The sequence below is a fragment of the Phocoena phocoena genome, chromosome 10 (assembly GCF_963924675.1).
Source record: "Phocoena phocoena chromosome 10, mPhoPho1.1, whole genome shotgun sequence".
Taxonomy (NCBI): domain Eukaryota; kingdom Metazoa; phylum Chordata; class Mammalia; order Artiodactyla; family Phocoenidae; genus Phocoena; species Phocoena phocoena.
Window position 1 is genome coordinate 6,820,847 of NC_089228.1, and position 278,049 is coordinate 7,098,895.

A 278,049-nucleotide genomic window follows, 5' to 3' on the forward strand; every position below is an offset into this window, starting at 1 on the left:
GAAACCACCAACCAGCAAACAATCCAGAGGAAGGTTCAGAGAAGAAGACAGATGGACAGACTGGCCTTGGCATTATCCACATTCAAAGGAGGGGAAACACGCGCTGAGGCAAGTCAATCCTCCCCACCCCGAGCCACACAGTCCTCCTCAAAGGCCTCTGGGCTCAGGTCTGCATGCGTCCCCACCCCAGCCTGCACCCCGTCCACAGCCGGGGGTGGGCAGCGAGGTACTTTCTGGGTGCCGCCTCCCCCTCCCTCAGTGGCTCCGGCATCCTTCCTTCCTCCCCCAACCAGCCTCCGCTCTGCGGGATGTGCTTCGGGTGCTTTCCAGCCCGCAGGCCACCTTTCTGCTCCGGAAGGGAACGCAGCAGCCCGTGGGTGTTTGCCTGCGGGGTGTTATCTAAGATCAACACTGGCAGTTCCTGTCTCCAGGGCCGGGACTGAAGGAGGCCTCACATCTCAGTGGAGCCTGGTCACCATAGTCCGTTTGGGGTTTTGGGGGGCGGGGGGGGGAAGGGCGGGCCACGCTCTGAAAAAGCTGCAGGCCTTCTCTAGCATCTCCCCACCTGCTCCACCTTCAGCCCTTCTGAGCCCCGAGGCCAAAAGGCATCAGCTCAGGTGGCCCACAAGGGCGAAGGCCTCCAGGTGACACACTTACACTCTGCTGGGACTGCGGGAGGATTCCGGCCCCCGCCCTAGTGCACTGGTGGTGAGAAATTTTCCAGCAGGAGGTACTCAGTCCCCACATTCTACTGAGGGGCTCAGTCTAGCCCCTCCCGGGCACCCACTGTCCCTAGAGTCTCCACAAGGGTCCAGTGCCCCCTGACGACCATCTCAGTCAGGCGGTCATCGGATGACCAGCGTTCTGCTGGCTCCCCTGCCCCAGCCCGTCGTGCTCAGGAGCCTGGCTAGGCGTCCGGGCACTGCCACTCAGGGCTGCGTGGCTTTGGGGAAAGTGTGGTCCCTGTGGCATTCAGGTTTTCTCCCCGTGAAATAACGGTGCAGCCTCCCAGGTCTTTAAGGTCGTGTCCTGTCACTCCTCTGCTCAAAAGCCTTCAGTGGCCTCCCTCTTCCAGATCAGGCCCAAACTCCTTGGGCCCCCAGCTTCCAAACTGTGCTTATCCCAACCCCGTACCTCCTTCTAGGCCTTTTCTTAAAACCCGCCCCATTGCCACCCTCCTCCGAGCAGCCAGCCTTCTCACTGGGGCCACAAACAGTCTGCACCCACGCCTGCTGTTCCCCTCCGCTCCTGCCCCTCTGCCTGCAGCGGTGCCCTCCCTTCAAAGCCCTGCTCCACTTCCACCGCCTGGATCACGGAGCCCTTCCTACCCTCCCAGCCCGAGCCCAGCCGGAAGTGAGCTCCTCCTCTGAAACGCTAGAACGTCTACACAGACAACCCACCGAGCCCTTAGGAGTCACCACCTGGGCATCCTGTGGGATGAGCCGCTGCGGGCACGTAAGGAATCCCCCACGTGGTTGATGCGCTCCTCGTCCGCGAACATCTGACGTGGCAAAGGCTGGCCAGGGTACAAAAAACAGTTGTCACCTGCACGGTACTTGACAGGTTACAAAGGATTTCACACCCATCACCTCAGTTAATCCTCAAGCCCCTGTGAGAGGCAGCCGTGAGCAGGGGGTCGCTCAGTGATCTGCGTAAGGCCAATCTGTGTGTGGTCACCTGTGGCAGCACCAGGTCCCGGCTCTCCTGCCCCCAGGGCACTCTGCTCCCTCTCAGAACCTGGCTGGGCGAGGGGAGAAAGGCCCGCACATTAAGAAAGACCAAGCTGAGCAGAGTCATCACCACCACCCAGAAGCGAGGACTGGAGTCCAGCCCTGTTGGAGATGGTCCCTGCCCTGCTCCCCCGCAGTTTCCTCATCTGAAAAATGGGGCTTCTCTCAGGGAGGTGTGAGAGTTCCAAGAGCTGGGCTGCCGTGAGCTCGAGGATCCCACAAGCCAAAAAAAAGAAATGCATGACCACACACCTTACTACCTGACCGTGCAGTGGCATAGCTCACCGAGCCCTTTCTTCTGAAAGCATCTGCCTCTAAGTGGTAATCACACTTTGAAAGGCATTACCCTCACTAGAGGAATCTAAGGTATTGGAGAGCAGGTGAACTACTTGGGTGGAGGGAGAGAGGAAGCAGAAGTCCGCCTCCATGAGCCAGACACTCGTTCTGATGCAGAGACCCACACGCGGGCCTGGAGCTGAGGCACGTCCCAGCTCTAAAGCTTAGTAGGGGTGCAACCCTGATCATCACTAGCCAGGCCCACCGCCCTCTTCTCAACACCCAGCGGAGGCACCAAGACTCAAACATGGTCAAAGGGCCCAAGAAACCAGCTCCCGACCTGCTGGAGAAGCAGCCAGACAGGGCTCTGGGGAGGATGGGGGCCAGGCCCTGGGGGGAATGCTGGTCACCTGATGCTCGCCCACAAAGACAAGGCCTTACTCCTTTCTCAAGGGACACACAAGCCTTCTTCTCTCCCACTTGCCTAGGTCATTCACTCCAGAAACAGAGGTTAAGCGCCCACTCTGGTCAGGCTCTCTCACCTGCCCCAGGCAGCATGGTGGGGTGGAAAGCTGAGGGCTTCAGGCTCACACCTGAATCTGAACACCAGCTGTCTGGTCCAGCCCACGACACTGAACTTCTCAGGCTCCTCCCATGTAAAACACCCACCTCCCCAGGTCACTGTCAAGATTGAACACAGTATCTCCCGTGAGGACACCTGCACATAGTAGACATTCAATTATCCAAAGAGCCACCAGTCTTGCTGTGCACCAGGCACTGTTCTAAATACTTCTTACATGAATTTGATATAACTTCAGTTCATTTTCACAAAAAAACCCCTTAAGCAGGACAAAACTGATGTTCACATGAATTAAGTGACTTCCCAAGGTCACATAGCAAACACGTTTCCGACTCACCCAGAGCTGTGGGTACCGGCCCCTACTCCCCCATGTTCTACACCTTCCCAACCAATGTCACCCCCATTGCACTGCTTCCTGTGGTATAGGGATGACTTTTGTTTCTGTTTTTTAATTTTCCTTAGCAATACAAGAAATAAAGAAACAGACTCAAAGATTTAGGGAAAAAAATTATGATTACCAAATAAAAAAGCTGGAGAGAAGAGATCAATTAGGACGTTGGGATGAACATCTACACACTAATATACATAAAATAAATAATCAACAAGGAAATACTCTATAGCACAGCCCACTGTAATAACCTATATGAGAAAAGAATCCAAAAAACAATAGATTATATGTATGTGTATAAATGAATAATGTTGCTGTACCCCTAACACAAACACAATGTTAAACATCAACTATACTCCAATATAAAATAAAAGTTTAATTTTAAAAAATGAGTCCGCTATTCCCCTCAGGCCCCCGTGACCGCTGTCACATCCCTAAGCAGACTTGGGTCCCAAGGCTGAACTGTCATGGGGCCGAGGGAGCTGGGGAGGATGTGGCAGCTATAAGCCCCCTTGCTCTCGAGTGCCTGGTAACCCCTAGATGGGACCACAATCTTTAGATCCAGGTGGCCCCTCTTGAAGCTAAACCAAGGCTACAGGACCCAACAGCCCAGCTGAACCTCGGGCTGAAAGACATTTGAAAAGTCACCAGGTTTCCATGGCCTCGGATGGTGGGGATCCCACCTCCAGCCTCCTTCCTTAGAGTCACCCCACGTGAAAAGGACAACCCCTCGGCATAGCAGTCTGGCGGGGGCTGGGATATATCTGGGAGTCACAGGACAAGGAAGAAGGAGTAATGAGACACACGCCCTTGGGTGTTTGTGCCGGCACATTCCACTCTAATTGACAACCCAGGAATACAACTTGCCCTAAGGCTCTGGTCACCCCAGTAACCAGAGTGCGACATGAAGAAATCCTGCCGCCTTGTGGCCATTACCTGTAACTACAACTTTCAAACCACTGCTTAAGAGCACTTGATGTTCACAAGGGCTGCGGTGCTGTATTAAAATAACACCTACTCTAATAAATGTCCCAGGGTAGGTCATGGAATGAGAATTCAAAAACTGGCAAACTTAACAACAAACCGATTTTAAGAGTTAAATTTTAATCACGTTTACAAAAAGAAAAAGAAAGAAAAAAGCGTATGAAAAGATGCTCCAAATTACTACTACTTAGAGAAAAGCAAATCAAAACTACAACCAGGTACGACCTCGCAGGAGTCAGAATGACCGTCATCAAAAACTCTACAAACAATAAATAATGGAGAGGGTGTGCAGAAAAGGGAACCGTCCAGCGCCACTGATGGGAAAGCACATTGGTAACAGCCACCGTGGAGAACAGTATAGAGGTTCCTTAACTACAAATACAGCTACTATACAATCCATAAATCGCACTACTGGGGTTACATGCAAAGGAAATCATAACTGGAAAAGACGCTTTACCCCAACGTTCACTGTGTCACTGTTTACAACACCCAAGACTCGCAAGCAACCAAAATGTCCATCGACCGATGAATGGATGAAGAAGACGTGGTTAAGTATATACACGAGAATACTACTCAGCCTTCGAAAAGAATGAAATAATTCCATTTGCAGCAATGTGGATGGACCTAGAGGTGATCATATTAAGAGACCTTAGACCGAGAAGGACAAATATCATACGATATCACTTATAGGTAGAATCCAAAACTTGATACAATTGAACTAATTTACAAAACAGAGAGAGACTCACAGACCTAGAAAACAAGCTTAGGGTTACTAAATGGGAAAGGTGGGGGAGACAAATGAGGAGGTTGGGATTAACGTATAATCACTAATATTCATAAAACCGATAATTAAGAAGGAAATATTGTAGAGCACAGGGAATTCTACTCAACACTCCGTCATAACCTATATGGGAAAAGAATCCGAGTGAGGACAGTTATATGTATATATATACTGAATCACACTGCTCTACACCTCAAATAAACACAACATTGAAAATCAACTATACTTTAAAATGAAATAAAAATTAAATTAAAAAAAAGAAAAAATGCCTAATAAACTCCCCTCAGGCCACGGCAATCTAGGCTATTATCACATCCCTGGAGCCTAAGAAGTCTGGGTTCCAAGGCTGGCCTGTCGTGGGACTGACAGTTTAGAGCACAGAGTATGCAGAGCATGGTTCTGCTCGTAAGCGACGCTGAACCAAGGATCACCTTTCACCAGAGGCCCTGGGACACTGACCTGAAGCAGCAGTCGCAGCAGTAGCTGGGATTTACGGAGGCCTGAGTGAAGCAGCACAGAAAACCTGTGTAGGCGCATACCCCTGACTTACTGGTGAGGAAACTGGCAAGAAGGTCAAGAGCTGCCCTGGGCTGTCCACCGCCACGTGCCAGAGGCAGCGTTGACCCTAATCCGTCTCAGCTCAGAAATCGGAACTCTCAAGGCTGGAATCCGCGACCTGGTGCTGGGGCCCCTCAGCCGTAATTGAGGAGTGGAGCTCACGCCGGGCCTTCATGTGCGTACACACCGATGAAAGGTCAGGCCGCTCACTGCAGGAGGTTCTGTGCACAGCTAAGTGTGGACCCCTCTTGGGCCTGTTCTTTGTCCATTTTTCAGCAGCAGAATCCCTGTTGTGAAATAAATCTTACATCATAACATATAAAATTGGAAAAAGTGGAACTACATTGGTTCAAGTGAGGACAGAGGGCCTGGCCCACAAGACCTCCCAAGGCATTCCGCAAAATCCTAGCCTACACAGAAGAATAGGAAAATTGCTGCTCCCTCCCTTCCATTATTCAGATGCGAAAAAAAAGGCCAAGGAAGCACCTTTGCTCCGGCTTCTCAATGGACACAAATTACACTGAATTCTAGGTAGCTCTACGTATCTGCCTTCCTTAACAAGCTCCGTGCTCCCGAGGGCAGGCCTGGTCCTCCTTACAGTGCCATAGACAAATGAATAATGAGAAGGGACTGGTCCCATGTCTCACAGTGGGTTAGTGCTAGTTCATTGGGCTCCTGGCCATAGGCTGTGTTTATAGCTTACACCATCCCATCGAATAATCTGGAAGTAAATGAAATTACCACTGTCAACAGTTTATGCTTAGGGTGGTAACATGTTAGCCACTCCTGGGGTAAGGGAAATACCTCCAACTTGTTACAACAAAACAGGCCAACCAAGTGCAGTGCCATGTTGTGACCATCTTCAGGGCAGTTGCCAAGCCCAAATGAGAGGAATGTAAGGGTGATTTAAAAGATATACAGAGAATTCTAGTTAGGGCAAGATGGCAGTAGCAGCCACACTGATTTTCAATCCTCTCACAAAAGCAAAGCAGCTAGGATAGCCAAAGAAACCCCCGGATGCCATTAAGGTAGCCCCTCAAACTCTGAAACATCAAGGAGTAGGGCCAGCCATTCATAAGGGGGAGATTTCCACTTCCACACATGAAGGATTCACAGCTCCAAGAGTTTCCCTCAAGCCATTAACAACTAGAAAAACACAAAATCCATGAAACAACTGCTTTCCGATGTAGGACAACAAGCAGTGTTTGGAAGAGGAAAAAGTGGGCGTGGGAAGGGAGCCACAATGGCCGCAGCTTTCTTCCTGGAGGCAGTTCCCAGGAAAGGGCAGGGAAATCGAATCCAGAGCGGCCTCACTGAGTTAAAAAGACAGATGAGGGTTCAGAAAGGCAAAGGTAGCATTTACACAGCAGAGTACTAGAGAAGAGCGAGCTGCTCAGAGATAGCCAGCTCCTCGGATCTGCAGGAGGGTCTCCTAGACTTTTGACCAAGTACTAACCTGCTTACGGGAAGGGTGAAACTCTCGTGACCGTGACCGAACAGCAGTGGGCCAAGCAATTCCTGGAACTCAACAGAGGGCGAGTAGTTCACGCTCCCAAGAACCAGAGTGCAACAGCCTCAGGATACAAAGGGCACTGGGTCGAGTCCTAAGAAAGATCATGCGTCAATGGTGTATCTTCAATCAGGTCTAGAGTAAAGGCTGCTCTGGACCTTAAAAGCAAGCCTTGAAAGCATCAAACTGACCCACCAATAATTTCACTTTCTGCCAGATCAAAGCCCAACACTCTTTAAAGGAACAACAAGAAAATTCAGCATGTGACAGCATACAATTTACAGCATCCATCACCTAATCCAAAATTACTGGGCAGGCAAAGAAGCAAGCAAATGACCCATAACCAGGAGAGGAAAAAAGTGAATAGCCACAGACTCAGAAAGGAGAGAGACCACGGAATTAGCAGATGACTACCTTAAAGACAGCTATTATAAATATGATCAAGAATGTAAAGGAGGGCTTCCCTGGTGGCGCAGTGGTTGAGAGTCCGCCTGCCGATGCAGGGGACACGGGTTCGTGCCCCGGTCCGGGAAGATCCCACATGCCGCGGAGCAGCTGGGCCTGTGAGCCATGGCCGCTGAGCCTGCGCGTCCGGAGCCTGTGCTCCACAACAGGAGAGGCCACAGCAGTGAGAGGCCCGAGTACCGCAAGAAAAAAAAAACGAATGTAAAGGATAATGAACATAAGAAAAATGGAGAAAGTTGCAAATGGAGTCTCTAGAAATGAACAATTCAATATCTGGAGTGAAAAATACCCTGGATGGGAGTAAAAGCACATTAGACACTGACAGGAAACATCAGTACATGTGAAGACAGCAATAGAAACTATGCAAACTGAAGCACAGGGAGAAAAGCACACAAGACAAAACAAAACAAACACAGAGACTCCAGTATAAGTAGTCTCAAATATGTGTCAGTTGGATTCCAAAGGAGACAGAAAAAAATGTTTAGAGAAAGAGCCAAAATTTCTCAGCTGGATTTGAACTATAACCCTACAGATTCTAGGAAATTAAAGAACCCCAAGCAGAAGAAAATACACGTACAATAATAATACTGAACTTTCTTAAAAATTATGTAAGCAGCCAGAAAAAAAAAAGACATATTACATACACAGGAACAAATATAAGAATGACAGCCAACTTCTCATTAGAAATTATACAAATCAGACTTCCCTGGTGAAGCAGTGCTTAACAATCTGCCTGCCAGTGCAGGGGACACACATTCGAGACCTGGTCCGCGGAGATCCCACAGGCCGTGGAACAGCAAAGCCTGTGCGCCACAACTTATCCTGAGCTCTAGAGCCCATAAGCCACAACTACTGAAGCCCGCACGCCCAGAGCCCGTGCTCCACAACGAGAGAAGCCACTGCGATGAGAAGCCCGTGCACCGCAACAAAGAGTAGCCTCCGCTCGCCACAACTAGACAAAGCCCGCTGGGAGCAATGAAGACCCAATGCAGCCAAAAATAATAAATAAATTAATAAATTTATATTAAAAAAAACTGGTTCTAGAACAAAAAATTTCAGATAAAGTAGACTTTAGAACAAGAAATACTTATAAGGGATACAAAGAGGCATAATAATAAAAGGGTCAATTCATCAAGAAGGCAACAATCCTAAAGATGTATGCACTTAAAATAGAGCTTCAAAATATGTGAAACAAAAACTCACAGAACTGAAGTCAGTTACAATTCCAGCTGGAGATCTCAACACTCCTCTTTCAGTAGCAGAAAAAATAGGACCCTAGAAAACAGTAAAGTTACAGAATACGTAAACAAACCTCGCAATCAATTTGACCTAACAGGCACTCATAGAACATTCTACCCAGCAACACTTAAACGCATTCAAGTACATCTGGAACACTCATCGAGACACACTAATTTCTGGACCCTAAAACAAACTTTACCAAATCTAACAGAATTAAAATTATCTACAACATATTCTCACACTATAATGGAAGTAACCTAGAAACCAATAATAGAATACTTGCAAAATCCTCAAATATTTAGAAATTTAAGCAATACATCCAAATTACTCATGGGTGAAAAGAAAAATCACAATAAAAATACTTACCTATAGAGGAAAGGAGGAACAGAATGCAGGGGACAGGAATGGAAGATAATAGTCTCTGCATGTACCTTGTCTTATACCATTGACTTGGGAACCACGTAATCTTGAATAATTAACAAGTAAAGGGGAAAAAATCCCTAAAAACTGAAAAAACAACTGGATGGAATGTTAGGTATATATCAAGCCATGGCATAACCACACAGAGAAAATATTTAACTCATTTGACTGTATATTCATTCCTAAGACTGTGTTTAGTAGTTTTATGGTTTGTAGTAATTGTCGTAGTCTTATTTTGAAAGTATTATGTTGATACTGTAAGATACAGCAAGACAGAAGTAATTTTGTTAATGTAATTAGAAACCAGAATTTTTAAGATAAAGAAAGGAATTTAAATATAAAACCCAAGAAGTGAAAAATAACAGTGACCTTAAGTTTTACTTGGAAATAACAGTATTAACTCATGACCTATTTTTCTCCATCTAAAAACTATGTTTTTATCATCTATGCGCTGAAAAGGCCTAGAAGCAATACTAGTAGTTACCATCCAGATTGTGGTCTTTAAAAACTATTTACCACTAAAAGAAACCAAAACTTCTTAGAGAAATGGCAAATTCAGGTCAGAATCAGGAAGGACACACAAAAGATGAGGCCAGGATTTCTTAATGAGACAGAAAGGAAGACAACTATTAAAAACGATAGGGTTGTGTCAAAAGCACACAGGAATAAACTCATCAAATATGGAAGCATCAAAACGAAAATGACTATAATGGATTGGAACACTTATATTTTAAGAAAAAAATCCATGAGATTGGTTCAAGATGGCGGAGTAGAAGGATGTGAGCTCACTCCCTGTCGCGAGAGCACCGGAATCACAACTAACTGCTGAACAATCAAGGACAGGAAGACACTGGAACTCACCAAAAAAGATACCCCACATCCAAAGACAAAGGAGGAGCCGCAATGGGACAGGAGGAGGGGCGCAATCACAATACGATCAAATCCCGTGACTGCTGGGTGGGTGACTCACAAACTGGAGAACACTTACACCACAGAAGTCCACACACTGGAGTGAAGGTTCTGAGCCCCACGTCACCTTTCCCGACCTGGGGTCCAGCAATGGGAGGAGGAATTCCTAGAGAACCAGACGCTGAAGGCTAGCGGGATTTGATTGCAGGACTCCGCCAGAACTGGGGGAAACAGAGACTCCCCTCTTGGAGGGCACACACAAAGTAGTGTGTGCATCGGTACGCAGGGGAAGGAGCAGTGACCCCATAGGAGACTGAACCAGACCTACTGGCCAGTGTTGGAGGGTCTCCTGCAGAGGCGGGGGGTGGCTGTGGCTCACTGTGGGGACAAGGACACTAGCAGCAAAAGTTCTGGGAAGTGCTCCTTGGCCTGAGCCCTCCCAGAGTCTGCCATTAGCCCCACCAAAGAGCTGGATAGGCTCCAGTGCTGTGTCGCCTCAGGCCAAACAACCAACAGGGAGGAAACCCAGCCCCACCCATCAGCAGACAAACGGATTATACTTTTACTGAGCTCTGCCCACCAGACCAACACCCTGCTCTCCCCACCCCCATTCCCTCCCATCAGGAAGCTTGCACAAGCCTCTTAGATAGACTCATCCACCAGAGGGCAGACAGCAGAAACAAGAAGAACCACAGTTCTGTAGCCTGTGGAAGGAAAACCACATTCACAGAAAGATAGAAAAACGGAAAGGCAAAGGACTTTGTACCAGATGAAAGAACAAGATAAAACCCCAGAAAAACAACTAAATGAAGTCGAGACAGCCAACCTTCCAGAAAAAGACTGCAGAACGATAGTGAAGATTATCCAGGACCTCGGGAAAACAATGGAGGCAAACATCGAGAAGATGCAAGAATTGTTTAACAAAGACCTAGAAGAATTAAAGAACAAACAAACAGAGATGAACAATACAATAACTGAAATAAAAAATACACCAGAAGGACTCAATAGCAGAATAATTGAGGCAGAAGAACGGATAAGTGACCTGGAGGACGGAATGGTGCAATTCACTTGTGGAACAGAATAAAGAAAAAAGAATGAAAAGAATTGAAGACAGCCTAAGAGACCTCTGGGACAACATTAAACGCAACAACATTCGCATTATAGGGCTGCTAGAAGGAGAAGAGAGAAAGGACCTGAGAAAATACTTGAAGAAATTATAGTCAAAAACTTCCCTAACATCATTCTCAATGGTGAAAAACAGAAAGCATTTCCTCTAAGATCAGGAACAAGACAAGCATGTCCACTCTCACCACTATTAGCATAGTTTTGGAAGTCCTGGCCATGGCAATCAGAGAAGAAAAAGAAATAAAAGGAATACAAATTGGAAAAGAAGAGGTAAAACTGTGACTGTCTGCAGATGACATGATACTATACATAATCTTAAAGATGCCACCAGAAAACTACTAGAGCTAATCAATGAATGTGGTAAAGTTGCAGGATACAAAAGTAATGCACAGAAATCTCTCGCATTCCTAGACTCTAGCAATGCAAGATCAGAAAGAGAAATTAAGGAAACAATCCCATTCACCACTGCAACAAAAAGAATAAAATACCTAGGAATAAACCTACCTAAGGAGGTAAAAGACCTGTACTCAGAAAACTGTAAAACACTGATGAAAGAAATCAAAGATGACACAAACAGATGGACAGATATACCATGTTCTTGGATTGGAAGAATCAATACTCTGATAACTACTATACTACCCAAAGCAATCTACAGATTCAATGCAATCCCTTTCAAATTACCAGTGGCATTTTTTTACAGAACTAGAACAAAAAAATCTTAAAATTTGTATGGAGACACAAAAGACCCCAAATAGCCAAAGCAATCTTAAGGGAAAAAAACGGAGCTGGAGGAATCAGACTCCCTGACTTCAGACTATACTACAAAGCTACAGTAATCAAGACAATACGGTACTGGCTCAAAGACAGAAATATAGATCGATGGAACAGGATAGAAAGCCCAGAGATAAACCCACGCAGCTATGGTCAACTAATCTATGACAAAGGAGGCAAAGATATACAATGGAGAAAAGACAGTCTCTTCAATAAGTGATGCTGGGCAAACTGGACAGCTACACGTAAAAGAATGAAATCAGAACACGCCCAAACACCATACACAAAAATAAACTCAAAATGGATGACAGACCTAAATGTAAGACTGGACAGCATAAAACTCTTAGAGGAAAACATAGGAAGAACACTCTTTGACATAAATCACAGCAAGATCTTTTTCGATCCACCTCCTAGAGTAATGGAAATATAAACAAAAATAAATGGGACCTAATGAAACTTCAAAGCTTTTGCACAGCAAAGGAAACTACAAACAAGACCAAAAGACAACCCTCAGAAAGGGAGAAAATATTTGCAAACAGACAAACGGACAAAGGATTAATCTCCAAAATATATAAACAGCTAATGCAGCTCAATATTAAAAAAACAAACAACCCAATCAAAAAATGGGCAGAAGACCTAAATAGACATTTCTCCAAAGAAGACATACCGATGGCCAAGAATCACATGAAAAGGTGCTCAACATCACTAATTGTTAGAGAAATGCAAATCAAAACTACAATGAGGTTATCACCTCACACCAGTTAGAATGGGCATGATCAGACAATCTACAAACAACAAATGCTGGACAGGGTGTGGACAAAAGGGAACCCTCTTGCACTGTTGGTGGGGATGTAAATTGATATAGCCACTATGGAGAACAGTATGGAGAGTTCTTAGAAAACCTAAAATAGAATTATCATATGACCCAGCAATCCCACTCCTGGGCAGATAACCAGAGAAAACAGTAATTCAAAATGACACACGCACCCTAATGTTCATTGCAGCACTATTTACAATAGCCAGGACATGGAGGCAACCTAAATGCCCATCGACAGATGAATGGATAAAGAAAATGTGGTACATATATACAATGAAATATTACTCGGCCATAAAAAGGAATGAAATTGGGTCATTTGTAGAGACGTGGATGGATCTAGAGACTGTCCTTATTTTGAACATTAGTAAGTAGAAAAAAAATAATGTAGGGCTTCCCTGGTGGCGCAGTGGTTGAGAGTCCGCCTGCTGATGCAAGGAACACGGGTTCGTGCCCCAGTCCGGGAAGATCCCACATGCCGCAGGAGCATCTGGGCCCGTGTGCCATGGCCGCTGAGCCTGTGCGTCTGGAGCCTGTGCTCCGCAATGGGAGAGGCCACAACAGTGAGAGGCCCGCGTACTGAAAAAGAAAACAAATGATGTATTTTTCTTGCCTTTCCTTTACAAACTGTATATCAAGGTGATAAAATAATTGCTGAATGGTAATAAATGTAGAAAGGAACAATAGAAAAAGAATCAGGTTGAGGTAAGGGGGTTGTTGTAGGGTAAGAGAGTGTGTTTTATCAGTTAAAGTTACACACTGAAGATTTTAAGGCTGAAATTACATGATTGCTGAGATTTGCTTTTAGAATATTCACCCCAAAGGAAAAATAGTATGTGGGATAAATACACGAAGCAAGATGATAATAAATGTTGAAACTGATGATGAATGCTTGTGGAGACTCATTGTATTACTCTCTCTGCTTTCATTGTAAGTTTAAAATTTTCCATAATAAGTTCAAATATACATGGTGAGAGTTTATCTTACATATGGCCAAATTTTCTTCTGGAAACATTATTTTATAATCAGAAAGGAAGTGCCTGAGATACTTGTTCAGTATCTGAGAAATACAAATTCTAACGCCCCACGGCAAACTTACTGGATCAGAATCCAAAGATGAGACATAAAAAAGGCTGCTTTCTTACCGCTTCCCCTATGCATCCACCGCGCCTGCACCCAGCGGTTGAGATTAGATGACCCTACAGGCCTCATCCTGAGATCCAAGGGCGCTTAGCCATCCCTAGACTGCGCTACCTGTAGTTCTGAGAACAGTTTCAGCACAGTGGTTGGCGGGCGGTGCAGGGAGTCAAGCTACAGAGTGTGGAGGGGCCAGTACCCATAAGGGACAGGATACAGGGACAGGAACTTCTGCCTGGACACGGTACCATGAGGGCAAGAAGGCATCAATAGACCCTTCCAGGATTAGAGAGACCTGGGCATATTTTAACGCTGAGGGCAAAAGCTGGTGGAGAGAAAGACTGAAGACAGGAGACCAATACTGGGGGCTCCAGCCGCACAATGGCAGGAGAACAGGGAAGCCCCAGTGGGAGAGGTTGTGTTTGGAGCAGGAGAGATGAGACAGCACTGGGCTCCGGATGTGGAAGTTGTAAGAGTGACACCCATGATGATCTAGAGCTCGTCCAGTGCAGTAGCCGTGAGCCACAAGAGCTACTGAGCACTGGAAATGTGGCTGGTCTGAACTGAATATAATACACAATGGATTTTGTGAGATGTGAGAATATAATACACAATGGATTTTGAAAATTTAGTAAAAAGAAAACCAGTGCCAAATATCTAAATCATTTATAACACTGATTACATGTCAAATTGATAGTATTTTGAATATATTACAGTATATTATTAAAATGGATTTTATCTGTTTCTTTTTCATTTTTTAATGGGACTCCTAAGGAATTGGTAATGGCATGAATGGCATGATACTTCTAGTGATCCACGCTGTTCTACAAGTTATGGAAGCCAGAACGAGGAGAAAAAAATAAGCCCCGCCAAAGAGCCCTATCTATCTCAAAAAATGAAACCCGTTCCTATTACCCCAGAATCTGCCTCATTCAGACCAAGGTTTGGCCAAATTCATGAAAAAACTCCCTGATCAGCCAGCTACTTAACAGCACAAACAGCATGACTGTGGACTGTGTACACAATTTGTTCTCAGACACCACTGACATACAGCAGTTAATTCGGTGATGATGCGCCCTTATCTGCGGATGAGGCCGGGCCCTCAAGGCCCTGCTGTGGGAAGGAAACCACCAACCAGCAAGCAATCCAGAGGAAGGTTCAGAGAAGACGACAGATGGACAGACTGGCCTTGGCATTATCCACATTCAAAGGAGGGGAAACACGCGCTGAGGCAAGTCAGTCCTCCCCACCCCAAGCCACACAGTCCTCCTCAAAGGCCTCTGGGCTCAGGTCTGCGTGCGTCCCCACCCCAGCCTGCACCCCGTCCACAGCCGGGGGTGGGCAGCGAGGTACTTTCTGGGTGCCGCCTCCCCCTCCCTCAGTGGCTCCGGCATCCTTCCTTCCTCCCCCAACCAGCCTCCGCTCTGCGGGATGTGCTTCGGGTGCTTTCCAGCCCGCAGGCCACCTTTCTGCTCCGGAAGGGAACGCAGCAGCCCGTGGGTGTTTGCCTGCGGGGTGTTATCTAAGATCAACACTGGCAGTTCCTGTCTCCAGGGCCGGGACTGAAGGAGGCCTCACATCTCAGTGGAGCCTGGTCACCATAGTCCGTTTGGGGTTTTGGGGGGCGGGGGGGGGAAGGGCGGGCCACGCTCTGAAAAAGCTGCAGGCCTTCTCTAGCATCTCCCCACCTGCTCCACCTTCAGCCCTTCTGAGCCCCGAGGCCAAAAGGCATCAGCTCAGGTGGCCCACAAGGGCGAAGGCCTCCAGGTGACACACTTACACTCTGCTGGGACTGCGGGAGGATTCCGGCCCCCGCCCCAGTGCACTGGTGGTGAGAAGTTTTCCAGCAGGAGGTACTCAGTCCCCACATTCTACTGAGGGGCTCAGTCTAGCCCCTCCCGGGCACCCACTGTCCCTAGAGTCTCCACAAGGGTCCAGTGCCCCCTGACGACCATCTCAGTCAGGCGGTCATCGGATGACCAGCGTTCTGCTGGCTCCCCTGCCCCAGCCCGTCGTGCTCAGGAGCCTGGCTAGGCGTCCGGGCACTGCCACTCAGGGCTGCGTGGCTTTGGGGAAAGTGTGGTCCCTGTGGCATTCAGGTTTTCTCCCCGTGAAATAACGGTGCAGCCTCCCAGGTCTTTAAGGTCGTGTCCTGTCACTCCTCTGCTCAAAAGCCTTCAGTGGCCTCCCTCTTCCAGATCAGGCCCAAACTCCTTGGGCCCCCAGCTTCCAAACTGTGCTTATCCCAACCCCGTACCTCCTTCTAGGCCTTTTCTTAAAACCCGCCCCATTGCCACCCTCCTCCGAGCAGCCAGCCTTCTCACTGGGGCCACAAACAGTCTGCACCCACGCCTGCTGTTCCCCTCCGCTCCTGCCCCTCTGCCTGCAGCGGTGCCCTCCCTTCAAAGCCCTGCTCCACTTCCACCGCCTGGATCACGGAGCCCTTCCTACCCTCCCAGCCCGAGCCCAGCCGGAAGTGAGCTCCTCCTCTGAAACGCTAGAACGTCTACACAGACAACCCACCGAGCCCTTAGGAGTCACCACCTGGGCATCCTGTGGGATGAGCCGCTGCGGGCACGTAAGGAATCCCCCACGTGGTTGATGCGCTCCTCGTCCGCGAACATCTGACGTGGCAAAGGCTGGCCAGGGTACAAAAAACAGTTGTCACCTGCACGGTACTTGACAGGTTACAAAGGATTTCACACCCATCACCTCAGTTAATCCTCAAGCCCCTGTGAGAGGCAGCCGTGAGCAGGGGGTCGCTCAGTGATCTGCGTAAGGCCAATCTGTGTGTGGTCACCTGTGGCAGCACCAGGTCCCGGCTCTCCTGCCCCCAGGGCACTCTGCTCCCTCTCAGAACCTGGCTGGGCGAGGGGAGAAAGGCCCGCACATTAAGAAAGACCAAGCTGAGCAGAGCCATCACCACCACCCAGAAGAAGGGATTGGACACTTGCCCCTTATTGTTGCCCTCAGTTTGTATTGGGTTGATTGTATCCCTGTCGGTCCCCTTTACACACTCGTCCATCCCCTGTATTTCTTAGGAGTTGGTAATTGAAACTACAGCGTCTATAGACTCAGGTTTGATTTTTTTTGCCAGGTGGAGCATGTGATTCTACCAAGAGTTACAGAAAAGTAAGACTTTTCTTATTTGCTTGTTTCTTATTACCAAATAAATATTCAACCTAAGCACTAAAAATAATTACAAAGAAGAAAAAAATAGCATATGTCCTTCCAGATAGTTGGCTGTGTATATTTGTTGTATTTTCACCTTGTATTTTTTCCATAAAATGGGATCATACTACACATTTAAAAAAAAAAAAAAGACTGGAGTTCAGTTCCTGTTGGAGATGGTCTCTGCCCTGCTCCCCTGCAGTTTCCTTATCTGAAAAATGGGGCTTCCCTCTCGAACGTGTGAGAGTTCCATGAGCCAGCGTCCCACGTGCTCGGGGTCTGTGGGAGCCAGAGCAGCATCCCTCATGGAGAGCAGCGAGCGCAGGGGCAGGACAAGCTCCTGAGTTCGAGTGAGGATACCTCATTGTATCCCGCAAGGAAGGGAGTGGCAGAAGGGCCAGTAAGCCAAGGCCGCAGAGCAGCAAAGCCAGACCAGACCCAGGGCCACTCTCCTCCCTCCCACCTAAACCAGGGCCAGGCACGCTTGCAGAGAGGAGCAGCAGATGGCCACCTCACGTGGCTGTCCCAGGCCACCCAGCCATCTCTCAGGGCGTTTGCCCACCGCTGTTGATTTCTACCCCGAGGACAACGTGCGTAGTATTTTTAGTTCCCAAGGAATGTCAATCAGCCCCCGGATACTGGGCTGCCCTGAGGTGGGGCTGCTGGTTTAAAACAAACACAGGCTGCCTATATAATGACCAGACAGCCACCAGGCACCACCTCCACCAGGAATCCCAGGTAGGCACTCTGGCCACTCTCTTGTGTGTGGGAGGGTCTGTTTATGGGTTAAATCACCTCCACTGCTGGGCATCCGCAGGCCCATCTGAACTTGGGGAGGTGGCATGACCTGGGGCAGCCTGGTTGCTCAGAGCTGGGCTTGGGAGCCGCCCCAGGGCCCCCATGTCTCCTGGGACCTTGCCAGTTCAGCTTCCCCAAACATCCTCGAGAAACTTGGCACACGGTCCTCGGGGCCTGGGATAAAGGACATGGGGAGTCCCATTGCCAAGCATTCTGCCCCCAGATGAACAGTCTTGGAAAAGAGCACCCACATCCTTCCATCAGTCCTACCTGGGGGAGGCGGGCAGAGAGGGCGCTAAGAGCCGCTCTACTCAGCAATCATGGCCCCAGGTCCAGGTCGGAGCCCTTCAGCCTGTCTGCTGGGCTCAGAGGCACAGGGAGGGAAGCGGGGGGAAAGAGGGGATGGAATGGGGGGGCACGTGCTGCCCAGAGACGCTCTCTCCTCCAGGCCCATCTGTCCCCAGCCAGCCGAGGCCATGCCCTCCCCAGGGGCCGTCTGCAGTCTGCTGCTCTTCAGTGTGCTCTGGGTGGACTTGGCCATGGCGGGCTCCAGCTTCCTGAGCCCCGAACACCAGAAAGTACAGGTGAGACGTCCCCCCACGAGGCCTGCGCTCTGACTGGGGAATCTCATTGCAGCCCTGCCGTGAGCTGCGTGAGCTGGGCAGTGGCTCACCCTCTCTGCGCTTCAGCCTTCTTCTCCCAGAGCACAAAGGAGGACTCTGGGTCTGACCGTGGGCCCACACCTCACTCTGCTTCTGGAAGGACAGGGGGGCTTAGGGCCCTAAGGAGAACACCTCCTCTTTCCAGCAGAGAAAGGAATCCAAGAAGCCGTCAGCCAAACCGAAGCCCCGGGCCCTGGAAGGCTGGCTTGATGCAGACGTCAGAAGTCAGGCGGAAGGCGCAGGGGACGAGCTGGAAATCCAGGTGGGTCCCTCTGCAGCTTTATGCTTTCAGCAGTGGAGGGGATGGGGCGGGGGAGGGCGTGGAGAGGCGGCCATCCACAGGGACTCACTTACCAGCCACTCAAGGAACATCAAACAGCACAAAAACAGTGGACTCTGCACCACTGGGCTCTGTTGAGATCGGCTTTGCCAATCAACAGGCAAACATCTAAGCAACTTTGCTGTATTAGGATGAGCCTCAAGCAGAGGGGAGAGGGGGCGCCAGCAGATGCCAGGTGATCTCAGAGGGGAGCCAGCAAATAGACAGGAAGGAAGAGCTGGTCACAGACTGGAGGCGTTTCCTGCAGAAAACTTTCTGATCGACTCAGGGGCCCCTCGGACCTTACCTTACCCAATCTTACCAGGCGGCGGCCTGGACAGGTGAGCGGTGAGCCCAGCTCTCACCAAACCCCACCTGTAGACGAGGATGGGGCTCATCAGGCTTGCTTGAGCTTTGATGAATAGTTCACGGGGCACGGGAGCCATTTAGAGAGAAACGGAGGACTAGGAGAGAGAAAGCGTGAAGGCGTTTTAGTTACCCCTGCTGGGCAGCCGCGGTCCAGGGAATGGTTCTGACAAGAGTTTAGGCGAGGACAGATCCCCGCACGCAGGGAAACCACAATCCCCGGGTGGTGCCTAGTAACTACTGTTAGTAACTGCGGTCTCACTCTCTGGCTGCTTTACCCTCCTGCTTCGCATTTAACCTCTACAACCACCTGTGAAGTCAGTGGGGCTGGTTTCTGTGCCCTCATTTAGAGATGAGGAACCGAGGTTCAGCCGAGGGAGCTCACTGGGCTGAGGGGCCACAGCCCTGCATGGGGAAGAGGTGGGACCCACAGTCTGGGGGACTCCAGTCCCCAAGCCCTGTGTCCCCATCACCAGTCGGGCAGAGAGCGAGCAGGTGGCCCAGGAAGTCTCCTCTGCCCTGCCCTGGCCTCCCTCCACCCACCCCCAGCCTCTCCTCCCCTCAGGGGTCAAATCCCCAACCCTCGCCCTCTGACCCTCGCCAGGCGCCTCCTCCACCACAGGTGAGACCCCACCCGCCACGTTCCCACTCATCAGCCTGCAAATCCTTAGACTAAAACCAGGGAACTTTCCCGGTGAGACTGCCAGGTCCAGTGGGGCCAGAGACGCCCTAAGTTAGCCCAGGCGGGGAAGAGGTTCCAGTGGCTGATGACTCACGGCTGGACGTTTCCAGTTTCCACAGAGCAAACGGCAGGCCCTACCTCCGCTAGAACCAGGAGTCTGAAATGTCGGAGGTGGTGAGACGCCAGAGGCAGGTGGGAGGCCTGTGACACAGGCCGCAGAGCTCTGGCTGTGCCCCCCGAACCCCTCCAGGGCCAGGGTCCCACCTCACTCATCCCAGGCCCCTACACCCCCTCCAAAAGTTTTCCTGAAATCCAGCAAGTTTCAGAGCTGGAAGTTTTCGAGGCCAAGTTCCACCCATCCCCCACTGACCACATGAGACACTAAGGCACCTTTTCAAGTCGCTCAAAGCCGCACCCCTATCCAACAGCTGCTGCGACTCCCGTCAGTTGCCCGTCGCTGGTTCCAGGGTGCAAACCAGCCCAGCAGGTCCCCAGCTTGGTGCTTGTGGTGCTGCAAAGTCAGCTGGGGTCATCCAACCACCGGCATGAGCCACAGGGGTGGAGCGGAAATGAGTATTTACTGAAGGGAGGGAACAGAGGGGCCTCAGTTCCCCCAAAATCACTCATATCATCTCCACTTGCTCCACCTTCACGGTGGAGACAAGAGGGGGAGGTAAATTTTAAAAAGGGGACCAACAGATACCTGTTGTTTTAATAACATCTCTGAGCATCTCTGCTCATCTGTGAAATGGGAGCAACAGTGGCTCCTGCCCGGAGGGAAACGGGCTCAGCCTGGGCCCGACCAGGGCAAGGGCTGCACGCAGGGCAGGGCAGGGCAGCGGCTCTGGGGCTCAAAGAGGCTCCAGGGCTGGTGGACTCGGGCCTGCAGTCTGGCCCTTGCCTCCACCTCCCTCTGTGGCCCCAGGCAAGTCGGGGCCTCAGCTCCTTCATCTGAAAAATGCGGCTGACGTGTCCTGTCTGGAGGGCAAGGAGGCAGGAGGACCAAGGACGGAGGGCTCCCTTTCAGACCCAAGATCCCTGCGTCAACTCATCCAGAATCTCAGTGACCAACAGGGCCAGGCACCCAGGCAGTTACTGGATGAATGGAGCTAGATAGTCTCCGCTCCCCAGGTGAGAAACGATGATGTGGCCGAAAACAGAGCTCCTCCCTATTCACCCAAAACTGAGCTCCAGTAAATCATCTCATAGGCTGCCAAGAAAGTAGGGGAAATGGGGTGCTCTCCCTGGAGAAGGGATGAGACGGAGGCACAGAAAGAAGAACAAACTTGGCTCAGAGCATCGTTCTAGGGAAAGGTCAGCTTCCTGTCCAACTTCCCACAGAACAAGGAGAGGCCTGTGCAAATGAGAGGAAGACCACCTGGGAAGGGAGGAAGGTGGGGGGCAGAGACCGTCCCCCAGGCTAGTGCTGTGTACACCAGGGAGAACCCTGCTCCCCAGATCACCCTGCCAGGGCCTGAAGCTCTACCACTGGCCATTCAACCTTATGTCTTCCTAAGCTGCAAGGAGCAGGGAACCTTGATCTAGGGGACTTCACAGCTTTTATCAGTAACCTTCTCAGAGGTAAGGAAAGAGGGTACAAGGTAAGCCTCCTAAAGATGGTGCGGATGGTAAGACTAGGCCTGGGCAGGAGGGTAACCTGGCTGAGCTGTCCCCTCAGTGGTGCCTGCTGGACCCCAGGCCCCCTCTCTCCCTCTCCTGAGAGCCCAGGGCCTCCACTGGGATGGGACGGGGTGGGGGGTGGGGGGGGCGGGGCACGCATGGGAGGGTGTGACCTCTGACAATTCCTGGATCCTCCTAGTTCAGTGCCCCCTTTGACGTTGGGATCAAGCTGTCAGGGGCTCAGTCCCACCAGCACGGCCAGACCCTGGGGAAGTTTCTTCAGGACGTCCTTTGGGAAGACGCCAGCGGTAAGTCCTTTCTCCAGTTTCCTCGGAGTCCCAACGTGAGTCCGCCTATGGGTGACAAAACAGAAGTTTTCTTCCCCATCCCTGCCTCTCAAAAGAGCTCCTAATTCCTCTTTCCCAAACACAGTCATCCCTCAGTACCTGCGGGGGATCGGTTCCAGGGCCCCCAGCTTCTAGGGGATGTGCCCAAATCACACGGTCCATATTCTGAGGCCAGCGCTCCCCCCATCACAACACACCACCTCCGTCACCTTGTGGAAGAAAAGCCAACTTTGACGGCACTGGCAGAATGCGGACACAGCACTACTTTTTTGGTGGTTTTTTTTGGCTGTGCTACACAGTACGTGGGATCTTAGTTCCCTAACCAGGGATCGAACCCGTGCCCCCCGCAGTGGAAGCACGGAGTCTTAACCGCTGGACCCCCAAGGAAGTCCCAGACACAGCACTCTGACTTGACCTCTTGCTTTTCAGAAACCCCAGCCCACAAGTGACCGGCCCTGAGTCCAGCCACCTCTCTGTTTTCCCACCCTCAGAAGCATTCACCTGGCTTCCAGAACGCTTCCGAGACCACCCCCAGCTCTGAGGGGTACCAGTCTAGGAGGTGAATAAATGCTCAAACTGGATGGTGAAGGTTCAAAATGTTTATTTCAGGAAAGAGGAAAATTTCACATTTCACTGAAAAACACCCCCTGCCCCATTCTTGGTCTATGGTCAAAGGGAAGAGAAAAGAAGAACATGTAGCAACGAGGTGTCAATGCTTAGAAAACCAAATTAGACCCATTTCTACAAGCAGATAAGGCTACTGGGGGAATGGAGGTGGGGGAGAGAAGGTGGACAGAAAGGGGGAAGGAAGGGTGAGACAGAGGAGAAAAAGGAGAAGACAAAGTTCCTTTAAATATCAGAGCTTCCCGATGCAAAGCTGCACAGAGAGCTTATTAACAACCAGCAAGGCCTGTGTGGACGGGAAAACTTCAGGTGACACTATCAGAGCCAACAGCCGTTGCACTGACATCCATGGGCAGAAAAGGATGCTGGGAATGTGAGAGCCTGAGTCTGAAGTTAGATTGAGTGGGCCGCTAACAATGGCTAGAGCCACTGCTGGACATGGCTGACCTAACTCCTCCTCCTTCCTCCTCGTCCACTGAGAAGACCTGGCACAGCAGACGCCACCTCATGTGGCCAAGGCTGGCCATTACCTTGGTTCCTTCACTGATTTGGAACACCAGGTTGATATCCAAAACCACTTCCAACTCCAGCTCACAGCTGAAGTGAGCCTTGGTCCTTAAGTTCCACAACTGAATTCCAGTGAAGACCCAGTCTTCCTGGGAGGAATGTCACTTATCAGTCACTTGCTCTTTGGTATAAACACGTGAACTGACTTGAGAGCTATTGACAATGGATGCATGATCACGAGGGGAGGAGCACCGCCCATCCCGACAGGTGCACACCCATCGGAAACATGCAGGATGCCCCTCTGAGAAGCTGGGGTAACATCCATATTCTGGAGAAACCTCTGTCACAAAGGGCTCTCTCTAGGAGCCAAGTATCTTCTCGAGTGAAATTCTGGCCATCTGGCACTCAAGGCACAGCCCTACAGCACTAACCACTGATTACACTAAGTGGGCACCCCGAAACTCCACCACCATGCCTCACACCATGTGTGAGAAGGCACACATGGTCCATGGAATGTCACATGATCAGAGACCCTCTTAGAAATGCAGAGTCTCAGGCCCCGCCCCCGCCCTAGTAGATCAGGATCTGCATTTTGACAAGACCCCCAGGCGCATATATAACGTGGCTTAGAGGCCACGGGGTCCTATTCAGGCAGCAGAGCCAGGTCGGCCCACCTGGCTTAGAGTGGGTGTGGACTCTTACATAACTCAGGAAAATGCAGACTTGGCCAGGGTGCCCTCAACAAAATTGAGAGCGCATGAAAAAGCTGTCCTGTTCCCTCTTTCACTTATCTCCCTGCCCAACTCTCTAAGCCCCAGCTCTGCTGTCAACTCCATGCCCATGCATTGGGCACACAACACACACACACACACACACACACTCTTCCATCTCTCAGGGAACCACACACCTGACTACCTGGCCGCGCAGTGACGTAGCTCACCAAGCCCTTGCTTCTGAAAGCATCTGCCTCTAAGTGGTAATCACATTTTGAAAGGCATTATCCCCACTAGAGGAATCTAAGGTATTGGAGAGCAGGTGAACTACTTGGGTGGAGGGAGAGAGGAAGCAGAAGTCCACCTCCATGAGCCAGACACTCGCTCTGATGCAGAGACCCACACGCGGGCCTGGAGCTGAGGCACGTCCCAGCTCTAAAGCTTAGTAGGGGTGCAACCCTGATCATCACTAGCCAGGCCCACCGCCCTCTTCTCAACACCCAGCGGAGGCACCAAGACTCAAACATGGTCAAAGGGCCCAAGAAACCAGCTCCCGACCTGCTGGAGAAGCAGCCAGACAGGGCTCTGGGGAGGATGGGGGCCAGGCCCTGGGGGGAATGCTGGTCACCTGATGCTCGCCCGCAAAGACAAGGCCTTACTCCTTTCTCAAGGGACACACAAGCCTTCTCTCCCACTTGCCTAGGTCATTCACTCCAGAAACAGAGGTTAAGCGCCCACTCTGGTCAGGCTCTCTCACCTGCCCCAGGCAGCATGGTGGGGTGGAAAGCTGAGGGCTTCAGGCTCAGACCTGAATCTGAACACCCGCTGTCTGGTCCAGTGCACGACACTGAACTTCTCAGGCTCCTCCCATGTAAAACACCCACCCCACCTCGGTCACTATCAAGACTGAACACGTATGTCCCACGAGGACACCTGCACATAGGAGACATTCAATTATCCTGATAGCCACCATTTACAGCATCCTTGCTGTGCGCCAGCACTGTTCTAAATACTTCTTACATGAACTTAATGTAATTTCAGTGAATTTTCACAACAGACACACTTCAGAGGGGGAAAACTGAAGTTCAGAGGAATTTAGTGACTTCCCAAGGTTACACATCAAACACGTTTCCGACTCACCCAGAGCTGTGGGCTCAGGCCCCCACTCCCCCACGTTCGGCTGCTTCTCTACCAATGTCACCCTCTTGCCCTGCTGCTTGGGGTCCTAGGGATTCCTTCTGTTTCTGTTTTTCATTTTCTTTCATAATACATGGGGTCAACTTGGAGTGGGCTGAGGACAATTTCAAGTCAACAACCAGCAGAAATAAAAGTGATCACAGGCAACACACTTGAGAAAACATAGCATTTCAAACCTGGTCCCACGTCGGCCTTCTCGGACCTGTTCCTGCACGTGTCACTTCCCGACACCACTAACTTCCGGTTCTCTGAAGCAGCTGTATATACCCCTGGGCTGAGCAAGATATTTGCTGCAGAAAAAAAACCCCTCCTTATAAAAAACTTTATTTTATAATATACCCAGTACATTAGTATAACAGCTCATGTATTTAACTTTTTTTAAATTAATTTGTTTTAATTTTTGGCTGCGTTGGGTCTTCGTTGCTGTGTGTGGGCTTTCTCTAGTTGTGGCGAGAGGAGGCTACTCTTCATTGCAGTGTGAGGGCTTCTCATTGTCGTGGCTTCTCTTGTTGCAGAGCACGGGCTCTAGGCACACAGGCTTCAGCAGTTGTGGCACTCGGGCTCAGTAGTTGTGGCTCACAGGCTCATTAGTTGTGGAGCACGGGCTTAGTTGCTCTGTGGCATACGGGATCTTCCCAGGCCAGGGATCAAACCCATGTCCCCTGCATCGGCAGGCAGATTCTTAACCACTGTGCCACCAGGGAAGCCCGTGTTTAACATCTTACACACTTACAGAGGGGTAAGAAGTTCTCTTACGACGGTGTACAGACAGAAGAATAGAGATCCACGCTTGGCGACCTTCCTTTAGTCTGAATCCACTTCCAAACATCGTTGACAAATGAGCATTTACAGGGAGCACAGGGCTGCCTGGCTACTGACTGACAGTTCTGCTGCCATCCTGGACGCTTTATTCAAGCACCGTACACTTCAGTGGCCCTTTTCCCTGATCTTACAGAAATGCCTGAGGCAAAAATGAAAGTGTTCGCGGTAAATGATTACTATTGGTCCCAAACTTAATACAGAGAGATGTAAAACACCAGAAAGGCCAAGAGCAGACTTCCAGCCACAAAGAGACTATCACTGTGTCCAGTGGACATAGCTGCCATATGTCCAGCTGGGACAGAGCTGAGACAGTGAGTAATGTGCTGGAAATACGCACACCAACGACTGTGCATCTGACATGAGGCATCAACAGATTCCAAATTTCGTTACCATTCTTGGAACAGAGCCTCCCTTTTGACGGGTTTACTTTGGGCTTGAGCACTTACTTGTGTTCAAGGATACCTTAGGACAAAACTGGAAGACTGACTGCAAGCAGTGAAACAGAATTTCCTCCAAAGTTTACCCAGCAGCATCAGAGTTCACAGTCCAAAGCCCACAGTACAACCAAGTCATCAACAACACCCTCGTGTACTCAATTTTTCTTCCTCCTACTGCTTTGCTCTGGAACAAAGAAGGTGTCTATGTATTTTTCACTGCTAAGAAGCAGCAGTGTATCTGGGTGTTTCCAGGCAGTAAAATGAGAGTTAATGCTCAAAGGCAGAACTTTTAAGAAGGTACCAGGGATTCTTCTTTTCAGTTGAATTTTAATTCTTTTCAGCAAATCTTTTTTTTTTTTTTTTTTTTAATTTATTTTTGGCCGCACTGGGTCCTCGTTGCTGCACACAGGCTTTCTCTAGTTGCGGCGAGCGGGGGCTACTCTTCGTTGCGGTGCACAGGCTCCTCATTGCGGTGGCTTCTCTTGTTGCAGAGCACGGGCTCTAGGCGCACGGGCTTCAGTAGTTGTGGCACACGGGCTCAGCAGTTGTGGCTTGCGGGCTCTAGAGCAAAGGCTTCAGTAGTTGCGGTGCACGGGCTTAGTTGCTCTGTGGCATGTGGGATCTTCCAGGACCAGGGTTCAAACCCGTGTCTCCTGCACTGGCAGGCGGATTCCTAACCACTGCACCACCAGGGAAGCCCTTTCCAGTTGAACTTTGCTGAGGCACAGGTACATTTTTGAATGTCTCCAGACCTTTGGATTCTTAGGTTACAAAGCTAGTCAACAACTAAACCATCGTTAACACTCTGAGAAATATAAACGAACATGGAGACCATGGGAGTTGGCTGAAGATCCATCACTTTATTTTCAGAAAGAGACGGTCAAAGGGAGCGAGGGGGCAGAGATACAGAGGCATTCCGGCAACACAGCAAAAACAATCAAGTCAGCCATCCAAAAACAATGCCAACCAGCTTTCACTCCCACACAGGTAATGTTTCACTGTGTAACAGAAATGATAATCCTAAATCCTGGAGATAAAAGTATATAGCACCTTGTGCTTTACTTTGGCAGGGAGACTGCAATGGCTCAGAGACATCCACTGAGTTATCACTCTTAGTCCTTGAACACAGGCCCGGTTGGTTTCCTTCGGAGGCAGTTGTGATGTACAGGCCTTGCTGTGAAAGAGATGGATCAGGGACAGTTCATTGGGTGACAACAAAGCACTGTGAAATCCTTAGTCCTCCAAATCTTCCAAGCAGGAGAACAAGGCCCCGGATTTGCCAAATCTGCGGCACAGATGACGCACAGCTGATCCATGGAAGGTCGACACTGAATTAAGGCCTACTTCCCAGGCCAGCAACTTGGGTACCGGGGCAAGAGGGAAATACCACATATGAAATGCAAAGTCCATTCCCTTGCAGGTTACGAGGTTCAAAAGCACCTTCCACAAACACCTAGAGGCATCCAACATAAGCACTGGATCTTACGATTTCAGCTATTGGCCTCCAAGAAACAGACAAGGGACTCAGGGTGGCCTGTCGCACTGAGGAAGGTTGGAATAAAGGATCCTTCTGTCCCAAATGCAGAGCATCCTCACTCTTAACCCTTGACCATCATAACCTTCCAGGGCCTGTAATGAACACACCTTTACAAGGCACCAGCAGGGAGCAGAGCACAGCTCAGAACTTGAGATGACCTGGCTGTTCAAAGTCCAAGGAGTGGCTCTCACTTTCACCACGGAGAAAGGACGCAGCAGAGGCCAAGGCAAGGGAGAGCCCCAGGACGGGGAATGGGGAGATCCATGGACACCAGGCCTCTTGTTCTGCATAGGCAATAGAACAGGGCTGGGCAGTGCCAGCAGAGCTTTGGAAAATTAAATTGGTTTACCTCTCGACCTGGATGGGGCACACAAGGGGCTGTTACATGAGATGAAACAGAAGGAGTATTTTTAGTCCAGTGCTCCAGGAGAAGGGGGCAGAGTGGAGCACAGGGCAGCTGGAACCCCCTGACAGCAGACTAGCAGACAGCATCTGCTGCAGACTGGACCCAACACAATTGAGCTGCAGCCCTGGGGACCTCGGTAAGTGGGATCACCTTCCTCGGGGTCGTCTTCCTCAAGCAGGCTTCCTCCTCAAGTCCCCCAGTCTGTCCAGATGCTCCTCGGCCAGGACTTTCCCTGGACCATGAGCACCCCTTTGGCCCCTCCATACTGATGGCAGTGGAACCAGTGAGACCAGCAGCCAAGGTCCTTCCACCAGTGCCAACTCAGAGCTGACGCAGCAACAGTGAGAGCCAGACTGAAGAGTCACCCAGGGAAGGGAGGGGCTGCCTTCTCTGGCCGCAGGAGCATCAGCCTCTAACACAGGTCTCTGGCAAATGTCCCCCAGAGGAGATCTCCCACCGGGGGTTCGTGTTGACAGTGGAGAACCAGGAACCAAGCTACACGCCTACGTGCACTTAGCTGAGGAGCAGTGTGACTTTATTCACAGACTGCTCGCACCACAAGCTGCGGAGGCAGGCACTGGGCGGGCAAGCTCGCTGTGCCCTCACATCAGCCTCCTCTTCTTCCCAGGCTGCCCTGGAGCACTGCAGCCGGGAGGCCAGCCCGAACCCCTCGCCAGCACCCCGCACGCCGGCCCCACCCCCAACCAGCCTGAAGTGGAAGCCTCCGACGAGGTCTCAGGAAACGTCCTGTCCGGGTGTCCTCCATGCCAGCGGGCTCTCAAACATCCTCGAGCAGGGACACACAGGCAGAGCTCACACGGCCTTTCTCCTGTCAGGCCGCTGGTCATCCTGGAGGGCGGGGAAGAGAAAAGGATGAAGGTTAAAACTGAGTTCACTCAAGACAGACCAGGTTCATTGCTCACCCTATGTCTACATGCCCTACATTTAAAAAATATAGCCAAAGTCATTTTTGTCCTGGTTTTTAAAAACTATGTAATGTGATTATTATCACCTTTTCTGGGAGACTCCTGACGGCACCCTCTCTGCTTAAAGACTGTAGAGGCGGCAGGTGTTCTCACGCAGGGTGGCCAAGGTGCAGGCGAGTGGCACGTCTTTGACCCTGGCAATCTCTCGAACCGTGTGCAAGGCCAGGCCTGGGTGGGCGTACTGGCAAAGGCTCTTGGGAACCTGGAAGACAACAAGCATTCTGGATATCGTTGTGCCTTCTGTGCAGAGTTGTCACGCACAACTCCCTCCCCGGCCCTTGCCCAGCAGGGCCTCTTTGGAGCTGTGTAGAGACCCCTTTACCTGCAGGTGCAGGGAGAGTCCCAGTCAGGGGGGCTCTGGGTGAGCAGGGTCCCATGCTTCCTTGGACTACCCTCTACAGGGTAGGGCTTTGCACTGCCTGGAAGAGAGTGGTTACCCTTCAGCTTCTCAGCCCCCTAGACTTTGGTTCTGCAAAGCAACAGAGAGGAGACATCTACACAGCCAAGGGTGGGACCTAGAAAGGTACTGGTGGCTCTGTTCCTGCCAACCTTGCAAGAGGGACTGCACACCTCCCACCCTCTCTCCTCAGTGCCTCAACTCGGCTTGAAGACACCCTTACCTGTCGAGGCAGGAAATAGGGAGCATCAGTTTCCACGATGATCCTCTCCAGCGGGATCTGTTTCAGAGAGTCCCGGGCCTCCCAGGCAGAGGAGTAGGTCAGGACCGCCGTGAAGCCCACGGACATGTTGGGAAAGTACTTCAACAGGGGCTCAATGACTGGGTAGCTGCCGGTGAAGCAATGCCTGCAAGGAAGAGAATTCCAGATCAGGGCTCTCTCATAATCCCCTCTGCAGAAGCCCCCAACTCCCTCTGGACATTTCACCTCTTTTAAGTTATTTTTGGTGGGTAAATTCTCAGAAATGCAAAGACTGCATCCAAGGGAAGGACTCACAGCCAACACAGTCAGGAGCAGAATTAAAAACTGCAGCCCATCTGGATCCCAACTACAGTAGGTAAAAACTACGTCCATGTAATCAAATGAACCAGAAGGAAACAAAAACACTGGGGAGTGGCCTACAGGTGACTTTTCTTCTCTTAACCTTGCATCTGTTCATGTTCTTAGTACAGTACACATTAGTCCAGAAGGGCTGAGTGACTGCGCCTCATCTCATCTCTGGTGGTGGCTCCACTCAGAGGCGTCACTCTCTCTGCCTGGGCGCCTGGAAGGCAATGCTCTAGAGGCCTAACAACCTCACCCCTTCAGCCACCTGGCACCACCTGGCTCGGGTTCTAGACTCCCTGTTTTTTTCAGTTAACCCATCTTACCCGTCATGAAAGTGCCAGTGGGCATCACCTCCCGACCTCGTTGTAGCCAGACGCAGCTAAGGGCCTCTCCTCTGGTTCCCAGGGCACCCCGTGCCCACCTCAGCCCCACGCCCTCTGCAGAGTCGCCAGCTGACTGTCTCCCACTGCTCCCCAGGGCCCCCCAAGCCAAGCCCATGCCCAGGACAGACACACCAGGGCAGGCTGGTGAGTTTACCAAACTGGAGAACCCCTAGATACCATTTAGAGAAAATACATCTTGGACTTTAACTGCGGGTAGGGGAAGTGGGGAGGAATGAGCTTTCAAATTCGAAGTAGGAGAGAAAATTTCTTTTCAGGTGCCCTGGAATGTTCTCTGTGTGCTCAGTCACTGGACCCACAGCAACCTCTCCCAAGATCAACAGCTCTCAGTTCTACGAACCGAGCCTCCACTACAGCCTGCTTCATGCAATGGGGGTCACAGTGATTTAGGGTATTAGCTCAAACCATATGAAGTTGCCGTTTTTTAGGTTAAAAAATGGTCAAATATCAGAAATTTCACATGGGTCAACCTGATAGTTAATCTTGAGAAAAGATTCTATGTAAAGACGTAACATCATCAATCCACTCCTCACTGAATTTGTTTTCCCACGAACGTCCTAGACAGAGGAACATGTTCACTTCATCTGCCCACTGAAGCCCTCGACTCTCACCTGTGAATCTTGTAGTCCGGAGGCACAAATTTTTTCATGATTTTCAGCAGATCGTCATCAGCTTCTCGGCAGTGGATCACCAAGGGTTTCCTGAGAGACACGGCCAGCTGCAGCTGCCTCTCAAACACCTGGGAGGAGACAGAGTGGCAACACCTGTGGGTCAGGGCCACTCTGGATGTCTGCTACCGCCAGAACAGCCGGTCCACTGCACAACCCCCACTGTCTTCTTCAATTTTCTTTACTTTTAAACTCTATAATGCATAATAATAGCTAACACTTAACGAGTGCTTACTAGGTAGTATTATTATTTAGGTGTATTATAACATGTAATCCTCACAAGCACCCTAAGATAGGTACTGCTGTTAGCCCATCATGCAGTCAAAGAAACTGAGGCTCCAAATAAGGTCAAGTAACTTGCAGCTGGTAAACTGTAGCACCAGAATGCAAATCTGAACCCAGGCTGTCCACACAGCCACCACTAGGCAATGCTCACGTGGGGCTGCAGGGCTGGGCTGGGCTCAAGAGCACCACTACAAGTGTCCTCCCCTTCACTGCCCCCGCCTCCACTCCCACTCCCAAGAGGTAATCCATCACCTTGCACACCTTTTCCTATGCAAAAAGTTGCCATGTATACGTCTGTAAAATGCCTGACTCTCAGAAGGTGCTCAAGTATTTGTGGAAAGAATAAGTACTATACATATTTCCTGCAGCTTGCTTTCTTTACTTAACCAAAATCAGATCTCCTTCTAGGTGAATATCTACAGATAAACTACTCTTTTTTTTTTTAAACTCTAGCTACTTTAAAAGTTTTCAGTAGTAAAATATACCTGTTGCTAATAATTTTAAAGAAAAAAGTAGGGCTAGAACTTATTCTTTCCTCTTATTCTTTCCTTATTCTTATTCTTTCTAAGTTCAGGTTTAGAAAAAAAGAACAAAAATACTAATTCATTATGAAGAAATTACCTCAACTTAAACTTTATGTTTTCACGAGTAGCTTTTTCAATTGTGCAATATCATTCGTGTTTGAATTTTTAACATCAAATAAGAAGACACTTTTGGTAAGTTGAGTCAGGTAGTATTCACTTGAGAATGACATTTTCAAGTCCAACGCTTATACTGCCTCGTCTCAAAATAGTGGCACTGCGCCAATACCAGTTCTGATATAACTCACTTTTAACCAGTGTTTTCAACTAAAGCAAAGTGACCCTTGGAACCAACAGCATAGAATGCTTGCCAAGGACTTTAAAGATGAGCTAGTTCCAGTTCCTACAGCCGGCGGTGTCCCTCCCCAACACATCGACCCTCCCTGAACTCCTCCAGAGGCAAGAGGTTGCAAGGGATTCTGATTCCAACACTTCATTTTTGCTTCTAAACAATCTTCTTTGAGTACTCAATACTATTATAGCCTTGAGTATGCCAAGTACTCAGACTATTATACTCAAACTACTGAGTACTCAAACCATTAAAGCCTTGAGTACGCCAAGTACTCAGACTATTATACTCAAACTACTGAGTACTCAAACCATTATAGCCTTGAGTGCGCCAAGTACTCAGACTATTATACTCAAACTACTGAGTACTCAAACCATTATAGCCTTGAGTACGCCAAGTACTCAGACTATTATACTCAAACTACTGAGTACTCAAACCATTATAGCCTTGAGTACACCAAGTACTCAGACTGTTATACTCAAACTACTGAGTACTCAAACCATTATAGTCTTGAGTACGCCAAGTACTCAGACTATTATACTCAAACCATTATAGCCTTGAGTACGCCAAGTACTCAATACTATTATACTCAAACCATTATAGCCTTGAGTGCGCCAAGTACTCAGACTATTATACTCAAACTACTGAGTACTCAAACCATTATAGTCTTGAGTACGCCAAGTACTCAGACTATTATACTCAAACCATTATAGCCTTGAGTACGCCAAGTACTCAATACTATTATACTCAAACCATTATAGCCTTGAGTGCGCCAAGTACTCAGACTATTATACTCAAACTACTGAGTACTCAAACCATTAGTCTTGAGTACGCCAAGTACTCAGACTATTATACTCAAACTACTGAGTACCCAAACCATTATAGCCTTGAGTACGCCAAGTACTCAGACTATTATCCTCAAACCATTATAGCCTTCAGTACACCAAGTACTCAATACTATTATACTCAAACCATTATAGCCTTGAGTACGCCAAGTACTCAATACTATTATACTCAAACCATTATAGCCTTGAGTGTGCCAAGTACTCAGACTATTATACTCAAACTACTGAGTACTCAAACCATTATAGCCTTGAGTACGCCAAGTACTCAGACTGTTATACTCAAACTACTGAGTACTCAAACCATTATAGTCTTGAGTACGCCAAGTACTCAGACTATTATACTCAAACCATTATAGCCTTGAGTACGCCAAGTACTCAATACTATTATACTCAAACCATTATAGCCTTGAGTGCGCCAAGTACTCAGACTATTATACTCAAACTACTGAGTACTCAAACCATTATAGTCTTGAGTACGCCAAGTACTCAGACTATTATACTCAAACCATTATAGCCTTGAGTACGCCAAGTACTCAATACTATTATACTCAAACCATTATAGCCTTGAGTGCGCCAAGTACTCAGACTATTATACTCAAACTACTGAGTACTCAAACCATTAGTCTTGAGTACGCCAAGTACTCAGACTATTATACTCAAACTACTGAGTACCCAAACCATTATAGCCTTGAGTACGCCAAGTACTCAGACTATTATCCTCAAACCATTATAGCCTTCAGTACACCAAGTACTCAATACTATTATACTCAAACCATTATAGCCTTGAGTACGCCAAGTACTCAATACTATTATACTCAAACCATTATAGCCTTGAGTGTGCCAAGTACTCAGACTATTATACTCAAACTACTGAGTACTCAAACCATTATAGCCTTGAGTACGCCAAGTACTCAGACTATTATACTCAAACCATTATAGCCTTGAGTATGCCAAGTACTCAATACTATTATACTCAAACCATTATAGCCTTGAGTGCGCCAAGTACTCAGACTATTATACTCAAACTACTGAGTATTCAAACCATTATAGCCTTGGGATGGAAGACAACATAGCTGCTAAAAAGCCTATTTTTCAAAGCACGTTCAATGAAGCAGGAACATTTTCACAGTGGAAAAAACATTCAAATCTGTAACTTTCTCTTTTTAACTTTCCTAAATTCTTTTTTAAAAAGCACACGCATACAACACACATTTCCTTGATTCCATGACAGGTGCTTGTAAGACATACCACCAATTGTCCCTTGCAATTCTCCAAGGGACAGCAACATTAAAAATATGAATTTCGGGCTTCCCTGGTTGGCACAGTGGTCGAGGGCCCGCCTGCCGATGCAGGGGACGCGGGTTCGTGCCCCGGTCCAGGAGTATCCCACATGCCACAGAGCGGCTGGGCCTGTGAGCCATGGCCGCTGAGCCTGCGCATCCAGAGCCTCTGCTCGGCAACAGGAGAGGCCACAACAGTGAGAGGACCGCAAACAGCAAAAAAAAAAAAAAAATAGAATTTCAAAACACATCTGAATTTCAAAAACGTTAAGAAGAACTATTAGGGGACAGGAACTGTGCCTGGGTTGGAGCATCTGTCCTCCCTGGGAAGCCAGGTGAAGCACAAGAGTAAATACAGCCCGCTGGGAGGGAAAAGTCTTATGATGGTAATGGTGGTCACTGTCTCTGATGGAATGGGAAATAATCTTCTTTACACATTTGTGTATTTTTCAAATATTCTGAAATGGGCACACTAACTTTAAAATTAGAATAAAAAAATATTGTTTAATTAAACAAACACAACGTGTTGCTTCCCAAGAAGGGACTGAAGTTTTGACATCTGTATCATTAGCTGTAAAAGTCACTCAGCACCTAAGCCCCTCCTCTTGCTTAATGAAGCTGAAAGGTAAGAAACAGTTTGTGAAGCATTTGACCAATCACATCTACAGGGTCTGGCTAAGTAAGAGCAATCACATTTTTAGAGACTCTAAACTCTTTAGTTCCAAAAGCAGAGCAACCCTTGTGTTTCAACAACTAAAAGAGGAACTAAATAAATAATAGATTGTCAGCAAACTAAGGACGACATTACCTTGTGCTGCTCCGGGACAGGCGTGGTGCACTTGTGAGAGTAATCCAAGCCCATCTCCCCAAATGCCACGGCCTTGGGGTGCCTTAAGGCCTGCAGAAGACTTCTTTCTTGACTCTCATTGTAGTAACGTGCAAAATGGGGGTGACAGCCAAAGGCCCCCCACACCAGATCCTCTTTCAACAGGTCCTCCCAGAGGCCATCTGTCAGTGTGCGAGGATCGCAGAAGTCGGAGATGCAGCCCTGAAACTCCTTAGGGAAGGAGCTGCTGTAAATTTTCCTGAACTTTGTGAAGCTCCCTTTGAACGACAGCTTGGAATAGAGCATGTCCAAGTGACAATGGGTGTCGATGAAACCCTCCAACCTGGGCTCCCGACGGCTCCTGGGCAGGGAGCTAGATGCGGGTCCTCCACACGGACGTGGTGGCATGTCCTCCCGGAATGTTCTCTTCTCCTTCACCTCTTCTTCTTCCGAGCTTCTGGAGAAACGAGATGAACGCGACTTCCGGGATCTGCCTTCCTCAGCGGCCTGGGGCTCTCTGGAGTTGTGCTGGGGGCTCACCGTTGAGTGGGGGGAAGAGCCCCGGCCGCTCCTCTCCACCTGCACCGTGTCGCTGCCGCCACTGCCCACGGAGTGGTAGCCGGGGGTCTTGGGACCGCTGGTCCAGTAGCTGGCGTAGTCACACCAGGGACTGCTGTACAAGTGAGCCGGGTACATGACGTAATCCGTGGGGAAGGGAGAAGGCTCTGGAACCGCTGAGGGTTTCAGGGATATGGGCTCCTCCTGAGAGAATCTGACTGTGGAAATCTCATCCACGTCGGACCAGTCACTTCCTGAAGAGGTGCGCTCCATCACCACCTCCCGGTCTTTAGGCTGCAGAAAAGAGAAGAAACAGGTTAGCCTTCTTCCTATGTGAAGACAGCCTCCTGTGCTCAGTCACCTCCAGAACAGAAGTCCTGGCTGCTTTTCTGGCTGTGATGATGGCTTTGCATTGGCTCCTTTGCTCACTCTGTCACCTGTTTTCCTTATTATTCCCAGAAAGCGAGCCAGCTTACAACTAGGAACAGTCCTGTCAGCTTCAGGGAATAAACTTGTGCCCATGGTCTCATATGCCATCCCTGAGAGGGAAGCTGTGCCTACATTCCCTTTCTGAAGACCCCTCTTGGGAAAAACTGCTCTCTAGAACACACAGTGTATCGGGGGTTTTAAAGAAAAGAAGCACCCAGCACCTCATCCTTAACAACAGGTCTCTCACACATTCAAAATGCACAACCACACAGTTGTAGCAGTTTCAAGATGTGTTTTCAAATTCTTTGATATTACTCTCCGCTGTAAGATGGGGTTTGTGACCCCTCTCCTTGAACCTGGGCTAACTTGTATTGTAACTGATGGAACCAAAAGGGACACTGCAGCTTCCAGGGCTACGTCAGAGCAGCCTTGCTATTTCCCCTGGCTCTCTCTGCTTGCTCCTCTGGGAGAGGCCAACCACCACATGATGTCTGAGTATCCACGACCACATGCTAGAGAAGTCACACACAGGTGCCAGCACCAAGTGCCTGACGTGTTCACATGTGAGCAAATAAAATGTCTATCGCATACACTAACACATAATTAACATGTTTGCAATGTAGCTCTTCAAAATATAACTCACCATTTTTTTCAAAAACAGAAGTTAATCTGATTAAAATCACAAAAAATGCCCACATGGAAGGTAAGGGTTTCTCCCCAGAGTGATGCTCCCTTTTCTGAGGGGTCTGTTTTATATTCAAGTCCCCACAAAGTCTCTTCTATTACAAGATGTACTCTTCTATTTGAAAAAGAAAAATGACCCCAAAGAAATCTCAATCAAGCTAATTTGAGATGTTTAAAGAGGTTCTCTAAGCTCATTCTTTTAAAAAGATGGGGAGATGGGAAGCAAAAAAAGGTAACAGAGTTAATAATTATTCCTGCGGGTATGACCTCACAGTTCTGTGTTGGACACCATTTTCAACAAAGCTTTTCAAGATTGTTTTTACTTTTTTTAAAAGACAACTTTTTAAAAAGCAGTATGGTAAGTGGTTATGCATAAAATTACACTGGAAAAACACTTAAGATATGTATAAAGTGGTATCCAGGTGAAGGAGTAGGGCAACACAGGGCCAGCTAGAAAGCTATTTTTCACTAAAAATATTTTTATTTTTAAACAATGTAAATATATTTCCTAAAAAAGTAACCTAAAACATAATTAGACATAGTTACACTGTTGGGCTCCCAAAAATATACCTCCAAAAACTGAACAACACAAACTGAATGCAATGGGAACAGCTATTTGCAAGGTGGGATAGAATTTCCACGGGCAGACCAATACAGATTCAAAAAGTGCTACATTGCATCAGTAAGATCTCATGTGCAGGAAATTCTGCAACTCAAATGACACCTTTTATTTATTTTAATAACAACGCCGGGCTGGGGAGGGGAGAGGAGGAGGAATCTACAGAGACTAAGAGATTTAACACATTTAGAAATTGACACACATGACTCTTACATCATGTTTCAAAAAAACTGAAACAATCATGAGACAGGGAAATTTAATCACTGACTGGATAGTTGATGCTATTAAGGACTGTGGGGAGGGACTTCCCTGGTGGTCCAGTGGTTAAGACTCCATGCTTCCACTGCAGGGGGCATGGGTTAGATCCCTGGTCAGGGTACTAAGATCCCAAATCCCGCATGGTGTGGCCAAAAAAAAAAAAAGGATTGGAGGAGAGAGAGGGCAGAGGGAGAGCTCAGAACTGTAGTTATGCTTGTTTTTTTCCCTAAAGATGCTGTATATAATTTTAGAGATACACACTGAAATATTTATGGATGAAATGATACGGTAGGTGGGATTTGCTTCAAAATAATTTGTGGAGAGAAAAGGGATACAGAGATAAAACAAGATTGGCAGTGAGTTAATACTTATTGAAGATGAGTGATGGGTATGTGGGTAATTTTCATAAATGTTTTAAATACCCTATAATAAGAAGTTTAAATAGAAATAATAACAGTTAAAGTTCCAACTCAGATGGAAGGGTCCTCTGACTGCTTCACAAACTTCTCTATCATCTGAGAGTATCTGTTAAAAAATACCAATTCCCCAGTCCCATCTCAGACCTCCTGAGTCAGATTCTTTCATTCTTATCATCAGGGAAGTTCAGGAAATCATATTACATAACACAAAAAGTAACTCCAGTGACAACAAAGACCATGTCAGAGAAACATGTGAAAAGGTTTAACAAAATTATTTAATGAAATGTGAGGCTGGAGGAAAAATGGCAGAGTGGGGAAAAAAGTGACTTCAAAACTGCACATCCACCTAGAAATATATATGATAAACAGACTTATGACGACGTCATCTAAGACCCTGAAAGGCTTTAGATAGTCAAGTTGGCCAGGAAAATGTTTTTGGATTTCCTTTTTGGGAAAACCAGAGATTACCTATACTCAAGACTGCCTAAGGTTCAAGCCCATATGGTAAAATTTAAATCTACATCTATTGAGAGTCTACTATACTCGAGGCACTGAGCAAAGGATTTTCATGAATTAATTCGGGGTTCAGCAAACTGTGACCCACAAGCCAAATCCAATGCACTGCCTGTTGGTGTAAATAAAGTTTTACTGGAATACAGTCAGGCCCATTCACTTAAATATTATCTATGGCTGCTTTCATGCTACTACAGCACAGTTTAATAGTTGCAACAGAGGCCTTAAAAGCTCAAAAAGCCTAAAATATTTACTATCTGGCCCCTTACAGAGTTTGCTGATCCCTGTATGAGTCTGTGATAACATTTAAAGAACCATGCCTTTTATACAGAGGAAGAAACTGGGGCTCCAAGAGGTTAAGTGACTTTCTCAAGACTGCAGTTTAGGGGGACAGAGCCAGGATTTGAACCCAGATGTCTGATCCCAACACTCATCTGTTGACCTACCATATCACGCTGCCCCAAATAGATACCCAACAGATAACCTAAACGTCCAGTTTGACAAATAGAAGTTTGGGTATATAAGTTTGGAAAGTTCATCCATACCATGGAATTCCAGGCAGCCAAACAATGATCTATGTTAGACAGGAAACACAAACATTGTATATTTGGTGGGAAAAGTAGTTTACAAAACCTACTGTTCTTGGGATTTCCAATTAAATACAGCACATGTGGGTTTTGTCCTCCCCGCCCAAAAACTCTTAAAATTACAGGAAATGGACTTGAAAAAGCATAAACCTACAGAGAGAAAGCATACAGAATAAACAGCAAAGCAAATTAAACAAAAATTTGATGCTAGAAAGCAGATAGATGAACAGTTACTGGATAAGCAGATGGCCAAAACCTAGGCCCGCAATGAGAAAAACCCAGAAACATGCTGAATCACACTCCAGGACCCCAGAAGACTAAGGAATTGGAGGTACCAGACCTCTCAAAATGAAGGTGAAGCTGGAAATGAAACTAAGAGAACTTGTGAAGCTAGATCCCCAGATCCCTGCTCCCATCCTGTACAGATGGGTCTGCCCCTTCCCCACCCAGCAAAAGATAAGGTTCACACTTGGAAAACTTAAACCACGGAGACTGTGGAGTAATCAGGGACAACAGACACATAGCAGAGGGTGAGAGACCATCACACGCTGGACAGTGAGAACCCAGGCACCTCCCTCAATCTGACCCCTAAAACCCTAGCAGCCAGAGGTGTGCTCCTGGTCAGAGCACTGGAAGATTTGTCCCAGGGACCCCTAGCAGCCCCTGAGGATAAAGCTACAGACCCAACTGGGAGTCCACAGGTTATCACCTATGCTCAAGGCAGCAGTTAGCAAGCCATTCCAGGCACTGAGAACTTCCAATTGGCTTTTTCAAGCTTCATTTTTAAAATATGAACAGATACCCGAAACATCTGAGGAAAGCCCTATCACAAAAGACAGAAACCAAAATATTTAGGAAAAAAAAAATCAGAAGGAAACTCAGGAGTGCAGAAAGAAAAACTTCAAAACAAACCTTTATTCATATTCTCAGAGAAACAAGAACCGGATGTTCTAAAAAAGGAATACTCAGAAGACTAAGCCAGTGTTCTTAGATATTAAGTATGTCAAAAATTTTAAGAGTATATATTATCATTATATACACTCTCCTTAATTATTCATAAAGAAAGCAGAGATGAAAAGAGACAGAGGAAAAAAGGAATCTTAAGGAAACAAACGGGCTATACCTTGAAAAAAAAAAGGTGGAGAAGAGATTACTTATTTTGACAACATTGAGAAGAATTTTACGGTACTAGCAATTTGGAGATGAAATAGTCACAGGAACAGAGAAACTAAAGGAAAAAACAAGGTAAGATGAACTCCAAGGAAAATCAACTTTTGTAAGAAAGGAAATGTAATCAGAGTATACTAAGTAACTCAGCTATGAATATGGTGATAATAAATCAAATAGATTTGGCTAAAAATGGTATTATGATACAGGGAGCTGCAGGAAGGGAGAGAGGATACATTGATGGGCGTGGGTACTGTCGAAGTGTAGAGAACTAAATTCTCATTTCCCGAGTAGGAAGTCCACAGATGTCTACATTTTCAAAAAATAAACAATGAAAAATTACTTAGAAATATGGAGGTAAGTACTAGAAGCGAGAGTTAAAAGAGACGAAAGGGGCTACCTCCAAGCAGCGGTAGTGAAGGATGGGCGGAGATGCGTACAACAGAGGAGTGCTTTTCTCCTCCGAATTATAAGCAGTGTTAATAACCGTTAGTTTCCCTCCAATATCATTCAGTATCACTCTCTCCTTCCTCTACAGCAATAAAGGTTTATCTGAATGTAAAGCTTCCCAGATGGAAATTAGTCTGGAATCTTCCAGACTCTCTTGCAGGTGTTGGCCAGGTTTCTAGATTCTTGTCAACAGATATCAGCAGATAGAATGGGGACTGCTTCTGAGCCCAACTCTTAAAAGGGAGGGAATGTACTATGCTCTTCTCCTGTTCCTCCTGGCTGGAATGTCAATGTAATGTGCTGAGCCTGGTCACAGTAGCTCAGACCGCAAGATAGAAACTGCTGAGGGGCAGCAGAGACTCGAGCAGAAGACACCCAAGTCCCCCACACTGTGGAGCCATCCTCCTTAAAGCAAACTTCTGTTTTCTCTAAGCCATTGTTATTTTGGCCTTTGTTACACAGGCAAATCTATGTCTTAACAAACATATAAATCCTAAAACAAAAACAGCACTGAACTGAGGTTTCTTAATAACTCTGAAAGCTATGTTAGAAGAGAACCAACAATTTGCTCCCTGGAGCCCTGGGTAAGTCAAGTACAGTGTTGAATGAGAAACACTCAGGATCAAACTAAAAAGACCAAATACATTTAACAGAACTCAAAACCCCACGCTTGGCATGAGCTTGACTCACTTTCTGGCCGTTTACGTGCGAGTCAGAGTCATCCAAAAACTCCAGGACTGGACAACGCTTGTCAATGACCGTCCTTCGGCCACCCAGGGGCTCCTCGCTGGGTTTCTCCTGAGGGTCTATCACCACTCTCCTGTCCCAGAAGCTGCTCTTCTCCAGCACAGCCTTCTCCTCCTCCGCTCTGACCTCTGGGGCAGACTTTTTCTCTTTCTGAGGAGCACACGTGGTGACACTCCTGGCTGGCCCCTCTCCGCGGCTGGCGCGCTCTGCCATGTTGGGTTTTGCCTTCATGGCAGCCTCTCCCTTCCTTTTTGGCATCGACTTTCCCAGGATGCCCTGGATGGCCTTTAGGTAGATCACGGTAGAGCCTTGGTCTCGAGGTCTATCCCTCTGCCTTTTCTGGACCTTGTTTGGTTCTTCAATTATGTCATTTTGAACCTCAGCTTCAGCTGCAAATTCAGAATCCATGGGGTTACGAGAACTATCTTTGGAATCAACCTGGAAGGAAAATGACACATTATGAAAGGTGATTTCCTATATGAAGCACTGGGCAAATGAGACATCAGTGGAGATGTCATGCCAGCCCTCAGCACTGTCAGCCACTGTTAACAGCTTCAGGGGCTCCCAGCCTGCTCCCTCCCTCCATCCTTTCTCTACAGGTGCCACAGGGAGTTCTACAATCTGGCAACGTCACACCTCTGCTTAAAACCCTTCATCGGCTCTGCATCTGCCTGCAGGATACATCCCAGACTCCTGAGTGTGACCCCAGAAGACTTCCTCCCCAGGCTGGCCCCCAACCTTCCTTCCAGCATCACCTCCCGCCTTTCTCCACACACCCAGGTGTTCTGGGAATGAGGAAAACGCTGGAGGAGGGGGAAAGGAGGGCCCCAGGAAAAAGCAGTGCCCCAAGCGTCACACCAGCATTCCCTGACACTTTTTGGACATACGTTGTTCCTGTTGCCTGAAAGTCCTTTCTTCTGCCTTGGCCATCAACAGAACTCAAATGACACCTCTTCTGTGAGGACCTTCCCGATGGTTAGTCACTCAGTCCTCTGATGCCTCGTACCTCAAATATCCCTGTTACAACACTCCACACACTGCACTGTGATGAACTGCCTTATTCTCTGCACCTCCAGCCCCAGCACAGCCTTGCACGCAAGCACTGGACATCCGCTGAGTAAAGATGCAGGAGACAGGACCACCCATGAAAGCTTCATCCCTCAAGAGCCAAAACGCACAACGCTCTCTCGTGTCTGGGCTGCATGACCCTGCAGAGGGCTCCTCAAGGGAAGGATCCTGCCCTCTCCATCTCCCCACCCCTCACACCTAACACTGGGTCAGGAGGAGCACATGCTGACAGAGGGCAGCAGCAGAAAGAACACTGGCTTTGAAGTCAGACTCATCTGAGATTATACCACAGCTCTGCCCCATACAAGCTGTGTGGCCTTGGTCAAGTCATTTAACTTTTCTGAGTCTCATCTTCCCAGGGCCTACACAGAGCAGGTGCTCAAATATGTGTTGACTGATATCTAAGTATTTGTTAACTAATACGTAAAGGTAACACTGCCATCAACTATACTTCTATAAAAAAACAAAAAAAAAAGATTAAAATCTCAAGGGTTTAGCATAACCATGATTTTACTTCTCAAAAAAAAAAAAAGATAACAAGGCCCACCTCACAAGACTGAGGATTACGTGAGCATCTAGAGGTCAAATATTGAGACTCATATTTGACAAGCTCTAGCACATCATAGAGCTTAAATTTTCCCTTCCACTCTTCCTTCCCTAAATTGAATTAAAAATTTGGGTATGTCATACTAAAAACTAAAATTAAGGTAGGTGAAGATGCTCATGATAGACACATTTAACCTTCTCTATAAAGTAAACAAAGATCATCAGCTACCATTAGAATCTGAGAAAACCTCGCAATTACCCTGGAGGTAATAAGGCACAAACAAGGAGAGGCTGGCCAGAAGGAATCTCTATTGATTCCAAAATGCCCCGTCTAGCTACGGTCTGAATGTGTTCCCCGCAAAACTCTTATGTTGAAATCTGACCCCCAAGGTGACGGTATTAGGTGTGTCCTTTGGGAAGTGATTAGGTCATCAAAGTGGAGCCCTTACCGATGGGATTAGTGCCCTAGTCAAGGGGCCCCAAGACAGCTTCCTTGCCTCCTCCTCCCATGTGAGGACACAAAGAGAAGCCTGTGACCCAGAAGAGAGTCCTCACCTGACCAAGCTGGCACCATGATCTCAGACTTCCAGCCTTTAGAATTATAAGAAATAAATTTCTGTGGTTTATAAGCTACTCAGTCTGAGGCATTTTGTTACAGCAGCCAGAATGAACTAACACAAACATCTTCCCCTCAGAATATTCCATGACCTAGCACAGAGACTTCTGCGTTGAGGGGGACACATGAAGGTAAGTGTGTACCCCTCAGTGTTTACAGAGCAAATGCAGAAGCGCAGGCGGATGGGTGGGTAGACGGTAGGCGAGTGGTGAGGAGACCTTGGGAGGACCCAAGGGGAGAATAGGCCGTTTCTGTGCATGACCTTCAGCAGTGCTTGCTGACAGGACTTTGTACTTATTAGATAAACAAGTGTGCAAATGACTGCAGAAAAAGGGGGGAAGAGGTGCAGAGAGAGGGGAAGGTCAGAGAAGCATTTTCAAATTTATCAAGATGAGTGTAGGGAGGGAGGTGACATGGGGATATTTGTATACGTATAGCTGAGTCACTTTGTTATACAGCAGGAACTAACACAACATTGTAAAGCAATTATACTCCAATAAGGATGTTTAATTAACTAATTCCTTTTTTTAAAATATGAGTAAAGTACTGTATCTTGTTTTCAAACTAACAAACACTCTCTAAGGAGAGCCCTTAGCAGTACTAGAGTAGGACAACTGGGATCGATCCCATCAACATCCTCATATTCTATCCAACATGAGTGATCTTCCAAAAGCGCAAATCTGCCTATCCCCTGTATAGAGCTCCCTAATGGCTCAGAATAAAATCTAAATTCCCTTGGCTCATAACACCGTACAGCAAGCTGCCCCCAACCTAGCTCCCCAGGCTCCATTCCGGAATCTCTGTTGCACCAAACCACCTGGTAAGGCAGTCTTGTGACTTCTGCAGCCCTCCCTCCGGACTGGACGCTCCTTACAAGCCACCTCATGGCTCCACCATCCAACAGAATGCCCGGCACACAATCCTCACTCAAGCGCTTATGACTGAGCGCAAGGCATCGGCAGAACCCAAGACTTCTGAGACAGGACGAGACTACTCATCGCTCCATGGTTAACCATTAAATTGGGGCAAAACAAGGCCCATTAGCCCTAAATTCGAGAAAAGTGCGTCTGTGATTGGATTAGACCACCCTGGAAGAGAGGCCACACCCTCAACTCTCCAGTTCCAGCCCAACAGGACAGCTGAGCGGAGGATGCAGTACACCTGAGACACTAAGCTAGATTCCTCCGTGCCTCCTCATCTTGTTATTGCCATTACTTTTAATCAACTGACAGTTTTACCCTGTACCCAGAACCACTGAAGCTGCAGCAAGAATTAATGACAAGATCAAATTAGCCTCATATTTACCTCATTTACATTTGACTCATATTCAGTATTCTTATGTCAGAGACAAAGCTTTTCAGCTCACCATTAAATTTTTTTTAAAAACTCAGTGTGGGGCTTCCCTGGTGGTGCAGTGGTTGAGAGTCCACCTGCCGACGCAGGGGACACGGGTTCGTGCCCTGGTCCGGGAAGATGCCACATGCCGTGGAGCGGCTGGGCTCAAGAGCCGTGGCCACTGAGCCTGTGCTCCGCGACGGGAGAGGCCGCAACAGTGAGAGGCCCGCGTATCGCAAAAAAAAACACAAACTCAGTGTGCCCACAAGAGTTCTGACTGTGAGGGCCACACTGAAAACACCTGGAGCGCTTCGCCTAAAAACAACAGCCTGCCAGAGAGGATACAGAGCTAAATACATCCTCACTTCTCAGTTCCACGTAAGAAACCACTGAGCAAAGGCTTAAGGACAAACTACTTTCCTTCCGGCTGCGTTTGGGTTTTTTTATGATAACTTTATCTAGGGGCAGACCATCTCACCCAAGTAAGACTTTTCCTCCGTTCCTTCACACACAGAACTCCTCCCCGCCTCTGAAGGCCCAGACCTCCAAAACCTAGAAAGCAAATCCCAGGCAACTACAAACACTGCCTGGCACAAACCAGGCCCTAGATAAATATTTGTTCAAGACCTGATTAAAGAGATGGATGACGCTCACACAGTAGCCAGTAACATAAACTAGGGTGCCTCTCCTCCCTCCAACCTGGAAGCAGCAGACTGACTGCAAGAACTGAACCTTTCCAAACTCACCATCAACTTTGTCACACATACATACACACATACATACTCGCACACGCCGAGAAAACGTAATCTTTTTTTTTTTTTTTAAAGTTCACATAAAATTGGGCTTCCCTGGTGGCGCAGTAGTTAAGAATCCGCCTGCCAATGCAAGGGAGATGGGTTCAATCCCGGGTCCGGGAAGATCCCACATGCTGCGGAGCAACTAAGCCCGTGAGCCACAACTACTGAGTCTGCGCACCTAGAGCCCCGAGCTCCACAACGGAAGCCAGCACAATGAGAAGCACATGCACCACAACCAAGGGTAGCCCTCGCTCCCGCAACTAGAGAAAGCCCGCGCGCAACAAGGAAGACCCAACGCAGCCAGAAATAAACAAATAAATTTATTTTTAAAAATTAAAAAATAAGAGTTAACATAAAACAAATGAGCGGATGAACTGCACCTCCTCCATGAAGCACTCCTCAGTCTGCCCCCCAGTATTACGAAATCCTCCTGTGTGTTCCCACTGGGGAACTAAACGCTGAACCTCCAAAATAAACCCTGCCCCACCACGCAAAACTCCAACGTGCTGGAAACCATAACCTTGGTGAAAAGCCGAACCAAATTCTTTTTCTTGGTTCTGTGCTTCTAAGTACAGGGCACAATTCCCTAAATTTACAACCGAAATAACATACATCTGTGTCTCCGGGGCACGCCATCTACCTCCCAGCGCAGCGAGCCTCCATCCTGACTGACTGTGGGTTACAAGCACCTGAGGAATATTTGTATATACCTGGCAGCTCCGCCCACACCCCACCATAACCTCATCCGGGTGGCAGGAAGGCGCAAGGATTTTAAAGTAGTTCCAAAATGCTGCCAAGTTTGCAAACTACCTCTCCACCGACCCTCAGGCCATCCTCTGACGTCTTCCACTTTGCTCTCCCCTGGGGAGACCCCAGAGATCTTAAGAGACCTGGTCTTTTTTTTTTTAGTATCCTTTCACCAAAATTCCCATCTCCAACATCTCAAGCCAGTGGAAAGGGCTTCACCGTTTGCAAGGAGTCGGGGCCACTTACCTTAAGGCTGCAGGCTTCCTCCTGGAGAGAAGCCATTTCTTCTACGGAAGGTCTGGCAGGGCACAGAGGGGATCCCCCTGACGAAAGGAACTCTCCTGGGCTCTGATTCAGGCCTCCTTTGGAGACGGCCCCACCCACACCTGGGCCAGAGGAATGGGAGGAGGAGGAGGAACTTCTGCGGCGGGATGAGCCCCAGGACACACCATGCTCCTTCTGGGTTTTCATGCGCTTGGGGCTGCTGGCCCCTCCTGAACGCGACACAGAGCTGTGAGCTGGCCGGCTGGAGGGGGCCACATCACTGGGCTCCCGGAGGCAGCAGCGCTTGCGGGAACTCCGCTCCGAAGGGCTGCTCCAGTGGTACTTGACCTTGCGCCTCTCCGACGCCATGGGCACCTGCAAGGTGAAGAGGGGGCCGGGAATCCACCACCACTCCTGCTATAGCTGCCCCTCCTCAGCCTCCCGCTATCCCGGGACTCCCCGAGGGAGGGCAGGCCAGTAGGTCAGAGCCAGGGGCTGGCTTCACTGACCTTTCCCCCTTCTTTCCACTGCCCATCACAGTGCTCAAGGTTTCAGAGATGTCAAAGCGCTTCGAATGTCTGCGATTCCAAAGCGCTTCGGAGAAGTCCAGAAGGTCCCAGGATTTACCAAAGGCTTCGTTCGATTTGGTTTCCGAGCCCACAACGTGCTTCCGCGATTACCAAGCGCTTCAGTTTGCACAGCGCTACTTCGGGGATGTCAAAGCGCTTCCGGGACTACGACGCGCTCTGACTGAGTTTACAATACAAAGCCCTTCACAGATGTCAGCGCTTAAGAAGGCTACAGGGCGCTGTTAGGTCCACACCTGGAGGCCAGACCCGCAGTCCCTGGGCGGGCGCACGGCCCGGAGGCCCGAAACGCCGAGCGCGGGCCGCAGAGCAGGGCCAGACCCGGCACGCAGCCCGCCCTGCTCCCGCGGCCCCACCGACCAGCCACGGGCCGGAAGGGGGCGAGCCGCCCCTCAGAAGCCGGTGGCGCCCCAGTCCGCCTCCTCCCGGATCCGCCCCGCCCCGCCTTCCGTTCCTGCTCCCGCGGCCCGGACGTCGGCCCCGCAGTCTGCACCGGCCTGACGCCCTGCCCTGGCCGCCCGCTCGCCGCCCGCCCCAGTCCTGCGGCACCGGCCCTGCCTCCGCCCGAGTTCTGACCACACCGGCCGCCGCTGCGCCCGCCTACCGGAATGAGCAGTGAGGTCTGCGGGCGGGCGGGCGGAGGAGGCGGGTCCTGCGCTGAAGGGAGGGCGCCTATTGGTCAAATCGGCAAGGGGCGGGACCCCAAGCAAGACGGAGCTTTCCTTTTGGCCAGGAGGTCTGGAGGCGGGACCCTACGCCTTAAGAAGCTCGTCCACTGGTCGGAGGCTAGCCGGGGCGGAGCCACTCACGTTGGCTCGAAGAGCGCGAAGCTAAGGCCGGGCCGCAGTTCCTCAGGCCTGCCGTTGGTGTGGGTAGGGGACAAGGGGAGCCGGGTTCCCTAGGGCTGCTCCCTGCCACTCAGCGCTGTCCCCCTTAGCAGGACGCCTTCAGATCCAGATACGCTCATCGAACCCACACCAGCATTATCACTCCATTTACAGAGACCAAGTGACAAAACACAGAAAATGACAGAATTGTAATTAGAAATTAGAAACTACGGGGGAAAATATAAAAAAGACTACAAAAAATGTAAAATATCCTTCTGGCAAAAAATATAAAAGTTAAAAACAAGGTACAAACTTGGAAAAACATTTGGAACACGTGGCAAAGGGCTGATGTCCCTACTATGTAAAAACTCTGGCAATAAGATATTTCAGTGGGCAAAGGAAATGCACTGATGAACGAAGCAAATCACGAAATTCGTTAGATTTCATTTTAACATATGAAAAAATGGGTCCATTTCAGTCATTTAGAGTACAAATAAAATTATGTTTTCACCCATTAGGTTAGCAAAGATCAAATAGCGTGATAACATGCTTCGTAGTTGAGGATGTGGGGAAACGCACTTCCATACATCACCGTATTAGTGAAACCTCCTTGGAAGGCAGCACCATTGGGAGCAGGAAGAATGGAAACAATCTCAGTACCCAGCAAGTGCTAGTTATGTAAATTACAGAAGGACCATACAATGGAATACCGGGCAAAAAGAATGAAGTGCTCCAAAAGTACTGTTGAGGAAGAATGGCCAAGAAAGATGTGAGAAAACACAGGTTCCAGATTGAATGAAAATACCCTGTGTACAGCAAAAAAATAATAAATGAGAGACGAGTGGAGCCTCGAGATAAAATGTTTTTAAATGCCTGAGAGTAACCACTCTGTATTTGTGTGTTTCTAACTGCTTTATTGAGATATAATTTATATACCATAAAGTTCAACGATATATAATTCTATGATTTTTTTAGTACATTTAGAGTTGTACAACCATCACCATAATCTAATTTTAAAACTTTTCATCACCCTAAAATCTTGTGATCATTACCACTTCCCCCCCCAAACCACTCCCCCTCCACATACACACACACACCACACACACACACACACACACACACACACACACACACACATCTAATTTCTGTCTCTATGGATTTGCCTGTTCTGGACATTTCACAAAAACGGAATCATACAATATATGATTGGCTTCTTTTACTTAGCATTATCTTTTCAAGTTTGCCCATGTTGTAGCATGTATCAGTACTTCATTTTTTATGGCTGAATAATAGTACATTGTATAGATATACGACATTCTGTTTTCATCTTTTGATGGACATTCGGGTTGTTTCTACCTTTTGGCTATTATGAATATTGCTGCTATGAACACTGGTGTGTAAGTTTTTGTATGAATATGTTTTCATTTCTCTTAGGTAGATACCTAGAGTGGAATTGCTGGGTCATATGGAAACTATGTTTAACTTTTCCAACTTTTCCAAAGTGGCTGGCCATTTTACAATCCCACCAGCAATGTATGAGGGTTCCAATTTCTCTACAACCTTGCCAGCGCTTGTTTTTTTGTTCGTTTGTTTGTTTGTTTGGTACGCGGGCCTCTCACTGTTGTGGCCTCTCCCGTTGCGGAGTACAGGCTCCGGACGCGCAGGCTCAGCGGCCATAGCTCACGGGCCCAGCCACTCCACGGCATGTGGGATCTTCCCGGACCGGGGCATGAACCCGTGTCCCCTGCATCGGCAGGCAGACTCTCAACCACTGCGCCACCAGAGAAGCCCCAGCGCTTGTTTTTGTCTGTCTTTTCCATTCCAGCCGTCCAAGCAGGTGTGAGTGGTTATTTCATTGTGGTTTTGATTTTTTCTAATACCTAATAAAATTTATTTTAAATACCTGATAGGATTGACAAAACAGATGATAAATGTTTAATTTTTAACATACATGATAAAGTCACTGGAATGCTCTTAGTAGTACCCACATTCAGAGAAATGTTGTTAGTATTGCAATATTTGTCAAAATAAATCTATCTTATTTTAATTGGAATTTCCGGTCATTCTCAGAAATCTCTTTAGAAGATATTTTTCCCCCAGGGGTGTCTCTCTGTATGGTGGTTTTGATTTTCACTTCCCTAATAACCAATGAAGTTGAGCACAAAGATTTTTTTAAAACATTTTTTTTATCATCTCTGGAAGAATCCCCAAACTAGTAACAGCCGTTGCCTCTGAGAAGAAGAAATGAGGGACTAAGATCCCAGTGGGGAATCCCCTATGTAATCTTTTGTACTGTTTGGGTTTTTTGTTTGTTGCTGTGTGCATCTATTAACTTAAAAAAAGTCAGGCGTTCCTTCTAGGAATTCATGGAAAGACACCTTGGTGCTCATGATCCCCTGGAATTCATATACAGAATTGTGTATGAATTTACAGCTTGCTGGAGGAAGAAGGTCCAAAGCTTTCATAGATTCTCAAAGTGGTTCTCTGACTTCTTGGGAAATTTGTGAAGCCCTGGTCTAGAAATGCAAATCTGTCTGGGTAATATTACCCAATTGGCAACTGTCCTCTATTGCTCAAAACGCTTTGGAAACATACTGCTCATAATTTTAAGGTGATTACCACACGCCAGGTCATATTCAGGGCACATAACACGGACTCTGGTTGAATCCTCACAGCCACCAGAGTTTAAGACAAGGGTGGGACTTCCCTGGTGGCACAGTGGTTAAGAATCCACCTGTCAATGCAGGGGACACGGGTTTGATCCGTGGTCCAGAAAGATCCCACATGCCGTGGAGCAACTAAGCCCATGTGCCACAACTACTGAGCCTGCGCTCTACAGCCTGCAAGCCACAACTACTAAGCCCAAGTGCCACAACTACTGAAGCCTGTGTGCAACAACGAAGACCCAACGCAGCCAAAAATAAATAAATAAATAAAAGTAAGGGCTTCCCTCGTGGCTCAGTGGTTAAGAATCCACCTGCCAATGCAGGGGATATGGGTTCGAGCCCTGGTCCGGGAAGATCCCACATGCCGCAGAGCAACTAAGTCTGCGCGCCACAACTACTGAAGCCCGCGCGCCTAGAGCCCGTGCTCCGCAACAGGAAAAGCCACCGCAATGAGAAGCCCGCGCACCTCAACGAAGAGTAGCCGCCACTCACCGCAACTAGAGAAAGCCCACACGCAGCAACGAAGACCCAACACAGCCAAAAATCAATAAATAAAATAAATTTATTAAAAAATAAAAAATAAAATAGGACACGCTGAATTTTAAAAGACTTGCAACGTGACTTTTCAGAAATATACCCACTGCAATAAATGTTAGGTACATGACAAAAATAAACACTTAATGTCTTTTTAAAAATTTATTTAACAAAACAGGACAAGTACATTTTCAAAGTATTTCTGTAGCCATGTCTCACCCGTTCCTCCCCAACAGCCCAGGGAGGGAGGATGAATGCATGTTACTTACAAGGAAACTGAGGTTCCAGAAATTAAATTAGCAGCAGAATCAAACATGAACCTAGTTCTCCTGGTTCTTTATCTACAGCCATAAATAATACATACTCTCTAAATAAAAACTCTATTTAAAATATTAGCATTAGTGGAATGGGAGGATAAAGGTGCAGAGTGGGCATTAAATAAATATCTGTGGGCTGCAATATTTCTGAAAGAGAAAGCAGAAAACCTCCAGAGCCTTCTGCCAGGTGTCTGGCATTTGTAAAACTTGAGACCTTGACGAGGGAGTGAAGAACCGAAATGGGACACAAGTTGAAAGTCTTTCATGTAAAGGTCATGGAAGTTTGCAGGCAGTTGGTAGCAAATATTACCCAGAGATCTTAGCTTTGGAAAGTTCCATCAGCGCTCAGAATGCTCAATCGGTTGTCAAGGGTGAGAGCCAGGCAATGGCATCTATTAGGGTGGTTATCGTCACATGCTCCCCGGAACCACAAAATCGCCCACATCCTGGGCTCATGTATCAGGGTTTCCCCTTCAGTCTCCTGATAACCCAGAGCTCTGATTGACAAATGTCAGAAAGGAAGAGGACTTCATGGATTTTTGTGTCTCTGAAAGCTGAGGTCCCGTCTCCCCTAACTCACTCTGGTAAAATGGAAGTGTCTCTGCCGCCACCCAAGGGAAGCTGATGTTTGGTGTTTCCTGGGAGATCTTGATTCTTCCTTAGATCTTTTTCTCGATTGACGTTCATTTTTCCAATGGAGGACGAGGGTCCTCAGCTATGTTCGAGTCATCAAGGGCCAAAAAGCTCAATGCTATCCAGTTTCTCTTCTTTGTAGAGCCGGATATTCTCCATCAGTTTCTTTTTGGCCTCATTGATCTCAATTTTCCACGAAGTCTCTGTAGCTGACATTCAATGGAAAGTAAAGAACTTGAACAAAAGGTATTTGGAAACAGTTGTTATAATTCTTAGAAAGTCAGACTTGGTCAGAGTTTTTCACTTAAATCGGACTTCTGAATCAGGCCCTGAGTGGAATGAGCATTGTCATTGCTTCTGCCTTTTCAGGGAAGGCCTGTCACCTGCCCCCACCTTTCAGAGAGGAGGGGCTTCCATGCTTCTCCCCTGGGGGTGGGGGGCAATGTTAGAATGAAGCTTACACTCTCTCTCTCTTCTTCCACTCACCTCCATGTGGGAGGAGGAACAACAGGAAAGGTCAGAGCCTGAGACATTCACAGAGCCACGTTTACCAGGGGATGAGGACGCTGAATTGTAAAGGCCTTCCGAATTTTTATTTCAGAAGGAAACCTGGTGTGTTTGGACCCCAGGGTCAGAAATAGAAGCTATCTTTGGAAGCAGCTGGCAAGGTGTGAAGTGAGGATAGAGAGGCGGCCGGTGACAGACCACAAGGGGCTTTGCTGGTCCCAAGGGAGAGTTTTTACTTGGTCTCTAAGTGCAGTGGGGAACCACAGAAGGGCTTTAAACGAGGAGTGACATGAGTTGTTTTTAAAAACCACTCTGGCTGGCCCCTGGATGAAGAACTGGTGAGGGGCCAGAGCAGATCAGGGAGGCCACAAGGAGGCTGTGCGCTCATCCAGCAAGAGGAGAGTAGCTTAGATGAGGGGTAGGGGGACGGGGACGGGCAATGCAGGGAAGCAGATGGAGCAGAGGGCTATTCAGGTCAGTGGACAGGACTGAGTGAGGGACTTGACATCGGGGGCCGGGGGAGAAGGAGGATGACTCTCTTGGCGCGGCCAGCTGGCAGGTGAACAGCTGGATAAGCAAATGAACGCGTGAATGCAGGAGAGAAGGAATAAATGATAGACTGAGTTGGGGACATAAATGAGAGTGTATAAGGACTCAGATCCCACGCTTACCATCCTGGGGAGGTTCTGCACTGGCGCGGGCCTCAGAGGAGGAGTCAGCTTCCACTGCCCCACCAGCCGGCAGCTCACTTTCTCCATCCGCTGGGGGGGGAGGCGAGTAGGCAGCCCCGGCCCAGGGTGCCTCCCTCATGCAGCAGGAGGCTTCGAAGCTGGAATTGTCCACGTCGTCCGTTTCTTCTGGGGTATTGGAGGAAGAGCCTGTGCACTCGGAAAGACCACTCCAAGGGAGCGACGTCTCCTGACCTCTCAGCTGCTCTTCCACAGCAGCCACAGAGCCACACACCTTGGGGAAGAGAGAGAGAACGCGCCACAGGCACAGAGATACAGATATTTGTACTTTTGCTGGTTGAGACCCTGGGTCTAGCTGCCCCAGCAATACCTATGCTGCCTGCAGTTTGGTTAAATGAGCAATAAATCATTCATCCTCTCATTCATAGGCTCCCTGCTTCCTTCTCTGTTACGTGGTTACGTGTGTGTCTGTGGGTCGAATCTAATAATTCGAGTTGAGTTTCTATCACTTTCAGCTAGAAATGCCCTAAGTAATATAGATATTGCCCTTGAGGGCTTTTCTGGTTAGGGAGGTTAGTAAAATTAGAGGCAGGCAGGGAAGGAATATTTCTTCTTCACACACACACACACACACACACACACACACATAAACGGCACACAAACCTACCCTTAGTAAAAATAACAAATTTCATTTGCTCAGTGCCTTGCACTTTACAAAGCACATTTGACACATAATGTAAATGACTTTTTAGAAATAAAAAATTAAAAGATCAGAGAGGTTAAGTTCCCTGCCTAAGGTCACCCAGTCAGTGAGTGGCAGAGCTGACCACTAAACCCAAGTCTGCTTCTCTTCAAGGCCATGACCCTACTGACCTCTCAACTTCCTAGCTTGGTTGTGAAATACTGCGGACAATGACCATTTTCATTCCTCTTTGTATATGAAAGTGCCCTATCCCCTTTATTCTACATAGCAAATGCTTCCTCATGCTTCAAGGCCCAGTTCAAATGTCACCTTTTGAGACAAATCTTCACAACATATGCCCAATAAATACTTGCCAAGCTAAAAACTACAAAACTACATAACTAGGTTCTGGCCTATGGGAGAAGAAGTGATATGTGCATTTCCAGGTCACACCCTTACGAGGAAGGGTATATGTTCTCCTTTTTAACCCCCTTTTAGTGGCTGGAATGCAGATGTGATGGCCTGAGCTAAAGCAGCCTTTTTGGATTCCGAAGTGGAAGTCACATGATAAGGGGAGCAGAGCAACAATACAGGAGCCCAAATCCCCCAATACTGCGGCACTGCGACATCAGCTCTGGACTGCCTACATTCAAACTGTTGAGCTAAACAGAACAAACTTTTATCTCACTTGGAGTCTCCTCATTATAGCAGCTTCTTTGAATGTACTTTAAGTGATACACTGAACAAAAGAGTAAAATGAATGAAGGAATGAAAGAATAAGTGGTTGAGGGAGAGAGATCTTTTTAAAACATAAGTCTGATTATGTCCTGCCACGGCTTAATACCCCCAGTGACTTCCTCAAAATCCTGACTGTGGCTGCAAAGCCCTCTGTTGTCGGGCTCCTCCTTCCCCAGCAGCCTCATCACAAGCCACTCTGCCCCAGGTACTCTGTGTTCTAGCCACTCTGACCTTATTCCAGGCCCTTGACCTTCTAAGCTCTCTCTCAACTCAGGCTATTTGCATGAGTTGTTCCTTCTGCTTCGGTTGCTCTTCATCTGCTTACACATCACTTCCTTGGGAAAGTCCTGCGTGGGGCTCCCGTAATATGCTACACCAGCGCTCACCAGATGGTTACTACACAATGTCTGTGAACTCCAGGAAAGTGGAACTGGGCCTGCCTTGTTCCCCGATATATCCCCGGGGCCCAGCACACCACTGCTGAATGAGTGACTGAACACTGTGGCACACGGGCAGCTGGAGCACAGCCTAGACTGAGAGCGGTGACTTGGTCTCTAGCTCCTGCCATGTCCTGGTGCAAGAGGGTAGAGCTGGGGCTGAGCCAGGAGTCCAGAGGGCTCTGACAGAAACTCCCTCTGGCCTCATCTCCCCCTCTCTTGGCCTCAACATCTCCATCTGTAAAAGGGGAGGGCTGGGCTACAGCAGTGGTGTTTTTTGTTGTTGTTTTTGTTGTTGTTTTTTGCAGTACGCGGGCCTCTCACTGCTGTGGCCTCTCCCGTTGCGGAGCACAGGCTCCGGATGTGCAGGCTCAGCGGCCATGGCTCACGGGCCCAGCCGCTCTGCGGCACGTGGGATCTTCCCGAACCGGGGCACGAACCCGTGTCCCCTGCATCGGCAGGCGGACTCTCAACCACTGCGCCACCAGGGAAGCCCTAACAGTGGTGTTTGAAGATTTTTTTTTTCAGCTACCAAACCCTTTCCTCAGATAAAATACTGAGAACCCAATACAATTATGAGAAGTGACAGTGGATGTCTGGTTGGAGTCATGGGTGGGGCCTGCAGCCATCCACAGCCCTCTTCCTGCCTCTTCCCAAGGAGCCCCTCTCTGTCAGGCATCCCTGGAAAATCACTCCGTGGGATGATCTCGATGAGCCCTCTCAGGCAGTTATTTTGTACTTAGAAAGGCCTAGTAAAGTTGGTGCCCAAATTTACACCTGTTACCATGGAAACCCCCTCTGCATATCCTGTCCATAGGAAAATGTTTTATCCTCTGCGGTGATTGATGTCTGCCTAGTCCATGGGTTAAGGAATGATCCCTTTCTCTGGAACCTGGCCCTTCCACCTTCCAGGCTTGACCCCCTGGCCACCGGGTTTATATACCGGACCCCCACCTTACCTGATAGGCCAACAGGTAGACACCTGACCCTAGCTAAGCCAATCAGTTTCTCTCACTAAGAGGTTGGAATTGGGCCGCTCAGTGAAGACAGAACCATGACCTGTAAATGAATACGGCTGTATCCCCTGACCAAGAGGATGGAGGGAATGAGAAGGGGCCTACAGAGAGGAGGAGAAATAAAGCCCGTTCAGAGAAAGCAGACGGACTTCTGTTATATCTGAGGGTGTGGTCCTGGGCACCCTCAGGACCAGACTCCAGTTTGGCTGCTGGGAGCTCCAGCAGATACTGCTGTTTGCAAACAAATATGGCCCTGGTGTATGAAATCACTTCTCGGTAAGGGCATCAGTAAAGGGATCGTGACAGAGCCCCTGGTAAAGCAGACTCATGCAGCCGGGGAATTGAGGCCCTGCTGACGCAGGACAGGGCTCACTGCTGGGGGAAGGCTGAACGTTAGGCTCACCTCCGCCAGGCTGGCGTTGCGCCTCCGCAGGCAGAGGCAGGCGGCCATGGCCAAGGCCTCGGCACAGGCCTCTGGCAGCCTCCCTGCTCTCTTCTCCAGGTAATTCTGGCAGATCTCCTTGGCCATCACTTTCTCCACATCTGTCTTACTGGAGCAGAGCCGTGTGGTGCTGCTGGGAATTTCACTGAGGAGTAAATCCTTCTGTGGGAAGAAGAGTGGAAATACCCTCCGTGTGAGCTGCAGGGGTGTGGAGTCTAACCACACGTGCCCCACCCACCTCCAGGATTGCACCAGAGCGGCAAACACCCAGAAAACCAACAGTGTTTTTAAAACTAATTGCAAGGATCCCAGGACCGAGTAAAACGGCAGAACTGGAGAACTGCTAAATTCCCCACATGTACAGGGCATTCCGTACCACACTCATAAGCCCCGTCAGGCAGGGGGGCCTTGGGTTGCTTCATCAGGAAAATGGGGATAATAGGACTAACACAAAAATTAAATGACATAGGGCATCTAAAGCATAACGTGTGAAAAAGTGTGATACTTGACACAATCAACATTCAATAGTCTATTAGTGATAATAATTAATAGTAATAATAGCTACCATTTATATAGTACTTACTACGTGCTGAGCACTTTACTTACCCCAATAACTCATCTTATTAATAACATTTACAGGAAAAATCTCTCATGATACAAAATAAACATTTTAGGATGTAGGATTCTGACACATGTATATTTAATAGGAGATGTACTATATATAATATTATGTATATTTTAAATTTTGTATTTACATGTTACAACATTTTATGCTACTTAGAAAGCAGAAATCTGAACTATTCCTAAAACAGAAGATATGCTGTATAAATAATAATAAATATATTACTATATATTTGTATAGTACAAATTATATATTACATTGCACATGTATATATTTACTTATTTGCAACTTATATAAATATAAACCTACTTATATAAATAGGTTACAAATATATTACTTGTACTGATTAAATATATTAAATATAGGAAATTAATATGTAATATAATTATGTATAATATTGATTGATATAGTATATAGTGCATTAATCTATCATATATTAACATATGAGATTTATATGTATTTTTTTATATTTGTGGTATATTTATTTATGTAAACACTATAACATTTATATATAAATTTTCCATGTATATCCTACATATATACTTATTTATATATAAAATATTGTATACTTTAAACAATGTTTTATATATACGTATTTGTAATGATATTTCATAGATATACAGTATTTTATATGGTTACACATATAACGACATAAAACATTTTATATAATTATATATAACATATAATATATAATATATATTTATATACAATATATAATACTTTAAATAACTATATAAAATATTTATACAGAAATATTTCAATGCACTTTATGTTATATGCTACATGCATTATATAAAAATATTGTGTAATATTTCATGCTATATAAAATGCAAAAATTGAAAATCCATGTAATAAATAATATAAAATATATAAATATAAATAATATAAACTGTGTGTATATATACATATATAGAATAAATACCAGGGGGCAGGGTGTAAAATATTAACAGTAGTCATCTCCAAGAACGATTTCTATTTTATTTTCTATATTTTCCTATATTTACTAAATGTTCTACAAGCCTGTTTTGCATTTATATTTGGAAAAATAAAAGGGTTTTTTTTGGTGTGTGTGTTTTTTAATAAATTTACTTATTTTATTTATTTATTTTTGGCTGCGTTGGGTCTTTGTTGCTGTGCGCGGGCTTTCGCTAGTTGTGGCGAGTGGGGGCTTCTATTCCTTGCGCTGCGCGGGCTTCTCATTGCGGTGGCTTCTCTTGTCGCAGAGCACGGGCTCTAGGCGCACGGGCTTCAGTAGTTGGGCTCGCAGGCTCTACAGCGCGGGCTCAGCAGTTGTGGCTCACGGACTTACTGGCCCCGCGGCATGTGGGATCTTCCCGAACCAGGGCTCGAACCTGTGTCCCCTGCATTGGCAGGCGGATTCTTAACCACTGCGCCACCAGGGAAGCCCTGTGTGTTTGTTTTTAACACCAACAGTTCCTGACCTCCTATAATACGTCCCCATCTGTTAACTATGGCCTTCAGAAACCCCAGATTTTGTGACAATCTGGCCCCTGCAGACCTATCCCATCTCCTCTCCTCCCTCTGTCCTTCTAGCTCACTGTACTCAGCCACTCTGTCTCCTCCTTCTATCTTGGAAGCCCCTAAGCTCATCCTGCCTCAGGGCCTTTGCACTTATTCTTCTCTCAGTCTAGAATGCCCCTCCCTTGAGCTTTATCATGTCCTGGACCCTCCCTTCATTTGGGTCTCTGCTCTGATGTTACCTACGCCAAGAAGCTTTCCCTGACCTAAAACAGCCCTCCTCCAACTCTTTCACTCTGTCCCCTAACATTACTTCACATTTCTTCATAGCACTTACCACTGGCCTGGAACTACACATATTTTCATTTACTTAAGTATCCTTTGTTCTCCTCCCCTAGAATGAAAGCTCCAGGAGCGTAAGAACTTTAACTTTGTATCTCCAACACCAAGAACAGTACCTGGCAGATGGTAAGTTCCTTACAAATGTTTTCATATATTGTACAAGCTAATTTATTTTCTGGTTAAGTTTCTTCCTTTTTGTGTAATTTTACTATTTTTAATAGAAGTGATTTATTAAATGTAAAACTAAATTTTTACTGCTTCATACAGCTTTGTATACAAATAGTTATAATTCAGAGTAAAATATTATCAGAGATTATCAGACATGGGTTGTGATATCTGCTTCAAGAACAAAACAAAATAGTCCCCACTCTGCCTCAGTTTCCCAATTGAGAAAATGGGCTTTCTAAGAATCCAAAAAATACCTAGACACCTGACACCATCAATAACTCAGTACCTGTAGACTGAAAACCTAAAACTGGCAAGGGGTTCATTTTTAAATGCCCCTTTGCACGATTCTTTCATGTGAGTTCTGCCTTTTTAGATTTTTATCTTTTTAAAAAGTGTAATGGTGGGACACCCCTGGTGGCACAGTGGTTAAGAACCCGCCTGCCAATGCAGGGCACACAGGTTCGAGCCCTGGTCCGGGAAGATCCCACATGCCGCGGAGCAACTAAGCCCGTGCACTACAGCTACTGAGCCTGCACTCTACAGCCCGTGAGCCACAGCTACTGAGCCCGCGCGCCACAACTACTGAAGTCCGCGCGCCTAGAGCCCGCACTCTGCAACAAGAGAAGCCATCGCAATGAGAAGCCCGGGCACCGCAACTAAGAGGAGCCGCTGCTCACCGCAACTAGAGAAAACCCACATGCAGCAACGAAGACCCAACGCAGCCAAAAATAAATAAATGAATAAAATTTATTTTTTTTTAAAAGTGTAATGGTATTTAAAGTTGACAAATCTGTAAATAAGAATAGAAGCGGGGCTTCCCTGGTGGCGCAGTGGTTGAGAGTCCGCCTGCCGATGCAGGGGACACGGGTTCGTGCCCCGGTCCGGGAAGATCCCACATGCCGCTGAGCGGCTGGGCCCGTGAGCCATGGCCGCTGAGCCTGCACGTCCGGAGCCTGTGCTCCGCAACAGGAGAGGCCACAACAGTGAGAGGCCTGCGTACCGCAAAAAAAAAAGAATAGAAGCGTATTATTTACGGATATGGAGGTTACCACCATCTGAAACAAATGAGAAACTGTGCATAGTGATTGCCCTGAAGGAACGGTGTAAGTGCTCCCCACTTGACTACAGCCCATGAAATCCTGGGTCTCACTCAGTAACCGCCATCACAAGATGCCATCCTCCATCAAGAACACTTGGAGGCAGAGTGACGGGGAACTTAGTAATGGAGGGACTCAGCAACTCCACCTGAACCCTGATGAATCTTAGTACTAAAAGGAGGGCAGTCTGCCGCACTCCTCAGGCTGTGATGCAAAAGGAAGTACACAGAACCACCTAGACCATGATTCTAATCAAGTCTCAAGGGCTGACAACCAGGGCACAGGAAACAGGGGGAACAGAGAAACAAGTTAAGGATACAACAAGATGCAATCTGAAAAATCCAGCACGTGAGTCTACCACAGAAGCGACCCACTTTATGCAAAAATGCAATGCCAGGCAGAAAGAAGGGGGGAGGGGCGCAGCGAGAGAACCAAAGTCTTCAGAAACACGGCACCTTGCTTGCATCTGGTTTCAAACGAACCAACTTTAAAAAGTAATTTTTGAGACAATCTGGGACATCTAAATATGAAATGGGTATTAAATGATAATAAGTAATTAAGAAAACTAAATTCTATGGGTGAAATAACAATATCTGGGATTTGCTTGAAAATACACAGACAAAAATGGTTTGGGGGTTGCAAAAGAAATAAGAAAAGGATGATGTTGATAACTGATGGGATGGATGCATGGAGATTCCTTATATTCTTTTCTTGACTTTTGTGTATGTTTGAAATTGTCCATGATAAAAAGGACTTTTTTTTTTTTTTTTGCGGTACGCGGGCCTCTCACTGTTGTGGCCTCTCCCGTTGTGGAGTACAGGCTCCAGACGCACCAGGCTCAGTGGCCATGGCTCACGGGCCCAGCCGCTCCGTGGCACGTGGGATCCTCCTGGACCGGGGCACGAACCCGCGTCCCCTAGCATCGGCAGGCGGACTCTCAACCACTGCGCCACCAGGGAAGCCCCATAAAAAGGACTTGTTAAGGAAGTGGGCGTCCCTGAAGGCAGGCCAGGGAAAGAGGCCTGGAGTAGTTGCTAGGTGCTGCTACGTTTTCTAAGCCAAGTATGCAGATTACTTGAATTAAACATTTTAATTAAAAAGAAATTAGTCAAAATCAACAGTATTATTAAAAACATTTTTTTGTTGTTGTTAAAAACTAAAATAGAAGCAGTTGAAGTTTTAGGGCAAAAGTTAACCCCTCCCCTTATTTCAACTCTCCAAAGGCAACCCCTGCTAATAGGCTGGATTACATTTTTCTAGAGTTTCTGCTATAAAAGTCCACAGTTATAATCACTTTAGTTATATACAATAACAATGGCAAGCCATCTCCTAAGAGCTATTAAAGTAAGCGTAGTAGTAATAATAGCTACCACACAGAGGGCTTACTATGTTCTAGTCACTGTTTTACATACGTCACATATTATTTAATCTTCACTAAACCCTACCAGGTAGGTACTATATTAGCCCCAGATAAATAAGAAAATATAAGATACAATTTGTAAATTCATTCATCTATTTAGTACCAAAGACGGGATCACACTATATATACTGTTTTGAACTTGATTTTTTCTCACTTGCAGATATCTCCCTGTCAGAACATACACGTCTCTCTTGTTTTGCTTTTTCTAAAACAAGAATGTTTATGTCAGCTTTATTCAGAATTGCCAAAACCGGGAAACAACCCAGATGTCTAGCAACCGGTCAACGGATCAACAAATGGTCGGACATCCATACAACGGAGTATTCCCCAGCAGCGCGAGGAATCAACCACTGATACATACGACATGGATGAATCTCAAAGGCAGCACGCTAAGTGGAAGGAGCCCGCAACGAACGGGCACACGCTCTACGATTCCACTTACACAGCGCTCCAGAAGAGATGGAACGACACAGACAGAAACTAGATCAGGAGTTGCCAGGGCCTGGAAGCGGGGAAAGGGGATTGACTATAAAGGGACGTGAGGGAATATTCCGTAATGAAATAAATATTCCATATCTTGATTGTGGTGGTGGTCTCCCGACCATCTACGTTTGTCAAAACTCATACCATTTTTGTATACCTCAGAAGTGTGAATTACACCTTGACAGAAATAAGTGCATACGTCCACACTGAGATCCCCACACAAAGGTACCAGCAGCTTTATATGTACTGGTCAAACGCTGGAAACACCCTACACGTCGTCAACAGGTGAATGGACAAATGGGGGCACATCCACACACTAGAGCATCATTTGGCATCTAAAGAAATGAACTCCAACACACAAACAGAGCATGGGTGCATCCCACAAAAACTATGCTGAGTGGGAAAGGCCAGACAACAAAAGAGCACACACACTCTCCACGGTTTCCTTTACAGGAAACTCCAGAAAAGAGAAACTTTTGTACAGTTGTACAGTGACAGAAAGCAGACCAATGGCTGCGGGGGATGGCAGGGTGGGGAGGGGTGAGAGGAGGGTGACAAATGAGCAGAGGTAACTTCTGGGGTAGTGGCCATGCTCATTATCTTGATTTGGTGACGATTTCACAGATAAACACAAATGTCAACATTTATCATATTATACACTTTATCCTCATTATAAGTACTTACAAACATACTCATAAAGCTTTTTTTATAAATAACTTCATGGTGTTCCATGGTGTGTATGATCATATCGTCATTTTTTTAACCGCCTCCCAATTGATAGATATTTCACTTGTGAGCAATGCTTCACTACCATAACTAGTGCTACAACGAACATCCTCGTCTCTCTGTCTTTCTTACTTGTATGCGTTTCCCTAGCGTACAAGTGAAATTGCTGCATCAGAGGGTACACACATTTTAAATTTTGATGGAAACCACCCAATGACCTCCAGAGACACTGCAGCCATGAACACTCCCGAGTGTAGAGGAGAGGCTGGCTCCTCCCACCCTGGACCCACTTGGCCACAGCTTTCATCTCTGACTTGAATTTTAATTTTTTGTACAATGAATTATAAGTACCACAACAAGGGATGATGGGAGACCCTATTTGGGTCCAGAAGAAGAGAAAGAAACTAGATTAAAAAAAAATTATTTCCTCCATGTTTTTAGAAACCATTTACCAAAAAGGCCTTCTGGAAAGTTTCACCTAAGTGTCTCCAAAGTCTCCTTCCCCTGTGACATTCAATCCCTGGGTGAATGTGCTGGGTAATACATCTGAAGAAAACTGTCGGAATATGAGAAATTGTCCCAAACTGCCCCGAACCACATCTGAGCTGACCAAACCGACCTCTCTGCAGTACCGGGGGCCTGGTGCCCAAAAGGGGCAGAGCTCTGGGAATTCAGCAAAGGGACAGGTCGTGACTGTCCGCGTATAGGGGAGGTCTTCAGCTTCCCACCCCAGGGTGAAGGGGATGCTTTTGGAGCCTAGTCACAAAAAAGCCAGCTGCTCCAATGGCCTCCACATCAAGTCAGAAAAGTGCTCCCCTCTCAAATTAGTGAAGAGGATGAGGGCTTGCATAGGGGTCAGAGCTCTGCAGAAGACATGGGTTCAAATCCCAGCTCCGCCATCTCGCTGGGGGTCATAAGATACGTCTCTTCACCTTGGCCTTAGTTTTCTCATATGTAAAATGGGCATGGTAATAATAACGATGATGAATCCGTATGGCTGGACTGTCATGAGAATTAAAGAGTTAGGAGAGCACTGGGGTTAAGAACTCAGGATCTGGGCTTCCCTGGTGGCGCAGTGGTTGAGAGTCCGCCTGCCGATGCTGGGGACACGGGTTCGTGCCCCGGTCCAGGAAGATCCCACATGCCGCGGAGCGGCTGGGCCCGTGAGACATGGCCGCTGAGCCTGCGCGTCCGGAGCCTGTGCTCCGCAACGGGAGAGGCCACAGCAGTGAGAGGCCTGCGTACCGCAAAAAAAAACACAAAAAAAAGAACTCAGGATCTGCAGTCCAGCAGATGTGACTCAGAATCTCGACTCTGATACTTAGTAAAGCTGAGATCTCAAGCAAACCTCAGAGCCTGCTCACCTCATCTGCAGGTGAACATAACGGCTTGATCAATCTCACGGGGATTCAGAGGACCTAGAAAGTAACATATGTAAAGTGCCAGACACACAGTGGGGCGTGTTGTTATATTTTTGAAATGACACTATACACACGCACACGTATATTTGAATGACAGTTCTTATAAACCTACAAAATGGAAATTATTGTTTTTATTATCGATACCTAAAAGGGCTGAAATTAACTTTCACCAATTTAAAGACAAACCCTAGGACTTCCCTGGAGGTCCAGCGGTTAATTAAGACTCTGGGCTTCTGCGGTAGGGGGCATGGGTTCGATCCCTGGTTGGGGAACTAGGATCCCACATGCTGCATGACGCGGCCAAAAAATTTAAAAAATAAAGACAAACTCTATATGATTGCCTGACATGCAGAGAGAAGACATGGATTTCCCCTAAACATTCTAAACTTTCTTATCATGAAAACGTAATTGTTGCCTGGATGGTGCAGGGGGAAGGTTACAGCTACTTTGCACAAGTACAAATCAAACCCTGGACTGAGGCCTCGTTAGCATCTGTAAAATGGGTACAGTGGAGGTCCCTGCCCTCCCCACCCCTAGACCCCTCACAGCTGTGAGAAAGAAGTGACTGGTTCCCTTACCAAGTAAACCGGGCTCCGGTTGTCGTCCATCGCGGGGATGCCAGTGAGGACCTCAGCTAACACCTGTGAGAACAGGGAGTTAGCACGGTTCACACACACATGCACAAGTTCACCCAGGAGCTTCTGGCCAAGAAAGAAGTTCCTTCTCAGGAACAAATTCTGAGCTCCAGGCCTGGCTCTGCCATCTGCCAGCACAGACACTTGCCCAAAATCTGGAACGTGGGATTATCACTAAACACCTCCTCCAGCTAAACACACCACCCAGCTACTAGGAGAAGGTTTAAGTTAATTGATAGCAAGGTAGGGAGGATGAAAACCAAATGTCTGTGTATTACCATCAGATAGATAGACAAGATACACACACACACCTCTCTCTATATATATATACATATATACATCTATCTGTATACACACATACATATACATACACACACTATATATACTAAAGATATTTTCATTTAAAACCCATCAGGAACGGTAAGCAGGCACTGCTATGTTAATCTCAAGAAAAGGAGGAATCCATGTGCAGACACCTACTCTAGACAGAAAATCTCGGCAGTATCTATAGCACGTTTCACCCACAGGCCTTTATTTACATTATTTGTTCATTAATACATCCATTTAAGAAAGGAGCACAGCCCTGAGCCAGTGTAAGCCACCACAAAATTGACAAACTGTGATCTGTATCTTAATAAATGGGAAACCTGCTTTGAACAGAAATTCAGCAGAGATAACAGCACACTGGCTAAGGGGTCCATAGTCAGACAGACCTGGGTTCAAATTCTGACTCTGTTCCTTACATGCTTTGGTGATCTTTGGGCAAGAAACTAAAATCTGGGGACTTCCCTGGCGGTCCAGTGGTTTAGACTCAGCGCTCCCACTGCAGGGAGGTGTGGGTTCAATCCCTGGTCGGGGAACTAAGATCCCACACGCCGCATCTGAGCCTGTATCCTTATGTGGTACGTGGTGATCTAGTGGTTGTAAATATGAGGCAGTGGGTACTCCATCTTAGTGTCAAATCTCCCTCCCACAACTTCTCTCAAAGTCAGAATAAGGTCACATCACTGCCAAGAACTCCTCCACTCAGAAAGGGCCTGCAGGGTTACTAACAGACTGGCACTGGCCAGGAGGGGGCAGCAGAGGGAACCCCTGCAGCTGGCGGAGGAGCCCATGGAAAAGGGACTCCGGCTGGGGTCCTGCCAAGGCAGGAGGGAAGAATAAGGAAATAAATAGAAAGACATTTCCTCTGCCTCTTCCACATGGCAGGCCCTGTGCCAGGCCTTTTACAGAAGTTACTTAGCGCTCATCAAAAAGAACACCGACCTACTACGGTATAGCACGGAGAACTATATTCAATATTCTGGGATAAACCACAATAGAAAAGAATATAAAAAAGAATGTATATATGTGTATAACTGAGTCACTGTGCTGTACAGCAGAAATGACCATAACGCTGTAAATCAACTATATGTCAATAAAAAAATAAATTAAGAAAAAAAACACACAGAGAAATGCAGTGTTCCCCACAACAAGAACCAAAGTTCAAAATCGTACCATCCATCAGTGGCAGGGCTGAGAAAAAGACTGAAGGGAGCCAGTAGGCACTCACTGAATGAATGAATGAGTGAATAGGAAAGTCAATTGTTGCATCAGGAGCTGAGTTAAAAAGTCAAGAGTAAACAGAATCAAGAGTGAGGGTGTGAAGGTAGGAAGAATAACGGTAACCACAATAATAATAATCACGCTGACCTATGCAACATACTCTGCTAACCAGTTTATATATGTTATCTTATTAATCTCCATATGTATGAATACCCCCATTTTCCAGAGGACAAAACTGAGGCCCAGAGTTATAGATGACACCCTAGGTCACACAGCTGAAAGTAACTGAGCTGGGACTCAAACCCATGCTCTTAAGCTCTACCTTATAAGTGCCTGGCAGCCTTGGGGTTCAGTTCCACTGGTTCTTAAAGGAGCAGGAGCTTGGGCTGGCCCTGCTGAGCTTCACTGAGCCCCTCGCAGTGGGGCTGATGGGGGCGAGGAGGGGGAGGCGGGAAGGAATTGGGGGACAAGTAAACCAGAAGGGCCGATGGGCTGGGAGACAGAGGGAAGCAGAATCTGGTATGTGGAGGCTGGGCTGAGGGCAGAAAGTGGCTCAGAGGAAGGGCATTAGTGGGAGAGGTAGATGGACAGACTGTGGTCAAAGAGAGGAAGTATAGAGTTTAAGGCTGGAGAGGAAGAGAGAAGGCAAGGTCCAAGGTGCAGCTGTTGGCTCCTGGCAGAGGTCAGCCAGCGACTGTCACTTTTCTCAGCCAGCATTTCCCAGACCGGGATCCACAGGTGTCTGATGCTTAGAGATACTAAGAAAACAAGGTTCCATAGTCAAGGGAATTTGGGAAACATTTTGGGAAGAGGTTGCCATGGAGACCCCTTCAGAAAACAGCCTAGTAGTGAGCAGTGCCAGCAAGCTAGGGTCACTGAAGACCCTCAACAAGTTTATAAGCCAGTCCTGACGGGGGGTGGAGATTGGGAGCCCACCTCCATACCATTGCTGGGTGGTGGTGAATTCACAATTACCAGATTAAAGGCTATTTACCACATGAAAGGCTCTTGTTAATTTTGTGGTAACTTTTTTTTTTTCCTGCTTAACCTTGCTCAACCCAGCATTTCTCAAACCTACTTAAACACATCAAAACCCTGTAAACACATCAAACCTATTGAGATCTCAGGGAACTGGTATTCTTTGGAGACTGCTACACTCAGACCATGAACTCCTGGGGGAGGGATTGTGTTATAGTTACATTTACATTCCAAGTGCCTGACACACAGTACTGAAGGACAGCAGTGGTGACAAGGACAGAGGTTGGATGGGTAGATAGATACTGAATGGATGGGTGGCTGTTGCCGATGAATGGTTGGATAACAACTGGACTGATGGATGGATGGACAGATGGACAAAACAGATGGATGAACAAACAAGAACAAACAGACAACTGGATAGATAATTAGACGGCTGGCTGGATGCGAATCAGGGAAGTCAGGAGGTACCTTTAGCCTATTGGAATCTGGACACTCATGGGGCAGGGGGCCTTTACTTCAAGGGTTGGCAAACTTTTCCTGTAACAGGCTAGATCGTAAATATTTTAGGTTTTGTGAGCCACAAACAATCTCTGTCACATATTCTTTTATTATGATTGCTGTTGTTGCTGTTATTATTCAATCTTGTATAAATGTAAAAACTAGTCTTAATTATAGGCCATAGAAAATAGGCCATTGGACTGGTTCTGACCTGTGTGCCATAGTTTGCCAACCCCTGCTGTACTTGGTGGAACATTTCTAAGAGCCTCTATTATGTGCTTACAAAGGAGCCATGGGAAGGACAAATGTGTACAGGCCCAGATCTGAGCAGAGAAGGAAGCTCTTACTATTCCACAGCCGAATATGTCCACTCGCTTTGTCAGCTGCCCCACCCTGATGAAATCTTCTGGAAGATGTGCGGTGGAGGCCTGGAAAAGGCGGGTCTTCATCGTGGTGTATTTTGACTTTTTGTTGACAGGACACCAGTGAGCCATCGAATGAGCCAGCTTGGGGGTGAAGTTTTGGTCTAGCAAGACATTGGAGCTGTGGGAAAGAAGGCAGAGAGAACCCTCTTGTTTTGAGGTAGACAAGAAGAGGTTGCCATGGAAACTCTTTTGGAAAACAGCTTAGTAGTGAGCAGTGCCAGCGAGTTAGGGTCACTGAAGACCCTCAACAAGTTTATAAGCCAGTCCTGATGGGGGGTGGGGATTGGGAGCCCACCTCCACCAGCAAATGGGGATGGAGCTAAGATTAGTCCTGCTGTCCCAGAAATGGCATTTGGTGGCCAGACAGGTGCAGCCATCCATGGATGTCAGCCCGGATCAACCTCAGCCTGCCAAGCCCAGAGGCTGTGCCGCCTCCATCTCTTCAGAAGCTGCTCCAACCCCCAGCTCTGGCCCAGCTGACTCACGTCTAAATGCCAGCATCCTTTGGGACTTAACCTGCCCAGATCACGGGGAATAAGAAGAGCAATAAAAATATTCTTGGAGGGCTTCCCTGGTGGCGCAGCGGTTGAGAGTCCGCCTGCCGATGCAGGGGACACGGATTCGTGCCCCGGTCCGGGAAGATCCCACATGCCGCGGAGCGGCTGGGCCCGTGAGCCATGGCCGCTGAGCCTGCGCGTCCGGAGCCTGTGAGGAGAGGCCCGCGTACAGAGAAAAAAAAAAAAAAAAAATTCTTGGACCGTGGAAATGAACACTCTCAGAAAGTACTCCAGAGGAAAAATTTTAAATTTTTAAAAACTAAGCTTCAAGTATAGAAATATTCAAACTAACCCCAAACGGTTTTTAAAAAGTAGACACAGAGAGCAGTTCTCCTAGGTTCCCTTACCCTGCTGCTCTCCGCTCAAGCGTCCCCTTTCAATAAAGCCTTTGGTTTTGTCATAAAAAGTAGACGCAATTCCAATATCCACTATTAGGACTTGTTATGTAAATTATGGGCAAATACCTTCAATGGAAGACTAAGAAGTCATGAAAAATGATGACAGGCAATGTGGGGAAATGTTTACCATGTTTAACTCATGGGGAAAAAGAGAATATGAATTGGTAAACAGGTAACGGTGCTATCTTAGGGCTGAGATGTCTGCGTGGGCAGGGGTGGGAAAAAACCCAGAAAAATGGCGGCCAGCTGGTGAGTGAGGGCAGCAGGGCCAGGATGACCACTTGCCCTTTCATTTCCTTTCTTGCTATTACAATTGTTTGTGCAATCAAATAAAAATCAGGGGGGAGAAAAGAGGAAAGGGCTTCCACTTGCCAAATGGGGAGAGAACTCTGAGGAAGTATGAATTCTATGGTTTCAAGTTCAGTTTTGCCAGATCTTCTGGTATCTTCTGGAATCCCTCTCCGTGCTTCCAGTCTTGGGAGCACGTTACTGATATGCTGGGGGACACACCTAACTTGCATCACAGTATCTGTGACAACAGATGCACAAGCAAGAACGGGTCTCCAGGACTTCCCTGGTGGCGCAGTGGTTAAGAATCCGCCTGCCAATGCAGGGGACATGGGTTCGAGCCCTGGTCCGGGAAGATCCCACATGCCGCGGAGCAACTAAGCCCGTGAGCCACAACTACCGAGCCTGCGCTCTAGAGCCCGCGAGCGACAACTACTGAGCCCACGAGCCACAACTGCTGAGCCTGCATGCCACAACTACTGAGCCCGTTCCACAACTACTGAAGCCCTCGCTCCTAGAGCCCGTGCTCCGCAACAAGAGAAGCCACCACAACGAGAAGCCCGCGCACCACAACGAAGAGTAGCCCCCGCTCGCCGCAACTAGAGGAAGCCTGCGTGCAGCAACGGAGACCCAACGCAGCCAAAAATTAATTAATTAATTAAAAAAAAAAAAGAACGGGTCTCTGCAAAGACCCTGAGCAAGGAGCTCCAAAGCCCAGGGAGCCTGGCAGACATGGCCCACAGCTTAAGGACCTGATCCAGACCAGCTGCTGGAGGGGAAGTGAAATACAGCAGGGGAGTGGAGGGCTTGTTGGGGAAATACCGACAAGCTTTGGGGGGAAATACTTTTGTTAGGGAAAGACAAACGTGGAGACAGGCAGTTCATGCTGACAGCAATCAGGGACAGAGTACAACCCAGAAACACTGATGTTCGAGGGTATAACAAAGAAAGAAGAGCCCCAAGAGAGGCAAGGAAGGGAGAGAAAGTGAAAGAGAAGAGAGACAGAGGGAGAGGAATGGGACCCAGGAGTGTGCAACATCTCATCCCTGTAGCCCAGCCCTGGGCGGGGCCCAGCCCACCTCTCTCACCTCTTGACGTTGCCATGGATGATCTCCAGGCCATGCAGATGCTCCACGGCATGAAGCAGCCCTGAGCAGATGATGACACGCTGGGGCCAGGGGAGCGGGTCCGAGCCACCCTAAGAGAAAGAAAAGGAGGAGAAAACAGTCACACATATGCCTTTGTAAAGTCCCAGTGGCAGGGTCCTGGGCTCCTGTCTCTCCTCCAGCCCTCATGTCCTCTGCAACAGGGCTCGGCCAGCAATGGTTTACTGGCAGGGTACCGGTTTTGACGTCAGACACATCCAGGTACAAATCCCAGCTCAGACATGCACTAGCTGTGTGACTTCGGAAAAGACACCCAACGTCTCTGAGCCTCTGCTTCATCAGATATAAAATAGAAATGTTGATCCCTGTGCTTTAGGATTGTTGTAAGGATTCAAAGGAGTGAATGGTATGCCCCTAGCATAGTGCCTGTTACACAGTGGGTGCTCCAAAAACAGAAGTTGTTTTTATCATGACTATCACGTGGCAGCTCTGGAATTCTTCTCTAGGAGGGGCTGGTTGGGAGAGGAGCTAGGGAGCTTGTGCTGGCACACCAAGCACATGGGCTGACTTTATAAGTATTTGGGGAGATCTCACAAGAGCTGATGGGGATTATCGGTGGTCTAAAGCCCCCTACCTTCCCCTACCTGCCACTGAATGTCCAAGCAAAATCACCTCTTATTTTTTAGGTCGTCTCTTAGGTCCCACATCCTCTAAGAACTGGCCTCGCTAATGGGTTTCTTCTAAAAAAACTCTGGAATCTGGAGCCACACAAACCCAGTTTAAACTCTAGCCCTGATATGTGTCAGCTGTGTTCCTTTGGGTAAGTCACTTTGCCTCTCTGTGCCAGAGACTCCTCTTTTTGAAAATGGGGGAAACCTCCAGGGCTGCGGCAAGGTCCGAAGGAGATGTGTAAAGCCATTACCAAGGTGTCTTGCACACAGTGAGAGTTCAGCAAAGCTACCAATCATTATTATACCATGAATAACTGCTTCGTCTGGTCCCTGAGAAGGGAAGCAATAATTCTGTTGCAGAATGACTTTTTACCCTCTGTTTGAGGATTTTATGGGAAGGAGGCTTGTCTTAAAAATGGTAATTTTAATAGATACAGCACTCACATAGTATGACCTGCAAAAGGTCAAAAGGGTGTGGAGTAAAAGTTTCTCTTCCAACCTATGCTCCATCTACATAGTTCTCCCCAGAGGCGGTCAAGGCACCAGTTTCTTGTATCTTTTCTGAAATATTCCATAAATTCACGAGCAAATAGGAATTAACTAGAATAGCATTTTTTTAATAAAACTTTGCCTCCAATTTCCATACTCCGTTAATTCTTCTTCTTGTCCTATTGCATTGGCTAGCACCTTCAGAACAATGTTGAATAATAGAGCACGATGGGGTACCTTTGTCTTGCTCTTGACTTAAATGCCTCTTGTCAAAAGACATTTTAAATAGGTTTTTACCTGAAGATGTTTAGCCAGATCTTATCTATCTTGGCCCACCTCCTCTTCTCGAAGGGTCTCTCGAAGGCCCCCTTCCCCTCTGGACTCCTAAAAGTCCTTAACCCTGATTCTCCAACTGGGTGCTGCCTAATCCTGTTCTTTGACCATGACCGAGCCCCTTACCTGACCCTGGAGTCTGTCCTGTAAAGAACCATTTGCCATGTACGGGTAGATCAAGCTGTAAAACTGTTCTCCAGTGCAGAGACCCAGCAGAGGTAAGACATTGGGGTGGCAGCATCTGAAATCAGACATCAGTACAGGGATGAGGAGTCAGACGGAAAGAATAATCAAAGACCACTCCATTTCCTACCTCCTAAACCTCTTCTGCCCTCTCCACCCCTGGAGGCCACCAGTAACCTCCCAGGTACTAAATGCTCTAAACCCTGAAAGCCCAGCAACAGGGTAGAGATGACAACTGCATGCCCTCAAAGAGCTTAAAATCAAGTAACTCAAAGTACATGACACCCTAACCACCCATCTTCCAGAAACAGAGGCTTAGAGGTTAAGGAACTTGCCCAAGGTCACAACTAGCAAACACTGAAGCCAGGACCAGATAGCAGGTCTGTTTGACTCCCAGGACTAGGGTTCTTCCCCGAAATCCTCTTCTGGTGGGTTCCAAGTCACTGTTCCCTCTTGACCCTCTTCCCACCTCTCTGACTGCTCTTTCTTGGCCTTTTCTACTAAGACCCTCCTCATTTGCCTTCCCCTGAAACTTGAATCTCCCTGGCTGGACTCATCATCTTGTTTTATAAGCTTCTCCACCAGGAATCTCTCACCTCTATGAGGAACACCCCGAAATCTCTCATCTCCAGGCACATCCCACACACCAGAACTGACTGTCGAATTGCATCCCAATGTTCCAGGTGAACAACCTAGACTCAACAAGTTCCAAACCTGCTTCTCTGCCCACAGTTATTTTCTCAACCAAGGGCACCACCATCCAACCAGTTTCCTAGAAACCTCCTTACCTCCCCCATCTAATTAGTCACTGTTCACTGTCATACATAGCTTTCAATACACCCCCTTCATTCTCCCCTCCCCTGCCTTGGGTCCAACCCCAATGAACCCTCCCCAGCACTGTTGCAACGGCCTCCTGCCTGATCCCTTGGCCCCCCTCCACTCCCCCCAGGCCATCCTACTGCACAATTTTCACACTCAGTAGAGTTATTCACACTTCACTCTCCCCACTGGCTGTGTATCCTTCATGTCTGCACTCCCTAGAACAAAGAAAGGCCCTGACTGACGACTCACATTTGCCAAATGAATGAATGAAGGAGTGACTACCGACTCCAGGAAGGCACTACGCCAAGGTGGAGAGGGAATCAGATTTCCCGTTTACATTAAGTGTGTCTGTGTGTGGATAAGTGTGTGTATATATATGTGTGCGTGCGCACGCGTGCGTGTGTGTGTAGTCATGCATATGTATGAAGAGAGAAAGGATTAAAGAAAATATATCAAAATCTGAATACCGTAGTAGTTACTTATAGGTGCTATGGAAAATTGGTGATTTCTATTTTCCTCTTCATAATTTTCTTTATTTCTTAAAATACTCCACAATCATCACACACTGCCCGAGGCTACACACTGGCAGAGGAACTCAGACAGTGACTTGCCAGGTTGAATGACAGCTGGTATCCAGCACACTGCAGGGGTCCAGTATGTGCGTGTTCAATCCATCAGGCAATGACGGCAGAGCCAAGATAAGTGTCCAGGTATCCAAATGTCCTCCCCCTCTCTTTCCCAGTCACCCCCACCAAGCTCTGTGACGGGGAGGCTCACTTTACTTCAACCAACCACATTCCAGCTCTGCCACTTACTAGCTGTGCGATCTTGGACAAGACACTTAACGGCTCTGTGCCTCAATCTGCCCATGTGTAAAATAATGTGAAAACAGTAGCCATGTTACAGGGGTCTTGTGAGGATTACATGAGCTTACATAAAGAGAATGCTTAAAACGTGCCTGCCACACAGGAAGCACTATATACAGGTTAGTGGTCATCACTATCAAACAAAGTATTTTCCAAAGGGGAGGCTTACCTACGGCAAATTTGTACCTCTGCCTGGAAGAATTTTTCAATTGATCCTGGACCTGAACAGGGCACCTGTAGGAAAAGACACTGAAACATGAAAATCTACCCTCACCATGTAGTCTCCACCCCTTACTGGAAACCAGTAAGTGCCCACCTCTCTGAGCTTCTTGAAGATGAATGGAGTGCCGAGCCTTTGCCCTCTGTAGATATCAGCAAAGGTCCCCTCACTGATTTTGTGGTTTGGGTTGAAGTTATCAGTTGCCTGGACCACGTCCACCTCGCTCCAGAAAAGGCTGTCATCAGCCAGGCTCAAAAGTGTCTCCTGCTTAGGAATGGAGGTGCTGAAATCCTGGGAATTCAGAGAGAAGAGACTGAGATTAATATGGAATTAATACGAAAAATACTATTTTCCCTACTACCTCAGGGACTCTTAGAACAGCAGAGCTGAGGGGTGAAGGGGATCATCTCATCCAGTGAGGAGGGATGGCAAAAAGGACAGATCCCAGCTCTGCTTCTAACTTGCTCCGTGACCTTGGACAAGTTGCTTAACCTCTCTGAGCCTTCATTTCCTCATCAGCAAAAATAAAGATAACCATAATACCCTGGAGGGTAATTTTGAAGATTAACTAAAATGTGAGTATTCCCAGCCCATGGTGGAGGTTTCCTTTTTTTTTTTTTTTCCCCAGTTTACAAAGGTGAGCACCAAGGGGGTCAAAGAACTGAAGTGAGTTTACAAGGCGGGTCAATGGCTGGGCTTGTGTCCCCAGTCCTGCACACGGTATACATGCCGGGAAGCAGGACACAGGTTCACATAACCTGTGTAAGCCTAAGAAAAGCAGCTCTGCATCAATCCCTTTTCTTCTTAAAAATAGGTGTACATAAACTTCCATTTTTTTAAAGTTATATGTGCTCTTATAAACTGTTTTAGATAATTAGAGGGGAGCTAATTATACATGATCTCATTATCCACTTAACTGCTATTAAAGTTTAGTGTAATTCTTGCCAGTTAGATACACGAGAATTTATTTTTAAAAATTGGGACCATGCCACACCCACCGTTTTGATTTCCAGTGTTTTCTCTAAACGTTATACCATGAACATTCTTCCAATTACTAAATCATCTTTGAAAATGATTAATTATTAAAAGGTAAATAAGCCTGCTTAAGTGACAGTCCCTTTTATCCAAGAGCTCCACTAACCAGACCCATGTAGCACTGGCTTCCCCGCCAGGCACTCTGCCCAGGACACCTTTAGGGGCCCACGAAAACATCTTAACGTAATTTCTTTCGAAGTCTGATGAACAAAAATGAACTTTTCAAGTTGAAGAAAATGTTTTAATTTTTAATCCAACTTGGATTATGTTCATCTTTATACCGCTGCAGTCGTAAAGTATAATTTTAAGTAATATTTTTAAATGAAAGAAAGGGCCTAGAAAGGCAAAAATGCCTAAGATTCACAGAAGTCACTTGTGACCCTGGACCCAAATCATTCAAAATTCAGGATAACTCCAATATATTTTGTGTTGAAAAAAGGTTGAAGGGGAGGCATTTTGACTACTGCAACCAAGAAATTTTGGGAGGAGGAAGATGCCAATTATCAGCTCCCATTTAAATACAAATAACGGAAAAGCTCATTAAAAACTAGAGTGCACCCTCTCCCCGCCCCTGATTTACTGAGGGCCAGCACTGAGAGTCTTAGAAGCTCAGAGCAATTCAATGGGCCTCGTTTCTCCCCTTCACCCTGACCCCTAACCCCCAAACTGTTCCCGAGGAATAAACACGTTGCATTTCTGAGAGAGGGTCACAGCTGGGGGCTACTGCTGGTGGGCAGAGGATTTACCTTTGAATCGGATGAGGCTGGCAGGTCGGTGTTTACGGAAGGAGGGGCATCTTCAGCAGGGCCCCAGGGGCTGGCTCTGGCTGGGGCAGGCCCTGGAAAGGAGGGACGGTGGGTCAGGCCACAGCCACTGGAGGAAGGAGGGACGGGTCCCTGCCTGGTCCCCAGACCCAGTCAGTCTCTCATTCACTCCACAAACATTTTACTGTCAGTGATGACAGCTGCCATTTCCTGACACCACAGACGCCAGCCTACCCGCTGCTCAAGCGTTACCCCGTGGAAGCCTTATGACAGCCTTGTGGGTTGGTCCTATACAAAGTCCCCGTGTGACAGGTGGAGAAAGGGAAGCACTGGAGGTGGCCACTTGCCCAGGGCCACGCTGACAGTAAGTGGCAGAGTCGGCCTTTAAATGGAGATCCTTGGGCCTTCTAACCCCTACACTGTCCCACCTCCCACAAAAGCAGCAGAGAAGGACACAGGTACATTAGCTACAGAGCCTGCCCTCCAGAAACCTCCACGGCAGCAGGAATGGCAATAACCAGCCTCCCAGGGCAGAGGCAGGAGAAGCCTGCCTTAGTGGGTTGGGAGATCAAGGAGGGCTTCACAGAGGAAGGAACGCTTGACCTGAGCTTCAAAACGGGGAAAACATTTGCAACAAGTAGCTATGACGTAGGGAGGGCACCGAGGCCATGGAACCGGCCCACGAGGAGGTGTGGCAGCAGGAAAGTCCAGGCGAACAGTAAACATTCCGGGCACGCTTAGTTAGCAAACACTGACAGCATTCCCAATGCGTCCCTGAGCTAACTCATTTCACGCTCATAATAGCCCCAGGAGAGAGATGCCAGTATCATCTACTCTTTACAGGTGGTGAAACTAAGGCACGGAGGGGTGACCCAACCTTTCCAAGGGTACCCAGTCAGTGGCTCCAGAGTCTGTGCTCTTAATCCCTTAGTGAATGTAGAAGATTCACAAGAGAGGTGTGGCTTGAAGAATAGTTCAGGGTCAGGGAAAAGTCAGGTTAAAGTGGGTGACATGACTTCACCAGGCACCACGTGAAGATTAATCTGAAGGTAATGGGGCAGCCTGGGGTCTGCAGGTCAGAGCAGGTGCAGGCGGGGAACAAGACAGGCCACGTAGCTGACCCACATGAAAGTGGACCTTGACCAGAAGCCTGAAGCTTCAGATGTCACCGTTGGAAACACCCAAGTGGCCCTACTGCAGGGCTGGCCTCTGAGTAACAGGGGGCCGGCCCTTCCAAGGGAAACTGACGTTGACCCAAGGGTTGCTGGCCAAATCCACCTGTTTCAAGTATTTCTGGCTTACCTCATCAAGAAAGGAGTGATTAATGTGGACCTTTGACCATAGAAAACCTTAACTCAGAATACTGAAAACAGCACCATGGTGAAGCTAGAATCAGCCTTCCAAAACTACGAACAAGGCAGCTGATAAAACAAAACTCACCTGATGGAAAGCCTGAGGCTCTTTCATCCTCTCAGAGGAGGGGCCACCCTAAGCCTCTCTCCCTGCATTGTCTGCTGCTTCTAGAGTCTTTTGTTTGTTTCCTTTCTTTCACATTTTCCAGCATTGGCGATATTTGAAAGGACTACACTTGAGAAGGTACCGTGCTGGTACACCCACACTGCACCAGCAACCCCCAGAATGGGGTACTAACAACAAACACCCCTCCCCAAAATACACAGGTGCGCACACACATTCACACACACCCTCTTTGTCTCTCAGTGCACTACAATTTAAACCGACCTTTGGACTTCCCTGGTAGCGCAGTGGTTAAGAATCCGCCTGTCGATGCAGGGGGACACGGGTTCGATCCCTGATGGGTTCGATCCCTGATCTGGGAAGATCCCATATGCCACGTAGCAACTAAACCCGTGCGCCACAACTACTGAGCCCACATGCCGCAACTACTGAAGCCCCCGTGCCTAGAGCCCAGAGCTCCGCAACAAGAGAAGCCACCGCAATGAGAAGCCCGTGCACCGCAATGAAGAGTAGCCCCCGCTGGCGAAATTAGAGAAAGCCCGCGCACAGCAACAAAGACCCAACGCAGCCAAAAAAATTTTTTAAATATATAAACTGAGCTTCAGGGTAAGAGCTATAGCTCAGACACAGGAATTAAACCTTTGGCAAAAAAAGGAAAAAATAAAACCAGAATAAATGGATAAAGAAGATGTGGCATATTTATACAACATAATATTACTCAGCCATAAAAAAAAAATGACATAATGCCATTTGCAGCAACACGAATGGACCTAGAGATTATCATACTAAGTGAAGTAAGCCAGGCAGACAAATAGCAAGCATGTATCACTTACATGTAGAATCTAAAAAAAGTGATACAAATGAACTTACATACAAAACAGCAATACACCCACAGACATAGAAAACAAACTTACGGTTACCAAAGGGGAAAGGGTGAGGGAGAGATAAATTAGGAGTTTGGGATTAACAGATACACCCTACTATATATAAAATAGATAACCAACAAGGATCTACTGTAGAGCCCAGGGAACTATACTCAATATTTTGTAATAACCTGTAGGGAAAAGAATCTGAAAAAGAATATCTATATATATAACTGAATCACTTTGTTGTATACCTAAAACCAACACAACATTGTAAATCAACTATACTTCAATTAAAAAAATAAAAAGGTAAAATAAAAAACAAAATAACTAAAACCAGCAACGTGCTACAGACCAGCTGGCAGCCCTGTAACCGACCAGAGCCCAGCTGTTCACTTAAATCCATCCGCGCATCTGCATGCACCCAGGCCGTGCTTCCCGAGGCTGCTCCCACCCCGACTCCCCACCCCTGGTGACTGGGTGCGGAGGGGAGACTGCCGTGCAGTAAGGCTCCTGGCCACTGCTGCTCCAGTGGTGGAGGCCTCCGCCCTTGCCCTGCCTTCTCTTGGGCTCAGCTCAATACCCTTGGCCTGAGTCACCCAAACTGTGGTCACAGTCATCCATCTCCTAGGTGTGGGCCGTGTGTCTGTGCTGCTCCACAGTGAGTTACTTGATGTTTTCTTTCAATCCACTCCAGTTCACGTATTACATATTCAGCCTTGAAATCCCTAGTTCTTGTGCATGTGATATATTCTCTGCCTAACACCCGTGTTCCATGTACCACTGGGGACAGACACTCTACACTCTGGGAACTGCTGTTCCAGGCCAACTTGACTTCCCTCCTGCCTCTTTCCTGGAGTTCTGCTCTATCTGCTCTCCCCGCCCCAGGGCTGACCTCAGAGCAGGCTGCACACACGGTCCCTCATCCTCTCCCACTGCCCAGCGAGGCCAAGGTCAGCACTAGCCTCACACAGCCATGATTCTCTGGTCTGATTGATGCCTGGGGTTTGCTCTGGGGGCTGCACCAGGCCTCTCAGTGTGGGGGGATCGCTGAGGTCTGCTCTTGTGACACAGGAGGGCTACTAGGGGTGGTTGAGTCTATTTATCCGGGTGGTTTGCGGAGGGGGAGCGGGGGGAAGGAGTGGAATTGGAACCAATACCCCAAGGCTGAGAAATCAGATAAGAACTAGCCCTTGCTTCCACTCATGGAAGGCCTGGGCCAGGGAAGACAGTGGTCTACACAAATGTCATTTCCAAAACACTAAGAGTTAACTCTTCACGGTGCCATTTCCCACAGAAATCTTTCTAGAACGTTTGCTTTCTCCAGCAGAATGCACCAAATCTTGTCCTGCTGAGTTGCGTCACTGCAGGCAGGAACAAAGAACACGCAATGTTTCTGTATCTCATTCGGGGTTTTCTGGATCCTGCCCCGTGGCTGGCAGTGGGTCGGCCTCTACAGCTACTCCATCTCTTTCTTGGTAGCAGACAGAACTGAGCTCAAGTCCTGGCTCTGTCATTACTAAAGATTTGACTTTGGGTGGGTTGTGCTTCCTTTCTTTAGCTTTCTCAGATGTAGAAAAAAAACCCCAAAACACAGAAATAGTCCATTCTTTGTAGAGTTCTTGTCCAGATTAAAAGACATGGCATAAAGCACAAAGATCAGTCTCTGGTATATGTGGGGTACCAAGGCTGGTAAAACCATGTGTAGATTAAATCAATTCTGATGGACAGACGATGGCCTCTCCCATAGGTAAGGCTTTGCAACAGTTATTTCAGCCACTCAGAGCCCTTTTATCTGTTTTTGTTTTTGTAGTACGCGGGCCTCTCACTGCTGTGGCCTCTCCCGTTGCGGAGCACAGGCTCCGGACGCGCAGGCTCAGGGGCCATGGCTCACGGGCCCAGCCGCTCCGCGGCATGTGGGATCTTCCCGGACCGGGGCACGAACCCGCGTCCCCTGCATCGGCAGGCGGACTCCCAACCACTGCGCCACCAGGGAAGCCCCAGAGCCCTTTTATCTGAAATCTAGCTTTGAGAATCTGTTTAAGGAGGTGCTTAGAACCTGTCCATGGCTCATCTGCTCGTGTATTTTCCTTCTCCATGTCTCTCCCCACTACAGAGGTTAGGATGTGGGCTCCGGAACAATTCACCTGAGCTGAATCCCAGTCCCACCGCTTGCTCAGCCGTGGAGCTCTGGCAGGCTATGTCTCCTTCCCCAGCTATCAAGAGCCCCCTCCCTGGGTGGTCAGGCTGATTCAGTGACAGACGGCACCATTCCTCCCTGTGTGTGCCCTCCTCCCCAGCCACCTCTGCCTCCACGTTCTCCACTCCTACGAGATACTCAGCTGGAACTCTGGGCCCAGTGGAACCTTGGGTTTTCCCAAGAAAAGACTGGCTTTGGGTTATCTGATGAAATTAATGATGATGCCCTTATTTTTAGTTTGGGCAAAGATAGACAGTCAACTTCCTGTCTCTGTCTACAGATTCTATTTATTGTCCTGACCTGTCTGGGCACATGTCCTCCCAAGTGCCATTCAAGAAAGCGGAGGGTGCAAAGTCTGGCAGAGACATAATGATGCTTGTTTTCACGGCAGCCTAAATAAGGAACCTCTGAAGAAGCTGCTATACCAGTAACCTCCTCCAGCTCCACCAGCACTTCCCTAGAATTTCCCTATTTTATTATTATCTTTCCCGTTGGCCATCGATCAGTATCATATTAGCTTTAGGACCATTTCCCCTTGTCTTTAATTGCTGATCAAAGTTCTGCTCTTTTTTTTTTTTTTAAACTCTTTAGCTACAGGAAATAATTTAGACTCCTTGGTCTAGGATTAACTTTCCAGACTCAACGTATCTGGGGTTCCTGGAATGTTCCTAATATCGGCTAATGTTTAATGAGCACCTACGTGGTGGCAACACCAAGGTGTATGACTCCTAACCACACACGATGATGTAGGCGGTTAGGAATTATTATTCTATTATTATGCACATTTTACAGATGAAGAAAATGAGGTACAGAGAGGCTAAGTCATTCTCCTGCTGGAAAGGGCAGAGTTGGAATTCAAATATGGGTCCGCCTGATGCAAAAGCCCGTGTGCGTGCCTCTCAGCTGACGCTGACCCTGGCTTTGGGAGCCACGTCAACGGATTTGGGAGGTTTCATGGATTTGGGGTCTCCAGCTTTCCACTCATGAGGCTGCAGGAGAGCAGAAGGCGGGTGGGGCTCCGGGGGAGAGGTGGGGAGGACGGCATGAGGAGCGGGTACCCCTCGGGAAGTTACCCGCTGGCTGAGTCCTTCCATCATTTGGCAAACTGTCCCCCAGCCCTTCCCCGGGCACAAGGGGATGGAGACAAAGCTGAAGTGGGCTGAGAGGCTGTGGGGTAGGGGTGTGTGCAGCGGTTGAGGATATAAGCGTTCAAATCACATGGCTCAGTTGCCTGTGCTGGGGGCTTGCGGAACCACAGGTAAAATACCTGGGCTCCGGAGCATATGACCTTGGCAGGCTGTTTAACCTCTCTGTGCTTCGTTTTCCTCATCTGTCAAATGGGGAGAAAAACAATACCAAACTCATACAGTTAGCTGAGGGTTAAATAGCTCAACTTCTTGAAGGGCTTAGAACAGTGTCTGACACATAGAAAGCCCCCAGTTACTGAGTTTGTTTTTTTCTTTTTACAAAAATGGGAAACCTCCCTGGCGGTCCAGTGGTTAAGACTCCGCGTTTCCAATGCAGGGGTCACGGGTTCAACCCCTGGTCGGGTAACTAAGATCCCACATGCCGTGCAGAGCAACCAAAAAAAAAAAGAGGTAATAGACGGTATATATCCTTTTGTCGTCTGACATTTTAACTTTTTAAACTCAGTATATTGTGAGCATATTTCCATGTAAGTATACAGACCTACATCATTGCCAGCAGGATTTTATTGTCACCACCATCTGTGGTTAATTTTGCCATCCACATTTGTTGCTTCCAATTTTCTGCTATTATATGCTGAACTAAATGCCTTTATAGATAAAACATTTCCTTAAATAAATCTTCTTTAAATTAAAAAATTAAGTTAAATTAAAATTACCCGGGCCTGGAAAGGCGGCTGGCCTCATGGGCTGCTCCGTTTCTTGTTCATCATCAGCGTTTCTTACAGAAGCTGCCAAAGGCTTTCCTGGCTTCACCGTATCCAAGAAGTCTGGGATGGAAGACTTGATTTCAGGAACTGATTTCCCTGAAACGAGGTGGGAAGAAAGAAAGCTATTATCATTCAATGAAGGGGGCTAGCCATCGACAGGCTGGGTCCAGAAATCAGAGACCTTGATCAGAGTCTTGCCTCAGCCTCAAGTTCACGATGTGCCCCCCCGAGAGCTGTTTTTCCCTCTGGGCCTCGGCCTCCCCATGTGTAAGGTGTAGCTCTTGGACCCGAAATGGTCCAGCTGAGACACTCTGTCAGACACACCTGACTTACAGTCCTACCTGCTGTGTGACCTTAGACAAGTCACTTTCCTTCTCTGAGCCTGTTTCCTCACCTATGAAACAGAGAGATGATCATGATGATAACATGATAACATCTGCTTGCCTCCCTCACAGGGCTGTTGGGAGCGGGGAATGAGAGTGCAGACATGAAAGGCCTCTGCAGATCACACGGTTCCCTGAACACGTGGGGAAGTCAAAGATCTCTACCCGGCTGAGTCCCTAAGTCGAGCCCCTAAATATAAAAGTACTGGCAGTCCTCCAGCTTCCCCTTCCAAGAGCAGTGGAGACATGTGCATCCTTCCCTGTTTTAGAGACGGGAAGCCTGAAAATAGCAGCCACGTCAACTGCCAGCCGACACTGCACAACGCACGGCCAGGCCCAGCTCTGCACGCACGCAATCCTCCCAAGGTCCCTCACTGCATCCTGGTGGAGATGAGGACCCTGAGGCCTGAGCAGGTTAAGTGGCTTGTCTGAGATCACACAGCCTGGTCAGGCAGGACCGGCTGAAAGAGCCTGGGTGGAGGTCACCTGTTTTTCCAGAGTAATCACTTCTTTGCATTGAACTGGGAAACCCCAAAGGTGCCAGAGGGTGTGTCTCCACCAGCTTCCACAGAGCCTGCTACGAGTGAACCTGCTTCCTCTCCCTTCCCCCCACCACTGCCATCCTCTCTCCAGGATGGTCCCGGCCTCCAGCTCCAGTGGCCTCCAGAGCCCTCCCCAGGCTGCATCTTGCTAAAATACAGACCTGGCCTCACCACCTCCCTGCTTAAAGCCTTTACTAGTCCCCACTGGCAGGATAAGGCACACAACTCTTCACATGAATCCTCCTATCTCCCCACTGCCTCCCAGACCAAATCCAAATTCTACAGCCCTGCATTCAAGGCCCTTCACCCTCTGGTGTTCAGAGGTGGACCCATGTTTGAGAACTGAAAAAACAGAGGGCACTGAAGCCCAGGGAAGGCCAGCCCACTTGCTCACTCTCACGTGGGCACCAGGTGGGGCTGAGACAAAACACACACTTCCAGCCTTTGAGTCTCCAGGAGCATTTATTCCAACAGGTAAACAGTGTCTCTCTCTCTCTCTCAACAAAACCGATCGTCACCACAGGACCAAGCACGGGACCAAGCTTCTCAGATCCAAGCTCTGGGACTAGAACAATATTAGCAACGCCTCAGTGAATGGCACTACAGTGTGTACGGCGCGTCGCAGATTTATTTGATTTTCCTGACAACCTCTGATGGTTAACAGAATTCTCTGCATTTTATTTTTGAGCACATTGAGGCTCAGACGGGTAAAATGGTTTGTCCCAAGTCAAACAGCTGATGGGATTCAAACCTGGGGCTGGTTTCCCTGTCATCCGGTCCGGCGGAACCACCCACATGGCCACTGTCCTCAGCATCCCTACTCCCCTCTGCAGATGGGCCCCGACTGAGGAACAGCAGGACAAAGGGTACAAGCAAGTGAGGAAAGGCCAGAGGGAATGCACAAAAGTAACCAGAAGGCCGAACGGGGGATAGTGGGTGACTTTTTCCTTGTTTCCTTTACTGACATACTGTTCTTTTAAATGCAACTATCTTCTAAAAGAAGTAGCAGAGCTTAGCTGTTCAGAGTCCAGGCTCTGACCTGACACCAGCTCCCTCACCTCCCAGCTGTGTTTGCTTTGGATGACTTCCATGAGACTAAGGGAGATAGCACATGTTAACCAATTAGCTCAAAACATGGGAACTTCATTGCTGGTGTTGTTATCATACTTTTAAAATACCGGGTCACCTCTTAAACAGCCCAGAGTGGGTGTAAGGAGTGTAGTTCGGGAGTCTTTCCGTTTTCATTTAACACAACTCCGCATCACTTACACTTTTTTGTTGTTTTACTGTATTTGTTTTTTTAAATTGCGGTAAAATACATTTAACATGAAATTTATCATCTTAATCATTTTAAAGTCTACAGTTCAGTGGCATTGCGTGCATTCACACCGCTGTCCAACCACCACCACCATCCATCTCCAGAACTTTTTCATCTTCCCAAACTGAAACTCTGCCCTCATTAAACACCAACTCCCCTCCCCGCTCCTCCAGCCCCTGGCAACCACCATTCTACCTTCTGTCTCTATGAATTTATTCATTTAAATATTTTGACTTGTGTGAGGTTTTTTTTTTCACTTTAATAGTAACTAAAAAGATGTATGTGGATATCCATGATACGGAGAGGTGTTAATATATTTTTTAATTGAGATATAATTGACATAGAACATTATATTAGTTTCAGGTATATATCATAATGATTTGATATTTGCATGTACTGTGAAATGATCACCACAGCAAGTCCAGTTAACATCCATCACCACACAGTTACACATTTTTCCTTGTGATGAGAACTTTTAAGGTCTACCCTCTTAGCAACTTACAACTATGCGAAACACAGTATTGTTAACTCCAGTCACCACGCCGCACATTACATCCCCTGTACTTATTTATCTTGTAACTGGAAGTTCTCCCTTTTGACCCTCTTCACCCATTTTGGGCCCGCACTCCACCTCTGGCAACCACCAATATATTGTTGACGGACAATGAAAGAGGATATATAATGTGTTACCCAGGTTTTTTTTTTGTTTGTAAAATATGTGTAAAACTATAGAAGACATCTACATATGAAGAGAAAAAGAACCCGAAGGATATACAGGAAATGCTAACTGTGAACATTTCTGGATGGTGTGATTATCAAGGACTGTATAATTGTGGGTTCGGGGGGTTATTTGCATTTGGCAGAATCTTTCAACAGTGATCATGTATGTATCAGTTGCACAGTAAATTGTTTCTTAAGAAAAAAGTCAGTGAGCAAGCTTGCTCGAACGGAGCCTTCCGATGAGGGTGAGTAGCCCGAAAGCAATTGAGCAGCAGATGCAGGGCCCGCCCGCTCCTGGATTTTGCCACTGATGGTCCAGGACGTGCGCTTGACACCTTCACTGTGTGTGTCCTCACCCCAACCCTAGGGGTAGCAAAGAGGGAAACGGAAGCTCAGGGAGACGGGGTCCCCTGCCAGAACCAATGGCTGAGCAGGATTTACAGCCCCTGTAGGGACCCCGGAGAACACACACTTCGTTTCTCCCCACCTGGGGTCCTCAGGCACCACGCGCCCCCAACCCAATCGCCTCAGGGAGAGGCCCTTCTGGCCCAAACTGGGATCCCAGAAGCGAGGCTCCTCCCCAAGGGCAGTCCTACCGGCAGGACTCACAGACTCCCACGTCTCTGCTCACGTAATGCACTGCTCTCCATAGGCACAGGGTGACACCGTCCCTCGTGCAAAGTGACAACTTTGCCGGTGAGAGTCACTGGCAGTGAAGGCTGACTCGTGAGAATTTCCAGGGCAGAAGCAAAGACCCCAGGAGGAAGGGGTCCCAATGCCACTCTGAGCCCTCTTCCCCCCTGCCCTCCCCTCTCTGGCCCAGGGAGACGGCCCCTTGACGCACCCTCCCTCCACCAACTGCCTCAGTTGGGGTCCTACCCGTGTACCTCAAAGGGCCATGTCCACGCCATCCTCACGATGACATCTGTGTATGAGACACAAGGGCAGATGTGACTCCTCTGTGGCCCCAGCTCCCCTCGCGTCAGGCAGGCCGGGCCTGCTGGTGAAGGGGACCCCAGACAGCCCACCACAGTAGGAGGTGTTCCTGGCTGCATCAGCTTCTAAAGGTGCCACCTGCACCCCAACTGCCTGCGTCCCCAGAATAAGCGGCACTTCCCCCCATCCAAGGCCCGGCTGAGCCTGTTTCGTCATCAGACAAACGGAAGTGAAGGTGACAGTCCCGGCCTGACCTAACTTCAGTGTCCTATTCCTTATTTCTTTCCCTTTCTGCACAGACCTTTGCCGCTCCATCAAGACCTATGTGGCAGGAATACCAAAGCCACCCACCCATTTGTGGCTGACCTCCCTGGTCTCCACCAACAGGGGATAGATAGAAAAGGCTTCATTATGTTCTCAACCTAAGGTGAGTCTGCAGTGACAGGCAGGGGCCTACAGCTGGCACCGTGGTCCATGCAAACATGTGGGACTGGGGCACATGCCCGCCCGAGGAGGGAACAGCCCTGAGGCATGGGCACCAGCACCGGCGGGTGCCAGCCTGAGACAGAGCTTGTCAGCGCATTTCTGCTGCAGCGCCCCCTCCCACCTAGTCACACACGAGGGCCCCACCCAGCCACAGGGGCCAACGTCAGGCCTGCAGTGACAATCAGATGACAAGCTTCAGTTTCCTGTGAAACCCCTGTTTCAGCCCTCTGTGGGTGTTCAGGTGCAGACAATAAATAAGAGGCATAAACAGGACACATCTTCATTTTGACTCTTAGGTTGCCAGTGCCCGATCTTAGTTGGAAGGCGCAGGGCAGGCCTTTGCTTGCCTCTTTTCCCACCAGCAAACACAGAAGAAGGAGAAACTGTGGCTTTTCTGCCCTTAATGCCTGGAAGCTTACCCCTGATAGCAGAGCAGATACAACACCCACTCCTTTGGGCCGGTACATAAACCAGAGTGCCGTTGAAATAAAAATAGAACATCGAGGGCAGGATGGAGCAAAGGAGGACAAAATGTTCATGAAAAAGGGTCATGACGAGCTTTAAATCTCACAAGTTTCCTGTGAGTTTCCTGTCTGCCAAGGCCAGGACCAAAAAGCAAGCCCGTTACGTCATTTATTCCTATGACTGATGTGCGGGAACAGCCTCATGTTTCCAGGACAGCACTCTTTCTTCCGCTGGAATCTCACAAAGATTCCATGCATAAAGTTAATTCTGCAGGATCATGAGATCCAAAAATAGGAATTGTGATCATAGAGTAGAAGCGAGAGCAAGTGTGGGGAAGTTTCCAGAGCCAGGCTTTCTAATCCTAGCTGGACGCGCAAGGACAGATTTCTTAACCCTCTGGGCTTCATTTGCATCTTCTGTGGAGTCAGAATAATTATAACCCCTCTGTCCAGAACAGTCCCAGGACTCAGTGGGACCAGATACAAAAAGCAACTGGGCCAAGGCCAAGGCCAGGATGACTGGCTTAACCCAGAGTGATGAGGGTTGAGTTTCTGGCACCAGGGGGCAGAGAAAGGGGGCAAAAGCATTTCTCTGTGCTCTCTCCACAGTTCCCAGGGGACGATGGGCCTGATTCCTTTTTCTCTCTGCTTTGTATTTTCAGGATGTCCCACTCTCTCTAATGAGCACAAGAGCCCAAAGATGAACTCGGGGCTTCCAGCCCGCCATGCACACCGCAGCCAGGCTCACGGGCAAGGGAAACGCTCCCAATCTCATCCGACAAGTGGGATGAGGAACTGTACCCTACACCCCCTGAGATGATGAAGTAAGTAAGTGCTCAACAGTTATAAGCTACCATCGCAATTTACTACCATTAGGATCATCACCCCTGAGTCTAGGTCAGGCTTTTTTTTTGTCCTAAGTGCTTTCCCATAGGTGTGGCCTACTGAATTCAGACGATACCTCTGGGGAGAAAGCCCAGTTGCTCTCTCTAGGTTATACTTCAGTAAAGTGAAACCTGAAATAGTTCTCTTATTTACATGTTGTTTATTGAGGCCCCGCTTCCTTTGTTCAAAAGGCTTATGTGTGCTGGGCCCTTGGCAGAGGGGCCTGGGTTCTCCCCGCCAGCTGGCAGCCTGGGAACATTTAACACAGTGGCAAATCCGGAAGCCACATGCTTGAGCAGAGGGGACGCCAGCTGCCGGCAAGGTCTTTCCCCAGTGAGCACATTCTGGAATTGCCCCCACTCTTCTCAGCCCTCAAAGTAAACAGTGAGGTAATATTTATAAATTTGTTTTTATTCTTTGTATTTATTCTGACTCATGTGGCTGAAACAGATCCCTTCTAGAGCAAATGAAAGTGATTCATCCCTAACTAAAGAACCTAGGTGCCAGCTGGCCATATCAAGACAAAAAAGAGCTTTCTGGATCCTCTCTTTTCCTTTTCCTTTCCCTCCCAATCCCTGGGCTCAACCTTCCTGGGCATCCAAAGTCCACGTACACAAACCACTCAAAACTCCCAACTCAAGCAAGACGGGAAGTTAGGCAAATAAGAGGGCATGACCTGTCAAGACCTAATCGCCCTATCACGGCTCCTCCACTGGACCTGCTCACCGGCTGCTAAAATGACTCATCCATCCTTATTCATTTATTCACTGTGTTAGGGACTGGGGACTCTGACTTATCAAAACTCACATGACAGTTAAAAGATACCTAATTTTAAACTGGGAGGAGTTCTATGCTGACAACAAACTGGAGGAAGGGAGGGGGGTACCTGACACTTACTTACACGGGGTGCTCAGGGCAGACTTCTCTGGGCAGGTGCCATTTAAGCAGAGACCCAAAAGATGAGAGGGATGAGCCGCGGGAAGAATGCAAGGGAGCTGGGGAGGGGCCAGCATTCTAAGGGGAAGGAATAGCATATGCAAAAATCCTGAGGAAGAAAACACTTTGGTGCATCTCCTCAAATGAAGGCTGACCCTAGTGGCTGAGCTGAATGAATGCGGGGGAAAGTAGCCAAGATGAGGTGAGAGAACCGGGCAAGGGTTCAGTCCACGTGAGATCTCGTAGGCCATGGTGAGGCAGAACCTTAAAATAAACCCCCTTGAACTGAGGTACCCAGTAGCTGAGACAGGGCTTACCAAATAGTCATTTGCTCCCTCTCAGACCCCAGCCTCCCTTGCAGTTAGGCTGGGGCCACGTGACTGGTTCTGGCCAATGAATTTTAAGTGGAAATGCTACTGTCACTTCCTGGACAAAGCAATTAAGAGCTGGCGAGCCTCGTCCATCTGTCTCTTCCCCTCCACAGTGACCCTGGAAGCCATGCACTCCCAATGGCCTGCCGAGTGCAAGAAGGCAGGAGCCAGCACTGCGCTTGGAGAAATTGATTCTTTGCTGTGTTGAACAGCTGAGATTTCTGGGTTTATCTGTAACCGCAACATAACGTAGCCCATCCTGATTAATGGGTAACCTCGACATGTGTCCAGAGCTCGTAACCCAGAGGAGCTGCTTACGACTGCAGTGCACAGAGCGGGAGCTCAGTAAACCGCAGCTCCTCTCCCTCCAGCTCCCACCCGTCCTCTCTGAAAAGCTGGGGGCTGGCTTAGAGGCACCACACACAAGCCCCTCTGTCCATGCTCACATTTACTCCCAAAAAACCCGCGGCGATTAAAGCCTCGCTCTTTTCCAGTGGAATAACTAACGCGCAGAAGGGCGGTCAGAAGACCATCCCGAGCCACACAGCAAGGATGTTAGAAGAGCCTCGCATCGCTTATGTTCTGAAGCGCCCCCGTTTACGAGAAAAGCAGACAGGGCAACGTCTACGCCTATTTTTCAGAGACTTGATGCCATCTAGTGACCTCCCCCAGCAGGGGTTAAGGTCACGCAGACCTGCATCCCTTTCCAGCCGGTTGCTTACTTGCTGTATGGCTTTGGGCAAGTTACTTAATCCCTGCACCTCAGTTTCCTCATCTGTAAAATGGGAATAGCGAGATTTGTGAGATAAGATGCTTGCCTGGCACATATTAGGTGCTAAATACAAGTTATGACTAGCATTCAGATAACAGTGACTCCTGGCCAGGACTTTGGCGCGGGGGGGGGGGGGGGGGGGGGCGGGGGGGGGCGGCGAGGGGGTGGTCTTGGCCCTGTGCAGTGCCACGCCCAAGGGCAAGTCTCCAGGGGCCCCAGGGTCTGAGTGCTTCCCACGCTTTTTTGTCCCCTAGTGGTAGGAAAGGGGCGGATGTTGGGAAAACTTCCAGGAGAACACACACGAGCCCTGTCTGACCCTTGCAACAACAGCTCAGCCTCTTTGGGAGAGAAAGGGTGTGTTCTCTTCCATTTCACTTTAGGCAGCAGACAGAAATTCCTCACGCAGTGAAAGCCCAGCTTTCAGGAAGCCCAGGACGGAAATGACTTTGGCTGAGCTGCCAAACCAAAAGTTAGAAACTGTGAAAGCTGCACAACCAAGAAGAGACTGCGTGAAAACTGGGAAACTTGAAAGAAACTCCCAGGAAGATGGTAGCAGCAGATGGGAAGATGAAACCTTGGTCACCTCCCTTGGAGTCCCTTCAGGTTCCAGAAGCTTCTTGCTTTCCTACTCAGTTGACACCTGGAACCTCACAGGCCCCTGTTCCCCACTGTGGCCAGAGCAATGGGGGTACGCCCAGGTAGAAGCCCTCGAAAACCTTCCCTACACTCCTGATGACAGTAGACCTGACCACACCCAAGCATTGCTCCTTCCCACCACCGGGCCTTTGCATGTGCTGTTCCCACGCCTGTGTGGTCGGCCCGCCAGTCCTTTGAATGGAGGCTCAAGTTTCAGCTCCTTGGGGAAGCTTCCCCAGATGAGATCAAACCTTCCCCTCTCCCACCCTCCTACCTACCTACCCACCCGACCTACACTTCTCCTTTGAGCACTCCTGCTGTGCTTGGGTACACGTCTCTATGACATCATCCTGTTCATGCCCGTCTCCCACACTAAACTGTAAGCTCCTTGAGGTCGGAGCCCTTGTCTGTATTTCCACTGCTGCGTCCCTGGCACCTAGCACACAGCAGGCACTTGATAATATGTCTCAGTTCACTACTGACTCTCTTGTCCAGATTTTGTGTATGTAACTCTCTATGGGGAGGAACGAGGGAGAGTGTCACCTCACAAATCAGGCACACCTGGTTTCGAGCCTCCATGCTCAGAGCTAGAGCCATCGGACCCCCGCCATCGGCAGGCTCAGGTCCCCTGCCTGCCGCGGTGGCGTTTAATCAGGTCCCCTGCCTGCCGCAGTGGCCGTGATGACAGCCGACCTGCCTCTGGCTGGAAGCCACAGCTCTGATACATCGGCCTCTGCCTTGATTCCGGCTCCTGAGACCCCGCAGATGCCAGCACCTTGACCCTGGAGCCTGGCTCACAGCCCTCTCCCTAAATAAGCCTGGTGGTCGGGAAAAGTCCCCCTCAGGAGTAGGACTCTCACGTTTTAAGCCCCAGGGTGATGGCTGGCCCTAGCCTCCAGGGTCAGAATCTCCTGACACTGAATGCTGACCTGGCCATGCAAATGCTGCCCCTGGTCCCCCAGACTCTCTCTAATGAGGCTCTCCTGGGATGCCCAGCAATTGCACCATGGCCACCATTGTACCAGAGCAGTGATTCCCACAGTGTACTGGTTCCATGGGAATATTAATAAGTATCAAATGAAAAGGGGGCTCTGTGGCCAAATGTAAATGGAAAACACTGACCTAAGTAGATTTATTTGCTATAGAACTTATCAGAGCCTTAAAACGTTGGGTGTGCATTGTGACTCTCCAAAGTTAGGGGGCACTGATAAAGCATACAGATTTCCCAAGGTTAGTGATTCATGAAGCCTCTAGTCGCACGGCGTAACTTGCTGGAGCACACATCTGGGGCATGTGATTGGGGAAATGCTACTCTGCACCATGACTCGCCCTACGGACGTCCTATGCACACAGTACTTTCCCCATCACAAAAAGACATTTTTTCAATCAGGACACAAGGGCGGCATTCCTCTTCCTGTCCTGACCCAGAGATTGGGGCTTCATCCAAGACCCAGCTCTTCCCTGTGGGCTCAGAAGAGCCTGGAGATGTGAAGACATCCATGGAAGACCACTTTATGACTGATCTTTGCCAGAAGTCGGGAGGTGAAAGTGGCGAGGGGAGGGTAAGAAAGGGCAAGTAAACGATGCTTCACCTTACAAAGTGAAGCATCAAGAGGCACTGCCTAGAGCTAATGGAAAAATAATTATATATGTAATGATATTCATTAAAAGTTAGAAAAGCGACCTACAGACCCACAGAGGAGCTAAAGGGGGAGAGGAGGTATGTACAGCCAAATCCTGGTCTAGGAAGTTAACAGATAATATATAAATTGATATATACGAAAAGAACAGGAGAAACACATTATTTAGGGATGGTACAAATGTGGTGGAGAATAGCCATTCCCCTTGTCTTCCTATATTCTAGAAGTTTTAGCTAGACATATGGCTGCTAAAAACCACATTTTTTAGCTACTGCCAGACTCCCTTTGCAGCTAATTGTGGTCATGTGACTAGGTTCTAGCTAATAGAACTTTGTGAAGTCATAAAGCGTATCTTCCAGATTGTACCCTTAGAAGGAAAGAAAATCCCCTCCCCTTCCTGCTGCCCGGAATGTGGAAAAGAGAGGAACAGCCGGAGCGAGTATCTCAAACCACAAGGTGGAAGCCACATGCGCAGGGCAGCAGAATAAGGTAGAAAAAACGCCTGAATCCCTGACACTGTGGATCCACCCTATCAGCTTTGGGTTGCCGACACACACACTGCTAGTGGAAAGAAACCCTCTTTTAGTTTAACCTGTTGTTGTTTTGGCCTTTCTTACCGGAGCTAAATCAATATAATAATGCTCCAGGTGGCAAGGACCCAGATATTGCAGACTGGAAAGCTGATTACTGTTCTTACACCAAAGCAAAACCGTCACCCGTGACCCTCGGAAGGCAGGCCACGTGCTAAGAGCACCCATAACTCTAAGGGGAGAAGCTGAAAATGCTCTGAATGTTGGTACATGTTGCTTCTCTTTTGGGGACCTCCAACAGAGGGAGAAGAACTCCACTGGAGCCAGACCATGTTCAAGCAGAGATGAAAAGGAAGACTCTTGGCCTGTGGTAGACAATCCAAGTTGACCAAGAACCCCCCTGTCAGGGGCCCTGAAGGGTCAGCCCCAGCAGGAGGTGATACCATGGCCCCAACCATTCTAATCCCCACTCCACCTTTCTTAGTCCACTGATGAACTGCAGGAGGGGCTCTCTGCCAGACACAGAGCCCAGAAACAAGAGTCAAGATAAGAGTGCTTCCGTCCCATCTAAGCTATTGTTTCAGGCGGCCTCGAGGGAGGCTCCAGGCCTGCACCTTCAATTAGGAGGAGAGGGGGGCAGGCCGAGCACACAGGCCACCAAGTGAAAGAACAAACCTTTCAGGGTTAAGAATTAAGCTACCTAGGCTAGATCATCAGCTGTGGTTATCACACAGAGAACTGATGAGAAGCCAAGAGACCAGACGCTTCTAGCATTTTGAGAGACCTGTACCGCCAAAGAAGCCACAGTCCTGGTGTGACAAAAGCCGGCCATTATTTGACGCCACAGCTCCTCCCAGGTGCCCAAACCCCTCCCCCAGCAGGAAGTGGGCTGTGAAAGCCGTGTAGCCCCCCCATAAGGGCAGCCTCTCCAGTTCCCACTTCCACTGAGACCACAGGCATGCTCCCCCAATGCCTACCCCACCCCACAAGACAGAGCCAGAAGTCAGAGAACCAGGTGCTGGATCAGCGGTTCTTAGACTTTTATCCGCACCTGAATATCCTGGAGGGAGACTCAGGACCCCACCCCTGGAGTTTCTGAATCGGCAGCTGAGGTCAGGCCTGAGAACCTGCATTTCTAACAAGTTCCCAGGGGATGCTGATGCTTAGAAGTCCAGGGAACACACTTTGAGGATTACTGGTCAACTGAGAAGAACAAGGGGCTGCCAGATGGACCAAACAAAGGACTCACTCCCCTTGCCAGAAGACACTCCCCTGGGGAAAGGGTGTGCATGTTTTGCTTGTGGGAGGAAGGGTGCATATGGCTATTTGGGTGGCCCAAAGCAGAGGGCTGTAGGAAGACAGCGCTGTCCCTCCAGTATGTATCCCCTCCTCTGCTAGAGTAACAGACACTTTAGTTGTGCACACAGGCTCCCAGCTACAGACTACATTTCCCAGCCTCCCCTGCAACTAGGCGTGATCATGTGACCAGTCCTGGCCAACGGCCTGGGAAGGGAGGTTATGTTGCAGCTTCCAGGGGACCGTGCCCTTCTTGTAGGCTGGAAGGCACGTGTGGAGGCACAGAGTAGCCATCTCAGGTATGAGCTGGCAGCCAGCTGTCCCAGACAACAGAGCAATGAAAATGAAAGAAACTGGTCCTTGACACTCGGCAGCTGCCCTATGAGCCCTGGGCAGCTTGGACTGTCACAGGAGAGAGAAATAAACGTCTGTCTCATTTAAGTCACTACAGCCTACCCTTAGTAACAGCAATGAACCTGGGATGCCAATACACGAAGCCACCAAGAAACAGCTAGAAGAGTAAAATGGTTGACACTGGCAAGCAGATTTGCCAGAAGAAGGAATGGTAAGCCTTCTGCACTAATTTATTCTAATTCTTATAACATTTAGTGTTTGACAATTGAACAATAATGGTCTTGGCAATTAAGGCTGAGAAGATACCAAGGAACAGAGACCCACACACCTAGCTCTCTATACAATGGCACTAGCAGCCCCAGAGGACACGATTTCAAGAGACTGGACACACATGTGGCCCCCTGGGCACCCCACACTCCACCTTTCGGTTCACATACAACCTACGGAAGGCCTCTGCTAAATGCAAATATATTACCTGGAGTCGTAAGTCTCTGAGGACAACACTTTGTCTCTGGAACTTTTGGTATCTGGTTTTCAAGCTCTGTTTTATTCAAACTTATTCTTAAAGCTCTCTAAGAAGTGGTGGGCAGAAGTCAGGTTCTCGAACTGCTGCGGGCAACTGAGTAAGTTCCTAAACAATCTGCAGCAAGTAAATGCAAACTAAGGTTTAACTAATGTTACAATCGGGGAAGGGAAAACGGACCGGCTGGAATAACAGAAACGTAATACGCTCCACACATGCCCTCTGTATTCACTTCCAAAAAGTGACCAAGATTTATGGCACTTTTTCTCCCTAATGAAAAACAAACAAACAACAACAACAAAAAAACCCAAGATACAGAAAGGGGAAGTGTCTTGCCTGAGGACTGAAGGCAAGAGTGACAACACAACGGAACTCCCAAAACAAAAGTGGATGCGGAGACAGGCTTGAACCTCTCTTCCTCGGGCCATTTTAATCAGCAAGGCCAAGCAGCAGACAGGACTGGGGACACAGCTGGGCTCTCAGCCCTGAGAGGCTAGAGGAGGCTGGAGCCGGGAAGCAGGGGACTGAGCAAAGCTCTAAGAAGAAAGGGTGACAGACACATGTCACTGTTTCCTGGAAGCCCGAACACCGAGTGCCGCGAAGTTCCTGTGAGAAAAGCCAAGGAGGAGGGCTCTGATCCAAACGCGCCTGGCTGTGACCGGACCTGTGCCCTTGGGGGAGGCTCTGAGCCGTTCCTGACCTCCGTGTCCTCAGGGGGAGAAGGGGCTCCTTAGATCGCCCACCTCGAGGGGCTGCTGGGAGGAGCCACGCTCAGCGCCTGGTGCCTCAAAAGTGCCCAGTCAGTGTCAGCTTCAAACAGAGTGTCACGCTGCAATGAGTATGTTTCTCTGAATCTGGCACTATGTTGTGTGCTGACCTCAAATCGTTAAGAATATATTCGAGATTAGTCAACAGCCAGGTTCTGACGTCAGTGGCAAGCTGGTGTGTCCAGTGAGAGGCCTGTGTCTCAATCCCCAGTACGTCTCTGCCCACAGGCCTCGGGACACCCCTGCAGCATCCCAGTGCCCCGCAGAGACAAAACCGGCATCTCCCTCCCCAAAGTGGCCTGAGCAGGGGGCCTGGTCCCTCCATTCTGACTGTACCTGATCCAGTGGCTTTCCCACTCCCCCTCTGCAGCAGCCCCTCTCCACACCTACCTCTCTCCCTCTCTCCCTCTCTCTCTCTCTCTCTCTCTCTGTCTCTCTCTCTCTGGCATCCTTGGGTGGGCATGAATTTCCTCACCTCTTTTTGAACCCATGAAGAATTTATCACTGGACTTCCCTGGTGGCGCAGTGGTTAAGAATCCACCTGCCAATGCAGGGGACACAGGTTCGAGCCCTGGTCTGGGAAGATCCCACATGTCATGTAGCAACTAAGCCCGTGCGCCACAACCACTGAGCCTGCACTCTGGAGCCCGCGATCCACAACTACTGAAGCCCACGTGCCACAACTGCCAAGGCCCGCGCACCTAGAGCCCGTGCTCCGCAATGGAGAGGCCACTGTAATGAGAAGCCCGCACACCACAACGAAGAGTAGCCCCCGCTCACCACAACCAGAGAAAGCCTGCGCGCAGCAACGAAGACCCAACGCAGCCAAAAATAAAATAAATTAAAAATAAATTTTAAAAAAAAGTTTATCACTAATTCTCTCAAAACATGAAAAGTATGTGAAGGCACATCTACTCAATAATCAGTTCTACCACGTGCCAGGTTCTGGGGATGCAGACCAGCCAGACAGGGGTCTGCAAGCAGCTACACAGGATAGGCATTGGTCGCACCAACCAACCAATGTGGCATGGGTCTGAGCAGGTCTCCACCTGTAAGGCCACCCTGGTGTCTCCTGACTTATCTCTGAGGGTGGAGGTCTCTAAGCCCCCACTCCTCCTCCTGGAAGCCCTCCCTGATTCAGTCAGGCAGGTGCTGAACTGAGGTCTGTTGGTTCAGCCAGGTTATTCCCAGCTCAGGAACCCCAGCCAGGACAGCTCCAGGGCCCACAGGGTCTTCCATAGGCCTCTGGGGCTCTGAATGCCCTGCTCTCTACCTCCCACACCAGCTCTATGCTAGTTCCTGCAACACCCCAGGCCTTTGCACAATGGCCTTTGTCCCCTCTCCCCTGGGCTTTCTTACTCCAGCTCTTCACGTGGCTGTCTTCTTTCCATTCCTCCAACTTCACCTCCTCAGACTGGCCTTCCGTGACAACCGTGTTCTAGAAGGCTCCCCTACCTTGTCACTCCATCCCATTATTTTTACTTGTTTTCCTGTCTACTGACTGTCTCCTCATGACTATGCTCTCCACGACAGCAGAGGACCTATCGCTTTGCCCACCTGTATTCCAGGACCTCGGACAGCACCAGGCACTGGCCAGGGGCTCAGTGAGTACCTGTGAGAAGTCTGGCTCACTGTCCCACACTGAAGGGGTCTCTTTGGGGACATGGCAGGGAAGGCCCAGGTGGAGATAATCAGACCCCTCATCCCCCTGCCTCTGCGGAGCACTGGCTGAACACCAGGCCCTTGACGTGTTCTATTTCTTCAATTTCACAGACACCCTGCAAGGTAGGGAGGTATTATTTATTACCTGCTAAATACATTCCCACCATGGTTGTATTCTCCTGCAGGAGGACAATTTGGTAATACTGGTATTGATATCAATCAAAACTTAAAATACACAAACCTTCAACCCAGCCATTCCAATATTGGAAAGTCATCCCACGTGAGATTCACATGTGTGCAAACGGGGTGCACATCCCAACACTGTACACAAGAGGCAACTGCTAGAAGCAACCTGAACGCCTATCAATAAATCATGGTACATCTGTCAAAGGAATCCAATGTGGCTGCTGAAAGAATGTCTCAATATGAAACGATCTGCAAGATGGACTGCTTGGTGAAAATAAAGGGGACCGCCGAGTGCATGGTGCTCTCTTACTATCTGTATAAAAAAGTGTTGTAGACACATATATACATTTGCCTAGAAAATCTCTAGGAAGGTAGATAAGAAATTGTGACTACTGGTTACTTCTTGGGAGGCCAAATTGGGAAACAGGATGAGGACGTAAATAATTTTTACTGTAGACTTTCTTGAATTTTTATGCTACAGCTATTTTTAAATTTCTATTTATTTATTTTTGGAACAGAGAACAAAAATTAAAAAGGTGCAAAAAGACTGACAATAAAGTCTCTCTCCAACACCTGGTTCCCTGGCCACCCGATTCCTCTCCCCAGGGGTGACCACCGTTACTAATTTCTTAGTTGGATGGTAAACTCTTTCATTCAAATTTTTTTTAAGATTAAGAAAGGTTTTCTGGGGCTTCCCTGGTGGCGCAGTGGTCGAGAGTCCGCCTGCCGATGCAGGGGACACGGGTTCGTGCCCCGGTCCGGGAAGATCCCACGTGCCGCGGAGCGGCTGGGCCCGGGAGCCATGGCCGCTGAGCCTGCGCGTCCGGAGCCTGTGCTCCGCAACGGGAGAGGCCACAGCAGTGAGAGGCCCGCGTACCGCAAAAAAAAATAAATAAATAAAAATAAAGGTTTTCTAATTTTATTTATTTTTCCATTTTGGCCATGCCGAGCAGTATGCGGGATCTTAGTTCCCCAACCAAGGATCAAACCCACGCCCCCTGCAGTGCAAGCGCGGAGTCTTAACCACTGGACCGCCAGGGAAGCTCCAAGAAAGATTTTAAGGTGAGAGGGCACAGCTCACGCTGGCTGCTAGGGGGCCTTGGTGACTCACAGTTGAGGATGATCTGGGCGGCGCGGTAGAGCTCTAGATGGCACAGGAGGTCCAGCAGCTGCTGGACGGTGGCCTGCCGCATGCTCCACCACCACAGCAGCTCGCGCGTGATGCTCACGCCCTGCGCCCGCTCCATAGACTTGATCTTCCGCAGCTGGGTCAGGTCTGTGATCACATAGGAGGCTGGAAGGCAAGCAAAAAGGGATGCTTAGAGCCAGAAGGGCAGCCCCTCCACCAGAGGGTCACCATGCTGGCCCAGCTCTGTCCACCACAAAGCCGCCTGGCCCCATCCTACCTGAAACTCCACCAGGAGCTGGAGTCCACAGGCAGCCCAAGTCATTCAGTGCCCGCGGGGACCAGCACACTCACACTTTAATGTAAATGTCAACTCGGTTGCCACACAAGACTTAGGAGAAAGACCGGTGGACGAGAGGGCCAGGGGCCCTGAGGTTTAGCTGCTTATTTGCTATGTGCAAGTCACTTCCCCAGTGGGATGGGAGGCTCGGTTTCCTCAACTGTAATAGAGAACTTGCCCTCCAAACAGAAGCCCCGTGTAGGCAGAGAGTTTTCTCTGTTCCGTTCACTGTTAAATCCTCAGAACAGAGAAGAGTGCCTGGCACAGAGTGGGGGCAGGGCCAGGACCAAAGTGAGGCAGGGGAGGCACCCAAGGCGCAAATCTGAAGGAGGTGCTCATTCTCAGGGCTGGCCCTGCACCTGCAGCAGCAGCCAGAGAGTAGGGCCTCCTATAATTTTGCCTTGGGGGGCTTCCCTGGTGGCGCAGTGGTTGAGAGTCCGCCTGCCGATGCAGGGGACGCAGGTTCGTGCCCCGGTCCGGGAAGATCCCGCTGGGCCCGTGAGCCATGGCCGCTGAGCCTGCGCGTCCAGAGCCTGTGCTCCGCGACGGGAGAGGCCGCAACAGTGAGAGGCCAGCGTACCGCAAAAAAAAAAAAAAAAAATTTTGCCTTGGGCATCTCATTCTCCTCATCTCTAAGTCCCAGCCCTGGCAGGGGGAACTCAATGAATGAATGAATGAGTGAATGAATGAATCCACAGCCCACCATCCTCACAGAACTGCTATTAGGAGCAAGAGAGCTACGGATCTAAAAGCACTTGGCCAAGTCTGAAGCACTGTGCAATTTGCAGGGGGCTACTGTCCACGATACTAAAACTAACGCATCCCTTCTTTTCATTTTCTATTATTAAATGGTTGCTCATTAAAGAAAACTTGGGAAAACGCAGGGGAAAGAAGCGAATAAATTACACAGCATCCCACGAGGGTACTTTCCCTTCCGAAAGTCTCCCCACCACACGCACAGGGGTGCTTCTGGATCCAGTTAGTGCCAGGCTGTAAGTAAGACTGTGCATCCAGGCCTTATTTACTAACATTATACCATAAGCATTTTCCAAGTTGGTACAAGCTCTTCATACATGGAATTTTTGAACTGTCACATAGTATTCTGCTGAGTTTCCTGAAGTGAGGGAGGCATTTTTTATTCCCCTAAACTAGGACTGAAATAATCGGACTTCAGTTCCAGGATTTCAGAAATCGTGGAGCAGGTATCTACGTGAACATCAAGTCATACATTCATTCAACAAAATATTATTGAGCTCCAGGCCTCTGAGAAGCTCTAGAGATACAGGGGTGAGTCAACCAGAAGCCCACGGAGCTTTTCTGTTTGAAAAATACAAACATAAGTGAACTGAGTGGGGAAGAGGAAGACAAGAGACCACGCCTATGTAATGAAGGGGCTCGAAGGCCAGGCTACAGTTTGAACCTGATCCTAAGAGCCACGGACACCAGGACACCATGGAAGACCTCAGAGCCAGGGAGGGACGCGATCATATTGTACAGTCCCTGTCCCTCTGGAGGAATGGGGAAGGTTGTGACAGCCTCCCACAGAGAGAAAGCCTCTGGGAGAAGTGCCCTGTTAGGGATGGGAAGTTCTTGAGTTGTAACTTTAGTCACTGGAAACCCCAGGCCAGATTCCTGGTCCATAGGAAGTGATGTCAGCAGGGTCAGGGGCTGCCTCCAGCAGCAGAGAGAAAAGAGTAGAGGGAAGAGGAAGGAACACCTTCCCCCCAGCCCTCCCTGCACACGAGCTCTGTTCGTGGGCTCACCTCCCACGCTCCGAGGCAGCGCGATGTCATGGGAAGAACAGAAGCCCAGGGCCGCCCCTGGGGCTCCACTGCGGCAGCAGAAGCCAAGCCCAGCCCTCACGTCTGTGGGCTGTACTTTCCTCACAGGCAATGCAGGAGGAAGAGGAATTAAACCCAGAGGTGCCTTGCAATGTGGACGTTGTAGCTCCATGAAAGTGGCATCTCTTATGGTGTTGACCTGTCAGCATTTAACATGACCCTTAAAACAGGGTCAAGACAAGATAGAGATCTCAGGGGGATGAGTCACTGCCGAGCGCCCTGCTGAGTCCATGGCTCTTTGCCCAACACACACCAGTAATACCTGGTCGTTACGGAACATTTGGAAAATGGGAGAAAATCAAAGCCCCCGTGATCATCCCACTTGGAAGACCCCAAGAAAAGCACTGTTTATACTCTTGCTTCTAATCTTCCAGGCTTTTCTATTAGATATAAAAATACATGCTTATGCCAGCAGGATGGTACAGTGGTGGGTTCAGGGCCCAGACTCTGGATTCTGAGGCCTGGGTTCAAATCTTCTCTCTGCTACTTACTTCCCACGTGCTTGGGGAAGGCCCTTCACTTCTCGCTGTGCCTCAGTTTCCTCATTTGCAAATGAGGAAAACAACAGCACCTGCCTCAGAGGTTGCTGTGAGGATTAGATTAGTTACATGTATAGAATAATATGTATGTGATATAAATGTTCACTGCAATTGTTAAGCCATCTACGCTCTATGAAAAGCTGCTTTTATCCCCAATGGTTAACACTACGTGGCGATCATCCCTCCTGGTCTGACTTCCTGAGTCTTGCAGGACACAGTAGACAACCTTGCCCATCTTCAAAGCCCTCTGGAGCAGAGACGGCACAGCTTCCTGAAGTGATCCGCCCTCGCCCTCGGGTGAGACGCCCTTTGTCCGGACTAACAAGACTCTTTCCTGGTTGAGGGAAGGGGAAAGCGTCTTGTCCCTTAAGCCTCTCAGCAACTCATCCCCATTTTACAGATGAGGAGACTAAAGGCTCAGAGAGAGGCAGTCACTCGCCTGAAGCACATAGCTGGGCAGGGACAAAGCAGGCCTGTGCACAAAGGCTGGCACGTGCATGAGACAGCAAGATGGAGAGCCGTCCAACAGAGGAAGCCCTGCCCCAGGATCCCTGGGAATACACCTGGGGTGAGTGAAGCTGTGAGAAGCCTGGTTTCCCCCAAGGGCAAAAATGAACACAGCCACAATCACAGGGAAATGAGCAGGAGGGAGCCACATTATCTGCCAAAATTGTCAAATCCAAAGAGCGTGCGTATTTGTGGCTGTGTGCTTTTCTGAATCACTTTATGGATTTTTCCACCTCCGCTCCCCGGTATCACAATCAGCCCCAAGGGATGATCTCTTCTAAAATGATCCACATTATCTGTAATAGTCAAAGACTAGAATGTCATTTTAAAAAAAAGAATAAATTGTGGAATATGCAGTAGGATTTTTCAACCTAAAAAAAAAAAAAAGACTCGCAGAAACCGAGACTCTTTAGGACTGGAAGGACAATCACAGTCGCTTACTGTGCTGAACAGAAAACCATGGAATGCTGTGACTTGCCAAGGAGCTGCTACCTGGGGGTCACGGCTGGCTCCCAGCCCAGTGACCTCTGACCCAGCACAGAGACCTGGCCAAGCATGGGCTCCAAGCCATCCCGTGTCCCCACCGTTCCCACATCCTTCAGCCCATCATTCATTCCAGTGGCACTGAGTGTCTGCCCACCGGCCGGGCACTGCCTCAGACACTGGGAATACAGAAGCGAACTAGATGCGTGATGTCCCTGCCCTCATGGCACCGACATTCTACAGGGAGAGACAGACATAAACCAATAAGGAACAAGGTCAAAGCATGTTAAGAGGAAAGAAGAAAATACAACATGTTGATAAGAAAAAGAGGAAAGGGGGACAGGGTCAGCCTCTCAAACAAGGTGACATATGAACTGAGAAATGAAAGACTATAGCCCCCCAAAGACGTCAGTGTCCTAAACCCCGAAACCTGCGAATATGGTACCTTACGTGACAAAAGGGACTTTGCAGATGGCATTAAGTTAAGGATTTTGAGATGAGATTACCCTGGATTATCTGACTGAGCCCAGGGGTCCTTATCAGAGGAAGGCAGGAGTGTCCGATTCAGAGAAGATCATGACAGAAGCAGAGGTCAGAGGAAGAGATTTGAAGATGTTACCCCGTTGTCTTTGAAAGTGGAGAAGGGGCCACAGGCCAAGGGATGCAGGCAGCCTCTAGAAGCCAGTGAAGGCAGGGAAATGGATTCTCCCCTAGAGCCTCCAGAAGGACAGCTGCCCTGCCAACACCTTGATTTTAGGACTTCTGACCTCCAGAACTGTAACACAATAATGGCTGTTTTTAAACTATTAAATTTGTGGTAATTTGTTACAGCAGCAAGAGGAAACTAACAGAGACTAGAAAGCTAGCCACGTGGAGGACAGGACGAAGAATGTCCCAGACAGAGGAAACAGCAAGTACAAAGGCCCTGAGTCTGGACCAAGGAGGCCAGTGTGGCTGGAGCAGGGTGGGCATGAGAGGGTGTTGGAAGAGAGGAGGTCAAAAGTCAATGGCGCTCAGACTGTGCCAGACCCGGCAGGCCTGGTGAGGGATTTGGATTATAACCTAAATCACAATGGGCAGCTCCTGAGGACTTTGAGCAATTCTGGTGTCTCCAAGCCCTAAGGAGTCAGAGGTATTCTCCTCAGAGGATGTACAAATGCACATGAAAAGACGGCCAACATCATTGGTCATTACATAAATGCTAATCAAAACCAGAGCAAGAGGCACTTCCCTGGTGGTCCAGTGGTAAAGAATCTGCCTTCCAATGCAGGGGACACAGGTTTGATCCCTGGTTGGGGAACTAAGATCCCACATGCCGCGCGGCAGCTAAGCCCGCGTGACACAACTACTGAGCCCACACGCCCTGCAGCTTGTGCGCCACAACTGGAGAGAGAAAACCTGCACACCACAACTAGAGAGAAGCCCAAGTGCCACAGCAAAGAGCCCGCACGCCACAATAAAAAGATCCCGCGTGCCTCAACAAAGAACCTGTGTGCCTGCATCTAAGATCCGACGCCACCAAAATAAATAAATAAATAAACACAGCGAGAAACCACTTCTCACCTGCTCAGACGGCTACAAACTCAGAAAGACAGACAATAACAAGTGTTGGGGGGAGGGGACGTGGAGAAATTCGGACCCTCACACATTGCTGGTGGGAATGTAAAATGGTACTCGCACTTCCAAAAACAGTCTGACACTTCCTCAAAATGTTAAACGCAGAGTTACCCTATGACTCAGTAATTCCCCTCCTAGGCATCTACGCAAGGGAAATGAAAACGTAAAGGCACACAAAGACGTACACAAATGTACACAGGAGCATTATTCATAATACCCAAAAAGTGGAAAGAACCCAAATGCCCATCAAATGACAGAAGAATAAATAAAATGCAGTACGTCCATACGATGGAATGTTATTCAGGAATAAATAAAAAGAAATTGGGACTTTCCTGGTGGTCCAGTGGGAAAGAATCCACCTTGCAATGCAGGGGACGCAGGTTCGATCCCTGGTCAGGGAATTAAGATTCCCACCTGCCTTGGGGCAACTAAGCCAGTGCACCACAACTACTGAGCCCACGTGCCTCAACTAGAGAGCCTGCTTGCCGCAAAACTACACAGCCCACGCGCCCTGGAGCCTGCGCGCCACAACTAGAGAAGAGAAAACCCCGCACACCACAGCTAGAGAGAAGCCCCCGTGCCGCAACGAAAGATCCCACGTGCCACAACTGAGACCCGACACAGCCAAGAAATAAAATAAATAATAAATAAAGCTTAAAAAAAAAAGAAATTAAGCACTGATACTTGCTATGACATGGATTAACCTTGGAAACATGCTAAATAAGTCAGTCACAAAGGACTACATATTGTATGATTTATTCCATTTATATGAAATGTCCAGAATAGGCAATGCCTAAAGCTGGGGGGAAATGGGAGATGTGTGTGAGAGTGCTGAGGGAGACTGCTGAGGGGTACAGGACTTCTTTCTGGGGTAATGAAAATGTTCTAAGATTGATTTGGCGACGGATGCACAACTCTGCATATCCTAGATGCCACTGAATTGTACACTTTAAATGGGTGAATTGCGTGGTAGGTGAATTATACCTTAATCAAGCTGTTTTTTAAAAAAAGTCATACACAGAGAACAGACTAGTGCTTGCCAAGGGGGAGGGGGTGTGGGGGAGGGATGGATTGGGAGTTTGGGATTAGCAGATTCGAACTAATATCTATACTGACAGAATGGATAAACAACAAGGTCCTACTGTATAGCACAGGGAACTATATTCAATAGTTCCTGTGATAAACCATAATGGAAAAGAATTTTTAAAAAGAATGTGTGTGTGTATATATATATATATATATATATATATATATATATATATAACTGAATCATTTTGCTGTACAGCAGAAATTGATACAACATTGTAAATCAACTATACTTTAATTTTTAAAACTTTAGTAAAATAAAAAGAAAGCCATAGGTGTGCCTGCTAAAATAGCAACAATATCCTAGAAACAGAAGTTGCTGTGGCCTTCACAATTGAGGCCAACATGGAAAACACTAGAGAGAGTCTCTTCCACAAAGTGTTTGCCCACTGCTCAGGAAACAGTCGAAGTAGTTAAATCACAGATCATCTGAGCAAAGAGACACAGTGCAGTCTAGAAAATCAGATGGTGACAGACATTCTCAGAGGTGCCCTGACTTGTTACCAGGGACAGCCTCTGTGGGGAGGCTGAGGGGCAGGGAGGGGAAAGATATTTACTTTCCCCTCTGTCCCAGGGGCGTGATTTACACCATTTAACCTAGTACATCTGTTATTTTTTTCCACAAAAAAGTTAATAAAAATACACACTGAAAGTAAAAGCCTAAATCCATGTTGCTAAAGAATATTGCTTAGCAAGAAAAAATAATTGTGATATAGTTTAAATGAAAAAAGCAGGCTAGCAGAGTGTACAAAATGATACGATTTTTGGAAAACGTATATACATAAATAAGTATGGTTAGTAAAAAAGACTAGAAGGCATAAGACACCCAGCACCCTGCTGGCAAATAGTCAGAAGCCAATACATGTTAGCGGCTGCTGTTGTTATTATTACTATTGGCAACCAAATGGTAAGAATGGTATCCCTTATGGGGATATATATACACATATAGCTGACTCACTTTCTTGTACAGCAGAAACTAACACAACATTGTAAAGCATTTATACTCCAATAAAGATGTGGGGAAAAAAAAGAATGGTATCCTTGGGCTTCCCTGGTGGCACAGTGGTTAAGAATCTGCCTACCAATGCAAGGGACACAGGTTCGGAGCCCTGGCCCGGGAAGATCCTACATGCCACGTAGTAACTAAGCCCGTGCACCACAACTACTGAGCTTGAGCTCTAGAGCCCGCAAACCACAACTACTGAGCCCACGTCCCACAACTATGGATGTCCGTGCACCTACAGCCCACGCTCCACAACGAGAAGCCTCCGCAATGAGAAGCCCACGCACCACAACGAAGAGTAGCCCCCGCTCACCGCAACTAGAGAAAGACCACACGCAGCAACAAAGACCCAACATAGCCAAAAATAAATTCATTAATTAATTTTAAAAAAATACTCCCTCCAAATTAAAAAATAAATGATATCCCTGAGTGGTGGAGTTTGAGCTACTCTTTATTTCCCGCAGTATTTTGCAATACGAGTGTATTATTTTTGTGACTGGTTTAAAACAGGATTTCTGAACCTCAGCACTACTGACACTTTAGGCTGGATAGTTCTTTGTGGAGGGGGCAGTTCTGTGCATTGCAGGACGTTTAGCAGCATCCCTGGCCTCTACTCACTACATCCCCCAAGTTACGACAACCAAAAATGTCTCCAGACATTGGCAAATGTTCCCTAAGGGGGCAACATCACCCCTGATTGAGAACTACTAGGGTAAAATATACATTATTTCCTCAAACTGGATGGATAAAAACATACATGTTCTTTTTATTATTATTCTTTCCACTGTACATAAATATTATATTCTCCTTGTATGAATGGTATATATCATAATCTCAATTTTAAAGAAAATATAGATATTACTTTAAAAATAAAGTGGCACCAGTCACATTGACTTAAAACATGAACCTGAGAATAATTGTTAAGACTTCCTTAATACTTACAAGAACCTCTGACACATAGGTGTCAAGTGCTTTTTATACAATTTTCATTCCTCATAACCACCTCCAGTTTACAGATGAAGAAGCTGAGACTCAGGTTAAGCAACTTGCCCAAAGTCACCAGCTGGATGTGGTGGAGCCTGGAAGGCGCCTGAGGACCACACGCGCAGCCTCCCCCAGGATGCCAAGCCCTCAGCCAATCACCAGGCACAAACAATATACACCAAGAAGTTACGATGTCCTGGCGGGGCCAGCCGCCGGGGTTCAGAGCCCAGTTCGCCACTTAGCAACGCCATACCCTGGCCCCCGAAAGTAACTCTACCTTTAAAGCCGTTTCGTCGTCTGTAAGATGGGGTAAGAGAAATAGGCACTTTACAGGCTGTCGTGGGAATTAAATGAGATAATCGGTGTCAGGTGCTTACATCAGGGCCGGGCACACAGTAAGCACTAGTCACTGCTGAGAGCGATCATTTTCGGCTTTACTGTAAACAGCGAAGTCGAGCCAGTCGTTACTTAGCGACAGACTGAGTAACAGCAGAAATCCTCCGAGATCACCTAACACGTTCCAAATGACCACAGAGAGGGGGCAGCGCCTGCCCGAGGGCACACAGTGAGGCCCGGGTCCAGAATGGCAGCACAGAGAGCACCTAAAATCAGGACCCGCGTAAACAGGCGGGGAGGGGGGTTAGCGGGGTCGCAGGGGTGCCCACTCACCGAACTGCATCCAGTCCCACTCGCTCAGCGCGTCCATGTTGCGGCACAGGTCGTCCAACACCCAGGCGGGCAGCTGGTAGATGTAGCAGGACATGGCCGGGCTCCGAGGGCCAGCGGGCCGGCAGCGCTGACAACTGAGTCCTACGCGGCAGGACTCTGCTTCTTTACCGGCTGGCTGGTGGGTCCACCCAGCGCAAGCCGCCGGGGAAGTGGGCGGGGCTGGGCTTGGGCTCTACTGCCCCCCAGCGGCCACCGGGGTCGCGACGCCTCCCGGCCGGCTGGAACAGCGGCTGCGAAACCAAGACGGTCAGAGCCGCCAGGAGGGGAAACGGGCCCAGAGGAGCAAGGGAACACGGGCAAGTCCACACGGGAATTCAGCGGCAGTCCCAAGAGACCTTCTGACTCCACCTCCAGGTCTTTTGGCCCTCTGCCACATACGATTCCTTCAAGAGCTAGTCTATTAATTACCTGCTACATGTGGGACAATGTTCGAGGTGCTGGAGATGCGTAAGTGGAGAAAACTTACCTAAGTCCATGTTTTCATGGGACTTACAATCTAGGCGGGGATGGGAGTTGGGGAGGAAACTAGCAACAAATAATAACAGCATTGAATAGGTAAGTTACATGAAATGCTAAAAGGTCAAAATGCTGTGGCAGGGGGTGGGGGAAGGAAAGAAAAAGAGGAATGAGGTGTTCAGAGCAAGCAGGGGGAGGACTGTATTCAATAGGGTAGTCAGGATAGACTGATTTTTTAAATAAATTTTATTTATTTATTTGGCTGCATTGGGTTTTCGTTGCTGCACGCAGGCTTTCTCTAGCTGCTACGAGCAGGGGCTACTGTTCATTGCAGTGCATGGGCTTCTCACTGGGGTGGCTTCTCTTGGTGCAGAGCACGGGCTCTAGGCCAGCGGGCTCAGTAGTTGTAGCTCACGGGCTTAGTTGCTCCACAGCATGTGGGATCTTCCCGGACCGGGGCTCGAATCCATGTCCCCTGCATTGGCGGGCGAATTCTTAACCACTGAGCCACCAGGGAAGTCCCTAGACTCTGATTTTAAGGGCTAATATTTATTGAGCAGCCACTATGTGCCAGGGACTGTTCTAGGTGCTGGGGTTCCCTCTGAAGAAAAAAAGGACAAAATCCCTGCCCTGGAGGAAGACACACAATAAGCAGTAAAAATGCTAAATAAGTAAATAATTTAGCACTGTAGAAGGTGATAGGTAATGTTAGGGAATAAAAATAGATTATAGTAAAAGAGAGTAGGAGTAGCTAATTGCATTATTCATTGTCTTAGAAGGTGATAAATATTATTGGGGCAAAGCAGACTATGGTAAGAGGAACTGGGGGGCAAAGTGAATTATTGAATAGGGTAGAAGGAGAACATAATCACTAGTATTTATTAAGCATTTATGACGGGCAAACTTCACCAAGGTTGTTTTACTTACTCCTCACAATGACCTTATGTGTTACCCCCACTCTACAGATGAGGAAACTGAGGTACAGAGAAGTCAAATAACTTGCCTAAAATCATACAGGTACAAAGTGGCAGAGCTGGGATTTGAACCCAATCCGTCTGACCACTAGCTACAAGCTGCCTCGTTATTGCAATAACTACCATTTATCTATACCTACAATGTGCTTTGCATAAATCATTTTATGTAACTCTCATAAGCCTATGCTTTTACACAGAAGTAAATGGGTTCCAAGAAGTTAGGCAGTATCATCTAAGGCACATAAGCAACTAGAGCACCACTTTGCAGCTGCAAACATCAGCTATGGAAAGAAGAAGGAAACTAAAAGGAAAGTGAGCAGCCCTGAGAACAAGCCCCAGCTCTGCTACCAACAGGTTTTGCGACCCTGGACAACTCATGTCGCTTCTCGAGCCTCACTTTCCACATCCTTAAAGTGGGACTAATCATTCCTCCTGCTTAGAGCTATGAGTGAAGGAATTGGATTAAATCAGTTTACACAATTATAAACACATTAGTTTATAAACAATCGCTCATATATTGATTAAATCAATTTAGACAGGTCTTCCTTGCACAGAGAATGCGATCCAAAAATGGTAGTCGCCACTGATAATATTGAAAAGGTGCCCACAGGCCTTGGGGTCCTATCGGGATTTGGGTCCTAGTTCAGTCACTGTCTCTGGTTCTTCATCCTTGAGCCAGTTTGCAGTTTTTTCTTTTGTAAATTGGGTATCCTGCTCCACCCACTTTGAAGGATTTCTGTGAAGTTTAAACAGACCCCAAAATGCTCGGGGTAAACTATAAAGTGCTGAGCCCCATAAGGAATCACTATTATGTGAGTGTACCTCCTTGGTGTTTGACATGGGGTGCATTCCAGCGCTCCAAGACTGCTTTTCAGGGGAAGTCTCGTGTTGCAGCAGTGGTTGAAGGAGGAATTTGAGGTAGAAGAGCTCCAGGAATGGTCTGACGGAGGCTGAGTGGAAAAAGCACCTTCCTCCCAGGTGCAAGGGGCAAAGGAGGATAAGGGTCCTTCTTTTTCTCTCCTCTATTTGCAGAGTCCCGGCCTGCTTTCCCCTCTGCTGCAAGCACAGAGCCACTGTCCCTTGTAGTGCTTTTACCCTAGGGCCAGGGGGCCTCTTCCCCTTGGTGAGGCTTTATAATCACAGCAGGTTCGCAACAGCCTTGGCCCGTCCAGGAGACAGGTAGGCCGGGCAGCCCCTCTCTCTCTGCTGCCTCCTCCGGCCCCTGGTTGCAGTGTTCCTTCTTGCCCAGCTCCAGGGCTTGCGACCTGAGTCCTAGGATTCTTTCCTGCAAAGACGATTGAGTAGTTCTGGGCCTAACTAAGCAGGCCATCTTAGGCACATGTCTTTGTCCCCATTCTTTAGAATATGTTCTTCAAAGTAAGGTCCTTGCTATCACTGATTAACAGAGTTGCCACTCACCTATCAAGTACCAGGCATTTAACACATATTATCTGGGATCCCCACAATGACCCTACAGGGTAGGTTTATCATTCCCATTCTACAGATGGGGAAACTGAGGCTCAAGTCAATTGTAACTTGTCCAAGCCAAACTGGCCAAGTGACAAGATTCAACCCAAGTCTGATTCCAAAGGGAGGGCTCTTTGTGCCCTATTATATCACCTCACCCTGAAAAATTTCCTGTGATCCTGCACACATGTCTTCTCCTGATTCGCTTTTCTGTGACCAACAGCCTCCACACCAGGATCAGTTAGAAAGTTATTGAGGCCGAATGTAATTAGTGATATAGTGTGCCATTTTGACCTGTTCATGATTAATTCCCTTGAAGTTACAATCAGAGGTTTGCAATCCCTGCTACACCTTAGAATCAATCATCTGGGAGCTTTAAAAAGACTCTACAGGCCCAGCCCTACCTCCATCCAGAGATCCAGGGGCGATTGTTCTGCGCTGGGACTCAGGCACTAGCATTTCAAAAAGCTTCTCAGGTAGTTCTACTTATGTGCCAGCAGAGTTGAGGACCCATGTGACATCAGGAAGATGGGCATGAAGGAAGGCTGATGAAAAGGAAATAACCACAGTAAGGCTCTTCTGTGTACTTTGCACATATTTTTTCTTTTCTAATAAAAATAACTTTATTGGTTTTTCTGATAGTACATGATCACTGTCTGAAAAAAGGAGTGAATTAAGAAAAAACCCAGGGACTTCCCTGGCGGTCCAGTGGTTGGGACTTGGCCTTCCAAAGCAGGGGCTGCAGGTTCGATCCCTGGTCAGGGAGCTGAGATCCCAAATGCCTCGTGGCCAAAGAAACAAGACATAGAGCAGAGGCAGCATTGTGGCAAACTCAGTAGAGACTCGGAGGATGGTCCACATCAAAAAGAGAAAAAACCCAGTCCTAGCCTTTCTTCCTCCTGTAGAGGGGGAACGCCAATTCCCCCTTCTGTGTTTCTCCTTACCTTTGTAACCGAGCAGGACCCTGTGGGGCCTTCCCAGAACAGACACCCCGCACCCCTGCCACCCCCAGCATCCTCTGCCTGTCTTTTGTCTGTAGAAAACCTTTAGCCCCCTAGGCCTTCCTCGAGTTCCAAAGAGTGAATTTAATCAGCAATGTGAGAAAATGCAGAAAGAAAGGGGAACAGTCAAGCATGACAAAACAATAACAGTTTAGCCATTAAACAAAGTTGAGGACTTTTAGCTCCTCCTCAAGGGCTATAGGTAATATTCTGAGCCAAATTCTTTGAACGGTTTTGCAGATACTAAAACCCCCACCAGGTGGAAGAAGTTAACCTTATGCTGCCCACAAGCACGTAGACCCCAGACCAGTTGGGACCAGAAGGTTGATGTTGTTGACTCCCAATTATCTCATCCCCAACCAGTCAGAAGAGTGTCCACTAGCTGACCACACATCCCACAACACCCCCTCCCTCACACTGTCTTTAAAAACCTTTTCCCAAAAGCCTTTGAGGAGTTCAGGGTTTTTGAGCACTAGCCACCGGGACTCCTTGCTTGGCGCCCTGCAGTAAACGCTGCACTCCCCTTCACCACAACCGGGCGTCAGTAGATTGGCTTTACTGCACGGGGCAAGCAGACCCAAGTTTCGTTCGCTGACACTATTACACACAACACGTCACTTCTGACACTTCTGGTCACCAAATGGAGGAGAGGGGGTAGTTTCCCCACAACAAGCAATTCTCTGTGACACCAGCTGGGTGTCTTACAATTAAACTTAATTCTAACACTATCTACCTGGAGATAAGTGTCAGATCCCACAGGTTAAGGGCTCAGTTCTGCAAGACTGCCCCCAACCCCCCTTCAGATGCCAGTCCCAAGTAGTAGGTCCCCAAGTTACCTATAACTTCCGTCCAACTTGGATACAAATCAGAGGTTCCCAGGACCCCTCAAGTTCAATTAAGTTGCTAAAGTGGCTCACAGAACTCATGGAAACACACTTACCAGTTTATTAAAGGATATGATAAAGGATACAGATGAACACCCAGATGAAGAGAAATATAGGGTGAGATCTTCGAGGGTCCTGGGCACAGGAGCTTTGGTCCCAGTGGAGCTGGGGTGCATCACCCTCCCAGTGTGGGTGTGTTTGTCCCCCTGGAAGATCTCTGAACCCCCTACTTTGGGAGTTTATGGAGGCTCTGTCAAGTAGGCATGATCAATTATGAACCTCATTTTCAGCCCCTCTCCCCTCTCTGGAGAAGGCTGGGGGGGGCTGAAAATTCCAAGCTTCTAATGATGGCTTGGCTTTTCTGGTGACCAGACCCCATCCCAGAGTCATCCAGGAGCCCACCAGAGTCCTCTCGTTAGAACAAAAGGTGCCCCTAGTGATCTTATCACTTAGGAAATTACAAGGGTTTTAGGGGCTCTGTGCCAGGAATTGGGGCAGAGACATATCTATATCTATATCTATATCCATATCTATGTCTATGTCTATATATCTATATCTATTCCATTATCTCAATTATCTCAGAGAGAGAGACACAGAGAAAGAGAATGAACACACACCTTCCCATAATTTCATCCTGGATGGGCCACCATTATTAATACTTTGCTGTATATACTTTCACATATTTTTAGACCTCTATAAAATTAATTTTTAATATAAAAAATTTTAAAACAATTAATTTTCTGTAAATGTTTTTCAATTAATAACAGTTTTTCATGTCCTTAAATAAGCATCTACCTTTTCCTTTTTAATAGTTTATTTAGGAGCACCATACTTTATTTGGCCAACTTCCTATTCATGTACATTTATTTCCAGTATTGGGGTCTGTTCCAGAGGGGTCTGCTTTCTCATCTACAGGAAGGGTAGGGAAGTCCTAAAGTCTATCAAGGAAAACCATAAACCAATAGTTGGAAAACTGCTACCCCGAGGACACACCAGACCCCCCTCCAAATTCCCCCCACTCTCTGCAGTTGCTACAGGACAGGGTAATCCAGAACTGCTAGAATAACCCTCCCCTTTAGTTCCCACCTGACGCTTCTGAGCACTGGATAACTGCAGCATGAGTTCTCAATATTCCCACATTGGACCGGGGTATCTGATCACCCTCCTCCAGGTGAAGAATGTCATCTCATGTCCTCCCTAGCAAACTGCTGCTAGGCTATCCTTTGCCCAATTAACTCTCCTTCAATTTATCTGAGGATAAAATGGTTCGCTATGATTTCCTCTGGGTTTTTCAGAAGGATTTGCAGGGCCAGCCCAGTCCTCAAGAACTCAACTTCTCCCAACTGGAACAAAACAATCTTCTGTGTTTTCTACCTGAATACGGAGAGAGCGTATTGCTATTTAGTGTAAGTTAAGCCAACTCGTACTCTCCTGAGGTTTCATGTTCCAAACTCTGAAACTAGTTTTGTGGGTTTCTCTCTCATTTACCTATCCAGTACCCCTTTTGGTTATCACCACAAGTATATTTCATTCTTCTGTGATCTGCCAATGGATTACTGGGTATGTGTGGTGATGGGGGAAAGTCCCCAGGAAAAAGTTCTGTTGGGGCAGGGAGCTTAGGTGTGCTGACAGAATGGGGAAACGTTGAAAGGGTATCAGGCAGCTCAGTGACTAGCATAGAGTAGGGCTGAGGAGCCAAGAACGGGATACAGAAACCTAGCATGAAAGTATCTGAAAAGTTCACTGGTGTTCCTATTTCAAGAACGCAAAACACTAGTATCTATTTCACGGCCTTAGTGAGCTGAGTACCCTGTTGTTGTTTTTATCACATTCTCAATATAAGTCCTGGTGAGATATTAAACACTTGTTTTTTAATAGACTATTTTCTAGAGCAGTTTTATGTTCACAGCATAATTGAGAGGAAGGTACAGGATTTCCTATATACCTCCTGCCCCCACCCCCACCCCCACACACACACCCCCACCCCCCCAACAAAGTCTCCTTTCCATTATTAACACCTGCCCCTGCCAGGGTGGTACCTTTGCTACAATTGATGGACCTACATTGATACATCATTATCACCCCAAGTCTACCGTTTACCTTAGGGTTCACTCTTGGTGTTGTACATTCTGTGGGCTTGGATGAATTTATAATGATATATATCCACTATTATAACATCAGACAGAATAGATTCACTGCTCTAAAAAATTCTGTGCTCCACCTATTCATCCCCCCCTCTCCCCCTACCCCTTATTTTTTTATTTTTTTTTTTTTTGCGGTACGCAGGCTTCTCACTGTTGTGGCCTCTCCCGTTGCAGAGCACAGGCTCCGGACGCGCAGGCTCAGCGGCCATGGCCCACGGTCCCACCCGCTCCTCGGCATGTGGGATTTTCCCGGACCGGGGCACGAACCCGCGTCCCCTGCATCAGCAGGCGGACTCTCAACCACTGCGCCACCAGGGAAGCCCACCCTTACCCCTTTTTATTTATCATTTATTTTTAACAAAGATGACAGTACTCTTATTTATTTTTATTTATTTATTTATTTATTTTTGGCTACGTTGGGTCTTCGTTGCTCTGCGCGGGCTTTCTCTAGTTGCGGTGAGCAGGGGCTACTCTTTGTTGCGGTGCCTGGGCTTCTCATTGCGGTGGCTTCTCTTTATTGTGGAGCAGGGGCTCTAGGTACACGGGCTTCAGTAACTGTAGCACGTGGACTCAGGAGTTGCGGCTCATGGGCTCTAGAGTGCAGGCTCAGTAGTTGTGGTGCATGGGCTTAGCTGCTCCACGGCATTGGGATCTTCCTGGACCAAGGATCGAACCCGTGTCCCCTGCATTGGCAGGCTGTCTACTTTCACTTACTAATATGCATTTAAATTTCCTCTGTGTCTTTTCACGGTTAACAGTTCACTTCATCTTAATGCTGAGTAATATTCCATTGTATTAGAGTTATTCCATTATATCACAGTTTATGTGTTCATTCACCTACTGAAGGACATCTTGGTTGCTTCCAAGATTTGGCAGTTATGAACAAAGCTGCTGTAAACATCCATGTGCAAGTTTTTGGACATAAGTTTTCAACTCCTTTGAGTAAATACTAAGGAGCACAATTACTGGATGGTACAATAAGAATATGTTTTGTAAGAAACCACCAAACTGTCTTCCAAAGTGGCTGTACCATTTTGCATTCCCATTAGCAATGAATGAGAGTTCCCGTTGCTCCACATCCTCACCAGCATTTAGTATTGTCAGTGTTCTGAATTTTGGCCTTTCTTTTTTTTTTTTTTTTTTTTGGCCATTCTAATAGGTGTGTAGTAGTATCTCACTGTTGTTTTAATTTGCAGTTCCCTGATGATATATAATGTGGAGCATCTTTTCATATACTTAGTTGCCACCTGTATGAGGTGTCTGTTACGGTTGGTTCTATTTTCATGAAAAAATACAAAAACAAACCACCTGTGTTCCAACTGTGAATGCTTTTTTTCTTAATACTTTTCTGTAGAGCTTAAATTTTTTACAGTGATATTTCATTTTTACAAGAAAAATAAAGCTAAAAGAAACAAAGTTTTAAACAAAATCCAGTGCTGGAAAGAGAAGGGACTGAGAATGAAAGCAGGTTTCTTGCCTTTGTCCATCCACCTCCCCGCCCGCCCCCCCCCCCGCCGTCCCCCTTAAGCCTTTAAGCAAACATGGCCTTCACACCTCTCCAAGAGAGAAGAGCCTGGCAAATGACACCACCACACCTTACCTATTTCCTTTACTTAGCACCATTTAATGTATCCAAAAAAGCTTTTTTTAAAGTCAAAATAGATAAGATCACAGTTTCTTAAAAGTAATACATTTAATACATTCTTAAGATTTCAAATGAGTACATACATGCTATAGGTTTTCAATCTTCCTTGGACAACACAAAAAACACAGTACTCAAATTGCAAGTTTTGACAGGAACATGAAATCTCATTTTGACACAAAGACAGGTTTAAAAAATAATAAAACCACCACTGAACTAATCGAGCACCAGCAGGCTTCCTTAAATCTCCCATCCTATCCCACTTTCGAAATCGTATGGCTGCCTCGGTACCAGCATTTCTTCTTCCCTACCCAACAGTTCGACAAAAAAATTAGATAAAAAATTACAGGTGTGTCACTGAATGAGTACCACAACAGGCTAAAGAAAAACAAAAAAGCCCACTTACTTGCTGAATGTTGAAAGAGGAGAATAAGATTAGGTGGGAAAACTGTACGGCGTTTGATTCATTCGCTTCACCCTGATATCAGAGCACCGGAACTGTGCTCAAAGGAACTAATAAAGATGCCAAGAAATATCCAACATTATTTATAAAAGGAAGGCTGCACTCATGTCTAGGAAGAGCTTATAATACCATGGAAAAATATTTAAGTTATAAAGTTAAATGAGAAAGTAGAATACAAAACTTTATATCCAGTATGATCTCAACTACTACGTAAAACCAAGCCAAAGAAAGGCTAAAAGTTCAAAATGTTAAGTTAGTGGTTGTATTTAAGTAGTGTACCTAATTGGATCTTTTCTCTTCCTTTACTTTTCTGTCTCTTCCAATACTTTCTCTATTGGAGAGTTTTGTTTTTAGTTTTTTGGTCTTTTTAACGATTGGCTACCAAAAAAGGAGGCCTGATAGAAGTATTGAATTTAATGAATTTAAGTCCAGCCTATCGGAAAGGATCTGTACATGTATAAAATTAGAAAACATTCCAGGCTACCCTCTGAATCCACAGTGTGTTAGCAGTAACTTCCAAGAGGCTGGAGGGCTTTGTCCTCTCCTCCAGCCAGGTGCAAAGGGTCACCAGATCCTGCCAGATGAAAAACTGCTGAATCGAACAAAAATGTCATGGATTTACAAAAAGGAACAGAAGTACCCACATTTGGCAAAAACCTATTTATAGTACAGGAGTAGCTCTTTTTTTTTTTTTTTTTTTTTTTGCGGTAGACGGGCCTCTCACTGTTGTGGCCTCTCGCCACTCCGCGGCATGTGGGATCTTCCTGGACCGTGGCATGAACCCGTGTCCCCTGCATCGGCAGGAGGACTCTCAACCACTGTGCCACCAGGGAAGCCCCCCCTTTTTTTTTTTTTTTTAGGAGTAGCTCTTTAATACTATGATTAAACAAGTATCTCCTATCTTCTGTGCACTTAGCAAGTTTCAAAAAAGCTATCATCAATAAGAACTGTAGAAAGCTAATCCTGGCTTAGAAACAGAAATAAAACAGCTCTGCGACAACAGTGGGCAGAGAAAAGCCACAACTTAGAAAATTATAAAAACTGCTTTCTATAAAATTGATGCCCTTTAAAACATTTGTTTACTGTATATACTTTAAGGTCCCCACTACCACCCGCCCTCAAAAAAAGGGTGAAAACCTCTAACACTTTCTACCAAAGTAGCCACTGGTTTGTTCATTCAATAAACACTGAGGGAAGGCTCATAACGTGCGAGGCACTGGAGTCTCGAAGAGCAGACCGCTATGCCCCTGCCCCAATGACATCTTGGTCTTTCAGTGTGGGACGCGGGGACATCACCAACCACAACACAGGAATGAAAAGCAGATGTCACTGCTTTCCTACAACTCAAGAATAAGCTACAATTCTCACTCAATTACTTACACAAAAGTCCTTACACAGAAACTTCCCTGACTCACTAGAAGGCAAAAATGCAACTACTTTACCTTCATAAATACTTCTAGAAGGGACAGGCATTAAATTACATTTTGTGATAGTTGCCCTTAAACATCACAGCGCCCAGTAGTGAGGTCAGTTAACTTTCTTTTAAGCAATGGAGCTTTTTGACTCCAAGAATGAGACACTTTGAAGCCGAGAAAAAGTGACCAGTCCTAGGTCTAGATCAAGACTTGTCAGGACTGTCAAAAGCCGAGACCCAGGAGTGTAAATTTCAATTAAAATTTTCAGTCTCCTCTGTCATCCGCTGATTTTCAATATGCTCCTGGGTCAACCGCTCCAGGTCCTTCCACACATTTGGGTGGTCTTCCAAATCTTCGTAGAGGGATCTCGCGATGTCCAGTCTCCTGTAATCCTCAGGCTTGACTAGGCTTCGCACAACCTGGAGGCACCGCTCTTTCAGGGTGTACACTGTAAGGGCAGAAAACCGACTCTCAGCAGCAGACTCAGGCCTGAGGACAAGGGCTGAGTGAGAGGCTTTGCCGACCGTGGCAATTACATTTGCAACAGCTGGACCTCGCTTTGGACAAAAAAAGTGAGTACATGGGTTGTGGCAGAATGTAATGTGATGGCCGCAACAGACATCCCACAGTATTCATGACCCTGTGTAGGGACTTTCCTCGAGAGTGGGCTGGGCCTGGGATGTGCTTTAACTAACTGAATGTGGGCACAGTGACGCTGTGGCGATTCTGGGTCTCAGCCTTAAGAAGCCCTGGCAACGTTCGCTTTTACACTCTCAGGAGCCCTGAGCTACCCAGCAGGAGAGACCATACAAAGAGGGCCAGGCCCTGAGATGACCCGGGAGAGAGGCCCAGGCCCCAGCCAACCTGCCAGCAGAAGGCAGTGATCACCAGTGAGCAGAATAACCACCGAGCTGAGCTCTGCCCCGGCTGCAGAATTATAAACAAATAAAATGGTTGTTGTTAGGTTGGGGGTAGCTGTCACACAGCAACAGATAACCAAAGAAGTGTGTAACTGGATTTTGGGGGAACTCAAATCCTATTTTAAACTTACCGGGGAACTTACTCTTTAAAGGTCTCCTTTAAGGCAAAATTTCCTACATTTAACTTACCAGTGCTCACTTCTGTATACCCACTGCCTTAAAGCAGGATCTAAATACACATACTAGTTTGAACCCTACATACACATACTCGTTGAAGCTGCAGGTATTTGGGTTTTTTTTAACCCAACAGATCATCAGTTTCTAAGGGTTCAACCTAATAAAATCACTTGAGTTTTAAACAAGTGGTAAGCTGTGAAGCTAACGTTCAATGTGGTGAGTCTTCTTAAAACCCCTGATTGACGCAGTGACCTTGACTGGGTTAAATTACACCAAAAGATACAACACTAGAAGTCAATAAATAAGCCATGGTATCTCATTCTCTACACCTTTTTTTCTCCTGAGACTCCAGGGCATAATTCTGCTCCAGGGCCAGCGAAACAAAATGCATTCATAATTCTACAATCAAGTATTTTAATTTAGCCCACCCTTGACCAGCCCAAAGAGCTTCTGAGATACCACGACATCTTTGTCTAACATACAGCATACAAGTAAATTACTTCCACTTTATTCATGGTGGAGAATAGGACACAGAAAGGTTGGATACCTTGCTCAGCATCAGGCAAAAATCACTAATGACTGGGCTCCTTCAAGTGGCCTATCCTCTACTTAGGATACAACAGCCTATCTTTTTAAAAAGTAAGATGGAACATCAGTACCTGGCAGTGTGATGTTTGCAAAAATAGGCTGTCCATCAACATTGAGAGACGGCACAAACAGCTCAGTCTGGTTAACTAGGAGCCCATCAGATGTCCCAGCATCTCGAAAGAGCCAAAGATGACCTGTTCAGACAAGCAAAGGTTAAGGAGCCACACACCTATTTCCTTCATCTCCTCACTCTGACACTGAAAATATCTGCCTCTCATTCTGCTTAAATACCATACAAAGCCATTCCAATAATGTCATTTTATTTAGTCCTCACAAAAGATCCAGGTAAAGATGAGAAAAAAAGGTCTGAAAATGCCAAGTGACTTGCTCAAGGCAACAGGGACAGTAAGGAGACGGGCAAGTATTCCAGCGAGGCTCCAAAACCCAGGCCCTTTCTGCTATCTTGGTGCAAAAGCAAAGTACGGAAACTGCAAATCACACCAAAGGCTGCAAACTAAAAGGAGAGAAAAGGTCACCAGCTCCTCAGAACTGTGCTTCTCAAAAGCAAGAAGATACAAAAACATCACGTTGAAAGAAAAAAGCCAGACAGAAAAGGGTACATTCTGTAGAAAGATATAAAATTAGTCAATGGTGTGAAAAATCAGAAGAGTGAAAGGGGTAGGAGAGAACTTTCTGGGGTGACGAAAATATTCTAATCTGTAACTTGATCTAGGTGTTGTCAAAACCCATCAAACCCTAAGACATCTGTATTTTACTCTATGTAAATTATACCTGAATTTAAGAAATAAACACATCTTATGCAAAAAAAAAAGAGAGAGAGAGAGAGGGGCACTTGGAAGGAGACCAAATTCCAGGGCTAAGATTCTGTTTAAGGAGGGAGGAGGCTGCCTCAGAATAAAAAACAGCATGTGTTCCTGGGGCATAAATTTGCTTGAAGATTTGGTGGGAAAATTTAAGAAATGTAAAGTAGGAAGTAATTTTTTTTTCTTGTAGTAACATATACATAACATAAAACTATTAACCATTTTTAAGTGTACAGTTTAGTATCGATAACATTAAGTACATTCACGTGGTAATTTTTTTTAATGTTTATATTAAATCAGGCACAGATAAATTTTGGAGAATACAAAATTCACACAATTTCCTAGATAAAATAGGAGACTACAGAAATGTTAATGCCTGGAAGAACTGCATTGTTCCTCATTTAATATTAGCAGAACTTCGGTGTAAAAGTTTGAAGAGCATTATTGAGTATGCGACCCTCAAGGAAAAAAGATCCATTAGGATCCTCCGAGGAAGAGAGTGAAAATTTAGCAAGCAGTAACTTCTCTTCTTGAAAACCAAGGGAAGATTACTGCCACTTTATGCAGTAAGGCCTAGACAGCCCCAACCTGGGTTATTACAACAGTTTCCTAACTGCTACCAGTACTCTTCCCCCTCCAAACCACTTTGCAACCTGGGTAAGCTTTTCAGTATTACATCAGGCAATGTCATTTCCCTGCTTAAAAACTTTCAATGGCCCCCATTTCCCTAAGGGTAAGATCACCTTTCAGACTTCCTCTCCCACCATTCCATACCCTCTCCCCTTTCCCAGGCTCCAGGTGTTAGCCCATGCTGTTCACTCTGCCTACAACTCTCCACTCCGGTCTTGGGTTAGTAAGATCCCATTCATCATGCAGGAGTTCCTTTCTTCTCTGCGAAGTTCCAACTCAAAGCACACACCCCTCCCTTTCACTGAGCAGGTGCCCTGCTGAGCTCCGTTCCTATGGCAGCAATTATGACACTGGCTTGTTCTTAACTACTTATGCATTTGTCTCGTCTCCCCCACTTGACCGCGATCTCCATGAAGGCAGGGACCCTATGCGGACGTGGCCCACTGGGCACATCGGAGAATGTGGGATTCTCCCATTCACGGACTGAACAAATGGGCATGAGGGATGGAATACACGTGGGGTCGATCATCAAATGCAAATTATGCACTCTTAAAAGAAGAATGCTCTGTCACTAGCTGCGTCTACTTGGATCTGTCACAACCTCTCTGGGGCGTCAGTTTCTCGAGTGTAAAATGGGAATAATAATGACAACAGCACCTGCCTCCCCGGATGGGGCGGGAATTCGGTGAGATCGAGCCACCGTTATCGTTGTTATCAGGCCTAGAGCGCTGGGCAGCGCGCTGGGCACAGCTCAGCACCGGGCTCGTTGAGGCCAGGACAAGGGGGCGGCGCGGCCGGGCGCGACTGGGCGACCGCGGCCCGCCTACCTCGGTAGCTATGGATGCGGCGGCCCGTGCCGGGTGGCAGCGTAGGGTAGGGCTGCGGCTCGCCGTCGAAGTTGAGCCACACGGGCAGCACCACGCGCGGGCTGCGGTTACAGAAGATGACCTGGGACGGCTCGCGAGTGTTCACTGAGCGCAGCATCGGCCGCGGCCGCCCAGCCTCCATCTCCTGCTGGGAGCCGGGCTCCTCCGTGTGGGACTTTTCGAACCGCACTGCTCCGCGTCCGCCTCCTCCGCGTCCGCCTCCTCCGCGTCCGCCTCCTCCGCGTCCGCCTCCTCCGCGTCCGCCTCCTCCGCGTCCGCCTCCTCCGCGTCCGCCTCCTCCGCGTCCGCCTCCTCCGCGTCCGCCTCCTCCGCGCCGGTCTCTGCCTCTTCCGCGTTCCCCGCCCTCGCGGGCATTACCTCCCGGAGCCAGAAGTACCCGGGCCTAGCCGCCTCGGGATTCGTGGGCCGCGCGGGGCGGGGCGGGGCGTGCGTGCGCGTCCCCGGCAGGCGTGCGTGCAGTTTTCGCGCGCTCTCGGTGGGGGATGGAATACAGCCTGGAAGATGGCCGGCTTGAGGCCGTGCGCATGCGCAGATGGATCCCCTGAGGATTGAGGGTCCCGCTTTCACGGAAGCGGGCGGTGGCGTTATGCCGTCCTGTGACAGGATTTCCCCTGTAAATCGGATTCTCGTACCTCTCGTACGTTTCTTACACAGCGTTTCTTTAGTTTCATTCATTGTCTTAAGACCTTCATGGTTTTTGCCATATTCTCCCTACCTTCTGCTCTATTATTTATTTACTAATTTTCTCATTGCTCAAGTTTGTTTTGTCTCCATTTTGGGTCACAAAATTTGAGTTTTGTACAGAAAAGTAGGATGAAGTGAAATTTTCCCAGTCCCCCCAGCCACCTAGAGAGAGTCCCTGGAGGCGACAGGTAACATGTTTTTTTGTCCTTCCTTTCAAAATTATTCTATGCATACGCAAGCAATTAAACACATTTGAGAAGAAATTTTATATCACTACCATCAGTGGAAATTCTTTATCATTTGCCATAGAAGAATACAGTAGAACGAATTTAAAGAAAACAAAACAACAGTTAACTAAACTTCGTTCTCTGTAAAGGCTCTGAGTCTGCGTGCGTTCTGTTGGTTCAAAAGTCAGCCAAGTGATTTTTCACAGAACTAGAACAAAAAATTTCGCAATTTGTATGGAAACACAAAAGACCCCGAATAGCCAAAGCAATCTTTAGAACGAAAAAAGGAGCTGGAGGAATAAGGCTCCCTGACTTCAGACTATATTACAAAGCAACAGTAATCAAGACAGTATGGTACTGGCACAAAAACAGAAAGATAGATCAGTGGAACAGGATAGAAAGCCCAGAGATAAACCCACGCACATATGGACACCTCATCTTTGATAAAGGAGGCAGGAATGTACAGTGGAGAAAGGACAGCCTCTTCAATAAATGGTGCTGGGAAAACTGGACAGGTACATGTAAAAGTATGAGATTAGATCACTCCCTAACACCATACACAAAAATAAGCTCAAAATGGATTAAAGACCTAAATGTAAGGCCAGAAACTATCAAACTCTTAGAAGAAAACATAGGAAGAACACTCTATGACATAAATCACAGCAAGATCCTTTCTGACCCACCTCCTAGAGTAATGGAAATAAAAACAAAAATAAACAAATGGGACCTAATGAAACTTCAAAGCTTTTGCACAGCAAAGGAAACGATAACCAAGACCAAAAGACAACCCTCAGAATGGGAGAAAACATTTGCAAATGAAGCAACTGACAAAGGATTAATCTCCAAAATTTACAAGCAGCTCATGCAGCTCAATAACAAAAAAACAAACAACCCCATCCAAAAATGGGCAGAAGACCTAAATAGACATTTCTCCAAAGAAGATATACAGAATGCCAACAAACACATGAAAGAATGCTCAACATCATTAATCATTAGAGAAATGCAAATCAAAACTACAATGAGATATCATCTCACACCAGTCAGAATGGCCATCATCAAAAAATCTAGAAACAATAAATGCTGGAGAGGGTGTGGAGAAAAGGGGACACTCTTGCACTGCTGGTGGGAATGTGAATTGGTTCAGCCACTGTGGAGAACAGTATGGAGGTTCCTTAAAAAACTACAAATAGAATTACCATATGACCCAGCAATCCCACTACTTGGCATATACCCTGAGAAAACCAAAATTCAAAGAGAGTCATGTACCAAAATGTTCATTGCAGCTCTATTTACAATAGCCAGGACATGGAAACAACCTAAGCGCCCATCATCGGATGAATGGATAAAGAAGATGTGGCACATATACACAATGGAATATTACTCAGCCTTAAAAAGAAATGAAATTGAGCTATTTGTAATGAGATGGATAGACCTAGAATCTGTCATACAGAGTGAAGTAAGTCAGAAAGAAAAAGACAAATACCGTATGCTAACACATATATATGGAATTTAAGGGAAAAAAATGTCATGAAGAACCTAGGGGTAAGATAGGAATAAAGACGCAGACCTACTGGAGAACGGACTTAAGGATATGGGGAGGGGGAAGGGTGAGTTTTGACAGGGCGAGAGAGAGTCATGGACATATACACACTAACAAACGTAGTAAGGTAGATAGCTGGGGGGAAGCAGCCGCAAGGCACAGGGATATTAGCTCGGTGCTTTGTGACAGCCTGGAAGGGTGGGATGGGGAGAGTGGGAGGGAGGGAGACGCAAGAGGGAAGACATATGGGAACATATGTATATGTATAGCTGATTCACTTTGTTGTAAAGCAGAAACTAACACACCATTGTAAAGCAATTATACCCCAATAAAGATGTTTAAAAAAAAAAAAAAAAGTCAGCCAAGTGTTAAATGTTAGATACCGAGTGTTAGTTGTCAAACCAACTTCCTTCCCCCTGGACATAATCAGAAAGATTTCCTTTAGGAAACTGAAGAGAGAATAAACTTTCACAATTCAGTCTGTGTGCCCTCTGAAATTCACACCCACCTGGGTTCTCATTCCAGGTTTAGCTTCAGATATGAGCTGTCTCTGAGCCTTCAATTGCTCATCTTTGAAACTGGCATTTTTAAGAAGTACCTATGTCATAGGAGTGTGGATTAAGCGGAAAAGTGTTCAGTGCCTAGCACATAGCAAGCACTCTGCAAATAGCAGCAGTTACTATCTATAAAGATGAGTTAAAAACACTGTCTCTACCCTCAAAATGCTACTGGGCTACTGGGAAAGCACAGGACATGTAGACTGAGTTGTTTTCTTTATTGTGGTTGATGTAGGGACATGTAGTTTTATTATTGGTTATACCAGTAAAAGAGCAAGTGGAAGGTGACTAGCTGATCTGAAAAGAATCAGGTAAATCTTCATTAACCCCAGGAGGGGTTAACGTCTGAGATGAACTTTGAATAAAGCCTAAGAGTTCTCCCTTCCCAACTCCCATCATACAAATATCTAGCCTGGGTGTCAGATCAGGCATCATGCCCATCGGGAGACTGGGCAGACCCCGCAGCAGGCACTGATTCCCCTATCCAGTTTGCTTCTCATTGCCTAAACTCACTGCCTCCAAGCCCAGGACTCCTCAGTCCTACCACTTACTGAAAACTCACCTGGTGGCCCAGGCCAATAAGGAACACATGCTTGTGCCCACAGACCAGCACTATGGCCCTAACATTTAAAATAAATAGCAGGGAGAAGGGAGAAAATAGGCTTTTCTGTTTTTGGCTGCACTCCTAGACAGCTGTTCTCAGTCAAATCCACAAGTAAAGGGGTTTAGGTTTATGATTTTTACCCATCTGAGCAACCTCTTTTTCAGTTTCTTTGGTTGTCTGACATGAAAGCAAACTCTTCTCCACAAACTACGTTGAAGAATGGCAACAGCATTAAAAATAGGGAAAAACTTACTGAGGAAAATGAAATAAAGGGGGGAAAGAGCTATCAAATTATATGCATAGTGTGATGACATTTATGTAAAATGTGTCATTATTTCCTCAGCCAACCCCATTTTCTAGAATATAGTTTTATTACCTTTATAATGAAAACAACTAAATCAATCCTCCCCCAGCTTTTATTGAGATATAATAGACCTAAATCAATTCTTTAGAGCCATGAAGAGGAAAAAATAACCAGACCTACTATGTGCAAAGCGCTATGGTAAAAATTTGAGAAATGAGATGTTTACTTATGAAAGATTAAAACTACAAAGTTTAAACACTCATTTCTTCCTTCATTCTGAGAATATCTGAGGGCCTACTAGGTGCCAGGTGCTGTGCTAAGTGTTGAGAATATTGCAGATAAGTCATGCCTTCACAGCACTTCAATGAGTGTCTCATAATCATCACACAAATAAAAACAAAGTTGCAGTTACCACTAGTGCAACAAAGGAGAGACACATGGTGCTAGGTAAACCTGAAGAAAGATGGTACATGAGTCCCTGTAACTAAATTTCAGTGACCTGAAATAGGCTCTACTTGGAGAAGCTCAGAAATAGAGTTCAGAGGGTTTCATTTTAGTCAAAGATGAACTTCAAGGAGAAAGAATAAATCTACCAAATGCAAGACACTCTACTATGCATTCCACATTCATGAAAGCCATGTCATTATCTCCACTTTACAGCTAAGGAAACTGAAGGGGTTATAAGGGTATAAAGGGGGTGGTCAGAGGAGTGCTGGATTAGAGGGGCTCATCATCTGGTACCTTTGAGAAAATGATGGTATGAGTGAATCTAAGGAGTCTGAGAAATCTACAAAGGAACTAACACCCTGAACCTAGGTAATTCTCCTCTGGGCTGTCCTTGACAGCACATTATACAAAGAGATGGCACATCCTGATGGCCTCCAGCAGGATCAAGTGACCAGCAGTGACACAGACCGCCAGGTTTCTCGAACATTAATGTGGAAATATTTGTGGAGGGAAACCTGAGAAAGACAGGATTTTCTGTTAATCAAATCCCAATGGCTCAGAGCCATCATAATTTTCAGGATTCATGCAAACATTCCCTTACTCCCAGGATAGTGAGGTGAAACATATCAGTTTAATATGACAGAAATGTCTACATCCCTAAAATGAAAGCAGTTGTGGAGATAAACACAGGCCTTAACAGTGACATTGTATCACTGCAAATGTTTACAAAGATCATTTAAGAGGAAGGAAAACATATTTAGAGTACTCTAAGTAAAAGTAAAGCTACAGGCTATATTGTTCTTAGAGTACATTTTCCACTATTGAAAACCAAACAAGTAGAGAGAAAAAGAAGAAAGTGTACCCAAGTATTTTAAAACAACTGGTGACTTTTTTTTTCCCCTTCTACTTTGCTGCCTTTTCAAAATTTTCTTTTAGGGGACTTCCCTGGTAGCGCAGTGGTTAAGAATCCACCTGCCAATGCAGGCGACAAGGGTTCCATCCTGGTCGGGGAAGATCCCACATGCCGCGGAGCAACTAAGCCTATAAACCACAACTACTGAGCCTGCGCTCTAGAGCCCGCGCGCCACAACTACTGAAGCGCATGTGCCTAGAGCCCATACTCCGCAACAAGACACCACAACGAGAAGCACGTGCACCACAACAAAGAGTAGCCCATGCTCGCCACAACTAGAGAAAGCCCATGCGCAGTAACGAAGACGCAATGCAGCCAATAAATAAATACATTTATATAAAAAAGTTTTCTTTTAGGATATATTTCGCCTTGTTTATACTTTGACCAATCAAAAAATACAAAGATGTACAATAATAAAGCAAACACTGATAATCTTACCATATAAAGTAAAAAACACATTGTCATTTATTTACTTTTTAAAGTTAAGACAACATAAATGATGAGGCTAAAATACCCTTTGACTTCCACCTTGGTCCCATTTCCCTCCTTCCTCCTCAGAGGCAGTAACTACCGTGAGTTAGATGTGTATCTAACCCGGCTTTTTTTTTTTTTTTTCTAAATGTATTTTAAATTTCTAGAGTTCACTCTTTTTGGCGGATAGAGGTGTGTTTTGACAACATGCATAGTCATGTAACGATCACAACAATCAAAATACAGAACAATCCACCCTCTCCCACCCCCCAGAGAATGTGATGAAACCCTACCCCCAGGCTTAAGTCTTGACACCCACTGACCCATCAGTCCTCTGTCCCTATAGTTCTGCCTTTTCCATAATGTCATATAATGGGACCACACAGCACGTAGCGTTTTGAGTCTGGCTTTTCACTTAGCATGGTGCATTTGAGATTCATCCATGTTGTAGAATGTATCAAGTTTATTTCTTTCCATCACCAAGTGGTAGGCCACTGCACTCACCAGTTAAGCAACATTGAGCAATCACGAATAAAACTCCTATAAGCATCTGCATACAGGTTTTGTGTGTGTGTGTCTGTAAGTTTTCACTTCTCTTAGGTGAGACTCATCTAGGGATGAGATTGCTGAGACATAAAGTGTATGTTTAACTTCGTGAGAAATTGCTAAATTGTCTTCCCAGAGTAGTCATATCATTTTGCATTCCTACCAGCAATGTATGAGTGTTCCAGTCGCTCCACATCCTTGCCTGCACTTATTATCAGGATTTTCTTCTTTTTGAAAAATTTTACCCATTCTAATAGATTGCGTATGGTGGTTTTTCGATGAGGTTTTTATTTTTATTTCCTAAATGACTAATAATGTTGAACGTCTTTTCATGAGCTGGTTTGCCATCCTTTTGTCTTTGAAGGATCGGTTCAAATCTTTTGTCCATTTCTTTATTAGCTTGTTTTCTTACTTTTGAGTTTTGATAGTTCTTTTATCCAGGACAATTTTTATTCATGATGGTGAGGCGACTGAGAACAATCCGCATTCAGAAAAGCTGGGGATAGTATTTAACCTCTCTGAACTCCTAGTCTCCTATGGTTCAAATCAAAACAGCTATCCTGGCAACATCTTCATTTTATTATAAAAGGATAAAACAGATGTTTAAGTTTTAAAAACTGAACGATTTAGTAAACAGATTAAAATGTAAAGTATAACTTTATCATCATCGGTGAGGGTGAAATGTTAGTATAACAGAACTCTAAGTACATAAGTTGAAGTGACACACTGGGGACAAAATCAACGGTGGTTTACCATAACACTGTTTATGGACCGAAATGACCTATGAGCAAAGACATGTATAACTTGAGAATAAAATCCCAGTTTCTGGAGCCTGACCAAATAAGGTCTTTCAAAAGAGGGAAACCGAGAGACAGCTAGGGAGAGTGCCAGAGTTGATTAAATTCTTTACGCAAGACTTCCAGAAAATATAACACACAATTCAGTCTTCAGAGAAAGGAAGCTGGAAGAAGTGAAACTTGACAACATAGACATCAATGCAAACAGTGTTTGCCAGACACAGCCAGGAAAACCCCTGAAGTCTTCTTTACCAAAGGAAGGACGGGGAAGAGGCAGGTAAGACTAACGTGAGTATGTAACAGCTTAAAAATTATCTAATGGGGCTTCCCTGGTGGCGCAGTGGTTAAGAATTCGCCTGCCAACCTACCTAAGGAGACAAAAGATCTGTATGCAGAAAATTATAAGACACTGGTGAAAGAAATTAAAGATGATACAAATAGTTGGAGGCATATACCATGTTCTTGGATTGGAAGAATCAACATTGTGAAAATGACTCTACTACCCAAAGCAATCTACACATTCAATGCAATCCCTATCAAACTACCAATGGCATTTTTCACAGAACTAGAACAAAAAATTGCACAATTTGTATGGAAACACAAAAGACCCTGAATAGCCAAAGCAATCTTGGGAAAGAAAAACGGAGCTGGAGGAAGCAGGCTCCCTGACGTCAGACTATACCACAAAGCTACAGTAATCAAGACAGTATGGTACTGACACAAAAAACAGAAATATAGATCAATGGAACAGGACAGAAAGCCCAGAGATAAACCCATGCACATATGGTCACCTTATCTTTGATAAAGGAAGCAAGAATATACAATGGAGAAAAGACAGCCTCTTCAATAAGTGGTGCTGGGAAAACTGGACAGCTACATGTAAAAGAATGAAATTAGAACACTCCCTGACACCATACATAAAAATAAACTCAAAATGGATTAAAGACCTAAATGTAAGGCCAGACACTATCAAACTCTTAGAGGAAAACATAGGCAGAACACTCTATGACATCAATCACAGCAAGATCCTTTTTGACCCACCTCCTAGAGAAATGGAAATAAAAACAAAAATAAACAAATGGGACCTAATGAAACTTAAAAGCTTTTGCACAGCAAAGGAAACCATAAACAAGACGAAAAGACAACGCTCCGAATGGGAGAAAATATTTGCAAATGAAGCAATGATAAAGGATTAATCTCCAAAATTTACAAGCAGCTCACGTAGCTCAATATCAAAAAAGCAAACAACCCAATCCAAACATGGGCAGAAGACCTAAATAGACATTTATCCAAAGAAGACATACAGATTGCCAACAAACACATGAAAGGATGCTGAACATCACTAATCATGAGAGAAATGCAAATCAAAACTACAATGAGGGGCTTCCCTGGTGGCGCAGTGGTTGAGAGTCCGCCTGCCGATGCAGGGGACATGGGTTCGAACCCCAGTCTGGGAAGATCCCACATGCCGCAGAGCGGCTGGGCCCGTGAGCCATGGCCGCTGAGCCTGCGCATCCGGAGCCTGTGCTCCACAACGGGAGAGGCCACAACAGTGAGAGGTCCACGTACTGCAAAAAAAAAAAAAAACAAAAAAAAACAACTACAATGAGGTATCACCTCACACCAGTCAGAACGGCCATCATCAAAAAATCTACAAACAAATGCTGGAGAGGGTGTGGAGAAAAGGGAACCCTGTTGCACTGTTGGTGGGAATGTAAATTGATACAGCCACTATGGAGAACAGTATGAAAGGTCCTTAGAAAACTAAAAGTAGAATTACCATATGACCCAGCAATCCCACTACTGGGCATATACCCTGAGAAAACCATAATTCAAAAAGAGTCATGTACCACAATGTTCACTGCAGCTCTATTTACAATAGCCAGGACATGGAAGCAACCTAAGTGTCCACCGACAGATGAATGGATAAAGAAGATGTGGCACATATATACAGTGGAATATTACTCAGCCATAAAAAGAAACGAAACTGAGTTATTTGTAGTGAGGTGGATGGACCTAGAGTCTGTCATACAGAGTGAAGTAAGAAAGAGGAAAAACGAGTACTGTATGCTAACACATATATATATGGAATGTATTAAAAAAAAAAAAAAAAGGTCATGAAGAACCTAGGGGCAAGACAGGAATAAAGACGCAGACCTACTAGAGAATGGACTTGAGGACACAGGGAGGAGGAAGGGTAAGCTGGGACGAAGTGAGAAAGTGTAATGGACATATATACACTACCAAATGTAAAACACAGCCAGTGGGAAGCAGCCACATAGCACAGGGAGATCAGCTTGGTGCTTTGTGACCACGTAGAGGGGTGGGATAGGGAGGGTGGGAGGGAGGGAGACGCAAGAGGGAAGAGATATGGGGATATATGTATATGTATAGCTGATTCACTTTGTTACAAAGCAGAAACTAACACACCATTGTAAAGCAATTATACTCCAATAAAGATGTTAAAAGAAAAAAAAAAGAGGGCTTCCCTGGTGGTGCAGTGGTTGAGGGTCCGCCTGCCGATGCAGGGGACACGGGTTTGTGTCCCGGTTTGGGAGGATCCCACGTGCCGCGGAGCGGCTGGGCCCGTGAGCCATGGCTGCTGGGCCTGCACCTCCGGAGCCTGTGCTCCGCAACGGGAGAGGCCACGGCAGTGAGGCCCGCATACCGCAAAAAAAAAAAAAAAAAAAAAAAAAAAAAGAATCCGCCTGCCAATGCAGGGGACACGGGTTCGAGCCCTGGTCCCGGAAGATCCCACATGCTGCAGAGCAACTAAGCCCATGTGCCACGACTACTGAGCATGTGCTCTAGAGCCTGCGAGCCACAACTACTGAATCCACGTGCTGCAACTACTGAAGCCCACACACCTAGAGCCCGTGCTCCACAGCAAGAGAAGCCACAATGAGAAGCCTGCGCACCGCAATGAAGAGTAGGCCCTGCTCGCCACAACTAGAGAAAGCCCGCGTGCAGCAACGAAGACCTAACACTGCCAAAAATTATAAAATAAATTTATATTAAAAGAAAGTATCTAATAGCACTGAAGTAGGAACGAGAAAGGAAGTTTTAGATGTGGTTATACCACACTTGGGAGTGAAACGGTTAGAGCAGTCTGAGGCAGGCAGGTCTAGGTTCAAGGTCCAGCACCTTTCCTTACTTTGTGTGACTCTGAACAAGTTTCAGCCTCTCTAAAGAACTGCATGGAGGTAAGAACGCCTACTTCTTAGGACTTGAGGACTAAATAAAACAGAGTACACGCACTTCCCTGGTGGCGCCGTGGTTGAGAGTCTGCCTGCCGATGCAGGGGACGCGGGTTCGTGCCCCGGTCCGGGAAGATCCCACATGCCGCGGAGCGGCTGGGCCCGTGAGCCATGGCCGCTGAGCCTGCGCGTCCGGAGCCTGTGCTCCGCAACGGGAGAGGCCACAACGGTGAGAGGCCCGTGTACCACACACACACACAAAAAAGAGTACACAAAGCACTTAGCACATCTAGCACGTGGTAACACTCAATAAGTTACAGACAATACTAGTTACATATCCGTGAGCGAGCCGAGGCTCATTTTACAAAGGGGGTATTGACAGTTACACAGGAAAGCACTCTGACACCTCAAAGTGCCAGGTAAGCAGGAGGAGTTACCTCTACTGGAGGAGGTCAGGCTCACTGGTTCCCACTGGTTCCCATGCCAGTTGCTCTCCTTACAAACAGCAGCTTACCATTAGCAACATGGTATTTAGGGCACTAACTTTTTTAGAAATATTACTTTGATATCAACAAATTAACAGAATGTCTATAGGACCATAAAAAAATTTATCATTTTCACGTCATCTAAGGAAGGGTTTTTCTGGCTTCTATAGATTATCATCACTTTTGCCTCTATTACTATCTTGTTATTGTCCTTGCACATAGTAGGAACTTAGTATCTGTTAAACTGACTGCAGAGCACAGGCTAATCTAAAACTTGAACTTTACAAGTACTTATTTATCTCAGAAAGGATAGAGAAGATATTATGAATAATGAACTCAAGCGATTGTTAGATCACCTCAGATGAGCTCAATAATGTTGAAAAACAGCACTTACCAAAGTAAAGGAGGTCAGTATTGCCTCCATTGTAATACCACATTTTCAAGTGAAGGTACTACTTAAAATGGTCTTCCAAAGGTCTAAGCACGGATCTAAGCTCAGATGTGACAATGCAAAGCAGCCTGAGCTCTGCCAAGTCACTTCGATTGCTATTTACTGACTACCTGCCTTTTGCAAGGTACCCAGCTGAGCAACACAGGCAAAGGCACTGATGTATGCTGTACGACGCAGACACCAAGGCAGAGAACAAGATCAGACCCAGGGCTGAAGCGCAGTATTAGCATGGCAGGATGGGAGGGACTGAGAAAAGGAACAGGGCAGCACTGAATGAAAAGTAACGTTAGGAAAACTTTATGGAGGAGGTTCGGCTTAAGCTAGACCTTGAGTGGCAAGTAAGATTTGAATAGGGAGAAATGACTTCTACATGACTAAAATGAAAATTCTACATGACGGTTAAGCCGTAGGAGTGGGTTGGCACAAGTTTATAGCAGGCTTTGATGCTAGAATGAAAAGTTTTAGACTCTTCTGCTTAAATGATTTGCTTTTCAAAAAGAAGTAGACATTTAGCTTGTACTTTATAAAACTAATAGTCTTCCCTGGATTGCGGCTGAATTGTGTAGATGCTGGTATTTCAACAGACTGTAAGCATCACGCCTGATTCAACACTGCATATTTTATTGGAGCATAAAGTGCCTACATACTAAGTACTCGGTAAATGTCCACTGAATGACCAAACGATTCTCAGGATGAATTAGCGCAAAGTCCAAATATGGGGGCTCCAGTTGGCAAGCCACCTAGGGTTTGATCAAACAGCTACATCTGAAAGTTTGCTGTTAGAATAAGAATCCCACACATCAGATTTCTGTGGAATACGTGAGCCCCATCTCTAGCTCCTCTCCCCACCACAATCACAGCAGTCAGATAAAGTTGAGGAGTTTATTAGGGAAATATGAGAGATAAAGACACCCCAAGTGAGAGAAAGAAAACTCTGAAAATGTCCCTTTTCAAGCCAAGTGGGGGCCTGGACTTGACCTCCCCAAAAGGACAAGAAACTGGTGGGTTAGCAACAACATTCTCTGGCAGCCACCTCGCCAGGGCACCTCAGCCAGGACTGCTTCTGACCCCCGGCCAAAGGTGGGGAGGAGGCAAAGACCGTTTATAGAATCAATGCAGAGGCAATGAGAGCTGCAAGGAAAGGCTGAGAGAGAGAGAGAGAGAGAGAGAGGTGGGGAGGACCTTGACAGAGTCCCACCTTCTGGCTCTTAGCGCCTCAAATATGTTGACAAGTAGTTCTACAAAGTGTCACTGAAGAAGTAAAATGCCTAATGTTTCTGAGAGTTCCCCTGGCTCCTCCCCACACGCCACATCACACTGCTGGGTGTACATGGAAGAGCCCAAAGGCCACATTTTTGAAAAAAAGGAAAACAAGAATAAGCCCTGTTGCTCTTGAAGGAGAGAAGAAGGAGCTGAAGGCTGCTGGGGCCTTTCCCACGAGGGTCTGCGTTCTGTAAAAGCAACTTCCCAGCAGCAGCATGGCACAGTTCTAGGTGAGGGTCTCACCTTTTGTCACCTGTCAAAGGAAAATTGACAATCAGATAAATTCAAAAGCATTAGAGGGGTCTAAAAAAACAAAAAAAAATCTTATTTTCTATCCTAGGTAGTTGGGAGTGGTAGAAAAGATGACAGCTTCAGAGTCCCAGAAAGCTGGTTTAAATTCAGGCAAGGTAGTTAACTTCTCTAAGCCTGTTTCTGCTTCCAGGTTTTTTCAGCAACAAGTGGAAATGTGCAATCTCTCTTGCACAGCCATGCCTGCCTCATGAGGAAGGCCCTTGCCCATCATACTCACCCTTGCTTCAATGTACTCTATTCTCCGCTCAAGAGCTGTCAATTTCTCGTTTAGTGTTGCGAGTCTTGAACGACAAGACATATCTGGTAAAAGAAGACTGACGTTCAGGATTAATGCCATTCCAGACACAAACACACACACAGCCCCAAAGTTGAAGAGGAGGAATGATATATCATGCAGAGCACAGATAAGAAGAACGAGTGGGCAAAACAAGGCAGTGGGAGGATAAGGTGAGAAGTATCTTAGGAGCACAGCTGCTTAGAGAGGATCTGCCTAACTTCCTACCAAACGTGGCAGGCAGAGAATAATGCCACCCTGCCCCCCCCCCCACCGCAAGATGGCTACGCTCTAATCCCCAGAACCTCTGAATATGTATCCTACAGGCAAAGGGACTTTGCACATGTGATTAAAGTTAAGGACCTTGAGATCTTGGATTATCCAGATGGGCCCCATCTAATCACAAATCCATAAATGGAAAAGAGAAAGGCAGAAGAAAAGTGGAAGAAGAGATTCAAAGTGTGAGAGGGACTCAACCTGCCACTGTTGGCTTTGAAGATGGAGGGAGGTAGCCATAAACCAAGGGATGCAAGTGACCTTTAGAAGCTGGGCGTGGTCCTTAGCTGCCAGCCAGCAAGGAAACAGGGACCTTAGTCTTACAGCTGCAAGAAACAGAATTCTGCCAACAACCTACGGGCAGGAAGCAGCTCCTCTTCTAGAGCCTCCAGCCCTGCTGACACTGTGATTTCAGCCCAGTGAACCAATGTTGGACTTCTGATCTACACAACTGTAAGATAATAAATGCATGTGGTTTAAGCCGCTATATTTGTGGTAATCTGTTATGGCAGCAATAAAAAAAAAAAAACTAATACAGCGAGGCTGTACAGATGGCCATTTGCTAATAGGCAAACCAAGAGTTTCAAGAGAGGGGAAATGACAAGAGGATGAAAATAATCTCAATAGGGAAGAAAAGCAGAGGCCAAGGAAGCAGCAGACCCTGAGGAGGAGGGAAGGTGTGGTGTTTCTGAGCTCATGGAAGCCAGCTCACTGCTGCTGCTCTAAGGGTGCTTGATGTCCCATCAGCACCTGCACAGGCCTTTCAGAACAAGAGAAAACTTGGAGAACATCAACTACCCTGTGGATCCCACCTTTCATCTGCAAAAAATTCCTTTTCTTCCCCTATCCTTTCCAATCTCTTTTACCACCTCACCCAAAAGGAAACCTAGATTTGCCCTAAAATACCTTTCCCCCTGCAAACTTCTCTGACACCAATCACTTGGCGACTCTTCCTCCAACTGTTCTCAACATCCGGGAGGAAAAGGTTTCCAGGCATGCTAATTACTCCCATACGCCTCCCCAAACTGTTCTTCAGTCATCTCTCAATAATCCTGACTTCTGAAGTTTAAAATATCTGCTCTCCGAGACACTCTCCCACCCAGTGATCTAACACTTAGCTCACACCCCTCCTTTTCATCTCTTCCCTGGATGCTATGCAAAAGCGCTTCAGCACCCAATTTAACAAATCTTGCACACCCTGATCTTGCCTCGACTTTCATTTCATCAAGTCCAAATCTTACTCATCTTGCCCTTTTAAACATTCGCCTTCAAGTCAGTTCAAAGTGGACCTCTGAGAGGTCTTTGCTGAATGGATATAATTCTCCCTCTTCTGTAAGGATTTGCCTATTCCAGACATTGTTCACTCTTCTTTTTCATCTTGTTTTTTCGTGGTTTTTTTTTTTAAATCTGCTAGTGCTGCTGCTTCTAATTCCCAGGCCCAGCTCGAGTAGAAGCACCTCAGCACTCTCCTTTTCCCGGATACACTGCCACTGCTAGGACTGCCCAACAGGACCTAATCTCTTTTCAGCCTGGTTTTTAGACGCTCAAAGGCACATCGTGTATGCTATTCAGTAAGAGCATGAATGTTATCACCAACAACCTGTCTTTTCCCATGAAAACGTCTGCCAAAATGAAGGTGCAGGGTGGTGAGAGGGAGGGTTCCTTCCTGGATGGCTGTTCTGTTCTAGCTCTGTCAATCTGGTGATGAGTCAGAATCCAAGAACAGCACTGTGTTACTGGCCTGCACGGATAAGCACTGTTGAAAGTGTAAAATGCTGAACTCTAGAAACTGCAGTCATATTTCAGATCCCATTAAATACATACCGATTCAAACAAAATGCTGGGAAACCATGCGGCAGCCGGACAAATATGAAACCACAATGCTTTTATATGTACATTATCACCAGACTGTAATGGAAAAAGCCAGTTGTCCTCATCAGGGTGCTTGATGGTGTCCATACATTACCACCGCTAACAAATGCCAGTTACCAGACAACTTCTCTGAACTCTTACTGCACGTAACCTTAACCTACAAAAATCAGCACTGTCTTTCTCTTAAGGTCTTACTTCTCCAACAAAATTATAAACTTCCTAGGAGTGGCTATGTCCATGTATTCTTATTTATCCCTTTCTCACAGCATCTGACGCACAGGTGGAGTTACAAGAGGCAAGCTGTATTTGTCTGCCAAGTATAAGAATTGAGATTTAAAGACAGCCTCATTCTCAGGCTTCCCTGGTGGCGCAGTGGTTGAGAGTCCGCCTGCCGATGCAGGGGACACAGGTTTGTGCCCCCGTCCGGGAAGACCCCACATGCCGTGGAGTGGCCAGGCCCGTGAGCCATGGCCGCTGAGCCTGCGTGTCCGGAGCCTGTGCTCCGCAATGGGAGAGGCCACAGCAGTGAGAGGCCCACGTACTGCAAAAAACAAACAAACAAAATAACCAGCCTCATTCTCTATTTTTTTTGTTACATTTCTCTGAACATATTAGCTTTAGAGTCAGAAAAAAAGGTGTAAAAATAAAAAGCTATCATCTGTAACAATCTATTTTTAGAAACGTCATCAATTCGAAGTACAGAATAGGCCCAGTGTTAGGATGTCACTGCTCCATCACGATCCGTGTGTCCTCAGGTTCAGGTGGTCCTCCAATGCTTAAACGGTAAACCACAAAGAGATCAAAATTCTACTCACACTAGCTAGAATCACAGGATAAAAGCTGTTCAGAATCATTAGGTATCCTGGAAAAACAGTTCCCTCCCCAAAGCACATGCCCTACACAACCCCTCTGTGGTCAGGGTGAGAATTATAGGTCTGCTGCCATTTTCAAAAAGCTATAGATGCCCCCTCAAAGTAAACGCCTGCTAAATCTTTGCACCACCAAATCACATTATAAACACAATACAAAGCCCCCCCAGATACATGTCAGAATTGAGGAGTCATGCTAAGGGCTTAGACAGGGAAAATACATCCCACACTCACTCATCCTGAGTCATCCAATGCCAAGACAACACACTGAAGTCTATCCTTATGATTTATCCAGTTTCTCAGCCTGGTAGTCTTTGTCTAAACTCTTGTATCATGATATCGTCAATCTTCAGGAACTTGCCTCAGGTATACCTAACTGCTAAGACAAATTGCTTTAACTTTTAATCGTGCTTCCTAATTGTTCTTACTTGTAATTAATTGTTCTTTTCTTTAAAAGGACTAAATCCGCTTTCTAAAATCTTCAAAAACCACCTAGTAATTACTCCAAACATTAGGCCATTATCCTCACCTTAAAGGAGAATAATGGCCTAGGCCAAGGAAAGCCATTTCTTCCAGCTCCTGAAGAATGGAATCCTATGCATCTACTTCCTTGGTCTAAAACTTGCTGGAAATTTTGAAAACAAAAAAAAAGTCTTTATTCTCTATCTGATCATAAAATGGGACTCACACGCAGTTGCTAAAATCTCACAACAGGTATTTCCTTGCTTATGAAGCAAGAAAAGAGACACTTCTCCTCCGCAATCCTAAGCTCAAACTCTTCAATTTTTGGTTAGTTCCAAGACTCACCCACTAAAACTTCAGCAATATGTCAAGAAGTTTTATGCCAGAGATAAATGTATGTTTATTATATGCTTATTAATATGATTCCGTGCTCAGAAACAAAGTTATTACATTACCTAGATCCAAACTGGGGAAAGTGAGATGCTAGATCACTTTTAAATTTTGAACAACAGCACCAGTTTTTGTTATTTTAGATGCTTTATTTACTGAACTGACATTCTTAATACTCTGTTTGGATATTCTGTGTCTACATATCAGATACTAACTCGTACCAGATAAATGAAGCCTTTTGCTTTTGGGGGTTTTTTTGGGGTTTTTTTTGCGGTACGTGGGCCTCTCACTGTTGTGGCCTCTCCCGTCGCGGAGCACACGCTCCGGATGCGCAGGCTCAGCGGCCATGGCTCACGGGCCCAGCCGCTCCGCGGCATGTGGGGTCTTCCCGGACCGGGGCACGAACCCGTGTCCCCTGCATCGGCAGGTGGACTCTCAACCACGGCGCCACCAGGGAAGCCCTGCTTCTGGTTTTAAAAGTAAAAACTCTCCACGTCAGTTATCTGTCCAACTACTTTCCACTGCCTCTCCAGACTAAGCCAAAGTGTCAAAGCTGTAACCCTGTCATCACTCCATCCCTCCAGGGGCATGGAACATTTTGTTTTATCTGGCTCTGCCTCTGAGGGAATGTTATGAGTAAAGAATGCCCTAAAGAACCCCCAATAATAGTTTAGCTAAGGAAGCAGGAGAGACAATTAGGAAAACTAACATCAAAATAGTTTGCACAGAACTTAAAAAATAAGATCTATGACTTCTTGACTACCATTCCCTACTACAACCTCTATACTAAGTTATATGTGTGAATTTGTATCACTGACGTATAATTTATACTATTCTCATCTCTCATTAATACTACCTTCACCCTCATTCCCTGTGTGAGGAAATCCATCACACCAAGTCACATTGTATGTGAATATATTAAGACAAAAGCAATGTTCTGCTTTGTTCTGAAGTTGTCCTTATTTCATCTTCAAGGCAGAAATTCTTTAAATGCAGGAAATGGTTCTTATTCTGTGTCCCCCACAGAACCTGAGAGAGAGGCTTGTACTCAGATCTAGTTTCTCTTGCTGATGCTTTTTGACAAGACTCTTGCCCTGTCACCTTTATACTCCTTAGGACTTGTCAGTTCTCTAGCTAGAAAATAATTCCTTTTGAAATCTTTTTTAATACGTCGGTGTCCCCTCCTTAATCTTAATCGCTTAATGTTGCTGAAAGAGTGGACCAGAAGCACAGCAGTTAGAAAAAGATCACTAGACGTCATCCCCACACCTTGTGATGCCATAGAAAGTCTACCCAGTGTTCAGTTCTCTCAAAGAAACACTTGGAGAACATGAGGTAGGGGGTCTCTGCTAGGCGCCTGCCGTCCAGAAGGATGTGGAACAATGCGAAGAGAATTTAAAACTGTCACCAGCAGGCCTAGGAAAGATTTTGCTAGAAGCAGACAGAACACCCACTGTCGGCTAGAGACTAGCAATGCAGAGACGTCCATGGCCTGACGCGATGTGGACCTTACTCTGCCCTCATCTGCTGCTACTCAGCACAGCGCGCGCGGAGACAGGAAGGAACCCACAGGAGGGGCCGGAGGGGCGACTAAGAGGCTCGGAGCTCAAGGGTTTCGACTCGATCCGGAAGGAGATGAGCAACCGTCTAGGGTCTTTACAAGTCAGTAGTAACACAGCCATGCTGCGTTCCGAGCGCCAAGTGGGGACTGGAAGCGAAGCACAGAGGAAGAAGGGAGGCGACTGAAGAGAAGAAAAGAAGCAGACGATGGATGGGGCTGCCTGACGTATCCGGGAAAAGGAAAGACTTGTTAATGGATCCGGGGTGAAGGTAGCGAAGCCGATGAGCTCAGCGTGGGGCAGGAACACCCCACAGGGGCTGCCCAGTGGAGGCCGGGGGTCAGGGCGAGAGGGGGAAGGTGCGGCCTGAAGGAGGAAGCGAAAACCAGCAGGAGCCCAAGGCTCCCCGAGTCCCCTTCAAAGCTTCTCAGCGCCCTCCCTCAGCAGGCCTCCCTCCTCCCAGCCTCCCCCTGCTCGCCCGCTGACCGAAAGAGTTGAGAAAGTCTGCGATTTTCTTGATGCTGCTGGTGATGACCTCAATGTACTCCCGGTTCGCCCAGTCCTGGTGAATCTCCCGCTGCACCGGATCCTCTTGCCCCGCCATGGCTGCAGCCTAAGGAAGCGCGATTGCGCAGGCGCCTCGACCCTCCAGGCCGCCAGTGCGCCTGCGCCGCCAGCCCACACCGGTCCTGGGGCACCTACGAATCCACGGGCCTTGTGGTGCGCTTGCGCATTGTCACGTCTTCACTGGCCTCTTCGCGCTCCTCCCACGTCCCTGAAGACCGTCGCCTCCAGGCCGTGGAGAAGAATGGAGTGCGCACGCGCCAAAGTCCCCCCCACCCACAGCCCGCGCCACTGCTACCACCACCTCTGTCTCTGGAGGTTACGGCCGTTGGCGGGGGAGCGTGGGCCCGCATCATCCCTTCCCTCGGGTGCTCCAAACTAAGCTTGCGGTCTGTGTCCACAATAAGCTGGGCATAGCCAATTAAACCGCATTAAATATAAATCATTTTTAAAATGCCTTTTAACAACACAACATGATGTCCCACCTTACAATTATCAAATGAACAAACGTTATTTTTTTTTTTTAACGATAATAGTGTTGAAGAGGCTGAGGGGAAATTGGTAAACTCGTAAATAGCTGGTCACACTGTAAACTGGCACAAACCCTTCGGAAGGAAATTCGTAAATTGTTAGCAAGAGATGTAAAAATTTTCAAACTTTTTAACCTAGGTATTAACAAAAGTATTGAAAAAGAAAAAACACTTTATGCACAAAGGTGTTCTTTGAGGCATTATTTGTTTTTTTAAAATAAATCTCAACAGTTGGGGAATGGCTAAACATCGGTATAGCCACTTAGAGCAATATTATGCAGTCATATAAATGCAAATTATGAAAAACTGTGGCAACATAACGGAGATGATAAATGAAAGGGAAAACAAAATGCATGTGTTGTTGTTTTTTAAATTGCAACTATGCAAAAATTATATCTGCTTGAGGACAAGAAGGATATACCAAAAAAATGTCAATACCTAGTTTGTTAAGGTAGTGGAATTATGGGCAATTTTATTTTTGTTTCAGGGAATATTTACAATCTGGTTTGTATGGTAAATGCCTTTTAGTTTTTAAAAAGTGATGAACAGTCAGATTTCTTCTAGCAGTAGCTGGGAAGAAAACATTACTAACAGTCCTGTACTCTGGTAGAAGATCTTATAAGCTATAATGCTGCTTTTTTAAAATATAAATTTATTTATTTAATTTATTTATTTTTGGCTGTGTTGGGTCTTCGTTGCTTCACGCAGGCTTTCTCTAGTTGTGGCGAGCGGGGGCTACTCTTCGTTGCGATGTGTGGGCTTCTCATTGCGGTGGCTTCTTTCATTGCAGAGCATGGGCTCTAGGCATGCAGGCTTCAGTAGTTGCAGCACGCGGGCTCAGTAGTTGTGGCTCACAGGCTCTAGAGCACAGGCTCAATAGTTGTGGCGCACGGGCTTAGTTGCTCCGCTACATGTGGGATCTTCCAGGACCAGGGCTTGAACCCATGTCCCCTACATTGGTCCGGAGCCTGTGCTCTGCAACGGGAGAGGCCACAACAGTGAGAGGCCCGCGTACCAACCCCCCACCAAAAAAATAAAAAACACAACTGTGCAATAAAAACTCCTGTTTTGTTTGCTTTTTAAATAATAAGTATCTCTTTTATTCAAGAGGAAAATAAAAATAAACTTACTGGGTGAAAAAAAGTTGCAATTCAAAATTATCTCAGGGGACTTCCCCGGTGGTCCAGTGGGTAAGACTCCACGCTCCCAATGCAGGGGGCCCGGGTTCAATCCCTGGTGAGGGAACTAGATCACACATGCATGGCGCAACTAAGAGTCTGCATGCCGTAATGAAGATCCCAAGTGCCGCAACTAAGACCCGGTGCAGCCAAAATAAATATATATATATATTTTTTGCGTTACGCGGGCCTCTCACTGTTGTGGCCTCTCCCGTTGCAGAGCACAGGCTCCAGACGCGCAGGCTCAGCGGCCATGGCTCACAGGCCCAGCCGCTCCGCGGCACGTGGGATCTTCCTGGACCGGGGCACGAACCCGTGTCCCCTGCATTGGCAGGCGGACTCTCGACTGCTGCGCCACCAGGGAAGCCCGGTTCTGCCCAATATTTAGGCTGGACATTTGATAAAGCCTTTTCCCTCTGGCCCTATTTCCTCTTAGGAGACAAGTGAGGAAAGGCTCCTGGGATTTTTCTTTTTTTGGTCATATGCTCAGAGGCGTTAACGCCCTCCACCTGCACCCTGCCTTGGTGGCGTACCAGAGCAGCCCTGATCCTGGATGTATGCTCCTAGGGTCATAATATCAAGCACCAGAAGCCTTCCACAGGCTGTTTGGAATAGATAACTATCCCCTGGGTGTCAATTTCTTATCCGAAGGCAGCCCAGATATTTGAGCAGTATGCACAAGGGCTTGCATAGATCAGGAGAAACATACCAGTTGGAGGAAATCAACAAATCTCCTTTCTACTAACCACTGTCAGGGGCAGGTCTTCTGGTTTGAAAGGTCACTAACAATTCCCTTTAAAAAACGAAACTTACCGTGTCACAAACTATGGTGGAGGTGTCAAACTTTTAACAGTATTTCCTGGGCAATTACTGGATGGGATGGGATCAGATCTGCTGCTACCTTTGAGGGAGACTAGAGAAGGGGCAGAGAAATACACTTGACTGGAAAGAAAAGGGATATGCTATGCCCCTTAACATAATAGGTAGGTGCTCAAAAAATGTTAGTAGTTAGTAGTTGACAATTTTAAAGTAGAAAAATGGAAAGTCCGAATTCTACTTGGATAAATTTTGAGTTAGCAACATCCTCCCAGCCCTTTCCTTTATCTCCAAAGGGCCGGGTGGGGGGGGGGGGGCGGGAATCAAGTTCTTAACCAGTGGGTCTTTCATAGATAAGAAAAAAACAAAAACAAAACACACATAGAAGAACCAGAAAAATCTTTTATAAACTTTAAAAGACTGGCCTTTGGAATTTTTTTCCCTCCCAGCCTGGTATAATTCCTCTGAGGTGGTATATAAGTAGCTCAGGGCCCTGAGAGAGCTGCTCCCTTGTGTCAGAAAAGAGGTTTTTAGGGCCAAGAGCAGACTGTCTCCATAATTAAGAATAGTAAAAGCTGAAGTTCCTTAAAGGAACAGCATAAGAAGTTCTCAAACTACAAGGTACATCAGACTCCCCTGGAGGGTTTGTTTAAATGCAGAATGCAGGGTCCTTCCCCCCAGAGTTTCTGATTCTATAGGCCTCAGGTGGGGCCTAAGAATCTGCATTTCTCCAACATTCCCAGATGACTGTCATGGTTCTAGTCCCTGAATCATACTTTGAGACCGCCCCCGCCGCGGGTCCCAGCAGCTCGGGCGGCGGGAGGAGCGGCAGCGGCCAGGCAGCCCAGCTTCGCGAAGGCTCTCGGCGCGCCGCGGCCCGCAGGCACCCGGCACGCGCCCGCCCCGCCGCCACGATGCCCAAGAGGAAGGTCAGCTCGGCTGAGGGGGCGGCGAAGGAGGAGCCCAAGAGGAGATCGGCGAGGTTGTCAGCTACTCCGGCTCCTGCAAAAGTGGAAACGAAGCCAAAAAAGGCGGCAGGAAAGGATAAATCTTCCGACAAAAAAAGTGCAACAAAAGGGAAAAGGGGAGCAAAGGGAAAACAGACTGAAGTGGCCAACCAAGAGACTAAAGAGTTACCTGCAGAAAATGGAGAAACTAAAAATGAGGAGAGCCCAGCTTCTGATGAAGCAGGAGAGAAAGAAGCCAAGTCTGATTAATATCACACACCTGGTCCTATCAGTGGTCCCTGTTTCCCTTCTTGTACAATCCAGAGGAATATTTTTATCAACTATTTTGTAAATGCAAGTTTTTTAGTAGCTCTAGAAACATTTTTAAAAAGGAAGGAATCCCACCTCATCCCATTTTTTAAGTGTAAATGCTTTTTTTTAAGAGGTGAAATCATTTGCTGGTTGTTTATTTTTTGGTACAACCAGAAAATAGTGGGATATTGAATATGGGAGGCTTTGATTCTCTTGGGTGTCAGCTTAACCTTCCACAGATGGGGGGTAGCTTTTCTATCCTATAATACAAAGCATACTAAATGGCAGTTTGGAGTCACTTGTGCATTTAATGTCTTAAACACTTTAAATTACTTCTCTTCCCACGTTGTTTTTGGTAGAATTGTTTCCTAAAGCAAACCACTCACCCCTTGATCTTGGCTCTCCTGGGCAGAATTTTGTGCACTCTGTAACATCTTTGGTTGTGGTAGTCCAGTTCTTCTAGTAACTGTTAATGTGCTGTGAACGACTGACAATTTGAGTATGTAGTGTATGTGATTATTAAATTGTGAATTAGTGGGACTTACGATGTAACAGCATATCAATATTTGAAGATGTTGGTACTTGATATCCTGTGCAGGAAAATTTGCCCCCAAATTTTAAGCTGGAAAGTCACTGGAATAACTGTTCAGAAAAGAATCACAACTACATGATTTTTTAGGTTTTTGGTACGTATGTTGAGAATTGTGTACAAGTTGAAACGTCTGTGTACTGATCCTCAAAACAACCAATAAAATCTCAATTATGAAAGAAAAAAAAAGAATCATACTTAGAGAACCAACGGTATAAATACATGGGATTTAGAGTCATATTTGGCAAGACACACCTTTCTGAGCATCCATCCACAAATGTCTCATCATGAAATGTCAGCAGCTTCTGCCACCTGAGAGGCATAGATTCTGACTTCAGCAGTTATCAACACAGCACAGATCCTAATGCTGAACAGTTTTGGACACATCTATTTCCTCATCTGTAAAATGGGTACAAACCTACCTTCAGAGGCTTGTGATAAGGTTTAATAAAGTACACATAGCAGTTGCCAGATTCAATACTTGTCACTATCCTCTACTGCCCTTTATAGAATTACTAATATCCTAACATCTATTGGAATCTTTTCATGAGAACTACAGAGTAAGTTAAAGTCAATAATGAGACAGAGATGTGAATTTAAACAGCCATGCCCTTGCCAAAAGCATGCTAGGAAAATTCCATGTTCTGATTCCTCTCCTCTAGGACTGTCAATGGCAGGATACCAGCTCTGGTCACCATGGACCCCACCGGATGAGGGCTTCCAATGGCTGCAGCATACAACACCTACACCTTCTTCCAAGCACCCCTTTAGGGCTTCCCCCTGCTTCCCCCACACCCCTTCTAATCTTGAAGTACAGCTGTGCTTTCAAGAGGTCTCTCTAGTTCTAGACAGTCCATTCCTGGAGCCTGGGGTGAGTCCCAAGTTGCCCTGCCACACGTCAGAGCTCCGAACCATGAACAACAAGAAAGGGCTGGTCAGGAAGCTTCAGCCTGTCTGCCTCAATGGAGTGGATTCTGTCTTTGGCAGGGTCATCACGGCTCAGCCGCCAAAGTGGACTGGGACCTTCAGAGTTTCAGACAAGTCAGCCTTTTGCAAAATCATCAGCCGGGAGCACCAGGGGCCCACTGGACTTAAGGAGCCTCAGATTCAGATGACAGTGACCATGTGCAAATAGATGCTGTGCTCCATCCTCTTGCTGTATGCGACGTACAATAAGTGCACCTTTGCCTTGCAACACTCCAAGTAAAGTGTCCCCATCTGATCCCCATTCCTCACACCACGCCTTTTGCTATGTGCCTGAAGCTTACATAGACCTTTCTGTGTAAAGGAAACTGTGTTTGCCCCAGCCATCTTGCTTTTCAGTCAAGCAGTGACAATTCAGGAGCCCCCCTCCTCTCTTCCTGTCCAAAAATAGGCCAGTGACAGAGCAAGGGAGAACATTTCTATTGTAAAGCTGAACAACCATTTAGAGTCAAACTAGCATTGACATGTACATGTAATAAAGAACCATTAAACAAACCATATAAACCAATGAGCCTACTGTCAACTCTTTTCAACAATGAAGACCACAATGAGTTGGGGAAACAAAGACTGTCAAGGAAGGAGATTATGGATTTCTATGTACATGAGGATGAAGGGGTCAAAAATCTGTATGTGGGTCAACGATTAATTTAAAAAAACAAAAACAAATAACCTCCCCCACCATAAAACGAACAAAAAAACCTAACCAGCCACACCCTAATACTACCAGAGAGTACAAAAGTGGGTACAAATATAACAAATATTAATTAATATTTACTGCCTGGCAAAAAAGAACTTGGTAGCAGCACTGAAACTGGGCTTTCTGGCAGAAGACATGAGAGTTCTCCATTTTAGCTGAAATGTACTCCTAATGTTCTATTTTTAATAAACTATAAGTAATTTTGTAGCATTGTTCTAACTAGATTATAGGTATAACTCAGAATAATGTGGAAATAAAATAAAAATTATATATGCAAAGTTAACATGAATTTGATGCTGCCTTTTTCTCCTTTATCACATCTACATGACCACCAAAAATTTAAAAAGCAGCCAAACATTCGACTTTCTTTGGGCATTAAAAGAAATTCGTCACTCCTCCAAAAAAGATCACAAAATATCTTCTCATCTCAAATAATAGGGTCCTTGTAATAGGGAACATATGATTGTAATTGGTAGAACTGATGTGTTGTACCAGTCTCCATTATTTCTCTGCACAAACACCAATTCAGTTCCATCTATGAAGGAAATTCGAAAAGAGGAATGAGGTAGCTGAGGCAGAACTTAAAACAGAATTTATTTGTAAGACTGGTATAAGCCTAAATTCTAGAATAAATCCAGAGTTTCAAAACTAGCTCCTGAAGCTCAGAGTCATGACTACTCTAGCACAGCACTGCCATGTTTGCCTAAATTGGTAAGTAACACTACATTCGAATTCTGAGCCACGGTCTTTGATGTTAGTAGACAACCTGTGAAATCCACAATTAAGTTGATTCAATAAAGCCCCTTCTTTAAGGACAAAATAGGATGCTTCCAGTTGGAAAGGCAGACAGCAGATCTGAAACCCTGAACACAAAATGGTAAGTAGCTGGCAGAGATGGGGAGGGAGTATCGTTCTGTGGTCTAATCAGAGTCATCATCACTCTCTTGCTCCTTTTCTCCATCACTTGCTTCATCTTCTTCACCGTCCTAAGAGGCAAAGGATAATTAAGTATTTTAGGTCATCCGGGCAACGCCATGACTTGCAACACTGCTCCCACAGCATATATGACTGTATTGTATCGTTGTTAAAAACAATGATAGGTTTTAAACCATTCTTTTGAGAATGAATCAGAGGCTCCCCCATTCTTGTATCATGGCCTCTAAGCCAAGACGATGGAGGGAGCCATTTTGATACTGACTTATGCCATTCTGCAACCCAACCAAATACGCTTGATTTGTAAATAAGCCACGGCCCTCCAGCTCCACTGCATGTGTGTGACATAGGAACAAAATGGGCATTCAATATAGAATGAAATGTTTGTTAAATTCAAAATCCAATAGGAATCCAGAGTAAAATTCTCTCTGGTTTGTAAAATCTAATCTGGGAGGCTTGCTTATGACAAAGCACCAAACTAAAAGGATACTGTCTGCCTCAAAACTTTTTTATGGGGACTTTCCTGGTGGCGCAGTGGTTAAGAATCCACCTGCCAATGCAGGGGACACGGGTTCGAGCCCTAGTCCGGGAAGATCCCACATGCCGCGGAGCAACTAAGCCCGCGTGCCACAACTACTGAAGCCCGTGCTCTGCAACAAACAGAAGCCACTGCAATGAGAAGCCCATGCACCACAACGAAGAGTAGGCCCCGCTCGCCGCAGCTAGCGAAAGCCCGCACGCAGCCAAAAATAAATAAATAAATAAATTTATAGGGAAAAAAAGAAAGCCATAAAACTTTTTTTATCAGAACAAGGTGGAGATATTCTATACAAATAAAACAGAGGACCATGTAATAAAAGCCTTTTTCATACTAAATGGTCCTTACGCATCAGCCTCAAATTGCATTACAAACTGTATCCACAGCAGGGGTTCTTAAATCTCAGCTTCTCTGTATCTATAACCCACCTGAATTGTAACAAACTTTAATAAATATATACATTTTTCTTTAGCTTTCTTTAAAGTCTCAAAAGCATTGGTAGTAGCCCAAAAGAGCATAAGGACTCCTTCTCTTACTTCAGTCCTCAGTGGTAGCAGCTTTTGATCCTGTGCTTTAGCTTTCACATTTCTATTTTAGATATTCAAACAACATGTTTAAATGGTTTAACTCATTCTTCTCAACACTTGGAGAACACTTTGACCTCTTCTTATCTCCCCTTTAAAATGGTTTCAGATATGAATTCAGGAGGCTATAATGGAAGGGAACTTTCAACTCTATAACATATGCTACAAACAACTCCAGATACTCAAGTTGTGATTAAAATATTGAGTGATTATAATATCGTGTGGGTTTTTTTTTTTTTCTGGCCCTCACAGAATTCACATAAGCACAGGAGCTTTTTTGGAGGGAATGGAGATGGGCATAGAAGTATCTGATTATAAAATCAAGCAGGGAAAATTCTGCACTCTCTACCATCAATGCCACTCTGGTACCTTTTACAGACATACCTCTGTTCCTTTGCTCTTGGAGACCTGGGATGACGTATCATCCTCACTCTCATCTGCTGTGCTCTCCTGGGAATTCTGGGATGTAATCTCTTCACCCTGAATGTGAATGGGCCAGGACAAACAGTGGGTTATAATGATCACATATGGGGTCTCAAGGGGAGAAAGGCTTAGTTTATAGACAAGGCAAAGAAAGATATTCAGTCATTCAAATATGGTCAAACACGGACAGCAACCTGTGATCCAGCATCTAGAGAAGTGATAATCAACCCAAGATTTCTAAGATGCTTGTGGCTCTGATACAATATGTAGTTTTAAAGGTTCATCTTTGTATTCTAATATCATACTAGTTTTACAAGGCCAGACTGTATTGGTGACTCTTTCAGGTAATGCTGAATATGGTTCTAAAGTTTCCCAAATACCTTAAGGTATGTGAGCATGAACACCAACACACTAATCACAAATGACCATGTAGAGGCTAAAGGATGGTATACTAAAATGGTTTAAGAACATCAAATCTGGATCAGGACTGTTTGGACTCAAACCCTTGCTCCACTCACTTATGGCTGAATGATAAGTTATTTAACTTTGCTGAGCTTCAATTTTCTCATGGAAGCAAGAGATTGAAGTGAAGAAAGGAAGCTAATTCTCTGGGGAGCTATTCTTTTCATACATAAGATTTTTTCTTTTCTTTTCTTTTCTTTTTTTTTGCGGTACGCGGGCCTCTCACTGTTGTGGCCTCTCCCGCTGCAGAGCACAGGCTCTGGACGTGCAGGCTCAGTGGCCATGGCTCCACGGCATGTGGGATCCGCCTGGACTGGGGCACGAACCCATGTCCGCTGCATCGGCAGGCAGACTCTCAACCACTGCGCCACCAGGGAAGCCCAGATTTTTTTTTTTTTTGTCATATATAAGATTTTAAGACTCAGATGTTGTAAGCATGAACGAGGAGGGCTTGCACTGTATTTGAAAAATGCTATAACTCCAAAGTAGTAGTATAAGCAAAACAAGATTTCAGCCAGTCAGTCAGACAATGGAAAGAACTAAGCAATGCTCATTTGTTAAAATTAGCCAGAGAATAATTTCAGGAACAAGACAGACTGGTTTTAGGGGAAAAAACCCAAAATAACTAAACAGTTTTTCCACATACAAAAATATTCTAAATCTACCCACATTAGGGCTTAAAGGTATCCCTCTAGCTATGGAAAGAGGTTTTCCTGATCTGCTCCTCTATGCCTGAGGCCTTGTTGATATCAGTGGTATGTTTTGGTGCCTTCGCTGCCTGGGATGAGGAGTGCAACCTGCAACCAGGGCCCAAAGGCAATGTACCCTAACGTTAAGAGCTAAACAGTCACAGATTTGAGAAAAGCAGTTTTGAGTATTGAGAGAGTGGGGCTTAGGTGACCTTCCTTAGATACTTTCCAATGTTCTCACAAAAAAAGGAAGTAGGAGATTACTACTGGCGGGCTCCCAAGCTTACCTGCAAGTCCCGGTTTTTGAGATTGCCCAGCCAAAAAGCCTCTCGGCAATTGTTGAGGATGAGCATGGCTTTCACTCTGCAAACTAACAGCTCCAGGGTCTTTTTGAGCAAAGGCACATGCTTGGTGAGTTTCGTGTCCTGGTGAATCTGAATGGAAACAAATGCATCCAACTCATCTGGGTTTATCATCATGCTTTCACATTTCCTATACAGAAACTTTTGAATTCCTGACACCTTGAACACTGAACAAGACCATATGCCCTGCCAGTACAGGCCAGAGACATGTTCCATCAAAGAGCAGTAGTCCGGCAGAGTATTCCGAAGAGAATGGCAGCTGTCCTTCAAGCTAAAAGAGCCTAGAAGACATACCACCAACACCTCACGGCTCCTCTTCATAACCTCTTACTGATCAATTATCAATGAATTTATGTAAAATATTCTTGAATGTATATTCTACTGATATTAAACAACAGAGAGTATCCCTGTTTAGCTGAGGGAGTCTTTATAAAATTCCACTGTTCAGCATCTTAAAAAGTTAGAACCAGGGGAGGAAATGAACAACAGGAACTGGGCTTGCCAGACTGCAGCACTCCATGGTTCTGTTCCTTCACACAAAAAATGACTGGCTCAACTCCAGGCTTCAAGTGGAAAAGTCCTTTAATGCTAAAATGTTCTCACAAGAGACAGATGTGTTCCTTGACAAGTAAGTAGTACAGCTGAAAAGCTCTAAAAACAGCTGCTTTTAGAACTACCTCTTGTCTCCAGCAGAGTCATCACTTACATAATATTCCTCCTGCCCAGAGTACTTTGTAGCAGTTACACATTCACCAACATTCTCTCACCAAAGAAGCGCTCCTGGAGGAAACAGGGCTGTGGAGTTTGAGTCAAATTTCAGATGCAGAAATTCCCCTCTAGATGATTACCCAATCTCTGCCAGCAACTGAGGATTTGACCACTCTGAATAAACTGCCTTTGGACAGACATAGTCCCAGAAATAAAGGCTCAAGAGGGGTAAAAAAGGAAGGCGGCACTGGAGCCCACGGATCTCCAAAATCACAACCACAGATTAAACCAACAGGTGGGTTGGTGGTGTGACCCGCTTTCCATCTTACCTTGGAATGCCCACACAGGTGATGAAGCAGCCTTGTATTCAACTGGAAGGTTTCCAGTAAACTCAGAACATCTTCCTATAACCAACAACATTCGTTAAGTGCCATATGAAACGTTCTCATTTCATTTTATATGCAAGATATTCTTGCAACCAAGGGTTCCAAAGAGGATCAAGCCTGCGGGTTCCAGCTGTATATGGATAATCATCTCTTCTTTTTTTAAAATTGAGGTATAGTTGATTTACAATATGTTTCAGGTGTACAACATAGTGATTCACAATTTTTCAAGATTATGCTAGACAATTATCTTAATTTGGCCCTCAAATAGGAGGAGGAGTGATCACTGGCTATCCTCCCCTTTATCTTTCTGAGTTATGAGGGACCAACCAAATACTGTGAGAGTGTTTTGCAAAGTTCAACTTGCTAAGTATGTGTAAGAAGTAATCATCTCTGTTTCTGTTCTTTTTATTTTTAAATTAAAATTTTTGGCTGCACTGTGGGGCACGCGGGACCTTAGTTCCCCGACCAGGGATGGAATCCGCACCCCCTACAGTGGAAGCGCTAAGTCTTCACCACTGGACTGCCAGGGGAGTCCCTGTTTCTATTCTTATTTCACTACTCTAGTCTTGGATCCCACTTGGGTAAAAAGCTCTCAAGACTCCGTTATAACAAGAGTTTAAGACACAAATGAGGTTTTTTCGTTCGTTTGTTTTGTTTTTAAATTCCTAAGACCAGACTTAGAGAAGCACACAGGAATAAGCAAATGACACACTAATATGTGAGGTCCTGGGACTGCAGTAGCACAATAAAATCAAGCTAAAAAGAACAACCATCCTCAAGTCTGGAGGAGAAGTAGGAAGGCGGACGTACTATGGAACATTCAGTCCTACATGGGCATCTCTGGGGATAGGTGAAGTGACCAGAAGTACCTAAGCAGATCTGTGGCCCAGAACCTGGGCAAGGGGACCACCCCCATGCCAGCCCAGGAATCGCCATGGACATATCTTCTGAACAACTATACAGGGCATATTTTTGCTCTCTGTTCTCAGTTCTTACCCGATGTTTTCTAAAACTGAAGTCTAGGAGAGGCATACACTGCTTCAGAAATGCTTCCACAAAGAGACGCCCGTACTGCAGAAGATAAGAGACACACTGCTGATGACCTCTGGCTGAGGTCTTTTACCTGAAAGTCCCCTGCCTAAGGCAGCATAACATTTATGCATAACGTTTAAGCAAATGACACACTAATATGTGAGGTCCTGGGACTGCAGTAGTCCCAGGACTTATTTTTATATATAAAAAATAAATTGGAAAGGGTCCAAAAGGTTAATTTGGAGAATGTAGCTTAATGCAAAAGCTAAATGGGCCTGCTAACTAAGCCCCAGAATTAGGCAGACTTACCTACCCCAGACACAGTCAATGCACAGGGGTGTTGCCCAGCTTGAGAATGAGGGCACAGAGGAACAGAGGGGAACCCCAGCTCCCTGAGGACACCTTACTCTCAAGAGGAAAGAACTGGGTAGAGCTGAGAAAGCACATGACCACTTGCCCAATTTACCAATCAGGTAAATGACTCCCCCCTTCTCACCCATCTCCCATAATGGCACCAGGGTGGAGTGAGTAAAGAGGAAGAGAGAAGCCAGGCGATAATGAGAATGGGGCACCATCCACAAGAAGGAACTGTCAAGAGTGGGCCTAGAAGCATTCTCCCTATAGTGTTCTTTAGCTCTTAAGCTATCAAAGATTTGATGGGTTTACCATCAAATCTAGGGCTAATCTGGGATATCCCCCGGCAGAGGAGTTCAGCAGATACCAGAATACCAGCTCCCACATTGATAAGGCCATACATGGGCTTTAAAAAGAGCAATCACCCACTCCTCCTTCCTTTCTATTGCCTGGGAAGGAATGGCAGGGAGTGACTACTGCTCCTGAAGCCACTAATCCTATTTCTAAGACTAAGTTTTCAAACTCATAGTAAAATTGGTTTCTCTTGTCATCCAACTAGTACGGGAAAACATATCCATGGTCTTTTCTAGACTACCTGATAGCACAGATTCTGGAGACTGGCTTTTGGGCAAGGTATTAAGCAATTCCACTCAGTTAACTCACAGGAAGAATAAACACTAAAGAGGGCCGGTCTCACCTTCAAACATACATGCAGAACAGGACGGCTATCAAACACCTGGAGAGATGAAGGACAAGAAACCAAAGCTGAAGGCTGCTCCTCTGAGCACCCCAGCCTCCTCCCCACCATGCAAAGCACAGCTCTGAGTGTTGCAGAGACGTCTAAAATGAAGAAGGCAGGCCAACATGTCAACAAGTCAATTACAAAGCAGAACGAAGGAATCCCTGTAACTGAAGTTCAAGAAAAGGAAGAGGGGAGCTGAGAGGAACAAGGAATTGATTCCAACTGGGAATGTTAAGAAGATGGCATTGCAGAGGCCCCAAACCTTGATCTGAAGCCTGAAGAAAGAGTAGATGAGGCAGAAAGGAGAGAGAGCAACATTCTAAGCTGGAGGAACAGTCTGAGCAAAATCATGGAGTGGGGGAGAGCACAGAGTATGTGTGAGGGATAAAGAAGGCACTCAGGTGGGAAGAGGGACACAGTGGGGAATGTGCTCAGACCCACGGCGGGGTGGTGGTGGCGATGACACGGGGAAGGACCCATTAAATAGTAAGTGCTGTGGCACAGATGGGAAGGAGGAAGGCAGAGAAGGAAAAGACACTGCTCAGGAAGAGGGGAAGGGGTTATCCAGGGTGGGTGGGGCATATGGAGGAAGATGGGGGAAGCAGGTCCCCAAGGGAGGCTGGGGAGAGTCCAGTTTGGAAGCCAGGCCCCTTGGTGGTTCCTGCAATTAGCCAGTGAGATGAGATAAGGAGCTTTCATGCTCACCTTTATCAGGTTGATGAGGATACTGAAGTCTCGAACAGCCATGTTCCAGTAGAGGAGCTTCTCTTCATGAATCTAGAGGCAGCCAAATATACACACACCTCTGAATCACAGCCAAATACTTCTCTTACTGTACTCCTACTAATATATGGTTCTTGAACTACACAGTTATACAGAGATTTAAGCCAATTATCCTCCTACAGAGATGTGGCAACCAGTGCACCCACAAGATGGTTCTGAGGCCTGCATGTATGTGGTAACATTAGGGTATCTTATAGAGACTTTCTAATAAGAGGACCTCTCTTCAATAATTTCCAAGTAGGAAAAAGCCTCTGCAACATACCTCTGGGCCATCAGCTCCCTGTGGCTTCTCTGATTCCCTAGGCAAGCCCTATCTCCCAGCAGGCTAGCTCGGTTCTGGTTAGCAGGCTACCAAGGCCCAGGCTACCACAGCATCTCAAACAGGCTTGCTCACCTCATGCCAGATCACAAGTTGCAGCCCGGTATATGAGGCTGCAACCAAAGGTATTTTTTTCCAGACTAGGTCTATGGAGTCCCAAGTCCCCTAGGAAGTAGCCAGGGAAAACAGAGCCCAATCCTCACTTCCAACCAGAGGGAAAGGAAATTAAACCAGAAGCTCTTTGAAAAAAAAATCCTGGATCTTAGTTACTCGAAGGAAATAGCTTAGGAGAAAATTCTGGACCCAAGGAGTAGAAGAATCAGCAGCTTCCAAGTAATCCAGAGTCTACTTCTTGGGGTGGGAATATCTGACTTACCTGCTCCGAGTCTGCTGCTGTTCCAGCCTGAAGACCTTTCACTGTCTTCTCTAGTTCAGCCATCATCACACGGAAGAAAATGACAAACGTGTGCCTAGAAGAGAAAAGGATGATGCCCACACAATGATGCACTGCTCAGAAACAAAGTCCTGGGAAGAAGCCAGGGAACCAAAAGTTATTTCCCTCCCCACCTCTCTGAATGTCCTTTCACTAGGGTCCACCCTAAGAGGACGTGAGAGTGGGAAGGATTTAGAAATGAGCCGAGAAGATGGCCTGTGAAATCAGAGGATTAACTTCATGAAGGGTGAGTGTAGTGGTAAAGAGCAGGAAAGTAGTGGTGAGAAGATCTGAGTTTAAGTTCCTAGTTCCATATTTACTTTATTGCCTGTATCAATTGAGCAAGCCCCCTAACACTCATTTTTCTCATCAGTGAAACAGGGGTAACGATACCTACCTCACAGATTCATCAAAAGGATCAAATGAGATAAACGATGTAAGAGTGTGTTATAAACTGTGAAGACCATACAAGTGTCAGATAACCACTGATATTATGAGACACAAAACCCATTAAGTGAGACATATATGGTTAGATACAACAATCACTGTATCCTTCTAAAGATGGCTAAAATACTGGAAAAGTAATTTCACATTTAAAGGATGAAAGCACTGACAGAAGTCTGGTGATTAAATATCCAATGCCGCTGAAGACTGTAACTACTGAAAATTCATTCCTCAGTAAGGTCCTTTCACGTGGGCTGGCTAAGAGCTGCTTGGAGAGAATGCACAGCAGACACTGTGTGTGTTGAACGAATGATTGTACCTACCCTCTGTATCAGAACTAGATGAAGAGTAAGGTAGTTATTTGGAAAGTACATACATTAGACAGTGTGATTCTAACTTAGGGAGAGAACAAGAGGAGAGTACTCCCTTACCTGGTCAGTGTAGGGAATGTGGAGGAAGATGCCTCTTTAGGAGAGTTGATCAGTTCCGGGACACCAACACCAGCGATCTCCTCTATGGCCTTCAGAACACTGTCTGTGTGCTCCAGGTAGATGCTGCATTGACAGCCATAGGAGTATGAATGCATGTTACAGAATTCCTAAATCAAGATTTCTTTCTTGAGACATTACCAGGTACTAAGCTTTAAAACAACTATTAGCATTTATTTTACTTTTTTTTTTTCTTTTTTGGCTGCACCACGTGGCTTGTGGGATCTTAGCTCCCCAACCAGGGACTGAACCTGGGGCCATAGCAGTGAAAGCGCCAAGTCTTAACCACTGGACCGCCAGGGAACTCCCAATACTTATTTTTAATAAGGATTCCAAATACTTGTCAGGAGGTAAAGGAAATGATGTCTCAGTTGGAAATACAGTTAGACACCTTGAAAGTGATGGCTGTGTCTTGGATATGGTAGGCAATAACAAATATCTGACTCATTGGTTAACAAGGCAGGATACAACAGCAGACTCCCCCACTTCCTCTATGATTTGATTTAATAAAGAACTAGCTGACAGTATAAAACAGAACAAGAAGATCTGACAATCCACATATTCCAAATTACGTTAATTTCAAACCTACTTCACTGCTTCCAAGTTACCCCTAACCAAGGTAATTTCTCAGTTTTTGACCAGACAAGGGATCTGAACAGTGGCGAAATGGAAGGCTATTTGGCTTGTGGACAGAAACTGAGCCTCTCACCTAAGCAAAGCCTGGAGCTGGTCATTAGGAATGCCGCTCTTCTCTTTCTCCGCACTTGGCCACACCCGGAAAAGGAACTGTCTGGCCAGGGAAGCTGTTGGAGAAACAAGGCAAAGATATCTCATTCATGGAAAATGAACTTCACTCTTGTTTTGCAGGCTTTTGAGGATGATTACTGACCAAAGGGATTATTCTTTTATATTTACTATGACGTTCCTGGGCTAACAGACAACTTGAAAAAAAGCTGTCATGAATTCCTGCTCTACTGGTTCTTCTACCAGAAATAAACCCATTTCTCTAAGACTCAACATGTCCCACCCTCTTACTCTGTCTTGACACAAACGTGAACCACACAGACACACAGAGAAAAGGAATGCTGCTGGGCAGTGGGAAGTCCATCTCAGCTCCTCCTTGGCAGGCCAACAAGCAGTGGCTGCTTCCTAGATCCATACCAAACCCTCCCCTTTTAAACAACAGGGAATAATAAAGGTTTGTTTTGCATGTTCTCCTTGCTTTCTGTCTGTGCTGCCAATTAAGTTGTATCAGTGAGATGCATTCCAAGAGCTATGTCAAAAGATAGTTAAAGAGAAAGATCAGGGGGACTTCCCTGGTGGTCCAGCGATTAAGAATCCGTCTTGGGGCTTCCCTGGTGGCACAGTGGTTGAGAGTCTGCCTGCTGATGCAGGGGACACGGGTTCGTGCCCCGGTCCGGGAAGATCCCACATGCCGTGGAGCGGCTGGGCCCGTGAGCCATGGCCGCTGAGCCTGCACTCCGCAACGGGAGAGGCCACAACAGTGAGAGGCCCGCGTACCGCAAAAAAAAAAAAAAAAAAAAAAAAAGAATCCATCTTGCAATGCAGAGGACGCCGGTTTGATCTCTGGTCGGGGAACTAAGATCCCACATGCCACGGGGCACCTAAGCCCGCACACCACAACTAGAGAAAAGCCCTCGCGCCACAACTAGAGAGAAGCCCGCGTGCTGCAACGAAAGATGCTGCGTGCCACAACTAAGACCCGATGCAGCCAAAAATAAATAAATAAAAATTTTAAAAAAATAAAAGGAGGAAAGAAAGAAAGAAAAAGATCAGGGATGGGGCCAAACCTTTCTTTACACTTAATTCTTATTTCTCCTCTCTCTCCCATTTTATTAACTTCATGGTTTATGTCTTTCAGTCAAATGTCTCAGATACTTAAGGGGAAAAAAAAAAAAAAGGACATAAACAAAAGCCAAACAAAATCTAGCCAACTGAACTAACCACACTCAGTCCAGTCAATGTCAGCAGAGATCAGACATAGCTCCTTCTGGAAAAATGTCCTTCTTGGTATAGCAAGAGAGCACATCCAGAGTTATGGACAGATTTGCTTATAAAATTTACAAGGTCCTAGGAAGCCCTAAGTTTACAAGTCTATTCATGAAAGAAAAAAGAGGATATGGCCCATCACCAATTTTTCCTTTGTTCTGAGTAGGAGCTGTAGATTTCTCCAAAATGACCATCAAAAGTCTGATGAGATAAAGAGCACACTGGAAACTGGGAATGCTGAGATGGAAATTCTGCAAGTAATGGAAGCTCTGGCTGTAAGGAGACAAGAAAAGAAATAAAAAACAACACCACAAGTATTACAGATGTGTCTAAATCCATGAGTTATCCAAGTCCGCTTAAACGCTTGATGGTCTAATCAGAATCCTCCTCATTTGCAGGGGCTTTAGTAGAACCTTCTTTCAAGACCTTACAGAGACTATAACTTTGTATAAAGAAAGTTAGGGCATGGAGGCCAGAGCTCAGCGGATGGAATGCTGGCCTTGAAGAGGTCATGTAAGCCAAGATACCCAAATGCTAGCATAGGCCATGCTGACTACATTATTCTCAGTGTAGAATAAATTGCTTGCTCTTTAAGGCATTATGCAACACACTGAGAATAATGTTTAAATTCTGGGTTTGTAGGGACAAAGTGAAAGGAAATGATAAGGCAGAGAAAGCAGAGCTTCTAATAAATGTACCATAAATGGCTAGCTTTCAATGCTCTGAAGTAATGGTAGATGTGAGTCACAATTAATCCAAAACTGTAGGTGAAAGAAAACTAGAGTCAACTCCTGATTGATTGGTGGAAAGGAATTCAAACAAATTTAAAAGTACTGTATTGAAAATGAAATAAGGCTCTATAGGCAGGGATGACAAGCATTGACTGTGGACCCAGTGATGGCCTAGGCTATCAGGGGAGGTAAGGGAAAGACCAAGGTGCTCTGGTTGAAGCTGGGGTAGAGGCTGGAAGCTGTGCCCCTTAGAGCTCCTTCTCACCTCCTGTGCCCTCGGCCTAGGCTCCTTTTCTTCCAAGATGAGGGAAATGGACAGGTAATCAGTGGTAACTAACTGCTACCTAATTACCCAACCCTACTAGGAGACAGAGTAGGTCCCTGGATAATCAAGAGTTGACTACAGATGGCCAGTGCTTTCATCAACATTACCTGAAAAGGCGAACTTTACAGGATGAAGGGTGCATAAAGATTTAGTTTGATTAATTCAACAGTTTCTAATGCTTCAGGATATATCTGAATACACACATGAGAAAGCTCACATAAATGAGGAATAGTCACTGAAAATACCAAGCTATCTCCAAGAAATCTTGCCAATCTTATTCCTAGGAGTTTCTTGGGACAACACTCAGGGATATGTGGTCTGACCCACCTAAGCAGCTCCTCCAAAGCTTGGTCAGGCTCTCCTGGCTTCAGTCGGTTAGCAAGGACCTCAAGGGCTGAGTACAGTAAATTAGTATTTTCAGGTTGAAAAAATCCGTTCCTAAGGGAAAGTCAAGGAAAGGTAGTTTAGCTCAGTTTCAGGAAGATTACGTGGACAGCAGTTGAGGATCCTGGCCTCCAGTGTGTACCATCGATAAAACAAGAAAAACGAGAACTGAAGTACTGAAAGTACTCAAGTGCGAAATTCAGTCACTGCCGTATCGGACTAGAAGTTGAAGTGTATCTGAAAAAGTCTTTCCTTAAGGACCTAACAGTCCTCCTAGGATTATTTTCAAGGCAAACAAAGCTCTCCTTCAATCTTTATATTTTAGAGATAACTATCAGTCTTCTCCAAAAAAACAGGAATAACTCTGTGAAATTCCTTAAATCCATGTCTAATCCATAGTAGATGTTCAGCAAAGAACTTATTCCTTCTTCTGTATTAAGTCAAGTCTTGACAATTCTATCTTCAGATTATCTTTCCTGTTGTCCCTTCCTTTCCAAGCCAAGGCCATCACTCTAGGCCAGGCCCTTATCATCATCCCATGCACAGATCATGTCAACATCTTTTGACTGGTCTTTTTTTTTTTTTTTTTTTTTTTTTTTATTTATTCATTTATTTATTTTTGGCTGTGTTGGGTCTTCGTTTCTGTGCGAGGGCTTTCTCTAGTTGTGGCAAGCGGGGGCCACTCTTCATCGCGGTGCGCGGGCCTCTCACTGTCGCGGCCTCTCTTGCTGCGGAGCACAGGCTCCAGACGCGCAGAGCTCAGTATTTGTAGCTCACGGGCCCAGCTGCTCCGTGGCACGTGGGATCTTCCCAGACCAGGGCTTGAACCCGTGTCCCCTGCATTGGTAGGCAGACTCTCAACCACTGCGCCACCAGGGAAGCCCTTGACTGGTCTTTTTGATTGCCTTTCCAATCCCTTTGTCCTGCATGCTGCTGCCAAAAGGATTTTCGTAAAACACTGCTTTCACTATATCATGGCTGTGATCATAAAACTCCAAAATTGCTTCCCTGGACAACATTCAAATTCTTCTGCCTGACCTTCAAGGCCCAGCACAATCTGACCCTCTCGATCTTTCACTCCTCTAGAAACATTTCCACATCACCAGTGGTAGCCTCTTTTCCTTGCCACAAATGAATTCTGAGGGCCTCTTATGGGCTGCAGGTTTTTCAGGGGGGGAGGTGGGGGGTGGGGATGGCTTTATTAAAGTGTAATTGACATACAATAAAATGCATGTATTTAAGATGCTGAATTTGATCAGCTGACTTATATATAAACCCATGAAACCACCACGGCACTGAAAATAATAAACATATCTATTACCCCCAAAAGTTTCCTCGTATTCCTTTGTAATCTATCCCTCCTTCCATCCTCCCACCCAATGCGAGGCAACCACTGAACTGTTTTCTGTCACTACAAAATTACATGCTTCTTCTAGAATTTTATATAAATAGAATCAAATACTACATACTCTTACGGTCTTGGTTTTTCTTCACTATAATTCTTTTCTCATCCATGTTGTTGCAATGTAGTATTCTGCCACATCAACATACCACAATTTGTTTATCTGTTAACTATTCGATGGACATTTGAATTGTTTCCAATTTGGGGCTATTACAAATACAGCTGTAATAAACATTCATTCACAAGCCTTTGTGTAGACACATGTTTTCATTTCTCTCGGATAAATACTAGGAATGAAATGGCTGGGTTGTATGGTAGGTGCATATCTAACTTTTTAAGGAACTGCCAAACAGTTTTCAAAAGTGGGTGTACCATACCATTGTACAGCTGCACCAGCAGCATGTGAGAGCTCCAGTTACTCTACATCCTCGCCAGCACTTGGCGAGGTAAATCTTTTTAATTTAGCCATTCTATGATTTTTACTTGCATTTCCTTAACAACTAATACTGCTGAATATCTTCACATGTGTTTATTTGCCATCCATTTATCTCCTTGTTTCAGCATCTGTTCAAATCCTTTGTCAGGCACTGTTTTTAAGTACTGAGGATATGACAATGGCTGGTCTCTGCCTTCATGGAGCTCACAGTCCAGCAGGGAAGACAGATCAACAAGTAATTATAATAAAATGTGATATTATTATAATAAAATGTGATACTCTTTATCGTAAGAGTCTTAGGAAAGAAGTGGGGATAAGAAAGGCAGAAAAGAGACTTACCTGGCCTAGGGGTCAAGGAAGATGCCCCTGAGGAAGTACAGTTTAAATCCAGATCTCAGGGATGAGTTAGAAAAGACTGGGGATCAAGGAGGGTGAGGATCCTGGTTAAGGATGGGTATGTGTGGAGCCTTCCAGATAAAAGCTATACAGGGTGCTGAAATTAATTCAGTACAGCTGGAGGGCAGAGTGCAAGACAGTGAGTAGAATAGCAGGAGTCAGATAATAAAAGGCCTTAGAAGCTGGGTAAAAGAGTTTGAACTCAAGAGAAATCTAACGGCAATCAGAAGCCAAAGTTGCGCTAGGATAAGATCGGGTTGGTGTTGGCAAGATCGCTTTAACTGCTGTGTGAAGAAGGGACCAAAAGAGGACAGCTGGAGGCAGACAGACCAACTGTGAAACTAATCCAGTCCTGGTGACAGACGACAGAAGTCTGGAAGCAGTGGAGGAGGAGAGGACAGGTGGGCATTTAGGTGTTATCTAGAAGACAAACTCAGCAGGATTCTGTGATCAGATGTGGGAGAGAGAAAGGGTAGACAGTAGAGGAAGGAACAAAGAATAACTCCTGGTTTCTGGCTCAACAACTGGTGGTGCCATCTATCTAGCCAGGGAAAGCTGAAGGAGAGGTGGGAAGGAAGAAACACTTGTTTTGGATGGGATGAGTCTGAGGTGTCAATGACATATCTATAACGGGGTGCTGAGTAGGTAGTTGGAGATAAATGCCTGTAGCTCAGAAGTTAAATTTTAGCACGAATTTAAGCTTGGGTGAGACTGCCCAGGAAACCTGTATAATAAGAACAGAGAGGCCAGGACCCAGCCCTGAGGAACAAAAGCATTTAAAGGACACACCTCCCTCGTTTCTACTTTTGTCCATGCCATGCTTTCCAGTTTCTTCCTTTACCTCCCAAAAAGCCATCTACCCTCCAAGGGCCCCGTGAAGTCCCATGATTTCATGAAGGCACCCCTAAACACCCCAGCTTACACAGCCTTCAGCATTTTACCTCATAATCTGGAATTTATCTACAACTTGTTTAATAACAACTTCTTAACTGACAGTCTCTCTGTTGCTATTAGGGAAAGGTTGCCACAGCAAACTCACTAAGAATCAGATGGCCAGATCTGTTACAGGTTAGCCAAGAGCAAGTCATCTGATTTTCAGATGAGTTAATAATAGTGACTCCGTAAGACACAGAGCGTGCAAGACCAAATGAAATTATGCAGACAAAACCACTACAGAAAGAATAAGCATCATATTTACATAAAATGTTGGAGCCCTTTCCTCCTTTTCTATACCTCAGTGCCTTGGTGACTGTCAAATAGAAGCAAGGACATACGTGATTATCTCTACCTACTGTACTTGCCACATACTCACCAAGCAAAAAGTCCATGTAAAATCTGCAGTAGCCTCTGATAGCAGGAAGACATTATGTGGTACTCCTGACCTTTAATTCCTGGTCCATCAACTACACCATGATTCTTAGCAGTTAAGCACTACAAGGGAAAAATGCTTTTAAGACTATTGCTTCAGCAATTGCCCTCATTCTCCTTCAATATTTCTCAGCCAAAAATGAAATCTCTTGTTCATTAAGCGATTTCTAAGTCTCTATAATGATAAGATGGGCTTCTGACCTGAAAATAGTCGTGAATGTTCTCCAGATGGTTACACATGGGGCTCAGCAGTTGAACAACACGATGAGCGATTTCTGAGGCAGATCTCTGGTGGAGATGTGAGAATCCAATATTCCGGTTTCCTTTGCTCTACAATAAATTCAGAGTTACGAGGGAAGGAACTGTTGGATAGCTTCTCTGAAACTAAGAGTTTATTATAGAGTTTAATCAAACCTTGTGCTACTGGGTAGAATGGACAGAAGAAATTAGGGATATATTTTGACAGAGGGAACTCACTCAATCTTCAAATAACCAAGAGATTGGCTTTTAGAGAGTACAGACAGTGTTTGAGAAGTATAGACCCAAAATTACTAATGAGATAAAACTCACACGAAAATAGAAATCATTTAGGCTGATAAGAATGTACAGCAAATACTAAGTATAAGAAGAAAGGATCAAGTAACTGGATATACTAATTTTAAACGTTTACACCTAAAACTTACACATTTTGTTGTTTGTGTCATCCCACTGCTTCCCCAGAGGCTACGTGCATTGGTCCATTAGATACACACTCGAGATTCTGGACTTCTCTAGACAGCTGACTACTATGCTGAGGTTTGGGCAAGGGCTTAGTTTGGGAGGGTGTTAAAACCAAAACCCAAGCAAAGAACAGGATTCAGGAATGCTCAGAGCATTTAGAAATACATTTTCTGTTTTGGGTGCCTTTTCTGTTTTCTCTGTTTCAGAGTTCCTTTCTAAAGCAAGATGAACGTGGGCTGGCAATGGGGCTACCACCATGCTACCCAAAAACAATACCAGAGAAAGTGACAACTTACTCACTACTAAGACCTCCTTGTTTCCAAATCCAGAGGCCAGGGCCTGTGCTCCTGCCTGTACTAACCTTGAGGAAGGGGACTCTCCTGGTCACAGAAGGTGTTAGCATGTTCTCCAGCTTCTGGGCGAGATCTTCCAGCAAGAAAAGCAGCTCAGGGGGCTGAAGCTGCACAACTTCTGTAGCCTATCACAAGGAGGAAGGAAAGAGTAATTCCCAGCATGTCCTAGCCATCTTTCTGGGGGACACATTTCATGTTTACTCTTTACAATGGGTGAAGAATCTGACCACTACCAAGAAAGGGGGAAATTCTGCCCCACCTCATATAAATGGCTGTAGTGCTCTGTCAACAAATCAAAAAGTCATGTACTTCTTAAGTAAAACAAAATTTAAAATTATTAAATGGGAATGAGGCAGTATAGTTTTAGAAGACACACTTTTGCTCTAGAAATAAATGCCTCTGGTGTATCCTTCCACCTATGGACCTGTGATGCATTTCCAAAGTACCTTGGGATAAAAAAAATGACTAATTAAAGGGAATTTTGCTTTTCTCTGTTCATTAAGTAATTCTTTCATATTTTCTTTCACCTAATGTTTTGCTACTATTAAGTCTGGGCAGGATCCTTATAACTATATTACACTACCATAAGTAGAATGGGTCAAGCAGTCTCACTTCAGACTTTTCACTCAACATACAGCTATGGAGAATCTCCAAGTACAGGCTGACGCAGAAAGACTGAAAAAAAAAAAAAAACCCTCTATTTTGAAGGAGCTTACATTCTTGAAAAATCTATGGTAAAAATCCATGCATTTTCTCAAAAAAATTTTTTTAACCTGGAAAAACTCTACTCTCTGGTGAAATCCCATACCAAAAGGTACCTTCTCTGTATAAATGTCTTCTACTTCCAACTTCATTATAAATACCATTCTCTCCTCAGTTTCACTGGTACTTGGTTCAGACCATCAATATAGCATGTACTGCTACTTGACTCCTTCCTTTATTAGATTATAAGCTATCTGAAGGCAAGCATCATGCTTATGTAATACTGAATTGCCAATATCTAGATTTGCATCAAAAACAAAAAAGGCCTCAACAAACATCTCATGGATACTGAATAAATGTCGCGAAAAAGTGAAAAGAGCATTGTGTAACTATAAATCACAACAGTGTTGCTCCACAAAAGTAATCTAAATAGGTTATTATTAGTAACGTAAAGTAAGGATCACATCATTAGCATGATCTTTTGTAATACCTAATGTACTATAAGAAAAACTTAGATTTATAAACATCAAGATGATGAGGATGATTATTCATCCACACTTGCACATATAAAGGCTTTGGAAGCCAGAGTCCAACTTCTCCCAGGGTCATGGTTTTCTTTTGGAAATAGGAATAGAGCTGAGGAACTTTCTGAAATAAGATTAAGTTCTGGGATCTCAGCTCTGTCACTTACTTCAGTGTGCATTTCAGTATCTAAGATGAACTTGGCCACGAGCCCACAATGCAGAATAGAGAAGACCTCAAGGTCCAGTTCTCGGAAAAAAGCGTGGTAATTCTGTAATGATACTGATGTCTTTTCTTCTTTCCCTCTGAACTCCTGGGAGGAAAGTACCAGAAACCAATAGAATAAGGCTTCTATATTGATCTAACTTTAAATGACGATTTCAAACTGCAACTGTGCATTTATTTTATGTAAAAAGTTACAGTTCATCACATCCTTTTACCAACTTCCTTTTACCAAAGTCCCTAAATATTCCTGAAACAGATCACGTATTGTAATATTGGGATATAGGTCACACATCGATACTCAGTTGGTTTCCACTTAGGGATGAATATAGACAAATCAAGGCACTATGGTGTGGTACAGAAAACTATGAGCTTAGGGGCCAGAAAGATTTGGCTTCAAATCCTTGCTCAAGCACTTATTAACTGTGTAACTTTACACAAGTCACCTATTCTCTCTGGATCTTAGTTTCCTCATCTATTAAATGTAAATATCAATACTAAGCTTGAGTTTTTAGGAAGATTAGAGGAGTTACACATAAATTCTCAATAAACAGTACCTAAAAACCAGAAATAATTGGGATCCATGTGGTCTAGGCAATTTCACAAACCTACCCCTGTGGGTGGTACAATTACAGGAAAAGGACCTACTGTTTATTAAGTATCTGTATTAAGAAACTGTACTAATGGGCTTCCCTGGTGGCGCAGTGGTTGAGAGTCCGCCTGCCAATGCAGGGGACACGGGTTCGTGCCCTGGTCCGGGAAGATCCCACATGCCGCGGAGCGGCTGGGCCCGTGAGCCATGGCCGCTGAGCCTGCGTGTCCGGAGCCTGTGCTCCACAGCGGGAGAGGCCACAACAGTGAGAGGCCCGCGTACCGCAAAAAAAAAAAAAAAAAAAAAAAAAAGAAACTGTACTAAGCATTTCATGTTATCTAAATTCATTGAGAAAGAGATAATCTGGGATCCGAAGAGGAAAGAGGCTAAAAGAAGTATATCTTGAACTACATACAAAGACAGAATTTGCTAATTGCTACAAGAGAGAATTCAAAGTACTCCTGGGGTGCAAAAAAGGGAGTAATATAATCAAGAAAATAATTAGAAAAACAGTGTGTGGTAGTGATAAATGTTTGGAGTCTAACCCAAACTCTGCTACTGAGAGGGTCACTCCAAGGCCTAGGAGAGTTTGTTTGCCTCTCTTTTCCCTAATCCCTCTCTGTAAAATGCATAGCATAATGCTGGCCCTTTGTTAATCAATCTCACCGGGCTGTCACACACCTTCATAGATACCAGTCATTCCAATACCTTTTCCAGCTGGCTCCTATCAGATGGTGCAGGGTCGCATTCTGAATTATCCTCCTTTGAAAGTGGGTCAGGGGAGGATGTTTTGTTGCCATCTGCTTTTCGTTTCCTTCCTCCTTATATTTCAAGAAGAGAAAAGTGACTCAAATAATCAATAATCATGTTTACTAAATATCACTGCCTTTAAGAAACAACCTGCTGAAGACTACCTAGAGACAGGAGGTAATTTTATAACCCTAAATTATAGTTCATTGATAACCATGCCAAAGAAAGGGTTCAATTATATAATCTCTCCAATTACTGATGCCTTGATGTGCATAACCTCTAAGTGAATTCAACATGGCACACAGGGAGACACAGAATAAGAAGAAAAGAGCATACTCACCTACATTTCCTTGTATTCTGATTTTTGCTGAAACAGCAGTACTGGTATGAGGTGTTACTTCTGAAGTTTCCAAGTCAAAGTTTGCAAGGGGAGGAACATAGTCTGGAGTGACTGAAACAAACAGCAGGAAGCTCAATGTATACCAACCATATACCACTATTAGACTTGAATGCTAATCACCCGATTAGCTAAAAACTAGTTTCCAGAACTGCCAAGCATGGCTGACTGCCTGTAAGATGCATTCAGGTCATCTGACGTTAATCATTTTGGCATAGTAAAATAGCCAAAGATAACTTACAGGAATATCATATTAATTGATTATGATCAAACAACGTAAAACCATTATACCAATATAAAACATCCAAGCAGATAAGAACCAAAAATAAATTAACTTACATTTAAAATCTAAAGATATTAGCAATATTTGGTCACATAGCAGTTTGTTTTACACACAATTATTTAGATGAGAGCCTGAGGGAGGCTCCATGTTTTCCCCAGAGAATCAAGCTAGCACTTTATTTTTATTTACTTATTAATTATTTTTGGCTGCGCCGAGTCTTAGTTGCAGCACACTGGATCTTCGCTGCAGCAAGCGGACCTCCTAGTTGTGTCATGTGGGCTTCTTAGTTGCAGTATGCATGTGAGATCTAGTTCCCTGACCAGGGGTCAAATCTGGGCCCCCTGCATTGGGAGCAGGGAGTCTTACCCACTGGACCACCAGGGAAGTTCCAAAGCTAGCACTCTAAAATGACAAGTTTTCTTAATGGCCAGAAGGTATTAAGAGGCCTCTCAGCTGTATTCCTGGTTCATAATGATGTTCAAGAAGGCAAAGGGCACTGGAAGTTTGACATCCAAAGAAGCAATGTAATTTACAAAAAGCCCAACCAATGTTTTATATCTTGTATTAAACACCAAGGTTTCCTGGAGATAACAACGGGAGGAAAATGGATGTATTTTTTTTTTTTTTCAACTTTCTTTCTTTATTGTTGGCTGTGTCGGGTCTTTGTTGCTGCACGCGGGCTTTCTCTAGTTGCAGTGAGCGGGGGCTACTTTTCGTTGCGGTGCACGGGCTTCTCATTGTGGTGGCTTCCCTTGTTGCTGAGCATGGGCTCTAGGCGTGTGCTTCAGTAGGTGTGGCATGCAGGCTCAGCAGTTGTGGCTCGCGGGCTCTAGAGCACAGGCTCAGTAGCTGTGGCACACGGGCTTAGCTGTTCCGCGGCATGTGGGATCTTCCTGGACCAGGGCTCGAACCCGTGCCCCCTGCGTTGGCAGGCAGATTCTTAACCACTGCACCACCAGGGAAGTCTGATGTACTCATTTTTTTAAATTTTTGTTGAGCAACCATTTTCTTGTCCCACGAGTCGGGGGCAGCTATCGCTGAGTCTGGCTTAAAAGCTAACTCTGCTATCTCCTCACCACTGCCCAGCAGGGCTACAATACAGGACCCTTCCCTCACCTGCCAAGTGCTTTTCCAGGAGTTGCTGCAGCTCTACAATGTGCTTTAACCGGGTGAGCACCTTCACTTTCATCTCGGGTAATGTTTGCCGACAGAAGGCATTTACAACCTGTGGAAGTAAAAATTATATTCTCACACTGTGAACTGCTCAGATTTTAACCTTGTTTGCGTTATTCAGCGAGAGCTAAAAGAGTTGTTTGGTGACAGCATCTGTGAGTCTAGTGAGAAATGTCAAAGTGTTCTCAGCAAGGCGCTGTAAAGAAAAAGCTCTGGGTCAATAGAGGAGATCTAACTTCTAATCCTGGTTCTACTTATTTCTAGTTAAGTAATAAGGTGGAACAACACAATAGCTAGAAAGTATACACTTCGGTGAAACAGATCCTAGTCTGCTACTTACTAGTTGTGTGACCTTGGCCAAGTCTTTAACCTTTCTGAGCTTTTATTTCTTCAGCTATAAAACTGGAATGCAGTCGTATGGATTAAATGTGAATAAAGAAACTAGCCCAGCATTTGGCACATGTGTTTGATAAATTTTAACGACTTTGAACTCTCTGTACCTGCAATTCCATATGTGTAAAACGAGGATAATAATATCCATCCCGCCTACATCATAATATAGTTGTCAGGATAAGAGGAGATATTTCAAGTGAATAAACATTCTCAGAAATAATATGCATGAGAAAGGAAGTGTGATATAGATGTAAGATGTTACCATCATTTTCTGCATTTCATTTTCATTATATTTCATTACGATTGTGCATTTCATTAAGCACAAACATACTGTAAAGGAAAGTGAAAACTATCATTCACTTGATCTCACTAAATCAAAACATTAAGTGCATAGTGATGTAAGGAGGAACAGTATTTTCACAGTGGTGAAGGTGAAGTTATTCCAGGCAGAAGTAGATTACCATGAAAAGGCTTGGAGGTAGTAAAGCATGGGCAACAGTAAGTGAATTCTAAGTATTTTAATTTCGCTGCATCAGGAGGCGCATATGATTAGGGAAGGGTAGGATACAACCTCTGCAGAAACACACAGGGGTTAGTGGTTGGTGAAGAATTTTTAAGGAGCCTCGTGGAACCAAGGAAACTGTTTCCTTTCAAGAGAAACTACAGACAGTAAGTGAATTGTCCTAGTAACTCTGCTCACCTCTCGGAACCAGTTGAGAGTAAGAAATATAAGTGAACATATGAATGAACGCTCTTTAACAGACATGGACTCCAGTCTCTCTCCAGGCTCCAGGTCAGTGAGGAATATAGGACAGTCTGAAAGAGAAGGACAAACATTTCTAATCCCCTTTAGTTCAAGTCAACAGAACATGGATGCTGCCCCTAGAGCTAGCTCTCCTTCTACTTACTTTCCCCTTTAACTAGTATTTGAAGGTCAAGCTTTGATTAGTCTCAAAAATACTTCCATATCATGCAGCAGTCAATAAATATAATCTAAAAGTCTCTATGAAGTTAAAAAATTCCTTCCCCCCCCACACATGTACCAGTCTGCCCCTTCCCTAAGTTTACCAAAGAAAGGTTACAAAGAAGAAAGGATCTGATAACTTCATCCTATACCTAATAAACCATCAATCTCCTCCAAGTTTCCATTATGTTGTCTGTCCACACAAAGTCTCAGTAACCGGAAGTAGGGAGCCAGGCACAATGGAGAAACCAATCTGGGAAGGAAAAATCCATTTTTAGACCACGGTTTATAGACACATTAGTCCATGTTTATAGGGAACCCAACCTTATAATTAAGGAGGTTTGCCCAAAATAAATGTCTACTTTTTTTTTTTTTTTTTTTTTTGTGGTACGTGGGCCTCTCACTGTTGTGGCCTCTCCCGTTGTGGAGCACAGGCTCCGGACGTGCAGGCTCAGCGGCCATGGCCCACGGGCCCAGCCGCTCCGCGGCATGTGGGATCCTCCCGGACCGGGGCACGAACCCGTGTCCCCTGCACTGGCAGGCAGACTCTCAACCACTGCGCCACCAGGGAAGCCCTAAATGTCTACTTTTAAGAACATATAACAAGGAATGTAATGGATGCTCACCAAATAAATAATGAACTGAATTGGAGGAAGACAGAGGTAAGTAGACTGAATGTCCATGTGTTAGGAGGAAGCGGAGATAAGACGGAAGGAGGGTGTTAAGAGTGGCAGAGATAGACAAACATGTTCATGGGTGGGAAAAAGGAACAGAAACAAAAGCAGCCTCACAGAATATCTGTTGGCTGTCATGACTCAATGCAAATCCCAAACCCAGGGTCTGGGAGAAAACAAGGAGTCTGCCCCATTCTTAGGAGCCCATCCATATACCACCTGTCTTGGGAGAAATCCTTTTCAATCAAGTTCTCAAGAGACTGCGTGAACTGCGGCATTCCCCATGAACATTCAAAATACCAACAGAGGTTTTAGAGAAGAAAAAGTGTACTGACTTTTGGTCTGATTCCTGCGAAGTCAGTCTACCCCCATCTTTCACAAAGTCCCGAGAGAACAACAGTGGCAGGAGGTTGATGGCAATCCCATCACAACTATCATAGTCTTCTAGTCCGTAGAGAGCTTTCACAGGAAATGGATAGTCACTGTGGAGAGAACCCAGAATCTGATACCGCAATTCAAGGGTATGGCAAGTCTATGGGAGAAACCACTAGAACAAACGAATCTCCTCTGTTATGAGGAGAAGTGAGAAAGAGGAGAAAGAACAAGTGGGGAATCTTTTAGCAATCCTGGAGCTGGGGGTGCTGGGGTACTGGGGTTGGGAGGAGGGAAGTTGTGGGAGTGGGCTAGACTTGGCTGAGGTCAAGACATTCTGAGGTTTGCACCAGCAATTGACATAACTGACATAATTTCTTGACCAGTACAACCATGTCAGTGGGTAAACGGTACTTACCCTTCTGGAACAACACAGATGTCCACCACAAAGGCATCCTGGAAATCATTAAAGATGGTCTGCCCAGCCCATTCCTTTAGGAAACAAACAAACACAAAAGGCTGGGTATACCAGGGTATATGTGCTATAAAGCCCTAAATAAACTATTAACCTTTCTAAAGCTTCAGTTTCCTCATTTCTGAAAAGAAAATAACAACAATACATACCTCATCATCCTGATGTGGAATAGACATAATACATGAAAAATGTTTAACACAGTTCTTGGCACAGAACAGATGGTGGCTTTCAACAACATCATTAACCACATGTTCATCATCCTCATCCCTTATTTTTATTATGTGAAGGAGGCCTCAGAGGAGAGGCCTGGGGCTGAGTGAGTCAGAACAGCCTTCCCAATTAGAATATGGCAGAGCTCACAGGAAGATCTTTTTATTTTTGCAGCACAACAGAGAGAAGGGTTTGAAGAATGTATAGTAAAGCAGCCCTCATGCTTCATTGCTTTAAGAAAAGATACTTGGACATACCAGCACTTGTGGAGCCAGCTTTCTGCCTTGGATCAGGTTGGCAAATTCATCATAATAAAGTGCAGAGGCCTGAGGAGACTGCTCACTGCAGGAATGAACCAACTGTAGCAAGGAGGTTACCTGGAGCAGTCGAAGAGAAAGAACGGTCCAGCCCTTGGGATGCCAGTGCTTCCTAATTAAACACCATTCACCCCATTCAGTAGTAAGTTTTTCCCTTTCCGATTTCACTGGCAAAGCTCTTATCACCACCTCTCACCTGAGGTTTTTCCTAAGCCTCCTGACCAATCCATCTCTTTTGAATCTCATCTCTTTTCCAATCCATCATACACATGAAACTGATTAATTTCTCTAAAGCGAAGCTTGAATTATGCCATTTCTATGCTAAGAAACCCTTACGGACTACCCCTGTGTAAAAATTAAATCCAAATGTCTTGATTCACATTCAGAGCTCTCTGTTTTCTATCTCCAAACTAGCTTTATCTCCAACTCTCCAATTACACACTTACTTGTCCCTATGCTCCAGTCAATCTGCTACTCTCAAACATGACCCACCTTTTTTGATCTCTAGGAATTTACAATTTAATTAGGAAGATTAGACAGATACAGAACTAAAATACAACCCAAGCCAGTGGATTCTAAAGGACAAAAGAGTGGTACAAATTACAAAAGCTATGAGTTCAGGAAAACATATTTTGAAAAAAAAAGCCTTCTTTCTGGCAAGGTGACAGTGACCAGAAGCAATTCCTCAGTTACTCATAAACATATCCAACTACATGACAAGAACTTACCTGTGTACACTGTTCACTGCTGAGGTCTCCTCTCCCTGGGGTCAAACTGGAAGATCTACTTCTAAAAACATTATTTTAGACCCATTTTTGTAATATTTTGTAACAACTGGCAATAAATTTAAGAAATGTGCCTTCCTTGGGATTGGGGTGGAGATAAAAGTGCACGAAAGCACAGACAAGTTTGTTTGTTTTTAAAATATTTATTTATTTAGCTGCACTGGGTCTTTGATGCAGCATGCGGGATCTGGTTCCCTGACCAGGGATGGAACCCAGGTCCCCTACATTGGGAGCATGGAGTCTTAACCACTGGACCACCAAGCAAGTCCCCAAGTATTTATTTAGACCATACAAAATGTGGATTAGAGCAAACAATGGTTATCTTAGATTTTTTTAAGGATACATTAAATTAGTAAAAATCATAGGGGCAAGCACTCGGCATTGTTCTATTTAATGCTCTCAACAACTCTATGAAGTAAATACTATTAATATCTTTATCTCACTAAATACTATTAATATCTTTATCTCACAGATGTGAGAATACAAAGGTACAGAGAGGTAAAGTAACTTACCCAAGATCATTCAACTAATAAATAACGGAACCAGTATTTCAGCCCAGGCAAGCAGTATGGCTCCAGAGAATGAACTTTTAACCAGTATACTATGCAGCCTCTACGGATTACTAATGATGACTCTAAGGATGTTTCCTGAGGTGCCAGAAATTCATGACAAATCATTTCCAAGAAGCACGAACTAAATTCCAATCTCATTTTGCAATGGTAACAACTTACCAAGCCCCAAGCTTCTTTTAGGTGTTACAATTGTGGCATCAAAGTGCAAAGGGGGAAAAAGCCACAGGAAGACTTTATTTATATCAAACATGGTCTTCCAGACAGGAATAACACAGCAGTGGAGAAACCTGTATTGTCTAGTGCCCAGGACTGGAGCAGATGCAGAAGAATGCATCCCAGGGAGATCAGGGTTTCCCTTTTTTAGAAACACTTCTAGAACTTAGTTTCTTAGCAATCCCTAGTTTTAAACCATCAGAATGTAATGACTGTTATCGCAATTCTGTAAAAATTATATGTAGTATATACTGTCAAGATTAGAAGAAACATAGGGGACTTCCCTGGTGGTCCAGTGATTAAGAATCTGCCTTCCAATGCAGGGGACGGGGTTCGATTCCTGGTTGGGGAACTAGGATCCCAAATGCCACAGGGCAACTAAGTCCGTGTGCTCTAGAGCCCATGCGCCACAACCAGACAGCCCACATGCTGCAACTACTGAGCACGCACACTCTGGAGCCTGTGCACCACAACTAGAGAGAGGCCCACGCGCCACAACGAAGAGTTCACACACCGCAATGAAAGATCCCACGCGCTGCAACGAAAGATCCCACATGCTGCAACATGGAAAAGTGGCAACAAACATTTGCTCACTTCTCTTATTATGGTTTTAATGTCTTCTGTTACAATGATGTCTACACAATGTAACAATTTATTTTGTAAGACAGCAACTTGATTAATTGACCATAAGCCACAGAAATCAGAATTTCCATGCATACCTGTCCGCCGCTATGATGCCAGCCATAGTGACAGCACCAATAATACCAGTGAGCTTGTACTTGAACACGGTGCTAGAGAGCTGTTTTCGTATCACCAGGTGCATGTCATCCTACAAGGAAACAATGATAAAGATGAAGATGTTGGAATGGTACAGCAAAAGAGCCTACAAATATTAGAGCCAAAAACCCTAGAATAGCAAGGGTTCTATCATTTACTAACTGTGTGGTCTTTGGTGAGTCATTTCATCTTTCTGAGTCTCAATTTTTTTCATCTATAAAATGGGAAAGGTTTTTCAAGGATCAGAGACAAATTACGAAAAATTCCAAGAACAGGGCCCAACATATGGTAGACATTCAATAATAACAGCTATTATTGTTACCGTTGTGATAGTTGCTTGATATAGATAATGTAAATTATCATAATGTTGTTGGCTGATCAGGCAGAAGTAATCAAACAGAAAAAAGTACTTAGGAATAAATTTAACCAAGGAGGCAAAAAACTTATACATTAAAAACTGCATAACAGGGCTTCCCTGGTGGCGCAGTGGTTGAGAGTCCGCCTGCCGATGCAGGGGACACAGGTTCGTGCCCCGGTCCGGGAAGATCCCACATGCCGCAGAGCGGCTGGGCCCGTGAGCCGTGGCCGCTGAGGCTGCACGTCCATAGCCTGTGCTCCGCAACGGCAGAGGCCACAACAGTGAGAGGCCCGCATACCGCAAAAAAAATGACAACTGCATAACATTGCTTAAAGAAATTAAAGAAGACCTAAATAAATGGAAAGATATCCCATGTTCATGGAATGGAAGACTGAACATTGTTAAGATGATAATATGCTCATTCAATGTAATCCTTATTAAAATACCAATGGCATTTTTTACAGAAATAGAAAAACCCATACTAAAATTCATATGGAATTTCAAGAGACCCCAAATAGCCAAAACTATCTCGAGGGACTTCCCTGGTGGTGCAGTGGTTAAGAATCCACCTGCCAGTGCAGGGGACATGGGTTTGATCCCTGGCCTGGGAAGATCCCACATGCCGTGGAGCAACTAAGCCCATGCACCACAACTACTGAGCCTGCGCTCCAGAGCCTGCAAGCCACAACTACTGAAGCCCACACACCTAGAGCCACAGTAAGAGAAGCCACCGCAATGAGAAGTCCGCACACCACAACGAAGAGTAGCCCCCGCTCGCTGCAACTAGAGAAAGCTCTCACGCAGCAACAAAGACCCAATGCAGCCAAGAAATAAATATAAAAACTAGAATTAAAAAAACCCCACAATGTTGAAAAAGAACAAATTTGGAGGGCTCACACTTCCCAATTTCAAAAGTACTACAAAGTTACAGTAATCAAAAGTGTGCTACCAGCATAAGGACACACATTTAGGCCAACAGATAGAATAGATCCTAGAAATAAACCCTCACACATACGGCCAATTGATTGTCCACAAAGGTGCCCAGACCACTCAATGGAAAAAGAGTCTTTTCAACAAAAGGTACTAGAAAAAACTGGATGCCCACACACACAAAAACGAAGTTGAGGGACTTCCCTGGTGGACCGGTGGGTAAGACTCTGCGTTCCCAATGCAGGGGGCCCAGGTTCGATCCCTGGTTGGGGAACTGGATCCCATATGCATGCCGCAACTAGTAGTTCGTATGCCGAAACTAAGAGTCCTCATGCTGCAACTGAGAAGTCCTCATGCTGCAACTAAGAAGTCCACATGCCACAACTAAGGATCCCGCACGCCGTGATGAGGATCCTGTGTGCCGCAACTAAGACCCGGCACAACCAAAATAAATAAATAAATAAAATAAAAACTAGCTTGTTTAAAAAAAAATGAAGTTGAACCCTTATCTTACACCATATTTAAAAATTAACTCAAAGTGAATCAATGATTTAAATTTAAGAGCTAAAACTAAAATTCTGAGAAGAAATCATAGGGGAGATTTTTCATGACTTCAAATTTGGCAATTTTTTTAAAGTATGACACCAAAAGTACCAGTAACAAAAGAAAAAAAATAGATTGGTTGGACTTCATCAAAACTACGTCAAAGAACACTATCAAGATTAAAAGACAATCCACAGAACGGGAGGAAAAAATCTGCAAATCATATATCTGATTAGGGATTAATATCCAGAGTATATAAAGAACTCCTATACGTCAACAACAACAAAAAATATTCCATTTAAAAAGTGAGAGGGCTTCCCTGGTGGTGCAGTGGTTGAGAGTCCGCCTGCCGATGCAGGGGACACGGGTTTGTGCCCCAGTCCGGGAGGATCCCACATGCTGCGGAGCGGCTGGGCCCGTGGGCCATGGCCGCTGGGCCTGCGCGTCCGGAGCCTGTGCTCCGCAACGGGAGAGGCCACAGCAGTGAGAGGCCCGCGTACCGCAAAAAAAAAAAAAAAAAAAAAAAAAAAGTGAGAAAAAAAAAAAAGTGAGCAAAGGACTTGAATAGACTTTTTCCAAAGAAGATATACAAGGACCAATAAGCACACAACAAGATGCTCAACATCATTAGTCATCGGGGAAATGGAAATCAAAACCACAATGAGATACCACTTTTCAAACGGTAGGATATTTAAACATAAAAAATAGAAAATAAGTGTTGGTGAGGATGTGGAAAAATTGGAACCCTCTACTGTTCATGGGAATGTAAAATGGTGCACCCACTGTGGAAAACAGTTTAGTGGTTCCTCAAAATGTTAAACACAGAATCATTACATGACTCAGAAATTCCACTTCTAGGTATGTACCCAAGAAAAGTGAAAACAGGGACTCAAAGAGATACCTGTACATCAATGTTCATAGCAGCATTATTCAAAATAGCCAAAAGAGGGGGCTTCCCTGGTGGCGCAGTGGTTGAGAGTCCGCCTGCCGATGCAGGGGACACAGGTTCGTGCCCCGGTCCGGGAAGATCCCACATGCCACGAAGCGGCTGGGCCCGTGAGCCATGGCTGCTGAGCCGGCGCATCCGGAGCCTGTGCTCCGCAACGGGAGAGGCTACAACAGTGAGAGGCCCACGTACCGAAAAAAAAAAAAAAAAAAAAAATAGCCAAAAGATGGAAAAAAAGCCAATATCCATCAATGGGTGAATGGATAAACTACTTGCAGTCTATACATACAATGGAACACTATCAGCCATAAAACGGAATAAAGTCCTGAGATATCCTACAACATGGAGGAACCGTGAACACATTATGCTAAGTGAAAAAAGCCAGACACAAAAGAATAAATATTGTACGACTCTATTTAAATGAAGTACCTAGATGATGCAAATTCATAGAAGTATATTAGAGGTTACCAGGGTGTAGAGAAAGGGAATGGGGAGTTATTGCTTAATGGGGACAGAGTTTCTGTTCGGGATGATGAAAAAGTTCTGGAGATGGATAATGCTGGTGGTTGCACAACACTGTCAATGTACTTAATGTCACTGAGCTGTACACTTAACATTGGTTAAAATAGTAAAACTTATCTTACGTATATTTTACCACAATTAAAAAATAAAATAGGGCTTCCCTGGTGGCACAGTGGTTAAGAAACCACCTGCCAAGGCAGGGGACACAGGTTTGAGCCCTGGTCCAGGAAGATCCCACATGCCGTGGAGCAACTAAGCCCGTGCACCACAACTACTAAGCCCATGTGCCACAACTACTGAAGCCCGTGCGCCTAGAGCCCGTGCTCCACAACAAGAGAAGCCACTGCCCTGAGAAGCCCGTGCACTGCAACGAAGAGTAGCCCCCCCGCTTGCCACAACTAGAGAAAGCCTGCACGCAGCAACGAAGACCCAACGCAGCCATAAATAAATAAATTAATTAAAATAAAATAAAATAATGATGTAGTTCTATTATTACTGACATGAAGAAATCGTCAAACTGTACTGCTAAATGAAACAAGCAAGACACAGAACAAGAGGGTAAGGTGTGGAATATAGGTATACAAGTAAATACAAATCTGTTAATTCTCAGAACATCTCAGAAAGCCGTAAGCTAATAACAGCGATTGCCTTTAGAGAACCAGATGCCTAGAGGACTGAGAGCGAGGAGACATATTTCACTACCTTTCTATACCTCCTGAATTTTCTACCATGCGTGTATATTACCCAGCCAATTAATTTTAGTTAAAAAAAATGTTGGTTGTTCAAAGTCACAGGCCAGTATGGATTACTGCCACAAGGTGGCACTAAAGATATAAAAGAGCTATGAGTTATGATTCCAACCTAATCTTTAGTTCTTTTGCCTGGCTTTTTCAGTGAATGATGCCCACAAATGAGAGCAGGCCCAGATGGAGTTCACATTAGATGGAGATGTTCCTTAGGGAACAAGGGAATTCCCTGTGTCCCCGTGGCACTCAGTACAGTACCTGAGTGGCTTTTCTTACTCAGTTTCATAATTAGCTGATTACAGACTCATTTTCACCCTAACAGACTAAGGTCCTTGAGGGCAGGAGGTCTAATATATACCTATCATCTCAGTGCTTGGCACACAGTAGACACCTAATGTTTGTAGTAAGAATAAACAAATGCTAGGACTACAGCTATGTACTCTATTTCTACCACTACACAGGCTGCAGTAATTTTGTTCAGCAAATTTCAATTGAAGAGGTTTAAAAGATTCTTTCTCAACACACTGCCTCTTACCTGGATGTGACTGCTGGCTTCATGCTGTTTGCTAAATGCCAGTGTGCTGAGAATATAGAATAGTTTTCGTATTTGCTGGGGTGACATATTATCCAGATAGTCTAGTATGCCCTGGGACAAAAAAATGCCAATGATGAGATTAGCAAGTAACATTTTTTTCCTTTAAATAAAAAAATTAAAATCCTCATAAGAGGCACACACAGATAGCCAAGTATCTGTTCCACAAAAGCTCCAGTTCTCTAAAACTATGCTCAGAGCCCAAAGGGTTGATGTTCTGCTTAGTCAGGCTAACATACCTCCTCCTAGTTGCCCTTTTCTTTTTTTTTTTTTGTGGTACGCAGGCCTCTCACTGTTGTGGCCTCTCCCATTGCGGAGCACAGGCTCCGGACGCGCAGGCTCAGCGGCCATGGCTCACGGACCCAGCCGCTCAGCGGCATGTGGGATCTTCCCAGACCGGGGCACGAACCCGTGTCCCCTGCATCGGCAGGTGGACTCTCAACCACTGCACCACCAGGGAAGCCCCTCCCCCTATTCTTTTTCTCCACACTTCCCTTTTTCTTAGTGAAAACAATATTCTGCCAAAAGTTATGTCTCTGACCTTATTTCTCAGCTTCTACTCCATGAATTACTTATTCATCCTCTACAGATACGGAAAGAGTCACAGGGGAACTACTTACTTTTTGACCTTGGGCAAAGCCTCAGTTTTCTCATCTGTAAAATGGGGATAACAGGGCCTACATAGTTATCTTTCAAAGCCCAGACTTGATTATGTCAAACCGTCATTATAAACCTGTAACAAGGGACTTCCCTGGTGGGGCAGTGGTTAAGAATTCGCCTGCCAATGCAGGGGACACGGGTTCGATCCCTGGTCTGGGAAGATCCCACATGCCACAGAGCAACTAAGCCTGTGCGCCACAGCTACTGAGCCTGCGCTCTAGAGCCCACGAGCCACAACGACTGAAGCCCGCACGCCTAGAGCCCGTGCTCCACAACAAGAGAAGCCACCACAATGAGAAGCCTACACACAGCAATGAAGAGTAGAGAAAGCCCACGTGTAGCAACGAAGACCCAACGCGCTAAAAATTAATAAATGAATTAAAAAAAAACAAAAAACTTGTAACAAGCTCCCTCTTGTCCATAAAATACAGTTGCAACTCTTTAGCATAGTATTTAAGATCCTTCATAATCTGGCCCTGTCCTATGTCCTCATCTCCCACCAGCGCTCACCTTATCCTATCCGCCAACCATGCTAATCTACCTGTCATCCCTCAGGCACACCATGGACGTGGGTGGTGCCAATTTGCTTCTGTTCAAACTGTTCTCTGCCTAGATGTACTTCCCTTACTTTTTCTTGTCAAATCTCTATCCTTCAAGAATCACTCCAATGTTATTTCTTCTTTAAAGACTTCTCCAGTTAATTATTCCTGCTCTGGTATATCTACAGCACGTTATTAGAGAATTCATCATGTATTTATAGTGACTTACTTATATGTCTTACTTTCTATCATCAAAGGCAAAGACTAACTTTTATATCCACAGCACCCAGAAGAGAGCCTGGCACACGGTTAGGTAAAAACAAGTATTCACTGAATGAATTAATACAAAGATAGATGAGTTATTTTTTCTATTATTTGCCACATCACCCTCACCTCCATTATCACCTGCTTCTACCAATTACAGTGCTCAATATCTAGAGTACAAAATAAACTGCTGTTAACTAACACAGATATCAGGTACCTCTCAAATATATGCAAGAAAAAAAATGATTCAGTATGTCAATGGTAGGACTAGATACCTTCACAAAGACAGCATTCAGCCTCATAGCAGACGGGTTTAGAACTACCAAATCTAGGAGGACATCCAATGCAGTATCAACTTCAGCTTCGTTCCCACTGCAGATATGGGTCACCAGGGCACCAATCACTTCCTATACAGAGAAGAGTCAACAGGACAGTGTGAAGCTAAAATATGGTATGGTCATCTAAAGAGGTTCATGCCAGAGGCCATTCCAATCTCAACTTGGTTAAAATCCCAACCCACCCAATCCCATCATCTAATTCTATTAACTAGTTTTCATTAATGTTAGATTCAGGAGGTTTAGGATTATGTCACTCTAACAACACTACCATCCAGTCTTCACTTATTTCCCATAATTTACCAGTGAGCACTGTCTAAACCCTCCTGATTTTGCTCCCTGGCGTAGTCTTTTTCTTTTTCTCATATGGGTTAAATATTACCCATTAAGTTGTGGTTGTACTTAATCTATTGAAATTTACTGAAAAGGTAGCACTCAAGGAGCTAAAGGTTTTTACAAGTTAGACTTGTATGTTTCAAGTAAACATGGGTAATGATGTTGTCTCTACGACATTAAGATGATTCCCCCCAAAAGTTTTAGATGTCATTCTCCCTTTCCTTTATACTGCTGCTCCACTGAGTCACATGGTTTTCTCAAGTGCAGTAGCTATCTCATGCCAGCTGAGTCTATAGTTCTGTTTTAAATTTAAAAAATTTTGTCTTCATTTTTAAAAGTTCCATTCAAATGTGCTTTAATGTTGTTAATAAAGGTACAGCATACATAAACAATACAAAATAAGACACTTTGTTTTCATAATCACTTTCCATAAGTACAGCCCTCCCTGTCTGGATATGTGCTACTAAATTTGGTGCCCCGTGTTCCCGGGAACAGGGTTAGGCCCTCAGGCATTTCTCCTTCATTTCTTTTCCACCACACTTTTTTCTAGAGAACAACTCCAGGATCAATTGGCAGTTGATTATTTAGAGCTAAGTTTAAAACTGCCATTACTGTACTCTGAAAATTGCACGATAACCCCCAGCCCTCTAAGCCAATGTTTGTTTGAAGTTGACTGGAGCTGGACCTTATTTTAGACTCAGAGAATTTTAAAGCTCAAAACACAGAGTTAGATCCTCAAGTCCATCTCATTTTGAGACTAGGACTAGAATTAAGTTTTCCCAACTCCCAGTTCAGAGTTCTTTCTCCTTCAATGTCTTCCAAACAAGAAGAAATAAAAACATCAGATCACATGCAAGTCACCTGGAATTGCATTTCTTTCCTTTTCCCTGTTCCCTCCTTCCCAAAATAAACATTTCAACATACCTGCTGGCAGTAAGTGTCAAAAAAGTTAAATGCATATTTGTATAGGAGACTGCCAAACAAAATTATGCTCTGGTCTAGGGAGTGCAACAAACTCTGCGCCAGTGACAAAATGGATGGACAAATATCCTTAAGAACCTTGAGGAGGGAAGAGTAGAGAGAAATGAAGCTGTGGGAGAAACTTAGTTATCATAGCATCTAGAGCTGCTATTGCTAACCCTATTAAGATGTCAGAGTTCTCCCCAATTCTCATTTTAACTTAAGGAACTTTAATCTTTGTTTTACTCAGAATAATCCTTCACCATTCTGAGTTTCTCTCAGGATCAGTGAGATTCAATGTACGGGTAAGAATTGACCTGTAAGCTCAAGGAAGTGAAACCACAAGCCTAATAGCTGGTAATCTGCTCCTATCTGCCCAGTTTGGAACTAGAATCCATATCTTCTAAATCCCAATTTCCTCACTTAATCATACTGCCTCCCTGGGGATATAGCAGGTCTCCTCTGCCTTGGTTATGATTTGAAATCAGTCTATAAGGTTCAATGCTAATTAAACTGATTTCTTTTAAAGAACATCAAGAGGAGAACTGATCATGTCCTACCAAGAAGGTAGTAGGTGGACATTAATGGAACCAGAATAAATAATGAGTTGTTAAGTCCAGTTTCTTTACTGGTATCATCACAATTAAAAAAAAATCTTAAATTAAGCACTGAAATGGGTATAATGCTTTACTGAGGAAAATGCAATAAAAATTATATATGGTTTCTGCCCTATGCAAAATTATAGCCCAAAACATGTATCATAGCAGAAATAAGCACAGAAAGAACTGTAAGATAAAATAATACGAATTTTAAATCCATTCCTAAATATAAAGTCTATTTATGTATGTATGTATGTATGTATGTATGTATGTATGGCTGCATTGGGTCTTTGTTGCTGTGCACAGGCTTTCTCTAGTTGCAGCGAGCGGAGGCTACTCTTTGTTGTGGTGTGCAGGCTTCTCATTGTGGTGGCTTCTCTTGCTGTGGAGCTCGGGCTTTAGGCGCGAGGGCTTCAGTAGCTGTGGCTTGCTGGTTCTAGAGCACAGGCTCCATAGTTGTGGCGCACGGGCTTAGTTGCTCCGTGGCATGTGGGATCTTCCTGGACCAGGGCTTGAACCCGTGTCCCCTGCATTGGCAAGTGGATCCTTAACCACTGTGCCACCAGGGAAGCCCATAAATATAAAGTTTTAAGACACAGCTACATATTCTCCTTAGTTCCTAAGTCAGGTCCTAAACCTCTGGTTCACCCAGTTTTCTAAGAAGCTATATACACTATTAATATCCTGAATATTCACCTGGAAAACACCATTCCTAGATTATAAAATTCCAATTCAAATGGTTTATATTTCAACAGGAATGATCATCTCAGGGTCATAGTGTTGAATGGCTAAATAGTGATGGTTCAATAGATACAAAATTACATCTCTATTAGCATTCCTCTGATCCTGTTATACTCAGGGGTTTCTAGAAACTACTTAAAAAAGGATACAGAAGGCAAGTTTATCAAAGTTGCAGATCATAGACAGCTAGACAATTAAAATGATTAACATAAAATTAAGATTCAAAAGTCTCAATGGGCTTGAACAATGGGCTGAAACTAAGATGACGTTTTATAAGGGAGCTGTAAAGTTTTCTATTCTAGGTTAAAAATAAAGTTATATAAATATGTCATTAGAAGACCTGAATTGCAATATTTCCTATAAAAAAAGAATTCGGGGTTTGAGTCTAGTAAGTTCAACATAAACCAATTTTGTGACTTTTTTGCTAAAAAGATGAAAACCGATCTTAGTTTGATTTGATTAACATTATAATGTCTCAATCAAGGTAAGAAATAATCCTACTATGTTTTGAAATATACTGAGCTCCCTGACAAACATCTACACCCAGCAAATCTGGTGGTGTCATCATTCCCACACTGGGTAGGAAAGGTTAAAACGACCTCTCTAAAATTTTAAGACTGATGCTGTCTGATTATCTGACACTTACCAAGTAATGAATATAGAATGTACTCTGTAGCAGCTGTTCTTGAAAGCAGCCTGATCGAATCTTATTTCTTAGTACCCTCTCAATGCACTTCTTTGTCTGAGTGTTGGTGCTATAGATGATGAAAAGCATTGCCAGGTCAAGAATCTGTTGTCAATAAATATGCAACAACACGAAAACAGTTTAATAAATCAGTACATTTACTACAACAAAACAGCAGCTCTCAACTTTTTCCCATTAAAACAAAGAATACTCATTTGCTCAACATACTCTCATGGGAGTACCTATGTTTTCATAAAACCCAGAAATATTTTTCAGAGCAATAAAGTGCCACAACTATTAATCACTGGTACCTTTTAAAAAAATATTGGAATACAAGCAAAAGTAGTAGTATTACAGAAATAACTTTGAATAGCTTCACATTTATTATGGAAAAAAAGATTAAGTCACTTGCCAACTTCACTATAAATTTTCATTATTATTAGGAAAATTACTTTGTGAAAAGTTGGAGAGTCTGTAAATGTCTGTCAATATGAAAAAGGTTATAAAAATTATGATGGTCATTTTCAGCACATTATATGGCCATTAAAAATGAGATAGGGGACTTTCCTGGTGGCGCAGTGGTTAAGAATCAGCCTGCCAATGCAGGGGACACGGGTTTGAGCCCTGGTCTGGGAAGATCCCACATGCTGCAGAGCAACTAAGCCCGTGCACCACAACTACTGAAGCCCTCACGCCTAGAACCTATGCTCCGCAACAAGAGAAGCCACCGCGATGAGAAGCCCATGCACCACAACAAAGACCCATCGCAGGCAAAAATAAATAAATAAATTTATTTATTTATCTATTTATTTATTTTTAAAAAAGAGAGAGAGAGAGAGAGATAGGCTAGAGACCTCCCTGGTGGTCCAGCAGTTAAGACTCCATGCTTCCAATGCAGGGGGCGCGGGTTTGACCCCTGGTAAGGAAACAGATCTTACATGCCGTGTGGTGTGCCCCCCAAAAATATTTTTTTTAATTAAACAATAAAAAAAAATTTTTTTAAATGAAATAGGATATATTTTTTGACAGACATTCACGACATATTGTGAAGCAAAAGAAAGCAACCTGCAATAATCATAGTAATTCTATTTTTGTAAAAACAATACACAAGTACAAATACGTATAAGACTGAGTGTGCCTGCACTTGCACACACATACAACTTGTATATGAATAGGAAAAATTCTGGAAGAATGATTATCCATGAAGAGTGGCACAGAGAGTGGGGGTAAACTTTATTTTACACATATTTAGATTACTTGTGGGTTTTTTTTTCTCCCCAATTAGCTTGTATTACCGATGTTTAAAAAAAAAAAAGAGGGACTTCCCTGGCTGTCCAGTGGTTAAGAATCTGCCGTCCAATGCAGGGGATGCAGGTTCGATCTGTGGTCGGGGAGCTAAGATCCCATATGCCACAGGGCAACTAAGCCCGCATGCTGCCAAGTACTGAGCCCAGTGTGCTCTAGAGCCCATGTGCCACAACTACTGACCCTGCACACCACAACTAGAGAGCCCAAGGGCTGCAACTACTGAGCCTGTGTGCTAAAACTAGAGAGAAGACCGCACAACGCAACAAAAGATCCCGCATGCCGCAACTAAGACCTGACATAGCCAAATAAATAAAGAGTTACAGCTGCCAAGTAACAGAAAAATATTTTTTAAAAAAGAGAGATGGGCTTTCCTGGTGGCGCAGTGGTTGAGAGTCCGCCTGCCATGCCCCGGTCTGGGAAGATCCCACATGCCCGTGAGCCACGGCCGCTGAGCCTGCGCGTCCAGAGCCTGTGCTCCGCAACAGGAGAGGCCACAACAGTGAGAGGCCCGCATACCGCAAAAAAAAAAAAAAGAGAGAGAGAGAGAGAGACAGAGAGACAGAGAAGTTAAAAAGTCAAGCAAGACAAAAAAGAAAAACACAAATTACTTGGAACTCACACAACTCAAAAGGAAAAAACCAAACAATCCAATTAAAAGATGGACAGGGAATCTGAATAGAAATTTTTCCGAAGAAGACATACAGATAGCCAACTTCCATGGAATGATGCTCAACATCATTAATCATCAGGGAAACGCAAATCAAAACCACAATGAGATATCACTTCGCACCTGTTAGAACAGCTATCATCAAAAGGACAAAAAATAACATATGTTGGCAAGGATGGAGAGAAGAGGGAACCCTTGTGCACTGTTGGTGGAAATGTAAATTGATGCAACCACTATGGAAAATGGTATGGTGGTTCCTCAAAAAAATAAAAATAGAACTACTATAGATCCAGCAATTCCACTTCTGGCTACATATCTGAAGAAAACAAAAAACACTAAATCGCAAAGATATCTGCACCCCATGTTCATTAGAACATTATTTACAATAGCCAAGACATGGAAACAACCCAAGTGTCCATTGATGGAATGGATAAAGAAAATGTGATATAAACACACACACTCTCTCTAGAATATTATTCAACCATAAAAAAGAACGAATCTTGCTATTGGCAACATGTATGAACACTGAAGACATTATGCTAAGCGAAATAAGTCAGACAGAGAAAGACAAATAGTGTATGATTTCAATTATATGTGGAATCTAAAAAATAAAACAAAAATGAACTCACAAATACAGAGAACAGATTGGTGGTTGCCAGAGGTAGGGGTAGGGAGTTGGTAGGGAGTTGGTAAAGGGGGCCAAAAGGTACAAATTTCAGTTATAAAATAAATAAGTCATGGGGATGTAATGTACAGCATGGTGAATATAGTTAATAATACTGTATTGCACATTTGAAAGTTACTAAGCGAGTAGACCTTAAAAGTTCTCATCACAAATAAAGAAAATGGTAGCTATGTATGGTGATGGACGTTAACAACGTATTGTGGTGATCATTTGCAATATATACAAGTAACAGATCATTACATTGTACACCTGAAACTAATACAAAATGTCAATTATATCTCAATTAATGAGAAAAGATATTTTAATAAATGTTAGATGTTCTAATTAATAAAAGCAAAAACAATAAGTTACTTGAGACATCCCTTCACTGAAGGCCCAACTCAGACACCAAAATTCTGACGGATTATAGCAGAACACAATACAGTTATTAAAAATGACAATAAAAGGACTGCCCTGGCAGTCCAGTGGTTAAGACTCCATGCTCCCAGTCCGGGGGCATGGGTTCAATCCCCAGTTGGGGAAGATCCTGCATGTGGCATGGCACGGCCGAAAAAAAAAAAAAAGACAATAAATATAATGCAGAAGCATGCAAAATGTTTATGACACAATGTGAAGAGAAAAAAAATCAGAATACAAAATTATATTTATACAATGATCAGAGATCTGTAAAAACAGCTATGCAGGAGGTCAAGGGTTATGCAATAATAAAACCGTTGTCTTAGATATTCTGATTCCCTACCCACCCTCAACCTGGCAACCACAAAAAATTATTGAGTTTTTCATTGTTTTATTCAGTATCACAGCAGCTTTTAAAATAGGCATCCAACAACTGGATAATCCAACTAACAAAACTCTACAAAACAGGAGATTCCAACTAAAGAAAATCCTTAAAGGGAACCAATCAGTACACAAGAAATTCAATCATCTGTCTTCTTGACTGAAGAAAGTATCTCCAGATTTAAGACAGATTCAGTACCACTGCCCTGAGAGTAGATGGAATATTTGATTCAGTTCTGTCAGGTAAAGGAAAGTGAAACATGAAATGCCACTATCTTGACAATTCCATGTGGTGGGAGGAAGGGCAATCAGACCGACAGAGGGGCCTGAATACCTAACTCATGACCCAGGCGACTCTAGTCCTCACCTCCTCATGGGAGGGGGACTCAGCTTCTTTGACTGCAACTCATTATGCCTGCTTGGAATGTTACTATTTCCCCTTATGGATATTTTATTTCATTTCATTGCCAGAATAAAGACCATCTGGCAAGTCACCCCTTCAGATCATCTTCCTCAGGCAGCTAATGTTTATTAGAGCAGCTACAAAAGTCACAGAAGGGATGACTGGAAGGAGCCAGAGAAAACAGCAGGAAGGAAAGCCAGCCAATATCACTAATTTTACATCTGTAATACTTAAAGTTCATAGTACATGAACATTACCTTGTGTTCCGACACTGAGGTGGTGTTTTCAATTGCCTGCAAAAACAAGGGTTACAAAAATATTACAACACATAAGAACATTTTTCGCCTTATTCAGCATGCTCTGTTCTCTTATCTGAGAACCAATCTGCCCATCTGGCAACCATCATCTATTATTTCTACTCGACTGACTTTTAAGACTTTTATTTCAACCTACCTTTACTTACATATCTGTCACTGATTGCCACCCATTTCTTCCTCAACGTTTAAAGATCTCACTCACCTTAATCCAGGCTTCCGAAATGATTTTCTCATATCTAACAGCTGACTTTATTACATCAAAGAGAAGAATAACACAGTCTTGACCGCTGTTTTCTTGATTTCCTGAAGAACTGCAAGTAGCAGAGGGAAAAAAAAATCATTCTTCCACTTACCACAGAGGAACCTGTAAGATCTGGGTTCCTGCTTACTAGCCACGTGCCTTAAAACAAGTCACAACTTCATGTGTACACTGGCTAGTAAAACTGTACTGCAGTCTATCTGGAATTGATCTGCAGAGCAAAGGGAGTACGTACACACACACACACACACACACACACACACACACACACATACATAGAATTATGATTTGAAAAACTGTATAGTAGTACACAATTGTAATACTACTACCACTATTTGTAGTTGTTAAGTATTAAGATCTTCTGTCCGGGATTCAGAATAAACATCAGAAAACTTTCCTTGCCTATGTGAGAAAAACAGTGATAACTTTCCATGAGTTTATACCTTGTTTGTCCTTTATTTTTCACCTTGCTTTGAGAAGCCTGCAACAACGATGGCAAAATACAATGCTGCAGATCCAATTTCTCCCGAAGCTCAGAAATTACCTACGGCAAATAAATATTAGCTATGTGTTCTGCTCATTCATAGCAGATAGGCACAATCTATTCTTTCAATAGAAAAACCATAACATTTTCCTGAAAGACTGAGGAAGAAGAATTATTAAATTAAATGTACTGTCAGGACTTCCCTAGTGATCCAGTGGTTGAGAATCCACCTTCCATTGCAGGGGACACAGGTTTCATCTCTGGTCGGGGAAGTAAGATCCCATATGTCACAGGGCAGCTAAGCCTGTGCGCCGCAACTACTGAGCCCACACACCCTGGAGCCTGTGCATCACAACCACAGAGAAGCCCACGTGCCCCAAGAGAAGAGCCCACGTGCCACAACGAAAGATCCTATGTGCTGCAACTAAGACCTGACACAGACAAAAATATATAAAGTGTTTTACTTATTTAATTAAATGTATTGTTAAACAAGGCATTTTGAAAAAGGCAGCTGATCAAAATAGCTAATGTTGAGTATAGTATGCCATGCTCTTTACTTTTTTTATTATTTTAAAAAATATTTATGGGCTTCCCTGGTGGCGCAGTGGTTGAGAGTCTGCCGGCTGATGCAGGGGACACGGGTTCGTGCCCCGGTCCGGGAGGATTTCACATGCCGCAGAGCGGCTGGGCCCGTGAGCCATGGCCGCTGAGCCTGTACGTCTAGAGCCTGTGCTCCGCAACGGGAGAAGCCACAACAGTGAGAGGCCTGCGTACCACAAAAAAAAAAAAAAAAAAAAAAATTATTTATTATTTTTGTTTGCATCAGGTCTTAGTTGTGGTATGCAGGATCTTTTGTTGCAGCATGTGGGATCTTTCGTTGTGGCATGCGGGCTTCTCTCTAGCTGTGGTGCTCGGGCTCCAGAGTGCATGGGCTCTGTAGTTGTGGCACTTGGGCTCTGTAGTTGTGGCACATGGGCTTTCTAGTTGTGGTGCGTGGGCTCAGCAGTTGTGGCACATGGGCTTAGCTGCCCTGTGGCACATGGGATCTTAGTTCCCCAACAGGGATTGAACCCGTGTCCCCTGCATTGGAAGGTGTATTCATAACCACTGGACCACCAGGGAAGTCCCTGTCATGCTCTTTAAAATTTCAGAATTCCTTCAGGCATTACACTGAAATAGCAAATATAACCTGTAGTAGCTTATATAGAACAAGTCTGGCTAGTAGCTCCATCCTCTCCCCTGCTGGATTAATCAGCATTATGAATTAGTTTCGGGACAGAGACGAGCAATTTGAAACGATTAATTTAAATAATTTATCTTGATGTATCTTCCTCAAGGCTAGTCTTTTTTTGACTTCTGAGTTTCACAAGGGCACCACTGCTATCCCCTGTACTCTCTAGGATCTAGCTGCCTACAGTGCTGGGAAACAGTAGGGTACCTCAAGTGCATCCGTGGCTGTTATGGAATGAAGAATGAACTTGATGATCATAGGTAAATCGTCCAACATGACAGATGACAGCTTACCCATCACTAACTGGCGGACCTAAACATAAAAAGCACAAAAACCTTACATATTTTCATGTTAATGCCTCAATCTAGTACTGACTCGTTAGGTAAAATTAGAAAAATTATTTCTCTCACTCAGTTTTCTCACTTGTAATTTTGGAAGAAAAACGTCTCATTTTATTTTTTTTTCCAAATTACAAGCTTTCAATTTTTAATGCTACAGCTTCTTCAAAAACAGACAGGTGATAAACATGAAAGTCTTCTTCTCTTAATTTTGGAGTCTGAATTTTCCATTGGCTAGAGGAAGGCATAAAAAGTTGTTATTCTTATGGAAGCAGTTTGTAACTATACAGGCAATACAGAAGATTTCCACTAAAACATACTGATTAAAAATGAGCAGTTAATCTATCATAGTATGGCATATGAAATTCACTGAAAAGAAAAAAGAGAGCAAATGTCATTCAGCATTGTTTCAAAATGAAATTTTCATTATATACGACTGGTCCAAGGCAATGACTAATTGACACTGGTTCTGGGAAGCGAGCAAGCTGGCACTCTTTCTGGAGAGCAGAGTCCTCCCTACCTTAGTCAGGAGCTTCGGCTCAAGTCGGAGGCTAGAAAGGACATCCAGGATTGGGACAGTGAGCAGAGTATTCTCTGTTAGAAGGTCACTGTGAATAGGAGAAAGAGAGAAGTTGTGCAAATTTTAACAGAGCTGGGCAAATAATGACGGGAAAATCACTCAAGGTATAGGAAGAGAGGATATACTTAGTTCCAATTAAATTCTATTTATAGTATGTTTCATTAACATTCTCTTGATTTTAAAAAAATGCTCATTTTGAAAAATTCAAACGATAAACAAAGCAGAAACAAGAAGCCCTACCTTATCATCCCCACTACTCAGAGGAAACCACTACTGAGTTTAGTACATATCCTTCCTGAGAAAAGGAAAAAGAAAACCTACAACAATTACAATGAAGTGTGATAAACATGATAGACGTAAGTAGTAGGGTTCTACAGTAGCACACAGTAGAGAAGGACACTGATGGATCCTAAGAAAAGGTTATACAAAAGGACAAGCAGGCAAAGTGGGGTATACAGTGCTATACACAGAAGGAGCATCCTGCCCAAAAGCACAAAAGCAAGAAATCACTGGACATTTTTGGAGACAGCTTTACAGACAACTATAGAAAAGGAGGTATAACAAATTGGAAGTTTTTAACTACTTCTAGGATAAATACATGGTTGCATTAAAACAGAAATAAAATTATGTAGTGATATTGTTCTCCTCTTCTTCATTATTGCCCTATCAATTAGTATTTTTCACGTAAACATTAGTAAGCAATGGATGTCTGCAATAGATCTGACACAGCAATGTGCATTAGAATGAATCATTTAGGGACCAAAGAAGTTGATGTTTAATAAGCTCCACAAACTATGTGGATGTGCAGTCAAGATGGAGGACACCCTTGGATAGAGAAAATGTTAACAAAACAAAGGAATAATGTTTATGTCTCTGCAGACCAAATTTATACACCTAATCCTAAGCCAGACTTCATATTCATGACAGATACACAGGTCTACTCAAATATATACTCATTATTAGAAAAGAAAGAAAGTATACGGATCTACTCAAATATACACTCATTAGGGCTTCCCTGGTGGCACAGTGGTTAAGAATCCGCCTGCCATTGCAGGGGACACGGGTTCGAGCCCTGGTCTGGGAAGATCCCACATGCCATGGAGCAACTAAGCCCGTACGCCACAACTACTGAGCCTGCGCTCTAGAGCCCGCAAGCCACAACTACTGAGCCCGCGTGCCACTACTACTAAAGCCCGCACACCTAGAGTCTGTACTCTGCAGGAAGAGAAGCCACCACAATGAGAAGCCCACGCACTGCAATGAAGACGCAACACAGCCAAAAATAAATAAATAAATAAAATTTAAAAACCAGGGACTTCCCTGGTGGCGCAGTTGTTAAGAATCCACCTGCCAATGCAGAGGACACGGGTTTGATCACTGGTCCAGGAAGATCCCACGTCGCGGAGCCATTAAGCCCACATGCTGCAACTACTGAGCCCACGCACCACAACTACTGAAACCTGTGCACTCTAGGGCCCACGTGCCACAACTACTGACCCTGTGTGCTGCAACTACTGAAGCCTGCGTGCTTAGAGCCTGTGCTCAGCAACAAGTGAAGCCACCGCAATGAGAAGCCCGTGCACCGCAACGAAGAGTAGCCCCCACTCGCCGCAACTAGAGAAAGCCCATGCGCAGCAACAAAAACACAACGCAGCCAAAAAAAACACTCATTATTAGAAAAGCAAGTCAAATTCCATACCCTAGAAAGATGGGTATCATCCTCTTTTATAAAAAAAAGAAACGCATTATTACTACTCTTTTTATACTGCAGTGATAAGGCTCCCAAAGTGAAGTCTTGCTCAAGATGCCAACGAGGTGCTTACCCACCTGAGTTCTTTCCCCACATCAGCATGCTGGGAATCCCCTAGGATCTCAGGTAGGCTGGTGACAAAGTCATGCTGCAGGTACACTGGAGCAATACTGATTAGCTGCATGATCTTGGTGGTGAGATCCTGCAGTGGAGGAGACTATTAGAATCGTAACATTACCCAGAATAGAGAAAGACCTCCTACTCATGAAATGTAGAGCTGGAATTATTTTGTGTACAATACGACAACTACACACACACTCAAGCTCAAAGCCTAAAATCAGAGGTAAGTGACCCAGAGATTTTCACACATGAGATGGTACATAGAAAAAAAATAGGCTAGGTGTCATATTATTTAATACTTTTTTTTCTTTCTTTTTTTAAAAATTTTTTGGCTGCACCGAGCAGCTTGTGAGATATTAGTTCCCCGACCAGGGATTGAACCTGGGCCCCTGGCAGGGAGAGTGCAGAGTCTTAACCACTGGACTACCAGGGAAGTCCAACAATTGGGGGCTCTTTTGCTTTTTTTTTTCCCGTTTCTACTGTCTTCATTTCACTTAATCTTCACAACTGTATTCCCATTTTTAAAATGTAGGGGGTATGTGTTGCTCAAAGATACACAATTAATAAGTGGAAGACCCAAAATTCCAGCCCAGATGAGATTCCAAAACTCATGTTCTTCCAAATAAAGATTTAGCCTTTGAATGTCTGACAAAAATTAGTAGAATGATTTAAGAACTCTGAAAAGAAATGGGCCTTAAGCAACAGGCTCAAAACAGATTCAACTTTACCAAGGTGTTTAATAACAAGTAACATAAACCCAAAGAAATCTTCCTCAATATGTAATTAAAGTAACACATTTGCAGTGAAGTAGGATGGTTTTGGATCTCATTGCTTTTGAGAAATAAAATATAATAATAATCTCTGTACTTTGAGAAGTTAATGAATTCCTTCCAAATATTTATTTAATAAATGACATCCAGTCACCTTAATTAGATACACTTCTTATTTTAGAGAAATTTAATGGGTGAAATAACCATGGTTTTCAAATTATTAAAGCTAAAAAAGATAATGGATAGAAAAATATGAATTCTTTGTTTAGAAAGGAAAAAATATCATGCAAATGCCAAAAGTTTGGTTAAGTGTGGAAAACACACTCTCTATAAATCCAAGAGACAGAAAAAGTCCCCAACATACCTTACTATCCACAACTCTGTCAAGCCACTTCAGTTGATTGATGATGAGTCGAGGCATGTTGAGTCCATCACTGTTCACGCTGAATGTTAGGATGGATGAGAAGTCAGGAAAGTAGCCTTTCTGACTTACACAGCAGCAAGCATTAATACTGCATATAACATTTCAGCCATTCAGTTAACATTTACTAAACACTTACCATGCGTTGCACACTGTGCTAAACACACAGGTAATACAAAAAAAAGCATGAGACATATGCTTATGTATGAGAAAGATGTCTGGAGGAAGACGCACTAAACTGTTAGTGGCTATATCTGGGGAGGGTTTAGAGAGGGGAAGAAAAGTCTGGAGAGTATCTCTTAAAATATATGAACAATTAAAAAAAATAAACGTAACAAACTTTAACAAATTGAGTAAGATAAACTGTTTTTAAAGGTAAACAATGGGGACTTCCCTGGTGGTGCAGTGGTCAAGAATCTGCCTGCCAATGCAGGGGACACGGGTTCGAGCCCTGGCTCGGGAAGGTCCCACATGCCGCAAAGCAACTAAGCCCGTGTGCCACAACTACTGAGCCTGCGCTCTAGAGCCCGCGAGCCACAACTACTGAGCGCGTGTGCCTAGAGCCCGTGCTCTGCAGCAACAGAAGCCACCGCCATGAGAAGCCCACGCACCGCAACAAAGAGTAGCCCCTGTTTGCGGCAACTAGAGAACGCCTGCGCACAAGGCCCAAAGCAGCCAAAATAAATTTTAAAAATAAATTAAAGTTTAAAACTAAATAAATAAATTAAATAAGAGGTTAAAAACTAATTACATCAATTTGATAAAGTACCAAAAAATGCAAGTAATTTTTACCACTATGGAAACAGAAGATTTTCAGATTTAGACTATGTCAAAGTACTGAAAACCATTTATGGATGCAGAGAAGTTGGCTCAGTATTAGTATTATCATTACTATAGCAATACTTATTAATAATCATTAATTATTATCATTAATATAATAAACTATTATAAATAACTTTCTAGTACTATTTCCCCTAAAATGACAGTCTCTGCCTTCTTCCCAGCCTCCTATATCTAACTTTTGGACCACCTCCAGCTCCTCTTCTTGACAGCATTCTCAGTCTTTGTTTACTATAGACAAATTTAACTGCTAAAAAAGACTTAGCCAGGACACAAAGCATAGTGCATGCCATTCAGGCAAATCATAAATTTCTAAAGATAAATCTTCAAGTTTACTGTTGTTACATACAAGACCCAGAAGCAGCACATATTAAAAAGGAGGAAATAAAAATTACCTAAATCCTCTCTCCCAGAGAGGTCCACCATTGATATACAAGCATATATGTATCTATGTAAATGTGTATGTATGTACCTTTAACAAAATACTGAGTGGAACTGTAAATACTGATTTGTAGCCTGTTTTTTCAATTAATGCATGGTATTAAATAATCCTCTTTATAATTTTTAATGTCCACATGATATTCCATTATGTGGATATACCTAATTTACTTAACCTATCTCCTATAGTTGAATATCTCAGTTTACAATTTTTGTTACTTTAAACAGTAATATTATTCATTACTGTTTTCATTCATAGGTATTGCCTTAGGATAAATTTGGAGACATGGCTGAACATTAAAGGGTATGCAAAATCTTAGGTTTTGATACACACAACCTACTGCCCTTCAGAGTAATTACACTGCTTTATATGTTTACCAGTGATATATGAGCAGCCTGTTCATCGCACTCAACAAGGGAGATCCTTTGCGAGGGAAAAAAATTCTATTTATTGTTTGAAATTGTTGTATTTGATTATTAATGAACTTGAGCATTAAAAAAAAGTGTTTAATGCTCTCATATTTCTTCTCTGTGAATTGTCTGTTCATGACCTTTATGTACTTATCTGTTAGGCTGTTCTTTTTTTCTCTTAGTTATTTTTTTATTATTACTATTTTTAAGTAAATTTATTCATTTTTATTTTTGGCTGCATTGGGTCTTCGTTGCTGCATGCAGGCTTTCTCTAGTTACGGTGAGCGGGGGCTACTCTTCATTGCAGTGTGCGGGCTTATCATTGCAGTGGCTTCTCTTGTTGCGGAGCATGGGCTCTAGGTGCGCGGGCTTCAGTAGTTGTGGTACGTGGGCTCAGTAATTGTGGCTGGCGGGCTCTAGAGTGCAGGCCCAGTAGTTGTGGCCCACGGGCTTAGTTGCTCTGTGGCATGTGGGATCTTCTCGGACCAGGGCTTGAACCCGCATTCCCTGCATTGGCAGGCAGATTCTTAACCACTGCGCCACCAGGGAAGTCCCTTAGTTATTTTTTAAAGTAAAAAAGAAAAAAAAAAAGAAAAGTAAAAAAAAATTTTTTGGGGGGCCACACCACGCAGCTTGCAGGATCTTAGTTCCCCCGATCAAGGATCAAACCCAGGCCCCGAGAGAGTGAAAGCCCGGAATCCTAACCACTGGACCGCCAGGAAATTACCTTAAAGTAAATTTTTAAAAATGGTAGCTCATATGCAGTATAAAATTGAAAAGGTAAAGAACAGTATTCAGAGAATATATATCTCCAGCCAAGTGGCTCCACTCCTGGGAGACAACCACTATTAGCAGTTTAGTGTGTATCCTAGGAATACATGGACATATAAATAGATGAAATTTCAAAGAAAGTCACCCCAGTAAAACTTCAGTAGTCATTTAAGAATCTGGAGGCATAATAAATATGATCTTCAGACATACCAATGATGCTTCAGGGCAACCTTTTCAGAGAGAGACCTAAGTACACCAGGGTACTTTGAGCATTCCAGAGTAACTCCACTTACTTTTTGAAAATAAATTCTGGCAACTTTTCAAATAAGATTTTGATAATGGCAGGCTAAAAAAGAAGACATAGGGAGTTAGGAGATTGTCTCAAAATGTACAACAGAAATGTATAATTAGCTGTATTCTCTCCAATAAGAGTTCTTGGAGGAAAAACCCTGCCTAATTTAAATCCTCATTATAAGAATGTCCACCTGGTGGGAATGTAAATTGATACAGCCAATATAGAGAACAGTATGGAGGTTCCTTAAAAAACTAAAAATAGAACTACCATATGACCCAGCAATCCCATTACTGGGTATACATCCTGAGAAAACCATAATTCAAGAAGAGTCATGTACCACAATGTTCACGGCAGCAGTATTTACAATAGCCAGGACATGGAAACAACCTAAATGTCCACTGACAGAGGAGTGGATAAAGAAGATGCAGCACATATATACAATGGAATATTAATGAGGCACAAAAAGAAACAAAATTGAGTTATTTGTAGTGAGGTGGATGGACCTAGAGTCTTTCATTCATAGTGAAGTCAGTCAGAAAAACAAATACTGTATGCTAACACATATATATGGAATCTAAAAAAATATATATATGGTTCTAATGTACCTAGTGGCAGGACAGGAATAAAGACACAGATGTAGAGAATGTATGTGAGGACACGGGGAGGGGGAAGGGTAAGCTGGGACGAAGTGAGAGAGTGGCATGTAGTTATATTACAACCAAATGTAAAATAGTGGGAAGCAGCTGCATAGCACAGGGAGATCAGCTAGGTGCTTTGTGACCACCTAGAGGGTTGGGATAGAGAAGAGTGGGAGGGAGACGCAAGAGGGAGGGGATATGGGGATATATATACACATATAGCTGATTCACTTTGTTATACAGCAGAAACTAACACAACATTGTAAAGCAATTATACTCCAATAAAGATTTAAAAACAAAAAAGTATGTCCACATGAATGCTGCCTATATTTTGAATATAACCTGTTGGAATACAAAGATTTATCAATAATCTGTCCTCTGAAAAATTACAAAATGACTAGCAAGGCAACATTAAAATAACCAGATAATCAAAAACATTACTAATTATGATGACAACTGTTAACCCATGAAATGCAGGGCTTAACAGATTATCAAATAGTTTGCAAGAAAAGATTTCTCTTTGGAGGAACAAGAGAGCTCTGAGATTTAAGCTAACTAAATTATATTCAAGATTTCCAATGAAAAGGAATTAAGATCAACAGTGCAAGAGAAGAAAAGAGGAAAAATGAAGGACAGGGTGGGAGGGAGACTTTTCATTGTATATACATTTCTATAATTTGAGATGTTTAAAACATCTCACTGATTGTCTAATCAATAAATTAAGAGAGAAAGGAGGAAAAGGGAAAGATCTAGTTAATAAGCAAATACGAAGCTAAATGGGAGATGATGCAGATGTGAATATGGCAGATATACAAGGTACTCAGAACACACAGGATGAAGTTTTACAAAACAGGAATCTGAGGCCGCCAGGATAAATGAGGCTTCAAGATGTATTGGGTTTATCAGCTCAGTCCAAATACACAGATATTGCCCTACAAGATTCATGTCAGCAACAGGGCTGTGGTAACCTGTTGCAAACCCAAACTCTCCCATTAACCCTGCTCTGCCCTGTGCTCCAGCCACTTACACTTGGGCATGCACCACAAATCACATCCATTAAATGTCCACAGAAAAAGTGGCAGTCTCACCTGTAATATGTCAATCCCCAGAAGCAATTTAATGAGGCTCTTACAGTAAGATGTGCCCATGCTGTAAAAAAAAAAAAAAAAAGGAGAGATTGGTTTTCTATTTTGATTTTCTTTTAATGTTTTTATTATCCTTTCTCTGTAAAATTGGTTAACTATGTAATTTTTAAGGAGAAACTATCCTGTTAGATAAGAAATACAGAACATGAGAAGATAGCTTTTAAGTCACAGACAAGTGGAGTTGAAACTGTATCAACACAGGTGAGACACATTCTAGAAAACATTCTGGTTCTTAGTCTTGTTATCATAAACTTAATAATTTAAAGGTTAGGTTAAAACTTTGAGGAAGAGAGAGCTATAAATCAAAAGTAAAATTCCAAAAAATTGCATTCTGCCCCAACCCCACCTCCCAATCCAGTTAAGTGTAACAGACTAAATTTCAGCAACAGTCCAGTGCTTTGTCTCCACACCTGGCTTCCTCATCCTGCAGATGTTCACATGACAAAAGGCAGTTCCTGAAACTGTTTTGGTCCTCAATGTAAGACTCCAGGCCACTAACGAATTCTTCTACTATCTTAGTGACATTAAAAAAAAAAAAAAAAAACAAGAGTAAGATTTTTAGTTTAACATTTGCTGTCGATTAGCTAAAATCATTCAAGCCTATTCGACTTTATGCTAGTGTCTTTAAACTCCCAATTCCAGAGTACTGCTGGCAAAAACAAAAATACTAAGGAGAAAATACATACTGCGGGATAAGAAGGATGTTTCCTCAGAGTCTGAAAGAGCTTCCTTTGGAAAATGATTTGATCCACAGCTATGAGAAAAGAAGACTAGTTGGTCCCCAGTGTCTTTAACACTTCCTACCAGAGTTTTACTTTCCTAAGACCTAGGTTCCTGTCTGATGAAACCAATAAAGATATTTCCAACCTAATTTCAGAGCCAACTCTTATAAACCCACTGCAAAACAGAATTAGCTTTTATAAAGGATAGCTACTAAGTATTCTTAAAAAATAAAAAAAGCCAAAACCTTAGCTGGATGCCCGCAAAGTAGGGCTTATATGGCTTTATACATTTTCTTCTGAAATTATTCTGACACAGATCTAATTGCTCTCTAGGTATTAATTTATTTTTTCACAAGAAAACATAAAGTAATACTAGTACATAACATTCTTGCTTAAAAAAAAAAAAGGATTAGACATACCTTACTTAATATGCATTAATCAGTACCAAAGAGAATAACAACATTCTCTAAAAAGCAATTTCAGTTTCATCCTTATCTCAAGACAGATGGTGTTCCCATTTCTAATCTTCATTGCCTCTCTAGAAAATCCATGATTCAGTTCTGAGCCCATTCACTATACCCAGACAAAAGATTTTGATTAAAATATTACCTAGTTGATTCTGACTCTCTCCTGTTTTAAGAGTAATTCCTGATGTCTTAAGAAGCTTTACAAAGACACTGTTATTTTCTTCAACTTCATTACGAACATGAGATTTCTTTGTCTTTTTGGAAAGTGGCTGTTTCCTGGCTTCTGAAAGTAGACAAAATTTTTAAGAATGTGACAAATAGTAAAGCAAAGGTTAAAATGTAAACCCTGGAACAATAACCCTAAGAGGAAGGTTGATGGGTTCCTGAAGAACTATACTGGAACTGATGCTGCTGTGCACTTTTCTCTCTAACAAGTGTCAGCAATAGTGGCTCACAAACAAACAAATAGAACAATCAACAAATTGAATTATTTTCACTTACTGAGTTTTCATTTGAAGAATTCAAAATGTGCCACCTCTAACAAGAATGACCAGAGAAATGTTTTCCAGCCAAATTCTAAAGCAGTCAGGGTGTCTCATGTGGTCTACAAACCACTGTGTTGGAATCACTGGGAAGCTTACTAAAAGCATGTTCTTAGGTCATGTCCCAGAGCTACAGAATCAAAATTTCAGGGACGGAGCATGGGAATCTGAATTATTAATATGCTCTCCAGGTAAAAATCCTGACGCACACCAAAGTTTGAGAACCAACGATCAGGATATAGAGGTAGAAAGAATGCAGTAGGTTCTCCTACATCATATCTTTGAGTACAAAGCCCAGACTGATTTCATCCCAAGGCTTTCAATCCATAAGAAATAATAAAAAATAAGCAAACAAAAACAAAAAGGTGGGCTTCCCTGGTGGCGCAGTGGTTGAGAGTCCGCCTGCCGATGCAGGGGACACGGGTTCGTGCCCCGGTCCGGGAGGATCCCACGTGCCACGGAGAGGCTAGGCCCGTGAGTCATGGCCGCTGAGCCTGCGCGTCTGGAGCCTCTGCTCCGCAACGCGAGAGGCCACAACAGTGAGAGGCCGGCATACCACAAAAAAAAATAATAATAAAAAATAAAAAGGAGTATTTGCAATTTTAGAGAATTTAACATTTAATTAAAAAAAAAACCAAAAAGGTACCTGAAATTAAGTATGATTATCTACTCTTCTCCCTTAATGAAGCAACGTTAGAATTGTCTTAATAGAGTGGATGAGTGTGATGAATGAAAGACTATCAACCTCTTCTCATTGGAACTCTTAGGGCTTCTGTCAACTGCATTCTCACATGGACAGCTTCTGTACTCTTTCTTTGCCTCTGGTGTGCTTGCTTTGATGATACTTTTCTTTTATACATCGCCATCATAGCATTTATCTAGATCATCATTTTTAAGGCAGGAAAGAGGACCATAAGATTTTTAAAGGTAAGGGACTTCCATGGCGGTCCAGTGGTTAAGATTCTGCCTCCCCATGCAGGAGACGCGGGTTCGATCCCTGGTCAGAGAACTAAGATCCCACATGCCAAAAGGCAACTAAGCCCATCCACTGCAACTACTAAGCCCACATGCCACAACTAGAGAGAAGCCCTCACACAACAGAGGAGGATCCTACATGTTGCAACGAAGATCCTGTGTACCAAAACTAAGACCCAATGCGGCCAAAAATTAAAAATAATAATAATAAATAAATATTTTTTAAAAAGTGGTGGGAAGTGGGGGAGCTTGTTTAAAATACAACCCAATCCAGAGATCCTTTAAAAACAATAAAAATAAAAAATAAAGGGTATAGACTATGTCATATCTTTGTGTCCCAGCACCTAAAGGATGTACCATAGTTAAGCTCTTATGTATGTAGATTCCTCCTACGTATGTGGAGACTGAAACTCACAGACTATGGGCATGCCCAAAGTCATACATGCAATTAGAGGCAGAAATTTCATTCCAAATCTCCTGATGCTAGATTCTGTGTGCCCCATCCATTAAGCCTTGGTGACTCCAGCACTTGAAAATAGGAACTTTATAACCCTTTTAGTGCTTCACACATTTGCTACAGGAAATAAAGCAACAAATGACTAGACACTTACTAGAGGCATCTTCTGTCAGGTTCTCTTTATCCTCAGATGTTGGGAGTCTTCTTTTGGAAACCATTTTGACCAAAGCCTTTTTCAGTTAAATTGCAAATCAGAGAACAGAAATTACCTGTTAGAAGCTAAATTCTGAGAAGTTAAAGCTATTAGCTCAAAGAAAACTATCCAAAACCAAAGACTTTGCAAAATGCTATCTAAATCCAGGTGCTGAGAAAATTTCAACTCCTCTATCTGCTCAAAACTCCCTTGTTTTCAAGACTTGTTTACCTAGTTGCCTCTTTAGCCACACCGTTTCCCTCTTGCTGAAAGATAAAACCCACAGTTCTCTGACATTTAAGATCCTTCATCATCTAGCCACAATCTACTGCTCCTTTAACTCATTAACCCAATACTATATGCTAGGGACTGTGCTAGGTGCTGGGGTTACAACTGTGAACCAAATACAATCCCTGTCCTCAGGGAGTTTACTATATAGTACCAAGTAGTCCTGATGTAGTTATAAAAGAAAAGTGCAGGGCTTCCCTGGTGGTGCAGTGGTTCGGAGTCCGCCTGCCGATGCAGGGGACACGGGTTCGTGCCCCGGTCCAGGAAGAGCCACATGCCGCGCAGCGCCTAGGCCCGTGAGCCATGGCTGCTGAGCCTGCGCGTCCGGAGCCTGTGCTCTGCAGCGGGAGAGGCCACAACGGTGAGAGGCCCTCGTACCGCAAAAAAAAAAAAAAAGTGCAGGGTGCTATGAGGAAATCTAGTCTAGTCGGCGGTGATGAAGAAAAGCAGGGACAATTTCTCAGGGATAATCTCTTTGAGAAAGTGATTTTTTTTTTTTTTTTTTTTTGCGGTACGCGGGCCTCTCACCGTTGTGGCCTCTCCCGTTGCGGAGCACAGGCTCCGCACGCGCAGGCTCAGCGGCCATGGCTCACGGGCCCAGCCGCTCCGCGGCACGTATGTGGGATCTTCCGGGACCGGGGCACAAACCCACGTCCCCTGCATCGGCAGGCGGACCCTCAACCACTGCGCCACCAGGGAAGCCCTGAGAAAGTGATTTTTAAGCAGAGACCTGAGGGTTAAAATAAGAGTTAGCCAGTAGAAGAGGTATGAGAAGAGTGGTCCAGGCAGAGAAAAACTCAACACTGAAACAGGGAGAATGTAGTGAGAAATGAGCCTCCAGAGGTAGGGGAGGGCCTGAACCACAGGGAGTTCTATTTTGTAAGCTAGAACCTTCCTGGTTTCAGTGCTTTTGCATAAGATGTTGTTTTCACCTGAAATGCTCTTATCCGCCTGGAAATTACTCCTCCTCCTTAAAGACTCAGTCAAATGTCATCTTCCTCCTATCCCCAAGGGAGATTACTACTCCAGCTTCCCTGCTCCAGAGTATATGTAGGAGCCCTTACAATGCACTAGGCTGTGGGGCTCCTTGAGAGCATGAACCCAGTGTCCTTTATTTATTTCAGGTATACCTAGTGCCCAGCACGGTACCTGGCATAAAAAAAATTTCCGAGAATATTCGCTAAATGAGAATGGCTGGCAGGCAGGTAAATACTAACAACTAATAAAAACTATTTTAAGTGCTTTACATTTGATACTACATTTATTCCTCACAAAACCTTTTGAGGTAGCTACCATTATTCTCACATTCAGTGGCAGAGCTGGGATTCCAATTTAGCAATCCGGCTCCAGGATCTGCCTCTTAACTACCACCTACACTTTCTCTTGATTATAATAGTCCCTTCCAATAATATTTACCATTTACTATGTACCAAGAGTCATGCTAAGCGTTTTCTTTATCCGTTGCCTCGTTTACTACTTATAACCATTACCGGCCATTCTGTCGATGGAAAAACTAAGGCAAGTCAGGGCCTCCTGACTTCAGGGCACACGCCCGTAACACGTGCTAACCGGTCCCGCTTCCAAAGAAGCCTGAAAGCCGGGAAGACCGGACGGGCTGCCCGGACCAGGTCCTCCGGGGAGGGGGCAGGGGTCAAGTCCTTCCTCACTTCGTCATTTTAGCGACGCAAGGAGGTACCTGGGAAGATCATCCCACGACAAGACAGTTGAGGAAGCTGAGGTTCGGGGCGCGGAGCCCCAGAAGGAAAGGCCGGGCTCTGCCGGGGCCTAGAGACCGGGCCGCAGAGACGCCGGGCCTCTCGAGGACACAGCCGCTGCCCAACTCACCCGCCGAGAAGCCGTTGTTGCCCCTCCTTTTCGACTTTCCCGCGCGGCACAACGTCACACTGACGCCGCCGAAGCGCGCCTCGCCGTGACGTCAAACTTCCGCGCCGGAAGCCGGCGGCCGCGCGGCCCGACGGGGGGCAGGGCGCAAGGGCAGAGGCTGAAGTGGGGTTCCGGCCTCGCCCGGCTGAGGGGCGTGAGAAGGCCGAGAGGCGAGCTCGACGAGCAGACCTGCGCCCCGGTGAAGATCGACCCGGCTGCAGCTGGCCGGGAGCCGGCTCTCTGTGAAGATGGCGGGGCCGGAGCTGCTGCTCGACTCCAACATCCGCCTCTGGGTGGTCCTGCCTATCGTTATCATCACCTTCTTCGTGGGCATGATTCGCCACTACGTTTCCATCCTGCTGCAGAGCGACAAAAAGCTCACCCAGGAACAAGTCTCCGACAGGTCAGCTCCCTCCCCTCTCCGACGATCTCACTCTCTCGTGACCTTGGGCAAGAAAGTGCAGGGGTTATGTCAGTTTGCCCGGGTTCACATCGCGCCCCCGCTAGCTGACTGTCCTTGGTTGAGTTACCCCTGTGTTTCACTTTCTTCATCTGCAAAAGGACGATGATACCAGGTCATGCCTCATAGAGCAGGCGTGGGGATTAAATTTTAGGTGATGTCTGTAAAACATTTCTCTAGATACAGTATAAGTTTCCATAAGCCTGAATGATCACAAAATGGGACATTTGGTTTCATAAATTAAGTTTTACTGCCTCAAAAGTTACTAAAATTTTTCTAAAATGTGTTAAGCCAAAAATGAAAAACACACAAATAAAAAAATATTAGACCACATTTGGGAATAGAATGTATGTAAAAAGTTGTTCTCAAGATTGAAGAATACACTGACTCTTTGGAAAGGAAAAAAAACAAAAACTAGAGTTTTATTTGAAGAAAATGTTTTTCAGTTGCAAATTACCACTGCAAAACAGAAACTTTCCCTTTATAACCAGTACAAGGACTTATTTTTAGATATTAATGGAAACGAAAATGCAAAATTTAGAATTTCTTGTAGAATTTGCAGACCTTAGAGAAACTGAGTGTTTAGAACGTATGGGATAATTTAAGTTTGCCTTGCTTCAGGGTTTAAATGCCTCAAGGTCACGATTCTCAACCCCACGTCTGCAAAATTGCTCAGCAGTATAGAGACCTAGCCGAATTTCTGTTCAGCCTGTGGAAGTCCTGAATTATCTATAGTGAACAAGGTTTTCTTGACGACCAACCATGTGCCCTGCACTGTGCTGTATGCTCTGGGGTACAAAATATGACAAGGTCAAGATCCTACTCTCAGGGAGTTTCAGTCCAAGTGATAAAACGTGCACAAGGAAAATAGGAGATACCATTAACTTAGTGCTTAGGATATGCCAGTACAGTGGTAATCACTTTAAATGACATAATATATGGGAAGAATTCAGCTTAAAGTCCTTCAGTATTTCCTTTTTGCTCTTTAAAAAAAAATGTGGTAAAACACACGTAACATAAAATTTTCCATTTCAACTGTTTTTAAGTATACAATTCAGTGGCAAAGTACATTCACATTGTTGTGCAACTGTCACCACCGTCCACTTCCAGAATATTTTCCTCATCCCTAACAGAAACTCTGAGCCTATTAAATAATGACTCATTTCCTTCTCCCTCAGCCCCTGGGACCCACCGTTCTACTTTCTATCTCTAGGTACTTCCTATAAGTGGAATCGTACAGTATTTGTCCCTTTGTGTCTGGCTCATTTCATTTAGTATAATGTGTTCATGGTTCATCCATGTTGTTGCAAATGAGGGGTTTCCTTCTTTTTCGTGGCTGAATAATATTCCTCTGTGTGTGTGTCTATATGTATATCATGTTGTCTTTATCCTTTCAAGGTTGTTTCTATATCTGGGCTATTGTGATTCATACTGCAATGAACATGGGGATGCAAATATATATATATATTTTTTTAATGTGATTCTATTCTATTTTTAATTTTTTGTGGAACCTCCACACTATTTTCCATAAAGGTTGTACCAGTTTACATTCCCACCAGCAGGGGTTTCCTTCCTCCCGCTTTTGCTTTTAAGATAAAGACTAAAATACAGTGGAACCCTTAAAAAGAAAGGAACATGTTACATGGTACAACATAGATAAACCTTAAGGACATTAAGCTAAGTAAAAGAAACCAGACCCAAAAAGACAGTATCTGTATGATTCCACTTATGTGAAGTATCTAAAATAGTCAAATTCACAGAAAATATTGATAGAATGGTGGTTACCAGGAGCTGGGAGAGGGGGAATGGGGGAGTTACTGTGCAATGGGAAGAGTTTCAGGTTTGCAGGATGAAAAAGTTCTGGAGATCTATTTCACAACAATGTGAATATACTTAACACTACTGCACTGTGCGCTTACATGTGGTAAAGATGGTAAATTTTGTTACATGTTTTTCACCACAATTTTTTTAAAAAGCATTGAGACTCACATGGCCTTGCATAGTCTGGCTCTTGCCAACCTCTCAAGCCTTGTCTCACCACATTTCTGTAGTCCTCTTTCTTCCAGCCATATGGCCTTTTCAGGTCCTCGGAGACAGTGCTTACTCCTCCCTCACAGCTGTTCCCTCCAGCACGTGGCCAAGGTAATCTCTACTCATCCTTAAGATTTCAACGTCATCATACTGCCTCAGCAAAGCTTTCTCCAAGACCTCGACTTACTAGACTCAGTCACATCCCCCATTCATCTCTCCTTCCTAGGACATAACAGATGAATTTCACATTTATTCCTGTGGTTATCTGATTAATGTTTTTCTCCCCCACTAAACTTTAATTTTCTGGAGATACTTGCTTTTTGATCACTGTTGTTCATGTCACCTAACATGGCACTCAGAAGCTCAAGAAGTATTTCTTCAATGAGAATAAATCTGTTATTATACACAATATGAATGGAGGCGTAGGGAATTTAAATGACTCACCCAAGATCACATAATTAACAAGTGGCAGAGCAGAGACTTCAACCCACCTGTCTAACATCAGAGCTTAAATTCTTACCCATTATTGGAGACCCAGTGCTGCTTATACTGTCAGTGGTAAAGGACCAATTGTTTTGGTTTTTCAATTTCCAGTTTATCTCAGACTGGTGCTTTTGTAAAATTTTTTGATCACATATTTGGATGTTGTGACAATGTCAGTTTACTATAAAGGTTTCTAAACCCTCACTCTCAGTGACTTTTCTTACCTCGTCACAGACCAGTGTTGGTACACAGGCCACATTGTGAATAGCTTTATTTATGTATTTATTTAAAAGATGTCTTTATTTATTTTTTTAATTTATTTTTGGCTGCATTAGGTCTTCGTTGCTGCGCATGGACTTTCTCTAGTTGTGGCGAGTGGGGGCTACTCTTCGTTGCAGTGCGTGGGCTTCTCATTGCGATGGCTTCTTTTCTTGCGAAGCATGGGCTCTAGGTGCACGGGGTTCAGTAGTTGTGATGCGTGGGCTCAGTAGTTGTGGCTCATGGCCTCTAGAGCGCAGGCTTAGTAGTTGTGGCGCATGGGCTTAGTTGCTCCGTGGCATGTGGGATCTTCCCGGACCAGGGCTTGAACCCGTGTCCCCTTCATTGGCAGGCAGATTCTTAACCACTGTGCCACCAGAGAAGTCCGTGAATAGCTTTAGACTAGCTCCCAGGGAACGAAACATATCACCTGTCACCTCTGTAGGCTTGTGTATAGAGCAGTCAGCTGTACAGTATAATGAGGTCAAAGGAGGAGGACCAGAGAGAATTCCATGAGGCCACCGGGCATCAAGAAGAGTTCCATGGAATATTACCCAGCCATAAAAAGGAATGAAATGTTGTCATTTGCAGCAACATGGATGGACCTAGAGAATATTATGCTTAGTGAAATAAGCCAGACAAAGAGAAACACTATATCACTTATATGTGAAATCTAAAATATAATACAAATGAATCTATATAGAAAACAGAAACAGACTCACAGACATAGAAAACAAACTTATGGTTACCGAAGGGCACCAGGAGGCGGGGAGGAACAAATTATGAGTATGGGATTAACAGATACAAACTACCGTACCTAAAATAGATAAGCAACAAGGATTTACTGTATAACACAGGGAATTATATCTAATATCTTGTAATAACCTATAATGGAAAATAATAAGCAAAAAAAACCCTGAATCACTATGCTGTATACCTGAAACTAATGCAATATTGTAAATCAACTACAATTAAAAAAAGAGTTCTAGGGCTTCCCTGGTGGCGTAGTGGTTGAGAGTCTGCCTGCCAATGCAGGGGACACGGGTTCGTGCCCCCATCCGGGAAGATCCCACATGCTGCAGAGCGGCTGGGCCCGTGAGCAATGGCCACTGAGCCTGCACGTCTGGAGACTGTGCTCCGCAACGGGAGAGGCCACAACAGTGAGAGGCCCGCGTACTGCAAAAAAAAAAAAAAAGAAGTTCTATGGAGAAGGTAGGATTTGAAAAGGGTGTTGGGGCATGATGAGGTAGGATTGGTGAGGGAGGGGGCGCTAGAGCAATCTCAGCACATGGAGAAGCTAGAATATGCATAAGGTGACCATACCGGCTAAGCGTACCAGCTGACTGCTTAGGGCAGGTGGGCTACACTGTGGAGTAGACAGAAAACCAAGAACAGTTTTCTTGTGTTCATTTCTGTATACAGTTTTTTTCACTTTTCAAGAAGGATTTCCATTAACTTAAGGAGGTTTTTTATTCCCCTCATTAAAACAACCTTTGAAAATCTAGGAAAAAATTAGCATTTTTATCTCTTCTGTGTGATGTTTGTATCTTAGCACTGCCTACTTGTGGCATTACACTTTGTTATCTATAATGATCAATTATGTTCAAGTATCAGATAATTTCATTTATTAATTCAATAAGTATTTATTGAAAGCTTACTAACACCCTGAATCCCGAGTACAATTTCTTTTTGTTTTCTGTGAGGTAACAACCCTGTCAAGTCTTGTACTCACTTCTCTATCGGGTTTAAAAACTTCCTTCGTTTATCCTCACCCTTCCTCCCTCCTCCTGGCCCCAGGTCTTCTGAGTAGCATCCAACTGCTACTCTTTTCACTCAGAGAAAGTTCCTTCTTAGCTCATTATAAAGTAAGAAAAAGCTGAGCGTAATGTCCCAAATGTGCCTTCCTCAGAAATCTTTGTTCAGGAACAGTCACTTTTGAAAATGCTCTTTTGGAAAGCTCATTGTTGGGTTAAATATGTTCTACTGGTTTTAAGGACACTATTTTGAAAAGTTTCCGCACAGAGCTATTGCCAAATAGGCCCTGTCGTGTTTAAATAGGTGTTCTACTTTATTCTCTCATTTTCTTCTAGTGTTTCGCTTTTAAAAATCTCATTGTCTTGGTTGTATTTTTCAGTCAAGTCCTAATTCGAAGCAGAGTCCTCAGGGAAAATGGAAAATACATTCCCAAACAGGTACTCATAAATGAGTAAAAGCTCCATGATTCACTGTTGAGGGCAGTAGATATCTGAATGTTTTATAAGGGGACTCTTGGGGGAAAGCTGAAGGCGGGCAAGTCAGTAATTAAGCTGTGTCCTGGTGGTGTTTGCTGTCATTGTGACCTTGCCCTTCTTGGGAAATTGTTTTTAAATGTGACTCAGCTAAAGTGTCAGGTCGGCTGCCAAGTAGGCTACCAGCTCCGAGTGTAACAGCATATTCCAATGGCCTTCTGAGTAAACCTTGGGGGAGTAATTTGACAATGTGCTATGTCACAGTTTTAAGACTTAAAAAGTTCTTTTTTCTACTAGTCTTTCCTGACACGAAAATATTACTTCAACAACCCAGAGGATGGATTTTTCAAAAAAACTAAAAGAAAGGTTGTTCCTCCTTCTCCTATGACTGGTATGTTTATTCCCTTCTCTCATCTTTAAGGAAGACTTTTAACATTATTGGGGGGATGGGCAGGGAGGATGTCATTTTATTTGAAATTTAAATTTTACAAGACAGTAATCTAAGGGACGTTAGGGATCATCGGATACAGGAATCTACAGAAGTGGGGTTCCCTTTTTCCAATAAATCTTCAGGGAACCCCAGTGTATAAAGTGGATTAAAAAAAGAGCTCTCAGGGCTTCCCTGGTGGCGCAGTGGTTGAGAGTCCGCCTGCCGATGCAGGGGACACGGGTTCGTGCCCCAGTCCAGGAAGATCCCACATGTCGCGGAGCGGCTAGGCCCATGAGCCATGGCTGCTGAGCCTGCGCGTCCAGAGCCTGTGCTCCACAACGGGAGAGGCCCGCGTACCACAAAAAAAAAAAAAAAAAGAGCTCTCAGCTGAGGGGGTGGGGACTAGAGCCATCGTCCCTGGGTCTCTCCCCTTTGCTGTTCCTCAGGACCCGGGGCTCTGAGAAGCACAGCTGGAAAGCATTCCAGTCCCGGGTCCCATCCAGTGCCTGGATCCTACTGCTGACAGATGACCTCCAGATTCTGCCTGACTGTTCCCTAGACCATCCATTTCTTTGTCAGACATGATTGCTTGGCCCGTCCTACAGTTTTTCCTCTAACAGATTTCTTACTTTCTCTGATCCCAGTCATGTGAAAAATACAACATCTTTAAGGTAAAACAAAGTAACTTATTATTCAGTGTTGCCTATCCACTCATTTCAGTACCTATTTCTTTAGGTGAGATAACCAGTTATTTTAAACCTAGACAGAAGATACTGGAATTGATTTTAATAAGTCTTTTAGAAAACCTACAAGAAAAAAAAGACCAGTAAGTATATGAAAAGATACTTGACATCACTAAAATCAGTGGAATGCAAATTAAAACAAGACGTCGTTTTTAGCCCATTAAACTGGCAAAGATTGAAGAGCTTGACCAAAACTGCTATTGTCAAGGTCATGGGATGTTAGGCCCTCTCACTGTTGTTGAAAGTCAGTTTTAAATGGTCAAATCCCTTGGCCCAGAAATTCTTCTAAGAGTTTCTCTTACAGAAACAGTTAAAATAAACATGCAGATTTATGTACAAGGAAGTTGTTGGTGACACTGTTTACTGGCCAAAAAACCAAACAAACAAACAAAAAACAATCTATAGGCCTACCCAGAAGTGATGAGTGACCACACGGTGGACTCCCATGCAGACATTAAAAATAATGAGAGATATTATACCAATGTGGAAACACCATTCACAATATGTTAACTTTTTAAAATTAAGAAGCAGAATAGGGACTTCCCTGGTGGCGCACTTCTTGGGAATCCACCTGCCAGTGCAGGGGACACGGGTTCGAGCCCTGGTCCAGGAAGATCCCACATGCCGTGGAGCAACTAGGCCCGTGTGCCGCATCTACTGAGCCTGTGCTTTACAGCCCACGAGCCACAACTACTGAGCACGTGTTCCACAACTACTGAAGCCCGTGCGCCTAGAGCCCATGCTTTGCAACAAGAGAAGCCACTGCAATGAGAAGCACGCACACCGCAACGAAGAGTAGCTCCCGCTCGCCACAAGTAGAGAAAGCCTGAGGGCAGCAACGAAGACCCAATGCAGCCAAAAATAAATAATAAATTAATTAATTAAGTTAAAAAAAAAAAAAGAATCTGCCTGCCAATGCAGGGGACACGGGTTCGAGCCCTGGTCCGGGAAGATCCCACATGCCATAGAGCAACTAAGCCCGTGCGCCACAACTACTGAGCCTGCACTCTAGAGCCCGCGAGCCACAACTACTGCCCATGTGCCACAACTACTGAAGCCCGCGCACCTAGAGCCCGTGCTCCACAACTAGAGAAGCCACTGCAATGAGAAGCCCACGCACCACAACAAAGAGTAGCCCCCACTTGCCACAACTAGAGAAAGCCCGCGCGCAGCAACGAAGACCCAACATGGTCAAAAAACAAAACAAACAAAAAAAGTAGCAGAATAGTAAGCATAGTAGCCCTTTATATGTGTGTATATATATATAGAGAGAGAGAGAGAGAGAGAGAAACTATTGTGTGTATATTCATGTATAATTGCATATGTATGTTTTTATAGATATATAAAGATGGAAGGAGATAAAACAAACAGCTAAAAATGTTCAGAGAGTAGGCTCAGAGGAACTGTCTCCATGCTGTGTTTCTATGTCGTTTGAATTTTTTACAATGAGCTTGTATTACTTTAATTATCAAATAAATTTAAAACTTACAAAAATAGGAGTAAGTCCCTGCCAACAGTGGTAACAGGTATTGGTTTCTTGTGTTTTTCTTAGATCCCACTATGCTCACAGACATGATGAAGGGCAATGTCACAAATGTCCTCCCTATGATTCTTATTGGTGGATGGATCAACATGACATTTTCAGGCTTTGTCACAAGTAAGTTACAGACCCAGAAGACTTCAGGTTTACTTCATCTGTGATCCTTTCCCATGACCCTATTCAGAAATCCAAGGGCTGCTGAGACACTACTATCATGGGTCCTATGTTCTCTAGTGGAAACTGATAAGTCTTTGAACAAAAAAATTTAATATGATCTGATTTTACGGCTCTTATCCCAAAATGATCATAAGTTCATGATGTGGTTGCTTTTTTACTAATAGGGACTCAAACAAGTGGCTTGCTAGTTTATATCCGAAACTAGTTTGGTATTCTAGTGAGTAGGGAAAGGGAAGCCTATTTCTGTCTTCACTTCATTTTCTAGGTGTTGGGGTGAGTTGTTGGTCAACTTGTTTGTAAGCTGCTTTGATTTAAATGAACTAGGTTTCTCAGTAATGTAGTTCTTTGTGTGTATGTATTCCACTTTGGGCTTAACAGATCAGTGCAAGTTTCTTTTCCAGATTTTGGGACACAGCTCAGTTTGAGCCCCTGCTTCTTAAGCACTAGAGAAGCTGGTGTTGTTCAAGGAACTAGAGCAGAGTGACATTTGACTGTTAATTCTTCAGGAGGTGACACACATCTCCTTGTGGAAATCATTTTCTAAACACTATGGTACAGATTTCCCACCTCCTCAGGGAAAGAATATGTGCATCACACTTAAACTGTTCTACAAAGGAAGCTGGGAGTGATTCTGAATTTTTTCTTTCTTCTCTGCAGCCAAGGTCCCATTTCCACTGACCCTCCGTTTTAAGCCTATGCTACAGCAAGGAATTGAACTACTCACATTAGATGCCTCCTGGTAAGGACTTTCTTCTATTTAATAAAAACACCAACCAAAATCTAAAACAGGGATCTCTTGAATAGGATTTCCAGTTTGCCTGCTTCACTGGAACGGGTTTTTGGAGTTTTTCTCATTGAAACTCCACTCAATGCCACAGGTGGATTATGGCAACTTTTACATGAGTCTTGCAAAAGGAGAGAATGTATCAGCCTCTTTAATTAATTAATTTTATTTTTGGCTGCGTTGAGTCTTCGTTGCTGCACACGGGCTTTCTCTAGTTGTGGCGAGCGGGGGCTACTCTTCATTGCAGTGCGCGGCCTTCTCATTGTGATGGCTTCTCTTGTTACGGAGCACGGGCTCTAGGTGCGCAGGCTTCCGTAGTTGTGGCACATGGGCTCAGTAGCTGTGGCTTGCGGGCTCTAGAGGACAGGCTCAGTAGTTGTGATACATGGGCTCCATTGCTCCGCGGCATGTGGGATCTTCCTGGACCAGGGCTCAAACCCGTGTCCCCTGCATTGGCAGGCAGATTCTTAACCACTGCACCACCAGGGAAGCCCTGTATCTGCCTCTTTTTCCCTAGCATCGTGGGGCTTAGGAGTCCAAGAGCAGATGTGTCCACCCCAAGAAATTTAAAAGATAAAGCCAGGAACTCTGGCCAAGGCAGACTTTTTAGCAATACATACCCTGGAGCTTATAGAAGTGGATGTTGGTATTCTTTTTTCCAAAATACATTACTGCTAATAACAACATTAATCCTTTTCATTGGTACCAGTCACTGTTCTAAGGATTTTCCATATATTATTTTATAATACATGGAAACCCTATGAATTGGAGACATTGAGATTTGACCACAAACCTGTCCAAATCCAACACTCGTGTCTTACCATTCTGTTTTTTATAGCCAGAGTAATAAAACCCAAAATCTAAGAGCTCATAGAACACTGCTACAGCCTCTGGAATGCAGCAGTGCTTCTTCATGTGGTCTCTCCAGATTATTTTGTCTATGCCTTCCCAAAGACTAGCATCTAAAGGAAGCCAAACAGTAGGAGGAGGAGGCGAATGGGAAACGGGTAACCAGTGCTGATCTTGATTCACTCCCCGGTTGGAGCAGAGCAGTCTCTGGTTTTATGGGAGGGACAGGATAGACCCGGTGCTGGGAGAGTCTTGGCTATGCACCCTTCCCCCAGAGGAGAAAAGCTATACTTAATATGAGTAGCATGACTCTATTAAACCTTGACCTTCCAGTCTCACGTGGGCTAAACAAAAACTTCATGGGCTGGAGAAAAGCTTTTTTGTCTTTTCTCAGCATCTGACATACTCGCATGGACAAAGGAGCCTAGAACCGGATATAAACTAGCTTACCAACCTGCAACATTATGTACAGATAGGTGTGACCCAAGTATTGGAATGAAGTGTGGGTTCTTTCCATCTCTGTATCATTTCTTATACTCTTTAGTTTTTATTATATGCGAGCATATTAACTTTATTGGGGTAAGGTGGGAAACCTAAGCTAAGGAGAGCTTTGATGATAATAGTTCAAAACTTGGAATGGCTTTCCCAGTTGCTACAGTCTTCAGTATGAAGCCCACCAACACTCGTGATTCCTTCTAGAGAATGGAATTCAGGACAGGAGGCCTCTTTCTATTTATATTTTATGTACTTAAGTATTGTTTACATTTATTATATATAACAAGTGTGTGTTGTTTTTATGATTACAAATAATAAATGGTTTGAAAATCCATTATGTATGAAGGAAAAATTAAATTAAACAAAGCTTGCATTCCCTGATAAAATGAAGCACACCAGTTGTGAGTTCAGTTCCTGCTACTGAATGCCAAAGAATTTATCACAGAGCCGGAAGGAGCAGTTTGCCTCCATATATTACCTTATTCTGTCCTCATGGCAGCTCTGTGAAGTGAGTGGAGGAATTGAGATTTGACCCCAAAGTCTGTCCAAATCCAGTCCTCAGCTTTTCGCATGCAGAGAGCTATAACTATTTGTAACGTGGCCTTCACAACTTGTGTTTCTTCTTTGGTTGTGCTTTGGATGACTACAGCCTGCCCCAGGTGATCCCTTTACCTACTCTGAACAACTCTGGTTGGTAGAAAAGTGTGTGAACTACATTAATTCTGAAATAACTTACCTACATTGTTTCACTTTTGCTTCCTAGGGTGAGTTCTGCATCCTGGTATTTCCTCAATGTCTTTGGGCTTCGAAGCATTTACTCTCTGATTTTGGGCCAAGATAATGGTAAGAAGCAAATACTTCAGTAGATGAGTCAGTCATGCCAGGGCCAGAATGATCACGTAGGCTGTGCTGTTTGTGAGCACAGCCAGATACAGTGCTTCATTCCTTAAACGCATTCATAAGTTTCTGAGGTATTCTGAGTCTTAAAAACCCCAGGGTCAGACTGAAGACCTGAATTCTCCTTGGTAATCATGGGGACAGTATTTAGTTGCCCAGAGTCTGATGCCCTCCTGTGAGGGATCCAGCACCAGCAATACAAGCCTGTAAACCTGAAGCTGAAAGAAGGCCGGGTTTGATCAGTTTACTCATTGCCTAGAGTTCCTGCTGGTATCAATCCTGGCTCTCTTACTTAATAGCTGGGACCTTGGGCAAGTTACTTACCCACTCCAATCCTCTGTTTGCCTATCTTAATAATTGACTTCTGGGTTTGTTGTTAGGAGTAGATGAGGTAGATACATAAAGTACTTAGTGAAGTACCTGGCATGTAGGAGTTGCTCAGTAACTGATGGCTGTTGTTAGTGTTACTTAAATTTGAAATAAAGTTTAGCACTTCCTTTAGTTATCTTCCGTCTCCTGCTATTATCATGTCCATTTTTCAGAAGAGGTAAAGTGCTTTCACATAGTGCGTGACAGGGCCAGTGAACTGGCCCACTAGGGCCACTACCAAGCATCTGTAAGTGCTGTGTAAGGACCATCCTTCTCCGAGGGTCCTGGGTGCTTTCTGCGCCCTGGCACTCATGCGGATGTGTCTTACGCTGCAGCTGCTGACCAATCACGGATGATGCAGGAACAGATGACTGGAGCAGCCATGGCCATGCCTGCAGACACCAACAAAGCTTTTAAGGTACACTCACTTCTCCTCCGAGCTTCACTGAAGCTCGGAAAGGTGTTACCAGAGTTACCTTTAAAGATGAATTTCCTGGGCTTCCCTGGTGGTGCAGTGGTTGAGAGTCCACCTGCCAATGCAGGGGACACGGGTTTGTGCCCGGTCTGGAAAGATCCCACATGCCGCGGAGCGGCTGGGCCTGTGAGCCATGGCCGCTGAGCCTGCGTGTCCAGAGCCTGTGCTCCGCAACGGGAGAGACCACAACAGTGAGAGGCCTGCGTACTGCAAAAAAAAAAAAAAAAAAAAAAAAAAAATTTCCTGAAGTGAGTGTAGTATGTATGGTTCCGTCCTTTAAATTTAGCAAAAATGTATTTCCATTTACATGTCTCTTATTCCAGAGACAGAATCATCTGTTAAGTAAATTAGAGATTCTTGGTACTTTTACTGGTTTTTAAATGCTCACCCTATTTAATCCACACTGTAAATAAAGTTATAAAAACAGCCCAATCAGAGGTACCAGCTAAACATTTGGAATATTTTGAACTTTTTTGGACCATGATATAAATTTCATTCAGTAAAATCTAAATTGGGAATTCCTTGGCGGTCCAGTGATTAGAACTCCGTGCTCTGACTGCTGAGGGCCTGGGCTCAGTCCCTGGCCAAGGAACTAACATCCCACAGGCCACACGGCACAGCCAAAAAAAAAAAAAAAAAAAAATCTAAATTACTTACAGCCTTTCATGAAATGATTCTGGAATTTGTAAAATCCAATATAATTTTTGTACAGCAAACTCTCACTAATTTTTCATGATAAAAACTAGAAATAGAGGAGAATTTGCTCATCCTGATGCAAGATATCTATGAAAGACCCACAGCTAACATCCATACTCATACTGAAAGCTTTTCCCCTAGGGTTAGGAACAAGACAAGGATGTCCACTCTCACCACTTCTATTCAACATTGTACTAGATGTTCTAGCCTGGACAGTTAGGCAAGAAAAAGAAAGAAAAGGCATCTAGATTAGAAAGGAAGAAGTAAAACTATCTTTGTTTGCAAATAACATGGTCTCGTATATAGAATATCATAAGGAATCCACAAAAAAACTATTACACGTAATAAGTTCAGCAAGGTTTTAGGATACAAGATCAATATTCAGAAAGCAGTCGTTGTTCTACACACTGGTAATAAAGAATCTGAAAAATTGAAATTAAGAAAACAGTTCCAAACCATAATGGAAAAGAATGTAAAAAAATAATGTCTATATGCGTATAACTGATTCACTTTTCTGTATAGCAGAGATTGGTACGACATCTGTAAATCAACTATACTTCAAATAAAAAAAAATTTTAAAAACCCAATTCCACTTACAATAGTATCAAAAAGAATAAAATAAGAAGAAATTTAAAACACACAAGACTTGTACACTGTTAATTGTAAAATACTGCTGAAAGAAACTAAAGAAGACCTAAATAAATGGAAATATATCCATGTACATATTATCTTGACTTAATATTATCAAGATGGCCATAGCCCTAGATCTGTTGATCTACAGATTCAACATAATCCCTATCAAAATTGCACCAACCTTTCTTGCAGAAATTGGCAGTCTGATCCAGAAGTTCATATGGAGATGAAAGGGCCCCAGAACAGGCAAAACAATGTTGAATAATAACAACGTTGGAAGACACACACTTCCTGATCTGAAAACCTACTTCTGAGCTACAGTAATCAAGACTGTGTGGGACTGGCATATGGACAGACATCCAGATCAACAGAATAGAATTGAGAGTTCAGAAATAAATCCATACATTTAGATCAAATGATTTTTGACAAAGGTGCCAAGACAATTCAGTGGGGGAGAAAAGATTCTTATTGCTTACTGGGTACAGAGTTTCTGTTTCAGGGGATGAAAAGTTTGGAAATAGATAGTGGTGATGGTTGCACAGCATTGTGAACCTAATAAATGCCACTAAATTGTATACTTAACAGTGGCTAAAAGTGGCAAATTTTGTATTGTATATATATTTTAACACAATAAAAAAAATTTTTTTTGAATAAAAGTTTTTAAATGGGTCAAAGACTTAAAGAACTAAAATTATAAAGCTCTTAAAAGAAAACGTAGGTGTAAATGTTTGTGACCTTGGATTAGGCAGTGGTTTCTTAGATATGACATCAAAAGCATTAGCAGCAAAAGGAAAAATAGATAAGTGGAACTTTGTCAAAATGAAGACTGTGGGCTTCCCTGGTGGCACAGTGGTTGAGAGTCCACCTGCCGATGCAGGGGACACAGGTTCGTGCCCTGGTCTGGGAAGATCCTACGTGCTGCAGAGCGGCTAGGCCCATGAGCCATGGCCACTGAGCCTGCAGAGGCTGTGCTCTGCTACGTGAGAGGCCACAACAGTGAGAGGCCCACGTACTGCAAAAAAAAGAAAAAAGAAAAAAAACCACAATGAGATACAAAGATGGATAATGAGCGTTGACAAAGATGCAAAGAAACTGGAACCCTCATACCTGCTGGATTGTGCAGCCACTTCGGAACACAGTTTTTAGCCTTTCCTCAAAGAGTTAAACATAGTTACCATATATGACCCAGCAGTTCTACTCTTAGCTAAGTACCCAAGAGAACTGAAAACACATATTCACACAAAAACTTAGTACAAGAATGTTCAGGGACTTCCCGGATGGTGCAGTGGTTAAGAATCCGCCTGCCAATGCAGGGGACAAGGGTTTGATCCCTGGTCTGGGAAGATCCCACATGCTGCGGAGCAACCAAGCCCATGAGCCACAACTACTGAGCCTGTGCTCTAGAGCCCTCAAGCCACAACTACTGAAGCCCACATGCCTAGAGCCCGTGCTCCGCAGCAAGAGAAGCAACTGCAATGAGAAGCCCACGCACTGCAAGGAAGAGTGGCCCCCGCTCGCTGCAACTACAGAAAGCCCGCGCAGCAACGAAGTCCCAACAAAGCCAAAAAAAAAAAAAAAGATACAGAAAGTAAAGTAGTAGTTGCCAGGGTTTGAGGGAGGGGGTAGTGGGGAGTGTTTGCTGTTTGGTATGGAGGTGTTTTTGCGGTGACGGAAGTGTTCTGGAATTAGGTAGTGATGATGGTTGCACATCTTTGTGAATTTACTACAAACCTGCACACGTTAGAGGGGTGAACTTGACGGCCTGAATTATGTGTTTAAAACCCACACCCGTGAGCTAGCATTTGTATTGCACATGAAGTTTCACACAACCTTTTTTAAAAACCTACTAAAGGCGAAAGTAGTCAGCATTAATAGAATACTTGAGAAATGTAATTAGTTGCCAGCGCCAATGACTTTGAACAAATCCTTTCTTTCTTAGCCTAGTCTCCTAGTCTGTAACTTGGGGGCGGGGGTGGGTAAGGGGAGAGCAGCACCTACCTCATAGGATTGAGTGAGCTTCACATGTCCATAGCTGAACCCAGCTCCTGGCCCAAGCAGGTCAGCGCTGCTCTTATAACAGCCCTTCTCTCCCTGCCCCCACGTTCTCTTCCTCTGCAGACAGAGTGGGAAGCTTTGGAGCTGACGGATCACCAGTGGGCACTAGATGATGTCGAAGAGGAGCTCATGGCCAAAGACCTCCACTTCGAAGGCATGTTCAAAAAGGAATTACAGACCTCTATTTTTTGAAGACCAAGCGGGGGTCAGCTGTGTCAGGAACTCGGAGTAGCGCTTAACCTTGTAACTTTTGTTTGAGCTGGAGCCTCTCGGAATAAAAAGGGGGATGCGTGAACTGGCGGGTGTGCAGCAAGGATTGTTCTTGTCTGAGCTGGGTTCCCCTTTATGTCTGAAACCAGAAGAGACATGAGGAGTGTGTGCTGCGTGACGTGCCCAGAAACAACTAGTTTTGAAATATTTAAAATTTTCCTTTTGGTGACTCTAGTAATAAAAGTAAGAGAGGGGGGAAACTCAAGCTAGTGATGATATATAAAACTTAGCAAAAATTCAGGAATTTCAGAAAAAGTATTGTCGATTAAACCTAATTATTATGTACAGTCACTCTGACTTCTAAACCATAGTAAACTCCTGTTTTCTCGGGATCCAAACACCCCGCGTTTTACCTTTAATTTTTTGTTAATATTTTTATAACTTCCCTTACACAAATAATACATTTTCATTACCGAAAATTTAGGACCAATGGATGAGCAAAATGAAACTCTCTGTGTTGTTCATTTTGCACCTGCAGAATGACATGAAGAGCCAATATGTTATTCAAACAAACTTATTCAAACAAACTCTTTTCAGAGTGAATACCCAGGGCCAGGACAGACTTAGCAAACCTTCTCTCTGTCTTAATACTGTCCAGTGAAAATTGGTGACCCTGAGACACTGCCAGATTCTCAAGTGCCTTTGGGACCCTCAAAGACTTCAACGGTTAAGTAATGCAAGGTCTTGATCTGGAGTTCAGAATATATCAAATCCGTTGACAAATCAGTGGTGCTGTACTGTATATGGCTACTCAGTTGAACGAAAGACCCCACGTCCGAGTTATTCTGGATGAGAGAGAGCTTACATATGGTTGTAAGAAGGGAGAGAGGAAAACAAATTTTTAAAATTAAAAAAAAAAAAAAAAAAAGGAGAGAGGGTGATTGCTGGCAGACACATAGGTAAGGGTTGCCCAGGAATAATTCTGCCTGGATTAACTGTCCCAGGGAAGTGGCAGAGGGCCATTTCTGTACCAAGAGGTGAATGTAATTTACATGCTGAACGCTGTAATCAAAAACAAACAACTCAACTCTACAAATTAAACCATTCTGTTTTCTTTCCTTTGCCTGTAAAAATGTTGCCTCTGTGGGTCACTAAGAGCCTTCTGCCAGCAGTTATGAGTGTCTATCATGGACCAGTGCTGGAGAGTCTAAGATGGAAAAAGATGTAACTCTTGCCCTCAGGAACTCATAAGAGAGACACATAAGAAATTGGTGGCTCTTAATCGTTCACTGGGTCACAGGACCTCTTGGAGACTCTGATGGAAGTTCTGACCCTCCCCTCCTGAGTAACACACATGGGCACAGACACACAGACCTCTCGGGTAACCCCAGGAGCATTAATAGACCTTCCAAAGCCTATTCATAGTGACCCACTGACCCAAGGTAAGAAATGCTAATATTTAAAAGAGCTGCTAAAATAAAATATTAAAGGAGCAAGGGTTCCGAGGAGAGCTAACCTTTGACCTGGGCCTTGAAAGAGTTCTGCAGTGTAGAAGGGCATCCCAAGCAAAGGGAACAGAACCAGCAAAGACCTTCAGATTAAAATGTCTACAATTCACTGCTCCCTGACAAGTTGGGGGGAGTTGTATGGTATATACCAAAAGGTCCAGGTAGGGCAGGAATGGGAACAGTAACTGGTGATTGAGTGATGTCAGCCTCTTTCCTACAAGGCATCCTCAGAGCATTTCAGTCTGCCTCTTGATCCACACACAGTTTGTCCCTTTCCCTGTAGCAAAGTTAGGAGGGTAAAATGTGTGAGACTTTTCTGACCCATCACAGTGGTAAGTGCACATTTCCTTGGTACCAGCAAGTCAAAGGAATAAAGCCAAGTTTGTTTTAGCAGGCTCTTCCCAGAACCAGCTCACAAGTTCAGGGAACAGTCCTTATCACGTGTGCTTCTTGGAGTTTAATTTGGGTCAGACTGCTAGATGAGCGTTCTACCTTTTCCCCCAACCTGGACTTAGAACCTGAAACCATTTGGGACAACCTGAAATGTCCACTTACTGATCGCGGTATGGAAGGCACCTTGCGTGGAAGGCTAAACATTGACAGTTGCACGACACAGCTCAGAAAAATAATGATGACTTAGATTTGAGGACAGCAGGTAAACCTGCACTTAGAGGCAAAAGTCAGTGTGGTTCCTCTGTTTGGTCTGTAAGGAGTGTGATGGGCATGGGTGTATGTGTGAGACACGCGGGATTACTAACTGTGAAGAATACTGCAGCTGCAAGTGATAGAAACAGAACTCAATCTGGCTTAAGCAATTTTTTTTAAAGGAATGTAAGTTGGTTCAGTAACTAAAATGTTCAGTGGTCAGTGTCTTCACTGTAGCCAGGGCCTCACTGATATCATCAAGACTTGGTTGCTTTCTCAGGTCTGCCTTTTTCTACAATCAGGTAGTTTGTCTTCTCATGGAGACACCAGCTTAGTAACCCCAGTGAAAAGCACCCCTTAAAATTCCAATAAAAGTCAAGCTACTTGATTTGGGTCATGTACACATTCCAGGAAATGCTTAGCCCTACCTAAACTATAAGGAATGAAAATGGGATAAGGATGATTCCCTAAAGGAAAATAGGGGTGTTGCTGCCAGAGGAAGGTGGCAGGGGTACCAGGAAAGAAAAAACAATCATGTTTTACCCTTTAATAACCTGGAATGTTTCCCAAAGGAGGTACTGCCCTATCTTAGTAGGCCATGAAGACTGCAAATATTTACTGGATTTCTACAACGTGCCCCATGCCATGCTAGATATTTTCAGATTTTCCTGTTCACTAAACAAGACATTCATTGACCATCTGCCCAAAACTGTGCACACGAGCAAGCCACGCTCCAGACCTTAAGGGCTCAGAAAACTGTCACACGTCGTGACAGGGATAATCCGAGGGAGGCTGTGGGAATGTCCTGCAAGTCATCCAACCTGGGAGGCCCAGCAAAGTATCATCTCAAGATGTGAAGGATTACAAGGAATTAGATACAGAGCCAGGGGAAGATATAAGGGAAGATTATCCCAGGCAGACGGAACAGTGTATGCAAGGTCCCAAGAGCTGAGGTGGTGGTGTTTTCACGAAACCGAAAGAAGACTCGGGTGACCCTGAAGTGTAGAGAATAAAAAGATGTAATGAGCGCCGGGTTACTTTAAATGAATAGTAAGGCATTTGAATTATATCTCTATAAAGCTGCAGTTAAAAAAAAAAAACGTGATGAAGCAAAGGCAAGCCCAGATGGCAGAGAGCCTGTAAGTCACCCCTCAGACACGAACTTGATCTTGATGTGGCTTCAGGAGCCTTGCGGAGGGACTGATGGGAAAGGATTTGCTGCTGGGCAGGGAAAGGAGTGGATGGGGTAGAAGTGGAGAGTGAGACGGTAGTGAGATCATAGTGGGGTGGAGTTGAGGCCATTTAGATGATTAGCTCCTCCTTTCTTGCTCTGATTCAGTGTGTGGCTTTGCATAAGACACTTCCCCTCTCTGGGCCTCAGTCTTCCCATCTGCCAAAAGGAGATATGCAGCCACTTTGGAAAACAGTCTGGCAGTTCCTCAAAAGCTTAAACAAAGTTTCCGTATGATCCACTCCTAGACAGATATCCCAAGAGAAATGAGAACGTATGTCCACACAAAAACTTGTACACCATCGCTCACAGCAGCATTATTCACAATAGCCAAAAAGTGGAAACAACCCAGATGTCCATCAACCGATGAATGCATATATAAAATACAGTATATCCATACAATGGAATATTATTCAGTAATAAAAAGAATGAAGTTCTGACAACCTATGATGCGATGAAGTGTGGAACTAAATGAAGACAATCACAAAAGATCACATATACGATCCTATTTTTTATGAAATGTCCAGAATGGGCAAATCCATAGGGCCAAAAGATAGATTAGTGGTTGCCAGGGCTTGTGAGGAGGAAAATGGGGAGTGATTGTTAATGGGTACAGGTTTCTTTTGGGGGTAATGAAAATGTTCTGGTGGGAATGTAAATTGGTATAACCACCGTGGAGAACATTATGGAGGTTCCTTAAAAAACTAAAAATAGAATCACCATATGATCCTGCAATCACACTCCTGGGTATATACCCGGAAAAAACTATAATTCACAAAAAATACATGTACCCCAATGTTCACTGCAGCACTATTTACAATAGCCAAGACATGGAAGCAACCTAAATGTCCGTTGACATGAATGGATAAGAAAGATGTGTTATATATATACAATGGAATATTACTCAGCCATGAAAAAAGAATGCAATAATGCCATTTGCAGCAACATGGATGGACCTAGAGATTATCATACAGTACTAAGTAAAGTAAGCCAGATAAGAGAATGACAAATACATGCTATCACTTATATGTGCAATCTAAAAAAAAAAAATGGTAGGGACTTCCCTGGCGGTCCAGTGGTTAAGATTCCGTGCTCCCAACGGAGGGCACATGGGTTCTATCCCTGGTCGGGAAACTAAGATCCTGCATGCTGCATGGCACAGCCATAAATAAATAAAATGAATAAATAAAAATTTTAAAAGGTACAAATGAACTTATTCACAGGACAGAAATAGACCTACAGACATAGAAAACAAGCTTATGGTTACCGAAGGGGAAAGGGGTGGGGGATAAATTAGGAGTTTGGGATTAATATATACACACTACTATATACAAAACAGATAACCGACGAGGAACTACTGTGTAGAACAGGGAACTATACTCAACACTTTATAATAACCTGTTAGGGAAAAGAATCTGAAAAAGAATATATGTGTATATATATGTGTGTGTGTGTATATATATCTGAATCACTGTGCTGTACACATGAAACTAACACAACATTGTAAATCAATTATACTTCAATAATAAAAAATATAATAAAGAAGAAAATGTTCTAAAGTTGTGGTGATAGGGACTTCCCTGGTGGCGCAGTGGTTAAGAATCCGCCTGCCAATGCAGGGGACACGGCTTGAAGCCCTGGTCAGGGAAGATCCCACAAGCCGTGGAGCAACTAAGCCCGTGCACCACAACTACTGAGCCTGCGCTCTAGAGCCTGTGAGCCACAATTGCTGAGCCTGCGTGCCACAACTAATGAAGCCCACGCACCTAGAGCCTGTGCTCTGCAACAAAGAGAAGCCACTGCAATGAGAGGCCCTCGCCCCACAACAAAGAGTAGCCCCCACTCGCCACAACTAAAGAAAACCCACACACAGCAACGCAGATCCAACAGCCAAAAATAAATAAATAAATAAATGTATTTTAAAAATGAAATAAAAAATAAAATTGTAATGATAGCTGTACAACTTTGTGAATATAATAAAACCCACTGAATAGTACACCTTAAATAGGTGAATTTTATGTCATGTGAATTACCTCACTGTTAAGTAGGAGAGGGGGATCATAAGCCCTTGGCAGCTGACGTCAAGATCTCTCATGGTCATGGCTATGAGAGGCTCTTGTAGACAATCCAGGCTGCAGAAGGAGGGCATCGAGGAGACATCTGCGACTGCTGGGTGCAGAGGGGTGTCAGGGGTCTGCCAGCATGTCCCTGAGCCTCTCCTGTGCTTTAACCCCCTGCCCTGCCACCCCTCCTGCTGACCCTGCTCTCACCTTGGTCCCACCTCCCCATCTCCCGGGCTCTGGGGCAGCCGGGGAAGGTCAGTGGGCTTCAGAAACCTGAGTTCTGTATCCCTGCCCCTCCAAAGTGGGCTAGTACCCAATACATAAAATGTTTTATTTAAATTTATTTTTGTGAGCAACCAGCTCACAAAATGCACAGCCAACCCTGTGCAATCTTTTCCTTTCTTCCATTTCTTTGTGAATTTCTTTTTCATTTAAAAGTTCTTATTATGGAAAATTTCAACCATACACAAGAGTGGAGATGATAGTATAAGGACGTACCCATCTCCCTCCACTGATAACGAATAATTCTCAACAGTTTGCCAGTATTTCATGTATCTTCCAAACCCGCTTTTTTGCCTGGAGTGTTTTAAAAGTAAATCTTAGATACGATATCATTTCACACATAAATATTTTAGTAAGTAGCTCTAACAGATAAGGAATTTTTAAAACATGACCCACTATGCCGTTATTCACCTAGTCCAAACATGTTTATTCTTTAGTCTGCTAAGGACCAACCAATGTTCAGACCACCCCCAGGTATTTTAAAACGCCTCTGTGCAGTTGGTTTGTTTGGGTGAGGATCCCAACAAGGCCCACATGTGGCATTTGACTGCTATGTCTCTTAAGTCTCTTTTATAACATTTTCCCCTCCCCCTGCTTTTTTTCAAGCTGTTTATTTGTTGAAGAAACCACGTATTTGTTACAAAAGTCTGTGAGTCTTTTTGAAAGTATTCTTATCTGGATGGGAAACCAAATCTTTAGATTATTTTTCCGCTTCAAGGAAAGATTAAGGGGAATTAACGATAGATAGATGAATTCGTGATAGATGCGTAGAAAATCAGGTAAAATTAGTAAAAAACCAAGCAACACTTACCCCAGGAAAAACAGAACATCTAGCAAAGGAATTATAATCACGGTACACTCCTGACTCAGCCTGAATAATTTGTCTCGTGGTTCTTGTAAATGCAGACTTATGATATAAACAAAGGCTGCGCAGAAAAACGTGGAAGGCAGTATGAGAGCTAAATCTTCACGTTCCTTTGTAGTAGTCAATAGGTAGAATCTAAAACTGAAAAAACAAATTAACATTAGCAGTATAAATCTGACGCTTAGAAAATACATATAAAAACCAGAAGGAATAATCGGAAAGAGTTGAAGGGAATTGGGAGTGAGAGGGAATGAAATAAGGAACAGTTGAGTTTAAAGTGTGTACTGGATAATCAGACTTATTAACAACAAAAAAATATGTTTTTTGAAAAGACTGGGTTCGTTTAGTTGGTATCCGTGGAGGCTAAAATCTGAGAAGGAATGAGTTAAGACTGCAGGAACCCTTGAGGCTTAATTTGGCCAGTTGAGTGAAAGGGTATAATTGTTCCTGTCCTCAGAGATAGGACAGCGGGCAGAACACAAAGAATGTCCTCCAGGCGGCAGCATCTCGCCCACGCCCCACCGCACCCGCCACCCCACCCACCACCCACCCCACCCCACCCCACCCCACCCCCGTGCTGCCTTTTGTTCCTCTGCTCCTGCCCGCCAGAGCTACCAGCCAGAACAGAAATGCCAGCCAATTGTCCTGTCTAAGCAGGAGACGTCATCATTGCTGTGACTCACCTTTGCCTTTTCCTTCTCTCTCCCTTTCCTTGGGAACTTCCCAGGTACTCTAGGTTAGCTCCCAACAACTCCCAACGCTGGTGGTTTGCTGTCCTTTCGAGAGATCCCAGTTGGAGGCCTATTTTCAGACTCAAACTCCTAGCACAGTTGGAGCCACCTGGAAGGCCTGGGTTTTTCATCTTCCCTTCTCTCTCTGAGATGCCTCCAGAGGGGCAGGATGGTGCCATCACTCTTAAGATCACTGGCTCTTATGGTTTGGCTTCTTATTTGCTGTGTGTCCTTGGACAAATTACTTCACCTCTCTGAGCTTGGACTTGCTGGCTGTAAAATAGAGAGCATAATAATATATAGGGTTGCTGTCAGGAATTAAAAAGAATAATACATGTACGCTGTGTAGCACAGCTCCTGGCAGACTAAGCACTTGGTAAACAGAGCTACTGACCATCCCCCAGAAGCTTGGAATCATCCCCTGCCCATTCTTGCTGTCCCAGAGTCTCCAGGATGATGCTAGGAGCTCCTCTGAGAGTCAGGATACTCCCCACCTACACCTGGCACCCCATGCTCCCCACTTACATTCACCTCCACCACCCCCCCCACCCCTCCCCCCCCGTCAGTCTCCTCTTTCCATTGGATCAGCTTTCATCTTGGCCTCTGGGCAAAGGGATCATAATATCCCTTGCCTTTGTGTGTGATCTCAAAAGCCCTACCAATCCATGGTGTGGAAACACAATGGGATTGGGGCTTCTGGCTCCAAAGAGGTATCCAGGGAGCAGCGAAAGGATCCTGAGTGGATTGGGGGGTTGGGCACTGTCAAGGCAGTGAGACTCTGCAGGGGCATGAATGGGTGGTCCACGCACACACACCCTGCCCTCCTTGGGGGAAACTGAGGAAGGGAACCAAGCCAGCTCCAAACCTGCTGAGGGAATCTCGACATCTCTAAGGAGACTCATTAGAGAGTTCACAGGAGGCACTGAGAAGAGGGACCTGGACCCCGCAGCTTCTGTAGTGTACCCCTAGAACTGTCCTCCCACCAAGACTGCCCACAGGGGAGAAGACAGAGGTCCCTCAAAGGAAATTAGGATACTGTCAGGAAGAGAGATCTTGGACAATGCCCCAAAATGCCAATTATCTATTACATATAGAATCAGGATCTAGATAACTTCCCACAAGATCAGAACAACTGGTTAGATCTAACAAGATAAAATAAACAACAAATAAATGTAGCATCCTACAGTGAGGGTCAAGAGACCAAATGGACACAACAAGATGCGGAAGACCTAGTCAATACTGGGCAATAAAGTGATGTGGCTGCCAGAAACATTACTTTAGGGTGAGGCCATATTAATAGAGGAGTAGAATCTAGGAAAGGGGAGGTGAAAGCTTTATTCTCAACTGGGTTCAGTTCCAAGAGTTATACTTTAAAGAGGACATCGTTGACCTGGTAAAAAGGAAACAGAGGAGAGATGTCACAATGGTGAAATCCCAGAACCCTGTCCTTCGAGGAAAGACTAAAAGAACTGGGAGCGTTTGGCCTGGAAGGAGAAAATTCTAGAGAAATGAGAAATGACTTTACAATCCTGAAGGGGTCCCCACAAGAAAAACAGTAAAGCTGGTCAGATGATATGGTGAAATGGGGAAAGCCTGAACCCTCTCCCAGAGTCAGAAAAGCTGGATTCAGTCTCCACCGTTTATCAGCTACTAGGGACTGAACACCCTTCAAACTGCAACATGTCAGACACAACTAATGGGTGAGTATTGCTCTTCTGTGAGAGACGCAGGTAGGAAAACACTGGGAAAGAGATTTCAGCTCAAACCTAGGAAGGATCTTTCTTTCTTTTTAAAATGATATTTATCCTTCTTATCTCTGATCACAAAAGAAATACATGATTGTATTAAACATTGGTAAACAGAAAAGCAAAATTAGATAAAAATCGCATCACCCACTATTTACCTTCTAATATTTAGGGATAGGATAGATGATTGATTGACTGATTGACAGATATTAACAAAAATGGGATCATACAAATACTTATCTGAGAGAATTTGGAGTATCAGCATTAATGATGTATATATTAGCATGTAAGGATGCTTACTGCAGTATTGTTTCTAGGAGAAAAAAAAAAAAGCTGTCAACCACCTGATTACTTATCAGTAGGGGAATACTGGGAATGTTTGCGAAACTAATGGTACATCCACATCATACAATACTGTGCAGCCAATTGAAAGAAAGGGTGGAGCTAGTATGTATCGCCTTCGAAATGTTTCCAACATATACCTGCTCAAGGCAAAACAAAGTTATAGAATAATAGGCATAGTATGATCCCATTTTTGTAGAAATGCATGCACATATTTATTTTATATGATGCAAAGAAAACAGAATGGTGTTAACAATGGGTATATCTGGGGGGCAGAGTTGGAGAGACCAAGGATAAGACAGTTCATGTGTTCTTTGAACATTTCTATGTTGCTTGAATTGGGACAATCAGCACATATTACTTTTATAATTCAAATGACTGAAATTTAAATAAATAAACAACAATCTACTCTGGACATGTCTCCATGCCATTAAAGATTCTACATCATACTTAATGACCACATGTATTCCTTGTGTGGATTCCTCTTAATGTGTTGAACCTAATGGTGGAGACTTAGTCCATCAGGAGCTGTCTTCAAAGAGGGACCGGGAGCATTCTGACAGACAGACCTGAAGATGTGCAGACCCACTGACCTAACCATGCCTCAGGGAGGAAATTATCTGATAGGTACACTAGTGCATGTGTACAAAGATGTCTATGCGAGCATGTCCCTGCCTCATTATTCCTGCTCGCAAAAGGCTAGAAACAATCTACATGTCCAACCTCATGAACCAGATAAATAAAAATGACAGGCTGATCATATGCTGCAGTTCTCAACACTGAATACAAGAAATGGGATGGATCTGTAGAAATGTACATGGAAAATGTGCCAGGATATATTGCAAAGTGAAGGGGAAAAAGGCAAGTTACAGAACGACATGTACAGTATGATCTCTTTTCTATTTAAAAAGTATATATGGCTGTGCCTTGAAAAAGCTGAAGGATACACATCGAGCTGTAGGTAGGATTTACCTGTAGGTCCGTATGTAGTATGTATGTAGCCCTATAAGGATATAGGTCTAGAGACATTAAGGAAGTGAGCTCCCCATCCCAGGAGGTATGCAAACAGACATTGGCTGCCCCGTTTTCGGGGATGCTGCGGAAGTGATTTCTACATCCCTCGGAGGTGACCTCAGTTCCCTTCTTAGCCCTGAGAATCTCTCAGAGAGGGGTGGTCAGGACTGGGAGAAGAATCCACCCCCAAGGGGAAAGGGTTAAGCGGGCATGGCGCTCCTGTGGGCGGGCTCCGCCATCGGCAGCGCCGGGCTCTGTTAGCCAAGTCTGAGCATCTCGGAGGATGCGGCGCGGCAAGCGGCTTCAGGGACGCGCGCAAGGTGAACGCGGGGGCTGCCAGCTCGGCGCCCAGGTGAGGAGCTGGACTAGGGCGGGGGTGATGGCGGGACCCAGGCAGGGAGCATGGCCTGCAGCCCCCCTCTCAGATGCGAGCGGCAGGGCCTGCACCAGCGTGCACCCCCCACCCAGGACACTGCGGGAAGGCGCGGAGCCAGGGGAGAGGAGATGGAGGAAAAGGAGAGGTAACCTGAGATGGACCAGCTCCTGGAGGCTGCCCTGCGGCGGCCCTCGCCCTGCCCCCAGGCCGGCCTCTTCCCAGTCCCTGAGGGAGGGAGAACACCCCCCCACACACAAAAAAAATCTCTTCAGCAGCAGGAAACCAGGACTGTGCAGACCCCTTCTCATCCGGAGGTGACTACATCTCTTGGATTGCGGGTGGTGAGTAGATGGTAGATGCTTATCGCTGAAGGCCCAACTCTGCTGTCTCCTCCTCTGCAAAGCTTTTCGGACCCCCTGTGTAAAATGAGCCAATGCGGGTTTCACAGCCCCTAGTATGGCCATTTGCAGCCTGTGTGACCTTGGGCGAGTTGCTCAGCCTCTCTGAACCTTGCTTTCTTCCCCTATGAAATGGGTATACCCACACCAGCTTGTGTGGGGAGGGGTGGATAAAATCGAGGACAAGCAGCTAAGCTTGGCACAGGAGTCTAAGTGGGTAAGAGCTCAACACAGGAGTACTATTATTAACCACTGCCTGTGTTAGTGGCCTTCCAGTCCTTCCCCCTCAGCGCACCACCACTCCCCACACTGGAACTGAGCCTTCTCTTTGGGTCCCCAGCACCGAGCCTGGGCCAGGAGCAGAGCACGAGCTCGGTGAATGTTTGAGAAACGAACTAATGAGGCAGATTGGGGAATGGGTTTAAGGGGTCTTTGATTCCCCCTAAAATTACCCACAAGCTTTGGTGAACCTGGACACTTGCCTGGGGGGCGCACCTGGAGTTTTCTTCGGCTTCTCAAGGTGTCTGTGAGCCACCAAGGGTCTTTGAGCATAACTGTTTCCCAGAGAGGAAGGGAACAGGGCCTCTGCTCCTAAACACACCCAGGCACTGGCTCTGACAGCCAATGGCCCCCTCTCCTGGTCCCCCTTTCCTGGCCGTGGGGTCCCGCTTGCCTCCTGGTTCCATTAGGGACTCTCAGGAAGCGGCACCATAAGGGAATATCCAGCTGGGCCAGGCATATGCAGTGGCTGGAGACAAGAAATAAAAGACGCAGATGCAGCCCTTGAGAAGCCCCAGGATGGTGGGGGAGAGAGGAGATTATTATACTATGTGACTGGTGTGACAGGAAAGGGTAGAGGGAGTGTCAGGGAAATAAATACTCAAGCTGAAACAAGCCACCATCATATCCTACCTGTATTTCTGCACTAGCCTCTCTCCCCCTTTTAAAACACTTCTCAGATCTCATGACTCCCATGCTTAACATCTCCATTGGCTTCCTGGGACACTTAGAACAAAATGCAGGTGCCTTTTCCTGGCTTTTGAGAAAGGCCCCCCTTCCTGATTTCATCTCCCTCTGCTCCTTTCTCCTGAATCTGCCGTGCTCCTCATTCCTGCTGAAGGGCCTCTGCACTTTCTGTTCCCTCCTCCAGATGCTTTTTCTGGATATCATCAAATGGCTGACTCCTTCTTCCCATTCAGCATTTAGCTTAAATATCACCTGAGTGGCCTTTCTAGCACTCCTGGGTAAAGTAGCCCCCCCTCCTTCTATCTCTTAACCCTGTTTTATGTTCTCCATAGCTCACCTTATTTAAAATTATTCATTGTCTGTCTCTTACCTAGAACACCAGCTCCATGAGGGCAGGTATCTTGTCAATCTTGTTCACTGCTTTATCCCCAAGGTTTGGCACATAGTATGTCCTCCAATTATTTGTTGACATAGTTAAGGGAGCTGGTGGGAAAGAAAGCTTTCTGGACAAAAGGAAAAGTAAAAGGGCTCCAATGCTTATTAAGCTCCAATTATGGGCCTGGCCCATCCTGTGTTTTGTTATGTCTTATAAGAGCCCCTTTGAGTTAGGTACTACTATTATACCCATTTTACTGATGGGAAAACCATGATGCAGAGGTGAAAAGTAACTCACTCAGGAAATGGTGAAACTGGGATTGAAACCCAGGTCACTCCTCAAAGGCACGGGTGTATTTCTCTCCCTCTCCACCTCTCTGATATTTGACCTGGGCCCTCAAAAATAGGATTTAAAAAAAAAAAAAAAAAAAAAAAAGAATAGGATTTCAGCAAGTGAAGGAGAAGGGAGAGGGCATTGCAGCCTGAGGGAAAAGCAGGAGCAAAGGCGGGGCGCCAGGCAGTTCCGTGGGTGTTGAGGGTGAGGTGAGCACCCTGGTCTGGGCTTGGAAGGCCAGGAGAGGAGCTTATATTCTCTCGTGAGGGCGATGGGGACCACTGACGGTTTCGAATTAGGGCAGGTGGCATGACCAGAGATGCAGTTTTAAAAGGTCACTCTGGGCGGCATGAAGAGGTTGAAGAGGAAGGGGCGGGTAGAGGAGGAGGATTCCTCCTTTCTTTCCCACCAGCTTCCCGGGGGCAGCCACGGGAGACCCGTCTCAAGCCAGCCCCCTCTCCTTTTTTCAGGCTCATTCTGTGAAGACTGGAAGCTGAGGGCTCCAGGCCCAGGCATCACAGCGGACCATGGCTCCCAGCCCCTGGGGCTGTGTGTGTGGCCTCCTGCTGCTGTCCCTGGGGGCTGGCTCTGCCCTGGGCCGGGGCCTTCCCAGGCCACTTGAGGACTTGGAACCACACTTGACCCCAGGAGCCCACCCCAAGGGCCCTGTTGGCACAGAGCCCCAGGCCTTTGACTTCTTCTGGGAGAAGCCCAGAGATGAGAGCCCCTGGAACTCCAATGTCCCCCAGGTCCCTGCTGAGGAGGTGCCTGAGAGGCCCACAGACTCCCTTGGCCCAGCCCTGCATGGACCTAAAGCATCCCACGGGGTGCAGAGAGAAGGACTCCCAGTAACTGATGACCTCCAGGTGGCTCGAGGGCCAATTTTTCAGGGCTGGACAGGACCTCCTGAATCACAGGAATCTATGGAGCAAGAAGCACCAGCCCCCTATCCAGTGGGCACCCCCCATCTCACTTTCATCCCCACAACTCCCAGACTCCAACTCGGGCTAGCCACGGTTCCCCCCACCCCAGGGCAGCCTGGAAGCCAAGTGGGACAGCGACCACCTAGAGATGAGGGTCTTGTGGCCAAAGCCAAGATCGGGGTCTCAGAGACATCCCCCTGGCACCACAAGGGCCCTCCCCACACCATTGCACCACACCCAGGCACTGTCATGAGGCCAGGGCTGCAAGAACAGGGTGGGAGGGAGGAGGACTTCCAGGAGGCAGCTCAAGGCCCCCTCCTCACTCAGCAGGATCCAGCAGCCCCTGATGTTGGCTCAGTATCACCAGCTGAGGCGGCATCGTCTCAGGAGCCTGGGTCCCAGCCGGACCTGGCATTGGCCAGAAGCCTTCCTCCTGCTGAGGAGCTGCCCGTGGAGCTCCCCAAGAAGGCTGGAGATGGGGAGACCTGGGAAGTCAGTATTCCAAGTCCCTCACCCAAACAGACTGACCTCCCTGATGTTAGGGGCTCATCAGGACCCCAGCCCTCAGGTCTCCCAGCCTCAGAGACTCCTCATGGGCAGCCCAAGCCAGGTGGGTATCAAAGTGAGGGTGCTGAGCAGGGCTGGGACGGGCAGTGTTCTAGGGCAGCTGGATGCCCCAGTTTCTGTGTGACCTCTGATCCCTCTGGGTCCTGCTTTCCTCATTCTGGCAAATGAGGGTGATGGTGCCTCCCTCCTGGGGGATTAGATTTTGGGGAACGCTGGAGGGTCAGACAAAGCAATGACTGCTTTTGTTATTTCAGAGATAGCAGCAATGAATGGAGCAGACCCCATCTCCCCCCAGCGGGTGAGAGGAGCAGTGGAGGCCCCAGGTACCCCCAAGTCCCTCATCCCTGGCCCTTCGGACCCTGGCCCAACTACAAACGGAACAGAGAGCCCTGTAGGAGCCCTGCAGCCAGGTGAGGGCACGGCTCAGGGGTTGGGGAGATCGGGTACTCTAATACCTAAGAACTTGTGTGAGGTACATATGCGAGGGTTGGGGAGTGAATGGGGACAAACACCTCCTTAAAGGAAATGGTCAACAACTTCAAACAACTTAGGATAATAAACTACTACTCACTGGGTACTCTGGGAGAAGTCATTTGCACTTTGGGGGCTAGGAAATTCTTAAATATAAATTCTTAAGTATACATGGGTATATTTAGTGCAGTGATTCTCCAACTCCCACAGTTCGCCAGAGGAGCTTTTAAAAAACTCCAATGCCCAGGCCCCAGCACAAGGAATTCTGATAGAGTTGATCTCCAGGTGATTCTAATATGTAGTCCCCGTTGAGAGCTGCTGGAATGTTAATAAAAATGATAGGTCACATCCATTTAACACTTATTGGGTGTTGGGGACTGTGCTAAACATTTAATCCTCACCACAACCCAGTGAGGAGGGGTGCTGTTACCATCCCCGTTTTACAGATGTGCTTAGAAAAGTTAAGTAACTTGCTCACCACACTGGAGGATGATGGAAAATCAAAAGTACTTTTCAAAGGGCTATTTTAATATTGTTATTGTTGCAGATGAAGCTGAGGAGTGGCCGGGGCGCCCCCAAAGCCATCCCCCAGCGCCCCCCGTCCAGGCCCCCTCGACGTCACGCCGGGGCCTCATTCGGGTCACCACGCAGCGTGCCCTGGGCCAGCCACCCCCTCCGGAGCCCTCCGCCAGCTCCGTGGCATCAGTCCCAGCCTCCAGCCCCCCGGCCAACGCCACCTCACCCCCCCTGCGCTGGGGTCCCCTGCGGCGGGTACTGAGCTTTTCCTGGGAGCTGCACGTCTACGGGGTCGGGGTGCTCTTCCTGCTGCCTGCGTTGTTGGCACTGGCCTCGCTGGCAGCCGCCCCTGCGGGGCCCCGGTTGGCACTGGTGGCGGCGGTGCTGGTGCTGGTGGCGTCGGGGCTGCGGTCCGCCTACATGCTCACCGACCCCTATGGCTCGCAGGCACGACTGGGTTTACGCGCCGGCCTGGTGCTCTACAATCTGCCCTTTCCCTTGCTACTCACCGCGCTGGCGGCCCTGACCCTGCTCGGCCTGGGCGCGGGGCTGCCACAGCAGCTGCAGAACCCTCTCCTCCTGGGACCGCTGGCGTTGGCGCACGTCTTGGGGCTGCTCGCCACAGACCTGCTGTCGGCGAGGCCTGCGCTCAACCTCCTGGCTCAGGGCTTATCGTGCGCCTGGGGCGCGTCCGTGGCTCTGGGCACGCTCTGCCTGTGCCGTCGCCGCCTGCTGGACGGGCCGAGGGGCTGGGATGCCAGCCCGGGCCCGAGGCTGCTGGCCGTGGCGGGCGCGCTGGGGCTGCTGGCCAGTGGCTTGCAGCTGGCGGCCGCGCTCTGGCTGTACCCGGGCCCCGGCCGGGTGGGCCACTTCTCGTGGGCCTGGTGGGGCGTCCACTTCTGGCTGCGCCTGCTGGAGCTGACGTGGGCGCTCACCCTGGCGCTGGCCGCTCTGGCCGCCGCGCGGCCCAGGCCGCCCACAGAGCACGCCTGCTGGGCTAAGCTGCTGCGCCTGGCGTGCCCTGCGCCCTCCGGCAAGAGCGAGGTGCCCGAGAGGCCCAACAACTGCTACGCGGGGCCCAGCAGCGTCGGCGCAGGTACCCTGGACATTAGCAAGAGCCTCATCCGCAACCCGGCGGAGGGTGGGCCTCCAGCCACGCCCAGTTCAGGCGCCTGGGGTTCGGCTGCGTCGCTGGGCCGCGGTCCCCTGGGTGGCCCGGGACTGTCCCGCAGCAGCATGGGGCCGGCGCCATCGATGAGCGAGCTGGACCTGCGGCCGCCATCACCCATCAACCTGAGCCGCAGCATCGACGCCGCGCTCTTCCGAGAGCACTTGGTGCGAGACAGCATCTTCCGGCGCTGCGGCCTCGGTGGCCTGGCCTCCCCGCCGCCCGGGGGCGCGCTGCGGCCGCGCCGGGTCAGCCACCCCGACGCCGAGCTAGACGGCGCAGGTTCTTCGCTCCTCCGCGGCCGCAGCCGGTCGCTCAGCGACGTGCGCGTGCGCGGCCCGGTCCCACCACATGTAGCGGACGAGCCTGAAGGGGCGGCTTCCGGCAGCTCCGCGGACAGCTTCTCACGGGCCTCGCTCAAGATCAGCTGGAACCCCTGGCGCCACGGGCTGTCGTCGATGGACAGTCTGCCCCTGGATGAGCTGCCCAGCACGGTGCAGCTACTGCCTGCCCCAGCTCCTGCCCCGGGTCCCGCGCGGCCCGGGGAGCCCCAGAATGGGATCCAGACTCAATGCAAGCCCGGAGACTCCCGCAGCGCCTCCAGTGACACCATCGAGCTCTGAGGGGGTCCAGAAACTCAGAACCAGGGCCCCGCCCTCGATGGCCCTACCGCGGCATGACCTTCTGGGATGCTGAGCATTTGAAAAACATTCCGGGAGTATTCCTGGGCCCCAACTGATTGCAGCCTCCGGAGACAGCCGGACACGAACCCACCCCCATCCCCAGATTTTTGTTTTTTTAAAATATCTCTATTTTTCAGCGGGTATTTTGCACAGAGGCCATGATTTATGCGGAATACAGGGTGGACATGCACGTATTTGGGAATGGGGAACAGGGTCCAGGTGCCCTAACATCCCATCCAGACTCTCCAGTGTGAAGATGAGGCTCGACTGTCCAGACTGTCCTCTTTGTGCCAAAGAAATAAACCCTTAGGACTTGGCTCAAGCCTCCCTCCGGCCATGCCAGGATCCTGTTTAGAGGATATGCCCACCCCCAGTGATTTCAAGTGCTGTGTTTATTGCGGAGGGGAGGACTTCCAAAGGAAAGGGCCCTCAACCCTTGGAGACTTTAGAAATAATGGCTATCGATATTTCATGGAACATCTGTCTGCTGTACGCTGTCTTCAGCTTTTCACGTCCATCACCTTAATTCTCACATTAAGCCTGAGTGAGAAGCGTTATCATGCCCATTTTATAGATGAGAAGAGTGAAGTTCAGAGATGAAAGTCATTTGTCAGGGTCCTTGGGCAAATGATAGCTGGTACTGAACTGAGAAAGTTCCACTCCTAAGCCTGGTTCCTCCATCCCATCTCCCTTCTCTTAACACTACTTCAGGGCCAACCCTCTCCTTTGTCCTCCTTCTACTGCTCCTCCATCAGGATACCCTCAGTTTCCCAGGGTTTCAGGAAACTTCCCCAAGGGTGGAGGGGCTCTCAGTAGCTTAGGCCAACCCATGGTGGGTGGGGGCAGGTAGTAAGACAAGCTGCTCCATTTTCCAAGACCTTACTTTATTTCCTGAGATGAATAAATATATCAGTGCCTGAGGGGCAAGGGGGTGAGGACAGAACAGGAGCTGACAGCATGCAGCTGGCAGGAGGGGGTTGTGAAGGGACACCCTCCCCCCACATCCCGGGCAGGGGCCAAAGCTCACGAGCAGCCACAACGAGGAGACACTTTTTAAAAAAATGCACAACACTGTGAAGTCTGACCAGTGCCCCAAGGCCAAGATCTCATGGCACCCACCTATAGGGCTACTTTTTCACCCAAGGGCCTCACCTGCCCAGGCCCAGGTGTCTGCACTGCTCCATAAAGTGGGTAGAGGGTGCTTACCGCACTCAAAAATAAAGCAAGTGCCTCAAGTGTCCAGGTGGGAGAGTCCCGATCTTGGGGGCAGCCTGGGCAGGAGGAGATGCTGCAGGTGTGGCAGGGATTATCTGCCCTTGATGAAGCCCTCCAGCACACGGTCACTGCGCTCTGACAACCAGTAGCCGGTCATGGCTGCCACAGCCCCGATGAAGATGGCGGTGAAGACCAAGTCACCCTTGGCGGCCAGCGTAGCCAGCGCACAGATGATGACACCGAAGAACATCTGCTGCAGCACCACCAGCTCGTCCTCTGTCATCTCCGAGAAGAAGCCTGCTGACTCTGGGCAAGAGCCGTGCCCGTCACTCACCCCCCGTTCCTGGAGCCTCCCACACACCTGATCATCACTGCCACACGCCTGCCTGGCACACCAGCACAGTGTCATTTACCGCTGAGAACAACTCCAAGACGGGCATTTATTATCCCTGTCTTCCTAGATGGGAAACTGAGGCGCAGAGAGGCGAAGAGGTTTGCCCAAGGCCACGTGGGAGAGTTGGGTCAGAGCATGTGTACTAGCCCCACTGCAGAGCCAGAGTGCCTGGATGTGAGGCCCAGCTCTGCCACCTGCTTGCCATGGGGCCCTGGACAAGTTTTTTCATGTCTCTGTGTCCCTGCTTCCACTATGCAAGATGGGGATGAGAACAATAGCTACAGCACTGGATTTGTTTTAGGGGTGAAATAAGTGAATACGTGCAATATGCCCGGAACAGCGTGTGACACACAGGAACTGTGGAAGTGGTCGCTATCGTCACCACTGCGATTGTCCTGTGTCTCGTCACCCCCACGGCCTACAAGAGCCCTCGGGCGGGGCGAGGGCAGATGAAGCAAGAGGCTCGGTGAGCACAGAATGATATGACACCAAGTCCGATTTCCTTTCTACCCTGGGAGGTGTGGGGTCACCAAAAGCCACCCTGGGGGTCAGAGGTGGGGTTCGGGTCCCAGTGCAGCCTCATGAGGGCTGGGTGGCAGTGCAGGTGGGCCAGGGCCTGCAGCTGCCTGAAGGAGGGGTTTGCCTGCCCTCCCCCTGGATAAGGAGCTCCCCTCCCCAGGTTTCTGGGGCCAAGCTGGGGCTCACCTGGGATCTGCTCCTTCACACAGACGCCCTCGATCTGTGTGTAGCCCTCAGCACAGACACAGCGGTAACTGCCCTCGGTGTTCTCGCATTGCTCGTTCTCTCCTGGACACACCGCCATCTCACACTCGTCCACGTCTTGACGGAGGCCAAGGAGAGGTCAGAGCCCTGACTGCCAGGGTCCCACAGGCAGCACCCGACTCTGGTCTCACTCACATCCTGACACCCGCTCTGTGCTGACGCAGGCAACATTCCACCCTTCCTTCCCACGCCCCGTCCACATTTCGGCCCCTGTCAATTTGTGGTGGATGAGACGCTCCCAGGTGGCAGGACACTCACCGAGACACTTGGAGCCCACCTGCTGGTAGCCAGGGCTACACTTCTTACAGCGGCCAGGCCCTGCCCCCATGCAGCCCAGGCAGGCCTTGGCACAGTCTGGAGAAGGGAGAGGACAGACAAGGGTGCGAGCTGCCCGTATGCCTGGGGGAAGCCCTGCTCCAGAAGAGGCCTAGGGCGGGGTGGGGGGGGGGCGAGGGGCGGTGCCAGCACCTGGGAACGCGGCGGTTTTGGGGGAAAGGCGTGGAGCAGTTCCTTCTACCCTCCCCACACCCCTCCCCCGCAGGAGCGGACAGTTACCTCGGCACTCATAGGAGCCCTCCGTGTTCACGCAGAACTGGTCGGCTCCACAGCTGGCTCGCTCTGTGCCACACTCATCAATGTCTGCAAAGAGGCCGGTAGGGTGGGGATTTCAATCCCTATTTCACTAACAGGGAAGCTGAGGCCAGGGTTGTTGGGAATGGACTTGCCCAGGCTGAAACAGTGTGGCTGATACTGCAGGCTGTCCACCAACACAGATGCAGAGGTGCAGCTGGACTCAGGGCTGTCGAGCTAGAGACTGTGTTTTTCAATCTGCCTTGCAGCTAAGTGTGGCCTTGTGATTCAGTTCTGGCCAACGTGTTGTAAACAGAAGTGATGTGCTCCACTTTTCACTTGGCCTTAATACAACAGACTTGGATCCTCCGTGCACTTTCTTCTCTTTCGCACTTCCTGAATACCAGGTCATGATACATAGAGGTGACCGTGATCCAGCCTCAACACCCAAGGGGATGACTGTCCAGTAAGACAGAATGAATCTAGGTCTTTAATGACTATGACAAGCAGAGCTTTTCTGCCAGTCTGGACCACTGGCTTCCAGACTGTGATATGAGATGAAAATAAACCTCTAAATTCATTAAGCCACAGTCTTTGGGGATCTTTCTGTTACAGCAGCTTAGCTTTTACCCTCGTCTCGCACACAGGTTTCCTGACCCCAAGTTCAGTATGCTCATTCTCCGGGTTAACCCTTCTTCAATTTTCGAGACTTGACCCAAGTGACACCTCCTCCAAGAAGGCTTCTCTGATTCCCCACTACCACTGAATTGGAAGAGAGACATTTCTCACTGTACAACGATCAGTCTATACTGTAAGCGCCTGGTTATTTTTCTGCCTTCCCAACCAGGCTGATATCTCTATGAAGATGGGGACTGGACTGGTCTAGCCCAGAGATGTGTGTGTTGATGGGGGACCAAGCCCAAGACCTTGCCCACCCCTCCAGACCTAGGGCAGGGCCCCACTCACCTACACACTTGAGGTGATGCAGGGCCCAGCCCTTCTTGCACTGCAAACAATTTGATTCCTCAGGTCCTGAGCAGCGGGCACAGGGGCCAAAACAAGCTGGGTAGAATGGGGGAAGTATGAGGGTGGGCAGGCAGGTACCCCACATGCCCCTGCCCAAGGCCACGCCTCTTGACTACCTACCCGAACATACCAGATGGCTGGCATTGCGTTGCGCCTCAAAGTAGCCGAGGCCACACTGGCCACAGGCCTCACCCCCGTAGCCGGCTTGGCAGTCACAGTGCCCGCTGCCCCCTCGAGTTCCTTCCCCTTCACACTGCCCGTAGCCACCGCAGGGCCGCTCCGCACCCCCAGGACAGGCTGTGGGCAGACACCAGACCAGGTGGGATCGTAAATACAACCTTGTACGTACAGAATATTTTCCCCGTATTAGTAAGCATTTTTGGAGAGGAAACAATTTTAACGACATCATAATATTTTGTCATAAAACTATGAAATTTACTTAACCAACACCCCATTGTGGAACAGTTAGGTTATTTACAAATCTTTTCTTTTATAAAAACTGAATTGACCATCTTTGTTGCTAGCTCTTTGTATCTGCAGCTTTGAGAGAGATTTTTCTAAAAGGGGCTGGTAGTTAAGTTCAGCTCCTGCCTCAGGACTGTGTGTAGAAAAAGGTGGTGACAACAGGGCCTTCAGCAGCACCTGCCCGTCCCTAGGAAGGTCACCTTAGTCCAGACATGGGAAATGCCTGGTGAGGGGGGGCATTTCTTAAATACATGACAGAAACCACGGCCGCATCTGACTCAGTCTAACCCCATATCCTTTTTCAGAGCCGTTCCCCATGGATTTGTGCATCTCACCAGCCCTGTGAGGCAGGCGAGAACAGAGGTCCAGAGAAGTGATATGAGCAGCCTGAGCTCACACAGCCAGCCAGGGGCCGAGCCAGGACTGGATCCCCGGCCCCAGCAGTCCCCTTCCATCCCCCAAGAGGAACTTGAAAAACTCACGAAGGCAGGAGGGCCCAAAGGTGCCTGAGGGGCAGCAGAGCTTCAGGGAATCTGAGCAGAGCCACTGGAAGAGGTCTGGGGCTTCCTGCTGCCTGAGGCGGAGGGATGGTGAGGGGGCTGAGACAGTGTCAGAGGTGCTGCCGTCTCCCGCAACCTCCCACAGGATCTGTGATACAGCCCGTCTTGGGCGTAAGACCCATAAGGCTGCCCTTTCCCCGTCCGACAGAGGGGCAGTCTGCAGCTCAGAGTGAGAGCTTGGGCCCCCCAGCAAGTCCTCAGCACACCTGGGTTTGGAGGAAGGAGCCGAATGAGGACACAGCCCCTAGCTCGCCACCCTCTGCCTTACCAGCCGGCCCTGCCTCAGCCCCTCCCAGGAAGGCCCCCGCTACTCACTTGTGAAACCACCAGCTCTCCACCAGCTCCTCACTCAGCTCCAGCAGGCGGTGGCACTCGAAGTCCGACTTGCTGCACACGCCCTCGAGCACCTCTACCAGGCGGGTCTCACTGACCAGACAGGGATGGGTGGTAGGAACACACTCCAGCCCACCCACCACCCTCTTTACAATCTCCCCCCTCCCCACCTCATGCCAGATAATGTCAAAGGCCAGAGGCCACAATGGAAGGGGTATTGGTTTGGGGAGACCTGGGTTCCAATCTAGTACTGTGACCTTGGGCAAGTAACTTAACCTCTCCTGAACGTGTTTTCTCATCTGTAAAATGGGGACAATGGCTCTCCTCTAGGTTGACTGGAAGATAGCTCAGTCCCTGCATCTGTACAACAGAATATAATACCCTTGCTGGGTAGATGTGGTTAAAAATATATCATATAACAAGTGTTAGCAAGGATGTGGAGAAACTGGAACCCTCCTACATTGCACGTGGGAATGAAAAACGGTGCAGCCGCTGTAGAAAACGGTTTGGCAGTTCCTCCATAAATTAAACATGGAATCACCACATGACTCAGGAATTCCACTCCTGGATACATACTCAAGAAAATGCAAAACAGGTGTTCAAACTTGTACACAAATGTTCATAGCAATACTATACACAGTAGCCAAATGGTTGAAACAACCCAAATGTCCATCAGCTGATAAACGGACAAACAAATGTGATCTATTCATACAATGGAAGATTACTAAGCCTTAAAAAGGAATGAAGTACTGATATTTGTTACAAGATGGACGAACCTTGAAAACATTATGCTAAGTGAAAGAAGCCGGACATAAAAGGCCATATTGTATGATTCCAACAGAATCAGCAAATCCATAGAGATGGAAAACAGATTAGTGGTTGCTAAGGGCCGGGAGGAGGGAGAATGAAGAGTGACTGCTCAATAGGGATGGAGTTTCTTTTGGGGGGGATGAAATCAGTCTGGAACTAGATAATGGCAATAGTTGCAAAACCTGAATATACTGACTATCTCTAATGGTAAATTTTATGTTATTGCATTCTACCACAATAAAAAATTTTTTAAAATAGATTTACACATAAAATGTATTATATTATATATTTAAAGGGTCTGGCACAGTGGCTGGCATATAGGAGGTGATTTAAAACAAAACAAAAAAACAGTAACCATTAGAGAGCTAGAAGTGCCCTTAGGGTTATTTTGGTCAATCCCCTCATTCCCAAATGAGGCAACTAAGCCCCACTGAGGGAAAGGAAAATGACCAGTGTTACGTAATAACGAAACTTTTATTTCTAGGACGTATCATAGTTTAATCCTTACCACAATCCTATGAAATAGGATTGGCATTAATACTCCCGTTTTACAGATAAGGAAATTGAGGATCAGAGAGGTGACCCTAAGCTACAAAGGGTCAGAAATGACAACCTGGTCTAATTCCAGTTTGACTTTGAAAAGCTAGAGGGCCTAGGACTCAGGCCTCTCCTCTCAATAAAATCTCATCTTGTCCCCTGGCTTTATACACTGACTATACGCTGATAACTGTCAAATTCATGTTTCCAGCCCTACTTCTACCCTGAACTCCTGACTCCTAAATCTAACTCTACTTGACTGTTTAACAGACATCTCAGCCCAACATGTTCAATGAGAACGTCTGATTCCAGACCCGTTTCTCCCATCTCGGAAGACAGTCCCACGATTCACCCAGTTGCTCAGGCCCAAAACCCAGTGAGCACCTTTTATTCTACTTTTTCTCTCACACCCCATAATGATTCCATCATCATGTCCTATCAGTCTATCTGCAAAATATACCCAGAATCTGACCCCTTCTCACCAGGTCCACCACTACCGTCACGCCTAGACTGTGCACTAGCCTCCCAACTGGTCTTCCTGCTCCTCCACCTTGGCCCCCTATAGTCTGTTAGTGTAAGTAACCTTTTATAGGTACAAATAATACCACATCACTTTCCTGCTCCAAACCTTCCAATGACTTCCCGCTACACTCAGAATGAAATCTGAATGCCTTTCTGCGGCCTTCAAGGCTCTCTGCCTTCACCTTCCACCACTCTCCCTTCTGCTCACTCCAAATCCAGCCACTTCTCAAATACACCAAGCTCAGTCCCGCTCTGTCCAAAACCCTTGCCCGACTGTCGCACAGTTTGCTCCTGCACCTCAGGTCTCTGTTCGAATGTCATACCTTGAATGCCATGCCTCCCACCATTCTGCTTTACTGTCCTTCACCTAATAAGACATTATTTACTTATTCACTGTTTCCTCTACTAGAACAGAAGCTCCTTGAATAAAGAATTCTGCTTGGCTTGTTTAGTGCTCTCCTATAGATATTCAGTGACATTTGTTGAATAAGTGCTCCCCAAGTGTCTCTAGGCTTCCACCAGCAGAGCACAGATTGGGATGTTAGATATACAAATCCACCCCTCCAGCCTCTTCCTTACCTGTCCTTGTATTTGGACAACTTCTCTTCCTCCCAGGCAGTGTTTCCACCTCCAAAGTTATCCCGGATGGTTCTCTCCAGGCCCTGGAAATGGAGAAAACTAGTAATAGCTAAGTACAGTGTCTGGCACATTCTAGCACTTATATTTCACTGACCAGGAAACTGAGGCACAGAGAGGCACCTACCCAAGGCCATACAACCAGTAAGTAACCAAGCTGGGACACTTGAGTCTATGCAGACTTGTATGCCAGAGCTCCCAGCTCTCAACCCCTGTGCTAATAGTAGCTAGCCCCCTCCTCTTACACTGCTGGTGCACCCACCTTGTTGAAACTGTCGACAAGTCCCCGGCAGGTATGACATGGATGGGGCTCAGTGGGGGAAGAAGACTTGGGAGGCGGAGAAAGCTGGACCCAGACCGGGCCTGGGAGGCCAAGGAAGAGGCTCAGGCCCCAGAGCAGAGCTGGGGCTAGGCCCCTCGGGGCCCGTGGGGCCATCTTTTCCCAGGCTGGGGACCTGTAGACACAGGACATGGGGAGGGTTCGCTGGAGGAGCCAAGTGGGAAAGAAAAGCGTGGGTTCTGAGGTGCCGCGGGTCTGGGAGCCCAGATCTGTGTTATAAGAAAAGAAGGTCTAGACTGGGGTAAGGCAGAGGGAGGGGAGATAGTTGGGGAAAGGAGCCTATTCTGCAATTCCTGGACGGGAACAAGTTATCCTCGTCCCCGCAGGGGGGAGGTGGCCTGGATCCTCGGCAAGGGGGTAGGAGTCAGCCCATTGTTTTAGGGTCGGGATATGGTTCTTAGAGGCTGGATCAGCGGAATTAAGTAGAATGGATCAGATTCCTAAATACTGCGGGAGAAGACGTCGGATGGACGGTCTTGGGGGGAGGAGTCCGGAACCCCGGTCTTGGGGAGGGGGGGAGGAGCCCGGATCCGGATACGAAGAGAAGGGGTCAGGCTCGGGGTCTGCAGACTGCAAACGCACGGCCGCCGAGCGGGCAAGGAAGGATCCAGACCCACGTAGGCCGCGGAGGAGGAAGAGACAACCCACCGAGCCCGCGGACGCCACAGGCTCAGGCTCCTCAACGCCGCCGCTGCCGCCGGCTGCGTAAGACGTGCGCCCTCCGCCGGCTCTGCAGCCCGGGGGGCGGAGCCCGCGCCACAGCCAATGGTAGCAGGCCATGTGCCATTGCGTCACCCCACGCCAGCCAACCAGAGGCGTCGCCGTCCTGCACCTGTCCGGGTGTTAAAGGGGCGCGGGGATACCAGATACGGGGACAGTTCGGCCCAGCGGCTGGGTCTCTTAAACACACGTGGGAGACACGGGTAGAAAAATAGCGTCTGCCTTTATTCAAGTCCTGTCCTCTGCCTCAGGCCCCATCCCGCGTCCCGTCCCCGGGGCCCGGAAGCAGCTGTCCAGGGCGGGCTGCAGGGCCCGGGATACCTGCTCCGCTCTCTCCGCGAGCCGCCAGGGGTGGGGGGCTGCGGGCCCCTGCAGGGTCCCCAGGAACTCGGGCAGCTGTGAGGGCAGTGAGAAGACCGGCACGCTGCGGAACAGGGCGGGCACGGCGTCTGGGGACAGCAGTCTGTCGAAGTAGGCCCCGACGTAGCGGCCGGGCGCCCGACCCTGCAAGAAGTCTGGCAGCAAACAGCTGAGCGAGGCGGCGAAGGCGTCGTGCGGGCCGTGAGCCCCGGGCGCCGACGTCGCGTCCTGCAGCCATTCGCGGCACAACGCCACGGCCCCGGGCGAGAAGAGCAGGACCACCACGCCGCCCTCCTGCAGGGTCTGGCGCCGCTGCGCGTGGAACCAGGCCAGGGGCCCCTGCGCACTCAGTTCGCGGCGGCTCCACAGGTCCACGGCCACGCGCAGCGGCAGCTGGAACAGCGCCGAAGCCAGGGCGCCCACCAGGCGCTCGAAGCCAGCGTCGTCGGCGGAGTACAGGAGCAGAGCCGCGCGGCTCCTGGCGGCCGCTGTGGAAAAGAACACAGCAGGAGCAGAGACGTGAGCTGGCCCGAGGCCCGGCCCTCTGGGGGCCGCCCCCCGCCCGGAGCTGGCTCACACTCACCCCCCGCGCGGACGTCCTCCTTCAAGAGCCTCAGCCACCCTGTGAGGGGAGAGGAGCGGAGGCAGCCGGTGAGCCCAGCCGCCGCCTTCTCCTGGCCAGCTCCCAGGTCCACTCGAGTCCTGCCCCTGGGGAATGGGGAGCCGGGAAGCGCTCACCTTTCACGTGGTTCTTTTTGAGGAGGAGGAGAAGGAAAAGCACAGCGGCCAAGAGTAAGCAGGCCATCCAGACCAGGGCCCAGCGCCGGTGGATGTCTAGGAGACCCAGGGGAGAAGACAGGCTTGTTAGAGACCCCCACTTCACGAAGGAGAAAAACGAGGCTCAGAGAAATGAAGAGATTTGCCCGACGTCCACAGCTCACAGGGTCAGTGTATGAACATAGATCCATTTACTTGGGTGACCTTGGATAAGTGACTTCCCCTTCTGCCTCAGTTCACCTCTGTAAAATTGGGATAACAATAATATCTACTTCACAGGATTGCTGTGAGGACTATATGTATTAATACACATAAAAAACTGAACAGAGTGCTGGGCATATTAAGTGCTCAAATGTCAGCTAAGATTATTGACTCCTAAGGGACTTCCCTGGTGGTCCAGTGGCTAAGGCACCGTGATCCCAATGCAGGGGGCCTGGCTTGGATCCCTGGTCAGGAAACTAGATCCCACATGCCCAACTAAGAGTTCACATTCTGCAACTAAAGATCCCGCATGCCACAGTGAAGATCCCACGTGCCACAACTAAGATCCAGCGCAGCCAAACACATAAATAAATAAATGTTTTTTAAAAAAAGATTATTGCCCCTTAAGCCTAGGGTTGCTGGACCCTTGACCTCACTCTCTTGGATGACTGCAACAGCCTTCTAACTGGTGTTTCTGACTCTTTTTTGCCTCTAATTCATTACAACATGGCAGCCCCAGAGATCTTTTTTTTTTTTAAATAAATATTTATTTATTTTTGGCTGCGTTGGGCCTTCGTTGCTACATGCAGGCTTTCTCTAGTTGTGGCGTGCAGGGGGCTACTCTTCATTGCGGTGTGCGGGCTTCTCGTTGCGGTGGCTTCTCTTGTTGCGGAGCATGGGCTCTACGTGTGTGGGCTTCAGTACTTGTGCAGGGTCAGTACTTGTGGCGCACGGGCTTAGTTGCTCCGCGGCATGTGGGATCTTCCCGGACCAGGGCTCGAACCCGTGTCCCCTGCATTGGCTGGCGGATTCTTAACCACTGTGCCACCAGGGAAGTCCCCCCAGAGATCTTTTTAAAATACAAATTTGGGGGCTTCCCTGGTGGTACAGTGGTTAAGAATCCACCAGCCAATGCAGGGGACACGGGTTCGAGCCCTGGTCCGGGAAGATCCCACATGCCGCAGAGCAACTAAGCTGTGCGCCACAAGTACTGAGCCTGTGCTCTAGAGTCCACAAGCCATAACTACTGAGCCTTCATGCCACAACTACTGAAGCCCTCGCTCCTCGAGCCCATGCTCTGCAACAAGAGAAGCCACCACAATGAGAAGCCCGCACACCTCAATGAAGAGTAGCCCCTGCTTGCCACAGCTGAGAAAGCCCGCACGCAGCAGCAACAAAGACCCAATGCAGCCAAAAATAAATAAATAAATAATAGATAAATTTATTTTAAAAAATACTAATTTGATTATAGCCGTTTGGGAAGCTCCTGCTACTCATAACATAAAATCCAAATTGCTTACATCAGCTCCCAAGTCCCTACATGGCCCTTGCATCCTAATCTCATGACAGAGGCCTATCTCTCAAGACCCTCCAGCCACATTGGCTACCTTGGAGTTCCTCAAAAAAGCACCCCAGAGTCTTCACAAAAATGCATCTCTTCCCCCTTCATCTAGCTCAGCCTTCAGAGTTCACCTCCAGCCTTTCCCCTGAACTAGGTCAGGTCCCCATTATATGCATTCAGGGCTTTGGACACTTTTATAGTGAATGCTTCAATAGCCCACACTTCCTAAATGATTGTTTAGCTAATGTCTTTCTAGCTTCTATGGCTGGCATGGAGACAGGGAACGTGTCTCTTTGGTGATGCTGGGATCCCTGCAAGCGCCCCCTGTGGTGTTTGAATTAATGAAGCAATGACCCTCTGATTGAAAGGCTAAGGCCATTGTGTATGCTCCCCCCAGGAATGGTCCCTGTCAAGATTCCAGCTCCTGGTACAGAGAAGAAGGGCAGTTCTTGTAATACTCACACTTTTCCATGGGGCAGGCCCATAGTGCTCCCAGGTCACCGTCCCACAGCTGTAAGACACAAACGAAACCAAATCCAGAGCCCCCAGCTTGGTATTCAACACCCATCAAGTGTGGTCCCAAATTTCCAGCCTCAGCTATGCATATTTCACACACACACACACAGTAGCCTCAAGCTGCTCTGCCTTTGCTTATGCTGTACCTATTTCCTGGACTGTACCTTGCTACTGGTGCCAGATTGGGCCCACATGAAAAGAACCTTCCTTGAAGCTCTCCCTGGAACCCAAAGCTTAGCACATTGGTTATTAGCTGTCTTAACCCAATGGTTATCTCTTTGCTGGTCTCTTCAGCCATGAGCAACTTGGGGACAGGAACTATGCTTCTTCAACTCTTAGCTTCCCCAGGGCTGGACACAAAATAAGCACACACAGATGGTGGGTGGATGCTAGAGGGGCAATGAGGAGGCCCCTGCCCCTGAAGAGTGACAGTTTTCCTGCTAGGCACAGGAAGAGGTAGAAGAGGTTGAAGACAGGGTTTGAGGCCTGTTGCCTTTGGGCACTGGGGAGGGCCCTCCTGCCACCTACTCACCTGAAGACACTGGCCTGACTGCACATCTTGTAGTAACGGCCCTCCAAGACGAGCTGCCCTCTGCCAAGCCAAGGGATGGGTGCTGTCACCTAGAGGCACCACACCTAGGAGGCCACCAGGCTACAGCTGGGCAGAATAGTAGGGGGGAGGGTCTGGGAGACTTTTCAGAGACCACTGAGAACAAGGCCCAGGTCTGAGTTACCCCTATATTCCCAGAGACCAGCACAGGGCCTGGCACAGAGGAAGGGAAATTGAATAGTAAAAATTTGAGGCCAGGTTTGAAGTGGAGCTGGAAAGGGACATGAAGGAGGGTCCCCCATCCCTCACCGTGGACGCCCTGCTAAGGAGTGGAGTGCAGCCACTGGGTTCCAAGGCGCAGAGTGATCTGTTGTCCTGGGGGCCTCGTGTCTCCACGAGCAGCATGTCATCCTTGAGGGGCCCCAGGGAGTCTGGAAAGGGTGAGAGCCCACTCTGAGTGAGACCCAACCTGGTTGAGGGCTGCCACTCCCCTGCCCCATGCCTGACTTTCACCCCCAGGAGCTGGCACTTCCAGGGTCCACCCCTATTGCAGTGGCCCTGCCCCAGCCTCCCCCAGGTCCCACTCACCAGCCCACAAGCACTCTTGTAGCTCCTGCTTCTCCCAGGTGCTCACCTGCTCAGAAGGGGCCAGGGTTAGGGGCACGAGGAAAAGCAAAAGCTGAAGCCAGAAAAACCAGAAGAGAAGGGACAGACAAGGGGAGGCCTGTCAGGTTGGGGGGTGGGGTCTGGACTCTGGACTTGACCTTAGGCAGAACTGGGTTCAAGGCTGAGTAATTAGGAATCACTCCATCTTTCTCAGCCTCAGCCTTGTGAGGTCATCTGTGCTAAAGGGCCTTACGGCCGTAAATTAACTCTTTTCAGTTCTGACAGAACACTTTATACACTCCCTTCTCACCTAACCACCTTCTCAAAGAGGCTTCATCTGACTGCCCCTCTTGAAATTGCAACTCCAACCCTCCTTTATCCTTCCCCACCTTTTCCTATAGTATTTATATACAATTTTAACATACTGTATAATTTACTTATTATGCCTATTGTCTGCCTTTTTCCATTACAATATGAACTCTTTAAGGGTGGGAACATTTATTGGTTTTATTCACTGACATATCTATTCCAAGAGCCTAAAACAGTGCCTGAAACATAATGGCTCAATAAATCTGGAATTAATATTTTTATAACTACCCTTCGAAGTTATAAAGCAACCCATTTCTACAGGTAGAGAAATAGGATAATTATAGCAATAATCAAAGCAGTTAACATTTATTGAGAATTTAGTTTGTGCCCGTTGCTAAAATGAAGCATTGTTTAATCTTCATAACCACTCTATGAAGTATTCAGTAGTTACTATTATCATCCCCATTACACAGATGAGGAGACTGACGTTCAGAGAGGTGAAGTGCCCAGGGTCCCGCGCCATGCACCGGTAAAGTAAATAGTGGAACCCCTAAAGAGGAAGCTGGTAACCACTTTGCTCCAGGGACCCAAGGATAAAGTGGATTCAGAAGACAGTGACTGTCTGGGAGTCCGCGGAGGTCCTGACCCCAAGCCTGGCTCTCTGGCGCCCCTTTCTTGCCTGGACACAGATGTTGGGGTGGCCTTTCAGCAATGGGAACTCAAGAGCCTTCTGTGGAAAGAGGGTAATGGGTGGGGTCATTAAATTTGGGCCCCTAGGTTCCCCTTCCTTCCCCAACCCCGGGAACCTCCTGCCGCCTCGCTTACATTCACAGTGACATTCTCTCGGGGCAGCGGTGGGACCAGCGGCTGGCAGGGGCCCCCATCCGGTGCCTGCCAACACAGTGTGGCCTCAGCGGGTAGTGAGCACGGCGCGTCCAGCCGCCAGGCCCGCGGGGGCAGCAGCTGCAGCTGGGCGGCACGCCAAAGGTTCCGGTGTGCACGGGGGTCTGCAGGGAGAGGGTCTGGTTACTGCGTGCCACCAGGTCCCGCCCGCACCGCTCCCGCCCTGGCAGAGCCGGTCCACTCACCCTCCCTAAAGGGGCAGATGCTGGTCCTGACAGAGTCGGGCTCTAGACGCCACACCTAGAAAGGAAACGGGGCTCTACAGGTCAGTTCAACCCAGCCAGCACTCTGCTAAGCCCTGGGGATGCATTCACTCAGCCCATACAGTCAGTGCTCCTTGGCCCTCCGTATTCGCTGTTCTGCATCCTCGGATCAAAAATATTCCGGGGAAAAAAATTCCAGAAAGTTGCAAAAAGCAAAACTTGGATTTGCCTGCAGGAAACTGTTTACATAGCATTTACATTGTATTAGTTATTATAAGCAATCTAGAAATGATTTCAAGTATACAGGAGTATGTGAGTAGGTTATGTGTAAATACTACACCATTTTATATTATATAAAGGACTTGAGCATCTGCAGATTTTGGTATCCACAGAGATCCTGGAACTAATCCCTCTGGGATACTGGATATGGAAGGAGGATGTATTTCACCAACATATGCCCAAGTCTTTTTGCCCTTTACAAGGGCCTAGAATTGCACACATTTATTCTTCTAGCAAGACCTATGCCAACATCTGGCAACATCTTCACTCGACCAATTTTTAATGAGTACTTACTATGTGTCTTAGCACTGTGGTAGGCATAGGGACTTTTAACAATTAAATCCACAATCACTTTGTGAGAACCTACTTAGCACAGGTTCTCAGCACAGCGTTAAGGACACGTCCATTTATTCTTCCAATAGACATTTTTTTTTTTTTTTTTGGTTGCGTTGGGTCTTCATTGTTGCGTGCGGGCTTTCTCTAGTTGAGGCGAACAGGGGCAACTCTTCATTGTGGTGCATGGGCTTCTCGTTGCGGTGGCTTCTCTTGTTGCCGAGCGCGGGCTCTAGGCGCACAGGCTTCAGTAGCTGCGGCTTGCGGGCTCTAGAACGCAGGCTCAGTAGTTGTGGCACACGGGCTTAGTTGCTCCATGGCATGTGGGATCTTCCCGGACCAGAGATCGAACCCGTGTCCCCTGCATTGGCAGGCGGATTCTTAACCACTGTGCCACCAGGGAAGTACCCAATAGACTTTTTAAGTGCACCCATTCTTGGCTTAGCCCTGTTCTAAAGCACTAGAGATAATAAATTAATTTATACAACAAATGTATAAGAGCACCTACTACGTAGCAGGCATTGGGCTTGGCAGTGAGGACATTTATATCACAGCAAACATTTCATGAGTGTCTGTTATATGTCCTATCACTGTGCTAGGCAGTAGAGTTTCACTCATTCACTCATTCATTCACTTAACAAACTTAATTAGCACCCACTACATACCAGTTATTATGCAAGGCTCTGGAGAAATTACTAAATTAGAATAGATATCATTTCCTTGCCTTCAAGGAAATTACAAATTCACAGTTGTAGTAAGGATGAGACATGTATACAAATTAATAAATCAATCACTCATTTATTGAAGATTTGTGGTATGCAAGAAGAGACAGGTGCCCAAATAAGAAAACAAGTGATAAATGATAAATAGAAAAGAAAAGGCAGAAATGCAAGATTTGGAGACAGAAGAGGCCAGAAGGTTGGGCAAAAGCTTTGGGAAAGAGGTGACTGGAAGGATTGAGGTGTATGGAAAAGAAGGATTGGGGTGTATAGAAAGGAAGTGAGGGCATTTCAGGTAGTGGGAATGAAAGACATTAATGTCAGAGATTAAAACAGATGCGACCTGATGACCAATTAAATGTATAATCAGAGGGAGAATATATTATTATAACATATATAAGCTGGAAGTGGCACACTTCCTTATAACAGCCCTGTGAGGCTGGTACTGTTTATTCCCATTTTACTGATAGGAAACAGGCTCAGAGAGGTGAAGTGACTTGTCCAAGGTCACACAGCTAGCAAATGGCAAGTCAGGATTCAAATAAGTCTGAGTTCACAGCTCATGCTCTACTCTCCAGGGGAGCACAAAGAAGGAATTGGAGGAGTAGTGGAAGCCTTCAAGGGGGAGATGACATCTGAAGGGGGCCTTGAAGCACAAGTAGAAGTGCTGGGGATAGAGGATCACGAAGAGCATTCAGGGCACATACAAGCCGAAAACATAGGACAGCAAAGTGCAAGGGAGGGCCAGTCCCCCTAGGGAGCCACAGTTTCCATCTCAGAGAGGAGTGTGGAGGGTGGGGAGACCAGGAAGGTAAGGGCCAACCGTCTCACCAGTTCCCTAATCCCTGTCCCCGGGCACCCAGCTGGACTCTGCTCCTACCTGAATACAGAGGCAGGGAACCAGGTCTGTGTGGTTCAAGGTAATGGTCTGCGGCCCAGTCTGTGGGAGAAGCAGAAGGAGAGAAGTTGAAGAAGATGAGGAAGAGGAAGGCTGGAAGCCAAAGTTAAGGACACCGGGCAGGCAGCCGTTCCCCCACCAATGTTCCTTGCTTTGGGTGTGGGTGGCTGTGTCCTTTTCAAAGGTGCCCTATGATAATGCACTTGCAACTTTAGCTCAAGCATCGGCCTGCAGTGGGAATGGACTTGGGGAGGGAGAGGCCTCACCAGGTTTCTGTGCCACCAGGGTTTTGCAGGGCCCGGGACCTGGTTCCAGTACAGGGAGAGGCCAAAGCGCTGATCCTCAGGGATGTCCACCACCAGGTGCACGTCGTTGCCATGTGCAGACACGTTGAGCACGGGCAGGGCTGCGGAGGAGGCAAAGAGAGGGACTTCCTTCACCTCATCTGTACACCCAAGCCTGCATATCCACCCACTGCCCCTTTGGAGTTTCCTTCAAAGCCCTTAGACTAGGAGGCCCCTGGAGGGCAGAGCCTGTGTCTCCATGTCAGACAAGACTTCAGCCACAGCCCAGGACTGAACCCATGTAGGCCCCAGTATGGGGTCTGGAGAGGGCTCTTCTTCTTGCTTCTCCCTCTGCAGCCAGAAGTACCTGTAACCACTGTAAAATAAATCATTCTCCTCTGCTCAGAACCTTCTGATGGCCCCCACATCACCCCAGAGTAAAAGCCAGAGTCATTACAGCGGCTTGCAAGTCCCTCCCCAGTAATGGCTGCTGTGAAACTCTAACCTCATTTCCTAGCACTCTTGTCCTTAATTAACCTGCTGCAGACACACTGTCCTCCTTACTAATACTTAAACACACTAGACACACTCCTGCCTCAGGCCCTTTGCACTGGCTATTCCCTTCACATGGAACCCTCTTCCCTCAGATACCCCATGGCTCCTCCCTCACCTCCTTCAGGTCTTTTGCTCACTGACCACTCCAACTCCCAACCTCTCTATCCCCCTTCCCTGAAATTTCTCCATAGCACTAATAACCATCTAACTTATTGCATATTTCACATCTCCATGTGTTTATCGTGTCCTCCATCATCCCCACCCTGACCCTGACGCCCAGCTAGAACGTCAGCTCCGTGAAGGCAGGGATTTTTGTCAGTTGTTTTTTATTTTTTTGTAATTGGTTTGTCTCCAGTGCCTAGGGCTATTCCTTGAGCAGGGTAATGACTCAATAAACATCTGCTGAATAAGTGAATCAGTGTCTACCAAATGAATAAAGACATGAAATCCATGATGTGTGTCTGTATCCTCAGACCTCTGGTGCTGAGTAGTCTTTAATGAATTACCAAAGAGGCATCAAGCTTAAGTTTAAGAACCCAAATGGAAAATGAAGCTGAAATCATTTGAGTTCAAAAGCATCACAGTGTTTCTATCTCGATGTGGCTGGTAGTTATGCAAGTGTATACATATGTAAAAATTAATTGAACTGGACATTAAAATTGGTGCACTTTACACACTTTTCTGTATGTATGTTCTACCATGATAAAAAAGAAAATACAAAACAAAAATATGAACAAAACAAAGTCCAAATAGTACATGAGAAAAATCATCAGAACCTTGAGTTTCTTAGCCCTTATTTTATGATTTCATATTCTTTTTATTTTAATATGTGGGGGCGGGGTGCGCCATAATCTTGACAATGTTTTGGGCCACTAGATGTTCCTGGTACTAATACATATTTGTTCTAAGAAGTGAGAGATTCACCTTTACATTCTAAATGCCCGGCACTGAGTAAGAGCTACCGCAGTTCTTTTGTGATAAATGAATGAATGAATAGATGAGCTCTGTGAGCCTCTGGGATGTGGCAGCCAGACCTGAAGTTCACTCCAAGGGTCCCTCACACTCCAGACCCACCCCCACCCTCCTCCCAGCCCTGCTGGCCCTAGCTCCTACCCCAGCAGCTCTGAATGCTGTCCCGGACTTCGAGACCCCTGCAGTCTGGGGAGAGATCACAGAAAAGCCTCTAGTGGGGTTGAGGGCAAAGAAAGAACGGGGGCAATCCGACCCATGGGGAGCCCTGGGGAGGGCTCCCTGTCCCCTCAATACCACCCATATCTATTCCAGTGCCCAAAGCACCTTCCCCAGACACTGGGAAGCAATGTCACCCGGGGAGAGGAGGCATGAGGGACTGACTATGGGCAGCTGGAAGTGACAGTGCCTGAGAGCGGCCGGGACGAGGAAGGCGGTTAAAGCAGAAGGGCAGTGGCCAGCGGGGAGAGAGACTAAGGGGCCAGCACTTGGGGCCCCTCAGGCTGTGGGGCCACTTACCAGGCAGCTGCTGTGTGAGATTGAGTTCCTTCTGGTACCGGGGCTGAGTGTAGGACCAGATTCGCACCTCAGCCCCCAGGGCAGCCTCGAAGCACTCAAATACTACAGAGCCCTGTGAGGAGAGGGTGGCGGAAGGCTGGTGGTATAGGGCTCAAAATTGAGGCTCTTCTCCATGGTCTGCTCCACTCACCCTCTGCCCTATTCCCAACCAATGACCATTCATACTGTATGGCCCCCAATTCTGCTGCGAACATGTCCTCAAAGGCCTCCAGTTCTAAAGCACACAGCCTCAGGAGGGGTGGCAGCAGGGCCAGGATTAGTGCCCCCACTCTATTAGTCCTTGCCTCATCCCTGCTGTTCCAGGTCACGTGCCAAAGCTAAGGTGATCAGAGACCCCAGACCCCAGCACAAATGTGGGAGGCTCTCCCCACAGAAGTCGTTCTCACTCCCAGTGCCTCAGTGGGCCTCATGATTGCCCTGTGAGGGGGACCAGCAGGTGACCTCCCATTATTTTCCAGGTAAGACGATATAGACTGGGGGCTGGGGACAGGAGGGAAGTCAAAGTTTGAGTGACTTGGCCCAAGTGGAGATACATATCCCAACCATGAGCAGCCCCCTGAGGCTGGGAGAAGCTCCGCGGGGGGACAGACATGGTACATGTGGGGCAGACACGGACAGTATGGCAGGGAATCCGGAAAAGTGGATTCAGCCCACAGACCTCCCCTCTGCAAGCCTCAGCTTCTCTATCTGGAGCATGAGGGCAATAATAATGTCTAGTTCATGGGGGTAGTTTTGAGGATTACAAAAGAAAGGAAAACTTAAACTTTCTGAGACTCTTCCGTGTTGGGTATTATACCAGGTATTTTATACATATCAACTCATTTTACTCTCACAACAGCTATATGAGGTAGGACTCTTCTTTTTTTTTGGCCGCACCGGGTGGCCTGTGGGATCTTAGCTCCCCAACGAAGGATCGAACCCGGGCCCTCGGCAGTGAAAGCGCAGAATTCCAACCACTGGACCACCAGGGAACTCCCGAGGTAGGACTGTTCTTTTTCCCACTTTACAGACAGGAAAACTGAGCCATAAAGGACTGAAAGAACTTGCTCACAGCCCTGCTAGAATCAGGACCTAAAGAGATAATGCCCGTGAAAACCCTTCATAAATTATCATTTCGCATACCACAGACTGACCAGGCTGCACGAGGGCAGCAGGCACTTGCACCTCCAGTAGGACGCAGCGGGCAGTAGGGTAGGCCTGGAAGGAGAGCACGACGTGGGCCTGGAGAGAGGCTGTGAGCAACAGGGCAGGGGGTCGGTCAGGCTCAGGGGCCCTGGGCAAGGCTCTGGCGAGGGGCAGTTGGGCCAGCCGGTTTCTCCTCACCGTTCCTAGGCTCCTCGATCGCTGGGTCCTCTGCAATTCCAAACTCCTCTTCATCTTCAGGCTCTTCCCAGTACCCTGGAATGACCCGAGAGCAAGGCTCAGATCTAGCCCCAGCTCTGGTTTTGGGTTCCTTCCAGGAAGCTCAGCGCTAGGAAGCAGAGGCCAGGCTTGGGGCCGGGGGTGTGGGCGGGGAGACCAGTGTGACCTGGGGGGGGTCCGTTGGCCAGTGTCCTCCAGGAGAATACTGAGGATGCCCCGTGCTTCCTGACAGACACCCTCCCTGGTCTTCGTGCCCACTCCAGACACACTCACATGCACCAATGCCCAGTCATGGGATGACAGGCTCACCATGCACAGCCAAGTGGATGTCCACACGCACACAGAGGTCACAGTCGGTATCCTTGTAGCACCTTAGCACCAGCTCTGTCTGCAGGCCTGTGGGCACCAGCACGGGGCCTGGGGCAGACACGAGGCTCCCAGGCAGGCAGAGCACGTCACCATCTGTGTGTGAAGGGTGGGGTGGGAGCTGAAGCTTCTCAGACCCAGAATCTGGTTGCACCTGACAACCCCAGAGGGCCAAGGAGCTTTGGGCTCTTCCTGGGCTGAGGGTAGGTGGTGAGGGCATGGGACTGAACAGCTCCCCTCCCTTCTGCCCACCTGGGAAGATCTTTCCTCTCTAAAAGTAGGGCTACTTACCCCAGAGGTGGCAGGAAAGGCCCTGGGAAGGAGGTAAAGACAAGTTAGAGTTTATGCGTCCAAATCTAACCATCTTTTCCTGAGCCCCCCCCCCCACCCGCCTACCTCTTTCTAGGGCTCCCTTTTCCAAGTCCCTCCCAGAAGAGCTCAGGCCCAGCTCTTGCCCCCTCCCCATTCTTCTCTTACCCCATCAGCACCCGACAGACCAGCCAGGGCAGTTCTGACGGTGATGGCAGAGGCAGGAGCCAGGCTAGGGCCTCAATGGCCGCAGACCGAGCCCTGAGCCTTCCTCAACACTCCTACAGTCCCAGACTCACCGGAGAGCAGCGGGCAGTGTCCTGAGGCCCCACAACCCTCTCTAGAGAGAGGACCACAGGGTTTCGGCCCAGTGCCAAGGACAGAAAGAACCAGGGCACAGGCATCTTCCAGGTGCCAGGCAGCACCCAGGCCTGAGGCCCAGTCCTGCCCCCCCCCCCGAAGGGGGGCTGACACCACACCTCTTCTCCCACTCAGCTGCGTGCCTGCGGGCAGGAGGGGCCGGAAGCCCTCCCCAGTCTCGGGGTCCCGGCGCTGGGCCGCTTGCGCACGCCCTCTCCCAGGAGTCCTGACTCCCAACCAGTCCCTGCCAGAGTGCTTTCGTTTTGGCTCCTGGCAGGCAGCCGGCTGTTCCCGCCCCACCCGGCCCCTCCCACCAACACCAGGCCTGGGAGCCAGCAGCCTGGACCGGAATGGTGGCCTCACTCCCTCCCTCTTTTCCTCTCCTCCTCTTCCCCTTCTCCTCCTTCTCTGCTGACACCTGGCTGGGAGGGGCCCCTGGAGAGGGTGGTGGCCTAATGGCTGAGTGAGGGAGCTCTTACCCACTCTGGGAGTCCCTAAAGAGGAAGTCTCCATTGAGACAACCAAGGCCCTAGGCAATCCTGGGGCATTTGCACTTCCCATGTGACTCTGGGATCTTGGTGTCCACGGGGCCCCTCTTACTGGCCACCCCAGGTCCCTTCAGACATTCCCCTTGGGCCTCATTGTGGGACATGATCTCTAAGGACAGGGACAAGGGGCACCGTAACGTGAGATTTTCACCACTTCCCGGCCTATGCTCAAGTGAGGGGTAGGGGTGGATGGGACCCAGGACCCAGAGCCAGGAAAACAGGGTCCTATTTGTGCTGTTGCCATGGGCTGGCTGCGTGACTGTGGCCCCACACCACCTTTCTGAACCTGTGTTTTCTTCTCTTCTCTCTGAAGGATCACAGTGAGGATCAAGGAAATTTCCAAGGAGACATTGCTTGTGAGAATATGACAGACATGGATGTGGATTTGGGCCCAGAAAATGATGCATAACAACCGCCAGGCAGGGTCTTGCTGAGCCTTCCCCCAACTCAGCACCCCGGGCACACTGGAAAAGCACCTTGTGTTTCTTGGTTTATCCATCATGTTCACCTTTATTCAACTTTCTCTATCTCAGTCTCCATTGTCCCACCTTTGCCCCCATCACCCAGGGCCAAAGCCTCCTTCCCTGGGTCCAGAGCCCTCCCTCCCTCCCTTCCTCCCACTCTGGGCAGGGCCCCGGTCTGGAAAAGGGAGATCCCTGGCTCCCAAAGGGGTTTCTGTCCCCCCACCCCCTCTGCAGCCACCTCCCACTCAGAGCTGCCATGTCTCCTGCCTCCCCAACCCCTGTCCCAACCTCTCTGGCCTGGACTGGAGCACGTGCAGATGACTATTCTCTGGAATTTCGGAGAGAGGAAGTGGGACGATCCCCCACTCACAACAGCACTGAGGTCAGAGGAGTTCCCAGGAAAGAGTGACTCTCCCTGGGGGCTCTGAGGGAGAGAACCCTCAAGCATAAGCATGAGGAAGAGACTGGACCCTGGGGGAACGTGGGGAACGGGCTGGGACAGTGAGTGTGATGCCCCGCTCCCGGGCTGGGAGGTAGCGTAAGGCTTTGTGGCCAGTGGCCCCTAGGAGGCATCCAACGATTCCAGGGTAGAAGCCTCATTCGGGGCTTCCAGCCAGTGCCCCTAGGCCTGCGGCCACAGACATCTGGACTGCGGTGAGCTCTGCTCAGCCTTGATCGGCAAGTTTGGCGGCCTCGCGTTCCAGCTGGCGGCACAGCTCCACGCGACCCCGCAGGCACGGCCGGGCCGCGAGGCGGCCCCAGCTGGTGGCTTGAGTAGAAGTCCGCGCGTCCAGCGCCCGCAGCAGGCGCGGCAGGTCTTGAAGCAGGCGGTAGCGGGGCAGGGCGCGCAGGGGCGGAGGAATGTCGCCTTTGGCGCAGAGGCGACTGAAGTAAGCGAGCAGCGGCAGCGGGCGCGGGGCGGCGCGGAGCAGGGTGCGCAGGGGTGCGGCGCGGGCATCCGGGCCGCCGGCGGGGCTCGGGCTGGCGCAGCTCCACAGCAGCAGCACGGTGCCCCGCTCCCGCGCCACGCGCGCCCGTGCCGCCCAGAGCCACGGCAGCGGGCCCACGCGCGCCACCCGCGTGCCCTCCCACAGGTCCACGATCACGTCGCGCCCGCCGCCCAGCGCGGCCCGCAGCAGTTCAGCCAGCGCTCCCACCAGGCGCCGCTGCGCCTCGGAGTCCGCCACGTGCAGGAGCAGCACCGGCCGCGCTCGACCTGGGCCTGGGGGTGGAGCAACAGATGAACAGGGTCGGGGGGTTAAGGGACAGCCCAGCCCTTTCCTCCCAGGCCTCAGGGCTACATGATACGTTAACTCCACCACCACCCCTTTCTTCATCTGCGCTGGGGATGGGTACCCAAGGCAGCTTTAGCCTACAGGCCTATAGGGCGCCTTTGGGCTAATTAGATAAAGGCGCCCAGGAAGAGGAGAGGGCTAGGGCGCCAGGTGCAGTGCAGGCTGGATTTCCGCCCCACTAGCGTCTGGCCTAGAGACTGGTGCAGTGAACCACCTGCAGAAGGACCTTTGCCCTGCCTTAACCATTCCTTCCCACTAGGGGGCATGAGACTCACCGCCTTCGGTAACAGACAAGGGGGTGCAGCGGCAGGGACAAGGCTCTTTCGGAAGGGAGCCTGGGCGGGGGAGGGATGGGGGCAACTGGCCTAGGAGCCAAGGAAGTCTGAATCCCCAGGTTACCCCCAGTGAGCTTACCTGACAGTGGGCGCTGGCAGGTGAGCACCAGAACAACACCCAGTAGGGTGGTGAAGGCCAGCAGTACCAGGATCAAGAGCCCCAGGAGCCTATGAGAGACTGAGTCAAGAAGGGTGAGGCCAAGCCCGGCTCCTCAGTGCCCAACCTCCCTCTCACTCCCCCTCCCCCTCCCAAGAACTCACCATCCGGACACAAGAGGTGCTTCCAGGCAAACTGGACATCTGACCTCCACACCTGAGGGCACAGAGCCCCCCAATCCCTGTAAGCCAGGGTAAACCCTCCTCCCAGGGGAAGTTGAATAAGGCATGGGGATAGTGAAGGGGAATCCCCCTGGATAGGGAATTCCTCCAGCACAGGGTTTGTGTCTGGTCCAGCTCTGGCTGGGCACAGAACAAGGTCAAGAGTGGCAAACTCAGAAAGTAAACCCAGGGACTTCCCTGGCGGCCCAGTGGTTAAGACTTTGCCTTCCAATGCAGGGGGTGCGGGTTCAATCCTGGTCAGTGAGCTAAGATCCCACATGCCTCAGGACCAAAAAACCAAAACATAAAGCAGAAGCAATATTGTAACAAATTCAATAAAGACTTTAAAAAAATGGTCCACATCAAAAAAGAAAGGAAGTAAACCCAAAGTTAACCAGAGCATCCATGAGGACGTGGAAGGCACAGGCTCTGACTGAAGTAATCAGACACCACTGAGCTCCAGCCCATGATCACCATGCCTGAACGTGGAAACAAAGCACCAGGTTTTCTGATTTTTTTCAAGAGACGCCGGAAATCAACTTTTTAAAATGTGACATCTCCCAATATTTAAGTGGTGGCAACTAATTCCAAATTTTGAACACCGTGCTGGCCGAGTCAAACATTTTTATGGACTGGATTTGCCCCATGTGTCACCTGTTGTATAGATGACAGGGGGGTATATGCAGCAGAGTGAGGGCAGGATTCCTTACCAGGACACAGCCCCCTGGCCTCAGGAAGGGAACGATGAGGTCTAGTGTCACTGAGCTTGAGCCCTGAGTCTGTGGGAAAAAAGAGCAGAATGACTGTCCCCATAGAGGCAGATCTGGCTCTGTCCAGCCCCTGAGTCTTTGCCCATTGCTGTGTTCCTCCTTTCTACCTACCACCCCTACCCAAAGCCTACCCAGGCTTAGGGCCAAGTGCCACCCCTGACAAGAAGCCTTCCCAGGCTTCATTCCCAGATCCCGCTGATCGTTCCCAGATCTGAACTGCTGCACAGATAAACATTAATCAGGCAATCAGGCACTCGTCAACAAACATACTCTGGGTGCCTACTCTGTGCCAGCCCCTGAGGAGACAAGGCGGGCATGGACATTGTCTCTGTCCTCTAGCAGCTCAAAAACCAGGAGGCTAATTATATGCTGCCTCCCTTCTCTGTTCTGCGCACCTGAAGGGGCAGCTTGTCCATTGGAAAGAACGTAAGTTGTAGAGTCAGGAGACCACAGCTAACAAAGTCAGGCTTAACTATTGCCTTTGTGGTTCCTAGCTGTGGGATCTTTGCATGGAGAGAGACTTCCTTTCTCCTTGAGCCTTAGTTTCTTCATTTGTGTGTGACAGATAATAATCCTTGTTTTACTGGGTTACTGAAAGCATCAAATGGGAATATGCAGGTGAACCCCCTTTATAATACAAAGTACAGGGACTTCCCTGGTGGTCCAGTGGGTAAGACTCCACGCTCCCAATGCAGGGGGCCCGGGTTCCATCCCTAGTCAGGAAACTAGATCCTGCATGCAGGCAACTAAAAGTCTGCATGCCACAACTAAGAGTCCGCAGGCCGCAACTAAGAAGTCACATGCTGCAACTAAAAGATCCCATGTGCCGCAACTAAGACACGGCACAGCCAAAATAAATAAATAAATAAATATTTAAAAATACACAGTGCAATGTGTATTCATTTAGTAGTAGTAGCTGTTATTACATTATGGACTCCTTAGGGGCAGACTGTGTTATATACTTTTCTTGTATCTCCCAGGGCCTCATACAGAGTGGGAACAGAGTAGGCACTCAATAAATGCATGCTGAACTGACTGCCATCTGTCCACAGGCAAGGGTGTGGCTTCACCCTGTGCTCTGGGTGCTGGTTGGAGAGCTGATCAGTCTCCACCCTTTGGGAATACCCTCCACCACCTGCCCCAGACCCCAGCCCTGCCCCAGACCCCATTCTCCAGCCAGCTGTGAGCAGGTGCTGATGCAGTGGCTCTCAAATCGTGGTGAAACTCAATGACGTTCTCAGCTCACAAAAATAAATGAGTCCATGGATTTAGCTCTCAATCTTAAGTTATCCCACATGACTTTGTCGTAAATCTTAAGCATGGTTTCGTCTTAAATCTTAAGCATTTCCTACCACCTGTAGGCTTGGGAGCCCTCACAGAATACAAAACAAATAAACAAGCTGCATGTAAGTAAGAAAGAACTGAAACAAGCTAGCTATGCTTAGTCAGCTTGGTGCTGTGGTTTTGCGGATACATTTGATGGTGGTTTTTATGTCAGATACACAGAAGAGAGTCTGCTAGTCAAACTGCTGTTAGTTCACATGATAGAGTTAAATCTGTCAGTAGTTTACAGTATTCTGCGAAGAGCACTTCAGCCTCCTGGGGCTCTGCCTCCCAAAGATAGAGAACGTCTGCCAGGAGCCTTGTGGAGGAAGGCAGGAGAGTAGTGGTAGAGGACAGCTGGTTCAAGAGAAGGCATCAATATAAAATGTGGTGGGAGTTCGAGTGGGCCAGAGAACAGCTGGGAGTGGGAGGGCCAGTCTCTTGTCTCTGTTTATCCCTGTAGGTTCAAAATCGAAAAGGATTAGAGGGACTTCCCTGGTGGCGCAGTGGTTAAGAATCTGCCTGCCAATGCAAGGAACACAGGTTCGAGCTCTGGTCTGGGAAGATCCCACATGCTAAGCCCGTGAGCCACAACTACTGAGCCCACTCGCCGCGACTAGAGAAAACCCACGCACAGCAACGAAGATCCAACACAGCCAAAAATAAATAAATAAAAATAAGTTTATAAAAAATAAAAAAGAAAAGGATTAGAAACTGCTCCATTGAAGACCCCAATGACTGGCAGAGGAGGCAGCTGAACAAAGCCTGGCCAAGTAAATAAATAACCAGATGTTGTAAGAGATTTGCTTGCCTCCACCTGCTGTGCTCTAATCAACAGGTTCTAGTGAGGGCCAAGCCCTGGCTAGGCCATACCTGGCTGACGTTGTACACAGGGGGCACCATGCTGTCCTGCCCCAAGCCTGAGTGGCTCCAGGCAGCACTGAAGGTGGCGGGCATCCTTGAGGAGAAGTGAAGGACCAGCTGCTGGGCCTGGGTATCCATGCTCACGTTCCAGGATGGGGCTGCCAGGGGGTAGGAAAGGGCATCATGTAATAGATGATGGTTTGTGGGAGGTGATAGAAGCCGGGCTGCAGTTAACAGAGAAGTCAGGGCAGGGATAGAGTTTGGCTTTGCCGCAGTTGCATGAGGGTGAAATGGTGGGAAGGGGTCCCAGCCAGGGTCACTTATTGGCTCACCGAATGTCTGGTGGGGGCATTCAACGTGGCTGCTGTTTCCAAAAGAGAACTGAGAAATTCAAGAATGGCAAGTCAGCAAGCTCCAGGCACCATGCACACCCTTCCCCCTCCCATGTTGCCCATGCTTGTACCTTGAAGCAGAGCTGGGGGTGCAAGTCCACCTTCTCCAAGACATACCACTGTGGTGGGAGAAGGGAGTTAGGGAGCAGGGCCCTGGGCCCCAGCCCTGCCCACCCAGGTCCTAGGGAGGCCGTCTCACCCCCTCTGACTCTCGAGCCGTGGCATTGGGGACGTCTTCGCAGAGGGTGTGCCAGCCCCGCCTCTGGCAGAGGGAGGCGTCCAGCTTCAGTGGGCAGCGGAGTGTCAGGGCCATGACCATCTGGCTGTGCTGGCTGTGGTCAGTAAAGCTCACCGACTCCCAGAAGTCCGAGCCATCTGGGCAGGCAGCAGGGGCAGAGAGTGAGGCCCAGGAGGCCTGAGCCCCATCCCCAGAGCATCGGGAGATGATAGTTCTGAGGGAGCCTGGCACAGCCCTGGTCTGCCTAGGTGCCTGATAAACGAGCATGCCTCCTCCTGCCCCTCCTGTTGCCTCTTCTATTTAGCTGTCTCCTCTCCTTCCTGCACCTCCATTCTGGCCAACCCCTTGCTGTTCCCCAAACTCAAAATCTTCATATCTTTGCTTATGTTCCTCTCAGAATCAGGAATGCTTTCCCCTCCCTACTCTCCTTTCTAAATCCTGCGCATTTTCTGAGCCCAGCTCAGGTGTCACTCCCTTTAGGAGACCTTTTCTACTCATGGACAGCCGTCATGGGCTTCTCCCTCCCCTGAGTTCACGCCTTACAGCCTATTCCTTAATTAGCACCCTGCCCTGGACCACAGGATGCTGTGAGCTATTCATCTGTCACGTTTGAGAATCCTGTCTCTGCAAGTTGGGCTCAACAGCGTGCATAGATGTCACCGACCACTTTCGCATATAATATTGAACTCCAGCCTCACAAGGAGTTGGAAAGTGAGGCAGGACAAGTATCATTAGTTTACAGATGAGGAAACTGAGGCTCAGAGAAGAGTAAGTGGCAGAGTTGGGGTGTGAGCCCGGGTCCTCTGGTCCACCTTCTTAGGACATTACCTCCTGGGGTGGATATTTCTGAACAGTGCTAGTACAATGTTCAATGCTCTGATTTATTGGCAGGCTGATTGCTAGACATGGTAGCCCATGACTTGCCCCCACTGACTCCAGAGAAAGTGCCTGCATGCCTTCTGGGGACTTTCTCCAACACAGGTGTAGAGGGTGTGCAAGTGCGTGTGTGTGTATGTGCATGTACGTGTACGTTTGTGGGGGAGAGAGAGACAGAGAGAAGCTGTGCATGCACAAGAGTCACATGAGTAGCACTCACAGGCTTCAGGCCAGCTCTGGAAGGGACATTTTTTGTGCCTCACGGTGTCTTCTTGCAGGTAGGACACCTGTGGGGACAGGGGAGGAGGGAAGAAGGGTCAGAGGAATGGCTTTCCCTACATCACTCAGACTTGAAACTCATTCTGGCTTGACCTTGCCCAGATGCAAGCTGCCTGAGCTGGCAGGGCACCGAGGAGGGGAAGAAGTGTGGGGTGTGGGCAACGGTGGGTGGCACTTGGCACTCAGGGAGGAACCCCAGACTATAGGAGCAAGATCAGTGGGTGAGGGGCTGTGTCCTCTTCTCCCGGAGAGGAGAACGTATCCCCACAAAGAGGCAAATCATGAGGTCCACATTCCTCAACTTTGGCCTTCCCTGGCCTCCACTCTCAGCGATTCCTAAGGCGCTGAGTGCCCCATAGGGCCCCTCCCTCTGAAAGCCCAACACCCAATGTTATCCCCCTGGCAGGTGCTCCCCGCTCCAGGTCTCTGCCTGCACCCTCCCTTTTGTCTCCTCCTGGGTGACAAGGCCTCCGCCTTTCCTGTCTAGTCCAAAGAAGTCTTAATGCTAGGCACCTCAGTCTTACAAGGAGAGGAGGAGGACTTCCACGCAGGGCTAGTGGGGGTGAGACTTCTGGGGCCATATGGAGCCTTGCAGTGGCCACGAGCCCCCACTGTGACAGCTCAGAACACCCAGTGAAGGCAGCTGTCTATTCTGCCTCTGTGGGCTGAGGTCGGGTCTCAACAAAGGCAAGCTGGGTCTGGGTGGGGCTGAGGTTGGACCCACCCCCAGGAATGTGCCATGGTCAGCAGGACACCTCCATCCCTGGCTCTGTGTGTGGCTCACTGTCAGGCTGGCACCAGTCTTCCCTAGCATCTCGTTAACATCAGCCCTTTTAAAACCTGACTTAGTGGAGATATGCTTGACCAATGGTGCTATCTGGGTGGCCTAGGAGTGAAGCCATGGACCACCCACACCTTTTCCTCTGCTCACCTCGATGCACAGACAGGGCAGAAGGAATTCATAAGGCAGGTCTACAGTGCAGCCCCCAGACACAATTTTCTGTGGACAAAGCAGCAAAGGAAGAGAAGAAGAGGGGCCTGAGAAAGAGCAGAGGCACCCTGGAAAACGGCAGGAGAAAACTGGGACCTTGGTCACCACATACCCTACTTTTCCTCTTATCTGAGACATTTCTTTGAGACATTTCTTCTCAGGGGGGCTCTGCCCTGTAATCTGACCATCTGCTCTAGGTGTCTCAATATATGGAATGAGGGGAGTGGTGAGGAGATGGGGAAAGGAATATACATTTATTGAGCCCCTACTATATGCCAGGGGGAGTGCTAGGTGCTAGAAGCACCAACTCAATTAATTAAATGCTAGCATCATGGTGATCTTGGGAGGCATCATCGCCATTTTAAATGTGGAGAACTGAGGGACTCGGGTACAGCACCAGTCCCTTCAAATGGTACCAACTGTATACAAGGGCATCCGTGACAACTGGAGGTTGAGGTGGAGTGTCAGGGCCTAGGCTGGAAGAATAGGGGACATCTCATTCTCTGAGGAGCAGTGACAAAAGGGAGGGAGATGGAAGGGTACCAAGACAGATGTGACCATTTTGTTATTTTCTCAGGAGAACAGCTTCTTGGGGGAACTGAAAAGTCCTCTTAATGCAACCTGAATCTCACTGAGGGTCCTCACTGGGGGTAAGTGCCATATCCATTTCTCTGCTAGGCATTCATGGCTGGCACAGGTCTCTGCCTGCCCTTTCCTTCCTCTCCTGCCAGGAGACAAGGCCCCCTGCGTTCTCTGCCTAGACCAAAGAAGTCTTCATGCTAGGCACTTCAGACTTGTAAGGAAGTCTTGGACAATCACCACCTCTCTCTGGGACTCAGTCTCCCCATCTGTATAATGGGTAGGTCCTTTCACTCCAGCCCTGTGTGATTTGGCTTTTACAGGCAGATGGCCCTCCATACCTGGGCATCAAAGGGACGGCTCAGCTCCTCACACTCCAGTGCCCACTGGTGGCAAAGACGCACACTGACCTCAGGGCCTGGAGGAATGGTCACTTGAATAACCCGTGCCTCAGGCAGCAAGTCAAAGGAGAACTCAGGCCCTGGGGAGAAGGGGGACTTGGTGGCCTTGTCTTTTGGCCTTAGCACAGGTACCACTACTTGGCTCCACCATCTCCAGTCACACGATGTGCCTACCTCCAAGCCTTTGTGAGCCACGTTTGGAGAGAACTTCCCCTTTCTCTGGATCTGCAGGTTGGGTTCTTTTGGAACGCAGCCCCTTGTGGGAGGTGTCTGGGGAGGGGACGGAGATGTGATGGCCCTTCTCAGACAGGCAACGGCTACTTAGCAGCTTCCTCTGCAGGCAGAGAGCAAGGCTGGGCTGGTCTCAGGCCAGGAATCAGGAACTCTGGCTTCTATTCCTGTCTCTGGAATCTAGGGCACCACAGGCGAGCTGCTCAACCTTTAAGGCTCAGTGTCCCTAACTGTGTAATGGACAGAATAGTCTTCTTGAGCTCCACTCTTTCCATCTCTTTTATGGCTGGAGAACAGAATGAGAAGCCAGAAAGAGAAGGGCTGTGGGGTATAGGGAAGGGCTGGAACTGGCAGGGAGAGTACCTGAGCAGATGCTGGCATCGTGTGCCTCCTACAGAACCGGAACTTGTAAGACTTTTTGGATTTCTGCACCAGGAGGTGGAGCCAGTCCCACTGAAGACCTGCACAGGGAAGGACACATTTACTATCCAGCCCTTCACGGCCCCTCCGCTACCTGGAGATGTGACCCAGTGTTGGACAGTCAGTCATTTTAGATCAGGGAGGGTAATGATCGCAAACTTCTTTAGTCCTAAGTTATGATACAATCAAAAAAGCCTTTTCTCTTCTTAAGTAGAGAAAAACTATGTATATACAAAGATGTTCATGGTAGCATTATTTATAACAGTGAACAATTAAAAACTGTCAATTCTTAAGCAGTATGTGGGCATTTAGTATGCCCCAGGCACTGAGCTAGGCAATGAAAATGTAGAGTTGAATAAGACAGATCTTACTTTACAGATAGGAGGTAAAAATAGTAAACTCATAGAACTAAAACATTTTAATCCCAAGAATTGGTACCAGCTGAAAGGAGAAACACCTTCACAAAACGATACAACTGAACTCACAAATATCAATCATGGTGTGTGCTCTTTTAGGAGGGCCTAACTCTCTGCTGAGGTCGACAACAGGACAAACATCTCTTCTAGTAGGATATGTTTTACTAGCGTCAGCCTAGGGGCCCCCCCAAATTCCCCCAATTCCAATCTCCACTAAGAATGGCCCAAAGGACTGTTTCTCATACCCGAAGGATCTGACACCAGATGCAGGCACCAACAGCAGGGGCAGTGGCAGAGCCAAGCACGCCAAGGCTTTGGGGAGGGGGGAAAGGCCGATAGGGTATGGCGAGGAATCTGGGCAGACCTTCCTGTGAAAGATGAAAAGGAAATCAAATGGTAAGGTCCCAGGAGTTCCCTCCTGCCTCAGAAAAGTTGGACTTGAGGCTGAGCTCTGCCACTTACATCCTGGCCGACTGACCTGGGGCAAGTTACAGACTCCTCTAAGTCTCAGCTTCATCATTCATAAAGTGGAGCTGCTGTCAAGATCAAGTAACATGATGCGTGGGAAAATGCCTTACGAAGTATAACAAAATGTACCCTAAAACAGGAAGGATCATTGTTGTATTACTGACTACTGAGGGACCAATTAAGGGAGAGTGCCTGGAGACTTACCTGGCTCTCATTTAATCCTCCCCACAGCTCAGGGACAGCTGTTTTCATTGTATAATCATTTCTACCGCGCTGCTATACCCTTCAGAAACCGTGCACTGCCTGAAGCCATGCATGGAGTATGCGGCAGAATTACAACGCAAATCCAGGCTCACCTTGTGTTTTTTCTTTGATACTATGCTACTTCCCAGGTTGAGAACCAAAAATTAGAATGGGAGAATGGGGAAGAGGAGCAGGGCAGGGAATGAGACTCACCAGTGAAACTGTCATCCTGAAGGCACAGGGCCCAATAGGGAAAAGAAAGGACAGAAGTATAATTAGTAGGTATTCCCACGAGGAGCATTCTCCCTGGGGTCTTTGCCTCACATCACCTAATTTCGGGGTCTGCAGAAGCCAATAGCCCATCCACTCTGGCGCTTTTCTTCCCAGCTCCACCCTGCCCAGGCCCTCAGTGCACCAGGACCTTGACTATCCATCCCTTCAAGACGATGTAGAGAACACACGGAGGCTGCCACCAGAGCTCAGGGACTTGGGTAGCAGGAAAGGACAGGCGGAGAGTGGGGAGCTGTACCAGCCTGTGCCAGCCAGGTGTCCCCACCCAGCAGCAGCAGGCACACCTTACCATGTGGGACGCCAGCAGACAGAGGGTGCTCCAGCTGGGAAGGTAGGGGCAGCCAATACTAGCAGAGGCAGACAGGCCAAGGAGCAGCTGGACGAGAGGCAGGAGCAGGGCTGCCAGTCCAGTGCTCCCCATGGGCTTCCGAGGGATCAGGGTATCCAGAACATGGCTGCGCCTCCTGAAGGTGGGTGGCAGGGCCTTGCCGTGCAGCAGCAGGGAGTGCAGTGCCAGCAGGAGCCCTCGCCTCAGCCTGCCCCTGCCCCGCCCTGCCCCAAAGCTCCTCCTCAAGCCCAACCAGCCAGCCAGGCCACATTCCTTCTCCTCCAAGTGGAGGGACTGAAGGACACTTGCCCCCCAGAAAACCCTACTCCCCTACCTGGAGGTCAAGGGGGCTCCTGCTCTGGCAGAGAAATAACAGGCAAGAGGCCGGCACAGGGTCAGGGGGATGGATGGTGGCTGCACCCACTTCGTAACTCCTCCTACTCCTTCAAAACCCTGCAGATCAGACCCGCCCCTTAGCGTGCTCCTGGCCTTGAATCTCCCCTGGACACGTGCTTCATCCTCTCACTTAAAAGACTGACAGAGCCATGAAGCACTTCTCTGCAGTGGGTGCTGGAGACCGAGGTGACTGATGCACCACTTAGAGGTGGGCAGAACAAAAAAGCACGTAAACCTCACATGTCCCCCTGTGCATCCTGGCTCCCACCTGGCTGACTTTCAGGAATAGGGTCCAGCTTTCTCTCTCTACCCGTTGGCCAGTTCCAGCACTTCTGCCAAAGGGCCTCCAGCTTCCAGGATCCACTCATCAGTACAGTCTGCTCAGGAAGCCGCAGGTCTCATAGCTGAGCCCCGGAGCTGAGGGTGTGGGCCCCACGCATTGACCTGGTTTCCTGTGGTTTCCGATACTGAAGAGGCTCCATTCTCTGAGGGGACCCTCCACGTCGTCCCATGGCTTCCTCCTGCTCATGGAGCATTTGAACTGCTTCAGCCCTCACCTTGGTGACACACACCGTAGAAAGTTTGGGGCACACCTACTGAAGGTATGTTGAGACTGTTATTATCCCTCTGCACTTTCAGTAGCTTGATCATACCTATCTTTAGGCCAATTCTAGTTCTTAAGTCTTTAGATCCACTGTCTAAAGACCCCATTGTACCCATTATCCTAAAAATACCCTCTAGATTTTGAGTTTCTTAGAAAGACCCTTTCTTATCTTTGTTTTTCCAGTGCCTAGCAATGGATGTCGTGAAATAGGTGCTCTGTAGTTGAATAAATGTAAATTATGACGTTTCATCTAAGCAGCAGTTTAACTATTTCACATTTCATGAGCACTTTCATATTTGATCCTCCTAACCGCCTTACAAGACAGGTGATAATTATTCATTTCATAAAGAGAGAAATAAGGAAGCAGAAAGGAGAATGATTTGGTCAAGGTCTCTAGCCCAAGGAGCTCCAATTCTGCCATCTTCTCACAGTTCATTTCTCTTTCTACCATCCTTATGGCCTCTCCTCCCACTGCCTCATCCCCCTCTGCTTCTGGGAACCCAAAAGGGCCTGCCTGACACAGTTCTGTCTTTTGACCTTGAAGTCCATCACTGCAAACAAATCAGTAAGATGTGAAGGGAGAAAAGGGTGATCTGGCCATACTAAAGACAGGTTAGGGAGTCTTCCCCCTAAATTTCACCTAGCCCACAATGGTTTAGATCTATACCGATAATGTGTTTTCTAACGCTGGGGGCGTGAAGTGAGAAACTTGGCTCCATTCTAGAATACTTTTCTCTTTTGACTCCTTTTATCTTCTGATTTGATTCTCACAGTGAAAATACTTGGTTAACTGCTCCCTGACCCTGGCTAAGGTATGGTAGGTGAAGCAGAAAAGAAATAACAGACACATACACACGTGAAATAAAGAACAGAAAGGGAAGAAAAGGACCACAAAGAAAAGGCAGAGGAAGAAAGAAGAAAGGGGGAAAGGAGAGAGAAAAGGAGGTCTGTATTTTATTGTTTTGCTAGTTTATTGTGGAGCCTGTTCCAAAAAGGATTTAAAGTAAAAAGCACAGTGGGTAAATTCCAGCACACCCTGGGGAAGGGGGAGGGGGTCAGATCACAATTTGCGGAACTCCTATCATCAGGCTCTGGGCTGTGTGCTTTGCCCACATTATCTCATATTATTGGTACTACAACCCTTGAGGTCAGTCTTACCAAACATCTTATAGACTTGGAAACACTGGGAAGATTAAGTAACTTGTCCAAACAGAAAATGGAGAGCTGAGACTCACCCCTGTGTCTTTCTAGCTCTTTCTGTCAGAACACACTGCTTGGGGAGATCTGTGGTTTCTGGGCCCTGTAGTCCACAGAAGTACTAGAATGAGGGGACTTCCCTGGTGGTGCAGTGGATAAGACTGCACTCCCAATGCAGGGGGCGTGGGTTCAATCCCTGGTCAGGGAGCTAGATCTCCACATGCATGCCATAACTAAGAGTTCTCATGCCACAACTAAGGAGCCCGCCTGCTGCAACTAAGACCCCGTGCAACCAAATAAATAAATATTTTTTTAAAAAAACAGATGTCATGAAGGGCTTTAAAAAAAAAAAAGAAGTACTAGACGGAACAATGTGATGAGTTGGTAGGATTAACAACATGGGGGGGGAGAAATTGTAATAGTTGGAAAGAAAAAAGGATAGTAGGTCTTACGGGAGTGAGTCATCAGTGATCAGATTTCTAGGAGAGTAGGGATTGTTTGGCAAGTGTCAACAAGGGGGGAGTACTTCTGTGGCTGGAACAGGAGGGGGCCAACTGGAGTAAAGGCAACAGAGGTGTGTGGTAGCCCTGCAGCACAGAAGTCCTGTCCTTTTGGAAGGTGGCCAAGGCCTATCTCACCTGTGGTTTGTGTCTGAATGAGCTGATCCAGACTTCACTCTCCAGTAACCTTTACGTGGGGAGCAAGCCAGGTGCTCAGGAGGTCTTGGCAGGCCCCTACACGTGCTCAGGTAGAGAGTACACTGTGGGGTCCTTGGGCAACCATTCTTCCTGACAAAGCCTTACCCATGCATGGACGCTGAATGCAGCAGCGTCTCCAGGCTCTTCCTGTAATGCCAGATTCCCAAGGTCTGTTGCGGCAACTGTGCCTACTGTTTGGGCACCCTGGGCAAGAAGGTCCAACCAATTAGACCAACAAAAACCAAGAGTACACAAGTGTTCCTTTCTTATTCCTGCTCTTCCAGAAGGGACCAATCTCCAGAATATCGATGCAAGAAGTTATGCTTAAGAGAAGAGGAAGGGACCCCCAATCTGAGAGGGGAACACCAACACTGCTCATCAAGGGAAGGGACTTTGATATTTATTAAGCACCTACTATGTACTATACAGTTTATATACATTATTTTATTTAATCCTCACAACAACCCTGGGTGGTAGATGCTATCTATGATCCCCATACGTTAGATAAAAACAGAGGCTCAAATATCTTGCTCAAGGCAAAAGGTAGCAAAATGCCTGGCTAGATTTCTAACCAGAGTCAGTGTAATATCAAAAACTGTTCTTTCCACTATACCACACTGCCTTTCCCATAGACTAGATGCTCACTAGGGTTCTTCCAAGGCCTACACCCTCTAGCTCTGTAAACATCAGGGATTAATAACCATTCCTCACATTTGTATAGTGTTAGGGTTCTTAAAGCACCTTCACAAAATTTTACCTCATTTGATCTTCAAAACAATCCTGTGAATTTAGCAGGGCTGATCTTGGTATTTGAACTTGTCTTCTGATCCAAATACAGTGCTCTTCCCACTAAATCAAGATCCCTTTCAAAAGGGATCTTGTTTACTTCAGGGAATACTACAACCATGAGGCAGGGGGAAAAAATGATTGGAAAGCCCAAAAAGCAGAATCCCAACAAGCCAACAAGCAGAAAACTAAAATGAACCAAACGACTCTCTTTTCATGTTGACAGTAATTTTCGGAATGGGTCTTTTCTTTTTTTAATTTTATTTATTTTTTGCTGCATTGGGTCTTTGTTGCTATGTGCGGGCTTTTTTTTTTTTTTTTTTTTGCGGGCTTTCTTTAGTTGTGGCGAGTGGGGACTACTCCTCGTTGTGGTGCCCGGGCTTCTCATTGCGGTGGCTACCCTTGTTGCAGATCACGGGCTCTAGGCGCGTGGGTTTCAGTAGTTGTAGCGCACGGGCTTAGTTGCTCTGTGGCATGTGGGATCTTCCCGGACTAGGGATCGAACGCATGTCCCCTGAATTGGCAGGCAGATGCTCAACCACTGCACCATTAGGGAAGTCCCTTCATAATGGGTCTTGAAAAGCACTACAAGACTGTAAAGTACCATTCTAGTAATCAAATAAATTTAAAATTCTTTTTTTCACTAATAATTATTTACATCCCAGTTCTCTAAAAATCAGCAATCTGTGCCTGGTACACATAACTCCATTACCCACTCATTTCCATCTGCACCTCTCTGCTATCCAAATCCTACCCTTCACTCTAGTTCTTTGCTCTGACTTTAGGCTACAATAGCACAAGTTACTTCATTCAATAAATTCAGAGTGCATGATGCACATTAGGTAAAGAGCAAGGGGTGAGGAAAAGACATGTAAACTAGTAATTCTGTCAGTAGAAGAGATAAAATTAAAATGCCACGTGAATTCAAAGAAAGAACCCTCACTCCTTGAAGTGAAGTAGCCAGAAGGCTCCAGAATTACCGTATAAAACTAGGTCTTGAAAGATAAGTAATAAAGAAGTATAAAAGCAGAAAAGGAAAATTTTTAAGGAAACTGGGAAAACATGGAACCAATATGGGGATTCATGAGGTTTTCCTGACTGAGACAGACAGTGTGTGAGTGACGGTGTCAGGAGATAAATCAAGAGTGATGCACTGGAACCACACTTTGGAAATGTCTGAAAAGGATTAAGGAATTTTGGTTGTTCAAAAAATAATGGCACATTGGGCTTCCCTGGTGGCACAGTG

At 46.5% G+C, this 278,049-nt stretch overlaps 12 protein-coding genes and 1 pseudogene across 17 annotated transcripts; 5 read left to right on the forward strand and 8 right to left on the reverse strand.

Moving 5' to 3' along the window:
* Positions 1-18,110: 18,110 nt before the first annotated feature.
* GHRL (ghrelin and obestatin prepropeptide) lies at positions 18,111-22,229 on the forward strand. The gene is made up of 4 exons (XM_065884905.1): positions 18,111-18,240; positions 18,467-18,580; positions 21,505-21,613; positions 22,082-22,229. The coding sequence occupies exons 1-4, from the start codon at positions 18,133-18,135 to the stop codon at positions 22,099-22,101; spliced, it is 351 nt and encodes a 116-aa protein (XP_065740977.1). The 5' UTR covers positions 18,111-18,132; the 3' UTR covers positions 22,102-22,229.
* Positions 22,230-28,942: 6,713 nt separating this feature from the next.
* On the reverse strand, positions 28,943-47,233 carry TATDN2 (TatD DNase domain containing 2). Its single transcript, XM_065886226.1, has 6 exons — positions 46,847-47,233; positions 41,435-41,929; positions 35,043-35,912; positions 30,898-31,025; positions 29,502-29,685; positions 28,943-29,083 (listed from the first exon to the last, which is right to left on the reverse strand). The coding sequence occupies exons 1-6, from the start codon at positions 47,231-47,233 to the stop codon at positions 28,943-28,945; spliced, it is 2,205 nt and encodes a 734-aa protein (XP_065742298.1).
* A 4,395-nt stretch (positions 47,234-51,628) lies between these two features.
* On the reverse strand, positions 51,629-108,696 carry IRAK2 (interleukin 1 receptor associated kinase 2). 2 transcript variants are annotated; one of them, XM_065885366.1, is made up of 13 exons: positions 108,567-108,696; positions 99,483-99,665; positions 82,914-83,060; positions 76,493-76,584; positions 74,808-75,002; positions 74,661-74,725; positions 72,747-72,861; positions 71,110-71,219; positions 68,701-68,896; positions 65,276-65,338; positions 56,901-57,101; positions 53,607-53,898; positions 51,629-52,637 (listed from the first exon to the last, which is right to left on the reverse strand). In XM_065885366.1, the coding sequence occupies exons 1-13, from the start codon at positions 108,658-108,660 to the stop codon at positions 52,525-52,527; spliced, it is 1,866 nt and encodes a 621-aa protein (XP_065741438.1). In that variant the 5' UTR covers positions 108,661-108,696; the 3' UTR covers positions 51,629-52,524. The 2 variants fall into 2 exon arrangements, with proteins under 2 accessions (XP_065741438.1, XP_065741439.1); XM_065885367.1 differs by lacking the exon at positions 82,914-83,060 and having other exon boundaries at positions 52,297-52,637; positions 108,567-108,691.
* Positions 108,697-119,081: 10,385 nt separating this feature from the next.
* Positions 119,082-123,452, reverse strand: VHL (von Hippel-Lindau tumor suppressor). Of its 2 annotated transcripts, none has more exons than XM_065885732.1 (4): positions 123,387-123,452; positions 123,039-123,237; positions 120,829-120,951; positions 119,082-119,520 (listed from the first exon to the last, which is right to left on the reverse strand). In XM_065885732.1, exons 1-4 carry the CDS (start codon positions 123,450-123,452, stop codon positions 119,324-119,326), a joined length of 585 nt encoding a protein of 194 aa, XP_065741804.1. In that variant the 3' UTR covers positions 119,082-119,323. The 2 variants fall into 2 exon arrangements, with proteins under 2 accessions (XP_065741804.1, XP_065741803.1); XM_065885731.1 differs by having other exon boundaries at positions 119,324-119,520; positions 123,039-123,222; positions 123,297-123,452.
* An 11,468-nt stretch (positions 123,453-134,920) lies between these two features.
* BRK1 (BRICK1 subunit of SCAR/WAVE actin nucleating complex) lies at positions 134,921-142,229 on the reverse strand. Its single transcript, XM_065885712.1, has 3 exons — positions 142,085-142,229; positions 136,114-136,196; positions 134,921-135,837 (listed from the first exon to the last, which is right to left on the reverse strand). Exons 1-3 carry the CDS (start codon positions 142,200-142,202, stop codon positions 135,811-135,813), a joined length of 228 nt encoding a protein of 75 aa, XP_065741784.1. The 5' UTR covers positions 142,203-142,229; the 3' UTR covers positions 134,921-135,810.
* Positions 142,230-145,600: 3,371 nt separating this feature from the next.
* Positions 145,601-145,903, forward strand: LOC136129936 (non-histone chromosomal protein HMG-14 pseudogene; annotated as a pseudogene).
* A 1,301-nt stretch (positions 145,904-147,204) lies between these two features.
* FANCD2OS (FANCD2 opposite strand) lies at positions 147,205-147,669 on the forward strand. Its single transcript, XM_065886399.1, has one exon. The coding sequence runs from the start codon at positions 147,205-147,207 to the stop codon at positions 147,667-147,669; it is 465 nt and encodes a 154-aa protein (XP_065742471.1).
* Positions 147,670-149,135: 1,466 nt separating this feature from the next.
* On the reverse strand, positions 149,136-204,228 carry FANCD2 (FA complementation group D2). 2 transcript variants are annotated; one of them, XM_065884763.1, is made up of 43 exons: positions 204,135-204,228; positions 202,149-202,289; positions 201,504-201,571; positions 201,228-201,331; positions 200,761-200,821; positions 199,033-199,085; positions 196,223-196,301; positions 195,046-195,170; positions 193,159-193,246; positions 192,508-192,612; positions 191,029-191,129; positions 190,529-190,637; positions 190,267-190,302; positions 186,131-186,274; positions 184,109-184,243; positions 182,789-182,920; positions 180,994-181,104; positions 176,356-176,465; positions 174,795-174,855; positions 174,007-174,126; positions 173,483-173,556; positions 173,028-173,174; positions 172,171-172,271; positions 171,755-171,870; positions 170,605-170,713; positions 169,149-169,259; positions 168,767-168,876; positions 167,414-167,557; positions 166,029-166,145; positions 165,149-165,277; positions 164,892-165,010; positions 161,289-161,399; positions 160,048-160,178; positions 158,605-158,698; positions 157,839-157,961; positions 156,907-157,000; positions 156,134-156,205; positions 155,384-155,422; positions 154,297-154,371; positions 153,244-153,318; positions 152,132-152,278; positions 150,655-150,750; positions 149,136-149,201 (listed from the first exon to the last, which is right to left on the reverse strand). In XM_065884763.1, exons 1-43 carry the CDS (start codon positions 204,196-204,198, stop codon positions 149,136-149,138), a joined length of 4,347 nt encoding a protein of 1,448 aa, XP_065740835.1. In that variant the 5' UTR covers positions 204,199-204,228. The 2 variants fall into 2 exon arrangements, with proteins under 2 accessions (XP_065740835.1, XP_065740836.1); XM_065884764.1 differs by lacking the exon at positions 180,994-181,104 and having other exon boundaries at positions 204,135-204,198.
* A 2,168-nt stretch (positions 204,229-206,396) lies between these two features.
* Positions 206,397-222,509, forward strand: EMC3 (ER membrane protein complex subunit 3). The gene is made up of 8 exons (XM_065885585.1): positions 206,397-206,748; positions 211,712-211,769; positions 212,103-212,196; positions 214,531-214,635; positions 215,353-215,434; positions 217,587-217,666; positions 218,425-218,507; positions 222,012-222,509. The coding sequence occupies exons 1-8, from the start codon at positions 206,594-206,596 to the stop codon at positions 222,138-222,140; spliced, it is 786 nt and encodes a 261-aa protein (XP_065741657.1). The 5' UTR covers positions 206,397-206,593; the 3' UTR covers positions 222,141-222,509.
* A 13,051-nt stretch (positions 222,510-235,560) lies between these two features.
* PRRT3 (proline rich transmembrane protein 3) lies at positions 235,561-239,301 on the forward strand. Its single transcript, XM_065886172.1, has 3 exons — positions 235,561-236,566; positions 236,778-236,933; positions 237,542-239,301. Exons 1-3 carry the CDS (start codon positions 235,561-235,563, stop codon positions 239,299-239,301), a joined length of 2,922 nt encoding a protein of 973 aa, XP_065742244.1.
* Positions 239,302-240,224: 923 nt separating this feature from the next.
* On the reverse strand, positions 240,225-247,661 carry CRELD1 (cysteine rich with EGF like domains 1). Of its 3 annotated transcripts, none has more exons than XM_065884922.1 (10): positions 247,475-247,661; positions 247,156-247,238; positions 244,690-244,800; positions 244,297-244,388; positions 243,470-243,646; positions 243,290-243,385; positions 242,309-242,392; positions 242,012-242,107; positions 241,676-241,810; positions 240,225-240,882 (listed from the first exon to the last, which is right to left on the reverse strand). In XM_065884922.1, the coding sequence occupies exons 1-10, from the start codon at positions 247,646-247,648 to the stop codon at positions 240,668-240,670; spliced, it is 1,263 nt and encodes a 420-aa protein (XP_065740994.1). In that variant the 5' UTR covers positions 247,649-247,661; the 3' UTR covers positions 240,225-240,667. The 3 variants fall into 3 exon arrangements, with proteins under 3 accessions (XP_065740994.1, XP_065740995.1, XP_065740996.1); XM_065884924.1 differs by lacking the exon at positions 240,225-240,882 and adding an exon at positions 241,477-241,511 and having other exon boundaries at positions 247,475-247,648; XM_065884923.1 differs by lacking the exon at positions 242,309-242,392 and having other exon boundaries at positions 240,668-240,882; positions 247,475-247,648.
* A 570-nt stretch (positions 247,662-248,231) lies between these two features.
* IL17RC (interleukin 17 receptor C) lies at positions 248,232-261,096 on the reverse strand. The gene is made up of 18 exons (XM_065885108.1): positions 260,992-261,096; positions 260,675-260,696; positions 260,327-260,479; positions 259,979-260,053; positions 259,778-259,887; positions 258,596-258,707; positions 256,535-256,647; positions 256,251-256,310; positions 254,022-254,076; positions 253,759-253,940; positions 253,613-253,663; positions 252,607-252,652; positions 252,328-252,449; positions 252,001-252,060; positions 251,415-251,463; positions 249,371-249,466; positions 248,519-249,120; positions 248,232-248,384 (listed from the first exon to the last, which is right to left on the reverse strand). Exons 1-18 carry the CDS (start codon positions 261,094-261,096, stop codon positions 248,232-248,234), a joined length of 2,166 nt encoding a protein of 721 aa, XP_065741180.1.
* A 1,633-nt stretch (positions 261,097-262,729) lies between these two features.
* IL17RE (interleukin 17 receptor E) lies at positions 262,730-271,337 on the reverse strand. Its single transcript, XM_065885410.1, has 13 exons — positions 271,320-271,337; positions 270,900-271,059; positions 270,666-270,805; positions 269,686-269,754; positions 268,696-268,762; positions 267,561-267,736; positions 267,433-267,480; positions 267,302-267,350; positions 266,979-267,127; positions 264,723-264,791; positions 263,956-264,007; positions 263,774-263,872; positions 262,730-263,286 (listed from the first exon to the last, which is right to left on the reverse strand). Exons 1-13 carry the CDS (start codon positions 271,335-271,337, stop codon positions 262,730-262,732), a joined length of 1,653 nt encoding a protein of 550 aa, XP_065741482.1.
* Positions 271,338-278,049: the final 6,712 nt, after the last annotated feature.

What these genes read in the sequence shown, in the direction of transcription:
- IL17RC (XM_065885108.1), bottom strand. Translation starts at nt 261,096, where the DNA reads ATGCCTGTGCCCTGGTTCTTTCTGTCCTTGGCACTGGGCCGAAACCCT. An exon ending in CATCTGCCCCTTTAGGGAGG is followed by an intron (nt 253,941 to 254,021) that starts GTGAGTGGACCG and finishes CTCTCCCTGCAG; the next exon opens with ACCCCCGTGCACACCGGAAC. An exon ending in GACGCGGGATGGGGCCTGAG is followed by an intron (nt 248,385 to 248,518) that starts GCAGAGGACAGG and finishes ACACCCGGACAG; the next exon opens with GTGCAGGACGGCGACGCCTC.
- VHL (XM_065885731.1), bottom strand. Translation starts at nt 123,452, where the DNA reads ATGCCCGCGAGGGCGGGGAACGCGGAAGAGGCAGAGACCGGCGCGGAG. An exon ending in CCGCATCCATAGCTACCGAG is followed by an intron (nt 120,952 to 123,038) that starts GTAGGCGGGCCG and finishes TTGTCTGAACAG; the next exon opens with GTCATCTTTGGCTCTTTCGA. An exon ending in TGCAAACATCACACTGCCAG is followed by an intron (nt 119,521 to 120,828) that starts GTACTGATGTTC and finishes CTGCCCTTACAG; the next exon opens with TGTACACCCTGAAAGAGCGG.
- GHRL (XM_065884905.1), top strand. Translation starts at nt 18,133, where the DNA reads ATGCCCTCCCCAGGGGCCGTCTGCAGTCTGCTGCTCTTCAGTGTGCTC. An exon ending in GGGACGAGCTGGAAATCCAG is followed by an intron (nt 18,581 to 21,504) that starts GTGGGTCCCTCT and finishes GGATCCTCCTAG; the next exon opens with TTCAGTGCCCCCTTTGACGT. An exon ending in CCTTTGGGAAGACGCCAGCG is followed by an intron (nt 21,614 to 22,081) that starts GTAAGTCCTTTC and finishes CTTGCTTTTCAG; the next exon opens with AAACCCCAGCCCACAAGTGA.
- IRAK2 (XM_065885366.1), bottom strand. Translation starts at nt 108,660, where the DNA reads ATGTCCTGCTACATCTACCAGCTGCCCGCCTGGGTGTTGGACGACCTG. An exon ending in AGGACAGACTCCAGGGTCAG is followed by an intron (nt 71,220 to 72,746) that starts GTAAGGGGCTCG and finishes TCTTTCTCTTAG; the next exon opens with GGTGGCTCGGACCCGCTCCC. An exon ending in ATCCATGGCAACGTCAAGAG is followed by an intron (nt 68,897 to 71,109) that starts GTGAGAGAGGTG and finishes TCTTTCCCACAG; the next exon opens with CTCCAATGTCTTGCTAGACC.
- FANCD2 (XM_065884763.1), bottom strand. Translation starts at nt 204,198, where the DNA reads ATGGTTTCCAAAAGAAGACTCCCAACATCTGAGGATAAAGAGAACCTG. An exon ending in TTGACACTTACTGCCAGCAG is followed by an intron (nt 182,921 to 184,108) that starts GTATGTTGAAAT and finishes TTCTCTGTATAG; the next exon opens with GAAGTGATTGGTGCCCTGGT. An exon ending in TCCTCATCAACCTGATAAAG is followed by an intron (nt 155,423 to 156,133) that starts GTGAGCATGAAA and finishes TCATCTCTCCAG; the next exon opens with GTGTTTGATAGCCGTCCTGT.
- IL17RE (XM_065885410.1), bottom strand. An exon ending in CCAGAGCTGGCCTGAAGCCT is followed by an intron (nt 267,737 to 268,695) that starts GTGAGTGCTACT and finishes CTGCCTGCCCAG; the next exon opens with ATGGCTCGGACTTCTGGGAG. An exon ending in CTGCCAGCGCCCACTGTCAG is followed by an intron (nt 263,287 to 263,773) that starts GTAAGCTCACTG and finishes CTCCACCCCCAG; the next exon opens with GCCCAGGTCGAGCGCGGCCG.
- TATDN2 (XM_065886226.1), bottom strand. Translation starts at nt 47,233, where the DNA reads ATGGCGTCGGAGAGGCGCAAGGTCAAGTACCACTGGAGCAGCCCTTCG. An exon ending in CGCACGTAAACGGCCAGAAA is followed by an intron (nt 35,913 to 41,434) that starts GTGAGTCAAGCT and finishes TCTTTTCTGCAG; the next exon opens with CCTAAAGACCGGGAGGTGGT. An exon ending in CTGTCCCGGAGCAGCACAAG is followed by an intron (nt 31,026 to 35,042) that starts GTAATGTCGTCC and finishes GTCTCCTCCCAG; the next exon opens with GTGTTTGAGAGGCAGCTGCA.
- FANCD2OS (XM_065886399.1), top strand. Translation starts at nt 147,205, where the DNA reads ATGGCAGGATACCAGCTCTGGTCACCATGGACCCCACCGGATGAGGGC.
- BRK1 (XM_065885712.1), bottom strand. Translation starts at nt 142,202, where the DNA reads ATGGCGGGGCAAGAGGATCCGGTGCAGCGGGAGATTCACCAGGACTGG. An exon ending in AGACTTTCTCAACTCTTTCG is followed by an intron (nt 136,197 to 142,084) that starts GTCAGCGGGCGA and finishes TTCTTTTACCAG; the next exon opens with ATATGTCTTGTCGTTCAAGA. An exon ending in TAGAGTACATTGAAGCAAGG is followed by an intron (nt 135,838 to 136,113) that starts GTGAGTATGATG and finishes TTCCTTTGACAG; the next exon opens with GTGACAAAAGGTGAGACCCT.
- CRELD1 (XM_065884922.1), bottom strand. Translation starts at nt 247,648, where the DNA reads ATGGCCCCACGGGCCCCGAGGGGCCTAGCCCCAGCTCTGCTCTGGGGC. An exon ending in TTGTCGACAGTTTCAACAAG is followed by an intron (nt 247,239 to 247,474) that starts GTGGGTGCACCA and finishes CTCCATTTCCAG; the next exon opens with GGCCTGGAGAGAACCATCCG. An exon ending in TTGTCCAAATACAAGGACAG is followed by an intron (nt 244,801 to 247,155) that starts GTAAGGAAGAGG and finishes CTGTCTGGTCAG; the next exon opens with TGAGACCCGCCTGGTAGAGG.
- PRRT3 (XM_065886172.1), top strand. Translation starts at nt 235,561, where the DNA reads ATGGCTCCCAGCCCCTGGGGCTGTGTGTGTGGCCTCCTGCTGCTGTCC. An exon ending in TCATGGGCAGCCCAAGCCAG is followed by an intron (nt 236,567 to 236,777) that starts GTGGGTATCAAA and finishes TTGTTATTTCAG; the next exon opens with AGATAGCAGCAATGAATGGA. An exon ending in TGTAGGAGCCCTGCAGCCAG is followed by an intron (nt 236,934 to 237,541) that starts GTGAGGGCACGG and finishes TTATTGTTGCAG; the next exon opens with ATGAAGCTGAGGAGTGGCCG.
- EMC3 (XM_065885585.1), top strand. Translation starts at nt 206,594, where the DNA reads ATGGCGGGGCCGGAGCTGCTGCTCGACTCCAACATCCGCCTCTGGGTG. An exon ending in GAAAATACATTCCCAAACAG is followed by an intron (nt 211,770 to 212,102) that starts GTACTCATAAAT and finishes TTTTTCTACTAG; the next exon opens with TCTTTCCTGACACGAAAATA. An exon ending in ACACCAACAAAGCTTTTAAG is followed by an intron (nt 218,508 to 222,011) that starts GTACACTCACTT and finishes CTTCCTCTGCAG; the next exon opens with ACAGAGTGGGAAGCTTTGGA.